Source organism: Piliocolobus tephrosceles, chromosome 1, assembly GCF_002776525.5.
Source record: "Piliocolobus tephrosceles isolate RC106 chromosome 1, ASM277652v3, whole genome shotgun sequence".
Classification (NCBI taxonomy): Eukaryota; Metazoa; Chordata; class Mammalia; order Primates; family Cercopithecidae; genus Piliocolobus; species Piliocolobus tephrosceles.
In genome coordinates this window covers 28,023,383-28,304,601 of record NC_045434.1, presented here as the reverse complement: position 1 = coordinate 28,304,601, position 281,219 = coordinate 28,023,383, and the positions used below count along the sequence as shown (strand labels likewise).

The window sequence follows — 281,219 nt, the reverse complement described above, 5'->3', positions numbered from 1 at the left end:
AACTCAAGGCCACTGTCCCCCTGACCTAATCACCTAACTCAAGGCCACTGTCCCCCTGACCTAATCACCTAACTCAAGGCCACTGTCCCCCTGACCTAATCACCCCAGGGCCTGGTACCGGACAATTAGAGAAAACCCCTATGACCCCAGAGCCTGCTGAAATTATTCAACCTCCCCAATCCTAAACCTGCTTACCTGCCTGCCCTTTTCTTCCCATAGAAAGAATAAAGGCTCTTTCCCACACTTTCCCCTGGCACCCTCTTCCTCTGGAGCAACCCTGGTGCTTCCCCAGGCGGCCTCCTGGGCTTAGTGTGGCCCCTTCCTCTTGGGATCTGTGAGTACAACAACTTGTAAAAATGACTTTTTTTTAGAGCAGTTTTACGTTCACAGCAATATCGAGAGAAAAGTACTGAGAGTTCCCAGATACTACTGGCCCCCACACATGCACAGCCTCCCCGATTATCATCGTCTCCCGCCAGAGCAGTCGTTACAGCTGATGAACCTGCATCATATCACCCCAGGTCCACAGTTTAAATTAGGCTTCATTTTTGGTGTTGCGCTTTCTATGGGTTTGGACAAATGCATGGTGCCATGTGTCCACCATTATAGCATCATACACAGTATTCATTGCCCTGAAAGTCCTCTGTGCCTCACCTCATCATCCCTTCCTCACCCCAAAACTGCTGATCTTTTTACTGTCTCTATAATTTGGCTTTAACTTGCTTTTCAGTGACAATTGCCTCCTGGGCTGTTGGCCTTGCCATATCTGAATACTCATCAAATCTGCATTTTATTTGTTTTTGTGTGCATGTGATGGGTTTTTCGGGAGGTTGGAGGGGAGGACAGGGTCTCACTCTATGCCAGGGCTGGAGTGCAGTGGTACGGTCACTGCTTACCACAGCCTTGACCTCCTGGGCTCAAGTGATCCTCCCGCCTCAGCCTCCCAAGTAGCTGGGACTGCAGGTACACATCACCACACCTGGCTAACTTTTTGTATTTTTTGTAGAGATGGGGTTTCACCATGTTACCCAGGTTTGTCTTGAACTCCTGGGCTCCAGTGATCTGTCTACCTTGGCTCCCCAAAGTGCTTGGATTACGGGTGTGAGCCACCATGCCTGGCCTAACTGCATTTTAAAACAGCCAAGCCTGTTCCTTGTGGCTATTGCCTCATCCTCGTATTCAAGAACTGCTGTGAGATCATAATCCTAAGCAAGAGTAGAGACGTGTAGCACACTGTGATCACTTACTGTCTAGCCAGTGCTGCCCACCCGCTTCCCTTCTGTATGGCGCACCGCCCCCACCCCAAACTCCTGCAGGAACCGTGCGCACACTGCCTCTCCGTTCTGCAAAACTGGTCTCAGAAAGGAATCAGGCAGAATATTTCTACTGAAAGTATAAAGCTTAATATGTTACTTCTTACAAGAATATTTGCATATAACAAGGGAAAAAACCTTAAGTCATGCAGTACATTTTTATCTTTTTTTTTTTTTAAGAGAAGGAGTCTCCCTATGTTGCCCAAGCTGGTCTTGAACACCTGGGCTCAAGTGCTCCCCCTGTCTTGGCCTCCCAAAGTGCTGGGATTACAGACATGAGCCACAATTAAATTCTTTTTTGTTGTTGTTGTTCTTGAGACAGAGTCTTGCTCTGTTGCCCAGGCTGGAGTATAGTTGCACAATCCCGGCTCCCTGCAACTTCTGCCTCCTGGGTTCAATGATCCTCAGCCTCCTGAGTATCTGGAACTACAGGCATGTGTCACCACACCTGGCTAATTCTTGTATTTTTAGTAGAGATGGAATTTTGCGATGTTGGCCAGGCTAGTCTTGAACTCCTGGCCTCAAGTGATCCTCCCGCCTTGGCCTCCCAAAGTGCTGGGATTTCAGGCATGAGTCACTGTGCCTGGCCTCTTTTTTTTTTTTTTTTTTTTTTTTTTGAGACCGGGCCTTGCTCTGTTACCCAGGCTGGAGTGCAGTGGCAGGATCATAGCTCACTGCAGCCTTGAACTCCTGGGCTCAAGCAATCCTCCCACATCTGCCTCCCAAGTAACTAGGACTGCAGATGCTTATCACCATGCCCAGCTAATTTTTCGTGAATTTTTAATTGTTGAAATTCAGACATCTAAGAAGATGCTGAGGACTGTCTCCATATTCCTGAAATTACAGCTCACCTATTCACAAATCAGCCCTTCTAGTGGAAATTAATTAAAATCTTATTTGATTTTGAATACCCTACTGTAAGGCAGGCACATTGCTATGCAATTTATTATTTATGAGGTTTTTAATTATGGGATTGTTCAAACATTCGCAAAAGTAGAGAGACCACAATGAACTCCAATGTAGCCATCACTCAGGCCCAACCGTTATCATCACAGTCCAATCAGTTTTTATCTTCCCTTCTCTGACCCCTACCCCATCCCCAGTCCTTATTTAAAATCAAATCTCAAACACCATATCTTTGGGAGCCTACTTATTTATTTAGTTAGTTTTCAGAGTTTCATTCTTGTTGCCCAAGCTGAAATGCAATAGTGCAGTCTCAGCTCACTGCAACTTCCGCCTCCTGGGTTCAAGCAATTCTTCTGCCTCAGCCTCCCAAGCAGCTGGGATTACAGGAGCCTGCCACCACACCCAGCTGGTTTTTTGGTATTTTTAGCAAAGACAGGGTTTCACCATGTTGGCCAGGCTGGTCTCGAACTTCTGACCTCTGATGATCTGCCTGCCTCAGCCTCCCAAAGTGCTGGGATTATAGGCATGAGCCACCACGCCCAGCCGGCAGCCTATTTAAATGTCATCCTCAACATAGTCAATCCTTGGGCCGTTTTTTCTTACAGTACAATATTGTCTCTTTCTTTTAATGCAGTTTCTACATGGAATCTGGACACTTTGGCCTTCCAGGAACTGAAGTCCGAGCTAACTGAAGTTCCTGCTTCCCGAATTTTGAAGGAGAGCCCATCTGGCCATCTCAGAAGTAGAGAGGGAGACAACGGTATGAAGTTAGGTTTCTTCCCTTTTGTGCCCACATGGTCTTTATTCATGTCTAGTGCTGTGTTTCAGAGAATCAGTATAGGGTAAATGCTCACCCAAAGGGGAAACTAACTTCCCTGGGAGCAGAGGGAGGGGAGGAGAAGAACAGAACTCTCTCTCGCTCTGTTCCCTGTGTCAGAGCAGGTCTGCAGGAGCCAGCCTTTCCCTAACAAAGCCCTCTATCCAATCACCCACACTTGGGAGGCTGGGCGGGGCTGCACAGGGCAGGATGAGAAATGTGTTCATTTCATCCCTTGATTGTCATGTAGAATTAAGTATACTTGAGAAGTTACATTTTTCAGTAGCACCGCCTTCATATCTTTATTTTAGGGACAGGTGTACACCAAGCACCATCTCAGCCACAATCTGTTACTAACAGTATGTTTTCTGAACTTTGGCCACTTAGGAAAAGTACAGTTTGGCTCTCTTCAAAGTGTTCCCTGAAAGTCCAACTTTATGACTAATACTGCGATTTCCAGAAACTCTGACTATCCATGTTATTGACAATGATTACTGGCACTGAAGGGCATGCGTGCAAGTAGTGGTTATATTATAAAATATTTAATACAGTTCTTTAAGGTATGAGCAGCAAAGTGTTTCTGCCTTCTATGAGGAAACCGAAGGTGCCCATTAAAAGTAGAGAAATCTGGGCCAGGCACGGTGGCTCACTCCTGTTATCCCAGTGCTTTGGGAGACTGAGGCTGGCGGATCACTTGAGGTCAGGAGTTCAAGACCAGCCTGGCCAACATGGTGAAACACCGTCTCTACTAAAAATACAAAAATTAGCCAGGCATGGTGGCACGCACCTGTAATCCCAGCTACTTGGGAGGCTGAGGTCGGAGAATTGCTTGAACCCAGGAGGCAGAGGTTGCAGTGAGCCGAGATCACGCCACTGCCCTCCAGCCTGGGTGACAGAGTGAGACTCCATCTCAAAAAAAAAAAAAAAAGTACAGATATCTGTTGTGACTCTGGTAACTCTAAATTTTCAACTGTCTCTTCGTTACATTTAAAAAATTATTTTCTAAACCAAATTAGCCAGGAGTGGTAGCAGGCCCCTATAGTCCCAGCAACTCAGGAGGCCGAGATGGGAGGACTGCTTGAACCTAGGAGATCGAGGCAGCAGTGCACTGTGATTGCACCACTGCACTCTAGCCTAGGTAACAGTGCAAGACCCCATCTCAAAAAATAATTATTTTCATGTTTATTATATTAAAATGATGTATGAAATATGTGACTCATCAGATCGGGCTCGAAAAACTTTGTGGTATAGATATTATTCTTATGAGTTGATTTTTCTCTCTCTTATCTTATAGTAATGAAACAAACCAGGCATGAAAGTCACAATAAGTAATACAATGAACACCCATGAGTCCCTGCTCAGCTTAAGTAGGATATTACAAATGCAGTTGAGGCCCTCCGTGCAACTTTCATCCTTACAACTGATACTGAGTGAATTGTACTTTAAATATCTATAGCTCCCACTCCCATGCATGCCCCTCAGTGGTAGCAATAAGTGTCAATAACGTGAAACACAGATTGATCATATAGCATTTACCACATATTTACTCTATACCAAGCACTTAACATACATAATTACATTTAAAATTTACAACAGCCCTACTACCCAAAACACTATTAGTATTCCCTTTTACAAATGCAATAACTGAGGTGTAGAGAGCTAAGTAACTTACTGAAAGTCACACAGCCAGTGGGTGGCAGAGCCTGGCTTTAAACCCAGACGATTTGTCTCTAGGGCTCTCACATCTATGGCTCTGCCAAGCTTCCACATGATCGCTGTCTGTGTTTGGAAAGATTATGGATTAAGTGGTGCTTCATTTTCTTTTCTGAATTCACCAGGATGTGGAGAACTAGTTTGGGTAGGAGAGCCTCTCACGCTGAGAACAGCAGAAACAATTACTGGCAAGTATGGTGTGTGGATGCGAGACCCCAAGCCCACCTACCCCTACACCCAGGAGACCACATGGAGAATCGACACAGTTGGCACGGATGTCCGCCAGGTTTTTGAGTATGACCTCATCAGCCAGTTTATGCAGGGCTACCCTTCTAAGGTTCACATACTGCCCAGGCCACTGGAAAGCACCGGTGCTGTGGTGTACTCGGGGAGCCTCTATTTCCAGGGCGCTGAGTCCAGAACTGTCATAAGATATGAACTGAATACCGAGACAGTGAAGGCTGAGAAGGAAATCCCTGGAGCCGGCTACCACGGACAGTTCCCGTATTCTTGGGGTGGCTACACAGACATTGACTTGGCTGTGGATGAATCAGGCCTCTGGGTCATTTACAGTACCGATGAGGCCAAAGGTGCCATTGTCCTCTCCAAACTGAACCCAGAGAATCTGGAACTTGAACAAACCTGGAAGACGAACATCCGTAAGCAGTCAGTCGCCAATGCCTTCATCATCTGTGGCACCTTGTACACCGTTAGCAGCTACTCCTCAGCAGATGCTACCGTCAACTTTGCTTATGACACAGGCACAGGTATCAGCAAGACCCTGACCATCCCATTCAAGAACCACTACAAGTACAGCAGCATGATCGACTACAATCCCCTGGAGAAGAAACTCTTTGCCTGGGACAACTTGAACATGGTCACTTACGACATCAAGCTCTCCAAGATGTGAAAAGCCTTCAAGCTGTGCCAGCAATGGCAGAAGGAGATGCTCAGGGCTCCTGGGGGGAGCAGGCTGAAGGGAGAGCCAGCCAGCCAGGGCCCAGGCAGCTTTGACTGCTTTCCAGGTTTTCATTAATCCAGAAGGATGAACATGGTCACCATCTGACTATGCAGGAATTGTAGTCTGAGGGCATAGACAATTTCATATGATAATAACTATCCTTTTCTTCTGTCAGCATTTATGGGATGTTTAACGACATAGTTCAAGTTTTCTTGTGATTTGGGGCAAAAGCTATAAGGTATAGTAGTTTCTTCCTGAAAACCATTGCTCTTGCATGTTACATGGTTACCACAAGCCACAGTGAAAAGCATAACTTCTAAAGGAAGCAGAATAGCTCTTCTGGCCAGCGTCGAACATACAAGTAAGATGCACTTACTACAATTGGCTTCTAATGCTTCAGATAGAATACAGTTGGGTCTCACATAACCCTTTGCATCGTGAAATAAAATTTTCTTACCCAACATTCTCTGCCTTGAACTTTGTGGGAATCTTTGCTTCAGAGAAGGGTACAGATTCCAACCATCAAGTAATTCCTTCAGGTTGGGAGATGTGATTGCAGGATGTGTGTGTGTGTAACTGAGAGGCATGTGCCTGGTTTTGAGGTGTTGCGCAGGATGACGCCAAGCAAATAGCAGCATCCATACCTTCCCACCTGCATCTCCTGGTGCTCTCAGTACTACCTGAGCAATCTTTCCATCTCTCCCCTGAACCCACCCTGTATTCATCCTAACTCCGCTTCAGTTTGGTTTGTTGTTGTTGTTTTGAGACGGAGTCTCACTCTGTTGCCCAGGCTGGAGTGCAGTGGCGCAATCTCAGGTCACTGCAACTCCACCTCCCAGGTTCACGCCATTCTCCTGCCTTAGCCTCCCAAGTAGCTGGGACTACAGGTGCCCGCCACCACGCCTGGATAATTTTTTTTTTTTTTTGTATTTATTAGTAGAGATGAGGTTTCACCCTATTAGCCAGGATGATCTTGATCTCCTGACCTCGTGATCCGCCCGCCTCTGCCTCCCAAAGTGCTGGGATTACAGTTGTGAGCCACCACACCTGGCCCTTCCACTTCAGTTTTTATCAGTCATCATGAGCATGAATTTTATAAGCCACAACCTCAGGTGGAGAAACCTTATAGCATTGTTTTGTTCTTCCAACTCTTAAAACTGCAGTAAAATATAACAAAATGTGCCATCCCAGCCATTTATAAGGGCACAGCTCAGTGGTGTTAAACACATTCATATTATCAGGCAACTATCACGACCATCCATCTCCAGAACATTTTTCATTTTGTAAAACTGAAACTCTACACCCATTAATAAGTCCATTATCCTCCCAGCCCTTATAGCAATATTATTTTCTAAATTTTTTTGTAGAGACAGGATTGCACTATGTTGCCCAGCTTGTCTCAAACTCCTGGCCTGAAGTAATCCTCCCACCTCGGCCTCCAAAGTGCTGGGATTACAGGCATGAGCCACCACACCTGGCTGCATTATGTTTTAATGACAAACTTAATTTCCCTCTTCAGTTGCCATCGTACCTAATGGTAGAACACTTCATTTGCCAGTTCAGCTTGGATTCCACCACATCAGTGTGTTGTCAACCAGTTCAGGCTTTTCGTCTCCCCACGTCTTTCAGGTGGCATCTATGCTTGAGATGGGTGAGGGCACACTGGCACTCAGGGGGAAGGACCCAGGCAGAGTGTCTCACACTTGATTTTAGCCATCAGGCAGATTCCAGCTTTGCTGCTGGCATCCACATCTCTGTATCCAGTTCCAGATTTGGTGTCCTCTGAGTTCCAATGGCCAGACCCATGAGGCAGCTTTTTTTTTTTTTCTTTTTTTGAGGAGTCTCACTCTGTCACCCAGGCTGGAGTGCCGTGGTGCTATCTCGGCTCACTGCAACCTCCGCCTCCGGGATCCAGTTGATTCTCCTGCCTCAGCCACCCATGTAGCTGGGATTACAGGCATGTGCCACCATGCCTAACTAATCTTTGTATTTTTGGTAGAGACAGGGGTTTCACCATGTTGACCGGGCTGGTCTCAAACTCCTGACCTCAAGTAATCTGTTTGTCTCTGCATCCCAAAGTGCTGGGATTACAGGCGTGAGCCACCACACCAGGCCTGGCTTTTCTTTTCCCCTGGGAGTTTATTCTCATTAAGGTTACACATGCCATGAATGAGGAGGGAGAGGATGAGATCCCAAAATGCCTCTCCACTGGTGTATTAGTATACTTGAACCCCCATAACAAATACCACCGACAGGGTGGCTTTTGAACCCCGAATAGCTGAGACAAGTCTCAGTTAATTTAGAAAGTTTATTTTGCCAAGGTTGAGGGCACCATGACAGAGCCTCAGGAGAGATCCTGATGACATGTGCCCAAGGTGGTCAGGGCACAGCTTGGTTTTATACATTTTAGGGAGACATGAGACACCAATCAATATAAGATGTACATTGGTTCTGTCCAAAAGGTCAGGCAACTCAAGTAGGGAGGGGGCTTCCAGGTCACGGGTAGGTGAGAGACAAACAGTTGCATTTTTCTGAGTTTCTGATTAGCCTCTCCAAAAGAGACAATCAGATATGCATTTATCTCAGTGAGCAGAGGGGTGACTTTGAATAGAATGGGAGGCAGGTTTACCCTAAGTAGTTTTCAGCTTGACTTTTCACTTTAGCTTAGTGATTTTGGGACCCCAAAATTTATTTTCCTTTCATAGCTTAAACAACAGAAATTAATTTTCTCACAATGTTGGAGGCTGGAAGTCCAAGATCAAGTTGTCAGCAGGGTTGGTTTCTTCCGAAGCCTCTGTCCTTGGCTTCTAGATGACTGGCTGTTCTCTACATCTTCACATTATCTTCCCTCTGTACATGACTGTACATGTACAATCTCTTTTCACCCTAATGACCTAAGCTTAGCTTAATCACCTCTTTGAAGGCCCTATCTCCAAAGACAGTTACATTCTAAAGTATTTGGATTAGGGCCAGGTACGGTGGCTCATACTGTAGTCCTAGCATTTTGGGGGGCCAAGGCGGGAGGATCGCTTGAGGTTAGGGGTTCAAGAGCAGCCTGGCAACATAGTGAAACCCCGTCTCTACTAAAAATATAAAAATTAGCCAGGTGTGGTAGTGCACACCTGTAATCCCAGCTACTTGAGAGGCTGAGGCAGGAGAATTGCTTGAACCTGAGAGGCGAAGCCTGCAGTGAGCAGAGATCATGTCACCACACTCCAGCCTGGGCAACAGAGCAAGTCTCTGTCTAAAAAAAAAAACTAAAAGTTAAAAATAAACTGTTAGGATTAGGGCTTTCAGATATGAATTTGGGGTGGGGACACTATTCAGCCCATAACATCTGGGTATCAACCACTCTCCCCCACTGACAGCAGACTCTTAAAAACTGAAAAGTCCAGAAATCAGAATGCATGAGCTCATTGATCCTACTAAGCACCTCTACCCGCCAGGTGTTTGAATGAAGAGTGGAAGGTGGAAAGACACTGAGATGCTGAGATGAGCCAATCCTGTTCGCACAGCCCTTCCCGTGGCTCCTGTTCTTTCTCTCCATAACCTACTGCATCAGGCTTTGGGAGGGAAGAAGAGGGTGGAGGAAGAAGAAACAGGAAGAGGAAACAAAAGGAAGAAAAACTTTTTATTCATGAAGCTTCCAGAATGTTAGACTCCTCTTCCATTTTTGACTGTTCCTTGTTTCTTTTGCTGGTTCCTCCTTTTAACCCTGACCTCTTTTTTGGGGGGGGGGGGGGGGGGGGGGGGGGATTAAGTCTTGCTCTTGTTGCCCAGGCTGGAGTGCAATGGAGTGATCTCGACTCACTGCAACCTCTGCCTCCCAAGTTCAACCGATTCTCCTGCCTCAGCTTCCCAAGTAGCTGAGATTACAGGCTCCTGCCACCTTGCCCAGCTAATTTTTGTATTTTTAGTAGAGACGGGGTTTCACCATGTTGGTCAGGCTAGTCTTAAACTCCTGACCTCAGGCAGTCTACCCACCTCAGCCTCCCAAAGTGCTGGGATTACAGATTAGCTCCCTCTCAAGATTGAAGCACCCCAGGGCTCAGTTTAGGGTCTCTTCTTATCTACTCATTCCTTTGGGCATTTCATCTAATATCAGGGCTTTAAATTCCAACTCACATATGCTACCGAACCTCATGTTTATGTCTCCAGCCTAGTGATTACTCCTGAACTCCATATTCACATATCACCTGCTCCCTTGGCATCTCCATTTAGATGTCTGTTAGGCATGTCAAACTAGCACATATTGAACAACTGACCTTCTCCTTTTTCCTCATCAGACACATCAAATCTGCTGGTTTTATTATTATTTTTTATTGTTTTTGAGACAAAGTCTCACTCTATCACCCAGGCTGGAGGGCAGTGGCAAATTATAGCTCACTGTATCCTCGAACTCCTGGGCTCAAGCAAGAAGCAGCTTGAGCCTCCCAAGTAGGTGGGACTGCGGGTTTGAGCCACTGTGCTTGGCTTTCTTTTTTTTTTTTTTTTTTTTGTAGAGACAGGGTCTCCCTATGTTGACGAGGCTGGTCTCAAACTCCTGGCCTCAAGCAATCCTCCTGCCTCAGCCTCCACAAGCATGAACCATTGCACCCAGGTAAATGTGCTCTTCTTGTGGCTGAGGAAACTCCATCCCTCTAGTTGCTCGGGCCAAAAATCTTGGAGTTATCCTTTACCCACCCCTCTCTCATACCCCACATCCAATCCTTCGGCAGCATTTGTAGGTTTCATCTTCAAACACATAGATCCAGAATCTGCCCATATTTCTCATCACCCCAATTGTAATTGGTCTAAATGACCATCGTCTTGTTCCTGGATTACTACAATAGCAGCTGACCTGCTTCTGTTTCCCCAACCAATGCAGCCTACTCTCAATGCTGTAGCCAGAACAATCCCATTAAAACACAAACCAGATCATGCCTGTTTTTCTGAAAACCTCTATGGCTTCCCATCTCATTCAAAGTCAAAGTCAGAGTTCTTAGAAAACCCCACATCATCTGCCTCCTTCCTCCACCACTGTGCCTTCATCCCACAAAAAGTCCCTGATCCACTCTACTCAAGCTTCCTTGCTCTCCTTGAATGCACCAGGCACACTTCTACCTTTGAACCTTTGCACTAGCTCTTCCCTCTGTCCCAAATGTCCACACACCTAACTTCATCACTGGCTTCAAGTCTTTGTTCAAATGCCACCTTCCCAAAGAGGCCCTACAGACCAGGAGTCAAAGGAGAACATTTTGGAGCTTTAAAATTTGACAACCCCGCTGGATTTCAGGCTCGCATGGACCCTGTAACCCCTTTGTTTTGGCCAGTTTCTCTTATTTGGAATGGCTGTATTTACCAAATACCTGTACCCTCCTGTATCCAGGAAGTAACTAGCTTGCTTTTGATTTTACAGGCTCATAGATGGAAGGGACTTGCCTTGTCTCAGACGAGACTTTGGACTATGGACTTTTGGGTTAATGCTGAAATGAGTTAAGACTTTGGAGGACTGCTGGGAAGGAATTATTAGTTTTGAAATGTGAGGACATTAGATTTTGAGGGGCCAGGGACGGAACGATATGTTTTGGCTGTGTCCTCACCCAAATCTCAACTTGAATTATATTCCCTTAATTCCCACATACTGTGGGAGGAACCTGGTAAGAGATAATCTGAATCACGGGGACAGTTTCCCCTTACACTGTTCTCAAGCAGTGAATAAGTCTCTCAGGATCTGATGGTTTTATTAGGGGTTTCTGCTTTTGCATCTTCCTCATTTTCTCTTGCCACCATGTAAGAGGTGACTTTTGCCCTCTGCCATGATTCTGAGGCCTCCCCTCAGAATCATGTGGAACTGTAAGTCCAATTAAACCTCTTATTCTTCCTAGTCTCGGGTATGCCTTTATCAGTGGCGTTACAATGGACTCATACACTTACCCAGACCACGCTGTTTAACACTACAACCAACCTGCACTTCTAATCTCCCTTACCCTGTTTCACTGCTTTAACACATCTTTTCCATTATACTTATCACCTCCTGATGTATAATTCATTATTTTTTCATTGTGTATTTGTCTTATTTTTGAGAGATGGTCTCACTCTGTTACCCAGGCTGAAGTACAGTGGCATAATCTCAGCTTATTGCAACCTCCACCTCCCAGGGTCAAGTGATCCTTGCGCTTCAGTCTCCCAAGTAGCTGGGACTACAGGAGCCTGCCACCATGCCCAGCTAAATTATTTTTGTATGTTTTTGTAGATATGAGGTTGCTACATTGTCCAGGCTGGTCTCAAACTCCTGAGCTGAAGCGATCTCCCCACCTTGACCTCCCAAAGTGCTGGCACTAGAGATGTGAGCCACTGCACCTGGCCTTACATTGTCTATGTTTTTTTGTTAGTCTTTCCCCATTGGAATATAAACTCCATGGGGTAGGGATTGTTTTGTACAGTGATATATCCCTAGAACAGTGCCGTGCTCACATAGTAGGTACTCAATATTCAAACAAATGAACAGAGAGAACATCCTAGAATGTGTTCAGAAACCAAATGGAAATAAAGCACAAGAATTAGTCTTTCCCAGCCTGACCTCTCTTTGAATATATTGCTAACTGGCTGTGTGTCCTCGGACATGTTTAACCTCTGCCCCATCACTGTTTAATAGAACTTTTTTTTTTGGAGACAGTCTCACCCTGTTGCCTAGGCTGAAGCACAGGATGCAATCTCAGTTCACCACAACCTCCACCTCCCGAGTTCAAGTGATTCTCCTGCCTCAGCCTCCCAAGTAGCTAGGATTACAAGCATACACCACCACACCCAGCTAATTTTTGTATTTTTAGTGGAGACAGGGTTTCACCATGTTGGCCAGCCTGGTCTCAAACTCCTGACCTCAGGTGATCCACCCACCTCTGCCTCCCAGAGTGCTGGGATTACAGGGGGTGAGCCACCACACCCAGCCACATAGAACTCTCTTTAATGGCAGTCACATTCTATATCTGCGACATCCCATAGGGTAGCCACTGGCTGCACAAAGCTACTAAGCACTTGAAATGACTAGATTGACTGAAGAACTGAATTTATTTTATTTTATTTTAATGAATTTAAATTGAAGTAGTCACAAGTGGCTGGTGGTCATCCTATTGGACAGTGCAGGCCCGTTTCCTCGCCAGACTGAGGAGAGGGAGATGTGTATGTCCAGCATCCAGCTGGCAATGACACTCAGTGCAGGCTCCTTCCCTGCCCCACACTGCTGAAGGCCACAGGTAGGAAGCCCGACTTCCACACCAACGGCACAGTCCACTACTGTGGGGGTGGAAGAACTGGAGCACCTTTTGTTTTTAAAGAAGGCACGTTGGTTTTATTAAATGCATGGGGTCGGGGGAGATCACAGAGTGATTACCCCAGCTCCACAATGGGGTACAGAAGTTTTGACTCCCTTTCTCACAGGGGAGTCAGGGCACATGTATAAGCGCAGGCCTGGAGAAAGGACACCTGCAAGGACTCTAGGAAGAAGCAGATGAAATAAAGGATGACACGTGGGGATATTTTTTATATGTATATGTATGCCAGAATTATCACATTTTTGATGCCATCAAACAGTTTTGAAGAGCCTTGGAAGTCCTTAGAGGTGCACTGGGGCCTGTCAAGGGGCTTGGAGAGGACTCAAGCAATAGACTTCTCCCCAACAGAACCACTCTGCACTTGGCTGCTTTTCAGGGTGGAGTTTCCTGTTACAGAGTTTGAAAATCACTTCAAATCTCCCGGAAGCAAACTTTAAAAACACTATCAATAAACGTGAAACTCAACCACCGTAGCCCCAGCACATGTCACGGGAATGCAGCTCCAAAATACAGGGCCACACAACTGTAGTGTCTCAGGTTGTGTTTTGAAAATCCAGCTACCTCACGCTTCCCAGGACCTAAGATCTTTACATTCTGGACTTCAAAGGCCTAGACTTTTCACTGATTCAGATTTAGTAATAAACAACGAGGCCTGATAATTGTTTATTAGTTTGAATACAACTGACTACAGCAACAGTTCTATAGCATAACATAAATGAAAGATCAAAATATATGCATATCATATCAGAGGCTTGGATTGAAAAGCCAAAAATGGCTAAGTATCTTAGCAAGGGTAAACCATGCTCTGTGGTGGTTCTAGGTGATGAAGAAAAATAGGAAAGAACAAAGATCTTCAAGAGTCTTCTAAGACAAACCTCAAGAATGCCACTGAAACTGTTTTCTGGAGTTCTGTGTAAGAATTCACTTCAAAATAAGTTTCACATCTTAGGAGACTGTGGGATCCTCAGCTGGAGAAGGAGGTGGGGCAGGAGGTACTGTGAGGTGGGTCCTGCGAGGGGGAGGGGTTTGTTCCAAATCCAAGTGGGAGAGCATCTCCTTAGCTTCATCACTTTTCTGGGTAATTATCTCTTTTCTAGGAAGAAAGGCACATTGAATGCCATTTGAATAAAGATAGGGTTTTAAATAAGCAGAGAGAAAGAGAATAGACTGGGCATGGTGGTTCATGCAGATATAGATAATCCCAGCACTTTGGGAGGCTGAAGTAGAGGATCACTTGAGCCCAGGAGTTCAAGACCAGCCTGGACAACATAGGCAGACCCCCTCTCCACAAGAAAATAAAAATTAGCCAGGTATGGTAGCGTGTACCTGTGGTCCCAGCTACTCGGGAGGCTGAGGTGGGAAGATTGCTTGAGCCTGGGGGATTGAGGATACAGTGAGCTGTGATTGTACCATTGCACTTTAGCCTGGGTGACAGAGTGAGACCCTGTCTCAAAACAACAAAAAAGAAGGAACAAAAGAAATACCCCAGATGCCAGCATCTAAAGAGAGTAGTTAACATTTTAGAGCACATCCTTCCAAGCTCCTCTAGCCACACTCACCTTGCAGAAATGAGATCTACTTTATGAACACTTTGTCAGTCAGCTCTCCTCAGAGTGAGCTCAGCTGTCCCCGTTGGTGCCATGGAACCAACAAAGTCGGAGACGGCACCCTCGCTCCTCCAGCCCATCCTCCAAGGGTCTCTTAGGATTAGAGCAGGAGTTCTTCCCACCAATTAGCTTTCTCCATCCCTTACTGGCCTCGGTACATTTCATCCTGGGACAGGCTGTGTCTAAATCTTTCATTTGCGTTCCAGCTATTCGTAGGGCCAGTCCAGTCTCAGGTTCACTTCACAGCTCCCTTTGGCCTAACTTGTCCCCATCCCCAGGCTGCGAGGTTCACCTCCCCTTCTGCTGGAGTATACCAGGGTCTTCCCATCCTCCTCAGGGCTGGGCAAACCTTGCCTTCAAGCGCATAGGACTAGCCTGTCAAGCTTTTACAGGTTCAGAATTAACTGTTCCCTGAACATTTACTATGTTCCAGGGACTAGAAATTACCTAGAAAGTAACCACATGTAGAATCTCAGCCCCCACATTAAATCTTTCAGCTGAGCAAGCTGAGACAGAAGGTGATTTACCCAGATCATGTGACCAGTAGACGGCAGAACTGGAATCCAAATTTAAATTTTAATCTGGCCACAAGTTCACTGCTGCCATCTCCCAATCAAAGCTGATCCCTAATGTTGCTGAAAGGATGTGGGATGATAGGAAAGGAATTGTTTGGTGGCCAGGACAGGCCGCAGAATTATGCCATCTCATCCTTGGATGGACATTAGAGCGCAGGGACCACACTTCCTGCAGACAATGCCCACTCTCACGATCTAAACCCGTGGTGTCAAACTGGCCGTGCACCACTATCAACAAGCAGTTAACATTCCCATGTATGGTAACTAAGAAACGGTACCTAATTCCTATTCATTTGTTAGTATCTTACATCCTAATAAATTATAAGGTCAAAGGGCATTGTAAACATTAGATGGAAGTCTGTATTTTCTATTTCAAATCAATAATTTTGATTTTTTTGACCAACTTCTTAACATATTTAGTAAGATTATTTTTAATCTCATAATGTACCCTACAAAGAGCTCAAGCTAGAGGTGTCAGCTTGGGCCAGGCACAGTGGCTCTCGTCTGTAATCCCAGCATTTTGAGAGGCCGAGGCAGGTGGACCACTTGAGCCCAGGAGTTTGAGACCAGCCTGGGCAACATGGCAAAACCCTGTTTCTATTAAAAATACAAAAAATTAACCAGACATGGTGGCACATGGCTGGTGGGAGGCTGAGGTAGGAGGATTGCTTAAGCCCCAGGAGGTTGAGGTTGAGGCTACAGTGAGCTGTGATTGTATCACTGAACTCCAGCCCAGGTGACAGAGCGAGACCCTGTCTCGAAAAAACAAAGTGATCCCCACTCCCCACCCTCTATCAAGAGCCACCAATGTGAAGTTTATCCCACCACCACCCACGCAGTGAACACACACAAATGGGTGTCATCACCCCTTGAAGGGCCATGTGAGAAAAGTCTGTTTTCCACAATGGATGACAAAGCAGTTTCCTCTTCTGTGAAATGTGTCTTGCAGCAGCATTAAATACTTTTAAATAAACCAGTGCCAGCTACAGTTTCAGGCACGTGCTGGGGTTCACTGTTATGCTCCATCCCAACCCCACAAGCGATCCAGAGGAAAGATTTTGGGTACCTCGTGGTCATGGTGACTCGGCGCCTGGTTACCTCGGAGGTCAAGTCCTTGTAGGGGAGATTAATGCCGTTGTCTGCAGAGCTTTTCTGAGCCATGGCCTTGCACTCAGGGGATTTGAGGAATTTAAAGTCACTGCACCTGTGAGTGTAAAACACACATGCTGGCACCCGTGCTTCAGGGGTCAGGAATGCTCCAGCTAGGTCCAGCATGGCGCAGTTTGCAGAGAACACTCACTGCCTTACTCTCAGTGGGTCTTCCGGACAGCCTGGCCTTCATCCTCCTTCCCTCCAGGTCAAGAGGCAGATATTTCCTCAAATACCTATTATGAGGAGTGGGTAGCTAAGAGTAAAATCCTTTTTGGTTGTTTATATATAACAAATGTGATTATTCCAATCGTGCAATGGGCAGCTCTCATTACCCCCAGATAACACCGAGGAAATGGAAGCACAGAGAGGTGAACTGAATCTCCCCAGGTTGCACAGCAGCCCTGTCTCATGCTGGTTCCCCTCTAATGGTGCCATTCCAGAGGAGCCCTTTCCTCACAGGGCTGTTTGGCCTCACTGACACGTGCAGAGCTTTCTTCCTGGAACACTAACCTTCTAAAAAACAGGAAAGGGACATAAACAAGGCTGCGGCTGGGAGCCAAGCAACTTGTCCAGATATGCACATGGCATAGAGACTGGAGGGTTGATTTTGATAACAGAGATAGTGGCCACCCATTTACTGTCAGCCACCTTGGGATGTCCTTTTACTTTGTTCCCCTCCTCCATTTTTTTCTTTTTTGTTTGTTTGTTTGTTTGTTTTTGAGGTAGGGTCTGGCTCTGTCATCAAGGCTGGAGTGTATCGGAGCCATCTCGGTTCACTGCAGCCTCTGCCTCCCAAGTAGCTGAGACTACAGGTGCATGCCACCATGCCCAGCTAATTTTTGTATTTTTTGTAGAGATGGGTTTCACCATGTTGCTCAGGTTGGTCTCAAACTCCTGAGATCAAGAAATCTGCCCTCCTTAGCCTTCCAAAGTGCTGGGATTACAGGCGTGAGCCACCATGCCTGACCCTTTTACTTCATCTTATTTGATAACCATAGTAACCCCACATGTAAGTATTATGATCCTCATTCAACAAATGGGGAAACTGAGCAGTAGAGAAATTAGGTAGCTTTTCAGCAGTTACAGAGCTAGAATTAGAACCTAGGTCTGTCTGACTTCAAAGACTATAGTCTCTTCACTACAGAGCCAAGTCATCTCCCAATAAACAGAAGATGAATTAGAATAATTCCCATTCCTAGACACACACTCAACGTGGTGACTCTGCCATTCTAGAGTATAGATTGCAACAGCCAGAGCTCACCAGCTTGATCTTTTGGCTGGAAAGCTTTGTTCTTATGAGGATGCCCAACTTACCTTTTAATCCCAGGTCAGCTTAGCATATAACCGCTTTTACGCGTCAACTCATGGATTTGCTAAGAAATGTCCTTATGACATACTCTGTACCCACATACCAGCTACTTCACCACTTTGGAAAGAGAAAAGGTGAAAAAAGGACCACCAACGTCAACTTCCTCCCCTTGAGTCTTTTATCCTCCTGCAGTCAGTCTCTCCAAGGAACTTGGGTTAATAAGATTGATTCGCAACCTTAGAAAGCATCAGCTGAAGCAAATTACCCCTGGAGCCATGTCCTTGAGAAATCCCCACAGATGTCACAGGGAAAGGATGGGTCTTGGGGGCAGAGCAGGGGAAGAGCTTTCTGTCATGTGAGCAGTGGGGAAGCACTGTCTTAGACGCTGGTAAACACGACATTGTGACCTAGTCTCTTTATCGGCTACTTTTTAAAAAGCTAATTCACGTACGCCCCTCCTCCCAGCGCCATCAGTCATCACTGATCCCACCTCTTCCTGATAATTCACAGCACTTCTGCCATGCTGGCAGGTGTTTCAGCTCTGAAATTAAAGGAGTTGTTTGTGCAACTCCCACTTTTGATCTGAGTGATCTCAGGCAAGTAATTTAACCTCTAGAAGCCTTGCTTTTCTTATCTGTAAAAGAGGACTAATACTATCTTCTAGGGCAGTTGTGAGGGTTGAGAAAATATTTGCAAAAATTTCCTAATTTTGCCTTTCTTGCATTTTTTTTACTTTTAAAAATGTATTATTACTATTATAATTATTGCGCTAGGGTCTTACCCTGTCACCCAGGCTGAAGTGCAGTGGTGAGATCATAGCATAGATCCCATCAGGCTGAGGTGGGAGGATCATTTGGGGCCAAGAGTTCAAGGCTGCAGTCAATTTCTTTACAATGATAATAAAACCACAATAGAAGAAATTTGCTATTTGGGAAGATAAGATGTAATGAAGCTGGGATTAAAAACAAGGTTGACACAAGGTCTATATATACATAGATAGATACAGGTATTTCCCTTTGTCAACGAAGAGAGTCAAACTCTGTAAAACATTTGAAGAGATTCTGAGCCAAATATGAGTGACCATGACCTGTGACACAGCCCTCAGGAGGTCCTGAGAACACATGCCCAAGGTGATCGGGGTGCAGCTTGGTTTTACACATTTTAGAGAGGCAGGAGACATCAATCAAATACATTTAAGAAATACATTGGTTTGGCCCAGAAAGGCAGGACAACTCAAAGCGGGGGTGCTTCTAGGCCATAGGTGAATTTAAAAATTTTCTCTTTTTACAATTGGTTGAGTTTTCTGAAGACCTGGGATTGATGGAAAGAGAATGTTCAGGTTAAGATAAAAGATGGTGGAGGCCAAGATTCTTTCAAAGTCTTACAGTGACTGACCTTAGAGACAATAGATGACAAATGTTTCCTATTTAGATCTCAGTTAATCTCTTTAGGATTGGGAGGGTCTGGAAGAACAAGATCGAGCTATGTTAATAGAGATTCTTTACAGATGCAAATTTGCCCCCACAAAGAATGGCTTTGCATGACCATTTCAAAATATGGTGAAGAAACATGTTTGGGGGTAAAATATTTTGATTTTCTTTCTTGTCTCATAATGTTATGCCAGAGTCAGGTTGGAGAGTTTAAGTCATGATTAGTGTTAAATAAAACCCATCTGAGGAGAATTTATGATTTGCAGGGCTTGATACCCCACACCCCTTAGATAGGAATTTGGGCAAAATAAAAATCAGAGTTTAGTCCTCATCTTCATATAATGGAATGAAGGTAAGCCCTGTCCCCTGTATTAGTCAGGGTTCTCTAGAGGGAAAGAACTAATAGGAGATAGATAGATAGATAGATAGATAGATAGATAGATAGATAGATAGATTTTATATAGATAGATTTTATATATATATAAAGGGGAGTTTATTAAGTATTAACTCACATGATCACAAGGTCCCACAAGCTGTCTGCAAGCTGAGGAGTAAGAAGTGCCAGTTCGAGTCCCAAAACTGAAGAACTTGGAGTCTAATGTTGGAAGGCAGGAAGCATCCAGCACAGGAGAAAGATGTAGGCTGGGGGCTAGGCCAGTCTCACCTTTTCACGTTTTTCTACCTGCTTATATTCTAGCTGGCAGCTGCATAGACTGTGCCCACCCAGATTAAGAGTGGGTCTGCCTTTCCCAGCCCACTGACTCAAACGTTTTTTTTTTGTTTTTTTGTTTTGTTTTGTTTTGAGACGGAGCCCTGCTCTGTCGCCCAGGCTGGAGTGCAGTGGCGCAATCTCGGCTCACTGCAACCTCTGCCTCCCAGGTTGAAGCAATTATCCTGTCTCAGTCTCCTCAGTAGCTGGGACTACAGGCCCACACCACCACGCCCAGCTACTTTTTGTATTTTTAGTAGAGACGGGGTTTCACCCCGTCACCATATTGGTCAGGCGGTCTCGAATTCCTGACAGGCGATCCTCCCACCTTGGCCTCCCAAAGTGCTGGGATTACAGGCGTGAGCCACCACGCCCGGCCCTGACTCAAATGTTAATCTCCTTTGGCAACACCCTCACAGACATACCCAGGATCAATGCTTTGTATCCTTCAATCCAATCAAGCTGACACTCAGTATTAACCATCATGTTACAGGAAAGGGGTCCTGAACCAGACTCCAAGAGAGGGTTCTTGGATCTTGTGCAAGAAAGAATTCAGGACGAGTCCGCAGTGCAAAGTGAAAGCAAGTTTATCAAGAAAGTAAAGGAATAAAAGAATAGCTACTCCATAGACAGAGCGACCCCAGGGCAACTGGTTGCCCATTTTTATGGTTATTTCTTGATGATATGCTAAACTAGGGGTAGATTATTCATGCCTCTCCTTGTTAGACCATATAGGGTGACTTCCTGACATTGTCATGGCATTTGTAAACTGTCAGGGCGCTGCTGGGAGTGTAGCAGTGAAGATGACCAGAGGTCACTCTCGTCACCATTTTGGTTTTGGCGGGTTTTGGCCGGCTCCTTTACTGCGAACTGTTTCATCAGCAAGGTCTTTATGACCTGTGTTTTGTGCCAACTTCCTGTCTCATCCTGTGACTTAGAATGCCTTAACTGTCTGGGAATGAGCCCGGTAGCTTTCAGCCTCATTTTCCCCAGCTCCTATTTAAGATGGAGTTGCTCTGGTTCACACGCTTCTGACAATCACACCCTCCAAGCCCAATTATATACTTTTTGAAAGCAGGGGCTGGGTGCAGTGGCTCATGCCTGTAATCCCAGCACTTTGGGAGGCCGAGGCGGATGGATCACGAGATCAGGAGTTTGAGACCAGCCTGACCAACATGGTGAAACCCCATCTCTACTAAAGATACAAAAAAAATTAGCCAGGCATGATGCTGTTCACCTGTAATCCCAGCTGCTTGGGAGCCTGAGGCAGGAGAATCGCTTGAACCCGGGAGGCAGAGGTTGCAGTGAGCCGAGATCGCGCCATTGCAGTCCAGCCTGGGTGACAGAGTGAAACTTCGTCTCAAAAAAAAAGAAAGACAGACAAGGAAAGAAAAGAAAGAAAAGAAAAGAAAGAAAGAAAGAAAGAAAGAAAGAAAGAAAGAAAGAAAGAAAGCAAGCAAGCAAGCAAGCAAGCAAGCAGAAGCCCAGTATTTTTCCCTTCCTCCTATCTCAGGGCTTGGCCAGGCTGCGCTCCTAGTGGGGACCCAACAATTACTTACATTGAATCAGAAGATTCAGAAGCATTGTCTTCTCATCTGTTCCTTTAGCTATATGATTCCCAGTCTCTAAATCGTGAAGGGTTTTCTAAGTATAGACAAATTTTTGCATTGTATTTGACTATGTCAGAAGCAATTATTGTATGTAAATTTCAGGAGCTATACAGCCACTGTAATGATTTCTTTTTTTGTTTGTTTGTTTTTGTTTTTGAGATGGAGTCTCACTCTGTTGCCTAGACTGGAATGCAGTGGTGTCAGCTCACTGCAATCTCCACCTCCCAGGTTCAAACAATTATTGTGCCTCAGCCTCCCAAGTAGCTAGAACCACAGGTGCCCACCACATTTTTTTATTTTTAGTAGAGATGGGGTTTCCCCATATTGGCCAGGTTGGTTTTGAACTCCTGACCTTAAGTGATCTGCCCATCTTGGCTTCCCAAAGTGTTGGGATTACAGGCACGAGCCGCTGTGCCCAGTCTTGATTTCTTTAAATAATCTGTTTTGTGTGTGTTTGTTTGCTACTGTTTTAGTTCAATGACTTTTGAAAACAAAATCTGAGCTTTAGCTAGTAACCCTCAGGGAGTCTGTTGTAGCTCAGATACATCTAAAGTGTTGACAACAGTATAATCCGGGAAAAATCACTATTTCCCACACTAGCCATCCTTTAGGATGTGTCATACTTCGCTGTAACATGTTCCTGAATCCTGACGTCTAAACATGAAGCTTACATTTCATACAAAGAGAGGTCCTGGTAATAAAGCAGTTGAACAATAAGAGAGTCTATTTCTTTACATTGATGATAATGAAACCACAATAGAAGAAATTTGCTATTTGGGAGGATAAGATGTAATGAGCTAGGATTCAAAACAAGGTCTGCTTGATACCAAAGTCCATACATTTAACAACCACATTTTCCACTCACCAAATACATATATGGGTAAAATAAAGCAAGAAAATGCATACTTTAGAAGCGATAGAAAAGTATCCAACTACAAGATATTGTTACCAATTTTAAAACAAATTAGGGGCACCAAAAGCTCTCTTAGATTCTTAGTTACTTGATAAATAGATTGAAATTATCTCAAATGATAGGGGCTGGTTGAGAGGATACTCATGTCAAAAGATACTCATGTCAAAAAAGGGGGATACTCATGTCAAAAAAGGAGATAGTGAAGCCAGACGTGGTAGCTCACACCTGTAATCTCACCACTTTGAGAGGCCGAGGTGGGCAGATCACCCAATGTCAGGAGTTTGAGACCAGCCTGGCCAACGTGGTGAAACCCCGTCTCTACTAAAAATACAAAAATTGTGGTGGCCCGCGCCTGTAATCCCAGCTACTCGGGAGGCTGAGGCAGGAGAACCGCTTGAATCCAGGAGGCAGAGGTTGCAGTGAGCTGAGATCACGCCACTGCACTCTAGCCTGGGTGACAGAGCAAGGCACCATCTCAAAAAACAAACAACAAACAAAAAGGAGATAGTGATCCTCTTGAAAGCACAAGATGGGTGACCCTCACGGGCCTTGCAGGAAGAATTGAACTGGAACCCCAAAGGCACATGTAGGAACTAGATTACCTTGTCATCCCCTCAATAGCAGAGGCTATGGCACTAGATCACTATCACAAATGTGACTCAGTTATCCTCAATCTCTGCAAAATGTCTAAGGCCAATATAACTTTTTCTAGACATGTATGCATATCTGAGATAAAGGACAGTTAGCACTAAGGTGGGGTTATGAGTCCGTCAAATGTACTATCAGCTCCCTTGACCAGCTCTTGAGTCGCTGAACTTGGTTGGTTGAGTGCCAACCCAGGTGACATTCACTTCTCTACGCACTCAGCATCTGCACCTGTGCAGCTGTATGTGGCTAGTGGAAAACATACAACCTTGGTAGCCAGTCTTCCTTTAAATTCATGAGTGCAGCTGTAAGTACATGCCTAGATACCTAGGCCTAGATACCTTCTCTTCTGTCCTCAAACCTCCAACACATCTTCCCAATTCTCATTCTTAGCTGAGGAAAATGGAAGCAATCATAAGAGAATTCCACACTCACCACGCCTACCCACCTTCCAACCTTCGTGCCCGTGTTCTCTGTCTCCTCTCATCTTACTCTAGATGAACTATTGGCGCTCTTTTCAGGGGCCAACCCTTCTACTCCAGCACTAGATTCCGTTCCCTCTCATCTACTCGAGGTCTTCGTTTGAACAATTCTCCTATCTCTTTATTATCAAATTTCCCCTCTCTGTTGGAACTTTCTCATCAGTGAACAAACATGTTATTTCTCCCATTTTAACCTTCTCTTGTTCCCACTTTTCCCCACCACAAAACAAAGACAAAATTTGCTTGTAAAAGACTTGTCTATATTCATTGCCTCCAATTCCTTTCCTTCAATTCTCTGTCAAATCCACTTTAAAAAACATTTCTCATATCGCTCAGTCACCAGCAGTAGTTGAAACAGTAAATAACTCACTCCTTGAAGCATTGTCTTCACTGACTTCCAGGACACCACCCTCTCGCTTGGTCCAAAGTCACTGGCAACTCTTTCTCAGTCCCCTCTGCTTGTTTCCTCTTATTTTGCTATACTCGTAACAGGACAGCATCCAAGCCTCAGCCCTTGAATCTCTTCTATTCTCTACACTCATTTCCCTGTTGATCTCACCTAGTCTCATCACTTAATTGCCTGTCAGGTTCACAACTACGCCAATTATCAGGCTTGGGGTCAGCTTCCAGTCCATGCTGAGGTCCGAAGGGAGTAGTAGATGAGCAGCAAGAACACCTGGGAGGCTGTAGGCAGGTGAAAGATGATTTTATTCAGCAGCAGCTCTCATCAACAACTTTCTCACACTGTCTGCCTTGTCTCAGCTGCTTAGTCCACTGGCTCCCACACACAGCTGCCCAGACAGCTCTCCCCTGCCTCAGGGTCAGCAGCTTAACTCTTTCTCTCTCTGGGCTCAAGCTGAGCCATGCTGTGCCCTGGCTTCCCACTGTCTGCAAAATGGACAGCTTTGGTTCTCTTTCTCTAGGTGCCAGCATGCCTGCATAGTGTCAGCAGGGCAATGATACCTTTTACAGACAACAGTGGCTTAGAGCTAAATGATGAGCCTTCTCATGTTATGGCTACATGGCTGTGATAACAAGTGGAGTTATACGCCTGCATTCTAAACTCACTGACTCACTCGGGATGTTTACCTCGGCCTATCCTTGACCAAAGCACAGCCATGTTCCTTACAATGCCATCCTTCTATAGATGACATCTATCAATCTATCTCTCCAGCCCCGATCTCTCTCCTGAACTCAACCAATATATCAGCTGCTGACTTGACATCTCAGTATAACCAATAAACCTGTAAATTCAATACGTCTAAGACTAAACTCCTGATCACCTCCTTCAAACCTGTTTCAGCAGCTGTCTTCCTCTTTTTTGTTGTTGTTATTTATTTATTTGAGACAGAGTCTCACTCTGTCACCCAGGCTGGAGTGCAATGGCATGGTCTTGGCTCACTACAACCCCTGCCTCCCCGGGTTCAAGCAATTCTCCTGCCTCAGCCTCCCCAGTAGCTGGGATTACAGGTGTGCACCACCATACTGGGATAATTTTTGTATTTTTAATAGAGACAGGGTTTCGCCATGTTGGCCAGGCTGGTCTCAAACTCCCGACCTCATGTGATCCACCTGCCTCGGCCTCCCAAAGTGCTGAGATTATAGGCATGAGCCACCGCGCCTGGCTCTTTGTTTTGTTTGTTCATTTGTTTGTTTGTTTTGAGATGGAGTTTTGCTCTTGTCACCCAGGTTGGAGTGCAGTGGCATGATCTCGGCTCACTGCAACCTCTGCCTCGGGGGCTCAAGCGGTTCTCCTGCCTCAGCCTCCCGAGTAGCTGGGATTACAAGTGTGTGCCACCATGCCTGGCAAAGTTTTGTATTTTTAGTAGAGACAGGGTTTCACCACGTTGGCCAGGCTGATTTCGAACTCCTGACCTCAAGTGGTCCACCTGCCTTGGACTCCCAAAGTGCTGGGATGACAGGCGTGAACTACCGCTCCTGGCCCCTCATTTCTGTTAATGGCAACCCCATCCTTTCGGCAGCACAAGCTCCAAATCTAGAAGTCATCTTTGTCTTATCTCTTTCTCTCTCTCTCAAACCAACATTCAGTCCATCAGCAATGGATTTTCAACTCTACTCTTCAGTTATACTTAGAATCCAGCCACTTCTTATCACCTCCACTGTTACCATCCTGGTCCAACTCACCATTATCTTTGGCATAGATTAAGCCTGTCTGGTTCCCTGCTTTCATCCTTGTCACTTTCAATCTAATTGCAACATGCAGCCAGAGCAATCTTTAAAATTATGTCATGTTACTACGCTGTTCCAAACTCTCCATGGCTTTTTATTTCACAGAGTAAAAGCCAAAGCCTTACAATGGCCTTCAAGGTCTGATAGAATCTGCCTTCTTCCCCCGACCCCAATTTCTTTGATCTGTCAACTCCTATTACTCACCCTTTTCTCAGTCAGTTTCAACCATCTGGCCTCCTTACCATTCTTACCATTCCTTGAACACCCAGAGATATTCTCCCTTCGAGTCAGGTCTTTGCATTTGCTCATACCTCTGCCTGAAATATGCTTTTCCCAAATATCTTGATATCTGTTCCCTTCAAGTCTTTGCTCAGTGTTGTCTGCACAGTGAGGCCTTCGTTGACTACTCCATCTAAAATGTAGAAAAAAGGCACGCATTTTTGTCCACCATGTTCACTGCCATGTCCCAACACCTAAAACAATGATGTTGCAGTGGATGCTGCGGGGCTCCCATCCACATCCCCTTTGCAGCTGAGGCAGTTGTTGCCCTGCTGCTGGCAGTGTTGGTGGTGATGACTTTCAGCTGAGTGCCTCGCCAGGCGTTGCTCTCAGCTGAAGAAAGTTGCCTTAGCCACGTTTCTGCCCCTCTCCTAGAGCTAAAGGCTAGCCTGCAACAAATGACTTGCCCACCACTGGGGATATGAAGGCTCAGCCCCCTTGCCTCAACTTGGGATGACTCTAAAGATTCATCCCCAGCTGCAGAGCTGCCAGTAGGGTCAGCTGAGGCCTTTATTGTAACTGCACCATGGTTCAACTGCTCCCTCTGCCCAATCCTACTTACTTAATTCTCCCAGATATTGATGCAGAGGGCACTCCCACAATGAACTTTCTGCACATAAATCTTGATTTCAGTGTCTGTTCCCAGTATTCTGTTAGAAACTTGACCTAACACCATTTGTATCAGTAGGGGATAGAGGAAGTAAACTCTAAAAAGACTTTTGGCACTGGATTACCAGGTAATGTGGACCTCATCACTGGCAGTAATTGAGCATTAGTATCCCTCGGAAAACTGTAATGGCACAATTGTTAAATTTTTCCCTGGTGTTGAATTGGGAAGGGATACTGTTAGAAGGGAATAAACTTGCAGGTGCATTATCTCAAGCTTTTGCGAGATTCAGGGGAAGTACTAAATATAAGGACAATGCCTCTTGCTGGGTGCTATTGATGAATTTGAGAAAGACAATGAAAGACTGGACTCCCAATCAGCCATTGCAAGTGAAGTGATAAAGTCAGAGGCCTCTTTGGCAGCATAATAAAGAAGCTTTCATTTCCCACAGCCAAAGGGCAGTAAAAGCTGAGGATAAGGCTGAGGATTTAGGTGCGGTGGCTCACCTGTAATCCTAGCACTTTGGGAGGCCAAGGCAGGAGGATTGCTTGAGCCCAGGAGTTCAAGATCAACTGGGGCAACATAGTGAGACCCTATAATCTACAAAATATGAAAAAGTTAGCCAGGTGTGATGGCATGTGCCTGTAGTCCCAGCTACTCAGGAAGCTGAGGTGGGAGGATCACTTGAGCCCAGGAGTTCAAGGTTGCAGCAAGCTATGATCGTGCCACTGCACTCCAACCTGGGTGACAGAGCAAGACCCTGCCCCGCAAAAAAAAAAAAAAAAAAAAAAAGCATCACAGAGAATGTTGAATTCTCAGTCCCAGCAAGTCAATAAAAAGTGGGATTCTGAGACTGAGATGAAGTCTTAATGGGCTAATATACTTGGAAACCTTGAAACCCAGATCCCCCTGAACCCTCCAGGCCTGCAGAAATGGTTTGGTCCTCTCTGTTGAACAGCGACTAGAACTCACTTGGCTTGAAGATGCTGCAGAGGCTTCTACCTTGTAAGGCAACACGTGTTTTCCTTGGGACCTCCCTTTGTGCAACCAGATGAATATCTAGGGTCACCATCCTTTGTTCAGTTTCTGGACTCAGAACCCACTGAGTAAAAGATAAATCGGGTCCTCAGGAGGAAGGATCTTATAATACCATGACAAGTGTATAGTAATGATTTCCCACAGAGATCTAGGGACATTTAGTCAAGGAACCATACACTGGAGACAGAGGAACACCCATACATTTTGAAGATTGTGGAATAGAACATTCAAGATTACATTGGTATTCAAAGTGTCAACATGGACGCTCCATCAGAGTTAAAGACACATGAAGGCTAGAAATAAATAGAGTTGTGGCCCAGTTCTAACTCACAGTGAGTCCACTTGGTCCAAGTCCTATCAAGTGGTTATTTCCTTGCTCTTTGAACGTATAATTGGAATGGACATACTTGGAAGTTGATAGTACTCCCACTTTAGGTTTTTTTTGTTGTTGTTTTGTTTTGTTTTGAGATGGAGTTTTACTCTTGTCGCCCAGGTTGGAGTGCAACGGCATGATCTCAGCTCACTGCAACCTCCGCCTCCCGGGTTCAAGTGATTCTCCTGCCTCAGCCTCCCAAGTAGCTGGGATTACAGGTGTGCACCACCACACCTGGCTAATTTTTTTTTTTTTTTTGTATTTTTAGTAGAGATGGTGTTTCACCATATTGGTCAGGCTGGTCTCGAACTCCTGACCTCCTGATCCACCCGCCTCGGCCTCCCAAAGTGCTGGGATTATAGGTGTGAGCCACTGCACCTGGCTGCACATTAGTTTTTGACCTGAGGTAGGAATTATTGCAGTGGGAAATGATAAGTTGCTAAGTGAAAGTCTTTCAGCTTTCCCCCAGTCAATGTAGTAAATAAAATGTCATGCGGTGGGTAGGAATAGCCCTGATTGATGCCACCATTAGAAACCTAAAGGGTACAGGCTGGGTTCAGTGGCTTATGCCTGTAATCCCAGCACTTTGGGAGGCCTAGGCAGGCGGATCGCCTGAGGTCAGGAGTTCGAGACCAGACAGGTCAACATGATGAAACCCCGTCTCTACTAAAAATACAAAAATTAGCCGGGCATGGTGGTGGATGCCTGTAATCCCAGTTACTCAGGAGGCTGTGAGGCAGGAGAATTGCTTGAATCCGGGAGACAGAGGTTGCAGTGAGCCGAGGTCGTGCCACTACACTGCACTCCAGTCTGGGCTACAAAAAAAGACCCCATCACAAAAAAAAAAAAAAAAAAAAAAAAAGGAAAAAGAAAAAGAAAGCAAACCTAAAGGATATAGGGCCAGCAGTTCTCATAATATCCCTATTGAATTTATTTCTCTGGCCCCTACAAAAACCAGTCTGAAGACTCCTGCAAATTCAACCAAGTTGTAGCTATAATTGTAATTGCTGAGACAGAAGTAATATATTTGTTAGGGTAGATTAATATCAGTTTACCCATCAGTCGAATTTTTGTTTTAGGGATCCAGAGGTCTGGGGCATGATTTTCCATCCCCTGCAAATTAAAGGACAAAATGTTGCATCTTGTACCTCCCACCACTAAGAAAGAAGCACAATGCCTGGTAGGCCTCTTTGGATTCTGAGGTAGCATATTCCATATTTAGGAATACTGCTGCAACCCATATACTAACTAACATGAAAGTCTGCTGACTTTGAGCAGATACTAGGGCAGGAAAGGACCCTGCAGGTCCAGGCAGTGGGGCAAGTGGCCCCACAACCACTTGGTTGATAAGCAGAAGACCTTCTGGTAAGATATATTGGCGACTCACAAGGATGTTTTGTGGCAAGCTCCAATAGGAGAATTACAATGCAAGTTCATCTGCAATGAAGTTTTATGCAAAGTTCCTGGGAGGTGAGCAAATGGCCAGAACAGCCCATTTTGAGTAGTTCTATTAGATCCTGAAAGCCATGCGTTTGAGTAGGCCCAGGAGCAATCAAAAGATGGAAGTGGTACATTGAGAATTGTGCACAAGTAGGGCCCAAGGGAACAAGCAGGTAGCCCAGACCCCCACATTATTCATTAATATTGTACCAGCACCTCTCCCTCAATTTATCTCTGTTTGCCCAAGGAGTCTCTTATAGTCAGCTTAAAGACAAGTTTTGTCAATTCAGTAGGTACGTGCAAGCCAGCATTGGAAAACTGCCGCCCTGCAGCTCTTCTCAGGGTGGCCCTAAACGATAGCAGCAAGGGAAAATTGTCCCAGTGGGCAGTTTCAAGCAACGCATTTGATCATCTACTTTGTGTGGAAAGAGAAGTGGCTGGCCCAAGAGAAGAATTCATACAAACTCATGAATGATGGTAAATGGCTTGGATGATTGGTCAGAGGCTTCTAAGGAAAACAACTGGAAAACCACCCAGCCACTAGATGACTAGATTTGAAATGTATTCTATGTAAAATTGGGTAAGACCTAAACTAGCACCATTATCAGAGGGCTTAAAGTGTTAAGTGTTTGTTTTACCTTCATGGGATCCAGCATAATACCTCATTGGACCAAGGTACCCACATTACAGTGAAGGGGATTGGCAGTGACTGAATGCTATGGTTTGAATGTGTCCCCACAAAATTCATGCATTGGAAACTTAATCCCTAATGCAACAGTGTTGAGAGGTAGGGCCTTTAAGAGGTGATTAGGTCATGACAGCAAAGCCCTCATGAATGGATCAACGTTATTATTGCAGAAATAGGTTACTTATCACAAGAGTGGGCTTGTTATACAAGCAGCTCTCTCTTTCTCTCTTTCTCATGCTCACTTGCCCTTCTGCCATGTTATGACTCAGCAAGAAGGCCCTCTCCAGATGCTAGCACCATGCTCCTGGGCTTTCCAGCCTCTGGAACTCAAATTAAGTTTTCTTTATAAATTATCCAGTCCTGTGGTATGCAGCCTTAGCACTTAAAGCAGACTAAGACAGATACTAAGCACGGGTATCTAGTGGCATTATCACATTCTGTAACATCTAGAAGCTGCCACCTGATAGCATAATGGAATGACCTTTGAAGATACAATTGAGGTACCAACTTGGAGATAATACCCCGCAAACATGGTGGGACAAGCAGCCTCTAAGATGAGACTCAGTGATCCCTGACTCCTATTATTCACATCTTCGTGTAATCTCTGCCTCTTGAGTGTGAACTTATTGACTGACTTACAATAACAGAATATGGTAGAAGTGATAGGCTGTCACTTCTAACACTAAATTATAAGAAGATTTGTTTCAGATGCTTTCTTTTTCACTGTCTTTTGGCTTGCTTGCTTGGAAGCTAGATGTCATAATGTGAGGCATCCCTGTGGACAGACCCATGTGAAAGGGGGCTGGGGCCTATAACAACCATGTGAGTGATCTTGGAAAATAATTTTCCCTCATTTGAGCCTTACAATGAGACTGCAGTCTTGGTCAAACAACCTGACAGCAAATCCATGAAAGATCTTGAGCCACAGGGACCTAGTTAAGCTGCACCTGTATTCCTGACCCATAGGAACTGTGCAATAAAAAACACTTGTTGGCCGGGTGTGGGGGAATTCAATTATCTTCCACCCAAATCTCATCTTGAATTGTATCTGCCATAATTCCCGCGTGTTGTGGGACAGACCGGGTGGAAGATAATTGAATCATGGGGGCAGTTTCCCCCACACTGTTTCCGTGGTAGTGAATCAGTCTCACGAGATCTGACAATTTTATAAGGGGTTTTCCCTTTCACTTGGCTCTCATTTCTCGCTTGTCTGATGCCATGTAAGATGTGCCTCTTGCCTTCTGCCATGATTGTGAGGCTTCCCCAGCCACATGGAACTGCGAGTCCATGAAACCTCTTTTTCCTTATAAATTACCCAGTCTTGGGTATGTCTTTATCAGCAGCATAAGAACAGACTTGTGAACACAGACTGCACTGTTTTCTATACACCCTGGCCTAAGATAAATATGGAATTGCTGAACAAACAAATAAATGATTACTATTTGGAGTTGAGGAATTTCTTTTTTTTTTTTGAGACAGTCTCACTCTGTCGCCCAAGCTGGAGTGCAGTGGCCAGATCTCAGCTCACTGCAAGCTCCGCCTCCCGGGTTCACGCCATTCTCCTGCCTCAGCCTCCCGAGTAGCTGGGACTACAGGCGCCCGCCACCTCGCCCGGCTAGTTTTTTGTATTTTTTAGTAGAGACGGGGTTTCACCGTGTTAGCCAGAATGGTCTCGATCTCCTGACCTTGTGATCTGCCTGCCTCGGCCTCCCAAAGTGCTGGGATTACAGGCTTGAGCCACCGCGCCCGGCCGGAGTTGAGGAATTTCATGCCGCCTTAACCCATATGGACAAAAGGGCCTAAGAACTACCAGAGACCTACAAGTGCTGGAATGGCAAGGGAAAAATCCAGAGCTCACTTTGGGCCCATGCCAACATCTCAGAATGAGAATAGAAACCATAGAATAGGTAAAGGATGTCAATGGTCTTAAGCATCTTTTTTTTTGGAGAATCACATTTTAGAAGTTCAGTCTTCCATGGTACCCTAATACACAGATGAAAACGGAGAGAGGGCTTACATTTATTTACCAGCTTGGCTTTTCTCATACTTTGAGACATCTCTGAGGAGTCTAGGACCTCTCAGCATAGTTTGAAGTGGGAGACAGAAACAATGACCTAAATTTTATATTTACAGAAGTTATTTAACTCTGGAAAAATCCAGCTTTCTGATAAGTGTAGATGCTAGTTTAGACTTAGATATGTATGTTTAACAAGGCAATTCAGTGATCATCTTACTGTAACCTACTAACCTACCAAACAACAAGCATTGTATATTTCTAAAAACCCCTTTATGTCATTTAATCTAAACTCTGTAAGGAAGATAGAATCATCTCCATTTTAGAGGTGGAAAAACAGACATATGAAAGTTGAGTGATTTTTTGTTTTTCTTTTCTTTTTTTTTTTTTTTTTTTGAGCTCTTGCCCAGGCTGGAGTACAGTGGTGTGATCTGTGCTCACCACAACCTCTGCCTCCCAGGTTCAAGAAATTCTCCTGCCTCAGCCTCCCGAGTAGCTGGGATTACAGGCCTGTAATGCCTGCCACCACGCCCAGCTTATTTTTTTGTATTTTTAGTAGAGATGCTCTTGAACTGCAGACCTCGTGATCCACCTGCCTTGGCCTCCCAAAGTGCTGGGATTACAGGCATGAGACACCGCACCCAGCTGAGTGATTTTTCTTAGGTTACTCAGCTAGCAAGGGATACCTTGAAGAAATTGTGGGTTTGGTTCTAGACTACCACCACAATAAAACAAGTCACATGGACGTTTTTGGTGTCCAGTGCATATAAAACTTATGTTCACATGGTTGCTATTAAGTGTTCAATAGCATTATGTCTAAAAAAATGCACACTTTTATTTAAAATACTTTATTGATAAAAAAAATGCTAATGAACATCAGAGCCTCGAGTGAGTCATATCTTTTTTTCTGAGACGGAGTTTCGCTCTTGTTGCCCAGGTTGGAGTGCAATGGCGCGATCTCAGCAAACCGAAACCTCTGCCTCCTGGGTTCAAGCGATTCTCCTGCCTCAGCCTCCCGAGTAGCTGGGATTACAGGCATGCACCACCACACCCAACTAATTTTGTATTTTTAGTAGAGATGGGGTTTCTCCAGGTTGGTCAGGCTGGTCTCGAACTCCCGACCTCAAATGATCCACGTGCCTCGGCCTCCCAAAGTGCTGGGATTACAGGCATGAGCCACTGCGTCCAACCAAGTCATACCTTTTTGTTGGTGGAGAATCTTGCCTTGATGGTGGTGGCTGCTGCCTAATCAAGGTGGTGGTTGCTGAAGACCAGGGTGGCTGTGGCAAGTTCCTCAAATAAGACAACGAAGTTTGCCACATCGATTGACTCTTCCTTTCACGAATGAGTTATCTGTACCACGTGATGCTGTTTGATATCATTTTACCCACAGTAGAACTTCTTCCAAAGTTGGAGTCAATCCTCTCAAACCGTGTTAATGCTTTATTAACTGAGTTTGTCTAAAATTCTAAATTCTTGTCATTTGAACAACACATACAGCATCTTCACAAGGAGTAGGTACCATCCCAAGAAACCACTGTCTTTGCTCATCCGTAAGAAGCAACTCCTCATCTGTTCAAGTTTGATCATGAGATTGCAGCAATTCAGTCCCACCTTCAGGCTCCACTTCTAACTCTACCTCTCTTGCTATTTCCACCACATCTGCATTTACTTCCTCCGTTGAAGTCTCCTTGAATACCCAGGGCTCTGTGAGGGTTGGAATAAAACTTCTTCCAAACTCCTATTCGTGTTGATATTCTGACATCCTCTCATGAACCACAAATGTTATTAATGGCATCTAGAATAGTAAATCCTTTCACGTGGTTTTCAATTTCTTTGCCCAGATTCATCAGAGGACTCACTATTTATGAAAGCTGTAGCCTTACAAAACGTATTAGTATTTTTTTCTTTTTTTTTTTTCTGAGACAATCTCACTCTGTCACCCAGGCTGGAGTGCAGTGGTGTGATCTCAGCTCACTGCAACCTCCGCCTCCCGGGTTCAAGCAATTCTCCCACCTCAGCCTCCTGAGTAGCTAGGATTACAGGCATGTGCCACCATGCCTGGCTTTTTTTTTTTTTTTTTTGTACTTTCTGAAGAGATGGGGTTTCACCATGTTCACCAGGCTGGTCTCGAACTCCTGACCTTGTGATCCACCCGCCTCGGCCTTCCAAAGTGCTGGGATTACAGGTGTGAGCCACCACGTCTGGCCTAGTATTTCTTAAATAAGACTTGAAAGTCAAAATTATTCCTTGATCCATAGGTTGTAGAATGGATGACATGTTAGCAGGCATGAAAACATCAATCTTCTTGTATATCTCCATCACAGCTCGAGTGACTAGGTGCACTGTCAATGATCTTATCATATTTTGAGTGTTTGGTTTTTTTCCGCCCCGAGCAAGAGGTCTCAACAGTGGGCTTAAAATACTAGATACGCTACACTATAGAGATGTGCTGTTGTCCATGCTTTGCTGTTGTATTTCTAGAGCACAGGCAGAGTAGATTTAGCTTAATTTTTAAGGGCCCTAGGATTTTCGAAATGGTAAATGAGTATTGGCTTCAGCTTAGAGTCACCAGCTGCATAAACCCCTAACAAGTGTTTCTGAAGCTTTGAAGCCAGGCATTGACTTCTCTCCAGCTATGAAAGGCCTAGATGGCACCTGCTTCCAATAGAAGGCTGTTTTGTCTACATTAAAAACTTGCTATTTAGCACAGCCCCTTCGTCAATTATCTCAGCTAGATCTTCTAGACAACTTGCTGCAGTTCCTACAAAACTCTTGCTGCTTCACCTTGCACTTTAACGTTATGGAGCTGGGTGCTTTCCTTAAACTCCATGAACCAACCTCTGCTAGTTTAAAACTTTTCTTCCACAGCTTCTTCACCTGACTTCAAGGAATTGGAGTCAGGAGCTTGCTCCGGATAACATTTTGCCTTAAGAGAATGTTGGGCCTGTTTCGATCTTCTATCCAGACCACCAAAACTTTGTATCAGCAATAGGGCTTTTTTGTTTTCTTATCATTGTGTATTCACTGCACTGGAGGAGCACTTCTAATTTCCTTCAAGATTTGTCTTTCGCATTCATAACTTGTCTAATGAACCCAAGAGGCCTATCTTTCTGGCCCATCTGATTTTGCCATGCCTTCCTCACCAAGCTTAATCATTTTCAGCTTTTGATTTAAGAGATGTGCGACTCTTTTTTTACTCTAACACTTACAGGCCATTGTAGGGCTATTAATTGGCCTAATTTCAATATTGCGTCTCAAGGAATAGTGAGGCCTGAGAAGAGGGAGAGGGAACAGCCTGTTTGTGGAGCCATCAGAACACGTGCATTTATGTTCACCATCTTATGGGTGTGCTTCATGAGGCTCCAAAACAATTACACTAGTAACGTTCAAGATCCCGGATCACCATAACTTGAAAATTTAAGTCTGAAATAATTTTGAGAGTTATTAAATGTGACATAGACAGGAAATGAGCACACATTGTTAGAAAAATAGCACTAATGAACTTGCTCAACATGGGATTGCCACAAACCTTCAAATTTTTTTTGAAGAAAAAACCCTGCAGTATCTGCAAAGTGCAATAAAACGAGGTATGTCTGTAACTTCAAGTACAGTGCTTTCACAACAGTATAGCTTAGTAAAGAGCTTATGCTTAAGAATTAGACTGTCTGGACCAAAAAACCCTGCCTCCTCTGCTTACTGTGTATCATTGGGCAGGCTACCACACCTCATTCTCTGCATGTGTAAATAATATTACCTACCTTATAAAGGTGAGGGGTGGAGGGAGCAAGTGGGTGATATTTATGTGTAATTTCCAGTTTTTCCCTGTAAAGTTCTAAGCTGGAGATACAATTCTGATAACCGAGTCATGTAACAGGAAACTTTACAGCACCCATTCATATTCCCAGGTTATAGAAAGCTAAGGCCCAATCAATCTCCTCAATGGGTATCACTACCAGCTTCTATGAAGAGTGTGGTTTTTACTCCAAGTACAACCTTCTTTGCAGCTTCTCATACTAGAGAGGGTGTCTCCTCCCTGGAACCAATAAACCTTATTCCTATCGGTAATTTTAAAAAAAATAGCCACTGAATCCTTTAGCCAAGCAAAATTTTAAAGTGGAATTGCTTCTGTTTAATAGTGTGTACTTCTAATCTGAAAACCACTGCCCTAAGTAAACCAGATTTTATCAGTTCCACAGAACTGTCTGAAATTAACTATTTCGCCTCTTGGCAAATCTAACCCTGGAGGGCCAGAATGCATCTCTGTCCCTCTATACCATCCTTGAACTTAAGACTTATTCACCTAGAACCACAGGCTCTGCTTATTGAAATTCCTTCTGTTTTCCACTGAACATTAGTGCAGTTTTCAGCTCAGATAAGGAAATTATTGAATTGCTTTCTTTGCTCATATACCAGTAAGACCCAAATTTACATGCAATTCTACTTATTAAATATTAGCTAGTATGTGAAGAAATGGTGAGAAGGCCAGATTGGGACTGACTAAAAACCTCTGGAAGATTTTAATATTTAGAAGGTTAAGTAGTACAAGCAAATAGATTAGGGGGGAAAACTCAGACTGGAAGGTGGGGTTTGAGGCATCAATGAAGTAAGGGCTAGGTATCTATCAGTGATGAAAACCTGAAAGGCCTCAAAGCTACCACATGTATCTCCACTCACACCCCGGACTGTGTTAAGAAACTGTCCTCAATATTCCCAGCACCTGACACATACAGAGTTAATACTTGACTCCCTGCCTGATTATACCAGAGACTCACCTCTTGCTTAAACTCTCTGTCTCAGGCAAGTTTTCCTTTTCCGGTAGCACATTATTCCTTTCTGTTGAGGGAAGTTTTTAAAAAAATAATTACATTACATTATGAAGTAAATTTGTGGCTCCTAACCAAACTCTATTTAAGCACTTCCAAGGTAGTATATGCTGACTGATGACTATTAGCTAGTAGGTAGTTTAGTTGTCAGTATTACTTGATTTCTACAATTTTTACTGTTAAAAACTGTGGTCAAATTAAGGGTATGAGCAAAGCTGGAAAACTGAGGGAAGGTATCTGTGAGAGTTCAAGGGAATTCTCTATTCAGATTTCTTTAAGACAAAACTGAAAACTATAGATGATGCATATGTAATAGAATCTAGGCAGCAGACATCTCAAAGAAATGGTGTAGACCTTCCTCTAAAACAAGCAATCAAAGTATCTAGACTCTGTGACTTTCCACTTTAACTGACCAACCACCAATTCTAGTTCCACTTCTAAAGCACCTACAAAAGAATTAGGTCTGTCAAACTATGATATAGTTTTATATTTATTCATAAAATGGAAAAAAGTTGCAAGGGAATGTGAAGTTAGTACTGAAAACGGTAAGCATCTATGAAATATGCTGCAATGGCAACATGAAAAATCACTTTACTTGTTATAAAAGACACACTTAAATAGCTTCTGACTCATTCTACCTTCTGTATCTTGCCTCTGGCCAAGAGTTTGTTGGCACTTTATAAACGATACCCTCCTCTCATTCCCCAACCCTCCTCACCCAATCACTCTTCTATCATAAACACTATTTGTTATTAACTAGGGGCAAGGACCTGGACTCCCCTTACCTTCTACCAGGGCAGCTCAAGGGAGAGAGAATGTTCAGAAGTTTACGTGACCAAATATCTACAGTCAACTATTAACTGCAACACCTTTTGGGTTATTCTGTCACATGTCAGAGAAGCCAGAGACAAAACTGCATGGCCAAACTGCAGAGAGACATTAATATACATTATCTTACTTTCATTCGATATGCTTTTGGTGCCATTTTTCCACCGTAGGTTCTAGCAAAGTACCCAAGGTATTAGTGATATTTTAACAGTTAATACAACCAAATAGCACATGCCTGCTGGTTTGCAAGTGGGGGTAATGCAAGCTGTATAGCTGGTCACCTACTAAGTCTTAAAATTTAGGAGGATTAAACTTAAAAACTAGAATATGAAAAATACCAACAATGGCAGTGACATGGTAAGGCAAGTATTTGATTCTCATTCTTACCCATCATACCTCTTCCCACAATTCTCTGCAATAAACCACAGCTTTTAATTTAGAGCATATCTTGAGAAAAACCCTAGACTGAAAACTTGGATCAAGGCAGAGCCTATTAATAAGTATCAGATCTGGTGCGGCGGCTCACGCCTCTAATCCCAGCACTTTGGGAGCCTGAGGCAGGTGGATTGCTTGAGGTCAGGAGTTCAAGAGCAGCCTGGGCAACATGGAGAAACCCTGTTTCTACCCAAGACAAAACCATCAAAACTTGAGTATCTTATGTTTAAGAATTGCAGCATTCATGAGTTAAGAAGGCACATGTGTCATTAGTGACTGAGTAACTAGTTTTCTTAAAGCTGGGTCTGGAAGCAATATGTTCTGAACATGGGATTTTAGGATAAGTAACTACAATCCCTCAGTACTTCATTTCATAAATTGAGTAAATGATAGAACAAATGCCCTATAGCCTTTTAGGGCAGGTGATGATGTTCATAAGCATGCTAACAAAGCTATGAAAAATACAAACGTAAAGAATACTGAGATCTATTTTTGGTCCTTTAGCTTCTGATCGAAAGATGGTGAAACTCTTTTCGACATCTGGCACTATGCATCAAGACAACTTCTTTCTCCTTGACATCTGCTTCGGCCTCCCAAGCAGCTGGGACTACAGGCATGCGCCACTACGCCCATCTAATTTTTGTACTTTTAGTAGAGACGGGGCTTCACCATATTGGCCAGGCTGGTCTTGAACTCTTGACCTCAGGTGATCCGCCCATGTCAGCCTCCGAAAGGGCTGGGATTACAGGCATGAGCCACCACACCTAGTGGATAGATTTGTTTTCAACATGAGTTTGGCTACCTCAGAACAGGAGCCATGACTATCTGCCACTGACAATAGTTACTTTAGTTGAATAATTTTCAGAGTTCTTCAAAGCGAGAAGTCAAGGCTTTGGATGATAATCCTTTTTCTAGAGTATAATGTACTGTTTTTGAGACAGTTTCACTCTTTTGCACAGGCTGGAGTGAAGTGGCATGATCTTGGTTCACTGCAACCTCCGACTCCTGCCCTGGGTTCAAGCAATTCTCCTGTCTCGCTTCCCAAGTAGCTGGTATTATAGGAACCTGCCACCAGGCCCAGCTGAATTTGTATTTTCAGTAGAGATGGGGTTTTGTCATGTTGGCCAGGCTGGTCTCAAATTCCTGACCTCAGGTGATCCACCTGCCTTGGCCTCCCAAAGTGTTACGATTACAGGCATGAGCCACTGCTCCCGGCCGTATAATGTACTTTTTGTTTTTTTGTATTTTTAGTAGAGATGGGGTTTCACCATGTTGCCCAGGCTGGTCTCGTATTCCTGAGATCAGGCAGTTCACCCACCTCGGCCTCCCAAAGTGCTAGGATTACAGGCGTGAGTCACTGCAACCAGCCGGTACTCTTGACCACCATTTTTAATACATGACAAACCCTCTTGCTTCGGATTTTAGGAAATGATTAGAGGTTCCAAGAATCATTATTTAGAGAATACTTTATTAGTTTCTGTAATCAAACCCATGTAGATAAGACCTTACATATTTAATACAGTGCGTTACCCCTGTACAAATGGAAAAAATTAAGTTTAACGTTTCTAGACCAATATGGCTGTTAATTTCTGTACAATGCCAACTCAACACAGTAAACTGGGATACTTTTTCCAAAGTTGACAGCACAGCTAAAGTTTCCAAAAATTCAAATTATATATATATATGTATATACATATATATTTATATAAAAAGACCAATAGCAGTATGTTATGCATCAATAGCAGCAACAGCTTTTCCAGGTTCTGCAGTCATCTGAATAAAATTATAGAGACATCCAGCACACTCCATTTAAAAAAAAAAGGGGGGGGGAAGGTAAAAAACAAAACCCCAGAAAATTGCAAAGTTCTGTTACTGTTGTGGTACCTGGCACCATTTTTTAAAATTAGCTTCTGAATCATCATCTGGAAATAAAACATTCTAGAATAACATCATTAAAAACAGCTCTGATAAAGCACGGTCACTACTACGTATCATAAAGCAGGTACAAGATATTTTACATTCACAGAGGTATGATACAGTACTGTCCTATATCTATAATACTAGAGGATACAATTAAAAAGGCATTATTTGAGACTTGATTCTACTTTTCCAGCAGAGGGCCCAAAGGATGGCATGACACAGCTCTGTAAAGAAATGCACCTTCTTAGGATTTCCTTTAATTAGTGGCACAGTTCTAGGTACTCACTATTCTTCATAAACACCAGCTAAAAACTGGATTAACAAAAAAAAAAAAAAAAAAAAAGAAAAAGGAAAAAAAGAAAAAAACCCCAGAACCATGGGATTCATACAAAGATGACTGAGTGGGGCAAGGAAGACTCAACCTAACTAGCATTTTACCAAATCTGTCATGTTTGAATGGTTAGAGCTCCATGGAAGAAAGGAGATGCTAAGTAGCGCTTCAAAGCTTCGGACCACAACCAAAACACAGCATCATTTCAAACAGCAGTAGCCAAACACTGCTCACTATGATATGGTTCAAGGATGCTGACATCAATATTTACTCATCTGCTCATTCATCCAGGAAGAAGGGGAGATCAGTTACTACTGTACTTTGATTGTGTTCAACTCAATCACCATGTTATAAAAATAGCAAGCTGCCATAATAAAAAATAAGGCTCCTCTATCCAGCACCAGTTATCTTCAGTTCTTCACCTCCAAGCCTACAAATGCCATAACCATATCCAAAGAACATAAGGGAGCAAAAAAACCGCATCTGATGTATTAGCTGGGACCATCACACTGTTTAGGCTGAGCTATTCCTCTGCCGTGTTATTTTCCTTACATTTTTGGTGTTTCATCTAATCATAAGGATTTTTAGGTCTAAATTATATGCACTCAAAAAAATAGGTGCATATATTTATATATAAATTCTGACTGAAGATGCGTGGCCATCAACCAAGTGCATGTTATATAGTAGGTACAAGCTTGCAAAGCCTCATTTTTACTGGTACAGCAGCTATGTGTCAGTGTAAATTGCTCCTATGTCCCTTGTATATTTCCAAGCTCTGAACAGGATAATGTCACAGACCATTTTGCCCCTTTGGCTGCTGGCATTATCTGACTTAATTCTCCATGTTTTCCCTCCCCCCACCCCCAATCCCCTGCAATAAACCATAGCCTTTAAGATTTTGTTTCTTCGGTTTTGATCGCCTGAGGTTTGATTGGTCCAGTTCTAACAGGTTTGGTGGCTATGGAGGGTGCAGGGGGTGGCTTTTCTTCTACTTTTTCCTGACAGACACCAGGAGGGTCGGTCAGTGTTTCAGGTTTACTTGAATCACTGTCCACTTTCTGGGCTTTGCCTCCTATCTGTTTGCTCTGTTGCTGTTCAGAGAAGAACCGTTGCGTGGACTGAAGAACCTCTGCTCTCTGCTTTGCCTTAAAAAATAAGAAAGAACAACTGAAAATACTGCAGCATTACCAAAGCCTGTCAAATCAATCTTGGTTCAAATTCTTTTACCAATCACAAATCAGTTTTCCCCACACTGGTTTGGCCAAAGCCAAAAGTACCTCATTGATCTTTGAGCTTTTAATGCATAGATTTCTTCCTATTTTTGAAATATTCCATGTGATTAAAAAAAAAAAAAAAAAAAAAGGAAACCACAGGACCACCTCCCACCACCTTTTCAAGGTTTGCCCTCTCATAAAATAATAAAATATAAATTGCTGCTGATTTGTATCTTTTCTGGAACAATAAGCTTATTGATATTAAATTTTATTTAGGGAACCTGCTTGCAAATCTGAAAACATACATGTAACACTTAAAACTTCTAGTTATCAATATGTGGTCTACAATAAAATGAAAAGGAAGCACTTATATTGTGGCATTACCAACACCTAGGACCAAATGTCTTGTGGCTGAGTCCTCTTCCCACAGCTCTCTTCTGCAGGGGAAGAGCATCAGAAATTAGTAACTACAACTTCACTTGATCACTAAGTTCTGATAGCTCCTACCACATTCTGAGCTGGTAAATAATTTCTTAGTTTTGACTATGTGCCCCCAAAAATATACTTACGTCAATCTGTAAATTTTACCACTATAACATTCACAACTAAAACTTAAGTTTCCATCCTTCTTGCATATAAAAAAAAAATGCTTCATGTTCTAAAGGTAACCTGTACTATCCAAAGATCTGAAGCAATTTTCAAGAAGCTTGTATCCTTTCCCACCCCATTACGATTATAAAGCTCTAATGTTATTTCCAACATGGGAATATGTGAAAATCAAGAGCCAAGGAGCCAGAAGCAGAACTGGAATCCAAGGCCAAATAACTTCCGAAGATTTTTACTCACACTGGTATTTCTAATTCTAACAAACAGATGGAAATCCTAGGCATACAGCCTTAATAAAAGTAGATAATTATTTAATAAAATTTTGCTGCTGGGTAGTCTTTAAATTTGATTACTCAGGATCAGAAACACTAAGGATGTCGCCCCAGAAACTTTAATCAATCAATCCATCAATCAAATTTTCAAATAGGATTATCATAAACATGTTTCTAATTCAGAGTAAAGCATTACTATGCACATTTCCCTGTTTGAAAGCGGTAAGCTTTTCTTTGTTCTAGTCTGATCTCATGACATATAGTGACAAAACAGGCAAAATTACTAAGATCCCTGAAAGTCAAGCCTAAAGTAAATATAGAAATAAATGGATTCAACTGGCTGTACTGGCAGACATGTAAGGTTTATGCTACAAAACTGTCCCCACACAGACTCCTAAAGGCACTCTTTCTGCATTAGCAAACCCCATGTTTATCAGTGCCTTTCATCATGAAGGATCCCAAAGTGCTTTTCTGAGTTCTTCATCTAAAACTGCACAATCCACTGTGGAATACAGCCACCTCATGTGGTAGGCCAAAAAGGGTATGAAAACAGTTTGAGAAGAAAACTGTACTTTGATGACTCATAATGGAAAAAATACCAAGACAGGTAACACATCTTACCCATTCCAGAGTTTTCATATAACCATGATTTATATTTTAAGCTGCTGGAAGGAGGAGAGTCAGGGGAAAGGGGGGAAGAAAATTAAAAAAAAAAAAAAAAGAAAGAAAATGGGGAAGTCTATAATAATTCATATTACTTCTTCGCTATTCCAAAAAAAATTTTGCATCTAAACTCAGATCTCCCTCAAATATTTATCTGATAACAATTCATTTGGCCACAGTTTAAGACATTAATTCGTTTCCTGACTACAGTTGCAAAAAAAAGAAAAAGAAACAAAAAGAAAAAAACATGAAAGGAATGGGAATGGGGCAAAAAAAAAGAAAAAAAAGGGGGGAAATGAATAAAAGTAGTTAGCTTGGTTAAGTCTGCTAAGACAGTGAATGCCTGGATATACAGTTATGGGTCCAGAGGCATTTTAAGATATGGTTCAGAGACAGATTCTTGATCTGTTGGCTGTTAACACTGTACTAACCTTCATGTCTTGTTCAGCCTTCAACGCAGCCTGGGCCTGATTACCTCTGACTCCAGATAGTGATCCACAAGGACCCCTGGCTACATGTGGCAAACGAGCATGGCTCATGAGGCCTGTGGTCAGCGGAGGAGGCATCTGACTGGCCAGTGCCATTGGTGGCCTCTGAACAGGCGCTGGGAAGGTGTTAGTATGTGGGGCTCTTACCAATGGAGGGACCAGGTTAGGCTGAGAGAGAATCTGAGTGAAAAAAACAAAACATACAACATTGAACTGTTAAAAAAAAAAAAAAAAAAAAAAAAAAAAAACTGCCAACCAGACCAGGTTGGCTCATCCCAGAGTAAATCTGTGCCCATCCTACCAGTGAAAGGAAGGGTATGGATTGTGCCACTTCATTAACAAGGACAAAGAATAAACAGGCCATGCTTGGAGAGTTTAACAGAAAAATTAGGCAAAGCATGCTATGGCACTTCAGTAGGTCCTAGCATCTCAGTTGTAAATTCTGAAGTGGGGATAAAGACTTTTAATTAGGCTATCTTTTTAAAAGGTACAGTTACAGAAAAGGCACACACCTGTAACAAAGGTAATCTGAAGATAAATAAAATCAATACTAATTCAACAAATGTTAATTTCTCAGGAACCAGTTCTAGTTTGTGAGAGTTCTTAGTTAGTCCTTTTATATGATCAACAAGGGGAAGAGAAGCCAGTATTTTTATACATATATTAAAATATCTTCTTGGAAATTTTATCTCAATTGCACATAAATATCTTAAAAACAAAAACCAACTTTAAATCTAGAAAACTTCAAGCACTGGGACCTTCGCTGAAAAGTCAACTCCTTAAAAAAAGTTAAAAGGAAAAGGACTCAAATTATCAGAGCTGTGTGGGGAATCTTAAAACTATTTCTCTTGTCTGCTTTAGAACTAAACAATTACTATGTCTGGCTATAAATCGCAGACTATCTTTATAAAATAAATTTATTGTTAAATTCAGAAATTATTTTTTATTAAAAACTGTACTTCTTAACTGGCTAACATAAGGCAAGATCACAATTTATCCAGATTAGCAACTGTTTTTAAGTAAATAATACTCATTTCTTAATTACATCTGCCCACCTGGGGTGCAAACTGTGTAGGAAATGGTTGTGTCATTCTCACAGTGGCAGGGGCTGACTGGAACTGCTTCTGGTAGACAATACTGTTCATTTTGCTGGACTGGCTATTCGGACTTGTAGAAGTAGCCCTTAGGAAGAAGCCGTTACTAGTCAGTATAGTAATACCAAGTAAATAATGCTGTTAGATTTTTGCAAACACTGTTCTTAGTATTTTCATCATACTTGGTAGTTGGTAAAAATTTACTGTGATGAGTTACCAAACATTCTGGTAGAAGAGAGACACTGGAGGAGCAGAGGTAAGAAACGATACCAGTTACCAGTTAAGACTGCCTGGTTCGAAACCAGCTTGGACAATATTTTTTTAAAAATTAGCCAGGTTTGGTGGCAGGTGTATGTAGTCCCAGCTACTCAGGAGGCTGAGGCAGGAGGATTGCTTGAGCCCAGGTGTTTGACGTTGCAGTGAGCTATAATCATGCCACTGCACTCTAGCCTGGGCAACAGAGTGAGGCTCTGTCTCAAAAAAAATAAAAGAAAAAAAGATTTGCTCTGTAACAAAAGAATTTACTTAAAATATAGTACAATAAACACATTTCAAATAATTTAAAAGCTTAACATTTTAGACAAAACTATCAAAGAGAATGTCTTAATAATTCCTTTTCTGCTTGGAAAAGGGATTATGTCACACAGGACTGGTAAGTATTTAACAAATAGTGACCAAATTGGAATTTCATAAGCAAATTTAAATGCCCATTTTACCGGAAGGGACTAGATGTTGGTGTGGTGCTTCTACCAGCGATTGGAGGTGTGCCTGGTTTTATATCAATGCCACTTCCAAAGGCTTTTAGTTCCATTTCAGACATCTGAGGAAAAGCATAAAATAAACTTAACATTTCTTTAATTCCATAAGCTAAGTGCTGTGTTTACATGTCCTATATGTGAAGACGTAATCTAGGAAAGGACAAAAAACCTTAGTACAAAACTCCTATAGTTAGGCTTCAAGTATTATGGAATTATCAGACCAAAGAGACTTGTAATAAAATAAGCCTAAGAGACACTATAAATCCAATTCTTCCAATAAATTTGTGAATTCTTTGTTATTAGGTAAAAACTAGATGGGGCCAAACACATTAAAAGTAAACAGATAAAATGTAAATACACTGGGGTTTGAGATTTGTTTTGCAGGGTAGTAAAAACTGACACATTTTAGTTTTTTAGATAACACAAATGTATAGATCTGAACACACTACCTTAAATTCTCAAATAACCTGTGCAAATGTCTCTTTACTTACTTTTCCTGTGGTTGCAATCATGCTATGCTGTGTTCCAGCAGGAATTAATCCTCTGAAAGGCTGGCTTACTTGTGCAGGACGACTCAGACTCTGAGCCTGTGCTTGGGGAGTGGTGTGCTGTAACGGGGGCTGAAGAGTCTGAGGCAAAGCAATTAGAGGTTGCCCTGTAGATCCAAAATTAGGCAAGGAAAGCTGGGATCCTGGTAAAGGTACTGTAACCTAGAAAATAAATAAAGAGAAACTGAAGCAATTTGTTTCTGTTTACTACAGACATACCCATACAACCATACACAACTCTTCAAATACTTTTGAGTAAGATTTAAAATAGAACACATCGGCTGGGTGCGTGGCTCATGTCTGTAATCCCAGCACTTTGGAAGGCCAAGAGGGGCAGATCACGAGGTCAAGAGATCGAGACCATCCTGGCCAACATGGTAAAACCCCGTCTCTACTAAAAAAAAAAAAACAAAAAACAAAAATTAGCTGGGCGTGGTGGCATGTACCTGTAGTCCCAGCTACCTGGGAGGCTGAGGCATGAGAATTGCTTGAACCCAGGAGGCGGAGGTTGCAGTGAGCCGAGATCGCACCACTGCACTCCAGACTGGCGACAGAGCAAGACTCCGTCTCAAAATATAAAAAATAAAATAAATAAATATAACACATCCATCTACTAATATATTTCACATATTTCTTTTGCTTAGTGACTACAAGTTGAGTATCTCTAATCTGAAAATCAAAATCCAAAATGCTCTAAAGCTTTCTGAGAGGCTGATATGACACCACAAGTAGAGAATCTGACACCAAGTCCGGGCACGATGGCTCACGCCTGTAATCCCAGCACTTTGGGAGGCCAAGGTGGGTGGATCACTTGAGGTCAGGAGTTTGAGACCAGCCTGGTCAACATGGGGAAACCCTGTTTCTATAAAAATAAACAAATAAATAAATACAAAAATTAGCCAGGCGCCTGGTGGCGGGCGCCTGTAATCCCAGCTAGTCGGGAGGCTGAGGCATGAGAATCGCTTGAACCCAGGAGGTGGAGGTTGCAGTGAGCTGAGATCGTACCACTGCACTCCAGGCTGGGTAAGGGAGACTCCGTCTCAAAAAAAAAAAAAAAGAATTCAACACCCCACCTCATGTGATAGATCAGTCGAAGTGCAGTCAGAACTTTGTTTCATGCACAAAGTTAGTTAAAATGTTGCTTAAAATTACCTTCAGGTTATATGTACAAAGCATATATGAAACAAAGGAATTTCATGTTTAGACAGGCCCCACACCCCAAGACACCTCATTATGTATACACAAACATTAAAAAAAAAAAAAAAAAAATCTGAAATCCGAAACACTCCTGGTCCCAAGCATTTAGGTAAGAGACACTCAACCCTCAACCACATCTCCATTCTTCTATTAAAGGTACAACATAGTTTAGTTAATGCTACTTGTAGTGAAGAAAATAGAAAGTGAAAGAATTAGAACTATCTTTGAATTTATCCACAGGACATGTCAAATAATCACAAAGTACATGGGGACACAATATAAGGAGTATTCACAAGTTTCCAAACAGATATTTTACATAATGTTTTCAAGGCTGGTCAAAATGAGCTACGAGAAGAACAATAATCTCTGTTTTCATATAAACACTGTATTTAATATGAATGTCAATAAGATATTCACGAATTATCACTCCCTAAAATAGCAAACAAAAAGTTATAAGAAAATGACTAATGACTTGTTCCCCCACCAGCCCTCCACCACTTTTAAAGAATAAGCTAATGAAATTATTAGAGGAGATAGTTTTAAACGCACCATACACTTTTCACTGAAAATTATTATTGCATTCATACACTTAAGAAAGTATTTGCCATTTACACTCGATCACACTCTGCCACACTGTTGTATGTATGCTAACCTGTCAGATGGGTCTTTGGGAGGCTTCTCCCTAGCACTAATGGGTAAGCCACCTAAATCACACTTATAGGTAACTATATTCTGGACAATGGTTTTCAAAGTTTTATATTCATGGAATCCTTTGTTAAAATAGAATAAATAATTACACGGAAACCTAGCAGCCAGGTGTGGCGGCTCAAGCCTGTAATCCCAATACTTTGGAAGGCCGAGGCAGGTGGATTGCTTGAGCCCAGGAGTTCAAGATCAGTCTGGGGCAACATGGCAAAACCCTGTTTCTACAAAAAATATGAAGAAAAATTAGCCAGGCATGATGGCATGAGCCTGTAGTCCCAGCTGCACAGGAGGCTGAGGTGCGAGGATTGCTTGAGCCTGGGAGGTTGGGCTGCATGAGCCATGATCACACCCATTCTGGTGTGGGTGACAGAAAAAAATAAAACCCCCCAAAACAACAAAAAACCTAGAAGATGTAAAAATACAGGAATGACTGAAGTAGGGGGTGATGGTGGTGAGAAGAGGGGTGTCATGAACCTGAAATCCCTTCCACGTGGACCCAATGGAATTCTTTATGACATCTCAGTGAACAGTTTAAAGACCACTCCTCCATCTTTCCTTCATGGTTCAATTTAAACTCCCAAACAATCACAAAAGCCATAAAAATAATAATAAAGAAAATTGAGGAAATTTACCATGCCATAGTTTACCTGCTGGAGAGCACTTGGTGACTGGGCAGTGTTATAAAAATTTGTCTGAGCAGGCTGCTGTACTTGTCCAGAATAAAGATTTGAAGCCTGGGTAAGATTTGCTCTAGCCTAGAAAAAATTTTTTAAGAAAACATGAGTAAAACTGAAAAAACTTTCAAATTCAGAGACAGAGATGATGATTTCAAAGCAATGTCTAGCAACTTTTAGTATTAGATAAAATGAAAGGACTTTGTTTTTTTCATTGCATCTTTTAACATGTTTTCTTTTTAAAATGTTTCCTTAAAATGATCCGTGGCACAGGAATACAATGAGTGTGCACTGTTCTAGTCCCCTGACTTACCTGGAGAAGATGTGTGTCAATCAGCTGGGAACCTCCTAGTCCTGATGCCTGCCCCAGTTGATGTTCATACAATATGGGAATAGGCTGGGTATTTGATGTTTGCTGAAAGGCAAGACCAGATTGTGCCTTGGCAAGTTCTTGGTGTTGGACAGTTGGAAAGTTGTGAATAGCGGTCCCAGAAAGGACCACAGATGGCTGGGATAAACTGCTTTGCATAAAAGCTGGCTGAGATCTACATAAGGATTACAGAGAAAACACTGTTAGAATCTCATCTGGAATCTGAAAATCTTAACAATGTAAATCCCAAATGACCCAATACAGTCATGTGCTGCATGACATTTCAGTCAATAGACCACATATATATTGATGGTCCCGTAAGATTACAAGGAAGCTGAAAAATTCCTATCACCTAGTGACATCATAGCAGTTCTAACATCATAGAACATATGACTCAACTGTTTTTGCTGGTGCTAGTATTAAATATAAACAAACCTACTACAGTCATATAACAGTTCAGTACATTGTTATATACAGTACATAATATCTGATACTGATAAAAAGAATTATGTTACTAGTTGTTTATGTATTTACTATACATTTTGTTACTTTAGAGTGTACTCTTTCTACTTAAAACAGAAAACTATAAAACAGCCTCAGGTAGATCCTTTAGCGGGTATTCCAGAAGAAAGCATTGTTAACATAGGACATGACAGCTCCGTGTGTGTTTCTGCCCCTGAAGACTTCCCAGTGGGACAGGATGTGGAGGCAGATGAGAGTATATTGATGATCCTAGCTCTGTGTGGGCCTAGCCTAATGTGTGTTTGCATCTTAGTTTTTAACAAAAAAGTTTAAAAAGTTAAAAAAAAAAATTTAAAAAACAGAAAAACATTAACAAAAGGCCAGACTTGGTGGTTCATGCTCACAATCTCAGCACTTTAGGAGGCTGAGGTGAAAGGACTGCTTGAGGCCAGGAGTTTCGACCAGCCTGGGCAAGAGAACAAGACCTCATCTCTACAAAAAAATAAAAAATTAGGTGGGAATGGTATCAAGTGCCTGTAGTCCTAGCTACTTGGGAAACTGAGGCTGGACAATGGCGTGAGCTCAGGAGTTCGAGGTAGTGAGCTGTATGTGTCACTGCACTCCAGCCTGGGTGATACAGACCTTGTCTCAAAAAACAAACAAAAAAACAAAACAAAAAAAAAAGAAAATATTTCTGTGCCGATGTACAATGTGTTTGTGTTCTAAGCTAAATGTTATTACAAGAGTCAAAAAATTAACAGTAAGTTGAGGTTAATTTATTAAAGAAAAATTTATTTTTACAAATATAGTGTACCCACAGTGTACAGTGTTTATAGACTCCACAGTAGTGCACAGTAATATCACTCGCCGCTCACTCACTGACTCATCTAGAGCAACTTTCAGTCCTGCCAGCCCCATTCATGGTAGGTGCGCTATACATGGTAAGTACCATTTTTAATCTTGCATGCTATCTTTTTATTGTACTTTTTCTGTTTAGATTGTTTAGATTTCTATGTTTAGACACAAATATTTACCACTGTGTTACAACTGCCAACAAAATACTAAGTACAGTAAAATGCTGCATGCATTTATAGCCTAATTAGACACAATAGGCTGTACTCTATAGCCTAAGTGTGTAGCTGCAGGCTATACCACCTAGGTTCCTGTAAGTACATTCTATGATGTTTGAAAAAGGATGTATACTTCAGAATGTTTCCCCATCACTGACACTTGGCTGCACTCTAATTAGCTCAGAAATCAAGAAAAGAGGCAGAGAATACAGACTGTGTCTAAAGCAACTTATTTCGAGATTTAAAGCCCTGTATACAAGGAAGCTTCACATGTAAAAGTCCTGTGAAAAGGCCTGTTCTCCCTGAGAAGTGGATGGCTCTCTCCTTTTGAATAGTGAGAATAATTCTCTTTTTGTGTTCAACACAAAGTTGAGAACAAAATCTCTTTTTCTCTTTGGCAACTTTCTAATTTATAGCACCAACTTTTCTTATTTGTATTTCATTACTTCCCCATATATATTTTTAATACAAATGGCCTAGCCTCAAGATCTTTATGGAATAAAGCACAGTAGTAGCTCACGTCAGAATTACCCACAAAGATCAAGCAAGCAAACAAACAAGAACACAAACCAAAATCAAACCAAGCCAAAACACACCCCCCAAAACAAAACCATAATGCCAGAATCTAACTCCAGACTTCCCTATCATCTCCGAGATGGATGCCTCCAGTCTATACTTTTAAGATGCAGAGATAAAGAATAAGCAACTAATTCAAAAGTAGTGGGTTAAAGAACATTATGCTTTGTTGTTTTGTTAAAACTGACCTATGTGGCAGGAACAAAATCCACTAAGAAAGAATGCTAGTCTAGGATCACAGCAATCTTCACAATATCTACTTATAATTTATGTTTCAAACACAAGGTAAGAAAATATAAATATACTGCTATAAACTGTCCTGTCTTTGTAGAAACCAATTCAGAGACTCCCTAATAAATACTATGCTGATTAGGTTAAGGAACAAGCAAGGAACGTTTAGGGATAAAATAACTGCTTTCGAAATCTAAACCCGTACTTTCCAATGTGGTAGCCACTTGCCACAATTACGTATGTCTTACATTATATTTCTATTGACCAGGTCTGGTCTTAAAAAGTCTGTCTTCTAAGACAATTAGTGAAACGGGGATTACAAATATAGCACATTGCTACTCCACCTCCCATGGCCTGCGGAAGACATTACTAATTAATCACTGTACTCTTTATCACAGTACTGAAAAGTGGTTGTAAACTTTTCAACAGTGTTTCAAGCAGCCAATACAATTAAAAGGAGACTGGCTTGTGAGGTTAAATCTAGCTGCTATACCTATGTCAGAAATTTTCAAGTTTTATTTTTAATATAAATTCCAAGATAATCCCAAATACAAGACTTCCTTTAGCTTCTAGTTGGGGCAAATAGTTTTACTTCTAATGGGAGAAAATAACAAAACTACCTGAGAGTAAGATGAGGAGGGAAGACCTACAACAGCTATATAGGTAATGACGCAGGTGTATTACATTTTACTAAAGTATCTTTAATCAAAAAGCAAAAATAAAAGCCACATTTATGAGGTTTACTAATGACTCAGCTCTGTTAAGAAAGTTTCATTAGCTGAACCTGGCTTCTCTAGGAGTATCATTATGGTAATATAAAACATGCTGTATTAACTGATGACAAGTTTAATCTGTAAAGTATGGAAATTCTATCTGACCCACTTCTGAAAACAAATTCCTAAAAACAAATGCACAACTTCCTAAACCAAGTGTCCTGAATGTAACTTATTTTTCTTTCTGATGATTTAAGGACACCATTAAGAGTATGGATGACAGCTATGCCATGATGCACTGCTCCTACTATCTGACTCTTACTCTCACTCTTCTTCCCTCATTAAATTGGAAACCAGAGACACTGAGGGTTGAATCCAGGCTCTGCCACTTTATGTATAACCTTAGGTTAAAACAAAACAAAACAAAAAACCCTCACCCTCTTCAAGTCCTAACATCCACATGTTAAATGAGGATGACTTACCTTCACACAGGTGGCTGTGTGAAGACTAAATTTAGTTAATATATGTGAAAGGCTGAATAGCTATCATATATAAGGAAAGTTCAATAAAAATCAGTTTTCATTATTTCCCTAATTGCAAAGGTAACTTACAGTGCATCTGAGTGAATTTTTGGAAAAAATGCTTTCTTCACTACATAGCATATTTGTCACCACTGCTTCCATGCTTTGATATTCTACTTCTCTCTGTTCTGTTATATTCCACCCTGTCCTATACCCCCTAACATAATGTAGTTAACTGCCATGCCTCAGCTCGTACATAGAGGAGATTCAGATATATATAGTTGTTGGTAGCCAGATGGCACACAGATTTTTAGGTTCTTTAAGCAGCTATTTTCTATAATTTCTAACAGTTTTGGGGTTGCTGTTGTTCACTACTTCAAAAGGTTTTGAAGCCGGGCTTTCTTTAATAAGGTATGGTTGAAATTACCAGAGGCTGAGGTTCATGACATATAATCAACATGCTCAACTAGCCAATGTGGTGTTTTTTTTTTTTTTTTTTTTTGAGACGGAGTCTCGCTCTGTCGCTCAGGCTGGAGTGCAGTGGCCGGATCTCAGCTCACTGCAAGCTCCGCGTCCCGGGTTTACGCCATTCTCCTGCCTCAGCCTCCTGAGTAGCTGGGATTACAGGCGCCCGCCACCTCGCCCAGCTAGTTTTTTTTTTTTTTTTTTTGTATTTTTTAGTAGAGACGGGGTTTCACCGGGTTAGCCAGGATGGTCTCGATCTCCTGACCTCGTGATCCACCCGTCTTGGCCTCCCAAAGTGCTGGGATTACAGGCTTGAGCCACCGCGCCCGGCCGCCAATGTGGTTTATAGCAGAGTCATCCTAGGTTTTTTGGGGAAGGAACAGTTATGGATTACGGCAAGGAGGATCAGTAGTTACAATGTTTTCAACATCACTACAAAAGTAACTTTTAAAGCATTTACCTATATGGTTGAAGTGAAGAGCTGAACAATTCCTGAGCCTGGGAAACAGCAGGTCCAGCCCCCAAACTCAGTTGGGCTTGATGCTGCCCTTGCAGTGGTGCATAAATAGGGATTGGAATCTGCTGAACTGAAGTTGGCTGCAATGCATTGAAAAAGTATGTAAACATATTATATATCAATATCATACAAATAAATCATTAACACTGGAATATAAAAATTTGAGACATGAAAAGAGTAAGATGAATACTATATATCAGCTCCATTTTAAAACAAAACTGAATGTAAACATCTAAATTTCCCTTTCAACCCATTACTTATTCTACATTGTTAATATTAAGCTCTGGTAAATTTGGGGAAATTTTAAAATTTTGCTTATAGAATATCAAGGTAATCATGGGTAGCTTGTAATTTCAGAGTTTATTATTTACGTTCCAAGGTAACTATTATAACCACAGAAACGCGAAGGAACAAATATAGGATGGAAGAAGTCTTTGATATTACCTGAGAGAGACCTGGTTGGAAACCCTGTTGTTGAGCCAAGGATGGTGGAGCCAATCGTGCATGTTGGGTATTAAATAAATGACTTGTGTCCATATAGAAGGCTGGGATTTGAGCTGTAGACCGTCAGGAAAAACAAGCAGTAATAAGTGTCCTAATTTCAGAATTTTCCAAACAGTAAATAAAAACCAAGTTTTGTAGCAGAGTCCAAATTAAGTGCGCCCTCTGAAAATTAATACAGCCATGGAAAAACTAAAAATGTGACAAGAGGCAAATGTGAAAAGATGGAAAACTTCTAGTAGACAGGTAACTAGTACTTGTGAAGGCATGAAAAACATTTATATACTGTCAATGGGGTACAGATACTCAGATTTTGTCAGTAGTAAAATTTCACATAATCTACTAAAATTGAGAACGAATCTACCCATTGAACCGGCAATTCTACTCCAATTTTAACCCTACCTACTAGAATCTAGCACAATATTTAGAGGACTGACATTTAATTTTAAAAGTTTGGTATGAATTCTAAACACATTTCTATGGATGATACATACTACTTTGTGACTTGCTGTTTTTTTTTTTTTTTTTTTAACAGTCTCGCTCTGTCACCCAGGCTGAAGTGCAGTGGCACGACTGATCCCAGCTCACTGCAACCTCCACCTCCTGGGTTCAAGTGATTCTTGTGCCTCAGCCACCTGAGCAGCTGGGTGTGTGCCACCACGCCCAACTAATGTTTGTATTTTTAGTAGAGATGTGGTTTCACCATGTTGGCCAGGTGGCTCCTGAACTGCCGGCCTCAACTGATCTGCCCGCCTCAGCCTCCCAAAGTGCTGGGATTACAGGCATGAGCCATGGTGCCTGGTTGACTTGCTGTTTTTATATAGTAGTATGTTCTGCAGAACTCCACATATTATAATGACGAGACAGGGTCTCACTCTGCCAGGCTGGAGTGCGGTGGCATGATTATCACCTGGGCTCAAATGATTCTCTCATCTCAGCCTCCCAAATAGCGGGAACTACAGGCACGTGCCACCACATCCAGCTAATGTTCAAAAGTTTTTTGTAGACATGGGGTCTCACTATGTTGCTCAGGTTGGTCTTGAACTCCTAGGGTCAAGCAATCCTTCTGCCTTGGCCTCTTGAAGTGCTGGGATTATAGGTATGAGCCACCACATCCAGCCTATATATTGTTTTTAACTTGTCATTATTAGAAATAATACTGCAATGAATATCCTCGCTTAACTTCTGATAGGTTAAGTGTATCCATATGAGATTCCTAGCTAAGAAACTGTTACTACAGTACGTATGTACACTTATATTTTCCAAGACACTTTTAAAAAGAATTACGTCAATTTAGGCTGGGAGAGGTGGCTCATGCCTATAATTCCAGCACTTTGGGAGGCTGAGGAAGGAGGATCACTTGAGCTCAGGAGTTTGAGGCCAGCCTGGGCAACATGGTAAAAAAACGCCGTCTAGACCAAAAATGCAAAACAAACAAACAAACAAACAAATTAGTTGGGCATGGGGGTGTGCTCCTGTGGTCCCAGCTACTTGAGAGGCTGAGGTGAGAGGATTACTTGAGCCTGGGAGATGGAGGTGGCAGTGAGTCAAGACTGTGCCACTGCAATCCAGCCTGGGCAACAGAACCAGACATCATCTCAAAAAAAAAAAAAAAAAAAGAATTACGCGAATTTAAATATTTACAGCAATGTACTTTAAGAGCCTTATGCTGAGCTAAAAGGTTAAGAAGAGACAAAAATAAGCATTACAGTCTTCAATTTCTAAATTCCTTATATTCAAGCCTAAAAACATTACCTGCTGCAGACTGAGACACATAAACTTGCGGACTCTGTTGTTGCTGGGCAATAAGGGAAGGCATACAGCTTAACTGTGAAAAATGACTTGCAGAAGGCAGGCTGCTTGTCTGCAACTGCTGAGGTTTCACTTTACAAATATTTGGAGGGTCTGATGTGGTTGTAGATTTTGTGCTCAAAGAAGAGGTAGTGTATGTACCAGCTCCTATATTTGGGGAAGCAGAAAAAGGGGAAAACAGAACATATTTAAAAGTGTTGCTATTGCTCACAGTACTAACCAGAAACTGCAAAATTAATGTTTCTACCTATCACGTACTTATATACTGCTTCAGGCCAAAAGTAGATGAGGTAGGTTACAAAACAAAAGAGTAATTATCACCAAATGCAAATATGACTAGAAAATATGGAACAATAAACAATAGAAAATTAAGAAACAAAATACAAAATTCATAAAATGAGGTCGAGAGCCTATATAACTGTTATAGTTTGGTCAGAAATGATTTGTTTTTTAAACATCACAAAGAAGAGTAGGATATATAATCAAGAGCTTCATACACTTATGACCATAATACAAGGACACAAAAGGGAAAAGTGCTATACCTTAGAAATAATTATGACTATACATGGGCCTTTAGAGATCTCAACTGGTCCTAAAATGCCACATATACTTAAGGCTGGATTTCTCTCTCCTGCAAAAACCGGCCCATGTTGAGGGCAGGAGTATAAGACCAGCCTGGGGAACACTGTAAGATCCTGTCTCTGCACAAAATTAAAAAATTAGCTGGGCATGGTAGTGCCTGTAGTCCCAGCTACTCGGGAGGCTGAGATGGAAGGACTGCTTGAGCCCAGGAGTTTGAGGCTGCAGTGAACAGTGATGACATCACCGCACTCCAGCCTGTGTGACAGAACAAGACATCATCTCTTAAAACAAAAAAACACAACTCCAAAAACAACCAACCAAACAAAAACAAAACCAAACCACCTGGTAGATAGTAATATCTTTAAAACAAACGAAATAAACTACTTAATAAGTAAACAGAATTATAAAACTTAGGTGTTAGGGTCCATTAGTTTTATTGATTAATGAGCTATTATGACTGTATTACTGACCCAAAATGTCAACACTGGTATTTGATTACAAAGTAATGTATAGTTATCATTATCTTCAGATGATGCTCCACCTGAGAGTGGACCAAAATTCAAGTGCTTCTATCCTTCTAGTAATTATCTACCAGTAGGACAACTAGGCAACAAGGGCCTTGTTTAAAAAATTATCCTAGTCAAGCATAGTGTAGGAAATCCAGACCTGGGGAAACAAATTAGTTGGGTTCCAAAGAAAGAACTAGGAACCATTATTTCCAGACCTTCCTACCACACTCTCCTGTTTCCTTTACACCACCTTCACTAACCCCTCCATCTCCAAGCTAGTCTAGTAAGCATAAGAGAAGATGCCTTGGCCAATGAGTGGTGGAGGAATGCTAGGAAGGGTTTTAAAGTGAAAAGAGATATAGTTGGAACATAGTTTGATTTAAAATTTTAATGCAGTGTAGAATCACGGGAGTTTGTGTTAACACATACTTCTGATTACAGACAATATCAAAATAACTTGTATAACCCTAAGACCAGCTTTTTGGTAACTAAAAATAGCACGGTGGGTTGGAATACTGAAAAGCAATATTGAATGAGAACGAGTCAAATTAATTTATATCACTGGAAAGGAGCTTCCTACTGCTTTGGCAGATAATACTGAGAAATTAATACTTGAAATTAAATTTTATTTTTTCAACAGAAGAATCTTGGTTCTACATATGGTAAAAGGAAAAGGGTGTACTTTCTAGAGTCAAGCATTTTGGAAACATCCGTGTTTCTTTAAGAACTGTAAGGCCTCCAAATAATGAAGTTCAGTGAAAAGATTATGCAATAGTAAAATTTTAAGAAAATCTAAGAAAAAAGAGCAAGAAAAGCACCTTCTAACTTTGGGCACCAATGGACTCTCCTAAAAAACAAAATAAAACAAAAACCAAACCAAACTAAAGCCAAATCCAATGGATCACATCACTCAAATAGCAGAGGCTGAAAATTCTCCATCCCTAACTCTTTACTAGAAAACATGTTATCCCAACAGGTTTAGGCCAATAGCACCTTCAAATTAGACACAGATTGTGAAACATTTTAAAAAGGTGTGATTCTCTGTTATTTTTTAGCTGATCTAGTTAGCTGTATATACATAAAAAATGACAATCAAAAGGTGAACTTCCTAGAAAAATTTACAGGAAAATGACACTTTAAAAAGCAATTACTGGCCAGGCGTTGTGGCTCATGCCTGTAATCCCAGCATTTTGGGAGGCTGAGGTGGGAATACTGAATACTACTTTTTTGGGAGGGCTGGGTAAACAAGAAAAGACCATAAAAACTGTTAAATAATGTAAGATATTTAAAGAAAGAGTACAAAAATGTTCTACCTGATAGTGATGTTGTAGGAGTGACTGAAGCAACAGGAATCTGGGGCATAGATGCACTTGAGAACGAATTATAATTAGCAGTGCTTGGTGCACTGGCACTACTGCTGACTCCAGTTGCAATTGGAGGTGCTGTGGAAGTTACTGGAGACCCCTTTTCCCTTACATTTGGAGAATTCTCCCATGCCTTGCGTGCAGACTCCATCTGCAATAAAATGGACATTTCTTATAGTAAAAAAATGATGTTAATACACAAAATACATACTTATATACATGTATCAGTATTTAAGTGCCAAATATAATCTTTCAAAAACCACACACACACAAAGATATTTAAAGAAAATCTAAGACCCTAAGACCCTAGGGATTTCAGACTTTCCATTTGCCTCTTTATCTTTGCTCCATTACTCAAATTGGGAGTGTGAGAGTGGGGCTTAATTATATTTCTACAGAGAACTTGTTGATGGTTTTAGAAAACAAGTCAGTGTACTTTAAAGTCACAGCTCCTGTATCATTTAAACATGAGCCCCTATCCCTACCAGTGAATAATGAAAGGCCCTTCCCAGTAAATATCCATTTTCTCCATTCTTTCTTTTTACTCCAATGCTTCTTAAATGGCAAATGGCAGGCACCTTTTGGTTGGCTGCTTCATGCTCACAGTGTTTTAAAAGGCAAGGTAACAAGATAGGTTTTAGACTTGGGTGCAGTAGAAACGCTTTTGTTTCACATCCAGATCTCAAGCATTTCATGTACCAGATGTAACCATTTGCATTTACGACCCCTGGTTTCAGGTGTCTTTTCTTCTCCTAGTTTCTTAAAGGGCAGAAAATGGCCTTATTTCAATCTAGAGCAGCACTATTCAGTAGTTTTCAACAGATACATATGTAAAAGTGCAGATCAAATATGTAATTTTAAATTTTCTAGCAGCCACATTTAAAAAAGTAAATACAGAGATTATATATTTTGAAAACATTTAATTTAACCCAATATTTATAATATTATAACTAAAACATTAATGAACATAAAATTGAGATATTTTATAAATTTTTTTATATTAAAATTTCAGATGCAGTATATATCCAACATAATCTGTAAGATCCAGCTGCAATGACTTACATGAGAGGAACTTTTTCAAGTTACATATTTAATACCACTTTGTGCGTCCTTAAAGTATCAGTTTCTAAAATTTTATTTTGGTTATAAGAATTTTGAGAAATAGAGGCTGGGTGTGGTGGCTCACGCCTGTAATCCCAGCACTTTGAGAGGTCGAGGCGGGTGGATCATGAGGTCAGGAGTTTGAGACCAATCTGGCCAACATAATGAAACCCCGTCTCTACTAAAAATACAAAAAAAATTAGCTGGGCGTGGTGGTGTGCGCCTATAATCCCAGCTATTCAGGAGGCTGAGGCAGGAGAATTGTGTGAACCCAGGAGGCGGAGGTTGCAGTGAGCTGAGATCGTGCCACTGCACTCTAGCCTGGGCGACAGAATGAGGCTCCATCTCAAAAAAAAAAAAAGAATTTTGAGAAATAGTACATAATTTACCCTGCCTTCCTTTAAAAACACACTATTCGTAATTTAACCTTTTCTTAAGACTAATTGTTATCATTGGATATTTAAAATATAGAACACTTTTATATTTGAGAAAAATCTAAAATCTTTTTTCTCAAAATCACCTGGTTGATTTCAAATGTGTTTTATTTTAAAACAAAAGTCTTGGGGAAATTTAGGAAGTAAGCTATAACATAATTTACCTGGACCATCTGAGATTTTGTGGTTTAGGGCAAGTTGACAGAGTACAAGGTCTTTCATGCCAATTTTGTTTTACTAAGAACATAGAAATTAAGTTATAGCTAATCAAACTTACATAACATATAGGCCACATGTATGTATACAGGCCACAGTTTGACTTGATTCCATTCCTTAAGCAGAAAGATATTTTAAAGTTTTTATTTTTGGAAATTCAGTGAAACTAAAAGTACAATTAGTTAACTATACTCAATTTTTCATATTCTGTCAATGATGTCCATAAAAACTTAACATCGTCACTAGGTTCTTGGATACTGTGACTTTAAGCACAACAATGTATCGTCAATATTTTTTCTCATAAACTTTAGAACAAGTGGCACTGAACCAAATGATGCTATTCTATGGATCCATTGTACACTGTTTTGCTTCAAGTTGCAGTTTCCATGAACCCACTGATAATAAGTAAGAATTTACTGTGTAATATAACTTTTCCATGCTTTATATATTACTACAATAAAAGGGACATGGCAAAGGAAGTAAAAAATAAAGAAATCAGAGGTTTTAAGCTAATGCAGTTTGATTTAAATTTAATTCTCAGTGTATATATTTCTTCTTGGAATGTTAAAAACATGAGTGAAAGGCAAAGTTGAATAGGTATTCTAAAGAAATAAATACTGGCTTAAAAATAATTAAAGATGACACTACATTTGCTTATGTGAAATTAGATTATTACCTTGCTAGTATAATGACAAAAACCATATAAGTAAGACTAAATAAGGAATGCAGATTGAGACAATCATTCAAGCCAAAAGACAACAGAAAAGGCTGAACAGGAATTGGAAGTCAACAGTAAAGACTGGGCAAAGACAGGGATGGCACAAAGCAGAAGCTGTTGTCTTATAAAATTTTATGACCTCAAACTTATATTTGTTAAGCCTCTTACAAAGAAGTTGGGCAGACAGGGGAGAAGATAAGGGGACAAAAGTAGTATGCGTCCAAAATGAATACTAGCCACATTGTAAAATAACAAAGTTCCTGTGACCCCAACAGAAGACCATCAAAGAGACTGTCAACCAGTGCAACATCAGGAAGCCCTACCATATTAAGAGATTAAGAACTTGTCTGGATTATGAACAAAGAACACCAATGAGATAAATAGACTTAAAAAAATCTTCCCTTGACCAGGTGTGGTGGTTCACACCTGTAATTCCAATACTTTGGGAGGCTGAGGCAGGTGGATCGCTGGAGCCCAGAGTTCAAGACCAACCTGGGCAATATGGCGAAACCCCATCTCTATTAAAAAAAAATTTTTTTTTATTAAAAAAAACCTCCTTTAATTCCATGTTTGCACTTTTTTAAACGACTGACTACTCCAAAGATGAACTGATTTAAAACACTCTCAAACAACACAACTGTAAAAAATCATTAACATAGCTCAAAATTACAATAGATTTTTAAAAAGCCAAAACATTTTGACATCAAAAAGTGCTAAATCTCTTTTGCCCTCTTATTAATTATTCAAAAAATATCAACTGAAAATCTTCTGATGTCAATTATAAAGCATACGTGTTAATTATCTTCCCATAAAATAATCATACAACGTTCATTCAATTCACACATAACTTACAGGGAAGACAAACAACATTCTTACTATTATCAGTACTTAATATTTTGGTAACAATCATAAAAACATGAAATTATAAGATTGCATTTTTTGTATACAAACCCATATATCCAAAAATTATTAAGATATCTGGGAGGAATTTAACACAAACATGGAAAAATACTCTCCTATATTTTTAAGAAAAAATTCACAAGCATAATAGGTCTCATTTTAAATATGAGGATATCACATCACCACTTAGTGGTATCAGAAGCTAGTAAAACTTTAAGGTATAATTTGACAGCACTCTAATTCCTCAGCTTAGTATTGTTGCTTACCACATAAATCTAGTAAAAATACCACACGAATATTGTTAACTTATGTACCCTTGCATGCAACAAGTAAGGACTCTTAGAGATGGATGTTGTACATACCTTGAAGGTGAGGCTGAAAGTAGTGGGAGGAACTGAAGTTAGGCTGGAGCTCTGTTGTATAGTCTCTCTCTTAGGGAGGGGAAGGGTGTTGGGCAGGGGCACCTGAAAAGGTAGGCAACACATATCACAATCTAACTATGTGTCTACTATGACAGCCCCATTAAAGACAATGCTAAGGTGTTCTAAGGGTAGTGTTTAATTTTCATCAGAGCTAACAGAAACATGTGATTACTTAAGAGTCACACTGTGTTTATAGTAGTTGGTAATTAAGGATATCTCAGATAAAACTTCTGAAGGGAAATTATTATCTGTCTTTTCATACGTAAATTGGCAGAGTCTGCACCAGATATAAGGTGTATACTCAGAAAGCAGTGCTTCTCATATTTTAATATGTACATAAATCACCTGAGGATGCTGATCAAATGCAGATTTTGATTCAATTGGTCTATGCTAAGGCCTGAAATGCTGGGTTTCAAACAAGTTGCCAGGTGATGCTGATGCTGCTGGTCTACAGGCTGCATAGCAAAGCTCTAAAGAATAAAACCTTCACCATATATGGGACATCTACAGGCTCCAACCAAAAGTATTTAACATGACAGCAAAAATAGAAAACATTAATCTCTTTCCTGCAATATGGTAAACTTTTTTATAACAAGATTCAAGAACAAAAGTAATCTTGGGAAGAAAGTATGGACTATTAGCACCACCTCATTATAACAAAACTGTTCTGCTATAGTAATAAAATTATGGCAAATATTGTTAGAAACTCTAAGATATTAGAAACTCACTGCCTTTATCTCTGAATCTTGGGACTTTATTATATATTACGTTTTGGATGGTTCATTCAGTTGTTCAGTACAAATAACTGGGATGCTTGAGAGTTTTAAGATAATTACTTTGTGATACTATGGACTACCTAATGGAGATTCTTTCACACATGTTGAAAGCAGCTGTGCTACGATAATCCAAAATGCCACCTGCATTTAATCTTCAAGACATTCAAGATACAAGATGACTGTACTATTAATACTACTAACCAACATGTATCAGGTAAGACTATAAAAAAAGTGTATTAAGCCCCAATAAGAGAAATAAGCCATTTTCAAGTATAATTTAAAAAGACAAAAGTTCTATGTACAAAATGGAACCCCCAAACAGACAAGTGAAAGAAAAAAGGACATCTCAAGAGGTCCTAAATTTTTTCCCGTGTAGGACATTTGTTTTTAACTCGACATTGAGTTCAGAATCACCAACACACTTGGCACAAGTAAGCAACACTGCAAAATCCTTTGAAACGGATGACCATTTATAATGCTCCCTGACCCAAACTGATCTTTCTGCGTTCAAATATACCCTGGCTACACTGCTAACAATTGCATGCAGACTATTCACCTATATATGAGACTAGGTCTCTTGCCTCCAGTAGTTACAGTATAGAAGTTGCTCAATTAATTAGCCTTATAGATCACACAGAAACCATCAAAACACTCATCTGGATATTTTCAGTGAATTTTAAGGGTTCTGAGAATAATAATTTTTTCTTCCTTATTCATATTTTACAAATCATTTTCAGAGGGTAGTTTGGCAAAAAGCATCATATACTTTAAAAACTAATATCGTAGAAATATTCTATATATTTTTAAAAATGAGAAAAGACACCAAGTATAATTAAATTTTATTGAGATTTTACTGATTGAATATTTCATAATCTAGACAGTGACATCACAGCACTTAAACTGAAAGGAAGTCTTTTCTTCCTTCCCAAGTCTATTATTTTTCACAGGAGGTATAAAGAGTCAAAAAAAGAAAAAAAAAAAAAAAAAATATATATATATATATATTTAAACCACTCTCATTTTAAAAAGTCAGGGGTGGGTGGGGTGGGGAGGAAAGTTGAACAAATCACATTAATCAGCTCCTAGAGAGCTCTCAACACCAAGAAAAAATGTGTGACTCACTCCTTTCTACTCCTTTTCTCAGCTACATATTTAGTACAGTCCTTCAGCTGAACTACAAAAATTGGATCAAGTGACCCCTAATGCAGCTCACCTTTCTAAAATTCCATATACTTGATGCTAGAGGGAAGAATAGAAAGCATAGAAAAAAAGAAAGAAGATAATAAAGATTTTTGTACTCAAAATGATAGTTAAAGCTCTTTGTGACAGGCCTTTAAATAGTTATCTGTAGAGGATTTTTTTTAAAAAGGATGATCAACATTTTAGTCTGATAGCCTTTGCTTATTATAGAAGGTTATATTTAAAACAGAGAGCGCTAACCAAATTTCTATCACACCTGCTCTCCAAAATAAGGACCATGCAAGTAACTTTTAAAATGTTCTTCTAAATAAATGACACTGTACAACTATGGCAAGCTACCTAATGTTTCTGGGCTAACAATTTTTCATCTGTCAGTCAGTGAACTAAGCAAAATGATGAACTGTACAGACTTTTAAACACAACCTTGAATTATATTAGTAACATGGTTGCTCTAGAAAACTAGGTCCTAAGTTACAACATGACTTAACTAGGTCCTAAGTTACAACATGACTTAACATCACCTTATATTAGCGCATCTGAGAGTGTTTGGTGTACTTATGTATACAACACATTATAGCTCAATCTACACAACAGGAATGTTGTTAACACATTGGTATTTTTTCTTTTTTAAAGACATACTTGATTCTTTGGGAATTCTATAGTTGTCTTTTAATTCTAATTTTAGTCATCTCAAATAAGTTAAGTTTCACTTAACTATAAAAAGGTTTAATATAAGAAAACAAAATCACCAACCATTCATGTTGAATTTGTAAAATGTGAGAGCTAAAACAACTTCTTACCAATACCAAGTTAATAAGATTAGTATTTATATGAAACCAAGCCTGCGCACCCCAAACCTTCATCTTAAATGGAGAAAGCAGATGGCTTTCAGAGGAAAAATAAAAAAACTCAGCTTTGATTACTTCTACTAATTATATTACAGCGCTCCTAAAAACAAATTTACTACCAACTCTTTCCCTGAGCTAAATATTAATCACTACACTACAGTAAATAAAACATGAAATAATGTACTAGATAATAATAGCCAGGTTCCAATCCAAACTTGCCACATCTCAAACTGATTACTTACATTATTAACCAAAGTATCCTCCATCTTTGTGTTATTAGTAGCCACAGTGTTAGGCAGAGAAGAAGAGGGTGTAGTATAGTCTGTTACAGACTCCTGCGAAGTAGTAATAGAAAAAGAAAATACATTTTAAACTGAATTAATTGCTCACTTTTTTTTTTTTTCTGAGTCTCGCTATCATGCGGGCTGAGTGCAGTGGCATGATCTCAGCTCACTGCAACCTCTGCCTTCCAGGCTCAAGTGATTCTCATGCCTCAGTCACTGAAGTAGCTGGGATTACAGGCATGAGCCACCATGCCTAGTTAATTTTTGTATTTTTAGTAGAGATGGGGTTTTGCCATGTTGGCCAGGCTGGTCTCGAACTCCTGGTCTCAAGTGATCTGCCTGCCTCAGTCCACCAAAGTGCAGAGATTACTGGCATGAGCCACCACACCTGGCCAAATTGCTCACTTTCTAATGATAGCCTAATAGTTGTAAAGTTGTTCTGGAAGAAAGCAGAAGACAGCAGACTTTAAGACTCAACTCATTCAATTAATTAACTAACAATGGAATAATACGACACAGACTCACCATCAAAATGACAGCATTTCAACTACTGCTGCATTCTTGTACATTTAGTACTAGGAGACTGTCAATAGTATCAAATATTTATTTCTGTGGGTTATTAAAATAACCTTTTATGTGTTTCCCATGTTCATTCTATAGCTCACCATCAATTACCAAGATCTTAGTTGTTGTAATTACTTAGGTTTTACGGTATATTCCTTGTTTCCTGTCACAAACCTCATTTTGAAATATGGCAGAGTAGGACCACATAAGCTATTATTTATATGATTTCAGTTGCATGGCAATTAAAAAGAGAATAATATTCAGATAATATAAAAAATTGCATGTAACTTTCTTCTCAGTGAGTTTATGTCCCAGAGTCAACATAAAATGGCAGATAGGTCTGCTATTCCCACAAGTGTCAGTTCCCACAGTTAATCAACATATCTTGTCTTAATGAGTATTTTTAGATACACGTTTCATTCAATGTGGCCCCTAAATGTGAGTTAACAGCCTCTAGTGCTCAACCAAAGAAACAGTTATCTGTTCTAACTACGAAAGAAAACTGACTATACTGGAGTTACTAAAAGTCTGCCTTATTTCCTGACTTTAGAATGTCACCAGTGGGCAAGATAAAGCTCCACGGTAATTCTATTTATATTAAAAGTGATATAGAGCCATCTTTCAAAGCATTCCGATTTTGTGTAGATGTTTTTCACTTTAAACTACTCAAATAGTCCAGAATTTAGAGTAAGTTTCCTCAAAAAGAAATATAATTTGCTATAAAGAATTTCTTTAGATTACATATGCATACTAGGAAATAAAATCTTCTTTGTAGAAATAACCTCTAGAGTTACATGCCTCAGCAGGAAAAAAAAAAGCAGACTGTTGCTGTTCTTCTCATTCATTTTAGACATGGTTTGCATCTACTGAACTGGAAATCCCTACATGTGGCTTACCTTTGCATTAGTACCATATTCTGCAGATGATACCGAGATCATTGTTCCTATTTCAGCAGACATTTCTGAGACTGCTTTAGTTTCCTTTGTTGTGACAGGATCTGTGCTTCTGATTGTAGCTGGGCTTGGTTTCTCTTGTCCTTCTGGCTCCACCTGTTGGGCATCTTTTACTTTTCTATTTTTTAATGAACGTTCCTTTCCAATGGGACCAGGTTTATGTTCTTTGTTTTCTACTGGACTCAAATCTGGAAGCTAAAGTCAAATGTTTATGATAAAACTACGTTTATGATAAATGAATATCTTTCATCATTGCATCATGATCAAAGATATTCATTAAAACTAAGTTCAATTTTAAAGCTATTATTTGCTCTTCATGTTACTGGCCTTCATAAAATTTTATCTGGATTATAACGTATATTTACCTTCTGGGCTTTGATAGGTCCTGCCCGTGGCTGCTTCTGCCGCTGTTCTTTAGGTTCAGGTATCTTGTCAGCAGATTTTTCCGAAAGCACAGGAACAACTTCATTTTCATTTCCATTTGAAGCTGGAGCACCAAACTGAATTGTATCAGCTCCAATTTCAAGTCCACTTTCTTGACCATTCTTCGCTCCCTAGTAAAAGAATATTTTAAAACTTGCTTGCAAAGCATAGTTCAGATGTGACTGATTTATGAAGTACTACATAGTTTAAGTACAATAGAAGGTTTAAGGCAATCTACATATTAACTGAGATTGACATTAATTATATTTTAGGAGAATTTTCTCTTAACTGTTGTTTATCTGAACTGATAAATGAAACTCGCATAAGACTGAAGTTTTTAAAGTCCTGGCTCTCCTGAGTGTGATCATGGGCAAAGCACAGCTTCAAGCTGTTTCCTCATTTAAAACAATCGTAAAAGCAACACACAAAGACACCACTACCAACAAACAGATGAACGAACTGGAAATAAAAGACAGTAGTTAAGTGTCACCTGCTTCTCAGAAGTCTGCTTTGAAAATGAAATTTAAGAAATATAATACAAACTTTGTGATTGGTAACGTAGAGCACACATCTAAGCAACAATCCACCAATTAAACAGTTAATTTGGGCCGGGCATGGTGGCTCACACCTGCAATCCCAGCACTTTGCGAGGCCGAGGTGGGCGGATCATGAGGTCAGGAGTTTGAGACCAGCCTGACCAACATGGTGAAACTCCGTATCTACTAAACACAAAAATTAGCTGGGCGTGGTGGCATGCGCCTGTAATTGCAGCTACTCAGGAGGCTGATGCAGGAGAATCACCTGAACCTGGGAGGTGCAAGTTGCAGTGAGCCTAGGTTGTGCCACTGCACTTCAGCCTGGGTGAAAGAGAGACCTGTCTCAAAAACAAACAAACAAACAAACAAACAAACAAACAAAAAACCCCAGCTAATTTGTTGAGCACCTTCTTTGTGCTAATCAGTCTACCTGCACAATTTGCATTCTAGCAGGGAAAGCAAATAAAGAACTAAAAAGTCAGATAAGCAATATGCAAAAAGGGTTAAGAGACCAGCTACTAGACTGGTAGACAGAGAAAGCCCCTGAGGAGGACACACTGACATTGAATCCAGAAGACAAGATCAGTGGAAAGAGTTTAGGGAGACCACATACCTAGGGTAAACATCAAGAACAAAAAAAAGTCAGTGAGGCTGAAGCATAGCAGGTATGGGGAACAGTTGTAGCAGACAGACAAGCAGGAGGTTAGGTGACCTAGGGCTTTGCTACAATTAATCTTTTCATGAAAAGACAAAAAAAAAAAAAAAAAACAAAACTAGTGTCAAAATTCAACTAAAGCTTCTTTTAATAATTGAATCACTACTCCATGTCATTTTTGGCATTCCCAAACCTAGCATGGTCAATTACTACGTAAGGTTAATGTTACATCTACCAGGATATAATGTCAAGAGTATGAACAAGGCATGTAATTCAGATTTATTTTTAATATCTAAATAGTCACCTTCAAATACAGTCATGTGCCATAATGATGATGTTTAGCTAACGATGGACCACATATACAAGGGTGGTTCCATAAGATTATAATATCGTATTTTTACTGTACCTTTTTCTATGCTTAGAAACACAAATACTTACCATTGTGTTACAACTGCCTACAATATTCAGTACAGTAATAAGCTGTATAGGTTTGCAGCCTAGGAGCCATAGGCTATACCATCCAGGTTTGTGTAAGTAGACTCTATGATGTTCACACAATGACCCATTTCTCAGGATGTATCTGTGTTGTTAAGCAACGCATGAATGTATTGGAAAATACTGATGTAAATTAGAATAAAAATTTCTTTGCTTTAGTCAATGTTGAAATTCTACAGTCAGTTAAGTGTACAGTTAGAAAAGAAAATGATGCAGTAAGTAGATTGTGAAGGTTATTAACTGTATGTACAAAAATGTTAAGAACTTGTACATATTTAAATGAGTAGAAAAACAGAAAAATAACTGTCAAGTTAATGACTATTAGAGAATGTTATATCCTTTGAAACGAAAGTGTTCATGAAAAATACATAATACAAAGAATGATAAAAGTTTAGACAATATTATAATATCAAGTCTTTGTAAGGCTAGTTGGTGTAACTAACATTGATAACTTTAAGTAAAATAATCATTAAGTGCTCTATTTCACCAGAATAATCCAAGAAAAAGTCCTTTAGGGAATTCTTTCCATCCTATGAAATATCAACTTTGCTAATACAAAATTTTATCATGAGGAAAAACTCCAAAATAATGTATGACATTCATAAAATATCATCTTCTATACAGAAGACATAAAGAACATAAAGACAATGAAGAAAAAAGTATGAGAGAAAAATGAGACACCACTAAAATATCTTGCTCCACCACTGACTGAAGGTAAGTGTAAACACCCAATTTATCACTGTAAACTTGTAGAATGCCTGCAAGAAAAATCTTGCAGTTGGGAAACAATCTTCCACTCTGTACTTCATACCAGCATGAAAAATCCTGAAATGCTCTCTATGACTAATCATAATGCTAATACCAACAGGCAGAAGAAAAATTACTAAACTGAAACTCTTAAATATTGAATGCAGTGACTCTTGAGCTGTACAGAGTTCTCTGAAGAATCTGTAACATCAAAACAGATGATGAAGTCTATTCTAGACCTACTAAGTCAGAAAACTGGAGTGGAGACAGAAGTAGCAGGAAGACTTCTTTAACAAAAAAAAAAATCTTTTAGCACCTATAGGCTATACAAAAATTAAAATAAAAAAATTAAAATCTCAACTATATTTTCTTCTACTGCCCTATTTTTTTCTGTACTCCTTTATAGCAAAATGACATTAATATACAGTTGGCTCTCCTTATTTGCAGGTTCCATATCTGTGGATTCAACCCAGTATGGATGGAAAATATTCAGAAAAAAATAATAAATGGTTGTGTCAGTACAAGAACAGACTGTTCTTTCTTGTCATTATTCCCTAAATAATATAGTGTAACAACAATTTACATAGCATTTACATTGTATTAGGTATATAATTAATCTAGAGATGATTTAAAATACACAGGGAGGTTGTGAATAGGTTATATGAAAATACTGCTTCATTTTATATGAGACTTGAGCATCCCTGGGTTTTGGTTTTTATGGTGGTGAAAACCAATCTCCATAGATATGGAGAGAAAATGGTACTCATCTTTCCTTTCATTTTCTCTTAAACTCACTCTTTCATCCAGGCTTTCATCCCTACTACTCTACCAATAATGTTCTTATCAAAGTCATCAGTGACCATCATATAACTCCAACTATCAATTGAACACCTATATTAATTGACCTGCCAGCAGCCATCTGACACACTTAATCTATTCCTTCTTTGAACTTATCTTTCACTTGTCTTTTAGGATACTTCTCTAATTGCTTAGCTTCTCTAATTCCTACATTTCCTGGAGTCAGAAAGCCCCAAGACTTAATTTTTGATTCTCTTTCCTAACTACTCTCATTCTCCCTTGGTAACCTTATACAATTCTATCACTTTAAACATCATCTATATGTTAACGATTTCAAATTTGTTATCTTCAAACTAGATGAACTCTTCTGAACTACAGACTCATATCCAACTACCTGACACTTCCACTAAGAGGTATCATAAGCATCTTAAATCTAACATGTCAAAAACTGAACTTCTTATCTTCACCCTGAACCGGATCCATTTAGAACATTCCAATCTCAGTTACTGAAAATTCTAATATTTCCTACTGTTCAACCCCAAAATTTTGGAGCTAACTTTTGGACTCCTCTGTCCCTTCTCATACCCCATTTAACATTTTCGTGAATCTTGTCAGCTCAATCTTCAAAATACTCAGAAACCAACTATTTCTCATGACCTTTCATGCCACTTGCCAAGTTTTAAGCTATCATCATTTGATTATTGTAATATCCTAACTTCTACTCTTGCCACCTATGGATTATTTTTCACAGACCACCCAGAATAATTTTAGAAGTCAGATCCTGTCACTCCTTGCTCAACACCCTCCAATGTCTTCCTACCACTTCCATAGGCCCTGCAGGATCCACCTGCTACTCAGGTGTGACCTCCAACTTCATCTATTCTCTTTCCATCTCTTACTTCATTCCAGCCATATGGACTACCCTGAACTTCCTCAAACAAACCAAGTGTGCTGCTGTCTCATGGCATTCGTATTTGCTATGATCTGAACTTGGTATCTCTTTTCCCAGGACATTCGAATAGCATGCTCTCTTATCTCCTTCAAGTCTTTAACTCAAGCATTATCTAAGTAGGCTTTTGTGGTCACCCTATATTAAACTGTCTTTGTGAACCATGGAAAATTCCTTATGTACCTTCCCTGCTTTGTTTTTCTCCACAGTGCTGATCACCATCAAACACATAATATGTTTTTTTATTAGTGCTTTCTCCTCACAGGACAATGGAAGTTCCATGAGGGTAGGGCTTTCTGACTGTTTTTAGTCCCAGTTTTGTAAGCCCACAGGTTAGAACACTACCTAGAATAGTGTGAGTGCTTAATAAATATTCGTTCAATGAATGCATGAAGAATCACTGACCCCTAAGTCATTTACCAGTATCACATTTGAGAAATTATGTCAGAATAACAATCTGTATAAACAGTTTCTAAATACTTATACTACTTAAGTCCTCAAGATAGAAATATGGGAGAAAAGTCCAGAAAACAATAACTGCACTTTTATTTTCTGTATCATTAAGATCTTTCTTGAGATTAAATTGAAAACAAGTGTTTAATGTCTAAAAGTGACACACCTTATAAATGTAAAGATGTAGCAGCCAAAGTATCACTTGGGAAATTGTTAGAAATTTATTCAAACCTCAACCCAGACCTAATAAGTCATGAACTATGGGCATGGGGCTCAGCAATCTTAAGTTTTAATTGCCCTCCAGGTTAATTCTGAGGCATGCTGTAAGTTTTGTTTTGCTTTCCAGATGGGGTCTTGCTCTATCACCTAGGCTGGAGTACAGTGGCACAGTTATGACTTTACTGTAGCCTTGACCTCCCAGGCTCAAGTGATAGTCCAACCTGAGCTCCAGAGTAGCTGAGACTACAAGCACATGCCACCACAACTGGCTATTTTTTGTTTTGTATGTAGAGACAGAGTTTTCCTACATTGCCCAGGTGGGTCTCACTATGTTGCCCAGGCTGGTCTCAAACTCCTGGACTCAAGCAATCCTCCCACCATGCTAGGATTACAGGTATAAGCCACCACACCCGGCCACAATGAAGTGTTAGGGAAAACCCAGCACACTGACCCCACCAATGCTGTTAAAAGCCTACTCCTACCTCCGATGAAGCAGCTGATCCAAACGATGTTAAGGGCTTATTCCATGCACTGACTGAAGGTGGCTGCGGTGGACTTATGGGACCTACTGGAAAGAAGAAGCCATAGGAAACACGATTAAGATTTAGAGTCTAATAATCTCTAACCCATTTAACCCTTTCCTTCATCTCCTATTGTTTGGCTATTACTAGCCAGGCAATAAAACAATCACTTTTCAAATCACACTTACAAAGATTATGTATCAACATACAGGCATAACTCAGAAACATTGCGGGTTCAGCTCCACTTCACTACAATAAAGCAAGTACTGCAATAAAGCAAGTCACACTAATTTTCTGGTTTCCTAGTGCATATCAAAAGTTCTGTTTACATTATACTACAGTCTAATATGTAATAGTATCATGTCTTTAAAAAGGTAAATACCTTAATTAAAAAAACTACCACTAAAAAAGAAGCTAATCATCATCTTAGTCTTTGAATCGTAATTTTTTTGCTGGTGGTCTTGCCAGTGGAGATGTCGATGGCTGCTAACTAACCAGGATGGTGTTTGCTGAAAGCTAGCATGGTTGTGGCAATTACTTAAGATAAGACAACAATGAAGTTTGTAACACTGACTATTCCTTTCATGAATGACTTCTCCATAGCATGTGATACTGTTTACCCATACGGTAGAACTTCTTTCAAAACTGGAGTCAATAGTCTCAAATCTCATTGCTGTTTAATCAACTAAGTTAATGTAATATTCTAGATCCTTTGCTGTCATTTCAACAATGTTCACAGCATCTTCACCAGGAGATTTCATCACAAGAAACGACTTTCTTTGCGTCAGTTATTTCCTCCACTGATGTCTTGAATTCCTCCAAGTCATCCGTGAGAGTTACAATCAATTTCCTCCAAACTCCTATTAATGTTGATATCCTGAAATTCTTCCATGAATCACTAATGTTCTCAAAGGAGTCTAGAACGGTAAATCCTTTCCACATGGTTTTCAAATTTCTTTGCCCAGATCTATCAGAGGAATCACTGTCTATGGAAGCTGTAGCCTTAGAAAATGTATTTCTTAAATAACAAGACTTGAAAGTCTAAATGCTCCTTGATCCATGGGCTGCAGAATGGATGCCATGTTGGAAGGCATGAAAACAACATAAATCTTCCTGTATTACCTTCATCACAATTCTAGAGTGTCCAGATGCCCTGTCAACAAGCTTGTATTTTGAAGGAAAGCTTTTGAGCATTTTTCCCCCTGAGCAGTAGGTCTCAACAATGGGCTTAAAAATAATAGGTATGGGCCGGGCATGGTGGCTCATACCTTAATTCCAGCACTTTGGGAGGCCGAGGTGGGTGGATCACCTGAAGTCAGGGGTTCGAGACCAACCTGGCCAACATGGCAAAATCCTGTCTCTACGAAAAATACAAAATTAGCCAGGCAGGGTGACGCGTGCCTGTAGTCCCAGATACTCAGGAGGCTGAGGCAGGGGAAAATGCTTGAAACCAGGAGGTGGAGGCTGCAGTGAGCCGAAATCGCGCCACTGCACTGCACTCCAGCTTAGGTGACAAGAGTGAAACGCTTTCTCAAAAAAAACAAAAAAAAATTAGGTATGCCATTTTGTAAACAGATGTGATGTCATCTAGGCTTTGTTGTTTCATTTCTAGAATACAGGCAGAGTAGATTTAGTATAATTTTTAAGGGCTCTAGGATTTCAAACATGGGAAATGAGCACTGGCTTCAGCTTCAAGTCACCAGATAAATTAGCCCTTAAAAAGAGGTCAGCCTGTCCTTTTAAGCCAGGCATTGACTTCTCCTCTCTAGTCATGAAAGGCCTAGATGGCATCTTCTTCCAATAGAATGCTGTTTCGTCTACATTAAAAATTTATTATTTAATGTAGTCCTCTTCATCAATTATCTCAGTTTTGGATCTTCTGGTTAACTTGCTGCTTTACCTTGCGCTTTAATGTGATAGAGGTGGCTGCTTTCCTTAAACTTCCTGAACCAACCTCTGCTAGGTTCAAACTTTTCTTTGGCAGCTTCCTCACCTCTCTCAGGCATCACAGAACTGAACAGAGATGGGGGTCTTGCTTCGGATTAGGCTTTGGGTTAAGGGAATGGTGCGGCTGGACTGACCTGCCACCCAGACCACTAAAACTCTGTATCAGCAATAAGACTGTTTTACTTGCTTATCATTAGTATTGATTACTGAAGTAGCACTTAACTTTTGACCTATCGTGGCTTTCACCATGCCTTCTTCACTAAGCTTAATCATTTCCAGCTTTTGATTTAAAGTCAGACGTATATGACTCTTCCATCCACTTGAACACTTAGAAGCCACTAGAGGGTTATTAATTGGCCTAATTTCAATACTGTTGTGTCCTTAAAGAATGGGGAGGTCCAGGAGAGGTAGAGACCAGGGTACAGCTGGTCAATGGAGTGAGTGGTCAGAACACACAAAACACTTATCAATTAAGTTCACCATCTTATTTGGGTGTTCACGGTACCCTGAAACAACTACAATATCAAAGATAACCGACCACCATAACAGATAAATGATGAAAAATTTGACATAGTCCAAGAACGACCAAAACGTGACACAGAACATGAAATGAGCACATGCTGTTGGAAAAATGACACCAGAAGACTTGCTTGACACAGTTACCATGAACTTTTAATTTTTAAAAATGCAGTGTCCACAAAGTGTAATCAAATGAGGTATGCATGTACAAGTCTCCCCCAAACATTGCCTATTATTTTCTCATCAACACAAAATTATTTCCATAAAATATAATATGCTTGTTAAACATGCTTGAAACAAAAATTTTAAGAAAGTTAAGAGAGGATTACTATTACTTTTTCCTACAATAAAAAAATGAGATGGCTAGAAAACACTTAATGAGTATATAAATAAAATTGAAAAGAAACCTCAGTATTCCCATGCCATTCCCCACCCCTCTCTTCTCTTTTGTAACTTACATTTCTTAGAGATATCATTCAGCACAGCTGGTGGGGCCACTTTGTTATCCCATAATTCAGCTGTCAGAGTGCCATGTGACTGTGGGGTCTGGATGGATTTTCCTGAGGCTACGTAATCTGTGCCATTAGGTGTTTGAGCTGAAGGCAGCCTAATTGACGGTGGCGGCTGTTTTGAAGACTGTGATGGAGTCTGTAGTGGATTCTGGACTGGTTTGTGGGTCTGTGCCTGAGTCTGGGCTGGAGCAGGTGGGGCGGAAGTTGGGGCTGAGACTGGGGTGGTGGCTGGGGCTGGGGCTGAGGCGGGGGCAAGTGGGACTGAGGCAGTTGGGGCTGAGGCTGGGATAGTTGGTGCTGTGATGACTGGGGCAGCTGGGGAAGAGGCTGCTGGGGCTGGTGTTGGAGTTGCAGTTGGTGCTAGGGCTGAAGCAAGAATGGGAATTGAGGCTGAGGCAAGAATGGGGACAGAAGCTGGGGCTGAAACTGAGGCAAGGATGGGGGTTGGAGCTGGGGCTGAGGCTGGAGCTGAAGAAGAGGTTATAGCTACAGCTGAAGTAGAGGCTGGAACTGAAGTTGAGACTGAGGCTGAGGCTGAAACTGGAGCTAAGGGTGAGGCTGGAACTGGAGCTGAGGTTGAGGCCAGAACTGGAGCTAAAGTTGAGGCCGGAACTGGAGCTGAGGTTGAGGCTAGAACTGGAGTTAAGGTTGCTGGAACTGCAGCTGAGGTTGACGCTGGAACTGAAGCTGAGGTTGAAGGTGGAAGTGGAGCCGAAGCTACAGGTGGAACTGAGGCTGAAGACTGTGCTTGCTGGATTCCTGTAGCCTGTTTTTTGGCAAATCTTGGAGGAAGCTTAGAAGTCTGGCTTCTTCCTTTTTCATTTGCATTCTTTTTGCTCCAGACCTTAAAAAATTAACAGGGATAATTTTTGTCAAAAATGCAGCTGAAAGCAACAGTTCATAAATACAACTTTTAACAAAACTAACTCCCACTAACTTGGCTGCTTTACTTTGCAAAATAGGTACTCAAACTACAAAATGTCAGCGTTGCTAATAAGATTTTAAATGATGAGAAGCCAAGATGATATTGAGACAAAAGACAAATAGGTATTGTACATTCTCGACATACAAGTACACAATTCTGAAATTCAAGAACTAAGAAAGTTTGCAGTAAATTCATTTGGCAACAAACCTTAACTAAGCTAACAAAATGCGACTTATAGTCTTAACTCATATATTTGCCAAGACATTAATTTGGGCAGTGTGGCTGTTATGATACAGGGGAGATGCACTACTATTTTACCTTCCTAAATAAATGACTTCTGAAAATTTGGTTCCAAAGGTTATATGCAATTAAACGAATAATTTATCTTGATTCACACTGTGTATTTAAATGAACTAATATAGATTACAACAGACATTTTTGTAGACCAGGAATCCAAAATCTACTGGTTTGTGACATTTGTGTTCATTAGCTTTCCAAGATAATTTAAAATCAACTCAACTTTGCCTTGGGGCAAATAAGGTATCCCTAGTATACAATATGTTGTTAAAGTAAAGATGGTCTTGAGGAAGCAGCAGTTGCCATTCCAAGATGGTCAAATAGGAAAGGCTCCGATCTTCAGCTAGCAGTATGATCAACGCAGAAGATGGGTGATTTCTGCATTTCCAACTGAGATACCTGGTTTATCTCACTGGGACTGGTTTGACAGTGGGTGCAGTCCAAGGACGGTAAGCCAAAGCAGGGCGGGGCATCACCTCACCCGGGAAGCACAAGGGGTTGGGGGATTTCCCCTTCCTAGTCAAGGGAAGCCGTGACAGACTGTACTTGGAAAATCGGGACTCCCGCCCTAATACTGCACTTTCCCAATGGTCCTAGAAAACGGCAAACCAGGAGATTATATCCCGTGCCTGGCTCGGTGGGTCCCACGCCCACGAAGCCTTGCTCACTGCTACAGCAGCAGTCCAAGATCAAAGTGCGAGGTGGTAGCTTGGCTGGGGGAGGGGTGTCTGCCATTGCTGAGGCTTGAGTAGGTAAACACAGCGGCCGGGAAGCTCGAACTGGGGAAGCCCACCTGCATTTCAACCAGGTCTGCCTGCCTCTGTAGACTCCACCTCCGGGGGTAGGGCATAGCTGAATAAAAGGCAGCAGAAACTTCTGCAAACTTAAATGTCCCTGTCTGACTGCTCTGGAGAGAGCAGTGGTTCTCCCAGCATGGTGTTTCAGCTCTGAGAACAGACAGACTGCCTCCTCAAGTGGGTCCCTGACTCCCGTGTAGCCTAACTGGGAGATACCTCCCAGTAGGGGCTAACACCTCACACAGCCAGGTGCCCCTGAGACAAAGCTTTCAGAGGAAGGATCAGGCAGCAATATTTGCTGTCCTGCAATATTTGCTATTCTGCAGCCTCCGCTGGTGATACTGAGGCAAACAGGGTCTGGAGTGGACCTCCATCAAACTCCAACAGACCTGCAGCTGAGGGACCTGGCTGTTGCAAGGAAAACTAACAAACAGAAAGGAATAGCATCAACATCAACAAAAAGGACATCCACACCAAAACCCCATCTGTAGGTCACCATCATCAAAGACGAAAGGTAGATAAAACCACAAAGATGGGGAGAAACCAGAGCAGAAAAGCTGAAAATTCTAAAAAGCAGAGCGCCTCTTCTGCAAAGGATCGCAGCTCCTTGCCAGCAATGGAACAAAGCTGGATGGAGAATGACTTTGACGAACTGACAGAAGTAGGCTTCAGAAGGTTGGTAATAACAAACTTCTTTGGGCTAACGTAGGATGTTCAAACCCATCGCAAGGAAGCTAAAACCCTTGAAAAAAGATTAGACGAATGGCTAACTACAATAAACAGCGTAGAGGAGAACTTAAACGACCTGATGGAGCTGAAAACCATAGCACGAGAACTACGTGACACATGCCCAAGCTTCAGTAGCTGATTCGATTGAGTGGAAGAAAGGGTATCAGTGACTGAAGATCAAATTAAAGAAATGAAGCGAGAAGAAAAGTTTAGAGAAAAAAAGAGTGAAAAGAAACGAACAAAGTCTCCAGGAAATATGGGACTATGTGAAAAGACCAAATCTACGTTTGACTGGTGTACCTGAAAGTGATGGGGAAAATGGAACCAAGTTGGAAAACACTTTTAAGATATTATACAGGAGAACTACCCCAGCCTAGCAAGGCAGGCCAACATTCAAATTCAGGAAATACAGAGACCACCACAAAGATACTCCTCGAGAAGAGCAACCCCAAGACACATAAGTCAGATTCACCAAGGTTGAAATGAATGAGAAAATGTTAAGGGCAGCCAGAGAGAAAGGACGGGTTACCCTCAAAGGGAAGCCCATCAGACTAACAGGAGATCTCTCAGCAGAAACTCCACAAGCCAGAAGAGCGGGAGCCAATATTCAACATTCTTAAAGAAAAGAATTTTCAACCCAGAATTTCACATCCAGCCAAACTAAGCTTCATAAGTGAAGAAGAAATAAAATCTTTTACAGACAAGCAAATGCTGAGCGACTTTGTCACAATCAGGCCTGCCTTACAAGAGCTCCTGAAGGAAGTACTAAATATGGAAAGGAACAAGTGGTACCAGCCACTGCAAAATCACGCCAAATTGTAAAGACCATCGATGCTAGGAAGAAACTCCATCAATTAATGGGCGAAACAACCAGCTAACATCATAATGACAGGATCAAATTCACACATAACAATATTAACCTTAAATGTAAATGGGCTAAATGCCCCAATTAAAAGACACGGACTGGCAAATTGGATAAAGAGTCAAGACCCATCAGTGCGCTGTATTCAGGAGACCTATCTCACGTGCAGAGACACACACAGGCTAAAAATAAAGGGATGGAGGATGATCTACCAAGCAAATGGAAAACAAAAAACGCAGGGGTTGCAATCCTAGTCTATAATAAAACAGAGTTTAAACCAACAAAGATCAAAAGAGACAATGAAGGCCATTACATAATGGTAAAGGGATCAATTTAACAAGAAGAGCTAACTACCCTAAGTATATACACACCCAATACAGGAGCACCCAGATTCATAAAGCAAGTCCTTAGAGACCTACAAAGGGACTTAGACTCCCACACAATAATAATAGGAGACTTTAACACCCCACTGTCAATATTAGATCAATAAGACAGAAGTTTAACAAAGATATCCAGGACTTGAACTCAGCTCTGCACCAAGTGGACCTAATAGACTTGTACAGAACTCTCCACCCCAAATCCACAGAATATACATTCTTCTCAGCACCACACTGCACTTATTCCAAAATTGACCACATAGTTGGAAGCACTCCTCAGCAAATGTAGAAGAACAGAAATCACAACAAACTGTCTCTCAGACCACAGTGCAATCAAACTAGAACTCAGGATTAAGAAACTCACTCAAAACCACTCAACTACATGGAAACTGAATAACCTGCTCCTGAATGACTACTGGGTACATAACGAAACGAAGGCAGAAATACAGATGTTCTTTGAAACCAATGAGAACAAAGACACAACATACCAGAATCTCTGGGACACATTTAAAGCAGCGTGTAGAGGGAAATTTATAGCACCAAATGCCCACAAGAGAAAGTAGGAAAGATCTAAAATTGACACCCCAACATCACAATTAAAAGAACTAGAAAAGCGAGAGCAAACAAATTCAAAGTTAGCAGAAGGCAAGAAATAACTAAGATCAGAGCAGAACTGAAGGAGATGGAGACAAAAAAAAAAAAAAAAACCCTTCAAAAAAAAAAAATCAATGAATCCAGGAGCTGGTTTTTTGAAATGATTAACAAAATTGATAGACTGCTAGCAAGACTAATAAAGAAGAAAAGAGAGAAGAATCAAACAGACACAATAAAAAATGATAAAGGGGATATCACCACCTATCCCACGGAAATACAAACTACCATCAGAGAATACTATAAACACCTCTACGCAAATAAACTAGAAACTCTAGAAGAAATGGATACATTCCTGGACACATACATCCTCCCAAGACTAAACCAGGAAGAATTTGAAACCCTGAATAGACCAATAACAGGCTCTGAAATTGAGGCAATAATTAATAGCCTACCAACCAAAAAAACTCCAGGACCAGACGGATTCAGAGCTGAATTCTACCAGAGGTACAAAAAGGAGCTAGTACCACTGCTTCTGAAACTATTCCAATCAATAGAAAAAGAGGGAATCCTCCCTAACTCATTTTATAAGGCCAGCATCATCCTGATACCAAAGCCTGGTAGAGACACAACAAAAAAATATAATTTTAGACCAATATCCCTGATGAACATCGATGTGAAAATCCTCAATAAAATACTTGTCAACCAAATCCAGCAGCACATCAAAAAGCTTATCTAACAAGATCAAGTTGGCTTCATTCCTGGGATGCAAGACTGCTTCAACACACGCAAATCAATAAATGTAATTTATCACATAAACAGAAGCAAAGACAAAAACCACATTATCTCAATAAATGCAGAAAAGGCCTTCGACAAAATTCAACAGCCCTTCATGCCAAAAACTTTCAATGAACTAGGTATTGACGGAATGTATCTCAAAATAATAAGAGCTATTTATGACAAACCCACAGCCAGTATCATACTAAATGGGCAAAAAACTGGAAAGCATTCCCTTTGAAAACTGGCACAAGACAGGGACGCCCTCTCTCTCCACTCCTATTCAACACAGTGTTGGAAGTTCTGGCTAGGGCAATCAGACAGGAGAAAGAAATAAAGGGTATTCATTTAGGAAAACAGGAAATCAAACTGTCCCTCTTTGCGGATGACATGATTGTATATTTAGAAAACCCCATCGTCTCAGCCCAAAATCTCCTTAAGCTGATAAGCAACTTCAACAAAGTCTCAGGATACAAAACCAATGTGCAAAAATCACAAGCATTCCTATACACCAATAACAGACAGAGAGAGCCAAATGATGGGTGAACTCCCATTCACAATTGCTTCAAAGAAAATAAAATATCTAGGAATCCAACTTAACAAGGGATGTGAAGGACGTCTTCAAGAAGAACTAGAAACCACTGCTCAACGAAATAAAAGAGGACACAAACAAATGGAAGAACATTCCATGTTCACGGATAGGAAGAATCAATATCATGAAAATGGCCATATTGCCCAAGGTAATTTATAGATTCAAAGCCATCTCTATCAAGCTACCAATGTCTTTCTTCACAGAATTGGAAAAAACTACTTTAAAGTTCATACAGAACCAAAAAAGAGCCCGCATTGCCAAGACAATCCTAAGCAAAAAAAAAACAAAGCTGGAGGCATCACGCTACCCGACTTCAAACTATACTACAAGGCTACAGTAACCAAAACAGCATGGTACTGGTACCAAAACAGAGATACAGACCAACAGAACAGAACAGAGGCCTCACAAATAATAACACACATCTACAACCATCTGATCTTTGACAAACCTGACAAAAACAAGAAATGGGAAAACGATTCCCTATTTAATAAACGGTGCTGGGAAAAGTAGCTAGCCATATGTAGAACCTGAAACTGGATCCCTTCCTTACAACTTATGCAAAAATTAATTCAAGATGGATTAAAGACTTAAATGCTAGACCTAAAACTGTAAAAACCCTAGAAGAAAACCTAGGCAATACTATTCAGGAAAAATGCATGGGCAAAGACTTCATGACTAAAACACCAAACGCAATGGCAACAAAAGCCAAAACAGACAAATGGGATCTAATTAAACTAAAGAGCTTCTGCACAGCAAAAGAAACTACCATCAGTGTGAACAGGCAACCTATAGAATGGGAGACAATTTTTGTAATCTCCCCGTCTGATAAAGGGCTAATATCCAGAATCTACAAAGAACTTAAATAAATTTACTGGAAAAACAAACAACCCCATCAGAAGTGGGCAAAGGATATGAACAGACACTTCTCAAAAGAAGACATTTATGCAGCCAACAGACACATGAAAAAATGCTCATCATCACTGGCCATCAGAGATGCAAATCAAAACCACAATGAGATACCAACTCACACCAGTTAGAATGGCAATCATTAAAAAGTCAGGAAATAACAGGTGTTGGAGAGGATGTGGAGAAATAGGAACACTTTTACACTGTTGGTGGGAGTATAAACTAGTTCAACCACTGTGGAAGACAGTGTGGTGATTCCTCAAGGATCTAGAACTAGAAATACCATTTGACCCAGCTATCCCATTACTGGGGATATACCCAAAGGATTATAAACCACGCTGCTATAAAGACACATGCACATGTATGTTTATTGCAGCACTATTCACAATAGCAAAGACTTGGAACCAACTCAAATGTCCATCAATGATAGACTGGATTAAGAGAATGTGGCACATATACACCATGGAATACCATCCAGCCATAAAAAAGGATGAGTTCATGTCCTTTTTAGGGACATGGATGAAGCTGGAAACCATCATTCTAAGCAAACTGTCGCAAGGACAGAAAACCAAACACTGCACGTTCTCACTCATAGGTGGGGACTGAACAATGAGAACACTTGGACACAGAGGGGAACATCACACACCGGGGCCTGTTGTGGGATGGAGGAGGAGGGAGGGATAGCATTAGGAGAAATACCTAATGTAAATGATGAGTTAATAGGTGCAGCACACCAGCATGGCACATGAATACATATGTAACAAACCTGCACCTTGGGCACATGTACCCTAGAACTTAAAGTATAAAAAAAAAGAAAAAAAGAAAAAAAGATGGTCTTTGATATAAGTCAAAATACAAGGAGCTACAGTCCTTATATTTTATTTAAAATTTCCTTTGATTCCAGTCAAAATGATTTAAAGTTGGGAAGATGATGTCACTCTTAACATCTGAATAATGAATACAGTCTTGACTTTACAAGTAGATAAAAACCTTGAACATTTGCTGATACACTTTGGGCAACAAATCTAAATAACTAGCAACAAGTTGAAACCAGATTTAAACCTGTATGACTTGTTCTTCCTTCTTTCGGCGTTCTTCATCCTGTAAACGTTTTTGTTGTTTTTTGGATACCACTTCAGTAAAACCATCATCATTCAAATTTGACTGGGGATCTTCAATTACTGTTACTTCAGGATGATCATCAATTATAACAACACCTGTGGGTGTGGAAAAGGATTTAAGATATTTTCTGTTTTTCAAATGTTTCCCACCCCATAGCATGGCCATTCATTGTAAAGATTTGAAAAGATTTCATACACTTAAAGTTAAAAATAAAAATTCTAAAACTGGCCAGGTGCAGTGGCTCACGTCTGTAATCCCAGCACTTTTGGAGGCCAAGATGGGCATACTGCTTGAGGCCAGAAGTTTGAGACCAGTGTGGCCAACATGACAAAACCCTCTCTCTACTAAAAATACCAAAATTAGACGGGTGTGGTGGTATACACCTGTAGTCCCAGATACTTGGGAAGCTGAAGCACAAGAATCATTTGAACCTGGGAGGTGGAAGGTGCAATGAGCTGAGACCATGCCACTGCATTCCAGCCTGAGTGACTCTGAGTCTGTCCAAAAAATCCTAAAAATATCTGTTTTAAATGACATAGATCTTTTTTTTTTTTTTTCCTTAAGTAATATAGTGGTAATGCCTTAAAAAAGAAAAAAAATCAAAATTTTCCTGTGAACTAATCTCTATCTCTTAGCCTTAGATCTGTATAGTGCTTTAAAAGATCTACAAAACATTCTACCTCATTTGCATCTAACCATTCTAAGAGGTGGCTGTTACTATTATTTCTGTTTTTCAAAAAATGAAATAAACTGGCTTAGTGCTTCAGCATATTGGGAGGCCGAAGTGGGAGGATCATGTGAGGCCAACAGTTTCACACCAGCCTGGGCAACATGGGGAGACCCTGTCTCTACTTTAAAAACAAACATATAAATAAATAATGTTTAAAAAAATGAAATAAACTGATTTAAGGTAAGATGACTGGCCTAGTTGGTCTTATGACTCTTAATGTCTCTGTTTTATGTAGACCCTTGTCTACAGCATGGAGTTTTTAAAAATAAATGTGTTACGGGCAACGCAGTGAAACCCCGTCTCTAGAAAAAATGTAAAAATTAGCTAGGTGCACGCCCGTGGTCCCAGCTACTCGGGAGTCTGAGGTAGGAGAATGACTTCAGTTGGAGGGGTTGAGACGGCAGTGAGCTGAGATCATGCCACCGCACTCCACCCTGGGAGAGCGAGACCCTGTCTCAATCAATTAATCAATTAAAATAAATAAATGTGTAAGCTGTGTGTGAATGTAAGATGGCATAGGTGAACACATACCAGAATCATCTAGGTGATGAATAACTCAAGATCATTTTTCAACCTATTTTCCCACTAACCATTACTTTGTCTATCTTAAAATTATCCTATATCCCAGTCAGTATGTGAAATATAAATCCATCAAATAATATTTCCAAGAAAAATTAAATTACTTCAGGTAATGTAATTTTTTATTATAGGTATAATGTCTGAACAATAACTGTAAGTATCAAGAAAGAGTGAAGCAATTTAAAGAAATTATTTAATTTTCAAACAATATACAATATTTTAATTGGAAATTACACATACAATAAAAGTATTTTTCTTGGAAACAATAAGTATACAATTCAGGATGGTGATAACTTGTTAGGTACAGCAACATAGGTATGATCAGGGAAGTGGTCACAGAGAAAGTATCTACAAACAATTCTAAAACAGTTAAAACTTAGCATTAACATACACTGAGAGATGAAATGAAAAATGACTACTGGCTTTCACTCCTTAGAAACTGGCTGGGCATGGTGGCTCACACCTGTAATCCCAGCACTTTGGGAAGCCGAGGAAGGCAGATCACATGAGGTCAGGAGTTCACGGCTAGCCTGGCCAACATGGTAAAACCCTGTTTCTACTAAAAATACAAAAAAAATTAGCTGGGCATAGTGGCACGCGCCTGTAGTCCCAACTATTCAGAAGGCTGAGGTAGGAGAATCGCTTGAACCTGGGAGGCAGAGGTTGCAGTGAGCCGAGATCATGCCACTGTACTCCATCTTGAGTGACAGGGCGAGACGTTACTGTTACTCCAGTTTTCTAATAGAAACTTGATTTCAGGCAGGCATGGTGGTTCATGCCTTTAATCCCGGCACTTTGGGAGGCCAACGTGGGCAGATCACTTGAGGTCAGAAGTTTGAGAGCAGCCTGATCAACATGACGAAACCCTCTACCAAAAATACAAAAAATTAGCTGGGCATGGTGGCACGTGCCTGTATTAAGGAGGCTGAGGCAAGAGAATCATTTGAACTGGGGAGGTGGACGTTGCAGTGAGCTGAGATTATGCCACTGTATTCCAGCCTGGACCACAGAGTAAGACTCTGTCTCAAAAAAAAAAAAAAAAAAAAAAAAAGGAAACTTGATTTCAAAAGAAAAAAAAAACCCCAGTTGATTCTGATTTATAAGACAAGTCTACTCAGTTGATTCTGATTTATAAGACAAGTCTACTTGTTTTTAAAATCCTTTTAAAAATCATTAACTCTGTAAAATGAAGCATATTCTCATTTCAATGAAATGTCTAAGTCAAACATTTCAAAGGATGTCATGCACACATTACTTCAGACTGATGGAAAGACCTCATCATAATTCTAATACCATCTCAGTGTTTCACTTACACTAAAATGTGTGTGCGTAAAGCCTATCTTATTATTTCAACTTCCTTATTTCACCCAACTACATGTAGCATTTATGGAAAATTTGAACACTACATTTCAGTTTCCAGTGCCCTCTTCTTTTTACCATTTTAGGTTAGGCATATTACTTAAAAACAATGTTACCAGGAAAAAGAACTAAAGGTGACTAACTCTTAAAGATAACTTTAATGAGTTGAAGTGAACAGCTTATTTTCTATCACCACTTCAGAAATAGAGTTTTTATCTGTTTTTGTTATGTCTTTTTTGCTTTTTTTTTTTTTTAAACAGGCATGCGCCACCATGCCTGGCTAATTTTGTATTTTTAGTAGAGACGAGGTTTCCCCATGTTGGTCAGGCTGGTCTCAAACTCCTGACCTCAGGAGATCCACTCACCTCGGCCTCCCAAAGTGCTGGGGATGACAGCCCTGAGCCACTGCGCCAGGCCTAGTGGCTCACGCCTGTCATCCCAGCACTTTGGGAGGCCAAGGCGGGCGGATGGCTTAAGCTCAGGAGTTCGAGACCACCCTGGACAACACGGCGAAAACCCATTTCTTTAACAACAAAAAATTAGCTGGACATGGTGGCTCATGCCTGTAGTCCCAGCTACTGGGGAAGCTGAGGCTGGGGAATTGCTTGAGTCTGGGATGCAGATGTTGCAGTGAGCCGAGATAGTGTCACTGTACACCAGCCTGGGCAACAGAGTAAGACTCTGTCTCATAACAAACAAACAAATGAAGAATGTGCATTGCTCACTAATTTCCAGGTAATGCTGATGATGTGGGGACCATGCTTTGAGAACCACTGGTCAAAAAATAATGTCCGTGAGCTGTGCTCAAATCAGGGCTTAATATGTACAAATAACCATTAGGCAGATGAAAGAAAAATCTCATCTACATCTCTCATACTAGAATAACTGCAACTAACCCAACTTTCCTATTACTACTATCTGAGCTATCTGGTCTTAACTTAGTAAATATCCTGATTTTATTCAGTATTTCCAGTTTCATCCAAATGAATGGCAAATAGTACATTTTACATGTACAAATGTCTATACACAGATATTCCTTGTCTGTTTCCTCATCTAGTATTTTCTTGTTGCTTGTATTATCCTTCACATTTGATCCTCTATTACTTCATGGCTTTCCCAGTTATCCACAGTGACACTGCCTCTTGTCCTATTATTTATTTTGTATTTGTCCTATCTTAGACACTAATTTTACCAAGGACATAATTCACCGAGTTTAACATTTAATTTCTTTTGTTTTTAATAATACATCTATACCAATATAACTAAGAATCAAATTTCTGTGCTTTCTCAAATCTGGCAAACTAGAGTGTTTACTTAATTTTCTTCCTCTTTTTTGGAAGAACAGTGCAATGTTATTGGATTATTTTTAACAAAAATTTTATTAAGCATTCAAGGCTACACTAAAAGCTGGAGTTATTTTAGTTTAAGTTCAATCAGTCAGTGTTTCATAATCAGCCACTATGTATACCTTGAATGTCCAACTCTTTCCTTCTTGGAAAACTTCTTTAATTGTGGCATCTACATTTTAAAATGTAACAAATAAATAAATAAATAAAATGAAAGAAACCTAAGACATACTTGCATAATTGTTGAGATCAAACTGTGACAGAGCATCCACTTTCTCTTTAGGTTTTTTAGGACCTGGTTTGGGGTCTTCTCTTTTTTTCCCAGTAGAATCTTTGGAGTTCTTTTGTCCTGTACCATTAGGTACTCCTTCCTGATGGTGTGCAGAGCTGCCATTGACAAGGTCAACCCCAGTTGTGCCTGCAGGCTGGTCATCAAATGGCCTACAAAAAGATGACTTGAGGTATTACTATTTCCACCTATCCGAACAAAAGAAAAATGCTCTTATTGGCAGTTTCTAAAGTTCATTCTAAGATGAAACACTGCTGGGATAGAAAACTCTAACTGTAACCAACCTTTTGTTGAATACAACCTTACTAAAACCAGGTTTCCCAAGAAAGTAGACTAGGTCCCTAGAGTTCTTTCCAGCAATTAAATTCTAGAATTCTAATTATACCAGAAGTTCTTAAAGAGTCTATTTGTCTATCATATTATAAATGAGCTAATTAACACTGTTTATAGCAGAACATTTCTGTGATCCAAGCAAGTTCAAAGTATTCACAAATGGATGCCCTCTAAAAGTGGGCAGCATATGAAAATAAAAAATTTTAAAAAGTATTCTATATTTACAACTATGTAGATTTAAAAAATAATCAGATTTACACACTGATATAATTATTTTAAAAACCTTAATATAGAAATAATTCACTTCACAAACCAAATGTATCCTCTATAGTTCTTATTTCCTAAAAGAATAATTTCAGGTTGATTTTTTTTAAATTTCCAAGTGAAAAGGATCATGGGAATGGGTTTACTAATACATTTTCATCCTAGCCTATAGTATTACACAAGATAAAAGCTTACCATGTCCCTGGCCATAACCTCAAACATTTTAAGAATGAGTTCATTTCTTCTACATGGTGCTCTTATAAAACATTTAATTATAATCGTCACTGCCATTTCTATAGGTTCAAAGTTGTTGTTACCTATCTAGGTGGCTCAAAAATCTTGCTACTTAGTTGAGATTTACATGGCACAAAAATCATATCAAAATTTTCTTTGAGTATTGTTACTTAAAATTCTAATTGTTTGGTTACAGGAAATAAATTATTCTATTTATTTTGGTTATGTTGATTCTCTTGGAATTTTAAGGGAATGTTCAAATTCCAAGTAAAAATTTCCTCTAAATTATCTGGGACAGCAAAAATATCTTCTCTAATGCTGTGGTTTGAACATATCCCTCAAAAGTTCATGTGTGGGGCCGGCACTCCGGGAGGCTGAAGTGGGCAGATCACCTGAGGTCAGAAGTTCGAGACCAGCTTAGCAAACATGGTGAAATCCTGTCTCTTCTAAAAATACAAAATTTAGCTGGGCATGGTAGTGCACGCCTGTAATCCCAGCCACTAGAGAGGCTGAGCCAGGAGAAATGCTTGAACCCAGGGGGGTGGAGGTTGCAGTGAGTCGAGATTGTGCCACTGTACTCCAGCCTGGGTGACAGTGAGACTCCATCCCCCACCTGCCCCATCAGAGAAAAAAAAAAAAAAAAGAAAAGAAAATGTTCATGTGTTGGAAACTTGGTCCCTAATGCCAGTGCAGCAGTGGTGAGCAGTGAGAACTCTGGGAGGTGATTATGTCATGAGGGCTCTGCCCTTCTGAATGGATTGATCCTTAACAGGTTAATGAATGGGTTATCAAGGGAGTTGGTTAGTTATCATGAATGAGTCTGTTATAAAAGCCAGTTCTGCCATCTCTTGTGAGCCCCCTTACCATGTGATAAGCATGGTGTCTTGGGAATCTGCAGAGTCTCTACCAGCAAGAAGGCCCTCACAGGATGCGGCCCCCTCAACCTTGGACTTTGCAGCCAACAGATTTGCAAGAAATACATTTCTTTTCTTTATAAATTACCCGGTCTCAGGTATTTAGTTATATCAACAGAAAATAGACAAATATACCTTACGAGTATAGTAACCTGAAATGCTAAGTATGTAAAACTAAGGGACTCAGATTAATACTATACAGTCCAAATAAATTCTTAAATTCTTATCAGCTCAGGCTGCAAACGTGGCAATTGCTCTAAAAGCAGGGCACACATAATAATGATTACTTACTGTATACCAGGTATTAAGTGCATCACAAGTATCATCTTAGTATCTTCACACATTAAGTGCTACTATTTTCTCCCCATTTTACTGGTGAGGATGCAAAGGGGAAGCAACTAGAAAGTATCAGAGCCCAGATTTGAACCTAGGCATTCTGAATCTTACCTGCTACTTTACAATGCTTTCTAATACTAAAGAAATCAATACTAGCTTACTATAACCAGTATCTTTTTTTTTTTTTGAGACGGAGTCTCACTCTGTGGCCCAGGCTGGAGTGCAGTGGCACGATCTTGGTTCACTGCAAGCTCCGCCTCCTGGTGGCGCCTGCCACCATGCCTGGCTAATTTTTTGTATTTTTAGTAGAGAGGGGGTTTCATTGTGTTAGCTAGGATAGTCTCAATCTCCTGACCTTGTGTGAGGACCTCGCGCTTTGGCCTCCCAAAGTGCTGGGATTACAGGTGTGAGCCACCGCGCCCAGCCCAACATCTTAATACTTAAAAAAACAGGCCAAGTTTAGCTTACTTGAGAAAAAATCTTCTTTAAAAAAATCCATTGCCATGGCAATTATGTTACTGGTGTCCTTGGCAGTAGAACAAGGATTTGCTTTCTGGGCCTCTCTATAGATGATTGTTGATTATAGATTTGCAACTCAAGATAAGAATACAATTTATCCTTAAGGTTCAACACTAATTCTCAAGAAACCAGTATAGAGTGATAAAGTATATGGTTATAACATTAATTTAAACCTCAGAGGACACCTGTGTAGCACTAGAAGTTTATAAGGAGAAACTGAGAAAGAAGGGAGGGTTACTCATCAGATACTTACCAAATAAGGACACTGTACATGTCCCTCCCTAGATGCGTACATTTTCCCAAAGCTACAAGTTTCCAAGAGGACTCTTCTGGAAAATGTAACTTAGCAGGCAAAGACTCCTAAGACACCTTAGCCTCTCTTCTTTAAGCACCCTTACACTTTGAGAACAGAGAATAAAGCATTTGGGAAGAACAATGTTTTCTGGTCCTTTATCTAGACTGGCTCTTCAACCAAGAACTCTACTTTTAGCTTCTTTAAAGGTGCAGAAGCAACTATATTTAAAACAAAGTACTCACCCTCTCTTCCCACTTTTTGATGGTGGACCACTTCTCCTTTCATTTCTAGGACCTGAGAAATTCCTTCCTGATTTGGGTGGACCATTGTTGCCACGTCGATTCTGACGATCTACTGGTCTCTGACTTGAAAAACTTCTCTTTGCAATTTCCCTCTTTGGAGGTAAAACATTCTCTCCAACCTTTACAACTGTTTGTGCATTCAAGTCAGCATTTTTTTTTTCATCCCTCTCTCGCCTCTCATTGAAATCACTGCTTTCAGAAGCTGTTTCCCATTCTTCATTTGCCTGATCTGAAGAGTTCTGATTAGATAAATCTGGTGTCTTATTCCCCGAAATATCCCCAATCGTATTAACTGGTTCTTGAGCCACATTATTAACTGTGCCATTTGTGGACACTGCTACCACCTCATTTGATTTTGAAGCAGCCTCCCTCTCTCTTAGCCGTCTAAATCGAGGTGGTTTGTCTTGCCTTGGTGGTCGGGTAGGTCGCTGCCTTCGAGGCCTTTCTCTAGCTGGGTCAAATTTTCGCTCAAATTTTGGAGGTCGTTTATCTGCTGCTATAGGAATAAACTGTTCGTGTCTTCTTGGTGGCTCTCCATCTTCTGGTTTAGGAACTTCTGACTGCCTTGGGTTCCACTGATTGTCCCGATAAGCTGGTCTTCGTAAAGTGGAAGGGCGTGATGGACGGCCTCCAGGATCCCTCCCACCACGCCTGAATGTTCCCCCTCTGCCTCTCCTTGTAGGCTCTCCTTTAGGAAGAAAGCCTGGTTTAGATTTATCGTCATCCCTTACATAAGGCTTTTCTAGCAGTCTATTATCTATTCGAATATGATTATCAGGCTTGAAACAAGACTGAGGCTTTATAGGTTTTTTGTTTTCAGGCCGTTCTTCTCTTTTGGGAAGTTTGCCTTTACTTAAACTATCCTTGTCACTTGCACTTTCATGAATTTCACTGTCCGTGTCAGTCTCTGAACCCCGCTGTCGTCGTCTTTTGGGGACAACTTCAAAATCAGAGCTCTCACTCCGTGTTTCACTTTCTTCTCGCTGTCTGAGAGGCCCTGAGGGTACATGCTCTGCTCTTGGCTTATTGTCTCTATACTGAGGATAATCTCGAGTGTGTCCCCTACCACCCCTGCCACGCCCTCCATAAGAACCTCTATAGCTTCGACCTCTGGAGTAATATTCACCTCGGCCTCGACCTCTGTATCCTTGATCTGGAAACCAATCTCTGTCTCTAGCTTCTTTCCAGTAGGTCCTAGGAGGCAAAGTTGATTCTTTTTTAACTGCTGGTCTTGAATCTGGTCGAGGCCTCTCTATAACAAGGTCTTTGCTGATGACTTTCTCAGGTTGTTTTTCTTCTTTGACTATTGGTGCTGCCACAGGCTGTTGGTTTACAGTCTTAACTGCAGGCTCTACCTGAACAGTACTCACAGGTTCCAGAGACTTCTCAGCATCGTGAGATGGTTTTTGAGCCAAAGTTGTGGTTTCTGTTGAAGGAAATTTCTCTGCCTCTGGTTGAATTGGTGGTGGAACTGACTGCGGCTGAATCAGTGCTGGTGGCTGAGGTGGTGGTGGGGGAGTAGGAAGATCCTTCTTTTCCATCTTTTCAGGCTTTACAACTACTTTTTCAGTCATCTTTTCGGTCTTTTCTCCTTCTTTCTCCTTCCTCTGTTCCCGTTCCTCTTTCATATCTCTAAGTACAGGTTTTTTAATGGGACCTGATCTTCTCACAGGTCTATCATTACCTTCTTCCCTTCTGTTGGAGCTTGGTCGTGGGCCCCAACGAGTTTCTGATTTAGATTTATATACTTTTTCAGGTTTTGGTCCTTCAGAAGATCGCATAAAGCCTTCCTTTTTTGGTTTCTCCTCTGGCCTTTCTGTTGGTTCTTTTGAATCAATGCATCTGCTGGTTACTTTAGCAATGCCTGCAGATGGTTCACTTCTCTGCTCATCTGGTTTTTGCATATGGTTAGATCCATGGGAAACACTCCTTTTCCGGGAAGGCTGACTTTCTACAGCTGAAATCCGCTCCTCTCGTGGAGTGGGTAAGGTCTTTTGATCAGGTGCTTCAAAACAAGCAGACTGATTATTTGCATCAGTATGGTGAGGTCTAACATCTTCCACAGACCTGCTTAAAAACTTTTGTACTTCTGCCTCACTTGATTCTCTGACAAAGTCTGCCTTTGGATGGGCCTCTAATTGATTATGTTCTACAGAATAAGCAGCAGTAATCTGTTCCTGGTCCAACGCAGCTTCAGACCTATGATGATAAGAATTCAAAGGTATAACCAACAAAGCAATCTTTCCCACGTGAAGTATATAGCAAAATAATACCTCTAAAACAGAAAGCAAGGACTCTTAACCATAATGAGAATCTTTCTCTCGCTATGTAAAACGTTTAGAGGAGAATTACTCACAATAGCCAAGAGGTGGAAATAGCCTAAATATCCAATAGCTGAATGGATAAAGAAAATGTGGTGTACACATACAACAGAATATTATTCAGGGATAAAAAAGAAGGAAATAGTGTCATATGCTACAACATGGATAAACCCTGAGGACATTATGCTTAAGTAGAGTCAGTCAGTCAGGACAAATACTTTACATGAGGAACGTGAAGTAATCAACCTCATCAAAGCAGAAACCATAATGGTGGCTGCCAGGGGCTAGGAGTAGGGAGAGATAGGAAATACAGGTTTAGATATAATATAGGAAATACAGGTAAACGTAAAAATAGGAAATAGGTATAAAGTTTCAGTCATGCAAGATAAAAAAAAGTTCTGGAGATCTGCTGTATAACATTGTGTTTACAGTTAACTACATGGTACTATATAATTAAATTTTTGTTAAGAGGATAGATCTAACGTTCTAAGTGGTTTCTACCACAAACACAAATGGGGCTGGGTGTGGTGGCTCACACCTGTAATCCCAATCCTCACTTTGGAAGGCCGAGGTGGGCGGATCACCTGAGGTAGGGAGTTTGAGACCAGCCTGACCAACATGGAGAAACCACGTCTCTACTAAAGATACAGAATCAGCTGGGCGTGGTGGCACATGCCTGTAATCCCAGCTACTCAGGAGGCTGAGGCAGGAGAATCGCTTGAACCCGGGAGGCTGAGGCTGTGGTGAGCTGAGATGGCGCCATTGCACTCCAGCCTGGGCAACAAAAGTGAAACCCCGCTTCAAAAAAAAATAAAAAATAAAAAATAAAGGGCCTGGAGTAGTGGCTCACGCCTGTAATCCTTGCACTCTGGGAGGCAGGAGCATCACTTGAGCCCAGGAGTTTGAGACCAGTCAGGGCAACATGACAAAACCCTGTCTCTACAAAAAATACAAAAATTAGCCTGGTATGGTACTACATGCCTGTAGTCCCAGCTACTCAGGAGGCTGAGGTGGGAAGATCACTTGAGCCTGGGAGGTCAAGGCTGCAGTGAGCTGTGATTACATCATGGCACTCCAGCCTGGCTGACAGAGTGAGACCCTTCTCAAAACATAAAAATAAAAATAGAAATAAATAAATGAAGTTTATTCCTTAAGGAAAAACAAAGTTAAGACCATGCTGATGTGAATTTCTAATCCATCAAGACTAGTAATTTCCACCTAGAATGAAAGAGTACACTAGAGTAAGCTTATCTGTCCCAATTAATTACAAATAATTATAAAACATTACAAAAAAACACACCCCATTAAAGGGCAGGAAGTTCTAACTGTATGGCTATAAATTATTACAGTCATCACCAATTGTGTGCCATTTCAAAGTCAACTTTGTATATTATTATATTTCTCCTTATCTTGGCCTTAAAAATGTTCTCTAAAATACTGTTAAAATGGAAAAATTGCATCTAGCTAGATTATATAAGCATTGTAGATACACTTAAATTTCTTTACACCTACTCTACAATAAAGACATCCCAAATGGCTGCACACGATGGTTCACGCCTGTAATCCCAGCACTTTGGAAGGTCAAGGCAGGCAGACTGCTTGAGCCTAGGAGTTCAAGACCAGCCTGGGCAACATGGCAAAACCCCATCTCTATAAAAAATACAAAGATTCTCATGAGGTCAGGAGATTGAGACCATCCTGGTTAACATGGTGAAACCCCGTCTCTACTAAAAATACAAAAAATTAGCCGGGCGTGGTAGTGGCCGCCTGTAGTCCCAGCTACTTGGCAGGCTGAGGCAGGAGAATGGCGTGAACCTGGGAGGCAGAGCTTGCAGTGAGCTGAGATCGCACCACTGCACTCCAGCCTGGGAGACAGAGCAAGACTCTGTCTCAAAACCAAAAACAAACAAACAAAAACAAAGATTAGTGTGGTGTGGTGGTGTACGCCTGTAGTCCCAGCTACTCAGGAAGCTGAGGTGAGCTGATCACTTGAGCCTGGGAGGTGAAGGCTGCAGTGAGCCAAGATCACACCACCGCACTCCAGCCTGAGAAACAGAGCAAGTTCCTATCTCAAAAAAGAACCTACCAATTTCAACATCTAATACTAAATTACAGCATACAATTGAGTACAAAACCGGGTTACAAAATGCCCTAATGAATACGGAGAATATGTCCAAAGAGTAAGTGTAGTATGCTAAATTAAATAGAAGGAAACCAGATTTATGCTTCAGTCCTAAATTGGAATGATCTTCAGAAACACTACACAGTTTTCTTTTTACCAAAATATTCTGTATAGTCTATTAAATTGAAATAATTTATTACCTTACATCCTCAGGCTCTTCTGTTGCTTTGGGAGTAGTTGCTTGTTGAGGCTCAGCATGAGGATAGGGATCTGACCCCCACAGCATACGAGGCTCAGAAAGGGAAATTGCGTGATCTCTTGCAGATCGAGCTATATGCTCAAATGACTCAGAACTGTTTGGTGACCCTTCCATCTGGTCTCTTCTCATTAACGGTTTAGGAGGAATCATTCCTATAACAAAAGTTCAGAAAAAGGTGAAATGAGGCTTTTGAAAAATAAAAGAAACAAAACCATGATAGACATATAATACAGATTACTAATTGTTACATGGAATTCTCCATATTAAAAGCATTTTTTTCCTGAGTAAAAGATTGGTGGAAATTATGTAAGAGTTGTTCTGTGAATGAGATTTTATCACTGCTGTTAAATAAAAATTGCATTTAAGAACTGAGGAAGCAGGCCGGGCACGGTGGCTCAAGCCTGTAATCCCAGCACTTTGGGAGGCCGAGACGGGTGGATCACGAGGTCAGAAGATTGAGACCATCCTGGCTAACACAGTGAAACCCCGTCTCTACTAAAAAATACAAAAAAAATAGCTGGGCGAGGTGGCGGGCGCCTGTAGTCCCAGCTACTCGGGAGGCTGAGGCAGGAGAATGGCAGGAACCTGGGAGGCCAAGCTTGCAGTGAGCTGAGATCTGGCCACTGCACTCCAGCCTGGGCGACAGAGCCAGACTCCGTCTTAAAAAAAAAAAAAAAAAAAAAAAAAGAACTGAGGAAGCAAAATCACAACAGCAGCCTGTTATACTTCAAAAGAAATAAAATATTATGCATATAAAAATCATACACCAAGTATTGTGACTCTGGATGTCAATACAAACATTACGAAAATTATACCATAACTTCCAGAGAAAATTCTTTCCTAAATTCCATTAACCTACCTTAGTTGGTCAATATTCTACAAAATATGCCACTTAAATTTCCAAATACCAGTATAAATTTAAAAATCATGATTTGTGATCAGCTTATCATCCCTAAATTTTCCTCTGTAACATTTTGGTAATAGATTATCTAGATTTATTCCGATGGATTCCATAAAAGACTACTAATTCACTTTTTTTTTTTCCCCTCTAACCTATAAGGAAATGCAAGTGTTAGGTTGGTAAACGATGGAAGAGGAACTTGAAAAAGAACATATATAACATATGGACAAAATTCAAATGCCGAAAACACTTTAAAGAAGAAAAACAATGTAGCCAGTAACAATATACTGTTAATAAGACATAATTATTTCCATCTGAAGTTTTTAGTAATACTCACAAAACAGAAATGAACTAGTATTTTGTTCTTGCCACATAAGCAATACGAGTGTCAGATATTTAATTACTTGATGCTAAAAGTTACATAATTTTGATTAAAAATCTAGAGGTTTAAGTTTTTCCTAGATTACAACTCTCAAAGGAACTGAAACTCAAAGTAGGGGAAAAAAAATTTTGATCCTGTAAGACTATAAATGCAAATTCAACTGACCAGGATGAATGGGTGGAATATCCATAGCAGGTCTGCCTGACATCATTCGAGGATCCATGTAGGACTGCATCATGAGCCACCTTGGATCAAAACCCATAGAAGCCAAATGCTGAGGATGAGGCTGCATAGGCTGATAAAGAGGTCTGTGTGGTGGAGGAGGGACAGTACTACTGGATGGTTGTGAAGGAACAGTCTGTGGAAGTACACCTTGCTGTTGCTGCTGCTGCCACTGCTGCTGTTTCATCTGTTCCTGAAAAAGTAAGATCCCATATCTTGAGATTTTAGTTCCACATGACAAATTAATCTAATCAATCATATCACAAAATAATGACCTGTTTTGAATCCTTGAAGGAAAAGTAAGAGTTCAAAAGATACTTAACAGTTAGAGTTGGCAAGACAAAAGACTGAAAGATGAACTGTCACATTTTACTTTATACTCAAGCACTGTATAATCTATCTCCTAGAAATGGAAGATGGTGTCTATAAATGAGGCAGAAGATCAAAAGGAATGACACAGAAGGTCAAGGTAAAACCCATATTTTATTTACAAAGAAAAATAATTTCAAGGGAACTTTGTGTACTTTATGCATTATAAGTTTTATGTCTAATTTCCCAGATTATTGCATAATAATCATTTCAATCAGACACACATGATAAAATATTTTTATCATTACCTGCTGCCGCTGGAATCGTGGAGGTAAAGACTTCTGAAACTGTTTGAAATAGCCAGATAATACAGCCGGCCGAGGTTGAGACCCTGATTCTGGTTCTGTTTCATGCACCACTGGTGTGGCTTCCTTTTCACTGCGATTGCTGTCTTGTCTAGTGAAAACGGGTTCCTCCTCTGCTCAAAGAAAAGGTGAAAGGTATTCATCTACGACACTTACCAAACACATAGTTTTTACACAGAGTGAGGTATAATAAAAGTTAATGAGGCACTTTGGGAGGCCAAGATGGGCGGATCACGAGGTCAGGAGATCGAGACCATCCTGGCTAACATGGTGAAACCCCGTCTCTACTAAAAATACAAAAAACTAGCCGGGCGAGGTGGCAGGCGCCTGTAGTCCCAGCTACTTGGGAGGCTAAGGCAGGAGAATGGCGTAAACCCGGGAGGTGGAGCCTGCAGTGAGCTAGGATCCGGCCACTGAACTCCAGCCTGGGCGACAGAGCGAAACTCCGTCTCAAAAACAAAAAAAAAAAGTTAATGAGGAAGAAAATATCCTCCACACTCTAAAACATTATTTTCTACTTTAACATTGGTAGTTATCAATGAGGTTACATTAGATTATCAAAACCTTAGATTTCCCAAAAGCTGCATTCTTAGAGATGGAGAGCAGAGATCCAAATGCTTCATCATATAAAATCTAGGTTTGATTTTTTTTTAAATAATGAAACATTTCCAACTCTACCTATTTTTTGTTTCAATAAACATCAATGTAATTGTCAGTATTTAGTGGTAGTTCATTAAAATCTACATGAAAACACAAATGGCCTACAAACACTTAAAAAGACAGCATGTTGGTTTATTTAGTTATTTATTAGATAAAGGGACTATAATCTATAAGGAAAACTAATGAGTTTAGTTATTTATTGGATAAAGGGACTATTATCTATAAGGAAAACTAATGAGTTTAAGTCTGAAGACAACACAGTGATCACCAGTTATCTTCAAACATAATTCATTCTAGAATGTCATTTGTCACAAAAAACAAAGCCATGCTTATTACAAATTCTTTTCTCAAATGACAAGTAATGAATTTAAAATGGAAGATTATCTCCCAGTGTAAAAGCATGCTGTTAACAATCACAAATAACATTTTTATTGCTTAGATTACATTCAATATTAAGAATGTTGTAAAAGAGAGAGCAGGTCATGGTGGTGCACGACTGTAATAACAGTTACTCAGGAGGCTGAGGTGAGAGGATCACTTGAGCCCGGGAATTTGAGACCAGCCTGGGCAACACAGTTAAAAAAAAAAAAAAGAATGTTGAAAGGGAAAATAATACACTGGAGGAATAAGAGCTACATAGGCACTGACTTTAAAATCACATGTGTCTTGAGAACATCTCAGAGAGCATTAAAACAAACAAAAAAGTTGTATGTGTCTAGTATCAGAATTGAGGGGGAAAAAAAATCACATGGCTATATTTCACTGTTAAACCAAGCTAAAATTAGCTTGCCATGAGAATATATAAAATGTGAATGAAAATAAAAGCACAAATAAAACTTATTAAACTATGATAATGTTTTCCTTTCTCTTGTGAACACTTTATTTTACTATATTGGTGTTACGAGCAATCTTCATAATTACTTACGTAATATAAGCCCACTATCAATAGCAGAGTTTCTCTAGATTGATTACTACGAAAAAAATCTGAAATCTTAAAGTCTTAACAAAATGATCCATGCAGGCCTTATTTCATCAAAAAAATTAAAGATAAAATACTCATACTCTTACAGTTACATTAAGAGCCAAGTTTGAAGGTAACCCTGCATATAAATAAAAACTTTATTTTTAAAAACACATTCTTACTATTTTAAGCAGCAGTGCCTTGTAGAAAAGAGCATGAGAGGTCAGGTTAGAAAACTTATAATATTTCCACATCAGAAAATACACTGAAATAAAACTGCATTTCTATTTTAATTCAAGTCGTTCATTAAAACTAAACTTTAGGCCAGGTGCGGTGGCTCACGTCTATAATCCCAGTACTTTGAGAGGCCGAGGCAGGTGGATCACAAGGTCAAGAGATCGAGACTATTCTGGCCAACATGGTGAAGTCCCATCCCTACTAAAAATACAAAAATTAGCTGGTTGCAGTGAAACGCGCCTGTAGTCCCAGCTACTCGGGAGGCTGGGGCAGGAAAATGGCTTGAACTCTGCTACCGGGAGGCAGAGTTTGCAGTGAGCTGAGATTCCACCATTGCACTCCAGCTTGGAGACAGAGTGAGACTCTGTCTCAAAAAACAACAACAACAAAACAACAAAAAAACCCCTGAACTTTAACTTTGCCAAGACTTTATACTATATTTGAATGCCATTAATCAGTCTACAAGCCAACTTGGAGAAGAACAAAAAAGTTGATTAGATCTAGAAAAAGAATTTTACTTTAAAGTATAATTACACTAGGAAACTATAGTTTAATAGCATATCACTACACCATGGAAGCTTGCATGTTTAAACTGATTAAACAGCAAACCTGAAATTATGAGCTAGGTGCAGTCATTTAATGATGATAATCCAACATTCTCATTAAGCTCTATGCCAGTTCAGTTTTAGAGGTATTCATGCAGGTGAACAAATGAGATTTTGTTTAGTTAAATGTCCTGGAGTCAGAAAAAAGCAGGGGGAGAATCAGTACATGTGACTAGGAAGTCAATACAATTCTGCAGATAAAACAGAAATGAAGCCCATCTAATAACTGAGAAACACTTCAGGGATATCTGTTCATATACAGAATTAGAAAACATGGCTCTAGCCCATATTTTGTACTGGAAATGCTATCATAAAACAATCGTTTTTATTTTGATGACATATATTTAAAATATACAACCCCCAAACTGTAACCAACAAAAAGCTCTTTGTAAAGTTTATAAAAGAGAATGAAGAAGACTATCAAACCTTTATTACAGTTGTTTTCACTTTCTTGTTTCTCTATCATGGGCTCCAAATTAGGTTCTCTGGGTTCAATTTTCTCCTCTAATTTCTCCCTTTCCTTCTCCAGCTCACATTCCTTTTCTTGTTCTTTCATCTTTTGTAGTTCTTTTTCCTTTTCTTTCTGCCGTTCTAGTTCTTTTTCTTGCTTTCTTTCTTTCTCCATTTCTCTTTGTTTTTCCTGCTCCTTCTCCAGCTCTTTCTCCTTTTCCTGCTGTCTCTCCCTCTCTTTTTCCCTCTCCTTCTCTCGTTCCTGTTCTTGTTCTTTTTCAAGTTCTTTCTCACGCTCCCGTTCTTTTTCTCGCTCCCTTTCCCTAATTTCCTCTGGAGATGGTTGTTTTTCCAGGATGCCAAGCTTCTCATCCAATCGTTTCAGTTTCTCTGCACAAGCCGCTTTCCTTTGTTCTTCCATTCTTCGCTCTTCCTCTTCACGCCGTTTACGAGCACGTTCTACTGCTGCAGAAATTTCTGACTGTTGTCTTCGTCTTTGCTTCCATATTTCATCTTCATCAGCTACTTGCTGCTTAGAGGGAAAGGGGCCCGGTCTTCCAGGTACTGCCTGTCGATCTGGAGGTGGATGCTGAAACATTAAGGTATCAGATGAGTATGACAACTCTATTTCTGACTAACACTGGGTATCAGGCATGGAGAAGGAAAAACCCCACAAAAGTATCAGAAATTTCTCTGATGAACATACACATTAAAATGAAAACACGTAAGATGGGAAATATATTACATCTAGATAATTCACCAAACTAAGACCAGATTAACCCAGCTCTCCAATGTTTACTATGTACCTATTTATTGTGCCAGACATTGTTGCTCATTCAGTATTTGTTGAATAAAATTAGAAGCACAACAGTGAATCTCAAAATCTAGTTAGAGACAAAGGAAATTTAGCCTGAATGCTTTAGAAGCAGCTGCCACAGCTGGAATGCCTAAGAGAGAGAAATGAAGGTATTAAATATCCAAAATGATGGCATGTTAGCTCTGAGAAAATTAAGATACAGCTATAGGTAAAAAGCACAAATCCAAAGAAGCAAGGTGAAAAAGACAGAGACAGTGCTGTAATGATATCCCAAAGGAGAAGAAATTCCTACAAATTAGTCTGGGTGAAGAAAAGTTCTATCTTTAGACTGAAAGATCCAGAAAAGCTATCTAGAACCCGGAGTGGAGAATGGGAGGATCATCTGAAAGATCCAAGTTTCAATGACTGAATTTTCATTAATGTGTTATAAAACAAAGACAGGTTTTAAAATCACTGCTTGCAACAATGCAAAAACAATAAAAGTAATAAAAAAATTTCTTTAACATACTGATTTTAAAAGCTACTAGGGTGAAGAAATCTTAAAAGCCGTATGTAACCCAGCTGGAATGCTTACAAAAAGATTAAACAATGATACAACGAAAACACTTGACTGAATGTCTCTTTAAATGAATGCAGACTACCATGTACTAATAGTGCTATCACATGCAAACTACTTAAGCTCTCCAGTGCTGAGTTTCTTCATCCACAGCTCAGAGATAAGCTGAAAACCAAATATATAAGTACCTAATTTACACAATTAACTTCATAGAAGTAAAATTTACTTAAAACGTGCTGCACATATTTTAAGTGTATAGTCTGATGAGTTTGGACAAATGATACACCTGTGTAACCACTGCTCCAATGCAGACACAGCATTTCCATCACTCCTCTGCCTCCCTCTGTGGCCCCAAGCACCCCAACTCTAATCCTGTATAGTTTTGTTTGTCCTAGAATTTCCTATAGATGTGTAAAATTATACTTTCTTTTGTGCTAGCTTCTTTTGCTAAGTATAATGGCACTGAGGTTATTTTATGTATGAGTAGTTTGCTCCATCTTACTGCTGGATAGTATTCCATTGTGGGCATGTTGTTTCATGTATGATAGACATGTGGGTTGCTTCCAGTTTTTAAACTATGAATAAAACAGCTATGAACATTCATGCATAAGTCTTTGCCTAAATGAACGTTTTCATGGCTGTTGGATAAACAGCTAGAAGTGGAAATCCTGTGTCATATGGTAAATATATATTTCATTTACAAGAAACTGCCAAACTGTTTTCCAAAGTGGTTATAAGGTTTTCCAATGGATAAGGTTGCCAGCTGCTCTGTACATCCTTGCCAACACATGGTGTCATCAGTCTTTAATTTTGGCAGTGTAGTAAAATCTCAGTGGTTTTAACTTGCATTTCCCTAATAATTAAAGATACTGAGTAACTTTCCATGTGCACACTGGGCATTCTTACATTTTCTTTTGAGAAATAAATGTTCAAGTCTTTTTGTTTAACTACTTGAGTTGTAAGATATTAAAAAAAAAAAAAAAAATGCCCAGGCTGGACATGGTGGCTCAACATCTGTAATCCCAGCACTTTGGGAGGCCAAAGCAGGAGGATTGCTTGAGCTCAGGAGTTCAAGACTAGCCTGGGCAACACGGCGAAACCCGATCTCTACAAAAATATAAAAAATTAGCTGGGCATAGAGGCGCATGCCTATGGTCCCAGCTACTTGGTAGGCTGAGGCAGGAGGATCGCTTGAGCCCAGGAGGTTTAGGCTGCAATGAGCTGAGATCGTGTTCCAGCCTGGGGAACAGAGCACGACCCTGTTGCAAAAAAAAAAAAAAAAAAAAAAAGCTTAGATACAAGTCCTTCGTCAGATGTATTAGGAATATTTTTTTCTGTAACATATCTTTGCATTCTTTGGGAATCAAAGTCCAACTGACCAACTGTTTTTCCTTTCTAATTCGTGGCCAAGGTCTTATTTATCAAAGAAAACTTTGTCAGCTCCAAGTTTATGAACACTTGATCGTCCATACTTTTTTCTACATGTTTTAGTTTCAGCTTCTGTGTATGCAGAAATGCTATAAAGAGCTTTCAGTGGTTATGAGGAGAGGGACTGCTGGAAATGATGGTGATGGTTGTGATACGTGCAGATATCCCAGTAGGGTGATTAGAGAAGGTCTGGAGATCCTGATCATAACAAGGATCAGGATCCTTCAGGAGAAGAAAATCTACTCTTCAGGAGAAGGATCAGGATCTCTTCAGGAGAAGAAAATCTACTTGTAAGAAAGAACAAGTAAAGAAGTCAGGAAGAAGTCATGTGTATGTGGTGAGAACAGCAGATGAAATTAGAAAAGTAGACAGAGATCTGAAAGATCATGAGAAGGACCTGAACAAGGAGAAATGGACCTAATACATAGTTTTAAAAAGACAACAACTACTACCGGAGAATATGGGATGAAGGTAGTAAGTGAGCAGGCAGCATAAGAGGCAAGCAGTATCTGTCAATAACCCATTCCAATAGTTCAAAGGAAATGTAAGAGGTGGTAGCAAGCAGTCAGTGTACATTTTGAAGGTAGAGGTGACATTTTGCTGATAAAGCTAGATGTAGGGTAAAAAAAGAGTTAAGAGTAACTTCTAAGTTTCAGCCTTAGCAAATATGTGAATAATAATGCCATTACCTGCAATAGGAAAGACAGGAGAAGCAGCACTGTGGATATGTAGGGTAAGTGGGGGTGTGTGTTATGATTTGGACATATTTGAGCTGTTTACTAGAGATCCAAGTGGAGATGTTGAGTTGATTGTTGAATATATGACTCTTAAAAGTCAGGGCAAAGCTTTTCGGCCTAAATGTACATTTGAATGCCATCAGCTCATAGAAGACATTCCCAAGGAAAAGGGTACAGATTTTTAAAATGGACTGAGAACAAGACTTAGTTCTCTAACACTCGAAGTGTAGGAGGCCCAGAAGGAATACAAAGCAAAGAAAAACAAAATAGTGAGGTGTCTCAGATGCAAGTAGGAAAAAAGTGTTTTAAGGATAGGCCAGGGATGGTGGCTCAAGTCTGTAATTCCAGCACTTTGGGAGGTCGAGGTGGATGGCTTGAGTCTAGGAGTTCGAGACCAGCCTGGACATGAAGGCGAGACCCCGTCTCTGCAAAAAATTAGCCCGGTGTGGTGGTGTGCACCTGTAGCCCCAGCTGCTGGGGAGGTGAGAGGACCCCTTGAGCCCAGGAGTCCAGGTGGCAGTGAGCTATGATTACACCACTGCACTCCAGCCTGGGCCACAAAGCAAGACCCTGTCTCTAAAAATATATGCATATACACAAGAGGGATGGAGTAATCAACTATGTCAATGACTCAGCTGAGATTTAATGAGATGAAGACAAGAAAACTGAATTTGTCAAGATGGAAGTCATCATTGACTCTGATAATAATAGTTTCAAAGGTAGAGTGGGAAAAGAAAGCATGCCTGGAGAGGGCTAATGAAGAATGAGCAGCAAAAGACGGTAAGTATAAATAGTTCACTAAAACAATTTCACTGATGGAGAACAGAGAAATAGGATAGACACTGCAATGGGATGGAAGGTAGTGGGATGGAGTAATGTTAACAGAGAGGTTTTTGTGAAGTTTTTCGGAAAAGATGAGAGAGAACATTATCAAAAGTGGAAAAGGATACAAGGAACAAAGTAAAAAAGTGTCCTTAGTAGCAAAAACAATAGGAACAAAAAGTGTACAGACAGTGAAATGGAAAAAAAAAGTTATCTCCTAGGTACTTCTTATTTTCTTAGTGAAACTTGGAGCATGCTTATCAACTTAGAATGAAAATGAAAAGGATGAAGAGTAAGACAGGTAAGAGTCACAAGGTAAAAAGTTAGTAACTGTTTCATAAAAGTTTTAAATAAAAAATTTGGTGTCTTTCCACCAAAACAAAAGAGAAGGTCAAATAAAACATATAATCCATAAACAAGCATTTAGTTAAAATTTACCTGCTGTGCAAGTAACTTTGGAGGTGGTGGCAGATGTGAAGATGTTCCACGTTCCTATTATAAAGAAGAAAGAATTACTACTATTATTTTGGAGAAAGGCTTGCTCTGTCGCCCATGCTGGAATGCAGTGGCATGATCTCGGCTCGCTGCAACCTCTGTCTCCCAGCACCAAGCAATTCTCATGCCTCAGCCTGCTAAATACCTGGGATTACAGGCGTGTGCCAACACGACCGGGTAAGTTTGCATTTTTAGTAGAGACAGGGTTTTGCCATTGTTAGCCAGGCTGGTCTCGAACTCCTGACCTCAAATGATCTGCCTGCCTCAGCCTCCCAAAATGCTGGGATTACAAGTGTGAGCCGCTGCACCAGCCTGAAAGAATAACTTAAAAATAAACATATTAAAAAAAAATATATCGGCCAGGTGCAGTGATTCATGCCTGTAATCCCAGCACTTTGCGAGGCCAAGGCAGGCGGATCGCCTGAGGTCAGGAGTTCAAGACCAGCCTGGCCAACATGGCAAAACCCTGTCTCTACTAAAAATACAAACACTAGCCAGGTGTGGTGGCGGGCGCCTGTAACCCCAGCTACTCTGGAGGCTGAGACAGGAGAATTGCTTGAACCTGAGATGTGGAAGCTGCAGTAAGCGAAGATTGTGCCATTGCACTCCAGCCTGGGTGACAGAGCAAGACTCTGTCTCAAAAAAGCAAAGAAAAAGGAAAAATATATCTATTAGAAATATTTCAACAGGGTGTGGTAGTTCACGCCTGTAAGCCTAGCACTCTTGGAGGCCAAGGCGGGTGGATCACAAGGTCAGGAGTTAAACACCAGCCTGGCCAATATGGTGAAACCCGTCTCTACTAAAAATACAAAAATCAGCCAGGCATGGTGGTGGGCAACTGTAATCCCAGCTATTTGGAAGGCTGAGGCAGAAGAATTGCTTGAACCTGAGAGGCAGAGGTTGCAGTGAGCCGAGATCATGTCACTGCATTACAGCCTGGGAGTCAGATCAAGACTCCATCTCAAAAAAAAAAAGAAAGAAATATTTCTGAATGTGCTGATTTTCTCAATATCACAAGATTCCTAAACATCTTTCTCCTTCTCTATTTTTAAATAAAAGCATATCACTCATTACAAGATTACTTTTTATGGAATCACTCTGCTATTTCAACAAGGTTAGAATCTCAAATGCACTTTACAACAAAAATTTTAGCCAGGCATGGTGGCTCACGCCTGTAATTCCAGCACTTTGGAAGGCTGAGGCTGTTGGGTCATTTGAGTCCAGGAGTTCAAAATCAGCCTGGCCAACATGGTAAAACCTCTTCCCTACTAAAAATACAAAAATTAGCCGGGTGTGGTGGCACACCACTGTACTCCCAGCTAGTCGGGAGGCTGAGACACAAGAATCTCTTGAGCCCACGAGGTGGAGGTTGCAGTGAGCCAAGATCGCACAACTCCACTCCAGCCTGGGTGAAACAGCAAGGCTCTGTCTCAAGAGGGACAAAAAGAATTTTAGTCTAACTGTTCTGGAATTCTGATCCAGAAAATCTGACTGGGGAGAGCTATACCTCTAATTACTAAATTTCATTTATGTAAGCTCAATTCGTTTCTAGTGGCAAACTAAAAATATGAGATCTTAAAATCTAAAACATAATGGAACAAAATATATGAAACATTCACTTGCTAATATACATACCACTGTCACAAAAAAAGTCAGACATATTCCATCTATTCCTCTATTCTTTCACGAAAAATTCTCATTCCCCATTATGCCAATAAGTAAAAAGTCACACAAAACATTTTATTAAAATGTTATTTTAAAAATTATTCTTTTTCAGTTTTCATAAATTTATTCTTCAATGGATTATCAATGCCTTAAGATTAAAACCCTCATATAACATACATTTTTAAGAAGTGGTTCTTATATAGTCTACCTCTCTCCCATATCAAACTACTTAGAATTTCTTGAATGTGCCATGCTTTCTCATACTTCTCTACATGTGTTTCCACTGCTTATAATAGCTATATTCCCTTTGTATACTGGCTAAATCATGCGTAAGAATTAGTTCAAGTACTTAGTCTTCTGCAGCCTTCTACCTTAAATGAATTCTCGAAGAATTTATTTTGTACCCTCTATGATTATGCCACTTAGTCAGACTTCTTACTGACTTTTTTTCCTGTCAAAGAAACTGTTAGCTACCTCCTTTTAGCCCTCAGAAGGGACAAGTTCCTCCATCTATTTTGTATGAATCCAACAAATACATGCTAACTATACTGATTCCTTAATAAAGAGATAAGCAGACTCCCTTGAAAGGAGCCCTTTTTATTCCCAGTTTATAATGCAGCTTTTGCAACTGTTTACCATCTCAGAAGTAGGTTCAAATATCTGTTGCACACGTATTTCCCTTCATTCACAATGTTCTTCAAAATGATTCAGACTTTAGATGTCCCTACTCAATGTGTGCCTTCCCTACAGATAGTGTACCATTCATACAAAAAGAATGACTAGTATTTAAGTATTCAGTAAACTGTAAAGCACTTCAGCAATGCTTATTTTACTTTAGAAAAATGTTATCCCTACACTTTGCTATGACTGAGCTGTATCATAAGGTGAAAAGGGTGAAGCTTTAGTTTTCACTTGATAATTTTAGCTACTGTACTGATAATTCCGGTTAAATGCAATAAAAATTATGACAGATTCAAGACTATTCAAGAAAAAATACACAGTTCCCCTTTCCTAAGTCCCATTCCACTCGGTGATAAGACTGATTATTCAAGATAATCCTTGAAATAACAAGGATCTCCATGAGTCCAACAAACCTGATTAAATGAAGGTCCTTTCCCAAAGGGAACTTTTGCTACTGATGGTTGGGCAGGTATTTGAGAAGATGATTTAGCGTTGGAAACTTCATCTGCTTCTTTTTTGTTTTCATTGTTTTCAGACGTTTTTGAACCTTGATCCTCACTGAAAAATCAAAATGCAGAAGAAATAAAGTGGACCAACACCAACTGTATCATAAGTACATACATTTTTTTGGCAATTAAAAAAAATTATTTCGGTATGGTTTCCGGGGGGGAATGTATTAAGGAACGAGATGGGTGTGTGACCTACTAGTGCTAATTTCTTCTTTCAATAAATACATACTATGAAAGTGCAATACAGTAGTTGTCAAATCTCTAAACACACATGTCAGGCATATATCCTGGCAAAAGAATATAATCACATAATTTCCTATCTCCTCTATGTAAGAAATATAATCCAAATATAACTGGGTAATATTGGAATTATTATTTAACTGCATTCTAATTTATCCTGATTTAATAAAAAGATAAACTACAGTATTTTTTCAAAGCCACAGCAAATCACAGGTATCTCTTAAATGACCATAAAACGATTGTTTGTCACAATGCCGTAACTGAAAAATTATACCAAATGTGCTTACAAACTTCCATATATTTTAAAAGCCCAAAATTGATGATATATAACCCATATGTTCCTGACTGGTGCTCCAATATTCCAGAATGAAAGAAAAAGAAATAAAAAACTCCCCATTTTCTAAGGCCCTAATGCAGTTCACTAAGTTTTAAGAAATCGAGGACCTGAAGCAGCTGTAGTTACCCAGGGAATTATTCTCCAATTTTATAAATATGGATCAGGCCAAGCAAGTAACAGTTTAAAATTGTTCCTAATACCAATTCTCAAAAGATCTCCAAACTAGGTGCCAAGTACCTAAATATATATATATTTTTGAGATACAGTCTTGCTCTGTCACCCAGACTGGAGTGCAGTGGCATGATTTCAGCTCAATGCAACCTCCGCCTCCCAGATTCAAGTGGTTCTCCTGCCTCAGCCTCCTGAGTAGCTGGGATTATAGGCATGCGCCACCACACCTGGATAATTTTTGTATTTTTAGTAGAGACAGGGTTTCACCATGTTGGCCAAGCTGGTCTCGAGCTCCTGACCTCAAGTGATCTGCCTGCCTTAGACTCCCAAAGTGCTGGGATTACAGACATGAGCCACTGCACCCGGCCCTAAAAGTTTTTAAATCAACTTTCTTGAGACGCAACACATTTTAATTAACTGATTAGCTGTATACTGTATTAATCTAGCTCATTAATCACCCTCTATTTAGTAAAACTTCTGAGAATATGTAAATTCTACAAATAACAAACAATTGTCTATTAATAAAGCATATTGTATCAACAAATTTCATACTGTTATTAGTAAAGTATACCACAACTTACCTGTTATTCTCTTTAGGACTGTTACTTCCTTGTTCATCATCATCACTGAAATTCAGTTGCTCTGTATAATCTACTTCCATCTGAGCACCTATTAAATTAAAGAAAACTCAAGACTGGCTGCTTGAAAGCATCTAACAATTTAAAGCACTTAATTAATTTTGCCTCTTACCTGCCCAACCCTCATCAGCTTCAGCATCTAGGTTATCAAATTTATCAAGCTCCTTCAGTTCTGATGCACTAAGAATGGATGGGCGTTCAGGCTCTGAGGCCCATGAAGGAGGTGGGCCTCTTCCTCGGAGGCCTCTAATGAAAGGCAGGTCATGGAAAAGACACAGAAGTTTATGATACTAAACTGGGAGAATACTAAAAGATTGGAATTTAGTTCATTTCGACATTAGTGTTTTCTACACCAAGATATATAATATGTTCTGCATTGACGTGTATGAAAAAATTAATATTAATACGTAATTATAGGATAATATGTAACTCTTAAGTAACAGCTGACACAGTGTTTAAGAACTCTCAAACATTTAAGATAAAACAAATATATGCTAAAGGATAACAATATAAATAAAATTAACTTCAAAACACATAATTTTGAGGAAAATAATTCAAGAGGAGGATCAAGTCTCACATAATAAGCAAAAAAAAAAAAGGGGGGGGGGGAGTCCATAATATGAAAGGCAGAGGAGAAAAACAAGTGTCATCAACTTTAGGACCATGGTTTTCAGTTTTCTTTTTTTTTCTTTTTCTTTTTTTTTTTTTGAGACAGAGTCTCGCTCTGTTGCCCAGGCACAGATTGTGCCTGTGGCACAATCTCGGCTCACTGCAACCTCTGCCTCCCAGGTTCAAGCAATTCTCCTGCCTCAGCCTGCCGAGTAGCTGGGATTACAGGTGCACGCCACCATGTCCGGCCAATTTTTAAAATTTTTTTTAGTAGAAACAGGGTTTCACCATGCTGGCCAGGCTGGCCTTGAACTCCTGACCTCCTGTGATCCACCCACCTTGGCCTCCCAAAGTGCTGGGATTACAGGGTTGAGCCACTGTGCCCGGCCTGGTTTTCAGTTTTCAAAATCCTATGTAAATTAATTTGAATGTTTAAAAGAATGAACTATTTCTGGTCTGTCTTATAAGAGTTAGCCAATTATTTATTAATGACAACTGTACTGTGAGGACAGGAAAACGATCAATTACACAACTCAAAATCACACAATCCACTCCACCTTTAGGAAATCTTAACAAGCACATATACATTCCTTACAGACTTTAATCATTTAATAGCCTTACTTGTTTCCTTCAGATAAAGAAGGTGGGAATCTCATGGGACCATGTAGAGGAGGATATGTCATCCTTGGATACTGCTGAAACATCTGAATGAAGGAAACAAAAAATTTTGATAAATTTAGCAACCCAGTTATTTTAAAAAATTATACATATATACACACACACATACATATATAAATATCTGAGCCTAGGCCTGAAGTTATAATTTATAGAAACAATGGTTAAAATGAATAAAACTATTAATAACTGTTACCTGCTAGCATAGATCATCATTCACCCTCAACAGCAACCCATTTCCAAGGCCATTGCCTCTACCAACTCTTTACAAATAGAATAACTAGAGCACATCATATGAAAGACTTCTGCATTATATTGATAAAAGTACATTAAAGTAATTATATCAACAAGATATGTACACATTAAAGTAACTGTATCGAGATATGTAATGTAAAATTGCATTAAAGTAACTGTATAAGATATAAATTACAGTAAAGTAAATGCATCAACAGGATATATACACACATGTACCCCAGCAAACAGCAAAGTGAAAATATTTGAAAAGCAGATGCTGTAGGCCTTCCTCCACAAGCAGGAGTAGAATAATTAGAGGCAGATTTGTGGATAAGGAGGATAACATCAGTCCCCAGCCCCAGCACCTCAGAAAGAAAAAAGTAGGGGTAGCAGGGGTAGGGAAGAAGAACTCAGTTCAGATAAAATTAAGGGACAGTCCACGATCCAAGGAACTGAGTTGGAAAAGGGGGACAGAGAGCTACCCGGAAATTTTCTATGGATATGGCATAGATGAATTCTCAAATTACTGCACAAATGATCATTATAAACAGTCCCAAACAGGTCCAGATATTGTTCTCTGTAGGAACTTGGCTCTGGGAAACTAAAGAGAAGACATAAGATAGATTCTGAGAACAAGTAACACCAAGGGATTCATCCCATGATTTTGAAGGGAGGAAGTGTCAAAGAATAGCTTGGTCATTTACTATTTGTTTATATCCAAGTAAAATTATGTAAATAATATTAAATTATATTACTGTAAAAACATAATTTATATCCTAAAATAGAAGACTAGTTTTTCTAAAAAGAAAGTAGTAACTATGTGTTAGATAAGAAAATTACCTTACATTTGAAGCAAGGATGTTTGTATGATTATGCTGTCTAAAGATGAAATTTCTCCGCCAGGTGCAGTGGCTCACACCTGCAATCCCAGCACTTTGGGAGGCCGAGGTGGGTGGATCACTAGGTCAGGAGAGAGAGACCATCCTGGCTAACATGGTGAAACCCTGTCTCTACTAAAAACACAAAAAAACTAGCTGGGTGTGGTGGGTGCGCCTGTAATCCCAGTTACTCAGGACGCTGAGACACGAGAATCACTTGACCCCAGGAGGCAGAGGTTGCAGTGAGCTGAGACAGCACGACTGCACTCCAGCCTGGCACCAGAGTGAGACTTCGTCTTTTTAAAAAAAAAAAAGAAAGAAAGAACAAGAAGAAGAAATTTCTCTTAAGTCAGGTTGCAGCAATGTTAATTAAGCCAAGCAACAGCTGAAACTCAGCTGGGGAAACTTTGAGGGATACTCTGGAGAATTTTCAGGAGCATCACACTTCTATACTGAAGTTAATAAAGACAATACTGGAGGCATATGTTCATAGCTAAAGATGCATTAAATCCTTCATCTGGTCATTCCAGGCATAATTTCATGTGGTCTTAAATGCTTAAAGTCTAGGAATTTGCCAGAAAATTCATTATAGAAACAAATTTTAAATTCTCAGTATATAGTAGTGATATTTAAATGTTTTTGTTAATTAGTGGAACACATTATTCAAACATAATTGCTGATGAAAGTGGGAATGATGTCCACTTGGTCTCCCCTCTTTCCTATCCTACCCTCTCACCTGAAAGTTCAGGGATCTTTGGTAGCACAAATTGAAAATGATTAGAAAAAAAGTAATTTTTTTTCCTACCCATTTCTAATGTGTATAAATCATTTTTCAAGGCCAGGTCAGCATACTCCTAAACTTCTTTTAGGAAAACATTTAACGGTCAGGCACGGTGGCTGACACCTGTAATCCCAGCACTTTGGGAAGCCAAGGAGGATAGATGACCTGAAGTCAGGAGATCAAGACTAGCCCAGCTAACATGGTGACACCCTGTCTCTACTAAAAATACAAAAATTAGCTGGGTGTGGTGGCGTGCCCCTGTAATCCCAGCTACTTGGAAGGTTGAGGCAGGAGAATCACTTGAACCTGGGAGGTGGAGGCTGCAGCGAGCCGAGATGGTGCCACTGCACTCCAGCCTGGGCGTCAGAGCAAAAAACATTTAACAAGTAATTGTATTTAATCATTCATTTCCCTCTGTTAGTCTAGAATGGTTAAAAATAGTAATGTATATGCTCACTTTGGCAGCAAAATTGGAAGAATATAGAGAAGATCAGCACAGTCCCTGCATAAAAATAGCATGCAAATTTATGAAGCTTTTCATATTTTTAAATAATACCACCAATATGAAGGAATGGAAAGTATGATGGATATTTAGGATTCAAATATTAGGAGTTAAACAACAAACTAAATAAATATGACCTAGATTTTTGTTTCCTATGAAAGTAATGAGTCTCCTGGAAAATTAAATGTATGTATCCAGGCACATCTGACTTGCTTTACAACTTTACATTGGGCTGAAAGTAAACAAAGAATGAGGACACCAAATCTAACTAATAATTTAGAAAATGTGGCAGGAGGGCAGGGGTGGGTGTAAGAGTATGTATTAAATGAAACTAAAGATAGAATCAACAAAATCCAAAATCTGAGGAACTTTACAGGTTAACAAATTAAAACAGGTAAGTACTAAAGGAAACAAGAGATGGAGATATCTGTAGGTAACAAGATTCTTAAAAGAAATATGAACCAATCTCAAGGAATGGATGTTGCCTGGATCCTAATTATGAGACAATTACTGGAACACTAACATAATATTTGAGAATATCAAGGAATTAGTTTTCTTTTTAGGTATGATAACAGCATTGCAAACTTTCTCCCCAAGTCTTTATCCTTTAAAATAGAACTTAAAATATTTACTGATGAAATATCTTGGATTTGCTTTCGTAATCCGAAGTGGTAGGAAAAGAGCAGGCGTGGTGACTCACACCTGTAATCCCAGCACTTTGGGAGGCTGAGGTGGGTGGATCACTTGAGGTTAGGAGTTCAAGACCAGCCTTGCCAACGTGGCAAAACTGTCTCTACTAAAAATACAAAAATGAGCCAGGTATGGTGGTAGGCGGCTATAATGCTAGTTACTTAAGGAGGCTAAGGCAGGAGAACTGCTTGAACCTAGGAGGCAGAGGTTGCAGTGAGCCGAGATCATGCCACTGCACTATCGCCTGGGTGACAGAGCGAGACTCTGTTTCCAAAAAGAAAAGTGGTAGAAGAGGCAGATTCATTGCACTGTTATCTTTATTTTTGCAGATGTTTAAAATTTTCCATTAAAAAAAAGTTTAAAGGCCAGGTGAGGTAGCTCATGTCTGTAATCCCAACACTCTGAAAGGCCTAAGTGGGCAGACTACTTAAGGCCAGGAGTTCAAAATCAGCCTTGCCAACATGGCAAAACCCCAACTCTACTTAAAAAAAAAACAAAACAAAAAACAAACAAACAAAAAAAACAGGCGTGGTGGCACATGCCTGTAATTCCAGCTACTCGGGAGGCTAAGGCACAAGAATTGCTTGAACCCAGGGGGCAGGGGTTGCAGTGAGCTGAGATCACACCACTGCACTCCAGCCTGGGCAAAAGAGCAAGACTCTGTCTCCAAAAAAAACAAAACCAAAAAAAGTTTGAAAAAAATATTAAAAGTACACAAATAAAAACTTTGAAACTACAGCAAGTGTTCTTTATCTTTTCTTCCATGAACCACCCCTTTGGCAGTCTGATGAATCCTATGGACTTCCTCTCAGGAAAACATTTTAAATGCATAATGTAAAATACAAAAATATTGCCAAGACAAACAATTATATTAAACAGAATTTTAGTGTAATTGTTCTCTGCATTTACAAAATAAATCTGTGGTATGGTAATGTATGTGCTTCTTTATTAGATCATTATCTATGGGTCTAATTATTTTGAAGTAATGTTGAATGTAATGTGATATGAAAATATCTACAATCTCTGTTAATAATAAAGACACTGCTGATAGTCCTGTGATTTGTTTCCTATATGGTACAACTACACTTACCCAAATAAAACAGCTAGGTGGTTTTGCTAAGAAACACTGCTTGGTAACCAGTTTCCCAGAGAGCCCAAACGATCTCTATCTTCTGGTATTTACACCACGTGTAGTCCCTTCTCACAATATACCATACAATAAAAGAAAATGCTAATTTTTAGTTAGATGTTAACGAAAATAAAGACCTAAACTTTTCCCTGCAACAATTCGCTCCTCGGACCCCAGATCAAAAGCCTCTTGTTTGACTGCTTGTTCATTTAACAATACTCACATAAGGAGGCATCATAGCTCTATACTGGGAAGCGAGAGCAGCCTGCTGTCCATTCAGTTTAGCCTGTGGAGGACCACAAGCTATCCTCTTTTCCACCACTTTGAGGATATCATTTTGCTCTGATGTTCCAGCTATGCTTTCATCCTGGCCAGGGAGCTTTTCATCTTGATCAGATGATGAAGGTGAGCCAACAGCCTTACCACCATCTCTCCAACAAGCAACATCTAGTATGAAGGCAGAGAAAAAAGGAAAAAGTTAAAAATCTGAAAATGGAACAAAGTGAAACCAAACCAGGCACATTTCAGGAAAATGAAAGCAAGTAAGCAGAGTGAAAGAGCAGGAAAAGTCTAATCCAGGTCCTACTAATGCTTTCAAGGTGTTTGGGTAGTAGCGGCTTCCAAAGTGGAGAGGATGTACCTCAGAGGGTGTCACCACAAGCAAATACTGGGGTGGGAGAAGAAAATATTAGAACTTCTCTATGAGGCTTTAGCAATATTTGGTATAGAGATTAAAATCACTGTTCTCCCTTTATCAGATGGCCATGTTTCAGAGTGACACACCTGAGGTTTCCTGAGGGAAAGAAAATGGGACTTCTACAATCTGTAAGGGTTGCCAGTGATATTCTCATTTGTCTGTTTCCAGTATATCATTGCTAGTTACAGATGCCCCCAAGTGAACGGACTGCGTGAAATTACCTGGTGTAACTACACTTAACCAAATAAAACAGCTAGGTGGTTTTGCTAGGAAACACTGCATGGTAACCAGTCTCCTGGATAGCCCAAATTATCTTTATCTTCTGGTATTTACACCATGTGTAGTCTCTTCTCACAAAATAGCAGGGTTGGTCTGTGTAACCTGTAGAATATGGCAGAAGTGATAGCATGTCCCTTTCCAGATTAAGTTATTAAAGACTGTGGGCTTCTGTCTTGGGTGGAGGATGTCTGTCTCTCATCATTTATTCTGCAGAAGTCATGTCATAAGCAGCCCCACTAAGAGACCATGAAAGTAAAGAGCCAATAGCTACACTAGTTTGGAAGTATAGCCCTAGTCAAGTCATCTTTAGACAGCTTAACTGCAGCTTTGAGAGGGAGTCCCTTGGCCAGAACCTCAAGCTAAGTTGATCCTGGATTCCTGATCTTACGATACAGTGGGATGTCATAAGTATAGTTCAGTTTGTTGTTTTACATTGCTAAATTTGTTATGCAGCAATAAATAACTGGTGAAAATTCAACTGAACAAGAAAATAGAGGAGTTGGCACATCTATTTCTAATACAAATGCACCAACCACATTATGACGCTTGAAAAATAAAAATAAAATTTAGATTTATTCAGATCTGATAAGAGCCAAAAAATGTGAAATATATCATATTATTAGAAATACGGAATTTGTGCCAGGCACGGTGGCTCACACCTGTAATCCCAGCACTCTGGGAGGCCGAGGCAGGTGGATCACGTGGTCAGGAGATTGAGACCATTCTGGCTAACATGGCAAAACCCCATCTCTACTAAAAATATAAAAAATTAGCCGGGCGTGGTGGCGGGCGCCTGTAGTCCCAGCTACTCGGGAGGCTGAGGCAGGAGAATGGCGTGAACCTGGGAGGCGGGGCTCACAGTCAGCACTCCAGCCTGGGTAACAAGAGCAAGACTCCGTCTCAAAAAAAACAAAAACGAAACAAAACAAAACAAAAAAACAGAAATACGGAATTTGTAAACACTTCTGTCATAGATGAACCTCTCCATGTAAACAAGGTCCTTTAAGATACTTGGTAATGACAATATGAAGCTATCACAATTAAGAAGACATTTAAAAATCCCTCTAATATTTTATACTTCTATTTTTAGTTTTTGCTTTGTAATGTACATAAACTATCCCTCACTATCCAAAATTACTTGTTTCCTCAGTTTGAGCTCAGAAAGTGAGGAATCACCAAATATTAATACAGTAGTAAGTAAATAGTTATATATTAGGGAAGCTTGCTCAAAACCTTACTAATATAAAAAAGTCCAAATATTGATATACATGAAAGTCACCTGGACATCTTGTTAAAATGTAGATTTTGATTTATTAAGTTGGATGCAAGGCCCAAGATTACACATTTCTAACATGTTCTCAAGTTATGTTGATACTGTCGCTGCAAAAATCACACCTGAGTAGCAAGTGACCATAGTACTAAGTCTGCCTTTTCAAACTAGGCAAATCATACATACAACAGCAAGCAGGAGGTTGTATTGCAAGATAATATACAAATATGATCTCACTTTGTATTAAAGAGAAAGTACTCTTACTTGGTGGGCGTAAACTGGGTCCAGGTCCATAGTTGTCATCATTTGTTTCCTTTTCTTTTTTTTCCTGATCCCCAGCTGCCTGCAGGCTGGGAAATTCTTGCTGAAACTGACTATTCACTTGGATTCCTATAGATTTAAAAAAAAAAAAAAAAAATCAAAGGTAACTTTTATACTGAAGATAATACAAGCCACCCTTCCAGGATAGAGCTCTCTGCCTCCTTCTCAAAAATTATTCCACATTTCAGTGATAACTGTTCATAGCCATAAAACTTTAAAATTCATCTAGACTCCTTTGAAAAGCTAATGATCAGCCATGAGGAGATGAAAGTCTAAGACAGTAATCTTCCAGTACCATTCCAGAGGACTCATTTAAGATGACCATGCAAGTGAAGAGCTTCTCTTGTTTCTCTTTCATTACAACTCCTTACATTTTCAATACCCATCAAATTCCTTTGCTAAGAATTCTCAGAATTCGTTCAAATCGTATTACTGAAATAGTGTTTGATGAATATGCCCCAAGCTCAAGATGAAGCTAAAATGCCTTTATTTAATTTACTGCTTCATTTACTTTACTTTGATTTAATTTACAGCTGAGATGATTGTACCTCACTATTCACCCAACTTCCTATCTACCTATTTTTTTAAATTAAAAGAACTAGTTTTATTAGCTTGAGGTCCCAGATCGGTTCTTCCATAGAATGTTTTATAGACAGTCGCTGTTGTGAAAGTAGGAAAACTTTCTGAAAACTTTCTGAAAACTTTCAGAAAATTCTGCTGGGGATTCCATCATTCCTTGGGGAAAAGGGTAATATTACAGCAGTGGTGCTTTATGGCTACTTTCTAGCTCTTCTCTCAGGAAATCGTGGCACCATGTCAGAAACAGGAGAAGTTGGGGACACAGTTGAAAAATGAGTATGGTTTCTAACAATCTATGCAATGGCTGGATACTTTGAAGGTACAAGCTTTGCTTGGATATGTAGAGGTAAAGATAAAATAATGTGGGGCAGAGGGTATCTTAAAGACTCCTTTTCTTAACCAGTATCATTGACTCGTGCATGGCTCTTGATACTGGAATTTAGCTAGCCCAAGAGATTTTTTTAAAAACCTTTTTAAGAGCCTCAAAAGTATATCCTTTAACAACGCTTTATGGCTCTACCAAAACATAGTTCACACTTTATCTCCTGCATGGCTGCTCAGTAACTACCAAGCCTAGGCAGTTTCCCCAACTAATGTCCACTTACCATCTCCTTGCCCACCTTGCTTGTTACTGGCCCATGATTTGGGAGCAGGTGCTACTTCTGGGGGAGCTGCAACCCCAGGTTTTGGCTGTGCTGGTGGCACTTCTGGTGTTCTTAAAAAAAAATATGAATCCATTATTTCAGATACTGTACTTTTAAATAAAATCAGTATTATATTTAAGGTAAATCTGTGTACAAATTATTTTGGCTATATGTTTATTCACTGGTAAATCTCCTATAACTGTTTTCTCTCTGCAACATTCCTTTAAATGATTTATGGCTATTTTTATCCCCTTTCATCTCTGCCTTTGAATAACCCAATGAGATGAGCTTTGCTTGTTTTCCATTTTGTTTAAAAAAAACAAAAACCACACACACACACACACTTTTAATGGAACATAGTTACCAAATACCTGCTTTGAAGAAGTGAACACTTATAATTAAAAATAGCAATATAAACATACATACAGTCTGGAATGGTGAAATTAGCTGAGGGCTAAAGCTAAGCAAACTCTCCACCTGGAAGTCAACGGGATCACCACTGTACTTATTACTGTTATTCAAGGAGGTAACAGCAATATGCCTAATACATTCACGTGAGTAAAAGGTATTTTGAAAGGCTGTACAGTTTTATTCAATTCTTGTAATGAGGTAATGCTTAAAAATAAGAAAGTAGTTAAGAGGCTCACAAAATGCAGTATATTTCTGGTACACTCATACCTATAACTGACTCAATACTATAAAATAATTTTACTACAGCTAACAAGCATAAGTATTTGATAAATTTCTACAGAAGTAGTCACATTTACTACACAAATCTCCCCAGGCAGGAGTATAGAATTTTGATAAGAGATAGGCAAGAAAACATCAAGTATCCAATGGCTTATCTTATTTTTTAAAAGTACCACTATTTAGGCTTGGTCATTCAATTAGCTAAGAGCCTGGCAAAATCTTTGACACACAGAAGTCTAAATAGTTGTTGAAAGAACGATGACTAAGATGGACACTATTAATTCTATCCTAGCTTTCTTGCTAGAATATATACAAATTATTACTTGAGCACCTATGAAACATCAGGCAATTTCAATGCTAGAGATACACAGTAAATTGGCAGACAGATATCCTTAGTATCATGAAATTTAGGTATCAGAGTCAACTCTTAATCATATTGGAAAGGGAATACCGGAGTTGGTGGTAGTAAGAGAAGGGGGAGCCTAATAAAGGCTACGACATAAGCAAGGTTGTGATTTGCAATTCTGTCATTTGTTCTACCCTGACAAATAGAAATACTTTTAATAGGGAAAATTAACCAAAAGTTACTATAGTAAAAAAACTTTAAAGAGTATAAAATATGTAATATGTAATACAGACAGCATAACAGTAAATAGCAGGTACTCAAACATAAGTTCCCTACAACGAAAGAGGAAGGGTTTCATTCTTTAACAGACTTTGACTCACTTTTCTTCTTCATGTTGCTCTTGTTTTGATGCCCATCCTGTGCCATCTTTAGGTACAATATTTACATTAGGATCATTGCCTTTGTTTTCTGCTTTAAGACTCGGGAGGTTAGCAGGTGGAGGCATACGCCGTGAAATACCGACTTTTCCAAGACTCTGTAATCCATGCCGAGCTGCAACTAAAGATCAATAACATCAACTTTCTTAGAACATCTATTTTATTACCCATATTATTCCTCAAACAATATAGAAAAATAGGAATTAATGCAATCCCTGAATGATTTTCATTCACGTATTTTAAGATAGTAAGTTTAAAACTAAGCTACACCCGCAACACAATTCAGTGTCGAAATCAAGCCATTTAACAGCATTTAACCGATTCCTTAAAAATTCTAACAATGCAATTCAACACACTACAGAAAACACTGATAATGCTGATATTTTTTCAGAGAATCTATTTCAAACTCAAAACTTAGAATGTTAGAGAATAAATGTATTGACTTTATGTTTATAAAGAATACTGTTAATATGCCATGCATGATTTTCAGTTTTCATTATACTCACTAGGTCACAGTATCTAACACACACACACATGCATACACACACACACACGAAACATAGGACTTTCTCTAGTCTATAACTAAAAAGATACTAAATTCCCACTAATATATAGGTCTGTGCCTATCAATCTCATTGACTGAGTTTCCCCTTTAAAGCCATACAGTTCTTTTTTCCTGCTGACAACAGAGAAAAACAAAAATATTTTTAAAGGGCTCTATGAAAGTATAAATTTTCCATTACAAGATGTTTATCACATATCCGCTGAAAAACATGTGCATGCATAAAAAGGCAAATGTAAATAGGGTGGTATTAACTTGCGTACATCCTAGTTTCTCATAGCAGCACGTGTATCACTTATAGTAATCTACAAACCACGAAAAACATAAGCGTCACTTGATTTTACTCACCTGTGGTTTTCTGTGTTTCTAATGATTTCCCCTTGTAAGTATTAAATAAACTGAGTGTTGCATACTTTTTCCCATCCTTTGCTTTTGTGCTCTGGCCTGACTTCTCCGACATTTCGGTGGAAACTCATCGAGTCCAAAACCTCCTGCCACACCCCTTAAAACCCCAGTCTTTAAGATGTACATAAGAAAGAAAAACAAAGATGAAAAACTCAGTAAATTCAAATGTTCACAGAAATTCAGAAAAAACTTCCCATATCAATAATTTCACAGAATTTTTTAATACTGTCAAATTCCAATAACCAATACACAACAAAATTGATCATAATAAGCTATCATGCACTTGTGAAATATATCAGTTATATATGGTTTATAACTGCTTAACTCTATTATAGAGAATAAGGGTTACAATTCCATGCTGACATGAATAGTTCAAACACAGTGAGCCTATTGAGACTATTTTAAAAAGACATATTATCCAATTTAATATGCTTGAAATGACTGACATCAACCTCTGCACATGGAATCCAAATGACAGGAGGACATCTTCATTCCCCTACATATTACATTCCTAAATCATCAGGCAATATGTGCCCAACAAAGCTCTATTAATTTAACAGATTAGAACAGAAACAACATTCTATGTTCTCTTCATTTTATAAAAGGTAAAACATCTCACAAACACAAGGTACATAAAAATAACCTATTTCATCGCTGTGGACTAAATATTCAAAAAACAGTATGCATTTTTTTCAAAGCATATATAAAGTTCCCTTACATATGAGAAGTTGTAGAAGTAAATAATATTTTCATAAGCATTCAAATACAAAGAGAATCCTCATCTTTAGAGCTAATGTACCCTCATCTTGGTGATGCACCCTAACTTAGATTACTAATAAATAGGAGAAAAAGACAAATTATGTCTCATACTATTTCCCTTCAATTTAATGAAGTTGTAGACACATATCAAACTAAGGGTTGTTTTTGTTTTTGAGGGGTTAGTGTAGCAGTAGGGTAGAAGATGGCTAATTCTACCATAGAAACAATCAATCACTAAAAACATTGAGAACTGAAACACGGGAGCCAAAGATAGTATAGAATAGGTATACCACGCAGAAAGCATCAAAATAAAGCCTATATCTACTTTACTTTTACAAATTTCGTTTCATCTGTTAGTTTTATATTTGTCAATTACAGAATCAGCAGAGACGTCATTTTATATGCATGTAAAATGCCACCCGTTTGTATAGTTTCATAAAATTTATCAGGCATTCTCACATCTATTAACTCATTTCAGTCTAACAACTTTATGATGTAGCTACTATCTTGATTTTTATACAGACTAAATTAGATTGAATTTGAAACTAGGTTGTCGGGTTCAATCCATTACACTGTGCTGCCTCCTCCCACATAACAATGTAGATAACCGTTTCGTTTTCCATGTATACATTTACAATAAACCACCCTTCCTTGAGACAACCGGCAACCTGAAAAAAAGACTGACCTGCAACCAAAAGGACTACACTAATACAATTTGCCACTTCATGTAGAAGAACGTATACAATTAATTATACCCCAAGAGCACTAATGATGATGATGATGATGTTGTGAAAAGAGAATGTACTACCAAAATCTATCCTATTGGCAAATTTACCAGTAACATGTACAAAGATATAGAAAGAATATTCATCTACAGTGACAAAAGAGGACAGTAAATATTCACTACCTGACAAAATTAAAATTCAAAGAGCTGTTTCATCAGGTGAAAAAAAAAGGAACTGATGTATCAAGAAAAACAGTCAACTTGCTCAAGTTATTTAACTAAGGATCCTCAAATCTTGGACTTTTTTGAATACCATTACTACTCAAACAACACTCTTGGTGGAGACCCTTTCTGTATGTTAGAGAGAAAGCAACATCATGAGAAAAGAACTCCTTAAACTTTCTAGGAGCAAATCTCCAAACCAACCTGTATCTAACATCCAATCTTTCCTTCCTACACCTACTGCTACTGCGGTTCGCAGAACCATGTTTCTGGCCAGGTGCGATGGCTCACGCCTGTAATCCCAGCACTTTGGGAGGCTGAGGCAGGCAGATCACCTGAGGTCAGGAGTTCAAGACCAGCCTGGCTAACATGGTGAAACCCTGTCTCTACTAAAAATACAAAAATTAGCCAGGCATGGTGGCAGGCGCCTGTAATCCTAGCTACTTGGGAGGCTGAGGCAGGAGAATCACTTGAACCCAGGAGGCGGAGGTTGCAGTGAGCCGAGATCATAGTACAGCCTGGGTGACAAACTGAGACTCCGTCTCCAAAAAAAAAAAAAAAAGGAACGACGTTTCTGAGACGTGATTCTACAGAAACCATGTTTCTCTAGAAATAGGATAAAAATGAAAATTCTCAGGTCCCAACCCAGACCTACTGAATCAAACTCTGAGGAAGGGGCCCAGCACTCTTTACAGGAAGTCTTCCAGATTGATTCTCAGACTTACAAAAATGTTAAGACCTACTGACTTATTATAAGCAGATATATTCCAAGCAGTGATTCTCAACTCTTGCTGTATACAAATCTGGAGGCAGGGGGGCAACTGGGCATCAACTTTTAAAAAAAAAAAATTCTTCAGGTGATTCTAACTGAAAGTAGTTTGAGAACCACTGCAATACGTAAAGTTTATCTTTCTTCTCATTCCATTTAGGGTTAATCTTTCCTCTAGTGCTCTTCATCCTATCCCCACTTCCCTTCTTATCTAAACTCTTGTCTAGGAAATCTCATTAGCTCCTTTGGCTTTAACTACTAACTCATTACCTTCTGTTCAGTACTCCTGAGGAATATATCCCCACACTGCCTGTTTACATTTCTTTGTTTTGAATGAAGCTTCACCTTTAACTAGAACACAGGCATCTATTTCATAGCAAAACTTTAAGAAGCAAGCCTACAAACATTCTGTCCAGCATAAGAGAGAAATAATGGTTAAAAAATCAAATTGGGCTGGGCGTGGTGGCTCACGCCTGTAATCCCAGCACTTTGGGAGGCCAAGGCGGGCAGATTGTGAGGTCAGGAGATCAAGAACATCCTGGCTAACACAGTGAAACCCCGTCTCTACTAAAAATACAAAAAATTAGCCAAGCATGGTGGCGGGTGCCTGTAGTCCCAGCTACTCAGGAGGCTGAGGCAGGAGAATGGTTTGAACCTGGGAGGCGGAGCTTGCAGTAAGCAGAGATCGCGCCACTGCACTCCAGCCTGGGCAACAGAGCAAGACTGTCTCTCAAAAAAAAAAGAAAAAAAATTAAATTGATGATCAGTGTAGAAAATAATCAACATTTGACAAAATGTAAATATGCTATAAGAACTCAACAAATCAAAGAAGCCCAAAGAGTAAAGCTATGAACAGACAATTCACTAGAGAAATATTAGTGAGCAAGCGTATCAAAATGTCCAATGTTACAACTGAACAAAAATCAAAATAAAATGCCAAGTTCAGCTTTTCCACATTCTTACAAAGGAAAACAAAGTAGTAATACACAATTTAACCACAGGGTTATAGAATATCCGATTTAACTCTAGCCATCACAGAGCACTCAAGCTTAAAAGAATCATAAAATGAACCTTAACTTCCCTACTTAAAGACAATACCAATCCTTCTCAATAACACGTTAAACCAATTAAATACCAGGACCAAGTTTGATTTATCCCTAGAATGCAAGACTGGTTTAAAATATGCAAATCGATGTGATACACCACAGTTTAACAGAATGAAAAGTAAAAACTAAATGATCATCTCAATAAATGCAGAAAACCATGTGACAAAGTTTAACATCCTTTCACGATAAAAACTCTCAACAAAATAGGTACAGAAGAAAATTCTTCAACATAATAAAGGTCATTTATAAAAATCCCACAGCTAACATCATAATCAATGGGAAAAACCTGAAGGCTTTTTCCTGCGATCTAGCACACACAGTTAGAATGTCCACTTTTACCATTTCTATTCAACACAGTGTTGGAAGGACTAGCAACAACAATCAGACCAAAAAAAGGAATAAAAGGCATCACAAATCAGAAAGAAAGTCAAACTATCCCTGTTTGCAGATGACATGATCTTTTAAGTTGAAAACTCTAAAATTTCACAAAAACTGTTGAAACTAATAAATGAACTCAGTAAAGCAACAGGATACAAAATCAACATACAAAAATCAGTTGCATTTCTTTTCACCAATAACAACCTAGCTGAAAAGGAAATCAAGAAAACGATCCCATTTACTAGAGCATCAAAAAGAATAAAGTACTTAGGAGTAAATCTAACCAAGGGAGCAAAATACCTGTACACTGAAAACTATAATTGATACAAGAAACTGAAGACACAAATAAATGTAAAGATAGCCCACATTCACAGATTGGAAGAATTAATATTGTTAACAAGGCAGCAAAGAAAGACCTGAGAGGATCAGAGGGGAACACTGCCTAAAGTTCATAAAGGGCTGGGAATAGTACCTGTTTCACAAACAAGACTAAAAAGATGACATGACATGCTTCACCAGGCATTAGGTAGAGTTGTTCTTTTTTTGGAGACAGAGTCTCACTCTGTTGCCCCGGCTACTTAAGTACAGTAGTGCGATCTCAGCTCACTGCAACCTCTGCCTTCTGGGTTCAAGTGATCCTCCTGCTTCTGCCACCCAAGTAGTTGGGACTACAGGTGTCTATCACCACGCCCAGCTAATTTTTGTATTTTTAGTAAAGATGGGATTTCACCATGTTGGCCAGGGTGGTCTTGAACTCCTGACCTCAGGTAATCCACCGTCCTCAGCCTCCCAAAGTGCTGGGATTACAGACGTGAGCCACTGCACCCAGCCCAGGTAGAGTACTGAGCACAGCTTTGCCTCCAGCAGTGGGTGAAAATTACCCTAATGTAAATACTGCTCTGATCTTGTCTAACAAATCTTTTCTTCTTTTTATGTTAAATAAATGAGATGGGATCTCACTACGTTGCCCAAGCTGGTCTCAAGTGATCCTCCCAACTCGGTTCTTCCCAGTAGGTGGGATTACAGGCATGTGCCACCACGTCTGGCTTGTCTAACAAACCTTAAAGCTACACTTGAAAAGATCAAATGGTTTCCCAGTAACTTAACTGAATCCCAGAATCAAGTGGGGTTGGGGTGCGGGTAATCAAGCAAGTGAAACCAACCCAGTCTTGACTATTGATGTTAGAATTAGTGGACAAGAATGTTAAGTTATTTTTCTTATGTCACCTTGTCTAAGAAAAAGCTACTTTATAACTGTATTCTATATGTTCGACAAGCTAAAGATTGAATACAAATAGACATAAAAGACATCAAAACGCAGAGGAAAAAATTCACCAATTGGTATTACTAGCATTTTAGACACTGCCAAAGGTAAGAATACTACAGGTTGCAATCCTTTATGAAAAAGAAAACTCCCCTTTCCAAATTAAACATTAAACACACACATGCACGCACACACGCACACAAAGGGAAAAAATAGTGAATCTGAAACCATCAATAGAAGCTATCCAATGGGAAAGATAAAGTGAAAAAAGCTTAAAAAAAAAAGGACCTTAAGTGAACCTTAAGACAACTTCCAACAGCCTAATCTATGTGTAATTGGTGTTACACACAGAGGGGCTTGACAAACTGAAAAAATAATGGCCAAAATGGTACAAATTTGATGAAAACTGTAAACCCAGACCCAAGAGACTCAACAAAGCCCAAGTCTAAGAAGCATGAAGAACCCACACCAATATCATAATCAAAGTATTCAAAACCAATGATAAAGAGAAAATCTTAAAAGTAACAAGAGAAAATAGTTACTTTACATACAGAGAAACTGAGTAACAGCAGAATCTTCATGGGAAAAGGTGCAAGCAATAGAGCTACATGCTTAAAGTACGGAAAGAAAAAATAAAAACAGAATTCTCTACATGCAACAAAACATCTTTCAAAAATAAAAACAAAATTGGCTGGGCAAGGTGGCTCATGTCTGTAATTCCAGCACTCTGGGAGGCTGAGGTGGATGGATCACTTAAAGTCAGGAGTTCGAGACCAGTCTAGCCAAAATGGTGAAACCCTGGCTCTACTTTTCACCAGTGTCATCATAGTGTGTACTTACAAATGTAGGTGGCATAGCCTACTGAACACCGAGGCTATATGGTATAGCCTATTGCTCCTAGACTTCAAACCTGCACAGCATGTTACTATACTGAATATTGTAGGCAACGGTAACAAAAGGTGAAATATTTGTATATCGAAACATGTCTAAACATAGAAAGCGTACAGTAAAATATGGTATTATAATCTTATGAGGTCACTGTCATATATGCGGCCCACTGTTGACTGAAACATCATTATGCAGTGCATGATGTGGATGCAGAAAAAGCAGCTGACAAAAACCAACCCGGTCCTTATTTGAAAAACAGAAACAAAACAAAAATCCTCAATAAATAGGAATAGAAGGGAACAGTCAAAAGTTTGAATATGCTTGCCCTTCTGTTCCTTTCAATGAAGAGAAATGAGGCAAGGATATCTCCTCTCTCAACACTTCTTCTGTTCGACACTATACTAAAAGTTCCAGCCAGCAAAATAGGAAACAACAACAACAAAAATCAAATTGGAAGGGATAAAGTAAAATTGTCTCTAATAGCACTGTACGATCACATATATAGAAAATCTGATGATATCTTAAAAAAACCTACTAGATGGGAGCTTACAAGAGCATATAAGATCAACACACAAAATTCAATTGTATTTCTATTCAGCATTAAACAATTAGAAACAGAAATTATATATAGTGCCATTTGTAATAGCAATAAAAAATGAAATACGGTCAGGCGTGGTGGCTCACGCCTGTAATCCCAGCACTTTGGGAGGCCGAGGCAGGTGGATCACCTGAGGTTGGGAGTTTGAAACCAGCCTGACCAACATGGAGAAACCCTGTCTCTACTAAAAATACAAAAATTAGCCAGGCGTGGTGGAACATGCGTAATCCCAGCTGCTCAGGAGGCTGAGGCAGGAGAATCGCTTGAACCTGGGAGGCAGCGGTTGCGGTGAACAGAGATCATGCCATTGCACTCCAGCCTGGGCGACAAGAGCGAAACTCTGCCTCAAAAAAAAAAAAAAAAAAAAAAAAAAAAGGAAAGAAAAGAAAAAAGAAATACTTAGGGATACATCTGACAAAAGATATGTAAGACCTACACATTGAATACTACAAAACATTATTTAAAAAGCTACATAAACATGGCATAAGAACATATGCCATGTTCTTGGATCACAAGACCCAATATTAAGATGTCAATTATTTTCAAATTTATCTACAAATTCAAAGCAATCCCAAACAAAACCTCAGAATAAATTTATTGGAGGAAAAAAGTTGTCAAGCTGATTCTAAACTTTATAAAGAAATGGTCTGCCTCTAGAATAGCACCACCACCCCCATCCCCACTCCCGCCCCGCCAGCTTTGAAAAGAATGAAATTGAAAGGTGAATACTACTTGCTTTCAAGACTTAAGGCACAGCAATGAAGACAGTGTGGTACTGGTGTAAAAATAAGACAAATAGATCAGTAGAGCAGAATAGAGTCTAGAAATATAAATACATATAAGCATTTGATTGTTGACAAATGCAAAGAAATTCAGTGGATAAAGGACAGTCTTCCCAAAAATGATACTGGAGCAATTATATGTACATAATATTAAAAAACACTGATTCATACCTCACACCATATATGAAACTCAACTGAAAAATGAACCATAGACAAAATGTAAAACTTGAAACTGTAAAACTTCCAGAGAAAATACAGGAGAAAATCTTTGTGACACTGGGTTAGATAAGGACTTCTTAGATACAACACCAAAAGCACAATCTATAAAAAATGAAATTTATAAACTGGACTTTTTGAAAGATACTGTTGAGAAATAAAGGACAAGCTAGAGTCTGGAAAAAAAACTGTCAAATCATAAATCTGACAAAGAACTTTTATCAAGAATATATACAAAACTCTCACAACAACCAACCCAGTTTTTAAAAAGAGGCAGGAAATTTGAAGAGACACTTCACCAGAAATATACAAATGGCAGGTAAGCAAATGAATATACTCAGTGATATGGTTTGGCTGTGTCCCCAACCAAATCTCATCTTGAATTGTAGCTCCCACAATTCCCACATGTCATGGGAGGGACCTGGTGGAAGGTAACTGAATCATGGGGGTGGGTTTTTCCCATGCTGTTCTTGTGATAGTGAATAATTCTAAAGAGATCTGATGGTTTTATAAAGGGAAGTTTCCATGTAAGAAGTGGCTTTGCTTCTCCTTCTGCCATGATTGTGAGGCCTCCCCAGCCATATGGAACTGTGAGTCAATTAAACCTCTTAACTTTATAAATTACCTAGTCTTGGGTATGTCTTTGGCAGTGTGAGAACAAACTAATACACTCAGCATCATTTGTATTTGGGAAATGCAAATTTAAACCAAAATAAAATACTTCCACACAATTAATACAATTGCTAAAATTATAGAATGATTATATGAGGTTTTGGCAAGAATATGGAAGAACTGGAAATGAAAATAGCACAATCACTTTGAAAAACAATTTGGCAGTTTCTTTTATTTTTTTGAGATGGAGTCTCACTCTGTTGCTCAGGCTGGAGTGCAGTGGCACGATACTGGCTCACAGCAACCTCCGCCTCCCGGGTTCAAGCGATTCTCCTGCCTCAGCCTCCCAAAGTGCTGGGATTACAGGGGTGAACCACCATGCCCGGCCTACAAACACATTTACATGAACATTCACTGATCATGTCTCAGGGAGACAGGCAGGAGATGAAATCAGAGTAGGCAAAAGTCACATTTTGCAGAGCCTTGGATTAGAAGTGTTATCCCTGAGTTTATTCCAAATGCCACAAAAAAAAGCTGGGTGTGGTGGTGTATGCCTGGAGTCCCAACTACTGAGAAGGCGGGGTGGGATGATTACGTGAGCCCAAAAGTCAAGTCCAGCCTGGGCAATACCAGCAAGACCCCATCTCTCATTTGAAACAAAAAAACAAAAAAGGTTTTAAGGCCAAGAAAACCCACTGAAGGAAAAAGCTAGTAAAAAAAATCTCAATTGCTGAGTAGGCACAGATGCACTCAGCATAACCACATTTAAGTAACAAAATGGTACAATTTACATAATTAGTAATCCCAAAACCCTTGAAAAAGCAAGCTCAGTAGCATTCGTCTTCAGCTTGCCAGCTCTGATTTCAAAACCCATCTACACAGTTATAGAGGATATCAAAAGAAGTATATCCTCTACCCATATCAATTTTAATTTTGAAAAGCTTTTTTATTACTTTTACAATGTTAATACTTTTTATATTACTGTCATACTTGCCATGTATCTAAAACTCTCAATCATTAAGGGCAGAGGATCAGCCTGTAAAAACAAAACCTTCTGAATAACATACCTTTCTTTCTCTGTTTAGGGAAGAGAAAATCATCTTTTAAATTCAAGGGTCTATGACCAACTGAGCAATGCTGGTAAGAAACCAGCATTTTTCATTGTAATTAGATATATCAAAACAGGTACACCTCAGCTGGGAGTGGTGGCTCACATCTGTAATGCCAGCACTTAGGGAGGCCAAGGCATGCAGATCACTTGAGCTCAGGAATTTGAGACCAGCCTGGGCAACATGATAAAACTCTGTTTCTACAAAAAATACAAAAATTAACAGGGCGTTGTGATGGGCACCTGTAGTCCCAGCTGTTCAGGAGGCTGAGGCAGGGAGGACTGCTTTGAGTTCAGGAGGTCAAAGCTGTAGTGAGCCCTGTTCATACAGTAGCTCATCACTGTAATCCCAGCACTTTGGGAGGCCAAGTCAGGAGGATCACTTGAGCCCAGGAGTTTAAGACCAGACTGAACTGGGAGTGAGACCCTGTCTCTACAAAAATAAATAAATTAGCTGGGTATGGTGGCACACACCTGTAGTCCCAGCTACTCAGGAGGCTGAGGTGGGAGGACTGCTGGAGCACAGGAAGGCTTCAGCGAGCCATGAGAGCGCCACTGCACCCTACCCTGGGCCAAGAGAGTGAGACCCTGTCTCAAAAAAACACAACAAAACAAGACAGGTGCATCTGCATTTTCCATATTTTGAACAGCAAATATTACCTTGTAACAGTTTTGTTTTTGTGGGGAAGAACAAAAAGTACTGAAATGAAAGAAGAAGTTTAGGAGGAAAAAAAAGGAAGCCAGGGCTTTTAAAGCAGACTGTTTCCAAAAGGTCTAAAATAAATTTGGAAGGCAACAGTTTATTATAATATATACATTAACCTTTTAAAATCAAAGAATGACACTTAACAGTGATAACAAAAGGATGTTTTTCATGAAAGGATAGCTATCATAGATTGAAACTCTGCCTGCAGCCAATTAAGCCGACTGAGTTCCCTTCCTCAGGGGGGCCCAGTGTGCAATGGCTGCAAACAGCAGCTTCCCTGGTAGTGATGCAGCCTGTTTGTTGTATGGGTTGCTCTAAGGGACTTTGGAGACAGACCTTTCAGATGTATGTTCACGTTTCTGACCTTGCACTACCCCAGTGTAGGCTCCAAACAGGCATGCGAAGTGCCATTGGAAAGCCCCAGGGCACTGTGGCCAGGGTTCACATTGGCCAAGTTATGTCCATCCGCACCAAGCTGCAGAACAAGGAGCATGTGATTGAGGCCCTGTGCAGGGCCAAGTTCAAGCTCCCCAGCCGCCAGAAGATCCACATCTCAAAGAAGTGGGGCTTCACCAAGTTCAAAGCCAATGAATTTGAAGACATGTTGGCTGAGAAGCGGCTCATCCCAGATGGGTCAAGTACGTTCCCAATCGTGGCGCTCTGGCCAAGTGGCAGGCCCTGCACTCATGAGGGCTTCCACTGTGCTGCCCCCTCTTAATACTCACCAATAAATTCTACTTCCTGTCCACCTAAAAAAAAAAAAAATGCCTTCACTTCAGTTACCCCTCTTTCTTACGTACTTTGTCTGTTATTTTAGTTTTATCCTGATTCCCTCAATAAACATTATTAGTATATTAAAAAAAAAAAAAAAAAAGAAACTCTGTGGAGATAACCTGGGCAACATAGTGAGATTGTCTCTAACAAAACAACTAAAAAGTAGCCAGGCAATGGTGGCGCGCACCTGTAGTCCAAGTTACTTAAGAGGCTGAGGTGGGAGGATAGCCTGAGCAGAAGTTCAAGGCTGCAGTGAGCTGTGATTGCACTAGTCCACTCAAGCCTGGGTGACACAGCAAGATTTTGTCTCTAAAAATAAAAAAATTTAAATTAAAAAAAAAAAAAAGAGAGAAAACCTGGAGGAAAAAATCTAAGTGGTTTCCACATTTGTTAAAGAGATTAGCTATGGTCTCTCAAATTCCTTTGGTACTATAAGATTCTAGTTTTAATAAAGAAAACCTTAATTTTAAATAATACTGAAAATTTAGTATATTTGGAAAAATAACCCCCATACTTTAGCAAATTGCAATTTGCTAAATTCAATTAAATGACACAACTTTCTTTCTGGACACAATGGGTTTCTAAATATCCAAACTCTGTTTACCATTCTTTCCTCATTATTCTCATGATGAGTTCAGTTCCCCCGGAAAATACAGTGTCCCCCAGACTTAAGTAGTTAACATTAAAAATAAACTACAACAATTTCCAGAGAAGTATACTCTAAAAGTGTTTTACAGAACATCTGTAAATCAAGAAATAATGTGTATTAACTAATTGATAATAGTCAAGTATCACATATAAATATAAAAGGAAAATAGCTTCTGTATAAACCATTTTCTCTGGTTTCCATGACTATGACAGCTTTCAATCTCGTTACTTTTTTTCTGTCTCTTCTTGCCATCGCTCCCTTTTCTTTTTTGTCTTTTTTTGAGTCTCACTTTGTCGCCCAGGCTGGACTGCAGTGGCATGATCTTGGCTTACTGAAACCTCTGCCTCCTGGGTTTAAGCGATTCTCCTGCCTCAGCTGCCAGAGTAGCTGGGATTACAGGTGTCTGCCACCATGCCTGGCTAATTTTTGTATTTTTAGTAGAGACAGGGTTTCATCATGTTGGCCAGACTGGTCTAGAACTCCCGACCTCAAGTGATCCACCTGCCTCGGCCTCCTGAGTAGTAATCCCAAAGTGTTGAGATTACAGGCATAAGCCACCGTGCCCAGCCCATCTCTCCCTTTTCTATTAATAAGTGCTTTCTCCTTTGGCCATCTCATCTGCTGTTCACTGCTTCAAATATTTTCAGTAAGGACAATTCCCAAAACTTTCCTTCAAGCTACAATCTTTAGATACACAGTTTTAATGGTCTACAAAACATCACTTACATTTCTTGTCGGAACTTCAAACTCAAAATGATTAGTTCCACTATTTGATCACACAAATATTTACCCAGTGTCTACCATATATCACGCACCGTATGGAACAGATGAACAAGAGACATGCTTTCTTCATCCACTGAGTGGAGGTAGAGTTTAGAAATTTGAGGAGGCTGGAAAAGGTTTGAAAAGCAAATGGGAGAATGTGAAAGACAGCCAAGACATTGGCAAGAAGCACTGAAAGCCTAGTAGGGCTGAGTGTCATGGCTCACGCCTATAATCCCAGCACTCTGGGAGGCCAAGGAGGGAGGAATGCTTGAGACAAGGAGTTCCAGATCAGCCTGTGCAACTTAGTGAGAGATCTTGGTCTCTATGCAAAATGAACAATTGGCCGGGTATGGTAGAGTACGTCTATAGTCCCAGTCCCAGCTACTCAGGAGGCTGAGGCGGAAGGGTCATTTGAACCCAGGAGTTCAAGGCTGCAGTGAGCGATGATCGCAACTGTTGGGCAACAAAGCAAGACCCAGTCTCCCCTTCAAAAACAGAAAAAAAGCCTAGTAGAAGCTGGGGAGCAGGGGTATACAGTATTCCCAAGTTTGTGCAGTTATGATTCTCTTCAATGTCCAGTAGGACATCTAGGGAGTCAGGAGTGGTAGAAAGCACAAAAGTAGCTGGACTGAATCAGAGATTAGAGTTGCACCAGTAATTAGTAAACCAGTAAAGAAAAGCAAGGTGAATGAAGATATTGCCAGAATTTCTGGAGTAATGTTTTACTGAAGTCTAATTCAGATAGTGAAAGAAAATGGTTTGAATGCCTATGTTTCTTCCAAATTTCATGTTGAAACTTAACCCCCAATGCAACACTATTAAGAGGTGGGGTCTTTAGGAGGTGATTAGGCCATGTGGGCTCTGCCCTCATGGATGTGATGTATGCCTTATGAAAGGGCTGGAGGGGAACCAGCTATGCACTTCTGTCACCTGAGGACATGAACAAGGTGCCATCTTGGAAGCCGAGATCCTGCCTGTCGGTACCTTGATCTTGGACTTTTCAGCCTCCAGTACCAACAGAGATTAATTTCTGTTATTTATAAGTTACCCAGTCCCAGGCATTTTGTTACAGCAGCATGAATGGACTAAGAGAGGAAGTCAGAAGAGAATGAGGAGGAGAGCAGAAATGACTGATGATTTCAGTAAGGTTGACTAAAAGCTCTAGCAATAAAATAGTAATTATTGGCAGGGCATAGTGGCTCACGCCTGTAATTCCAGAACTTTTGGAAGCAGAGGCAGAAAGATGGCTTGAGCTCATGAGTTCAAGACCAGCTTGGGCAACACAGCAAGACTTTGTCTTTTCTTAAAAAAAAAAAAAAAAAAAGAAGATAAAAGAAAAATTAGCCGGGTATGGTGGCTCCTGCCTGTAGTCCCAGCTATTCAGCAGGCCAAAATGGGAGGATCACAGGAGCCGAGGAGGTTGAGGCTACATTGAGCCATGATTATGCCACTGCACTCCAGCCTGGGTGACAGAGGGAGACCTTGTATCCCCCCACAGCCCCACCAAAATCTGAGCTCTAAAGACATAGTATAACATAAAAATACCAGATTAGGGCCAGGTGCAGTGGCTTACACCTGTAACCCCAGCACTTTGAAAGGCGAAGGTGGGAGGATCACTTGAGTCCAGGAGTTCAACTCCAACCTGGGCAACATGGTGGGGCCTCATCTCTACAAAAAATAAAAGTTAGCCAGGCCTGGTGGCACATGCCTGTAGTCCCAGATGCTCAGGAGACTGAGGCAGGAGACTTGAGACCAGGAGATTGAGGCCACAGTGAGCCATGACTGTGCCAGTATATTACTGCCTCGGCAACAGGGTAAGACCCTGTCTCAAAATAAATAAATAAAAATAAAAATAAATACCAGATTAGGACTAAGAAGGTATATAAAGCCTAAATCACTGAAAATTACCAATGAAGAAGCAATCTTAGCGAAGTAAAGTAATTTGCTCAAAACACACAGAGCCGGAAAGTGGTAGAGTCAAGATTAAATCCAGGCTGACTTCAAAGCCAGTGCCCAACACAATGTCATTATTTAAAAAATCAGGATTGAACTTTCATTTTAAGAAATTAACAAGCCGGATGTGGTGGCTCATGCCTGTAATCCCAGCACTTTGAGAGGCTGAGGTGGGTGTATCACGAGGTCAGAAGATCAAGACCATCCTGGCCAACATGATGAAACCCTGTCTCTATTAAAAATACAAAAAAAAGTAGCCGCGTGTGGTGGCGGGTGCCTGTAGTCCCAGCTACTTGGGAGGCTGAGGCAGGAGAAAGACGTGAATCTGGGAGGCAGAGGTTGCAGTGAGCCGATATTGAGCCACTGCACTCCAGCATGGGTAAGACTCCGTCTCAAAAAAAAAAAAAAAAAAGAAAAGAAATTAACAAACTGAAATATAAAACAATAAAAGTCACTTAAGAGACCCTAAATGACTCATGTTTTCATTATCAAACGTACTGCATTACAATATAGAATAAGATACCAAAGATAAAACACAATAGCAACGAAACACAGCAACATCTCTATTAACAAACGTACGGTGGGGCATGGTGGCTCATGCTTGTAATCCCAGCACTCTGGGAGCCAGAGGTGGGAGGATGGCTTGAGCACTGGAGTTTGAGACCAGCCTGAGCAACATGGAGAGACCTTGTTTCTATCAGAAAAACAGCCAGGTGTGGTGGCACATGCCTGTGGTCCCAGCTACTCAGGAGACTGAAGCAGGAGGATCGCTTGAGCCTGGGAGGTTGAGGCTACAGTGAGCCAATGACTGCACCACTGCACTCTAGCCTGGGTAACAGAGTGAGACCTTGTCAAAACAAACACACACACACACACACACACACACACACACACACACACACGCTCCAAATGTATCGATTTGTTGCTAGAAATGTCATTTTGTAGTACAAGTAATAATAAAAGCTTGTGAAATAAATTTAAGGTTTCTGGTGATGACAGGGTTTAGACAGCAGACATTAAAAACCAAGCACACAGAGTGTGTGTGTGTGCCTATGTGCATACTATATAGAAAATAATAAGGTAAATATGGTAAAATATTAACAAGTGGGGAATCTGAATGAAGGAATATGGGAATTCTTTGTACTATTTTTGTAACTTGTAAAAAACAAAACAATCAGGCCAGGTGTGGTAGCTCACATCTGTAATCCTAGCACTCTGGGAGGCCAAGGCAGGTGGATCACTTGAGGTCAGGACTTCAGGACCAGCCTGGCCAACATGGCAAAATCCCATCTCTACTAAAAATACAAAAATTAGCTGGGGGTGGTGGCATGCACCTGTAGTCTCAGCTACTAGGGAGGCTGAGGCAGGAGAATCACTTGCACCTGGGAGGCAGGGAGGGACCCCCCCCCCCGCAAAAAAAAAAAAAGGCATAAGAATCAATGCTCTACAAATCGTAAAGGGGGTAGGGGTGCTGATGGACTGATGGGTGTCCCCTGACATTCATATGTTGAAGCCCTAAATCCCCTGGGCTGATATTTGGAGATGGGACCTTGGGGAGGTAATCAGATTTAGATGAGGTTGTGTGGGCCATGAGTTATTTCTTATAAAAAGAGATACCAGAGCTTGCTCTCTTCTCCATTAGAGAATACAGTCAGAAGGTGGCTGTGAGCAATCTAGGAAGAGCCCTCACCAGAACTACCTGTCAGAAATATTATAAAGATAATTCTTGCTTTGAGTCTCTTCCATTTCTAGTAGTTAAAATGAACTAGCAATTCTAAGGTCAAATATTTTAAGAGTACATTTGCCACTATAATAGTAAAGCTAAGAATACCACCATATGTTGAATTCTTTTACTACAAATAGCAGTTCAGCAAAAACATCCAAAATGGTCATTTTTAAAAAAACAAAGTGTAATATAAATAAATCTGTTGGAGTTCTAATTAGGATAGTGGAAGGGCTCAGACTGTTCCTGGAACCTGAAACATGTGAATTAAGTTTCTGGAGCAGGATAAAGCCTTAACAATCAGAACAGAAATGTAGCTATCAAATTTTCTGTACTAAAAAACTGCTATCCTTAAAAATTACAGCTGTCTGTCTACTGATTACTTAATGAGGTGATTGCCAGGGCATTCTTTTTTAACAACTTACGTATTTTAAAATTGTTAAAATTACACAACCGTTTCTCTTAAAACTGTTTTTGTTTAAATTCTAGCTCTAATATTTAGTAGCTAGGTGACCACCGGCAAATTACTTAATCTCAACAAATTTTTACTTCCTTACCTGGGTGGGCTATAATATCTACTCCAACACTATTATAAGATTTAATTAACAAAGTGTGTATAAAGCTCTTAGAATACTGTAAAGCCCATAACAAAAGCTTATTTAGTGGTAATCAATATTTGCAAAACTAATATATTAAAAAGAAAAAACCCAAACATAGATAATTTCTTCTCTTTTTTTTGAGACAGAGTCTTGCTCTGTTGCCCAGGCTACAGTGCGGTGGCAGGATCTCTGCTTCCCAGGTTCAAGCAATTCTCCTGCCTCAGCCTCCTGAGTAGCTGGGGTTACAGACACCTGCCACCATAACTGGCTAATTTTTGTATTTTTAGTAGAGATGGGGTTTCACCATGTTGGCCAGGCTGGTCCCAAATTCCTGACCTCAAGTAATCCACGCACCTTGGCCTCCCAAAGTTCTGGGATTACAGGGTGAGCCATCACTTCAGGCCCAAAGCACAGATAGTTTCTTAGTCAACCTTTATGTATTATTTTTCTTTTCAAGAGTTTTAGTCTATCACCCATGCTGGAGTGCAGCAGTGCCATCACTGCAACCCTGAACTTGAGCTCAAGTGATCCTTCTACCTCACTCTCCTGAGGAGCTAGGACTACAGGCACATGCCACCCCACCCAGTTAACTGAACTTTATTTTTTGCAAGGCCAAAGTATGTTGAATGTTATGGGATTGAAAGAGAAGTATTTGCTCCAAGATGCTCACCTAGCATCATGAATTACAGTTAATCTTTCGGATGACCAAAGGGTTGCCTTTAAAAGTTAGAATATTAATTTTAAATTTATTAAGTGTAGAGAATTGGTTAACATCCCTCCATATCATTGGCTCTCTTCTTCTACCACGGAAATATCCAATCTTAAAACATGTAAACCTATTTCCTTCCTTCTTTCTCTCCTTAATTCCCTTATTATTTTATTTTATTTTTTTTTTTTTAAATTCCCCAGCCGGGCACGGGGACTCATGCCTGTAATCCCAGCACTTTGGGATAGCAAAGCAGGTGGATCATTTGAGGTCAGGAGTTCAGGACCAGCCTGGCCAACACAGTGAAACCCATCTCTACTAAAAATACAAAAAGTAGCCAGGCATGCTCGTACACACTTGTAATCCCAGCTATTCAGGAGGCTGAGGCAGGAGAATTGCTAGAACCCAGGAGGTAGGGCTTGCAGTGAGCCGAGATTGCGCCACTGCATTCCAGCCTGGGCGACAGAGAGAGACTCTGTCTTTAAATAAATAAATAAATAAATAAATAAATAAATAAATAAATAAATAAATAAATAAATCCCTACCTCCTTGCTTTTAATAAGAAACAGGGTCACCTTAAATGTTGTCCAGGCTGGAGTGCAGTGGCTATCCCACTATTGCTCAGCATGGGAGTTTTAACCTGCTCTGTTGCCAACCTGGACCAGCTCACCCCTCCTCAGGCAACCTCTTAGTCCCCTACTCCCAGGACACCCTATTGATGCTGAATTTAGTGCAGACACTCAATCCATATGTAGCACATAGTGTGCTACCCTCCAAAACTCCCGGGCTCAAGAGATCCTTCCACCTCAGCCTTCCAAGTAGCTGAGACTACAGGCACATGCCACCACATCCAATTCCTTTTTCTTTCTCCTTCTTTCATTCTTTCTATGTTCAAGTGCGTCATAAATATAACAGTATAATCAAAATATTTTTTCTTTCTAATCAGAAAACAAATCAATCAGCATGCGTAGGCCATTCTTGGCTTTTTCCATCTCCCTTTAATAGTTATTGCTTCAAGAGAATTTCCCTGTCTCCCAAATGCCAGAAGACTCTAGTTCTACAGTTGGGAGATGTTTTATCTTTCCACATTCTGTATCCTAGTTGTGGTGGGGACTACAAAAATCCGTATGTACTAAAACTTAAAGAACTGTACACCACAAATCAAATTTCTAAATATAAACTTAAAATTCACCTGTCTAAAGCCTCTTTTGTTTTCAATGTCCTCTTTCTGGTTTCAAAATAAAATTCCTCTGTTCCATTTTCCTAACCTTCAGAAGTAACTGTGTACCTTCCCTACTGTGCTTCTTCAATTAAGAGCTATAAAATTTATATAGCTTTAATTGTAAAACCTAACATTAAAAACTTACTTATAGATCAAACTACTTGCCACATGACCAAAAATCTAAATTTTAATTTAAACCCCCAAATTACAAAGTTTTTGGGTTAAGATTAAATTGTGTTAAGTATTGTTTTACTCTTATCGCTCCTCTTTGAAATTTGATAAACTATTATTTAATATAGTTTCTTGGTTAATAAAAATATTTAGCCGGGTGCGGTGGCTCAAGCCTGTAATCCCAGCACTTTGGGAGGCTGAGACGGGCGGATCACGAGGTCAGGAGATCGAGACCATCCTGGCTAACATGGTGAAACCCTGTCTCTACTAAAAACTACAAAAAACTAGCCGGGCGAGGTGGCGGCGCCTGAGGCAGGAGAATGGCGTGAACCCGGGAGGCGGAGCTTGCAGTGAGCTGAGATCCGGCCACAGCACTCCAGCCTGGTGACAGAGCGAGACTCCATCTCAAAAAAAAAAAAAAAACTTAATAAACTACAATACATATCTTTAAAGTACACTGGATAAATTAGAATTCTGTGCTTGCCCAACCACCTAACCCATCTTAGCAAAAAGTTCAAAGTTTTTTTGTTCCTTAGTGACCATTTCTTCAATTTCCCAATTGTTTTTGATGTTGTTCTAAATGTATCCTTAATATGTCTCCTTAAGGAGTCTTTCAGAGCATCCATTGGCATAGGGCCTTTATGTAACTAGGAAAAATACATCCTTCTGGGGAAATACAGACACTTTTGGCAAGGAGCCAACGCCTTGGAGAGAGGAGAAGTGGAGGCAGTTTCCTCTGGGAGGCCTAAGCTAGGACACAGGACTCTGTAAGCAGAACACAGGCTGACTTGTTGCTTCCTTCAGTCCAGCGTCTTTGGGCAGTACACAAGCTGCACAATCATATATAGCAGCCCTGTACCTTCAGATTGTTCACTGGCAAACGGGGAAGAAAAAAATGAATTATTAACTTGGATACCTATTCTCCAACCACATACATGCATCCATCTCTTATCCTTCAGATTCAAGATTTATTCAGAAGGGATCTTCCAACCTCATAGGGAACCTATCCTCCCTGTATCTTTAATTTTCCCTTTTCATGGTTCTCTTTTCTGCTTTAAATATGGTCAAGACTCATGTCTTGATATTGTGTAATATTAAAGAATGTTAAATTCAGAAGATATATAGAAATATAGTACAGTCCTCTGAGATAGGGGAAATGGATATTATCCTTATATCACAAATCAATATATTTAAAACTTAAGCCAGGTTAACTTGCCCCAAAATTAACAGCTGGCACAAAGTGACAAAAAGGACTAAACCTAGGTTTAAAACAATTAGTCCAGAGTCCACTTTGAGTATTCAATTTATCTAAAAATCAAGAGATTTTTCCTCCTACCCCTTTAACCTTTCACCTTTGTAACTTGACCTAGATTATTTTAAGGTCACCAAGGATCTCACAGCCAAATCGAAAGACTACGTGTCACATACTTTTCTGAACTCTGCTACATTTAGCTCTAATAATCCTGTTTTTAGATTATTCTCTTCTGCCCCGATTTCTATAGTGGCTTCCTTATTTTGTCTTGTTCTTCCCTTGCCATAGACTGTCCTAGACATCCTATTACATTTCTCTATCTAAATAAGTCTACTCCTTTGCAGTTTATCATGAAAGTGGTTGTCTCAAATATGTAGTTAAGACTCTAATTCGTATCTCTATTCCTGTAATGCTGCCATTTCCTATTTTATCAATCTATTCCATTCTAGGCTTTTGACCTTCATTAACTGTAACTGTGGCCTGATCCTATCCAGTATTCATTTCTTATAGCAGTAATGTCCCAAAGGGTGGAATACAAAGACTGTTAGTATATTGGATGATTTTAAGTGATCCATAGAAAATTACGTAAAATCATGTTTATTTAAAAATACACTGGGGGGAAGCTAACGCCAAATAATCATAAAAATTTTCTTTTAAACGGCCAGATGCGGGGGCTCATGCCTGTAATCCCAGCACTTTGGGAGGCCGAGGTGGGTGGATCACGAGGTCAGGAGTTCGAGATGAGCCTGACAACATGGTGAAACGCCATCTATACTAAAAATACAAAAATTAGCCAGGCGTGGTGGCGGGCGCCTGTAATCCCAGCTATTCAGGAAGCTGAGGTAGGAGAATCACTTGAACCCGGAAGGGAGGGGTTGCGGTGAGCCAAGACAGCGTCACTGCACTCCAGCCTGGGCAACAGAGTGAGATTCCATCTAAAAAAGAAAAGAAAATTTCTTTTAAATTCATTCAATTAAAAGACAGCGAATTGAGTTGAAGAAAAATATTAAGTAACAGGCAGGTGGTTTGAGACGAAGCAGAAACTGTGAACGATTTAAGTTTGGAAAATACTGGCCAGTAGGAAACCCATGTAGTTGAGTGAGGCACTCAGGCTCTGGATCAATTGCCATTTCCACCACTTAGAAGCTAAGTAACTTTGAGCAAATTACTTAAATCTCTTCCTTTTAGGCTTTCTGCAGTATGGATTTAAATAGATCATTCGCAAAATAGTCTTAGTTTAGTACATGGCATAGTAAGTGCTCAAGAAATAATAATCATAATTATTCTTGATTTTTCTTAGCCATCACTGTTTCACTTATAATCAACTAGGCACTCAATCTGTACTATCAGTAATTTTCTGCACCAAATTTCCCTTACCTTCTTATACACCTTTTTAATCTCCTAGCATGAATCCAAAGATTACAAGATAACTTTTAACATTAATCCTGAAGGCTGTGAACACCTTGGGAGTGGACCAAATGCCATACTGCTCTGATTCACTGGGCCTTACAAAATTAAAAGAATATTTAATCTTTGTTGAATAAGGTAAAAATTTTAAAAATGAGATGTAAATAAATCTCACTGCATGCTATTTAACACAAACTCTTTGAAGGTTACCTGTGATACTATTCTTAGAGGTAAAGGAAAAAAACCTGACAGCATTTTCTTTCGCTCCAAAAAGATATTTATCAGTTAATCTTGTGGATCTATTCTTTTGTTTCTGACCCTCATTCATTCAATAACATATAAACTCTAGGTATACGCCAACCACCATACAAGGTGATGAAGACATGGAAACAGTCTAGTAGAGGAAAACAAACTAATATCAGAACACAGAAAATAGAAAAATTACTAGGTACTATGTATTGCTATGTAGTATGCTACATACATAATATCCAGTAGTTTTTTAAATACCAGACGTGCTCCACAAATGATATCCCATCTTCCCTTAATGTTGAGGACATAGCAGCACCACACAGGGGTGAGTATATCACACTGACTATACTTCACGTAATAATTTCATTGCAATCTTTTGTTCAGACTCTTAGATATCAGCCAATCATGTCTGCCAATCAGACAAAAATTTCCTGTTGAAACTAAGTAACAGCCCTTGTTTGACTGGATTTGCCAGCAAATACAAGTAGTCACAGGCCCCAAAACATGCTTTCTGATAACTTGGAGGAAAATAAGGACTAGAAGTGTAACTGGCAATGCTGGGAGCAATGGTAGGCACTTCTAGTCCCAGCTACTTGAGAGGCTGAGGCAGGAGAATCTCTTGAGCCCAGGAGTTAGAGGTCAGCCAGCGCAACAGAGTTAGATCTGTCTCTTAAATAGAAAATTTACTAAAGTTACCCTCTCTCTATAGAACGCATTTATCCACAAAGGTGTTCTGGCTGATGCATCAATGAGATTAGCAGGAATTTAAAATGTTGTGACTCAGAAAACTAACATAGTAACTCTCAGACTTGTAAGCAACAATTAACATAGACTGAGATAAGCTTTCATTGTGTTGTCCTATTCATAAGGTGACAAAATCACGCTTTACCAAAGTGAAAGTATATCATAACTCAGACACAACTTCTGTATCTCCTTCACTGTAAGAATACAATTGTGTACCAACTTATGTAACATTTCACCAATCATCAATCCTTGTCATTTACAAATATGACATAAATAGCATCCAAAACACAAGTTACCTGATTTAACAAACTGAAGCAGTGTTTAGGGGTGACACTTGGAGGGAGACAGGGATATAATATAATCTTCAAAGACACTTTATCAGTAAAGAGTGTGGGGTGGGGGTAAGAAGAAGACAGGGGACTGGAATGAGCCAGAACTTCTGCATTTTCAGCTATGAACAAGATACTCATCCCAAGGATATTTACTGTAGAGCATAAAGAAATCGCTAAGAAGCAAAATCCTGCATATAAATAGATATATTAGGGATAAGGGGAGGTGAAATTTTCTTATGTACCTAAAGAAATATACACATCACCCTGAGAATATACAGATTATTTATTGCTTGGAAGAGAGTATTTTCTTCTACCAATATCCTACCATTCTCCCCCCATTATTAGTTGACCTTTTACGATGTACTAAGCATAGTAATAAGTCCTTTACATACATTATCCATTATCTTTTTTTACTCCTATAATAAGCCTTTGAGGGAAGTCCTATTATCATCACTATTTTACAGATGAGGGAGTATTCTACCAATAATATGTCAGATGCTCAAATTTAAAAATTATAACTATGACATGGTAGAGTTAGTTTTAAGTTATCTCTAAGCACTCAAATAGAAAAGGGCGCAAAAAAAAATTAGCCTCTACTCCACCTCCAAAGTGGATATAATCCCCATTTTTACAACCTGCAACACTTTAACCTTAGCATGCAACAATGTTCATATACTAGTCAAGCTAAAGAAAAACTACCAGTTAATAATGCTTTATCTTATTTAGTTACTACAGTTTATAATTTACAAAGCAGGCTGAAGGTTTAGAGCATCCCCTTTGGGTTCAGACAGTATGGAATTGAACCTACACAATACTACCAATAACCGCTAAGTGACCTTGGTCAGACTACACTCTGAGATTTCATTTCCTCATCTGTAAAATGGGGATGATCATAATACCATTTCCCTCAAAGGTCTGTTGTGGGGATTTAAAAAAAAAATGTATGAAAAGGGCTTATTACTGTGCTCAGTGTATAGCAAAGGGTCACCTAATGGAGAACAGCCACACTTAAGCTAAGCAGAGCAAACAAAATCACTTAAAAAGGCTATATTCTGAAAATCCATTTACAGAAAAGGAGAGAAATACTATTTGACTACATGCTAAAGACAACATTCAAATTCAATCTATTCCTAATTTTTTAGGGTATCAATGCATTTGGGGTGAGCCAGAAAAGATGCTGCAGTGCATCTGTGACACACACCTAAAAATGGCTCCAGTCAAAGCAGCATCTTAATTACGAATATGGGAGGTGAAATCTACTTTTGAAAAATGCTGGGGTTAGGCTTGGTAGGTGCTTAATATCACCGTATTATTTTTATTTGCAGGAGTAAGCTATTAAGTACTCAACAATCAAAAATCCTCCGATTTTTCTGGTGCATTCCAAATGAAAATCTTACAGCAGAGCCGCCTACTGTACAATTCTAAGTACTCTAACGAGGTATGAATATGAACCCAGGCTGAAGACCAGCCAATGCGGAAATCCGGGTAGCTTTATAAGCCAGCAAAGATCAGGCATGTCAGACCCTCAAAAGATCCCAAATAATGTCAAAACACACATACATCCCTTTAAATTAAAGGTATTCCTCTCATGCAAAGGAAGGAAGCCTCTATCAACGTCTCCATTGGCCCCATGCCCTTTTCTTCAGTCCTAAAACGGGGCCTTTACCCTAACACCACCAACACCAACGCTATCTCAAAGACAGGGAGCTACCGAGATTTACCACGCAAGTTAGAGGATGGAGCGGCCCAGAGTGTGAAAAGACTACCCAAATCCTCCTCTGGAGTTGGGCAGCACTTCCCCAGCGGAAGTAGGGTTGGTCTTGATTCCCCGAAGAGCCTCTCATCTCATCAGGTCTTTAATCCAGACCCTCCTATACACTGCTCATTGCAAGTCCCACTCTCACTACACAGGAAGAGGTAGAGAGTGAAGGCCCCGGCTGAATCCTTCAGTTGTTTGGGGGAACACATACCCGACACTAAAAAAAAAAAAAAAAAAAAAAAAAGACTGCACGTCCGCCAGTCCAGGAAGACGGAAAAACCCTTCGCTTACCCGGCAACATGCGTAATCCCCTCGCAGGGCCAGGACTGGGGGTCTGGGTGGTAGCAAGACATACCGGTCCAGAACTCCCGCTGCAGACCACATGGGGCGGGTCTGACTCCGGTTTCCCGCTCCCCAAGCTGGAGGCCGACTTCCCCAGACACAGAGATGATAGTAACCAAAGAGAAGGGAGATGACCGGACCCGAGGCCCTCTCCACGCCGCCCCCTAGCCTCCGGGCGCCAAGGTCTGAGTGCGCTCCCACGCCCCAGGCCGCACGCTGGCCGTTCCCGAAGGGCCCTCTTTCATCGCGGCCCCCACACCCCCGGTTTCCTTACCGGTCAGGGTGAGTGTCAAGTTTGCGCACTTCTAGGGTCTCCGCCGATCTTTGATTGAAAGAAGGGGGAGGGAAAGCTGGGGTTAAAGGGGTGGCCGGAAGGGCCACCGGACTGGAAAAGCCGAAGCTGCGGATGGACAAACCGCCAAAGCACTTTCGCAGCTTCCCGAGAAGGAGCGAGCGAGCGAGAAAAAGAAGCAAGATGGCGGCTAGCCAGCCCCTACGTAATACGTCACGGCGCTGAGTACGTAGGGCAAATCTCCGCAAGACCACGCTCCTGCGCAGAGACGGCCGGATCACGTGAGGCCTCCGTGGCGACCTGACCCCGGCAGAGGGTGCTGGCGCTTCCTGCTGGACGGAGGGAGTTTCTGCAATCAGAATTATCTTTTCAGGACAAAGCTTCGACCTGAGACCTTTCCAAGAAGTCTTAAATTGAGCACATTTACAAGATGGTAATAAGCCTAAGTTAAATGAGCACTCTTATGTCTGGTGGGTGGATGTGTAAATGGTTGAATCAGCAGTTTGCCAGTATGTTCTCAGTGAATTTGGGGGCAAGCTGAGAAGTCTTGGTGTATTGAAAAGTTATCACAGAGAGTGAAAGTAAAACTAATGTGAGGAACAGAGTAACATGGGCTACTGAGAGCACTTTTTAAGTTCCTGATTATGGATGTGAAATAAGCCATTCAGTTTATTTATATGATCTGTGCAGCACAGTGTTCAGCTCCGTTGAACAGTAGAGTTCACCCATGCTGGCTTTTACCGCAAGTGTAACATAGGCAGATGCGTGTATCTGGAAGTGGGAGATTATAATGATGATAATATTATGTCAGAACAGGTGGTGAATGTTTAATAAATGGTATCTTTCGTCCTCTTTGTGAACTACCTATGACTTATTTAAAATTCAAGGATTTCTTACCACTTCTGGTCTGAACGATCTTCCCCGCCAGTAACTAGTGTATGTCCATGGAGTTGTCACTGTAGCAATGTTAAAATAAATGAAATAATAAACAGAGGTAAATTATGAACACCTCCCTCCCCACTGATTTAATTTGAAGTAGAAAAGTCTGGACTTGCTTGGTGGCTCATGCCTGTAATACTAATACTTTGGTAGGTCAAGGCAAAAGGATTGCTTGAGACCAGGAGTTCAAGACCAATCTGGGCAACATGGTGAGACCCTACCTCTGCAAAAAAAATTAAAAAGTAAAAAAGCTAGCTAGGCATAGTAAAAAAGCTAGCTAGGCATAGTAGCACATGCTTGTAGTCCTAGCTACTTGGACTTGGGAGGCTGAGGCAAAAGGATCACTTGAGCACAGGAGGTTGAAGCTGCCGCGAGACTCTTTCTCAAAAATATTAAAAAGAAGAAAAGAAAAAGTTTTTCTTATTGATATAGGGTCATTGCCAGGGGAAAGCCCACTGATCATCCACAAGAGGACAAGGAAGCATTACTTTAGTGAATTTCTACAATCTTCTAGGATCTGGTCTACAGTGTTCTGGTCACAAAAAACATCTTTCTTCGTTTTCTGGAGGCAGGGTCTCACTTTGCTACCCAGGCTGGAGTGTAATGGCATGATCACAGCTCACCGAAGCCTCAACCTCCCAGGCTCAAGCAATCCTCCTGTCTCAGCCTCCCAAGTAGTTGGGACTACAGGTGCTTGCCACCACACCTGGCGTTGGTTGTTTTTTTTTTTTTTTTCTTTCCAGTAGAGACGAGGTCTTGCTATGTTGATTGGGCTGGTTTCGAACTCCTGAGCTCAAGCAAGCCTCCCGCATTGGCCTCCCAAAGTGCTGGAATTACAGGCATGAGCCACCACGCCCAGCCAAAACATCTGTCTTGAGCAATGGAGAACAACTTCAGCAATCAGATGAACTTAAATTAACCAAGGTCATAAGACTGACATTATTAAGTTATTAATTTCCAAGAGCTTTAATTTATATGCTTGAACACTCACAACTGCAAAGCCAATACTTTTTTTTCTTTCTTTTTTTTTTACTTTTTGCCAGAAAGAGAATATCTCCAGTGTTCCAGCATGGACCCAAGGTGTTGTCTTTTCTTGAGTACATTTTCTCATTCTCTTCCCTTCCCTCCCCTTCCCTCCCCTCCCCTCCCCTTCCCTCCCCTTCCCTCCCCCCCCCCTCCCCTTCCTTGCCTGCCTGCCTTCCTTCTTTCCTTCTCTCTTTTTTCTTTTCCTTTCTTTTCTTTTCTTTTTTTTTTTTTTTTCTTTTCTTTTCTTTCCTTCCTTCCTTCCTTCCTTCCCTTTCTTTCTCTCTCTCTTTCTTTCTTTCTTTTTTTGAGATGGAGTCTCACTCTGTTGCCCAGGTGGCGTGATCTTGGCTCACTGCAACCTTCACCTCCGAGGTTCAAGTTGGGATTACACAAAGACGCCACCATGCCATGCTAATTTTTGTATTTTTAGTAGAAACGGGGTTTCGCCATGTTGGCCAGGCTGGTCTCAAACTCCTGACCGCATGTGATTTGCCTGCCTCAGCCTCCCAAAGTGCTGGGATTACAGGTGTGAGCCACTGTGTCTGGCCCCTCTGAGTGCATTTTCTGTGTAGCCAAACCTATTCAGGAAACCAAGGTATTATCAGAAGGTTGCTTGATGAACACCTATTCTAAACAAGTGGAGTTATATGTATAGACTTTTCTTAATTCATCTATCTTCACAACAGGACAATTTTGTTCCGAAAATAGAAGTTCTTAATTTCCAATGGCTGCACTGATCTCCAATATGGTGGGGACATCCTGCTGAGCTGTTGATTTGTACTCTTTCTCTCCTAAGCAGCACTTGGATGGCCACTGGCCCTAAAGTGCCCCCATACGTCACTTTCTCTGTTTCCATGGCTACCCAAACTACTTAGCAATATTATTTCAAGAAAAATCAAGTTACAGTTAAATCAAACCAGTGTGTGTTTTAAAGGTGGCTTTGCTTATTTCTGCTCCTAGCTATGTATGTGATCTTAAAGTTTAACTTTTAGAGAGCAGTCTTACTGCCTTTGTTTCCAATTTATTGGGGAAAATGTGACTGAAGTCTCCTTGTACTGGTACAATATCCAAAGCCAACTAATACTCTTGTATAGTTTACTTTGACTTGGATTATTTGCACTTTTCCTGACACTCCACCATTGTAGACAAATTTGTTATAACAAAAATGTCTTCATGACAGATGGAATGAAAACTTCTCATTTAATTTACAACGCTTCTATTTAAACAATCATTTTGGCCGGGCGCGGTGGCTCAAGCCTGTAATCCCAGCACTTTGGGAGGCCAAGACGGGCGGATCACGAGGTCAGGAGATCGAGACCATCCTGGCTAACACGGTGAAACCCCGTCTCTACTAAAAATACAAAAACTAGCCGGGCGAGGTGGCGGCGCCTGTAGTCCCAGCTACTCGGGAGGCTGAGGCAGGAGAATGGCGTAAACCCGGGAGGCGGAGCTTGCAGTGAGCTGAGATCCGGCCACTGCACTCCAGTCCGGGCGACAGAGCGAGACTCCGCCTCAAAAAAAAAAACAACAAAAAAAAAACAATCATTTTAGGGTAACATTATCAAATTTCCAATTGGTGGTGTGGAATCAGGCAAACTAGTTTCTTACTGAAAACAAATTCACTCTCCAAACAGTATGACCTATTTTCTTTTTGATTGCCCAGCCTTATTTGCTAATTATTTTATTGAGTTTCTACCCTTCTCACTGTGATTGATTCCATAATCCTGTAGGCACTGAAATTTTATGGTAGTTAAAAACAAAATGATCATAAAAGTATCATACTTTATTAGTAGTAATTTTCCTTTTTTCTCTCTTCTTTGTTTAAAATTTTTAAATTTTCACACCAGATGGGGAATGGACCACGTCATAACAAGGTTTGAGGGCGGCACATCTCATACATGCATGTGAACACCGAATCATCACACTTATGAACTACAAAAGGATCAGCAGTTGTGTTTCTTAAGTGTTTAGGTGCATTTGACAATTTTGTTTTCTTTTTATCAATGATCCAGCAAATCATATTTAGTTAAAAACTGTGAAACATGATAAGCCTGGTATAAGGAAAACCAGAATCCCCAAATACTGCAAGAAAATATAATCTCAGTTTATAAACATCAACAGATGTTGTACATACGCTAATAAAGATAAGAAAAATACTGCTAGTGCTTCAACAAATCACCTTTGGGGGGTCCGGAAAAAACAAAAACTAAGAAAAAAATGGGCCAGGCGTGGTGGCTCTCACCTGTAATCCCTGCACTTTGGGAGGCTGAGGCAGGCAGATCACCTGAGGTCAGGAGATCGAGACCATCCTGGCAAACACAGTGAGACCCCATCTCTACTAAAAATAAAAAAAAATTAGCCGGGCGTGGTGGCACACGCTTGTAGTCCCAGCTGCTCGGGAGGCTGAGGCAGGAGAATTGCTCAAACCTGGGAGGCGGAGGTTGCAGTGAGCTGAGATCCTGCAACTGCGCTCCAGCCTGGACGACAGAGCGAGACTCCATTCCCCCCGCCCCCCCAAAAAAAGGCCTTTGGCCAACTTGTGAGGGGCTAGATATTAAATACATGATAATATTTATATTATACAATATATATAAAATTTTACATTATATAAAAAAGGATTTTTTTTTTTTTTTTTTTGGGAGACAGGGTCTCACTCTGTCACTCAGGCTGGAGTGCAGTGGCGTGATCTTGGCTCACTGCAACCCCCGCCTCCCGGGTTCAAGCCATTCTCCTGCCCCAGCCTCCCGAGTAGCTGGGACTACAGGTGCATGCTGCCACACCCAGGTGATTGATTGATTGATTGATTGATTTTATTTTAGAGATGGGGTTTTACCATGTTCCCCAGGCTGGTTTTGAACTCCTGAGCTCAGGCAATCCACCTGCCTCAGCCTCCCAAAGTGCTAGGATTACAGGCATGAGCCAGTGCTCCAGGCCAAATAGCATAAATATTTTATTTTATTTTATTATTTTTTTTTGAGATGGAGTCTCACTCTTGTCACCCAGGCTGGAGTGCAGTGGTGTGATCTCAGCTCACTGCAACCTCTGTCTCCTGGGTTCAAGCAATTTTCCTACCTCAGCCTCCCGAGTAGCTGGAATTACAGGTGCCCACCACCACACCCAACTAATTTTTGCATTTTTAGTAGAGACAGGGTTTCACCACATTGGCCAGGCTGGTCTCGAACTCCTAAACTCAGGTGATCCACCCATCTCAGCCTCCCAAAGTGCTGGGATTACAAGCATGAGCCACTGTGCCCGGCTGATAAATATTTTAATTACCAGTCTGTTTATTGTCTTAGCAAACTCTTTTTATGATTGAATAAAGGGGACAGTTTGGCTAAAAGTTGTATTTATTTCTTATGTCATAAATTAATGAAGTCTGGATTACCTGGCATTTACTGTCCACCAAAAATTTTCCAAGAGTTTTCTTAGCTGACAGGAGAAACTAAGTTCTTACAGCTATGGATTCCAAGTCAAGAGGGTGCTGTGTTGTTAATAAGCACAGAATATCTAGAAGATTTAGTCCCTCACAGAGCTGCAGGCAGAAGGGAGGGAAAAAGGGGAGAGACAGAGAAAACAAACTTTGCTGGCTCCCATTTTTGCCTTAGGCTGTAAGTTCACCTGAGTCAGGAAATGAGTAGCGATAAAAGGCACCGATTCTTAAGGGAAGATCACAAAGGGAAAGGGGTCACAACAAAGGCAGAACAGGAAAAGTTTACAAAAGGAAAATAGCCAGGTGGTAATTGAAAATACAGAAAATTGTAAATTCTTAATTTTTTAGGCCAAAAAGCAAATCCTTGAGATATTACTAATGAATATGAATACAGTGCTCAATAATTATTTCTAAAATTATAGCTCTGTCTGGGGCTTGTAGCATTTCTTAAAGTATACGAAACTTTTTGTGTATCTGCTGCCCAACCAATTGGGTATATGTATAAATAAAACTATCCGATTTCAAATATTTTATTGCTTCTTAGTAATTAAGAGAAGATTGATAGTACATTTTTTGGTTACTGTTGGGATTAGGTGTTTGGAATAATTTTTAGGCTTGTGGTAGAAGAGAGAATTTCATGTTACAATGTCACCAGTAGCTTGTACCTAGTTTGGTTATTTGGTTTGTTTGTTTCTCTTTCTCTTCTCTATTCTTATGTCTGCTGGGGTTAATTAAATGATTATTTCAGAAATATTTCTATGAGTTGCTGAGAGTCTCAGTGAGATAATTGCTTCAAATGGGAATTAGTGCAATACTCTGGAGATTGGACCATTGTTAACTTCATAGGGCACAGTCTTGATAGAAGAGAGAAAGGGGAATAGTGATTGAAAGAGAATTGAGAAAAGGTATCTCAAAGTATTTAACAGCCTTGGTGAATTGCAGTGAAATGAAACTCTTCATTTCAATATTCCATAAAAAACATAAAACAATATTCTCTATTACCTATGTATTTGCCAGGCGTGTGCCCATAATCTCAGCTACTTGAGAGGCTGAGGCTGGAGGATCTCTTGAGCCCAGGCATTTGAGGCTGCAATGAGCTATAATCTTGCCACTGCTTTCCAGCCTGGACAACAGAGCGAAACTCTGTCTAAAAAAAAAAAAGGCATGATATATCAGGCTACAGAAGACGTAAAAATGAATAAAACAGTTTAAATTACTGTTCTCAGGAGATTCTATTCAAGTGGGATGAGAGTGGGGTGAAATTATAAGTAATTATGATTAAAAGTGACAAGTCCTCCAGAGAAACAGAACCAATAGGATGTGTAGGCCAACAGACTGGAGACCCAGGGAAGAGACAAAGTTGTAGTTTAACTCAAAAGGCTGCCATACTTAAGAATTCATTTGCAGGACGTCAGTCTTTGTTCTATTAGGCCTTCACCTGATTGTATGAGGCCCACCCACATTATGGAGGTCAAAATACATCCATTTACAGTTAATATAATCACCCCCCCCACCCCCTCCCACAAAACAAAAACACTTTTATAGGCTGGATGAAGTGGCTCATGCCTGTAATCCCAGCACTTTGGGAGGCCAAGGCAGGTGGATCACTTGAGGTTAGGAGTTTGAGACCACACTGGCCAACATGGTGAAACCTCAGCTCTACTAAAAATACAAAACTTAGCCAGGTGTGGTGGCACGTGCCTGTAATCCCACCTACTTGGGAAGCTGACACAGGAGAATTGCTTGAACCTGGGAGGTGGTGGTTGCAGTGAGCCGAGATCGGGCCACCACACTCTATCCTGGGTGACAAAGAGAGACTCTGTCTCCAAAACAAAACAAAACAAAACACCACTTTTATGGAAACATTTCAGGATAATGTTTGACCAAATATTGACATAGTAGCCCAGCCAAGTTGACAAAGGAAAATAACCATCACAGGTGATAAATTCTCTGATGAGAGAATTAAAAGTGCCATGTGAGTCCAAAGGAAGGCACCTAACCCAAATTTCCAGGGATGGTGGGGGTCAGGGAATGTAGCCATAATAGATCGGTTGCAAGACAATATGCAGGGTTGCAGCAGAGAAAGATTTAATCATATGGCCGTGAGGAGTTTAGGGCTTGGGTTTTTAAGGGTTTCAGAATGGGCTGAAGTGTAGATAGTTGATGGGTTGAAGAGTGCAGAGTGAAGTCATAGTCATAGGGCAGGAGATGAAGAAACCGTATTCTCGTGCTTACTAGGCTGCTCTGTGGAGATCTTTAAACTAGTTGGTGTCAGCTGTTCTGTTTGTCTGTTTGAAATTCAGGATCTGTTTAAGCAGTTCTTTTTTTTTTTTTTTTTTTTTGAGATAGAGTCTCGCTCTTACTCGCTCTTATCACCCAGGCTGGAGTGCAATGGTGAGATCCCAGCTCACTGCAACCTCTGCCTCCCGGGTTCAAGTGATTCTCGTGCCTCAGCCTCCCAAGTAGCTGAGATTACAGGCACCCGCCACCACACCTGGCTAATTTTTGTATTTTTAGTAGAGCCGAGGTTTTACCATGTTGTTGGCCAGGCTAGTCTCAAACTCCTGACCTCAGGTGATCCGCCCACCTTAGCCTCCCAAAGTGCTGGGACTACATGCGTGTGCAGCCGCATCGAGCCTTAAGCGGTTCTTAAAAGCCTAATGATTCTAATGTTAGAAATCCTATCAGTAGGAAATATCGAGGTGCAAATGGTCAGTATCTAGTGTTATGCGACTTTCACTTACAAGGAAGTGGGTCATAGTGCAGCCTGATTAATGCTTATAACTACATTTCTGCCCAGAATTCATCCCCAACAGTTTATAGGAATTAGATACACATATGAATATATGTTATGAGTGAGGGCGTGTTCTGTCTGTGTGTGTGTGTGCAGATATGACAGGAAGTGATGGGGCAAGCTGTGGGGAAAGGGAGGCAGTTAACTTGCATATAGTGAAGGGTGAAGAATGTTTCAGGCAGAGAGACCAGTGTATGGAAAGATCCCAAAAGCCAAATGGAACATGGCATGTTTGAGGATTTTAAAAAGCAGCTTGATAGCTCTGTTGTTCCTAAAGTAAACGGGAAGAGGTGGAGGGGGTGGGGGGAAGGTGAAAAAGGGGGCAAAAAAGCAAAACTTCAGAGATGATTAGAGACCAGACTGCAAAAAGTCATGTAAACTGAGTTTGTATGACTGAGGGCAATAGGAGCCAATGATTAGATTTAAACTGGGATATTACATAGTCTAGATAAAATGTGTAAATTTTATTGATATCACATAGGAAATCCAGCTTAATGTATATTATTCCTTAGTGACTTTTTCCTTCAACAAGTATTAATTGAGTGTAAACTATGTACCAGTGATTGTGCTAGCTGCTGGAGCTATAAATGATTAGTGTTTGAAACCTTTCTTTAGCTGAAATGTGAAGAATGGTTTGCCTGGCACAGGAGCAGCTGTGTTAGGGGCTATAATGATAATCCAAGGAGTGGTGAGAGGAGGCTTGAATCCTGCAGTAGAGGCTGAGAGAAGTAGGCAGGGCTGTATTGTTTCCTCGGATTGTTTTTGCTTCCACAGAAACTCCATCATTATTCTGTTAAGAAACTAGGGATTTATTCTTGCAATGGTATGATTTCAGAAGGCAAGCATTCTAAAACCCATTTGTGACCATTAAATGTAAAATGTATTTATATTTGTCATCCAGGCTACAGTGCAGTGGCTGATCACAGCTCACTGCAGCTTCAACTGCCAAGGCTCATGAGATTCTCCTGCCTCAGCCTGCCAAGAAGCTGAGACTACAGATGTGTACCACCTTGCCCAGCTAATCTTTGCTAATCTTTTCTTTTCTTTCTTTCTTCCCCCCTCCCTCCCTCCCTCCCTCCTTCCTTTTTCTTTCTTTTCTTCTTCCTTCCTGCCTTCCTTCCTTCCTTCCTTCCTTCCTTTCTTTTTTTTGCAAAGATGGGGTTCTCACTATGTTGCTTAGGCTGGTCTCAAACTCCTGGGCTCAAGGGATCCTCCTGCCTCGACCTCCCAGAGTGCTGGTATTACAGGCATGTGTCTAGCTGCAAATTTAAAATTTTATTAACAAACTAGCATAGCACTTGACTGATGGTTGCGGTTTTTTTGTTTGTTTGTTTGTTTGGGATTTTTATTTTATTTTATTTTATTTTATTTTGAGACAAGGTCTCGCTCTGCTTTCCAGGCTGGAGTGCCGTAGCACGATCTTGGCTCACTGCAAACTCTACCTCCTGGGTTCAATTGATTTCCTGCCTCAACCTCCCAAGTAGCTAAGATTACAGGAATGCACCACCACACCTAGCTAATTTTCGTATTTTTAGTAGAGATGGGGTTTTGCCATATTGGCCAGGCTTGTTTTGAACTCCTGGCCTCAAGTGATCTTCCCACCTTGGCCTCCCAAAGTGCTGGGATTACAGGAGTGAGCCACCACGCCTCCCTTGTATTTTTAAAATATGTAAAGTTTTTACCCATTTGAGAAATAAGGGCTCTGTGTTTCAGTGAGAGAACCACCAACAATGGTGGACACTGAGATGTGCTGCCTGGTCCCTCTTGGGGAAGGAATGACTTATTTTAGAGTTCTTGGGAGTGCTGGCTGAGAATGGCCCTCTTTGAGACTGAGCCTTCTTTTGAGATTGCCTCAGCTAATGAGAACTGCCTTGCTCAAGGTCACAACACCATCTAAATGACTGATTGGTGTGAGGGTACAAAGATCTGGGCCTTTTATCTCATCTGAGGACCATTCTGAAGGGACATTTCAGTTTCAGAACTCCATGTACTGTTGGCAAAGGCCTTCATTGGGACTTATCATAGATCAACTGCTCAGTCTGTCTAATTCTGCTTCTCTCTCTTTCCTTTCCCCTGGTGGTCCCTAAAGCATACTAGTTAGTGTTCTGCATGCTAATTTGACTGTTACTCCGAGGAAGCCAGCCTGCAATACCATCGTCTATCCAGTTTGCTCAAGCCAGAAATCAGGGAAATCCACCAGATGTCGTTCTCTCCTTTATTCTGAAAATCCACTATATCTAATCAATTGCCAAGCCCTTATTTTTTTCCCCATTCCAGTTGCCACCATTGTAATCCAAGTCACCACCATATGTCATTGAAATAAACTATTTTTTTTTTTTTTGAGACGGAGTCTCGCTCTGTCACACAGGCTGGAGTGCAGTGGCCGGATCTCAGCTCACTTCAAGCTCCGCCTCCTGGGCTTACGCCATTCTCCTGCCTCAGCCTCCTGAGTAGCTGGGACTACAGGCGCCCGCCACCTCTCCTGGCTAGTTTTTTTGTGTTTTTTTAGTGGAGACGGGGTTTCACCATTTTAGCCAGGATGGTCTCTATCTCCTGACCTCGTGATCCACCCGTCTTGGCCTCCCAAAGTGCTGGGATTACAGGCTTGAGCCACCACGCCCGGCCCACTTAAGTAAACTATTAAGGTCACTGCTATTTTGTTTTCCTGTCTTTACCTTTGTCTTTATCAAAGTGACTTATTTTTTCTTGTAATTTTATTACGCTGAATAGATTTGTTGAGGTATATATGACATCCAGTATGCTGTGTATATTTAAAGTATACAGGTCAGCTTGGTGTGGCAGTGCATGCCTGTAGTTCCAGCTACTCAGGAGACCAAGGTGGGAGGATCATTTGAGCCCAGATGTTTCAGACCGGCCTTGGCAACATAGCAAAAACCTCATCTCAATTTAAAAAAAAAAAAAAAAAAAAATTAAAAATTAAAGTATATAAGTTGATACATGTTGACATTTTGGTGTGTCCCTTACCCATCTTTCCAGCTCCCCTGAAGGGTTCTCTTTTTTTCAGCCAGGCAGGACTGGACCTTAAAACCGAGTTCCGTGATGCCTTGCTTCTCATGCCTCAGGGCCTTTGCCTGTGCTCCTTCCTCTGTTTCTACTCCTCCCTCTGTTTCTACTCCTCATTTTCATCTGCTTTTATCCCTGCGTTTGCATCATCTTAAATTTTCTCCAGACCTGATGATAATGAATATTTAAATGTAATATGTATTTAATATATATGTTTAAAGTAATTGCTAAGTAATGTTTATTGAGCGCTTACTTTTTGTTAGGTTTTTTTGCTTTTAACATTTTATCTGGTAAGCCTCACAAAACTTACGATTTGCATGATTTCCCTTATTTTGCAGATAATAAACTGTTCCTTCCCCTAGATCATGAAACTAGAAAGTAGAGTTGTGGCCGGGCATGGTGGCTCATACCTGTAATCCCAGCACTTTGGGAGGCCGAGGCGGGCAGATCACGAGGTCAGGAGATCGAGACCATCCTGGCTAACACAGTGAAACCCCATCTCTACTAAAAAAGACAAAAAAATTAGCCAGGCGTGGTGGTGGGCGCCTGTAGTCCCAGCTACTCTTGGGAGGCTGAGGCAGGAGAATGGCGTGAACCCAGGAGGTGGAGCTTGCAGTGAGCCAAGATCGTGCCACTGCACTCCAGCCTGGGCAACAGAGCGAGACTCTGTCTCAAAAAAAAAAAAGAAAGTAGAGTTGCAGGATTTAGGATTCAGCTACTTGCTGAATCCTTAGACCTGCCAAAGACTCTCTCCTTTTGCCAAAACTCTAATCAGCCTCCTCTGAGTCCTCTGCTTGAATAAACCTCTCTAGGTTTCCCTCTCTGTCCTCATAGAATCCAGTTTGAACAAAAATCCCACTAAATCAATTTAGTGAAAAATTCCCCACCATTGGCATCTCATTACCCCCAAATCTTACCACTCTAGGCTAACCTCAACAATAATCCTATGAAGTTGATTTAGCCAGAAATCCCCTTATCCTTGATGTTCCCTCTAAGTAACTTTCCAACCACTGACTCCCATCTCGCTACTTGTTACAAATTTCCCTTGTTTTTGTTGGAGTCAGAGTTGAGTCTAATCTCCTTCCCTGACTGCAAGACCTCATTACAGTCGTTTCTATACTCATTGCCACGGCCCTCCTCCAATAAAGTCAGCTTTACTGTCTTTAACAAGTGTCAGAATAATTTTTTCTTTAACAGATCAAGAGAAGTTACTGGTTACAGGCTACTGTGTAACATCGTGCAGTTTTCCTTCATAACACTCATTGCTGTGACTATTAAATGTCTGCCATGTTTGATCTATATCTACATCAGGGCCTAGTGCACAGTAAAGGCATACTTTATATTTCTTGGGTGATATTGAATGGATAGTAACTTCCATTGCACTTGCAGGTATGATAGTTTAGTAACAATAGCTTGGGTTCTGGGCCAGGGAAGTTCAAATTCAAACTGTGCCAATATATAACCTTTAGCTGGTATTTTACCTCTTGAGGCTTTGTGGGATTTTTTTTTCTTTTTTTTAACCTGTGAGCTAAAGATAATAATACACCCCCCACCACACCTCTTATAGAATTGCTCCAAGGAATGAATTAAATGATGTCAACAAAAGTTCTTAGCATAGGATATGACACATTTTTTCCTCTTTCCAACATTACATGTAAAAAGTATCCAAGGGCAGTGATATGGTTTGGCTATGTCCCCTCCCAAATCTCATCTTGAATTGTAACTCCCATAATCCCCATGTGTTGTGGGAGAGATCTGGTGGGAGGTAATTGACTCATGGGGGTGGGTTTTTCCCATGCCGTTCTCGTGAGTGCATAAGTTTTGGAAATCCGATGATTTTGTAAAGGGCAATTCCCCTGCACACTCTCTCTTGCCTGCTGCCATGTAAGACGTGGCATTGCTCCTCCTTGCCTTCTGCCATGAGTGTGAGGCCTCCCCAGCCATGTGGAACAGGGAGTCCATTAAACCTCTTTTTCTTTATAAATTACCCAGTCTTGGGTATGTCTTTATTAATAGTGTGAAAACGGACTAATATATGCAGGTATCAAAGTTTATAATTATTTTGTATCCTCTGCTATGCCTAGCATATACAAAGTAAACAGTACATAGCAAGATAAAATTTTTATTTATTTTTTTCTTCAGACACAGGATCTTGCTCTGTCACCCAGGCTGGAGTGTAGTGGTACAATCATAGCTCACTGCAGCCCCAACGCCTGGGGTCAAATGATCCTCCTGCCTCAGCCTCTCAAGTAACTGGGATTACAGGCACAAACTAGGGCACCTGGCCCTCAGCACCTTATCATTTTAATGAGTTTATTTAAACATTCAGTGATTCACAAATGAAGCAGCACTGGATCACAAGTGATTCACGGCTCCACTGAGGGAACATGAGGAAATTTTTATAAGGTGCTCACACAAGCAAGACAAATAAAATATTTGGTTAAAGAGAAAAGTCCCTAATTAGAGGTTAGAGTTGGCAGTTTATGATTGTTAATGTCTCTAACGGTTAGCTTGTGGTTTCTTTTCTTTTTGAAACAGGATCTCACTCTGTTGCTGAGGCTGGAGGGCAGTGGCACAATCACAGCTCACTCTCTGCCCAGTCTCCCAAGCTCAAGAGATTCTCCCACCTTAGCCTCCTGAATAGATGGGATTATAGTTGCATGCTCACGATGCCCAGTGAGACGGGGTTTCACCATGTTGCCCAGGCTGGCCTCAAACTCCTGACCTCAAGCAAATGCGCTCACCTTGGCCTCCCAAAGTGCTGAGATTATAGGCATGAGCCACCACACCCAGCCAGTTTGTGGTTTCTGATTGGTTAAGCTTATACTTTGTTTTACTGTATACACTGAGTGGGCTTTCGGTTTGCTTATGTAGGAACCCAAGGCACTGCAGCCTTCTCAGCCTAATGGCTTTCCAATTAATTATTTTAGCAATATATTGAATGCCAGTAGGCATTTCTGCGGACTGGAATTTAGGATTCAATCTCCTTACTTTACAAGTCAGGAGATAAATAAGGCAAAGCTTTCTTTTTTTATTTTGTTTTGTTTTTTAGTTTGTTTTTGAGACAGTTTCGCTCTTGTTGCTCAGGTTGGAGTGCAATGGCACAATCTCAGTTCACAGCAACTTCAGCCTCCCTGATTCAAGTGATTTTCCTGCCTCAACCTCCCGAGTAGCTGGGATTACAGGAATGCAACCACCATGCCCAGCTAATTTTGTATTTTTAGTAGAGATGGGGTTTCTCTGTGTTGGTCAGGCTGGTCTTGAACTCCCAGCCTCAGGTGATCTGCCCACCTCAGCCTCCCAAAGTGCTGGGATTAGCCTCCCAAAGTGTTGGGATTACAGGCGTTAGCCACACGCTCAGCAGCTTGTTTTTTGAGGTAGGGTCCTGCTGGCTGCTCAGGAATGAAACGAAATAAGGCGATGAAGATCAGAGTTGAGCCAGCATCTATCTGGCCAAATGATGTAAGAAGCAAGATACTTAGAAGACTCATAGACCAATAGGCCTCGGGTGTGGTCAGAGCTCACAGAGTTGCTCATTTCCATAGTGTTTTAAATACATTTTTATTTATTTATTTTTGTTTTTGAGATAGAGTCTCGCTCTGTCCCCCAGGCTGGAGTGCAGTGGCACGATCTCGTCTCACTGCAACCTCCACCTCAAGGGTTCACGTGACTCTCATGCCTCTGCCTCCCTAGTAACTGAGACTGCAGGTGCCCACCACCATGCCCAGCTAATTTTTGTATTTTTAGTAGGGACAGGGTTTCACCATGTTGACCAGGCTGGTCTCAAACTCCTGACCTAAGTGATCCGCCCGTCTCAGCCTCCAAAGTGCTGGGATTACAGGTGTAAACCACCAAGCCCGGTGCATTTCCAGTTTTGATTCACTTGTTTATTTACTCATTCATTGAACATTTATATACAACTACTATATGTGTGAGCTGCTCTAGGTACCCTGGGCAGTAATTCTCACATGCTGTTGGTATTGGTCAACAGAAAAAGCATCTAAGGAACTGTTAAGATAACAGATTCTTGAGTCCTACTCTCTGAAGTTCCTGATAAAGGGTAATCCTGGGGACTGGTGTTTTTTTTAAAAAAAAAAAAAACTCTTCATGTGATTCCGACACATTCTTCTGAGGGAGCAAACATAATGAAGGCATTGTTTCTATTCACAAAGATGAATGGGAGAAGAATAAACATAACTTATAAGGAAAACTGCATCAAGGTACAGTAGTTTTTTTGTTTTTTGCTCTGGTTAACATGAATTTATTTGCTCATATTATCCTTCCTGCAAAACATATCCTAAAGCTTCAGGGGAGGTTCATGTGTTGTTACTCTATTCATGCGACTGTTGTTGGGAGTCAAAGTGTGCTGGTAGAAAACTATGTGGGCTGATATTTTGTGTTTTTATATATGCTGGTATGTAATTAGAACACACGTGATAAGTAAACTCTACGTAGCTCTGGTAAATTTCAGGCTAGAAAAGGGTGCAAATAGAATTTTCTTTTCTTTTATTTTTTCTATGTATTTAGGTCTAGGGCAACAGTAGAATTTTCTGGAGAGGTATGACATCCTTACCAAGTAAGGTGTTCTTCCAAAAAAAAAAAACAAAAAACCAACACTTCACTAATATATAAACAGGAAGTATTGATAAGTGCCTTTCTATCAATTTCCAGAAAATGTCCCCATCATCGTTCATCCTGTGGACAGTCCTGGAAGTTATGAATGGGGATAATGTAGGGATGCTGTATGTCTCCACCCTACAAGCACAAATTCAGCGTGAACACTGAGTATGAATTTTTAAATGTACATATTTGGGACAGCAGGTAATGTACTGAATGCAGATTTAAAAATGTATAAGAAAAAGCTTTTCAGTCTGGGCAACATGAGGAGACTTTGTACAAAAAAATTAAAAATTAGCCAGATGTGGTGGTGTGTGCCTGTGGTCCTGGCTGCACAGGAGGCTGAGGTGGGAGGATAGCTTGAGCATGGGAGGTCAAGGCTGCAGTGAGCTATGACCACACCACTGCATTCCAGCCTGGGCAACAGAGCAAGACACTGTCTCAAATCAATCAATCAATCAATCAATCAATCAATAAAAAGAAAGAAAGAAAAGAAAAGTGAAAGCTTTTTTCCCTATTCAGTTCCAGGATGCAGGATAATGCATATCCATTACATTTTACATAATCTGAAATTCAATACTTGCTATGTTGGATAATTTTAGTTTCAATATTAATTTGAATCAACAAATACTGTTGAGCATCTTTTATGTGTGAAAGAATCTTTCTAAACAATTTAGTGAAAATAAAATACTGGTACTTAAGAGTTTACTCAGAGCCACATTTTTTTTTTTTTTTTGAGACAGAGTCTAGCTCTGTCACCCAGGCTGGAGTGCAGCGTCGCTATCTCAGCTCACTGCAACCTCCGCCTCCTGGGTTCAAGTGATTCTTCTGCCTCAGCCTCCTGAGTAGCTGGGATTACAGGCATATGCCACCACGCCTGGCTAATTTTGTATTTTTAGTAGAAACGGGGTTTCACCATGTTGGTCAGGCTGGTCTCAAATTCTCAACCTCAGGTGATCTGCCTGCCTTGGCCTCCCAAAGTGCTGGGATTACAGGCGTGAGCTACCGTGCCCTGGCCCTGGGCCACGTGTTTTATAGGCTATCTCAAAATTGCCATTATTAGTATCTGCTTTTAGTATGGAGGGTAATGTCGTCTGTGACCCAGTGGTCATTTATATTTTGTGATTTTTACTTTTTTTTTTTAGGTGTGAGGTTTTTTTGCTTTTTTTTTTTTTTTTTTTTGAGACAGGGTTTTGCTGTTGCTGCCCAGGCTGAAGTGCAATGGAGTGATCTCGGCTCACTGAAGCCTCTGCTCCACCGGCTTCAAGAGATTCTTCTCCCTCAGGCTGCCGAGTGGCTGGGATCATAGGTGCCCACCACCACGGCCTGGCTAATTTTTTGTATTTTTAGTAGAGGCAGTGTTTCACCATGTTGCCCAGACAGGTCTCGACCCCCTGGTCTCAGGTGATCCACCCACCTTGGTCTCCCAAAGTGCTGGGATTACAGGCATGAGCCACTGTGCCTGGCCTAGGTGTGAGTTATCTTAAGGGTGTTTTGTACTATCTCTATGTGGGAGATAATTGAGTCATAGGACAGACTATTAACACAGGCCTTTGCAAATGACTAAGTGTCTCATGCAAAGTTATGGACACAGGCTTTGACAACCATCCTGCTTTAGCTTTAAATTTATCTTTTGGTCAAAATTTTTCATGATGGATCTAAAATATTTTTCTTTTTAAAAATGTATGATTAAATATATTAAACTGATGTTGAGTTAAAACATCAGGAAGAAACAGATAACTAAAAATAACAGGATATGATTAATGGTTTTGATTCATAGGGCTATTTTTAACCTCTTCTGGAGTCTGAGTGCCCAGATTTATATTTGCAGAGCAATATGAGAAAAAATAAGATTGCAATTTTAATTTTGAAAGTTTTCCCCTTTTTAAAATTCTTAGTCTATTTGAAAAGCTATCACTTGAAAACTTGATCCATTTATGAATGCTCTGATAAAATTAAGTTTCTCTTGGACTAGATCTTAGCCTAGCTAAGGATTTCTTGTTAATGTTATGGATATGACAAAGTTATTGTGATTATGTTGTTTAAAAAATTCTCATCTCTTAGAGATACTTGTAGAAATATTTATAAGTAAAAATGATGCAAAAGGCCAGGTGTGGTGGCTCATATCTGTAATTCTAGCACTTTGGAAGGCCAAGGCAGGCGGATATTGCCTGATCCCAGGAGTTCAAGACCAGCCCAGGCAACATGACAAAACCTTATCTCTACAAAAAATACAAAAAGTTATCCAGGTGTGGTGGTATGTGCCTGTAGCCCCAGCTACCTGTGGCTGAGATGGGAGGATCACCTGAGCCTAGGAGTTTGAGGCTGCAGTGAGCCATGATCACACCACTGCTCTCCAGACTGGGCAGCACAGTTAGATCCTGTCTCAAAAAAAAAAAAAAGAATTGGGCATGGTGGCTCACACCTTATCCCAGAACTTTGGGAGGCTGAGGCAGGCAGATCACTTGAGGCCAGGAGTTCGAGACCAGCCTGGCCAACATGGTGAAACACCATCTCTACAAAAAAATTATAAAAATCAGCTGCATGTGGTGATGCATGCCTGTAATCCCAGCTACTCGGGAGGCTGAGGCATGAGAATCACTAGAACCTGGGAGGTGGAGGTTGCAGTGAGCCGAGATTGCATACCTGCACTCCAACCTGGATGACAGAGTGAGACTGTGTCTTGAAAACAAAAAGAATCATGCAAAATCTTGGTTTTGCTTTAAAAATATTCCACTACTAGCTAGGGGTGGTGGTACATGCCTGTAATTCCAGTTACTCGGGAGGCTGAGGCATGAGAATCGTTTGAACCCGGGGAGGCGGAGGCTGCAGTGAGCCAAGATCACATAACTGCACTCCAGCCTGGGTGACAGAGTGAGACTGTCTCAAACAAACAAACAGTATAGGTATTCCACCATCTTCTCTGTAGGCCTAAATCTGAATTTACAAAAAAACAAAAAATTAAAAATTAAAAAAAAATACCATCTTGATTAGTATGGTGGTGAGTTAATAAAAATTTAAAAAATTAACATAAAAAAAGAAAGAAAAATATTCCACTAAACAAAACAAGGCAAAATGAAAAAGAATGTAGGAGAATGCATTTGTAATAAGAATGGCAGAATATTGATAACTGTTTATTTTTTATTTATTTATTTATTTTTTTTTTTTTGAGGTGGAGTCTCGCTCTGTCGCCCAGGCTGGAGTGCAGTGGCATGATCTCGGCTCACTGCAAGCTCCGCCTCCCAGGTTCACGCCATTCTCCTGCCTCAGCTTCCCGAGTAGCTGGGACTACAGCCGCCCGCCACCGCGCCCGGCTAATTTTTTTTTTTTTTGTATTTTTAGTAGAGACGGGGTTTCACCGTGTTCGCCAGGATGGTCTTGATCTCCTGACCTCGTGATCCGCCCGCCTCGGCCTCCCAAAGTGCTAGGATTACAGGCGTGAGCCACCGTGCCCGGCCTATAACTGTTTAAAGTGGTGATAGGGATTCATTATATTCTCTCATTTTACGAATTAAAAAGATTTCCACAATAAAATATTCTTTAAAAGGGTTTTCTCCAGGATATATTCTACATCATATTTTTACTTCACCTTCTTTTAGAAATCTTTCTTTTGGCAAACCTTCTGTCTTAGTCAGCTTGGGTTCACCCTCTTTTAGAAATCTTTCTTTTGGCAAACCTTCTGTCTTAGTCAGCTTGGGTTGCTATAACAGAATACCATAGACTGTGTGGTTAAACAACAGACATTTATTTCTCACAGTTCTGGAGGCTGGGAAGTCCATGATCAAGGTGCTGGCCAGTTTGGTTTCTGGTGAGGGCTCTCTTTCTGGCTTGCAATGGCCATCTTCTTGCTGTATCCTCACATGCCGGACAGAAAAAGAGAGAGAGCGCGCGCTTGATTTGGTATCTCTTCTTATAAGAGCACTAATTGCATCATGGGGACTCCACACTCACAACATCATCTAAACCTAATTACTTCCCAAAGGCCTCACCTCCTAATACCATCACATCATGGGTTAACTCTTCAACATATGAATTTTGGGAAGACATAAACATTCAGTGGATAACACCTTTTCCCTGAAGCACATCAAGAATGTAAGTGATGATAATGACACTATTCATTCTTTGTTCATGAACATAAATTCATCACCTTTTTTATCAAATAATGTGTGCTTGGTGCAATTGCTGCTGAGGTAAGGGGATTCAAAAGGACCCTGTGATCTGGTCACTAGGAGCAGACTACATTTCTGATCTTCAGTTTCCTATGGTAAAATGAGTAAACTGGACTGGATGAGCTCAACAGTCTTCCAGTTCTATGTGTCCTTGAGCATAGCTTCATGGAAATAAGGACCACAATTATCCCTTGGTTAGAACAATTAGACTTTAAAAACATATGCACTTAATGGCAAGTGACTTTGAACCCCATACCCATTCCTTCATATGATAATAGAATACTCTTCATAGCACTCCTTCTCCTGCCAAGTGTCTGCTACTTTTGTTACAGTAGGTAGTCAGACATGACTAGGACAGGAGAGGGTAATGCCCCTACCAGTAATGTCAAGTGACCATCAGGTGATGTTAAACTGTTGTTAAACTGTCTCTATAAATAATAATTGGTCTCAGCTGGTGCCAGGGAAAGGCAGTCTCCCAATAAATAAACACCTGAAGCTGGTGATCAGCAACTTCCCTGTAAGATTTCAAGAGTTAGGCAAGTGGGCACAAGCATGTGCCCTAAGAGGCAAAATGGCAGAGTTTACCTGGTACATGACCTCCTTCTAGGAACACTTAGCTGGTAAGGGAAGAATGTCACAGGTCAACATATGTACAATTTCAGTAAACATACTGTGCATGTGGCCCCTCCAAAGGGCTGGCAGGCCACTGTGCATGTGGACAGCTGACCTCAAGGGAAGGATCAGGGGAGAAGTAACAGAAGACCCCAAGTCAAAAGTCACACCATGCACTTGAATCTCACAAGCTGTCTGCTTGGCCCTCTTCCAAGGGTACTTTACTTCCTTTGGTTCCTGCTTTAAAGCTTTTTAATAAACTTTCACTTCTGCTCTAAAACTTGCATTGGTCTCTCCCTCTACCTTATGTCACTTGGATGAATTCTTTCCTCCGTCGAGGCAAGAATTGAGGTTGCTTCAGACTCATATGGATTTGCCACTGCTCACATACTTTGGTGCTGCATGAATACGTTCCTTAGTGCTAACATCGTCTCTCCTGGTGCTAGTTTATTTCCAAGAATAATCTAGAGTTTTCAGCCAAATAGTCACATTCAAGAACCTACCCCACAGTTTTTGTGGTACTTAAATGAATCTTTGAAATTTGCTGGCAATAATATTTATTTGTTGTAAAAGATGACCTAGTTGTTGCCAGACAATTTATGCTCTTGCTTCCAGTATTTATGACATTATAAAATATCTTATTAATCAAAACTGTTGGTAATTTAACTCACCCAGCTTTTTTAAAAAATGAGAGTTAATTCAGTTTCAGACTTAATATGACTATTTTCCTCAGCTACAAAGAAGTGAAATCAGGAACATGCTGACAGAATAAGCCAAACATAGTTTGGTATTCAGGTATTAGAACATTGGGAAGACTTAAAACTTCCATTTTTACATCCTATTTTAAAAAAGGAAAATATGGCTGGGCATAGTGGCTCATGCCTGTAATCTCAGCACTTTGAGAGGAAGAGGCAGGAGGGATCAATTGAGAACAGAAGTTCAAGACCAGCCTAGGTAACATAGTAGACCCTGTTTCTACAAAAAAAAAATACAAAAATTATCTGGGCATGGTGATGTACAACTGTAGTACCAGCTACTCAGGAGGCTGAGGAGGGAGGATTGCTCGAGCTCAGGAGGTGAAGGCTGCAGTGAGCCGAGATCTTACCACTGCACTCCAGCCTAGTCGATAGAACAAGACCTCATCACAAAAAACAAACAAACAAAAAAAAAATAGGATGTTCTGAAGAAATTAAATTAAAATAAATGTGGCTACTAGAACATGTGTTTAGCAGAAGCATGAACAAAAGGTGTTTACAGGGTTGAATACTGCTTGTGTGGAGAATTCAAAAGTTAATTATATATATTTTTTACAACAGAAAAGGGTAAATTGGCCCCCCGTTACACAAAATCATCTTTTATTTGAAGATTTTTACACTAAATCATAGTTGTAATGACTTTTTTGTTGTTGTTGGTTGTTGTTAGTATTATGATTTAGGTATAACAAATACCTCTATTAAATACTATCTAAATAGTATCTTACTCAGGGAGGCTTAGAGATTTATTTTGCAGTCAACCTGACTAAGTGTGTCTTTTTAAAATCTTTTCTTTGGAACTGGGGGTATAGAATGTAACTGTATGCCTTAGGTAACATTTTTTATTGGCAGAGGGATGGGGATGGGTGGGCTGAAACAAACTGAGATAAATTGGAAACTTACTTTTTCTTCTACTTTACAAATAAAAGAAAACATCTTGGGTTTGTTCTTTTTTTCAGCACCTTCACTTATTCTTCCGTTCTCCTTTTCTTCCTTCCTTACACATTTATTGGGCTCTTTCTCTCTGTTAACTCTTAGGGATTTAGAGACATGGAGATGGGGAGCTAGAGGAGAAGTTCTGACATGTCAGTCATAAAGTCCTAAATCTAGGACAGACCTATACAACACTGTCTTTCCAATCCATGGACCATAGCTCTGATTCTACCTGCAGTTCTAGAATTGTGTTTTCAATGTTTTGTTTGTTTGTTTGAGATGGAGTCTCACTGTGTCACCCAGGCTGGAGTGCGGTGGCACCATCTTGGCTCACTGCAACCACTGCCTCCTGAGTTCAAGCAATTCTTCTGCCTCAGACTTCTGAGTAGCTGGGATTACAGATGTGTGCTACCATGCCCAGCTGATTTTTGTATTTTTAGTAGAGACAGGATTTCACCATGTTGGCCAGGCTGGTTTCGAACTCCTGAACTCAGGTGATCTACCTGCCTCGGCCTCCCAAAGTGCTGGGATTACAGGCGTGCACCACCATGCCCGGCCTCTAATGATTAATTGGTCATTTTTTTCTATCATTTGTTAACAATTGCTCTTGAGCTTTGTGTGCATTTCTCATTGAACTCTCCTAGGAACCCTTATAAGACAGGTAGTCTGCCCATTTTGCAGGTGAGGAGATGGAGGTTTATTATTTTTCTTTTATTACTTTTATTTTTTTCTTTAAGACAGGTCTTGCTCTGTTGCCCAGGCTAGAGTTCAGTGGCATGATCACAGCTCACTGCAGCCTCAACCTCCAAGGCTCAAGTGATTCTCCCACCTCAGCCTCCCAAGTAGCTGTAACTACAGGCGTGTGCCATCACCCCTGGCTAATTTTTGTATTTTTTGTAGAGATGGGGTTTCAACATGTTGCCCAGTCTGGTCTCAAATTCTTGAGCTCGTGTGATTTGCCCAACTAGGCTTCCCAGAACACTGGGATTAGAGGCGTGTGCCACCGTGGCTGGCCCATTCATGCTTTTTTTTTTTTTTTAATGACCAGCTCTCATGAGAGGTGCTTTTTAAAAACTACCTTATCACACTGTGTATACCAGGATCCCCAAATGTCTGCAGGAGGTGAAAGTCCAGTGCAGACTGTGGGTGTCTGGGTGAATTTGTGCTACATTAAAGTGGCAGAAGCTATTGATTGGCTCTATGCAACTGAGGCTAGGCAGAAATGCAGTTTTGGTGTTATAGTGTGGTTCTGATCTTTTTGAAAGAAGCCAAATAGAATTTTTTTGGGGTGAAATCTTCCAGTCGTTAAGTGATGGCATTTAATTACACACACAGTTATAAATAACGTGCGATCCAAACAAAACATGTCTGCCGACACCTCAATCTCAACACTTCTACAACTGCAAGGGCTTCAATTATGCAAATGTTGGCACTCCTTAATTTGTTTTCTCTATAATCTTTCTCTAATTCTTTTGAATTCTATATTTCACTTTTCTTGTGCTCCTTCTAATTTCATCCTTATTCTTATTGGATTTATTTATTTTTTCCTGTACTTTTAGTTTACATGTTACCTCCTACTATTTCTCATCATTTCTTCCCAGAGTTCTTTTCTTTTTCTTTTTCTTTTCTTTCCTTTTGTTTTTTTTAATTTTTATTTTTTCATTTTGAGACAGGGTCTCACTCTGACCCCCAGGCTGGAGTGTAGTGGTGGGATCTCGGCTCACTGCAACCTCCGCCTTCTGGGTTCAAGCTATTCTCCTGCCTCAGCCTCCCAAGTAGCTGGGACTACAGGCACCTGCCACTGCGCCCCGCTAATGTTTGTGTTTTTAGCAGAGACAGGGTTTCACCATGTTGGCCAGGCTGCTCTCGACCTCCTGACTTCAGGTGATCCGCCCGCCTCGGCCTCTTAACGTGTTGGGAGTAGGTGTGAGCTACTGCGCCCAGCTAGTTCTTTTCTGTCTTGTCTTGTCTTGTCTTCCTTCCTTCCTTCCTTCTTTCCCTGCCTTGTTCCTCTCCTCCCCTCCTTCCTTCCTTCCCTGCCTTGTTCCTCCCCTCCCCTCCTCTCCCTTTCTTTCCTTTTTCTTTCTTCTCTGTAGTCCAGGCTGGAGGGCAGTTGTGGGTTCACTGCAGCCTCAAACTCCCCATACTCAAACAATCCTCCCACTTCAGCCTCTTGAGTAGCTGGGACTACAGGCACGTGACATCACACCTGGCTAATCTTTGTATTTTTTGTAGAGACAATAGGGTTTCACCATGTTGCCCAGGCTAGTCTCAAACTCCTGGGATCAAGCAACTTACCCACCTCAGCCTCCCAAAGCGCTGGGATTACAGGTGTGAGCCATTGTGGACAGCCTCATCTGTTTTTTGATAAGTATTATTCTCCAGGTTAGTATGATTTGTTCATTGGTAACTTTGTAATTTTTTTTCAGTTTTTCTTTTCTTTTTTTTTTTTTGAGACACAGTCTCACTCTGTCACCTGGACTGGAGCACAGTGGCCCGATCTCAGCTCACTGCAACCTCCACCTCCCAGTTTCAAGTGATTCTCATGCTTCAACCTCCCAAGTAGCTGGGACTAAAGGCGCCCACCACCACACCTGGCAAATTTTTTGTATTTTTAGTAGAGATGGGGCTTCACCATGTTGGCCAGGCTGGTCTCAAACCCCTGACCTCAGGTGATCCGCCCACCTCAGCCTCCCAAAGCGTTGGGATAATAGGCGTGAACCACCAGCCTGGCCCACAATTTTTCTTTTGGTATGCTTGTATCAATGCTGTCAGTGCCAGATTTTTTTTTGTTTTTTATTGCCTAACAATGAATGAGTTAGATTGTCTTCTTTTTACTTTTTTTTTTTTTTTTTTGAGAGAGTCTCACTCAGTTACCCAGGCTGGAGGGCAGTGGCATGAACACAGTTCATTACAGCTTCAACTTCCTGGGCCTGAGTAATCCTCTTGCCTCAGTCTCTGGTATAGCTGGGACCAAAGATGCATGCCACCGCGCCTGGCTAATTTTAAATTTTTTTTGTAGAGACAGAGTCACACCTTCTTGCCCAGGCTGATCTCAAACTCCTGAGCTCACGCAGTTCTCCTGCCTCAGACTCCCAAAGTGCTGGAATTACAGGCATGAGCCACCGTGCCTGCCCGACTTAGATTTCCATTAACCTAACTATGTGTAAGAGATTATTGCATAGCAAAAGAGGTGAGACAGGGTAGCCTTTGAGACTTTACAACCCAAAGGTTCTCTGCAGCAAAAATACACCAGTCCTATCTGTTTGAATTATCTGTGCAATTCTTTAGGTAGTCCTTACGTGCCTACTTCTCTGGATCACGCAATGTCCAGGAGGGCTTCTGCTAAGAGCCTTGCTTACTCCACTTCCCATAACCCTTTTCACAAAGAAGTGATATTGCCTTCGAACTGCAGACTGGGCCCCTCGCTTTCAGAAAGTGACCCCCACCCCGGTATTTCCTGAGCTTGAATAAAAAGAACCTTTCCTCACCCTTCAAATTTCTTCTCTCCATTTTCTGTCATATGGCTTTTGCCCATTCTCAGCTGTTTTTAGCTGCCCTAATAGGTGTTTTGGAGTCTGCAGATTTTATCTATTTTATCCTAGTCTTACTGAAAATGGAGTGTTTTGGCCAGGTGCGGTGGCTCACACCTGTAATCCCAGCAATTTGGGAGGCCGAGGCAGATCACCTGAGGTCAGGAGTTCAAGACCAGCCTGACCAACATGATGAACCCCCCCCCCCCACCCCCTACTAAAAATACAAAAATTAGGAGGGCATGGTGGTGCATGCCTGTAATCCCAGTTACTCGGGAGGCTGAGGTGGGAGAATTGCTTCAACCTGGCGGGGCGGAGGTTGTAGAGAGCCAAGATTACACTACTTCCCTTCAGCCTGGGTGCCAGAGCGAGACTCTGTCTCAAAAAAAAAAGAAAAGAAAAGAAAATGGAGTGTTTTATGTATTTGTTTGTTTTTGTAATTGTGATAAAATATATATAACATAAAATCTACCTTTTTTTTTTTTTTTTCCTGGGAGACAGTGGAGACAATCTTACTCATTGCACCCCCACCTCCTGGACTTAAGCCATCCTCCCACCTTAACCTCCCCAATAGCTGGGAGCTGGGACGACAGGTGTGCACTGCTGCGCCCAGTTAATTTTTTTTTTTTTTTTTTAATTTTTTGTAGAGAAGGGATTTCACTACATTACCAAGGCTGGTTTCGAACTTTGGGGCTCAAGCAATTAACCTGCCTCAGCCTCTCAAAAAGAGCTGGGATTACAGGTATTAGCCACCATGTCCTCCCAGGCTCTAGCAATCCTCCTACTTCAGTCTCCTGAGGAGCTGGAACTTTATTTTTTGTAGAGACAAGTTCTCGCTATGTTGCCCTGGCTGGTCTTGAATGCCTGGGCTCCATCGATCCTCCCACCTCAGCCTTTCACAGTGCTGGGAATACAAGCATGAGCTATTGTGCTGGCAATATATTCATATCGTTGTACAATCACTATCACCATCTAACTCCAGAACTTTTTCATCATCCCGTACTGAAACTCTACCCATTAAACACCAACCCGTTCCCTCCTCCTCCAGTCCCTGGCAACCACCATTCTACCTTCTGTCTCTATGAATTTGACTACCCTAGGTACCTCATATAAGTAGAATCATAAATATTTTTCCTTTTGTGTCTGGCCTATTTTTATTTTACTTAGCACAATGTCTTTCTAGTTTATCCATCTTGTAAAGTGTATCAGAATGCCATTCCTTTTTAAGGTTGAATAATATTCCATCGTATGCTTATACTATATTTTGTTTTATTCGTCTGTTGCTGAATATCTGAAGTGATATTGTTAGCTTTCTTTCCATGTAAGCATTCATCTTGTGGGTTGCTTTCATCTTGTGGCTATTGTGGATAATACTGCTATAAACATTGGTGTAGAAATTGTGCATCTGTTTTTGTGTTTTATTGTAGTTTTTCATGTTGCTTTGAATGCTTTTCAGGAGGTTCAAGATGCTGATTCAGCTATAGTTATTTGGGTAGTTCTTTTGGAAGCTGCATTTCAAAATAAATATTTTAGATGATTCTCAGGATTAGGCAAGTTTGGAAAGCACTTCCTACCTTTTCTATCTGAATAAAATCAGGTCAAAATAACATCAGAAATAGTCTGTCACAAGAAAAGAAGCACCGAGAAATCTGGGTAAGGTTTTGGGCAGGAGAGGCACTGATGATAGCAAGAGGGAGGTTTGGTGCTTTGAGCAGGTTAAATACATACAAACCAATTGTTCTACTAAGCACCATCTGTCAGAGCTCTTGCTGCTTCTGTGAATCACTATGCAAGCAGAGAGAGGATGAAATAGATGGGCTAAAATTGCCTAATTCCCTTTCTGGGTTGACTGTATCTTAGGAAAATCCCCATTTGGCTCTGCTTTCAAGAATGACAAGCTTAGCTCAGCACTTCTGTGCATCTGCTGATGCTCATATTTTGAACTGGGGGATAACCCAATGTATGTCAAAGTAACTATTGATTCTTGGTTTTAACATAGTAATTTAACAATCTCTAAAGTTGTCCAAGGGTACTCAGCTAGTCTAAACTCATCTCTTGTGGTGTCTTAGAGTTTTATCAAAGGAATAATGTAAGATACCCAAGGAATAACTTTCATGACACAAGCCAACTGTAGTCATAGGAATATTTTGAAGCAATTTGTTAGTGAACTTCTGTTTAATCTCCATAAAGCAAAGCTACAGTGAGTCAGAGAAAAGCAGTTTGGGATTTTGTGGCAGACAAAGATACACTCAGGTGGCTTTCTAGAGGAGAAAAAGGAAACATTTGGCTAGTTGCTGGCACATTTTTATTCGTTAAGCAAATATTTATTTAACTCCTGTCATATAATAGATACAATGGATAAAGCAGAGAAAAAGATTTTTTCAAAAAAAGTCCCTGAGGTCATTGCACTTTCATTCTGTGGGGGAAGCAGATAATTACAAAGTGAACAAATATAAATATATTTTCAAACAGCAGAGTACAAAGCATCAAGTTGACCTAACTAAATACTTACTAGTAACTAATTAAGTTTATTGCAAGATTCCTTCAGATTGCTAGGGCCAATAGTTTATTTCAATTACAATTTTATCTAAAAATACATAATTTAAAAACAAATCTTCCTGACACTCAATTACTTTGCAAAGTAAGGTATTCATCTTTTTTTAAAGACTGAGAAAAGAGCCTGTAATCCCAGCACTTTGGGAGGCTAAGGCAGGTGGATCACCTGAGGTCAGGAGTTCAAGACCAGCCTGGGCAACATAGTGAAACCCTATCTCTACTAAAAATACAAAAAATTACCTGAGCATGGTGGAGGGCACCTGTAATCCCAGCTACTTGGGAGGCTAAGGCAGGAGAATCACTTGAACTCAGGAGGCAGAGGTTGCAGTGAGCCGAGATCACACCATTGCACTTCAACCTGGGCAACAAGAGTGAAACTCCGCCTCTCAAAAAAAAAAAAAAAAAAAAAAAAAAAGAGACTGAGAAACTGTGAATGCCTACATGGAAAGAGAGCTAACAATGTCACTTAATCATATGGCTAAATGCAAACTGGCTAGTATGGATTCTAAGTACCATGACTTTTCAGATAAGAACCAAGATTTTTCATGGTTTTAGGGCCTGACAGTTTGGAAACTTTTGTATGCCCAAACAGGTTTTAAACATCTCCCACAATTTCTTAAATTGGCTTATCCACTTGTTCACTTGCTTTAGTGTTTCATCCGTTAGAAGAGAGTGGGAGGTGAGAGGAGGATACTGTTATTATGTGCTGCTCCCTGTAGGCTGTTTGTATATAAAAATGGCATGCTGGAATTGTTAGAATGGTGCTTGTATCTAACTGGGGAAAGCAGTGGTTGACTTTTTTGTTCAGTAAAGTGTAGAAAGAAAGATTCCCAGATGTTAGAGTCCTTAATTATGTATACTGTTGCGTGGAAAACCATGATGCTGTTCTTGGATCTGACATACCCTTTGAGGAATGAAATATTGATCACTCTGGCTCTGTTTTAGCAGGCTAAGGATTTGAATGCGTTTCACTTTTGCTGGACAGTTCTGCGCAAATAAGGTACAACTTTCGCAAAATATTTACATTGAAAAAGTGACTGGCTGTTTCAGTTGCAGATTTGGATAATTATCATATATTGTAATTACACATGTCATATGTAATATATACAAAGAATACATAAAGTATAAAGTATATATATACGAGAGGGGAGGGAAATGTTAAAGCAAGTGGGCCAAAGGGGTAGAAAATAAACCACTGATGAATTTAGATAAAAAGTATATTAGAATTTCTTGGACAGGCACGGTGGCTCATACCTGTAACACCGGTACTTTGAGAGGCAGAGGCAGGCGGATAGCTTGAGCTCAGGAGATTTAGACCAGTTTGGGCAACATGGTGAAACCCCATCTCTAACAAAAATACAAAAATTAGCTTGGTGTGGTGGCGGGTGCCTGTAGTCTCAGCTACTTAGGAGGCTGAGGTGGGAGTATGGCTTGAGCTCAGGAGGCAGAGGTTGAGTCAAGATTGTGCCACTGCACACCAGCCTGTGCAACAGAGCCAGACCTTGTCTCAAAAAAAAAAAAAAAAGAAAAGAAAAGAAAGAAAGAAAAAGAAAAAAACTAGTATATTAGAATTTCTTGACCTAGTCTTGCAAATTTTCTGTTAAGTTTGAGTTATATTAAAATAAAATGTTAAACAATTTCCTGTCTTGGTGGAACTTTGTGTTTAGGTGGCTGGGTGGGGTGGGATGTGGGGAGAGTTGCAATGTTTTTTTCTGTTTAATTTAAAAACTTTATTTTTTAGAAAAGTTTTAAGTTTACAAAAAAATTTTAAAAACCCACTGAGCAGAAAGTACAGTTTCCACATACACCCCTCCTTAACACAGTTTCCCATATTACTAAACATCTTATATTAGTATGATACATTAGCTGCACTGATGAACCAACATTGACACATTAGTATTATTAATAACTTAAACTCCATGGTTTGCATTATAGTTCACTCTTGTGTTGTATAGTTTTATGGGTTTTGTCAAATGCATGTTATTATTTACCACCATTACAGTATTGTACAGAATAATTTCACTGCTTTCAAAATCCCTTGTCACCTATAAATCTCTTCTTATACTTTAACCCCTGACAGCCACTAATCTTTTTACTATTTCTACAGTTTCGCCTTTTCCAGATGTCACATAGTTGGGATCCTACATGTATGGCCTTTCAGACTGATTTCTTTCATTTAGAAATATGCATTTTCCTCCATGTCTTTTTGTGGTGTGATAGCGCCTTTCTTTTTTCAACGAATACTATTCCATTGTATGGATGTACCTTGGTTTCTTTATCCATACACATGTTGAAGGATATCTTGGTTGCTTCCATTTTTTGGGGGGGGAGGGGCAATTATGAATAAAGCTACTATATACATTTATGTACAGGTTTAAGTGTGAAAGTAAGTTTTCAATTCATTCGGATAAATACCTAGGAGTGCAATTACTGATCATAAGGTAAGTTTGTGTTTAGTTTTGTGAGAAATTGCCAAACTTCCTACTGAAGTAGTTGTGCCATTTTGCATTCCTGCCATCAATGGTTGAAAATTCCTGTTGTTCCACATTCTTACTAGCATTTGGGATTGTCAGGTTTTTGGATTTTAGCTATTCCAATAGGTGTGTCACTGCATTTCATTATTGTTTTACTTTGCAATTCCTTGATAACATATGATGTAGAGTGTCTTTTCATGTGCTGATTTACCATTTGTATTTCTTCATTAGTGAGATTATCTGTTCATGTGCTTTGTTCACATTGTTCAGATCTTTTGTCTGCTAGAAGGTTGCAATTTTAAATAGTGTGGCCAGGGAAGGTCTCACAGAGACTTTTGAATAAAGATCTGAAAGAAGTGAGGGAAGAAGTTGTTTAGAACTCTAGGGAAAAAACATTCCAGGCAGAGGGAAAACGTCTGCAAAGGACCTGAGTCCGGAGTGTGCTTGGTATATTCTAGGGTAACAGGTGGCCAGCATGGCATGAGGGACTGGCCAGAAAGAAAGTATTAGGAGATAAGGCCAGAGGCACTGGGCTCAAGCTTATGCGGCCTTGTGGACCATTAGGCCTTTGCTTTTATCCTGAGTGAAGTAGGAGACCAGAGGATCTTAAGCAGAAATTGATGTCATCAGACTTATGTTTAATAGTATATTCCTATTGCTTCATTAAAAATGGACCAGGCCAGGCATGGTGGCTCACACCTGTAATCCCGGCACTTTGGGAGGCTGAGGCTAGTGGATCACCTGAAGTTAGGAGTTTGAGACCCTCCTGGCCAACATGGTGAAACCCTGTCTCTACTAAAAATACAAAAATTAGTGAGTTGTGGTGGCATGAGCCTATAATCCCAGCTACTCCAGAGGCTGAGGCAGGAGAACGTCTTGAACCCAGGAGGCAGAGGTCGCAGTAAGCTGAGATCGCGCCATTGCACTCCAGCCCAGGTGACAAGAGCGAAACTCTGTCTAAAAACAAACAAATAAACAAACAAACAACAACAACAAAAAAAAAAAAATAGAAAGAAAAGAAAAGAAAATAGACCAAAGGCAGGTTGATACAAAGGCAAAGAGAGTGGTTAGGAGGCTGTTGCAGTAATTAGGCTATAAGCGATGGTGGCTATGCCCAGATGGGCATTGATGGAAAAGATGAGAAATGATTTAATTCTGCATATATTTGGAAGATGAGGGATTGAATGATGGGTGGGAGAGAAACAAAGGAATCAAAGATAGTTCCAAATTTGTTCTGTTTAATTTTTTTCCCATAAGCAGCAGAAAGAATAATATTGATTATGCTCTAGTATCACAGGTCTATATAAGGCCTTCTTTTTTCTCTTTATTCCTGATGCTCATTCTGATTTTTTCTGTCTCTCTCACAGGCATCACCAGTATGCTTGGAAATTATGTATTGTTCATAGTGTTTTAAATTTATACTGGTACTTTGATACAGATTTTGTTTTGTTTCCTACATTTTCCCACTTGACACTGTATCTTCAAGAGGTAGCTAGATAGCTGAGTGTATGTCTGGTCCATTAATTCTGAACACTGCCCAGTTTTCAATTGAATACATATATCACATGTGATGGAGTTCTGTCCCTGCCTATCATGTCCCAGGTTTTTCCAAGCTCCTGCTGCTACAAACAATGCTGAGACACACATTCTCATATCTGTTCCCATTAATACCTCTGTGCAAGTTTCCTTGGAGTGAGATTTCTGGAACATATTAAGTTGCATAAATACTGGCAAGTCACTTTCCAGTATGGCTTCCTCAGTTTACAGTCAAAGGTTACCCCATCCTCCCAATTCTTACGAATTCTTGATATTACCAAGCCTTTACATTTCTGTGAAGTGGTATCTTATTGTTATTTTAACTTGAATTTTTTTCTCACTAGAGAGTTTGAGCATCTTTTTATAGATTCACTAGACATTCAGATTCCTTCTTCTGTGATTTGCCTATTTTATCCTTCGTCTAGTGTATTAGGCTGTTCTTGCATTGCTGTAAATAAATACCTGAGACTGGGTAATGTATAAAGAAAAGAAGTTTAATTGGCTAATGGTTCTGCAGGCTCTACAGGAAGCATAACAAAGGCATCCGTTTCTGGGGAGCCCTCAGGAAGCTTTAGGTTATGGTGGAAGGTGAAAAGGGAGCAGGCATCTCACATGGTGAGATCAGGAGCAAGAGAGAGAGGGAGGTGCCACACGTTTTTAAATGACTAGATCTTGTGAGAACTCAGTCACTATCATGGGGATGGCACCAAGAGGATGGTGCTAAATCATTCATGAGAAATCTGACCCCATGATCCCATCACTTCCTGCCAGGCCCCACCTCCAACACTGGGGATTACGTTTCATGGGCATGGATGCACATCCAAACTCCATCATCTAGTTTTCTACTGGACTTCATGTCTTTTGCTTCTTGATCTACAGAATTTCTGTGTATATTCTACATAACAGTTCCTGAGTTGTATAGGTGGCAAATATACTCTTCTAGGCTATCATTTGTCCCCTAACTTTATTTATGATAGTCTTCTTTGAAAAGAAACTGTGGTGTTTTTGTTTTTATATTTAAATCCACAAATTTCCCCCTTTATGGTAAGATTTTCAGACCTTTCTTACTAATAACTCCATTTCAAAGTCACAAAGATATTCTTCTATACCTTCCTTATCTTCATTGATTTCCATTTCAGATGAAAGAAATCCATTACAGTTAACATTTGTATATGGTATGAGGCAGGAATACAACTGGATTTTTCTCCATGTACCAGCTCTCCCAACGTCACTCACTAAAAACAAAACACAACAAATCTATCCTTCTTTCTTCATTGATTAAAGATGCCATTTCTATGATATATGAAGTTTCAGTATGCACATGGGTTTGTTTTGGGACTCCCGATATTGTTCTACTGATCTATTTTTTTTTTTTTTTTTTTTTTGAGATAGAGTTTTGCTCCTGTCACCTAGGCTGGAGTGCAGGCTGGAGTTGTCCAGGCTGAAGTCACTACATGTGGCTAATTTTTGTATTTTTAGTAGAGACAAGGTTTCACCATATTGGCCAGGCTGGTCTTGAACTCCCAACCTCAGGTGATCCACCCACCTCGGCCTCGCATAATGCTGGGATTACAGACATGAGCCACGGCACCCAGCCTATCTGTTCTTGTGCCAGTATTAAATTATTTTTACTTCTGTTAATGTGATTTGTCTTAATATTTGATAGAACAAGTCCTCTATCTTTGCTCTTCTTTTTCAAAATTAGTTTAGCTATTTGTGTCTTAACTATTCTTTGTTCATTTCAGAATCAATTTGTCACATTCCCCTCAAAATCCAGCTGGAGTCCTAGAGAGTGGGCTGTCCCGCTTCCAAGTGGGAACGTTCATAGTGCCATTGATGAGAGATTAAATATGGGTGATGTTGAGAAAGGCAGAAGACTTTTGTCCAGAAGTGTGCTCAGTGCCACACGGGTCCAATCTTCATGGTCTCTTTGGAAAACAAATGAGTTCACTGGATTCTCTCTCACAGACATTAGTAAGAAAAAAGGCATCACCTGGGGAGAAGAGACACTGATGAACTATTCGGAGATTCTCCAGAAATCTATCTCTGGAACAAAAATGATGTTCACAGGCATTAAGAAGGAAACAGAAAGGACAGACTTGATAGCTTATCTCAGAAAGCTCCTAATAAGTAATAATTGGCCACTGCCTTATTACAAAGCAGAAATGTCTCATAACTTTTTTTTTTCTTTTAAGAGATACGGTCTTGCTCTGTTGCCTAGGCTGGAGTGCAATGGCACAACCATGGCTCACTGCAGCCTCAAATTCCTGGGCTCAAGCAGTCTTCGCACCTCAAGCCTCCTGAGTAGTTGGGACTACAGGCATATACCAACACACCTGGCTAATCTTTAATTTTTAATTTTTTGTAGAGACAAGGGCTTGCTAAGTTGTGCAGGCTGGTCTTCAACTCCTGGTCTCAAGCAATCCTCTCACTTTGGCCTCCCAAAGTGCTGAGATTATAGGTATGAGCCACTGTGACCAGCCTCATGACTTTTTAAATGTGTGTCATAATTTAATTGATCTCATACACCAGAATTCAGATCATTAATGACTGACAGAATATTTTTGTTGGACAGTCCTGATTTAACTAAGTCTGGCTTATGGTTAAATGAATACAATTGTTTCTTGAATTTTGATAGTAATTCCAATTCAGTAAATGCGCTCACTGTTTCCTCTTCTAAAGATAAGTTTGGACTTGATTAGTAATGTTAAACTTTTCACAAAGATGGAGAATGCCATCACAAAGTCAATTAGAAATTGCTTTTATATTTTGATTTATATAGTTATATAAATGAATATATGAATATATTTAAATACTGGGGAAATCCCTTTACTGTCTCAGAACCAAGCAAGAATTACCTGTGTGTTAACTTGTGTTCATTAGCCTGTTAAGGGCAAGGGCTGAAGATAAGGTAGCAATGTCTGCTTTATATTTTTGGTCTTAATTATGTCAATCTAATTAGAATTCCTGGTATCCAAAATGCTATTTTTATTTTCTTTCTTTCTGTTTCTTTTTTATTTTCTCGAGACAGGGTCTCGCTTTGTCTCCCAGACAGGAGTGCAGTGGTATGATAAACAGCTCACTGCAGGCTCAACCTCCCAGGCTCAAGCCATCCTCCCACCTCAGCCCCCTGAGTTGCTGGAACTAGAGGCAGGCACCACCATGCCAGGTTGGTTTTTGAAGAATTTTATGTAGAGACTGAGTCTCACTTTGTGGCCCAGGCTTGTTTGAAACTCCTAGGCTCAAGCAATCCTACTACCTTGGCCTCCCAAAGGGCTGAAATTACAGGAGTGAGCCACTGTGCCCTACCTAAAATTCTACTTTTCAATTATGGAAAGGCATTTTAGTGTAGTTTATGTGTAACACCAAATAAAGAATATTAATCACTTATAAGAAGTTCAGGCCAGGTATGGTGGCTTGCGCCTGTAATCCCAGCACTTTGGGAGGCCAATCACAAGGTCAGGAGATCGAGACCATCCTAACACGGTGAAACCCCGTCTCTACTAAAAAGTACAAAAAAACTAGCCAGGCGAGGTGGCGGGCGCCTGTAGTCCCAGCTACTCTGGAGGCTGAGGCAGGAGAATGGCATAAACCCGGGAGGCGGAGCTTGCAGTAAGCTGAGATCTGGCCACTGCACTCCAGCTGGGGCGACAGAGCAAGACTCCGTCTCAAAAAAAAAAAAAAAAAAATTAGCTGGATGTGGTGGTGCATACCTGTGATCCTAGCTACTCAGGAGGCTGAGGCAGGGGAATTGCTTGAACCAAGGAGGCAGAGGTTACAGTGAGCCGAGATGGTGCCACTGCACTCAAGCCTGGTGACAGAGTGAGACACTGTTTCAAAAAAAAAAAGAAGTTCAGGTGGAATTTTGACTGAAAATGTGTTATACATTGTTATTTTTAGAAGAGCCTACAGATTTCTACTATAAAGCTATTTCATTTTTCGTTTTCTTTTTAGATTATTATTTTTAAACAGAGATGGGGTCTTGCTATGTTGACCAGGCTGGTCTCGAACTCCTGGCCTCAAGCAATCCTCCCATCTCAGCTTCCCAAAGTGCTGGAATTACAGATGTGAGCCACTGCGTCCAGCCTGTTAAACTATTTTATACATATAGTATAGCTACATTTTTTCAACTTCTTTTGTCTTTAAGAGTTTTTTTTTTTAATTTAAATTTTTGTTTTTGAGGCAGGGTCTCACTCTGTCACTCAGGCTGGAGTGCAGTGGCGAGATCTCGGCTCATTCAACCTCTGCCTCCTGGGTTCAAGTGATTCTCCTGCCTCTCCCATGTAGCTGGGATTACAGGCATGCACCACCACACTCAGCTACTTTTTGTGTTTTTAGTAGAGACGGGGTTTCATCATGTTGGACAGGCTGGTCTCAAACTCCTGGCCTCAAGTAATTTGACAGCCTCGGCCTTCCAAAGTGCTGGGATTACAGGCATGACCCACCGTGCCTAGCCTTTTGTCTTTAATAGGGTTTTAAGGGTATTTTTTAGGGCTCTTCACTGTGAAAATTATTAGAGTTATATTTAAAGATACATTTATGGCTGAGCGCAATGGCTCACGCCTGTAATCCCAGCACTTTGGGAGGGCGAGGTGGGTGGATCACGAGGTCAGGAGATCAAGACCATCCTGGCTAACATGGTGAAACCCCATCTCTAGTAAAAACACAAAAAATTTGCCAGGTGTGGTGGCAGGCACCTGTAGTCCAGCTACTCAGGGGGCTGAGGCAGGAGAATCACTTGAACCCGGGAGGCAGAGGTTGCAGCACTCCAGGCTGGGTGACAGACCAAGACTCTGTCTCAGAAAAAAAAATAGTAATAATAATAATAAAGATACATTTACAAATGTGTAATGAATATTTGGAAATTGTCTACATGTCTACTAATATAGGAATGGTTAAATAAATAGAAAACAAACTGATGTATGCATTTGCAGAAAATCACATTTAAATCATACTTTCAAAGAATATTTATGAATGAGAAAATATTGTTATACTGTTACATCATTACTTGATGAGATTACAGGGATTTAAACAGTCTTTATTATAATTTGTAGGATATGTCCCAAGTTTTCTGAAATAAACATGATTTATTTTTACAATATTTTTTTTTTTTGGAGACGAGTCTCTCTTGCCCAGGCTGGAGTGCAGTGGCGGAATCTTGGCTCCCATGGCAACCTCCGCCTGCCGGGTTCAAGCGATTCTCCTGCCTAAGCCTCTTGAGTAGCTGGGATTACAGGCAAGTGCCACCACACCCGGCTAATTTTTGTATTTTTTGTAGAGACAGGGTTTCACCATGTTGGCCAGGCTGGTCTCAAACCCCTGACCTCATAATCTGCCTGCCTTGGCCTCCCAAAGTACTAGAACTACAGGTGTGAGCCACCGTGCCTGGCCATAATTTTTTCCTTTAAAGAAGTTGTTGGAAGGCTGGGCGCGGTGGCTCAAGCCTGTAATCCCAGCACTTTGGGAGGCCGAGACGGGCGGATCCCGAGGTCAGGAGATCGAGACCATCCTGGCTAACACGGTGAAACCCCGTCTCTACTAAAAATACAAAAAACTAGCCGGGCGAGGTGGTGGGCGCCTGTAGTCCCAGCTACTCCGGAGGCTGAGGCAGGAGAATGGCGTGAACCCGGGAGGCGGAGCTTGCAGTGAGCTGAGATCGGGCCATTGCACTCCAGCCCAGGAGACACAGCAAGACTCCGTCTCAAAAAAAAAAAAAAGAAGTTGTTGGAAGTAAATTAAGTTTTGTATTTGTCATCTGAATCTATTACAGGAATATTGGGAAAACGATTTCTGACTCATCTGATGAGCTCATCAAGCAATAAACAATAACTCACATGTAAATTTTCTAGCTTGACTTCCTGCCTCCTCCATCTGCTGGGACTCCTTATAGTTCGTTAGGCCACCTGACTCAACTAAGTATAAGTACATGAAATTTCACACATTCATTTTTTTCATGTTACAAATATTTAATAATCTGCTGCTATGTTCCAAGTACTCTACTAAATCCACTAAAGATAAAGGAATCACTTAAACTGTCTCAGTCCTAACAGGGCTTAGTTCAGTTGGTCCTCTGTTTCTATGAATTCCAGATCTGTGGATTTAACCAACCATGAGACAAAAATATTTAAAAAAAAAAAAAAAAAGAGAAAAAAATGGTTGTGTCTGTACTGAGCTTGTATAGACTTTTTTCTTGCCACTATTTCCTAGACAATGTAGTGTTACAACTATTTACATACTATTCACATTGCACTGGGTACTATAAGTAACCATAAGATGATTTAAAGTATACAGAAAGATATGCAAATACTATACCACTTTATTTTATTTTATTTTATTTTATTTTATTTTATTTTATTTTATTTTGAGATGGAGTTTTGCTCTTGTTGCCCAGGCTGGAGTGCAAAGGTGTGATCTTGGCTCATTGCAACCTCCACCTCCTGGGTTCAAGCAATTCTCCTGTCTCAGCCTCCCGAGTAGTTGGGATTACAGGTGCATGCCACCACGCCCGGCTAATTTTTGTATTTTTAGTAGAGATGGGGGTTTCATCATATTGGTCAGGCTGGTCTCGAACTCCTGACCTTCAGGTGATCCCCTTGCCACAGACTTCCGAAGTGCTGGGATTACAGGCATGAGCTACCGTGCCTGGCCGACTATACCATTTTATATGATGGACTTGAACACTGATATGGTTTGGCTCTGCATCCCCACCAAAATCTCATCTTGAATTGTATTCCCATAATTCCCATGTGTTGTGGGAGGCACCTGGTGGGAGATAATTTGAATCATGGGGACAGTTTCCCCCATACCATTCTCATGGTAGTGAATAAGTCTCATGAGATCTAATGGTTTTATCACGGGTTTTGCATCTTCCTCATTCCATACTGTTCTCGTGGTAGTGAATAAGTCTCACGAGATCTGATGGTTTTATCATGGTTTTTGTATCTTCCTTATTTTTCTCTTGCTGCTACCATGTAAGAAGTGCCTTTTACCTCCCACCATGGTTCTGAGGCCTCCCTAGCCATGTGGAACTGTAAGTTCAATTAAACCTCTTTTTCTACCCAGTCTTGGTTGGGTTTGTCTTTATCAAAGACATGTGGCATGAAAACGGACTAATACAAACATCAATGGATTTTGGTATGGATGTTCAAGTCCCTCATATAAAATGAGGTCCAGAAACCAATCCCCCGTGGATACCAGGGGATAACTCTGTGACACATAAAGTTTCAGGATTTGGCTGTCAAGTTCAACCATGCCAACTCTCAATATTTCTGTGCTCCAGCCACCCCAGATTATTCCCCCTACTTTTCTCATGCTGTGTCCTCACTTGGAATTCCTTTGTCTTTTTATCTACCCATAAAAATGCTACTTATTAGCTGAGTATGGTGGTGCACACCTGTCGTCCCAGATACTCAGTAGGCTAAGGCAGAAAAATCTCTTGAGCTCAGCAACTGAAGGCCAACCTGGGCAACATAGTGAGACCCCCAGCTCTGAAAAAAAAAAAAAAAAGCAATATATTTCTTACAGTTTTGTGAGAACTTCTCTGATTCTCCTATCTCCTCTAACATCCCATGAGCACTTCAGATGTAGCTCTAACTTGGCACATTCTTCACACTGCTTTGTTTTTGTCAGTCATTTTTTTTCCAAAAGCAAAGATGATGGCATGACTGCTGTCTGCATTAAGTACTGCAATTATGATCTTAGTGAACAGGAAAAATGGAAATTCAAGCACCTATATTTTCAAACAACACACTCCACACAATACTTTTTTTTTTTTTTTGGAGATGGAGTATTGCTCTGTCACCAGGCTGGAGTGCAGTGGTGTGGTCTCGGCTCACTGCAACCCCCGCCTCCTGGGTTCAAGTGATTCTCCTGCCTCAGTCTCCCAGGTAGCTGGGATTACAGGAATGCGCCACCACGCCCAGCTAATTTTTGTATTTTCAGTAGAGATGGGGTTTCACCATGTTGTTCAGGCTGGTCTTGAACTCCTGACCTCGCGATCCGCCCGCCTCGGCCTCCCAAAGTGCTGGGATTACAGGCGTGAGCCACTGTGCCCAGCCCACACAATGCTTTTACCATTGCTACACTGGTCAGTAGGTGGAAAAACTGAACATTGGGGAAAATTGTCCCGGCAATCTTGGGCAAGTACAGGACCCTGTTGGTGATAGACTACTGTACCTGTTTAAAAGTTTCTATCAAAGAGACCTCTTGGTTTCATTGAGGCTGAGGGGTGATTTACAGAGACTTTAGGAAATTAACAGACCACAATAATTTAGAAACCAAATGAGGGAAACCAGCAGAAGACGAGCAAACAGGCCCCATTAGTGTCCCTCAGGGCTCTGTCCACTTGGATAAATTGTATCTTATTCTTATTTCCACGGGTTACCTTTCAATCACCAAGCTTTGCTCTATAGGACTGTGTTCCCCTGAGGAGGCGCCTCTTTCTACTTTGCACAGAGAGGCTGAATAGGTTCCAGCTGCCCCTGTAAGCGGAACAGGTTTTATTCCTTTTCCCAGACTCACCCATCAGCTCACTCTTCTTCCATGATGAGGAGTGGGCAAGGGGATTATGGGGAGGCAGGCAGTGTTCCTTCTATATTTCGCCTCCCTGAGCTGTGCAGTTAAAATCCTTTCCACCTTTCTTTACTACATGAAGAATTTCCCATGTGGAATTCCCACCTGTAATCATCTTATGTAGTTCTGACAACCCACTCGGTGGTATTCTTACTCTCATTTTATAAACACATGGTAAATTATGCTGAGAAAATGGAGCCAGCAAGAATTGACTAACCATTTTGGAATTTTGGATGAAATGAGAAAAAGTTTGAGGTGCAAAGTCGAGGCCTGTTTTTGAAGGAGAGACTTGAACTTGTTTAGAGGACAGTAGTTCTCAAACTTGAGTATGTATCAGAATCACCTGGAGAGCTTGTTAGGCCTTAGTCTGCTTGGCTGCAGGCCCAGAGTTTCTGATTCACTAGATCCGGGGTGGAGCAGGAAAATTTGCCTTTCTAACACATTCCCACATGATGCTGATGCTGTTGAGACCTCACTCTGAGAATCTGTTATAGGCCAGGTTAAGGGAGGCAAAATATGGCTGACTGCCTGTTTTTGTATCACTCCTGAACTAAGAATGGATTTTACATCTTTAAAAACAATATTTTGTTCATGTGAAATATGAAATTCAAATTTCATTGTCCATAACGTTTTATTGGAACACAGCCACACATTTATTATATGTTGTCGATTGTTTTCACATTATAACAGCAGAGTTGAATAGTTGTGACAGAGATAGTAAGGCCTACTAATACAGTTCGGATATTTGTCTCTTCCAAATCTCATGTTGAAATAGAATCCCTGTGTTGGAGGTGGGGCCTGATGGGAGGTGACTGGATAATGGAGGATCCTTCATGAATGGTTTAGCACCATCCTTTTGGTGATAAGTTAGCTCTTACACAGTTAGTTCACTTGAAATGTGGTTGTTTAGGCTGAGCGCGGTGGCTCACGCCTGTAATCCCAGCACTTTGGGAGGCCGAGATGGGCGGATCACCTGAGGTCAGGAGTTCAAGACCAGCCTGGTCACATGGTGAAACCTTGTCTCTACAAAAAATACAAAAATTAGCCGGGCATGGTGGTGCATGCCTGTAATCCCAGCTACTTGGGAGGCTGAGGCAGGAGAGTTGCTTAAACCTGGGAGGTAGAGGTTACAGTGAACCGAGATCGTGCCAATGCACTCCAGCCTGGATGACAGAGCAGGACTCCATCTCATCTCAAAAAAAAAAAAATGAAATGTGGTTGTTTAAAAGAGTGTGACAGACTGGGCACAATGGCTCATGCCTGTAATCCTACTACTGTGGGAGGCTGAGGTGGAAGGATTGCTTGAGCCCAAAAGTTTGAGACTAACCTGGGGCAATATGGTAAGACCCCATCTCTACAAAAAAAGGAAAAATGATCAAAAACATTTGCTGGATGTGGTGGCTCAAGCCTGTAGTTCCAGCTACTCAGAGAGGTAGAAGGATGGCTTGAGCACAGGAGGTCGAGGCTGCAGTGAGCCCGGATGGCACCACTGTATTCCATCCTGGGTGACAGAGTGAGACTGTGTCTCCAAATAAATAAATAAAATAAAAAAGTGTGACACCTCACCTCCCCTTCACTCTCCTGCTCCCACTCTCGCTATGAGACATGCCTGCTCCAGCTTTGCCTTCCACCATAAGTAAGAGCTCCCTGAGGCTTTACCAGAAGCACAACGCTTGTTGTACAGCCTGCAGAACTGTGAGCCAATTAAAGCTCTTTCATTTTTCAGTTACCCAGCCTCAGGAATTTCTTTATAGTGACAAAACAATGCCTTTATAGTGGCAAAAATTTCTTTATTGCAAAATCAACCTGACACACCTACAAAGCCTAAAATATTAACTATGTGGTACTTCACAGAAAAAGTTTGACATCCCCCTGGGCTAAGGTAATGCAGGAGAGAGATAGCTAAGTGAGGGGCGGCATTCTTTGTGGGGCAACAGGGAATGCAGTTAAGAAAGAGGAATGTCTTATTCTCTAAAATTGGAGAGAAGTTGGTGAGAATTAGGAAGAATCTAGGTAAAATTACAGGTATGTGGCTTAGTTGAAATTTGATGAAGGTCACTTGATAGAAGTGAAAAAGGGTGGGGAATTGATAAAATTGGCTAAGGTTTAGATTAATCTTTAAAGTGGAATAGGAGGAATTGCTAAAAGACCTCATTGAGGTTGAGGGTTGTTAATTTTTAGTGGTACATTTGCATAATGAGTATCATTTTATTCAATTGTGCTTATTGTCCCAATGTAAGAGTAGAGAAGGCAGTTGTGGAATTGACCCAGAATTTAAAGATAGGTATGCCTTGGAATCAAGGCTGTTCATGAAAAATTGTGCATGTGATCCACCACATAAGAGTATCCTGGGTTCAGAAGGAAAAGAGGTTGGGAGAAGATTGGGAGAAATGAAAGAATAAGAAGTAGAAGAACTGTCTTGTGAGAGTCAAAAGGACTGTCTAGTAGGTGCTTGAAAGATGAGAGTCCTAGTAGGAGGATGAGTTATTATAGTTTGGAATATAATTAATGGGTTAATAAAGTAATTCCAGATGATGACAAGGTTCAGAAATAATCATAAGAATGAGTAGCTGAATGAAGGAGAAACAGTAATTGTTGAAGTTGCAGGCATCAAGAAACTAGAAAACTGGAGTGTTAGAAGGGTTATCCACTGGACATTGAAAACTACCAAGTATTCCAAGAATGCGAGCATGTAAAATAAACAGATGTCAGAGAAAGAATAACTCTCAAAAGGGCAGTGACACTTCAAGGAGAGTGAAGATCTGGAAGTGCTATTAGGAGTGAGGAAAATCTTAACCTCACTTACCCACCTTTGGGTATATCGGGTAGGGAAAAGGCCAACCACATTAACGAGGCTGTAGGGGAAATGTTCTTGAGCCAAAGCTGAGTCTTAATCATGACTAGGAATTGAGGTAGTATTCTATGAATTTGGGATGCTAAGAGGGTACAGGTATGGGAGGGAAGGAATAATAAAGCAATATAGGAAGGAGGGTATTGGGAAAAATATGTTTTTGTTCCTGGTCATTTATGCCAACTCTGTGATAGCTAGTGTGATTCAATAATTATAATGGCCGCATGTGGGATGGCCCTCAGTCTCAAGATGTCAGATGGTGAGGTCTGGATGCTGAGGCTGGTGCATTAAAGGACTTAGATTGCGAATTGTGGACCTTATCTCTTAGGAGTTTTAGGCTGATGCAGGCTAAAGCCTGGTAAGTAAGGATTTCATAGTGAAGAATGTCCTTAATTACTCACTTGACAAATGATTATTAAATAACTAGTTATGTTTCAGGCAATGTAAGATACTTAATGAACACAGAAATGAATTAAAGACAGGATTGCTGTCTTTGTGTATGTAAAAAGTTTAGTGCAAGAGTATGATAATTGAATATAATGTAATATTAACTTTCTTGTTTTTTTTCTGTTAAAATTTACTTATTTATTAATTTGTTTATTAATTTTTGAGACAGGGTCTCACTTTGTCACCCAGGCTGGAGTGCGGTGGCACGATCTCAGCTCACTGCAGCCTTGACCTCCCAGGCTCAAACCACCCTCTTGCCTCAGCCTCTAGAATAGCTGAGACCACAGGGGTGCACCACCACACCCAGCTAATTTTTGTATTTTTTGTAGAGACAGGATGGGGTTTGGCCGTGCGATCTGCCTGCCTTGGTCTCCAAGAGTGTTGAGATTACAGGTGTGAGCCACTGTTCCTGGCAAAATTTACTTTTTAATATAATTTTATATTATTTGCCTGCACTGTGAAAAACAGCAGACAGAGCAATGTATAATTAAAAGTATAGTGGAGGGACACGTGTGGGTTAATGGCAGAAGTACACACTCCATTTGAGATAAAGGAAAGCTTGCTGATTGAGGTCTTCGTTGAAACTGAAGAGATGATTTGGATGTAGGCCAAGCTGGGTAGAGTACAGGTGCTGAGAATTCAGGAGGAGGAAATGGGAGATTGTAAGCGAAATGAAAGTGCAAATATCTATAGTTTTAAAGGAATGAGCATGTTTACAAATTGTTTAGAATGTTGGGTTGGAACGGTTTATGGCTGGAAGAGTTCAGAAATGAGATAGGTGCTCTGAAAGCCAACTTTGGTCTTTTTTCATGAGGGTGTTGGTGAGTCACTGAGAATTTTTAAGCCAGGAAATGACATGATGAAATTACTTTTTTTTCCTTTTTTTTTTTTTTTTTTTTTTTTTGAGGCAGAGTCTTTCTGTATCACCCAGACTGGAGTGCAGTGGCATAATCTCGGCTCACTGTAACCTCCACCTCCTGAGTTCAAGCAATTCTCGTTCTTCAGCCTCCAGAGTAACTGGGAATACAGGTGCATGCCACCATGCTCGGCCAATTTTTGTATTTTTGCTAGAGACGGAGTTTCACCTGTTGACCAGGCTGGTCTCGAACTCCCCGCCTCAAGTGATCCACGCACCTCGGCCTTCTAAATTTCTGGGATTACAGGTGTGAGCCACTGTGCCTGGCCCAAAGTTATCATTTAAGAAAGTTTATTTTGGCTGGGCATGCCTATAATTATATATATACAAATATATATATATTTAGGCCCATGCCTATAATTCCAGTGCTTTCGGAGGCTGAGGCAGGCAGATCACTTGAGGCCAGGAGTTCGAGACCAACCTGGGCAACATGGTGAAACCTTGTCTCTACTAAAAATACAAAAATCAGTCAGGCATGGTGCCACATGCCTGTAATCCTAGCTACTGAGAAGGCTGAGGCATGAGAATCACTTGAGCCTGGGAGCTCTAGGCTGCAGTGAGCTGAGATATTGCTATCGCACTACAGTCTGGGTGACAGAGCAAGACTCTGTCTCAATAAAGAAAAGAAAGAAAGAAAGTTCATTTTGGTGGCAGTATGGAGAATGAAGTGAAACAAACATTCCCCTCCCTAATTACTCACAATACAATACTTGGCACTTTAATTGTAGCACTTCTCAAGCCCTCTTTTATATTAAAGATGTTTGTGTAAACTGTCTTCCCTGCTAGTTTATGAGCTCTCAGGTGCCAGACAGCCTATTTTATTCAAAGGCATAATATCTCCTCTCATTACTTAGGATTTTCTTGAATCTACTAGATCATCAGTAAGTGCTCATATGAATATCAATATACTCTTTTATAGACAGTAATCTTTTACATTTAATTGTTTCCCTCTTCCTCAGGCCCTGATTCACTCTTCCCTAGAGTGAGAAATCAACGTCATTTCTTCTATATATAGTACCCAAAATCAGGATTGACAATTTGACAAAATACATTTTTCTTTAATTTTGAATTTTTGTATATATCAAGTCTGCAAAAAATAAGTTACATTTGGTTATATGTTTTTGTTTTCATCCAAAAGAGGAAGATTATATAAAACTGGGACTGCTTTGGGAAGCCTAAGATGCATGATTTCTATGCTTTTGTACATAGAAAAAAAAGAGACTTGGAGAGAACATGATGAGGTCACCTGTTTTGTGAGTTGAGGCAGTGTGATCTGCGTTCCCCAAGTCTGAATCATGTTGAATAAACTGATCGTTAACTTTCCAGACTATAATCCTTAGAGAGCAAATTTGGAATACAGAGTGGTCAGCAGTCTTAACACTCCTTTTCCTGACTCATCTGAATAGTCAAATAGGAGAGAATAGAAATATATATTGCTCTGCATGGGTTATTTTTTAATTTATTTTATTATTATTATTTTTTTGACAGAGTCTTGCTCTGTCACCCAGGCTGGAGTGCAGTGGTGCGATCTTGGCTCACTGCAACTTCTGCCTCCTGGGTTCAAGCGATTCTCATGCCTCAGCCTCCCAAGTACCAGGGATTACAGGCATGTGTCACCACACCTGGCTAATTTGTATTTTTAGTATAGATGGGGTTTCACCATGTTGGTCAGGCTGGTCTCGAATTACAGGTGTGAGCCACTGCACCCGGCCTCTGCATGGGTTCGAGTCCTACGTGCCTGCTCAATTCAGAAAACCTGTTCTCAGACTTCTGCGGTGTTATCACTAGGGATTTCCTAGACTGACTGAATCACCGATTATCGAAAGCAATATTAGGCCTGAACAACGATATTGCTGATATTGAGCCTTGCACCTGCAAAATGCTCAGGGTTTTTATGGTATAAAATGTACCCTAGAAGCCCAGATAAAATGATACTTTGACCTCAAAGACTTCCTCTGTTTCTCCTGTGGGACATTCCAGACAGCCTTATCCACTCTGCCTCTAGTCCCTCTCTAACATCACTTGCCATGGATTTCTGAGTTTTCTAGTTTTCTGTGTCTTATTTTTTCTATCAGACTATCAGCTCTAGGAGGCCCCAGCCTCAGTCACATTTGCATTTGTATCTGTAGGGGCCAAGGGAAAACTTGCCCTTAGCTCTTTGAAGTTTCTCTGAAGCTGGGCACTTTGGGTGGCCAAGGCAGGGGGGAATCGCTTGAGGCCAGGAGTTTGAGGCCAGCCTGGGCAATATAGTGAGACTTCATCTCTACAAAAATTTTAAAAAATTAGCCAAGTATGGAGGCACATGCCTATAGTCCTGGCTGCTAGGGAAGCTGAGGTGGGGGAACTGATGGAGGTTGCAGTGAGCTGAGATCTAGCCACTGCTATCCGGCCTGGGAGGCAGAGTGAGACCCTGTCAAAAAAGGAAAGAAAAGAAAGAAAGAAGGAAAGAGAGAGAGAGAAAGAAAAAAAAAAGAAAAAATACCATGAAGTTTTCAGAAAAGCAACTGACAAAAGGTAGATTAATAGGATAAAAGCACACAGAATCTATTAATGTGCTGGGCACGGGGGGAGAATCACACGGTGATCACCCAACAACTCAGCGGTACAGAAGCTTCTATACCCTATTTCATGGGGTGGGGGGAGGGATGGAGGAATGAATAGGCCCAGTGCTCAGACTGTGGTTCTCTTTGGGAGCTGACTGGGAGTAACTCCAAAGTTGAGGGGCAGAACAAAGGTTTTTTATTATTATGTAGATAAAGCCCCTCAGGTAATCTCTTGAAGTTGCCCTCAGAAAAAGAGATGAAAATTCTGTCTGGACATGATGAAGACCCCTGGTCTCTTCTACTCTCTGGCGGTTGATCTTTCCTGGTTATTTCATGAGATTTTCTAGGGAGGGAGTCTTAAAACAATTTCATTTCTTTTGGAAAGATGCTTTCTTAATCAAATAAGGAAATTCCCGAGAGATTCCTTCCTGGTGGCTTGGAAAAGAGGATTAGAGAGACCGGGGGTCGGGGAAAAGTCAGAGAGCGATTTTGGTTCTGAGACCTATTCTGATGAAATGGATAGGAGGCAAGGAAATACTGGATAGAAGAGGGCAGCCCCAGCGAGGGCCCCAACCTCAAGCCTGGAACTTCTGCCCAAAGTGAGAACATGCATTCTTGTTTTCCCACTTTAATGTTGCTTTTTGGCCCGCCCGCCCTGATCTTGTACACATAAAAACCCCAGGCTCTACTGGCAGAGCAACAGAGCGGAACAGCAGAGAAGGAGAGAAGAGAAGAAGCAGCTGGACATTGGAGAGAAGCAGCTTGACTTCAGAGGGACAACTTGACAGCAGGACTTTGGAGAAGAGTTCAGCTGGGGATGGAACTGAGCTGGCCGAACTCTAAGGGAAGACTACCTTCCCACTCCATCCTTCTCACTCCATCCCCTTTCCAGCTGCCCAGCCTGCTGGAAGTCACTTTCATAGGCAATAAAACCCCCCACATTTACCATCTTCAATTTGTTCATGTGACCTGATTCTTCTGCATGCCGAACAAGAGCTTAGTATACAGAGGGCTGTCACACTCAGCTGTTACACACTTAAGCCATTTGTAGACAGCAGAGTTAAAAGAGCACACTGTGACATGCACCCTCTGAGGCTCTAGGGGTTGCTGGTACACCCAAAATGCTGCCAGGGGCCACATGGGGTTCCGCTCCTGTTGGCTCCCAGAAGCACTTATCTTGGCCCCTGCACCTGCCCACCCGCATGCTCCCCCTCCCACGAGGGGTTGAGAGCTGTGGGCTGAGTAAATGAGCCACCCGCTTCATGAGTCCTGCAAAGGGGTCAAGGGAACTATCCCATTTCACTGAGGCCTTTCAATTTTCAAAAGCACTCAGCAAGCCAATGGCCATATTTTGGGGAATCGTTTTCTGCCCCCCAACATATCCCTCGATGTACTCGGTATGGTGCTGTGTGTGTGTCTGTGTGTTGAGTATTTGCTAAACATAAATTTAACTGAATTTACCTTTATATGGTTAGGCAAATAAGATAAATTATAAACTAATATAAAGTTTGTGAAAAACTTTAGCTCCATTTTATCCTTATTTTAGGAGACAACCCTGCCCCCCGCCCCCTCAGTTAGCTATGCTAAAGACTGGCCTTGGCCAAAGAAAAAGAAAACAATTGAAATTGGAAAGTAAAAGTTGCTAGTGATAAGAGGTAATAAAGAAATAGAAATAGATCCAGAAGACCCAGAAAGCTCTTTCTAGAGCAAGAAAAGGAGGTAAACAGAACTCACACTGTATCTCAAGCCATGCTTAAATGGTTAAGAGAGGGGAATACAGAACATATATCTGCATAGTTCTGAGGGTGTTTTAACCATCATAATTTCAGTGGCAATGGAGAAGGTACGAACCCCAAATACCTGAGACAGGACTCAGTTAATTTAGAAAGTTTATTTTGCCATGGTTGAGGACCCACACCCATGACACAGCCTCAGGAGGTCCTGACAACATGTGCCCAAGGTGGTCAGAGCACAGCTTGATTTTATACATTTAGGAAGACATGTGACATCAATCAACATACGTAAGATGAACATTGGTTTGGTCCAGGGAGGGGGTACAACTTGAAGCAAAGGCAGGACAACTTGAAGTGGAGAGGGGGCTTCCAGGTCATAGGTAGGTAAGAGACAAATAGTTGCATTCTTTTGAGTTTCTTATTAGCCTCTCCAAAGAAGGCTATTAGATATGCATTTATCTCAGTGAGCAGAGGGGTGACTTTGAATAGAACGGGAGGCAGATTTGCCCTAAGCAGTTCCCAGCTTGATTTTTTCCCTTTAGCTTAGTGATTTTGGGGCCCTAAGATTTATTTTCCTTTTACAAAGGCAAGTCAACCTAGGGGCAGTTCTCTTCCCCCCCTCAGTGTGTACCTCCTAAAAGGCCCATTCCTTGGAGTGGTTTCTCAGTGAGAGCAGTGTGGAGCCAGAGGCGAGACAGGGCAGAGGTACCAAATGTAGGAAAACTACTGTGTGTGATATAATCCCTCTCCAGTTTTTCAGTAAACTTACTAAATTTACAAAATCACAAGGGTGACTACATTTTTGGAGAAAACGGGCTAAATGTAGAATGTTATGTATGGGTTAAGGAAATAGACTAATAAGGGGTTGTGATTATTACAGTTTTAGCAAGATCCCCAGAGAAGAGTTGCTGATGCTACTTGGGAATGCATCTGTCCCCAGAGGCTGGAAGATCAACGGAAGGAGGGAGAAATGTTGTTTACCCCAATGTTCCATGAGAAGGGGTCAAGGAGATTTAGGGTGGGTTTCTTGGGATCTCAGGAAGGGGGAAGGAAATGGATTCTCTGGGTATAAAGTCAAAAACAAACTGTTTTACCTCTTTACTCTCACATATCACAAAACAGTTCTGTGACCAGCTATGTGGAGATTTTCTGTGTTAGAAACAAGTGCTTGGCGTAGCCAAAAGAAACCAGCACTTAGACAGAAAATTTCTCAGCAAGGCAGCTTCACTTCTGCAGAAGGGTGCTGCTTGTGCCTGATGCATTCGCAAGAGCACACTGAACAAAGGAGGGAAGGAGCTTTTAACCCTAACGTAGTTCCTGTTTCTGTGTCCTTCCCCTATTGACTGGGGTTGGATGCACAATCTAAACTGATCCCAACTGACTGAGACTTAAACCTTCTCAAATAAGGTAAATGCATGATTTGCTAAGAGAAAAAGCAGGGAAGAAGGGGGTAGGGTTGATTTAAAACTTTTACAGCTTATGACCAGGAAGTTGAGGCTTTGAAGAGGAACTTAGTTGTCCCAACATTCTGCATACACCAAACAATTTTCCAGCAGACACCAACTATGTGTCCTCTAATTCGATTCAATCCTGATGTTATCTGCCTGGAATTAGTGTCAGATCCCACAGGTTAAGGGGTCAGTGCTACAAGACTGTCCCCCCTTCAGATGTCAATTGCAAGTCCCAGATTGTTACCTGTACTTCTGACTGACTGGCTATGGTTCGAGGTTCCAGCTGGGCATGGTGGCTCATGTCTGTAATCCCAGCACTTTTGGAGGCCTAAGTGGGAGGATTACTTGAACCCAGCAGTTCAAGACCAGCCTGGGCAATAGGGCAACAGGTCTTTTGTGAGACCACATCTCTACAACAACAACAGAAAAATAAAATAAAATAAAATTTCTGGGTGTGGTGGCCCATATCTGTATACCTAGGTACTCCAGAAGCTGAAGTGGGAGAACTGCTTGAGCCCAGGAAGTTGAGGCTGCAGTGAGCTGAGATAGCACCACTGCCCTCCAGCCTGGGCAACAGAGCCAGGCCCTATCTCAATCAATCAATCAATCAATCGGGGTTCCCATATCTCCTTTCCTTGGATTCGTTAATTTGGTAGGGTGGTTCACAGAACTCAGGGAAATACTTTACTTACATTTTCCAATTATAAGGGATAATAGGAAGCATACAGATGAACAGCCAGATGAAGAGATGGATAGGACAAGGTATGAGGTTGTAGATCTTCCATCCCCTCTCTGGCACAGCACCCTCCTTCCCAGTACTTCCAAGTGTTCAGCAACCTGGAAGCTTATTGCATCTCACTCGGTCTTTCCAGTGACTGACCCCATCCTGAGGTTATCTAGGGGCTCCACCCTAAGATCACCTCATTAGCACAAACTCAGCTGTGAGCCAAAGGGCTTATTAAGAGGAACAAAAGAAATTTCGATCACTTAGAAAATTCCAAGAGTTTTAGGAGTTCTGTACAAAAGACAAATATTATAACAAAAGATGCTTTTGTCACCCTTAACACTAAGGAAACTAGAATAATTTAGGAGCTCTGTGTCAGGAAGCTGGAATGAAAGCCAAAAACAATAGACAGTTGGTCTTTTGTATTCATGAGTTCTGCATCCACAGATTCAACCAACCACTGATCAAAAATACTCCAAAGAAATTTGTGTCTGAACCGAACATGTACAGACTTTTTTTGTCTTGTTATTATTCCCTAAACAATGCGGTATAACAACTATTTACATAGTGTTTACTTGTATTGGGTGTTATCAGTAATCTAGGTATGATTTAAAGTATATGGAAGTTCGTCCTGGCTGTTTCTGGGGAAAAAGAATATACAGTATATACGTCCTCTGCGGAGGATGTGTGTAGGCTATATCCAAATATTATGCCATTTTATGTAAGAGTCTTGAGCATCTGCTGGCTTTAGTATCCACTGTTGGGTCCTGGAACCAATTCCCCATGGATAACCGGAGACAACTGTATTGCTTTTCTTTTTTAAAAAAATTAAAATAAGAAAAAAATTTATTGCAAGCCCACAACTAACTTCATAATTGTAATTATTTTCTTTTCTTTTTTTTTTTAGAGGTTGGGTCTCGCAATGTTGCCCAGGCTAGTCTTGAACTCCTGGACTCAAGCAATCATCCTGCCTCAGCCTCCTCAGTTGTTGGAAATATGGGCATGAGCCATCACGCCTGGCCCAAAAACAGTATTTCTTATTGCACACTGGGGCTGGAACAGGCTGGGACTTCTGAGACCTCTGAGAAACAGCTCAGGCTCTGCCTAAAAAATGGGGGTGAGGCAAGCTGATTGCTGAGTACCAGCAGCAGTGACAGAGACAGATTGGAAGGGAGCAGATCTTAGGAGTGCAAAAGGTTTATTAGAAAGAAGAAATGAAGTTAAAAAAATAATAATAATAAAAGAAAGAAGCAGATCTACCTGGGTAGGGCTGCTCACAAGAAGCCAGGCTGTTGTGAAGCAGTATGGTGAGGCTTGGGTGAGTGATGACTGGAGTGTACAGATGGGTCAGGAGGTGGCAGCCATTTGTAGTGACCGGGAAGCTGAAAGACAAGGTTGGGAGGATACCCAAGTTATCTGTGAGCTACCTCACCCCTTAAAGATTCTCCTTTATTTGAGGAGAAAATAAGATCTAAGTTAGAAATACTCAGAATGTGGATGTAGTGGGTGTGGGGCAGCGGCTGGAGTTGGTAGAAATAATAGAAACCCTGTCTTCCTAGCTGTTTCCACAGGCTGTCCTGGCCCAGGGAAAATAAACTGTTACACTAGCGGTTCCCAGCCCCGGAGCTGCGGACCAGTACCAGTCTGGCCTGTTAGGAACCCGGCTGCACCACAGGAGGTGAACAGCTGGCAAGTGAGCATTACTGCCTGAGCTCTGCCTCCTCTCAGATCAGTGGCAGCCTTAGATTCTCATAGGAGCACGAACCCTATTGTGAACTGCACATGCAGGGGATCTAGGTCGTGCACTCCTTATGAGAATCTAATGCCTGATGATCTGAGGGGGAACAGTTTCATCCAGAAACCATTTCTGCCCCCCGCCCCTGCCCGCCCCTGCCCCACCCTGTTAGCAGTGGAAGAGATCAGAGTTACCCTGAGTTACCAGCAGCTGTCCATACAGGTCTACAGCAACTTTAGTCCTTGCCTCCTCAGAAGGAAGAACTCAACTGAGGAGCATAAAGCAGAAAGAGACTGAGGTAAGTTCCAGAGCAGGAATGGAAGTTTATTTAAAAAGGCTTTAAGGCAGGAAATAAAGAAAAGAACCCTCGGAAGAGATCCAAGTGGGTGCCTGAAGGTCAAAGAGAGAAAAAGAATATCAAGTCCCCATTTAACCATGATCTTAGGATTTTAAAGGCTCGCCTCTTTCCCAAGATTCTTTCCTTAGGGTGGGCTTTCCGCATGTGCAGTGCTTTCCTTACTCTTTGGGACTGAGCACACACAGGGTGTTTAGGGAGCTACACACATGCTTATCTGAGGTTTTTTTCCTTTCCGGTGGCGTGTGTCCCTGGAACATCATACTTTGCCATTTTGTCTCTCTCTCTCTTTTTTTATTTTTTTGAGACAGGGTCTCTCTCTGTTGCCCAGGCTGGAGTGCAGTGGCGTGATCTCAGCTCACTGCAACCTCCGCCTCCTGGGGTCAAGTGATTCTCCTGCCTCAGCCTCCTGAGTAGCTGGGACTACAGGCGCAGTGCCACCACGCCCGGCTAATTTTTGTATTTTTCAGTACAGATGGGCTTTCACCATATTGGCCAGGCTGATCTCTAACTCCTGACCTTGTGATCCACCTGCCTCGGCCTCCCAAAGTGCTGGGATTACAGATGCGAGCCACCGCGCCTAGCCTGCCATTTTGTCTCTTAACACGCATGCCTGAGAAGCTGCTTCTCCATGGGGTCTGCATTCAAGGAACATGTTTAGTGTTAACAGGTGTGGACCATCAGGAGATTGTCTCTCCTGGCTGCCTAATTATCATTTTTAGAGAAGCAGCATGATAATTGCTGAACCATCACTTGACATTCCTGGTGGGTGGGGGACAGCCCTCTCCTGCCCTGCTCATGCCTGTATAACTACACGCCCAACCCCAGCCCCAGCCCCAGCCCCAGCCCCAGCTGAGGAAGTATTGTCTTTCATGAAACTGGTCCCTGGTGCCAAAAAGATTGGGGACTGCTGTGTTACACCATCTGAAGTTAACTATGATGAAGGGAACTATGGTTATTTTTTAAATATTGTAACTAGCTTGAATTTTATCATGGCCAGTAGAACAATAGAACATTTGTGTTCCACTCTCTTGCATGTGAGAGGGGAGAGAGAAAGTTATGTATCTAGCTTCTAGAATTACGATTTTAGTACTAACAATAGTCAATATTTATTGAGTACTTACTATGTGCCAGGCATCACATTTAAGTATCCTGACAACCCTCAAGTAGGTTCTCCTGTCATCATTTTACAGATGAGAAACTGATATTCTGAAAGGTTTATTAACAGCTTGGAAGTGGCCAGATTAAGATTCCAACTCTGCTCTATGCATCTGTGAAGCCTGTGCTCCTGACTGCTGGGCTATGTTGCTTTGTCTGTGCTTGAACAATAAGGGATCCTATCTGTGCATGTCCTGACCTAGGTGAGCCTTTAGGTATGTAAGGCACTCTGACTTGGGAGACAGGTTTTCACTTGCTTCTTGAGGTCATAAAGAGGAGAGGCTGGAACTGACTCAACAGAGGCCCTATCCAGCTTTGTCCTGAGGGGATCAGGTTCCTCTGGGAATGTGGAACAGGCAAGGAGGAGAAAATGTGAGGGCTTTGAGAGAAAAGAATAAGAAAATCCCAGACTGTAACTTGTGAGCAAGGGTTTGTCCTTCCTGCCAGCAGCGTTCTCATAAATCCATCTCTCTCTAAGGACTACATTTATTCATCATGTCGGACTCCCTCTCCCATTAATTCATTCCAAAATAATGATCAGTGTTATTGGGTGAAATGGGAATGCATTAAAGGGTGTAAAAAGGGGAGTTTAAGACTTTACATTTTAAAATGATTACTCCGGCAGGCTGGGGGTAAAGCAGCTCAAGTTTTTTCTATAACCAACTTTTTTCCCCATCCTCTGTAATTCAGGGGTAAGGGGAGAGAGGAAAGAAGAAAGTTCAATACCTCCCCTCTTTCACTATCCCCTAAAGTTCCAAGATTTCCCAAAATGTTTCTCTCCCTGCTCACTTCAGCAACTTACTTGGCCCATTCTGGAATCCCAGCCAAATTTACCTTCTCTCTGTCCCATTAGGGCTCCTTAGCATCTTAACAGAAGGCTTAATGCAAAGAGGGCCTTGCACTTGTCCTAATATTGAGACAGATTAGGGACGGGACTTGGTCCCTCCACCCCCGTTAATACATAATTTTCCTCTTTTTCTGTCCTACTTGCTGACCTGGGGACCTTGAAGAAAGGAAGATAAGCAGCATCCCATCATCTTACTCAAGGCGCCATACCCACTGATCTCAGGACTTTGAAGAAACTAAGATAAGCAGCATCCCACCCTAAGTCTTAGTCAAGGAAGTCAACTCTATCATCCACACAAATACAAGACCAGAAGAATGATGATCTTTACCCTGTAGAGTTGCCTCATTATTACACTAAAATCTCCACCCAGGGAAGGGCTTATTTGCCATTTTTTGATCACGTGATGTATGTACTAAAATGATTTCACACTGTATCTGCACACCCTGTGCTCTACCACACACATGTCACGACGTTTGTGTACCTCGTGCTTATTCACGTCACCCTTCTTAAAACACTAGAAAGACCTGTCCTTGGGGAGCCAGCTGGAGAACTCCTCACTTCAGTGCTCTTTCCCTTGTGTTTGAGCATAAGCCCCTAACAAAGTTGTGTTTGGGAAACTTGCTTGGTCTCCTGTCAATTTCTATTGCATGGGAGCCTAAAAACCTGTGGTCCCTAACACTGTGTCACTAATATCCTGTATGGGCAGGTGTTTTGGTTTTATTTTGTTTTCGACACAGGGTCTTGCTTTGTTGCTCAGGCTGGAGTGCAGTGGTGTGATCATAGCTCACTATAATCTTGAACTCCTGGGCTCAAGTGATCCTCCCGCCTTATTTTTTATTTTTATTTATTTTTTGAGATAGAGTTTCACTCTTGTCACCCAGGCTGGAGTGCAATGGCGTGATCTCAGCTCACTGCAACCTCCGCCTCCTAGGTTCAAGCAATTCTCCTGCCTCAGCCTCCCAGTAGCTGGGATTACAGATGCCTGCCACTACGCACAGAATTTTTGTATTTTTAGTAAAGATGGGGTTTCACCACATTGGCCAGGATGGTCTCAAACTCCTGACCTTTGGTGATCCGCCTGCCTTGGCCTTCCAAAGTGCTGGGATTACAGGCTTGAGCCACTGCACCAGGCCTGATCCTTCTTCCTCTAGATTCCCAAGTAGCTGAGACTACAAGCATGCACAACCATGCCCGGCTTTTTTAAATTTTCTGTAGAGACGGAGTCTTGCTATGTTTATCAGGCTGGTCTTGATCTCCTGTCTTCAACCATCTCCCACTGTGGCTTCCCAAAGCACTGGGATTACAGGCATGACACACCACACCCAGACTGGATTCAAAGACTTTCTGATTTGCGATTGGTTAAAGAGGTTAAGCTTTGTACAAAAATTTGAGATCAGCAGAAAAGAATGTTAGCTCTGACTTGTGGGTGTGACCTCCGTCAGGCCCCTGAGGAAGAGATTTAGAAGAACAGCCATCAGAGTTCAGTCCTCCATTCCCCCTTAGTTGAGTTCTATGTGCCAGCAGATCCATTTGGTGGGGATCTGGGTCTCCGACAATTCAGGGACATATTTTAAGGTGTGATCTTTAGTTTCTATAGAGAACAAAACATCTGACTCTAACTTCCTTGGCTATTGTTTTATTTATTTATTTTTTAATTTTTATTTTTCGAGACCGAGTTTCACTCTTGTTGCCCAGGCTGGAGTGCAGTGGCACTATCTCGGCTCACTGCAACCTCTGCCTTCTGGTTTCAAGCAATTCTCCTGCCTCAGCCTCCAAACAAGCTGTTCATTTACTTCTCAAGGCTAGCTAGGTGTCTGAAATTTCCCTGGAAGGAACTCAAGATTTTCCTTCATTTCCATGCTGAGGGAGACAGGAGGGGACCTGCGGGTGAGGGGAGTGGACCCACAGGCTTCAAAGAGGGGTCTCTGTTCTGTCTCAGTTTTACCCATAGCTGTTGGAAGGTTTTTGTTTTGGAGGGGGGTCGGGGGTGGGGTGGTGGTGGAGATGCTTCTCTCTCTCTCTTGCTTTTTAAAATGAAGTCACAATCTCTTGCCCATCTGTCTTATTGATGACTCTTCAGGATGGACACAGTAATGACAGAGACAGGAGGCAGCCAAGAGTCTCCCATTGAAACCCCTCCTTCAAGCCTAAAGCAGTCTGAAGGCTGAGAAACCAGACTGCTGGTCTGGATGAAGCCTGCCTTTTCCCAGCCGATTCTGAATAATACCCACCTGCGCACTGGGAGGACTGGGTGAAGCCTCAGGAAGTTCACGCTATTTGCAGTGGTGAGGATCCTGGCCGCTCCTGTTCCTGTGTGGTGACCTGGGATTCAATCTTTGAGGGGGAAAACCTGCTAGAAGGACTCTCGGTTTGCTGGAGTTCCTATTTCTCTCTCTCTCTTTTTTTTTTCCTTTTCACTCAATAAATCCTGCCCTACTAACCTTACAGTGTGTCCCTGTGCCTCAATTATCCCGGTCATGTGACAAGAACCTGTTTTTTTCCTACAACAGTAACAATGATAGCTAGTACACACGTCCTTACTTCATGTACTGCTCTGCACTGCTGCAAGCACTTTAGTCATTTAGTCCTTATTACATCCTTCTGAAGAACGTACTGTTATTACTCCAATTTACAGATAAAGAAACATGATTCTGCTGAGAGAGGGAAAACAAACGAACACAAAAACCAGAAGCACAGAATGGCTAAACCACTTGTCTGAGGCCCACAGCTAATAAATACCCTTAAACAGTATGCATAACTTACAAAGAATGTTTTGGAGCAATTTTAGAGCACCAAAACATCAATGTCCATTTATCTTAAGGTGAGTTTAGTTTTGTGCAACTCTATATTGCTTTAACTATCTGGATGGAGCCATTTCACTATTTCTCACCCCTATTTCCTTTTATGGAAAACAGCATAAACAAATAGAAGACTCAGGAGTTCTTTAGTCACATAAGAACAGACCATGCCAAAGTGAAACACTGTGTTAAAATACCAGATGAGCATGAACGTTATGCAACATTTTCAGAAATTAAGTGTTCTACAAAGACACTGACTTGTTATCAGTCTTATCACCTATAGGTGTGTCTCTGGCCCTTGTTATTGTAATTATTTCCTGTTTTGCTTTTGTTCCCACTCACCTGAAATGAGTCACTCAGTTAACTCAGAAATTTGCCTTTAGAGCCAGAAAGCTCTAAGTAGGAATGAAAGGAACTGAAATCTGAACAAACTATTGAAAGGAGATCCACTGCTGAAACTTCAAATTTAGTTCCAAGGAGAGATAAATAACGAAATAGTGTTAAAATAATCCATTGCTATACTGTCAGAGCAATCCTACACTGGATTCTCTCCCACCAAGCACACACAGAGGTTTGTTAGAATAACCACCGCAGGACCAGCGTGGTGGCTCACTTCTGTAATCCCAGCACTTCCGGTTGTTACCAGGCGGGCCTTGCTCCCAGAGCTCCCAGGATGGTGGTGGGCTGCTTCCAAAATGGTGGCAAACCTTGTGTTCTCTGACCTGGGATTCTTGGCCTCACGGATTCCCAGGAATGGAATCTTGGGCCATGCGGTGAGTGTTATAGTTCTATTAGAAGTCGTGGGTCACGGAAGAGAACAGTGCAACCCAGTGACTAGTGTTCAGCTCAATTAGGATGAACCCGGGCTCTTAGCTGTGCAGGAACAATGGCAAGTCTTTAGCTCGATTGTGAGTGGCAATGTGCACCTCACCAGATCAGGAGCACAGCGGACATTTTGCCAGACCCTAAGGGATGGAAGTCAGCGGGGATCTGCGACCGGTGGCAAACAGCAGTGGTGGAAGGCGAGGGAAAGCTCAGCTCGAGCAGTGTTGGACCAGAAGAGTGCAGTTTCAGGATAGAGTGAAAGCTCCCACTCAAAGGGAGGGGACCCAAAGAGGGTAGCCATTGCCATCTGGAATGCCTGGGTTTACATCCTGATCATTGTCCCTCTGGCTGTGCTCTCAGGCGATAGATGATTGGTTATTTCTTTACCTCCTGTTTTTGCTTAATAAGCATTTTAGTGAGCTCTCTTTACTACTTGATTGGTTGGGTGTGAGCTAAGTTGCAAGTCCCATGTTTAAAGGTGGATGTGGTCACCTTCCCAGCCAGGCTTAGGGATTCTTAGTTGGCCTAAGAAATCCAGCTAGTCCTGTCTCTCAGGGAGACTGAGGAGGGTCCTTGAGGCCAGGAGTTCAAGACCAACCTGGCCAACATGGTGAAACCCTGTTGCTACTAAAAATACAAAAATTAACTGGGTGTGGTAGCGTGTGCCTGTAGTCCCAGCTACTCGGTAGAGTGAGGCACGAGAATTACCTGAACTCAGGAGGCAGAGGTTGTAGCAGTGTGCCGAGATTTCACCACTGCACTCCCACCTGGGTGACAGAGTGAGACCCTATTTTGGAAAAAATAAAATAATAATAATAAAAAAATCACCACCACAGTATTGATACTGATTTTGTGATGGGTCACAACAAAATCACTCAATCTTTCTGCTTCCTTTTGTTCCTGGATCAAACTAGGGCCAGGCTGCTATTTATCGTGGCCCAATAACGAGATGCAGATGAACTGGGGAGGAAGACAGTTATTTCTGTAATTGATTACAGGGAGAAGGCCTGGAAATTATCACTAGACCAACTCAAAATTACAAAGTTTTTCAGAGCTTATATAACTTCTAAGCTATATGTTTTTGTGTAAGTGTGCATTCATCTAAAGACATTAACTTCTTTTAATCTATAACTAAGTGATTAACTTCTTTTAATCTATAACTAAGGTCTGGGTCCTGGAGACCTTCTTCTGGAGCCTCAGTAAGTTTACTTAATCTAAATGGGTCCAAGTGCCAAGTGTTGGGGTGATTGCACTTATCTTGTCTCCTGCTAAATCACAGAGATTTGGGGAGTTCCTTCAGATTTCCAATAAACTTTGGAAGGCCTGGAGAGTTTCTTCAGACCCCCAGTAAAATTTGTGCAATCCTAAATGGGCCCTGTTAAGAATTCTTTCGTTATTTTGTCATACTTTAAGGCTAAGGAAAGGCCTAAGCAAAACTCATGGTGGGCTTTTGTTATATTGCAGCATTTGTACAAGGACACTAGCTTTTAATATTTAACTTAACCAGTCAGTCAGTACTAAAACAGTTGTTATGTAGGCTTGCCACACTGTTGCAGTGATGTGATAGAGCCAGACTAATGCCACTTATGCAAATCACCAACTTTTAACTTGATTATATAACTCTAGAGCTGTAATGAAAAGGCTTTCATAGGTCATCTAAGTAAATGGTAATTTTTTTTCCATTTTACCGGTAGATTCTTATTTTTATTTGTTTCTTTTCTAAAGTTGATTAATTATTATTATTTTTTATTTTTAGAAGCAATGTCTTGGTCTGTTGTCCAGGCTGTTATGCAGCGGCAGGATCATAACTCACTGCAGTCTCGAATGCCTGAGCTCAAGGGATCCTCCTGCATCAGCCTCCTGGGTAGCTGGAACTACAGGTACATGCCACCATGCCTGGATAATTATTTTATTTTATTTTATTTTTTTTAGAGACAGGGTCTTGCTTATTTGCCCAGGCTGGTAATTCATTTTCTAATTGACAAATAACAAATTGTGTAGGTTTATGGTGTACAACGTGATGTTTTGATATATGAATACATTGTGGAATGATTAAATCAAGTGAATTGACATATTCATCATCTCACGTACTTAAATGTGTGAAGATAACATTTAAAATCTACTCTCTAGCAATTTTCAAATATACTCTACCTTATTAATTATAGCTGCCATGTTGCACAACAGATCTCCACAACTTATTACTCCTAACATCAAGTTTGTATCTTTTGACCAACATCTACCCATTTCCTCCTCCTCCCCAGTCACCTCCATTCCCGGCCCTGGTAAACACTGCATACCAAAAATAAAATTCTAAACCCTCTAGCTGACTGATGGGTCCTCCCCTTTGCCCAGGGCATTCCAAAGTTATCCTGAAAAACTAGTTCAGGCCATAATGGGGAGTGGGGATCAGGCATACCTCATTATGCCCTCCTCCCTTCTGGAATTCAGATACAGCTGACCAGCATTAACATCAATACAGAGCCCTTAAGACTGATAAAATAGTGCTTGCTTTGGCAGCACATATAGTACACTTGGAATGATACAGGGAAGATTAGCATGGCCCCTGTGCAAAGATGACATGCAAATTCATGAAGCATTCCATAAAAAAAAGATTGACAGAACAGTCTTTAAGTCTGATAAGAAACATTTACAATCTATTCTCTCTGAAGCCTGCTACCTGGAGGCTTCATCTGCATGATTAAAATCTTGGTCTCCACAACCACTTATCATAACCCAGACATTTCTTTCTATTGATTCCAGGTCTTTAGATAATAACTCTTTCAACCAACTGGCAATAAGAAAATCTTTGAATCTGCGTGTGATCTGGAAGCCCCCCACCTCCTTCTAGTTGTCCTGCCTTTCCAGACTGAAGCAATGCACATCTTATATGCATTGATTGATGTTCCATGTCTCCCTAAAATGTATAAAACCAAGCTATAGCCCTACCACCTTGGGCATATGTTCTCAGGATCTCCTGGTACTGTCACAGACCATTGGTCACTCAAATTTGGCTTAGAATAAATGTCTTCAAATGTTTTACAGAGCTCAGCTCTTTTTGTTGATGCTACCACTCTACTCCCTGTTTCCATGAGTTTGATTTTTTAATCCCAGCACACTGGAAGGCCAAAGCAGGAGGATCACTTCAGTCCACACGTTTGAGACCAATCTGGGCAACATAGTGAGACCCTGTCTTTACAAAAAATTTTGAAAATCTAGACTGATGTGGTGGTGCCTGCCTGTAGTTCCAGCTACTTAGGAGGCTGAGATGGGAGGATTGCTTGAGCCCAGGAGTTCAAGGGTACCATAAGCCACAGTCATGCCACTGCACTACAGCCTGGGTGACAGAGTGAGACCCTGTTTTTCCAAAACAAAACAAGAAACAGGGAGGTCCCAAGATGGCTGAATAGGAACAGCTCCAGTCTACAGCCCCAAGTGTGAGCGACGCACAAGATGGGTGATTTCTGCATTTGCAACTGAGGTACTGGGTTCATCTCACTGGGGCTTGATGGACAGTGGGTGCAGCCCATGGAGCAGGGTGGGGTATCGCCTCACCCGGGAAGCACAGGGGATTGGGGAATTCCCTTTCCTAACAAAGAGAAGCCATGACAGACACTACCTAGAAAATCGGGACACTCCCGCCCTAATACCGTGCTTTTCCAATGGTCTTAGCAAATGGCACACTAGGAGGTTACATCCTGTGCCTGGCTCAGACACTCCCACTCCCACGGAGCCTCACTCACTGCTAGCACAGCAGTCTGAGATCGAACTGCAAGGCGGCAGTGAGGCTGGGGGAGGGGGTGTCCACCACTGCTGAGGCTTGAGTAGGTAAACAAAGTCACTGGGAAGCTCGAACTGGGTGGAGCCCACTGCAGCTCAAGGAGGCCTGCTTGCCTCTGTAGACTCCACCTCTGGGGGCAGAGCATAGCTGAACAAAAGACAGCAGAAACTTCAGCAGACTTAAGCGTCCCTGTCTGACAGCTTTGAAATGAGTAGTGGTTCTCCCAGCATGGAGTTTGAGATCTGAGAATGGACAGACTGCCTCCTCAAGTGGGTCCCTGATCCCCAAGTAGCCTAAAAGGGAGACACATCCTAGAGGGGCCGACTGACACCTCATACAGCTGGGTGCCTCTCTGAGACGAAACTTCCAGAGGAAGGATCAGGCAGCAACATTTGCTGTTCTGCAATATTTACTGTTCTGCAGCCTCCACTGGTGATACCCTGGCAAACAGGGTCTGGTGTGGACCTCCAGCAAACTCCAACAGACCTGCAGCTAAGGGTCCTGACTGTTAGAAGGAAAACTAACAACCAGAAAGGACATCCACACCAAAACCCCATCTGTACATCACCGTCTTCAAAGACCAAAGGTAAATAAAATCACAAAGATGGGGAGAAACCAGAGCAGAAAAGCTGAAAATTCTAAAAATCAGAGCGCCTCTTCTCCTCCAAAGGAATGCAGCTCCTCACCAGCAATGGAACAAAGCTGGACAGAGAATGACTTTGACGAGTTGAGAGAAGGCTTCAGATAATCGGTAATAACAAACTTCTCCGAGCTAAAGGAAGACGTTCAAACCCATTGCAAAGAAGCAGGCAGGCCTCCTTGAGCTGTGGTGGGCTTCAGCCAGTTCTAGCTTCCTGGTTGCTTTGTTTACCTACTCAAGCCTCAGCAATGGCAGGCACCCCTCCCCCAGCCTAGCTGCCACCTTGCAGTTCAATCTCAGACAGCTGTGCTAGCAATGAGTGAGGCTCCGTGGGCGTGGAACCCTCTGAGCTGGGTGTGGGATATAATCTCCTGGTGTGCTGTTTTCTAAGACCATTGGAAAAGCGCAGTATTAGGGTGGGAATGACCCAGTTTTCTGGGTGTCATCTGTCACTGCTTTGCTTGGCTAGGAAAGGGAATTACCTGACCCCTTGTACTTCCTGGGTGAGGCAATACCTTGCCCTGCTTTGGCTCTTGCTCCGTGCACTGCACCCACTGTCCTGCACCCACTGTCTGACAAGCCCCAGTGAGATGAACCTGGTACCTCAGTTGGAAATGCAGAAATCACCCTTCTTTTGCTTTGCTCACACTGGGAGCTGTAGACTGAGCTGTTCCTATTCGGCCATCTTGGAACCGCACCTGTCATTTTTTTTAATGTAGTTTCTTACTTTGGCTTTGGTATCAGGGTAATGCTGGCCTTGGAAAATGTATTTGGAAGTCTTCCTTTCTCTTCGGGTTTTTGGAAGAGATTGAGAAGGATTGGCATTAGTTCTTTAAATGTCTGGTAGAATTCAGCAGTGAAGCTAACAGGTCCTAGGCTTTTCTTTGGTGGGAGACTTTATCACTGATTCACCCTCTTTACTCATTGATCTATTCAGATTTCCTATTTCTTCGTAATTCAATCTGGGGAAGTTGTACGTTTCTAGGACTTTATCCATTTCCTCTAGGTTATCCAATTTATTGGCATATAATTGTTCGTATTAGTCTCTTAATCCATTGTGTCTCGACAGTATCAGTTCTAATGTCTCATCTTTCATTTCTGATTTGATTTGAATCTTTTTTTTAGTCTTGCTAAAGGTTTGTTGATTTTGTTTGTCTTTTAACAAAATCAACTCCGTTTTCTTGATTCTATTATTTTTCTAGTCTCTATTTCATTTATTTTTGCCCGAATCTTATTCCCTTCTGAGAGACAGGACTAGCTGGATTTCCTAGGTCAACTAAGAATTCCTAAGCCTAGCTGGGGAAGGTGACCACAGCCACCTTTAAACACTGGGCTTGTAACTCAGCTCACTAAAATAGCAATTAGGCTAAAAGCAGGAGGTAAAGCAATAGTCAATCATCTATCGCCTGAGAGCACAGGGGGAGGGACAATGATTGGGATATAATCCCAGGCATTTGAGCTAGATTGGGCAACCCCCTTTGGGTCCCCTCCTGTTGTATAGGAGCTCTGTTTTCACTCTATTAAATCTTGCAACTGCACGCTTTTCTTGTCCGTGTTTGTTCTGGCTCTAGCTGAGCTTTCACTTGCCGTCCACCACTGCTGAACTCTGCCATCACAGACCCACCATTGACTTCCACCCCTCAGGATCTGGCAGGGTATCCGCTGTGCTTCTGATCCAGTGAGGCACCTATTGCCGCTCTTGATTGGATTAGAGGCTTGCCATTATTCCTGCATGGCTAAGTGCCCAAGTTCATCCTAATCGAGCTGAACACTAGTTGCTGGGTTCCATGGTTCTCTTCCGTGACCCATGACTTCTAATAGAGCTATAACACTTACTGCATGGCCCAAGGTTCCATTCCTTGGAATCTGTGAGGCCAAGAACCCCAGGTCAGAGAACAGAAGGCTTGCCACCATCTTGGGAGTGGCCCGCCACCATGTTGGGAGCTCTAAGAGCAAAGACCCACCAGTAACACTTCCTTCTACTAACTTTGGGCTTAATTTGTTCTTCTTTTTCTAGTTCCTTGGGGTGTAATGTTAGGTTGTTTTCTTTTTCTTTTAGATCCTTCTTTTTCAATGTAGACATTTATTGCTATAAATTTTCTTCTTACGGTTGCTTTTGCTGTTATCCCATACATTTTGGTATGTTGTTTTTCCATTTTTGTTTGCCTTAAATTATTTTAAAATTTCCCTTTTGATTTCTTTTTTGACCCATTGTTTGTCCAGGAGCATGTTGTTTAATTTCCACATATTTTTGAATTTTCCAAAATTCCTCCTGTTGTTGATTTCTAATTTTATATCATTGTGGTTGGAAAAGATACTTAATATAGTTTTAGTCCTCTTAATTTTATTTTTATTTTTAGTTTTTTTGAGATGGAGTCTTGCTCTGTTGCCCAGGCTGGAGTGCCGTGGTGTGATCTTGGCTCACTGTAAGCTCTGCCTCCCGGGTTCACACCATTCTCCTGCCTCAGCCTCCTGAGTAGCTGGGACTACAGGTGCCCGCCATCACGCCCGGCAATTTTTTGTAATTTTAGTAGAGACGGAGTTTCACCGTGTTAGCCAGGACGGTCTCGATCTCCTGACCTCGTGATCTGCCCGTCTCGGCCTCCCAAAGTGCTGGGATTACAGGTGTGAGCCACCGCACCCAGCCTAGTCCTCTTTTTAAATAATTATCATATATAAATTATTATACAATATAACTATATGTTATAGTTATCTACATGTTATCATACAACACATTATATTCTACATACTATATTGCACAGTGTTAATATAATAAATATAACAGGTGATGTATTGTCTGTAATATTAGAGTGAATATAAAGTCCAATATGTTATATTATATATTATTATATTTGCATATAATAACCTTAGGGAGATATGTACAAGATTTTAAATTGCACCTAGTTCTCCCAGCACTGTATCCCTCTCCCTGGTTTATTTCTTTTCTTTTTTTTTTACAAAAACACGTGTTCTTCTTCTTCTTCTTCTTTTTTTTTTTTGAGATGGAGTCTCACTCTGTTACACAGACAGGAGTACAGTGGCTCAATTTTGGCTCACTGCAACCTCTGCTCCTGAGCTCAAGCAGTCCTCCTGCCTCAGCCTCCCAAGTAGCTGGGATCACAGAGGCATGCCACCATGCCCAGTTAATTTTTGTATTTCTGGTAGAGATGGGTTTCACCATGTTGCTCAGGCTGGTCTTGAACTCCTAAGCTCAAACCATCCACCTGCCTTGTCCTCCCAAAGTGCTAGGTGTGAACCATCACACCTGGCCAAAAATAAGTGTTCTTTTAATCACTAAAAGCAGGGTATTCATGCAATTTATTCAAAATCGTCAACTTTTTTCTCTTTCTTTCCCTTCTATAGTCCAACATCACATCTATCACCCCTGCTACCACTACCCCTCCCCCCTCCTGCTGCTATTTTCCATTTGCTCTCTGGGTTATTAAAGCCAATCTCCTTCTAATATGTGAATTATTCTGAAGAATGTTTTGTGTGCACTTGAGAAGAATATATGTTCTGTTACTGTTGGATGGAGTATTTGTATATGTCTTTTCGGTCCATTTGATCTACAGTGTACTCCAAGTTCAATGTTTTCTTTTCTTTCTTTCTTCTTTTTTTAAATTACATGGATAAGTTCTTTATTGGTGATTTCTGAGATTTTGGTGCACCCATCACCTGAGCAGTGTAGACTGTAACCAATGTGTATTCTTTTATTCCTCACCCTTCTCCCACCCTTCTCCCCAAGTCCCCAGAGTCTATTATGTCATTCTTCTGCCTTCGTGTCCTCACAGCTTAGCTCCCAATCATAAGTGAGAACATATGATATTAGGTTTCCCGTTCCTGAGTTACTTCACTTATATTAATGGTCTCCAACTTCATCCAGGTTGCTGCGAATGCCATTATTTCATTCGTTTTTATAGCTGAGTAGTATGCCATGGTGTATATATACCATATTTTCTTTACCCACTGTTGGTGGATTGGGTATTTAGGCTGGTTCCATATTTTTGCAATTTTGAATTGCACTGCTATAAACATGCATGTGCAAGTGTCTTTTTCATATAATGACTTCTTTTCCTCTGAGTAGATACTCAGCAGTAGGATTGCTGGATCAAATGGTAGTTCTAATTTCAGTTCTTTAAGGAGGCTCCATACTGTTTTCCATAGTGGTTGTACTAGTTTACATTCCTACCAGCTGTGTAAAAGTGTTCCCTTTCAACCACATCCATGCCAATATCAGTTTTTTTTTTTTTTAATTTTAAATTATGGCTATTCTTACAGGAGTAAGGTGGTACCACATTATGGTTTTAGATTCACATTTCTCTGATAATTAGTGATGTTGAGCATTTTTTAAAATATGTTTGTTGGCCATATGTATATCTTCTTTTAAGAATTGTCTTCAGCCAGGCACAGTGGCTCACACCGGTAATCCCAGCACTTTGGGAGGCTGGGGCGGGTGGATTATGACGTCAGGAGTTTGAGACCATCCTGGCTAAAATGGTGAAACCCCATCTCTACTAAAATTACAAACAAAAATTACCTGGGCATGGTGGCACACACCTGTAATCCCAGCTACTCTGGAGGCTGAGGCAGGAGAATCACTTGAACCCAGGAGGTGTAGGTTGCAGAGAGCCAAAATTGTGCCAATGCACTCCAGCCTGGGCAACAGAGTGAGAATCCATCTCACAAAAAAAAAAAAAAAAAAAAAAAAAAAAAAAAAAAAAAAAAAAAAAAGATTGTCCATGTCCTTACCCATTTTTTTTTTCTTTTCCATTTTTAATTTTATTTATTTATTTATTTATTTGAGACAGGATCTCTCTCTGTTGCTCAGACTGGAGTGCAGTGGTGTCATCTCAGCTTACTGCAACCTCCACCTCCTGGGTTCAAGGGATCCTCCTATCTCAGCCTCCCAAGTAACTGGGACTACACCCACAAGCCACCACACCTTGCTAATTTTTATATTTTTTGTAGGGACAGGGTTTTGCTATGTTGCCTAGGCTTGTCTCAAACTCTTGGGCTTAAGCGATCCACCCACCTTGGCCTCCCAAAGTGCTGGGATTACAGACATGGGCCATTGATCCCAACCCTTAGCCTACTTTTTGATGGGATTGTTTGTTGTTTTCTTGCTGATTTGCTTGAGTTCCTTGTAAATTCTGAATATTAGTCCTTTGTTGGATGCATAGTTTGTAAATATTTTCTCGCACTCTATGAGCTTTCTGTTTACTCTGCTTGTTATTTCTTTTGCTGTGTAGAAGCTTTTTAGTTTAAACAAGTCCCAGCTATTTATCTTTGTTTTTGTTGCATTTGCGTTTGGGTTCTTGGTCATGAACTCTGCCTAGGCCAATGTCTAGAAGGGTTTTTCCAATGTTGTCTTCTAGAATTTTTATGGTTTCATGTTTTAGATTTAGGTCTTTGATCCATCTTGAGTTGAGTTTTGTATAAAGTGAGAGATGAAGATCCAGTTTCATTCTTCTATATGTGGCTTACCAATTATCCCAGCACCATTTGTTGAATAGGGTGTCCTTTCTCCACATATGTTTTTGTTTGCTTTGTTGAAGATCAGTTGGCTGTAAGTATTTAGCTTTATTTCTGGGTTCTCTATTCTGTTCCATTTGTCTATTTTCCTGTTTTTATGCCAGTACCATGCTGTTTTGTTAACTATGTTTTGTAGCACAGTTTGAAATGCTTCCAGATTTATTCTTTTTGCTTAGTTTTGCTTTGTCTATGCTGGCTCTTTTTTGGTTCCTTATGAATTTTAGGATTTTTTTTCTAGTTATGTGAAGAATAATGATGGTATTTTGATGGAAATTGCATTGAATTTGTAGATTGCTTTTAGCAATATTTTCGTTTTCACAATATTGATTCTACCCATCTATGAGCATGGGATGTGTTTCCATTTGTTTGTGTCATCTATGATTTCTTTCAGCAGTGTTTTACAGTTTTTCTTGTAGAGGTCTTTCACCTCCTTGATCAGGTATATTTCTAAGTATTTTATTATTATTATTTTTTGCAGCTATTGTAAAAGGGGTTGAGTCCTTGATTTGATTCTCAGCTTGGTTACTATTGGTGTATAGCAGTGCTGCAATTTGTGTACATTGATTTTGTATCTTAAAACTTTACCGAATTCATTTATCTGATCTAGGTGCTTTTTGGATGAGTCTTTAGGGTTTTCTAGGAATATGATCATATTTGACATATTTTTCAAACAGTGACAGTTCGACTTCTTCTTTACTGATTTGGATGCCCTTCATTTCTTTCTCTTGTCTGATTCCTCTGGATAGGTCTTCTAGTACTATGTTGAATAGAAGTGGTGAAAATGAACATCCTTATCTTGTAACAGTTATCAGCGAAAATGCTTTCAACTTTTTCCCATTCAGTACAGTGTTGGCTGTGGGTTTGTCATAGATGGCTTTTATTACCTTAATGTATCCCTTCTATGTCAATTTTGCTGAGGGTTTTAATCATAAAGGAATGCTGGGTTTTATAAAATGCTTTTCTGTGTCTATTTAAATGATCATATGATTTTTGTTTTAATTCTGTTTGTGTGGTGTATTACATTCACTTCTGTATTTAAACCATCCCTGAATCCCTGGTATGAAACTCACTTAATCATGGTACATTATCTTTTTGACATATTGTTGGATTCAGTTAGCTAGTATTTTGTTGGGGATTTTTGCATCTATGTTCATCCGGGATATTGGTCTGTAGTTTTCTTTTTTCTTTTGTCCTTTCCTAATTTTGGTATTAGGGTTTACTGACTTTTTTTTTTTTTTTTTTTTTAGATGAGGTCTCACTCTGTCACCAGGCTGGAGGGCAGTGGAGCGATCTTGGCTCACTGCAACCTCCAACTCCCTGGTTCAAGCGATTCTCCTGCCTCAGTCTCCCAAGTAGCTAGGATTACAGGCATGAGCCACCACACCTGGCTAATTTTTGTATTTTTTAGTAGAGACGGAGTTTCTCCATGTTGGCTAGAGTGCTCTTGATCTCCTGACCTTGTGATCCGCTCCCTTAGCCTCCCAAAGTGCTTAGATTACAGGTATGAGCCGCCATGCTCAGCTGGTTATAATGGCTTTATAGAAATGATTTAGGGAGGATTCCTTCTTTCTCTATCTCTTAGAGTAGTTTCAGTAGGATGGGTACCAATTATTTTTGAATGTCTGATAGAATTCAGCTGTAAATCCATCTGGTCCTGGACATTTTTATTTTGTTGGCAATTTTTAAATTACCATTTCAGTCTTGCTGCTTGTAATTGGTCTGGTCGGAGTTTCTATTTCTTCCTAGTTTAATCTAGGAGGGTTGTATATTTCCAGGAATTTCTCCATCTCCTCTAGGTTTTCTAGTTTGTGAGCATAAAGGTGTTCATAGTAGCCTTGAATGATCTTTTGTATTTCTGCTATATCATTTGTAATATATCCCATTTTGTTTCTAATTGAGCTTATTTGAATCTTCTCTCTTCTTTTCTTGAGTAATCTCTCTAATGGGCTATAAATTTCATCTTTTCGAAGAACCAGCTTTCTGTTTCATTTATCTCTTGTTTTCTGTTTGTTTGTTTCAGTTGTATTTAGCTCTGCTCTGATCTTTGTTATTTCTTTTCTTCTACTGGATTTGGGTTTGGATTGTTCTTGTTGCTCTAGTTCCTTGAGGTGTGGCCTTTAATTGTCTCTTTGTGCTCTTTCAGACTTTTTGAGGTAGGCATTTAATGCTATAAACTTTCCTCATAGCATTACTCTTGCTGTATTCCTGAGGTTATGATAGGTTTTGTCACTATTATCATTCAGTTCAAATAATTTTTTTTGAGATGGAGTTTCGCTCTGTCGTCCAGGCTGGAGTTCAATGGTACAATCTCAGCTCACCGCAACCTCCACCTCCCAGGTGTTTGGAGGAAGGGAGGCAAGATGGTGCACTTCCGGGTTCTTCATCCCCCCCTCCCAACTCTTCCCGCGCGCGCCAAAATGCAGCCAGCGACCTGGGAAGGTGCAGACCAACTGGGCATGCGCCAGGTGACGTCAATCCGAAGAGACCAAGATTTACCTGGTCGCACCTGCGGAACGCCCCCTGACATGCCCGTGCCCCGCCTATTGCCCTCCCACTCCTAGAAAAGCCACTCTCGGCCAGTGAGCCACGCGGCCTTCTCACTGTCCCACTGCTGTCGGGATATCAGGACTGTGGGAAGTCCGTCCGAGAGCCCCACGGGGGGACTCTGCCGGCCTCCTTTGCCAGAGGCCGACAGACTTCTCCCCTACACCTTAGGTTACCAAAAATAAACTTGCAGTTTTGCTCCTACCCTTGCCTGGTCACTGGTTCTTTTGCGCCCGCTCTGGGCTGGTCTTAGAAAAAACAAATCACCAGGTTCAAGCGATTCTCCTGTCTCAGCCTCCTGAGTAACTGGGATTACAGGTATGCACCACCACACCTGGCTAATTTTGTATTTTTAATAGAGACAGGGTTTCTCCATGTTGCTCAGGCTAGTCTCAAGTTCCCAACCTCAGGTGATACACCCACTTCAGCCTCCCAAAGTTCTGGGATTACGGACGTGAGCCACTATGCCTGGCCCAGTTCAAATAATTTTTTAATTTCCATTTTGATTCCATTGTTGACCCAAGGATCTTTCAGGAGCAGATTATTTAATTTACATGTATTTGTATAGTTTTGAGTGTTCCTTTTGGAGTTAATATCCAATTTTATTTCACTTTGTTCTGAGAGAGTATTGATATAATTTCAATTTTGTTAAATTTATTGAGACTTGTTTTGTGGCCTATCATATTGTCTATCTTGAAGAATGTTCCATGTGCTGAAGAATAGAATGTAAATTCTGAGTTGTTGGGTAGAATGCTCTGTAAATATCTGTTAAGTGGATTTGCTCTAAGGCATAGTTTAAGTTCATTGTTTCTTTGTTGACTTTGCCTTGTTGACTTTCTGTCTAGTGCTGTCAGTAGTGTATTGAAGTCCCCCACTATTATTGTGTTGCCATCTATATCATTTCTTTGGTCTAGTAGTAATTATTATTATTATTATTATTATTTGAGACAGTCTAATTCTGTCACCCAGGCTGGAGTGCAGTAGTGCCATCTTGCCTCAATACAACCTTCACCTCTCATGTAGCTGGGATTATAGGCATGCACCACCACACCCAGATAATTTTTCTATTTTTAGTAGAGAGAGGGTTTCACCATGTTGGTCAGGCTGATCTCCAACTCCTGGCCTCAAGTGATCTGCCTGTCTTGGCCTCCCAAAGCACTGGGATTACAGGTGTGAGCCACCACACCTAGCCAGTAGTAATTGTTTTATAAATTTGGGAGCTCCAGTGTTAGATGTATATATATTTAGGATTGTCATATTTTCCTGTTGGACTAATCCTATTATTATTATATAATGTTCTCTTTGTCCTTTTTAAACTATCATTACTTTAAAGTCTGTTTTGTCTGATATAAGAATAGCAACTCCGGCTCGATTTTGGTTTCCATTAGCATGGAATATCTTTTTCCACCCCTTTACCTTAAGTCAGTGTGAGCCCTTGTGTGTTAGGCGAGTCATTTGAAGACAGCTGATACTTGGTTGGTGGATTTTTATCCATTTTGCTTTTAAGTGAAACATTTAGGCCATTTACATTCAACATTTCTATTGAGATGTGAGGTATTGTTCTATTCATCATGCTAGTTGTTACCTGAATACCTTGTTTTGTTTTCACTGTGTTATTGTTTTATAGGCCCTATGATATTTATGCTTTGAAGAAGATCTATTTTGGTATATTTTTCGGTTTTGTTTCAAGATTTAGAACTCCTTTTAGCATTTCTTATAGTGCTGGCTTGGTAGTGGAGAATTCTCTCAGCATTTGTCAGAAAAAGAGTTTATCTCTCTTTCGTTTATCAAGCTTAGTTTTGCTGGATACAAAGTTCTTGGCTGATAATTATTTTGTTTAAAGAGGCTAAAGATATGACCTCAGGCAGGATGTGGTGGCTCATGCCTGTAATCCCAGCACTTTGGGAGGCCGAGCAGGGTGGAACTCGAGGTCAAGAGATCAAGACCATCCTGGCCAATATGGTGAAACCCCATCTCTACCAAAAATACAAAAATTAGCTGGGCGTGGTGGTGCATGCCTGTAGTCCCAGCTACTTGGGAGGCTGAGGCAGGAGAATCGCTTGAACCTGGAAGGAGGAGGTTACAGTGAGCCAAGATTGTGCCACTGCACTCCAGACTGGATCCGGTCCCTCTGGCTTATAGGGTTTCTACTGATAAATCTGCTGTTAATTCAATAGGTTCCCCTTTATGTTTTACCTGATGCTTTCGCCTCACAACTCTTAAGATTATTTCATTTGTCTTGACTTTAGATAACCTGGTGATTATGTGCCTAGGTGATGATCTTTTTGTGATGACTTTCCCAATTGCTCTTTGAGTTTCTTGTATTTGAATGTCTAGATCTCTAGCAAGGCCAGGGAAGCTTTTTAAAAATTATTATTCTCTCAAATATGTCTTCCAAACTTTTAGATTTCTCTTCTTCCTCAGGAACACCAATTATTCTTATGTTTGGTCATTTAACATAATCCCAAATTTCTTGGAAGCTTTGTTCATTTTTTAAAAATTCATTTTTTCTTTGTCTTTGTCTCATTGGGTTAATTTGAAAGCCTTGTCTTTGAGCTCTGAAGTTCTTTTTTCTACTTGTTCTAGTCTATTATTGAAACTTTCCAGTGTATTTTGTATTTCTCGAAGTGTGTCTTTCATTTCCAGAAGTTGTGTTTGTTTGTTTTTTTTATGATATCTATTTTTCTGGAGACTTTTTAATCCATACCTGTACTGTTTTTAAAATTTCTTTAAGTTGGTTTTCACCTTTCTGTGGGCGGCAAGCCACCCAGGTGCCAAGGCAAGAGACCGAGGGCACAAGCTGTTCCAGTGTAATAAAGAAAATATATAGAAGAAGAATAGTTATACCAGAAATAGATTATATATATGATTATATACGAATATTATTAATCATTAGTTTGTAGCATTACTCTTTTTGTTCTACAATTATAACCTAGGAAAAACCAGGCCATACAGAGATAGGAGCTGAAGGGACATGGTGGTGAGAAGTGACCGGAAGACAAGAGTGTGAGTCCTCTGTCATGCCTGGACAGGGCCACTAGAGGGCTCCTTGGTCTAGCGGTAATGCCAGTGCCTGGGAGGGCACCTGTTACTTAGCAGACCTTGGTCTAGTGGTAGTGCCAGTGCCTGGGAAGGCACCCGTTACTTAGCAGACCGGGAAAGGGAATCTCCCTTTCCCCTGGGGGGAGTTAAAGAAGACTGCTCCACCACCTCTTGTGGAAGGCCTGACATTAGTTAGGCTTGCCTGCAGTCATCCAGAGGCCTAACCTTCTCCCTGTGATGCTGTGCTTCAGCCCTCATGCTCCTGGTCCATTTTCATGTTCCGTCTTGTACACCTGGCTCTGCCTTCTACATAGCAGTAGCAGAATTAGTGAAAGACTTTAGTACTTTAGAATTAGTGAAAGTCTTTGAAATGCATAGAAGAAATAATGATGTAAGCTGTCCCCTCTCTCTCTGCCTCGGCTTCTAAACAGGGAAGGGCCCTCTGTCCGGTGGACACGTGACTCGCATGACCTTCCCTATCACTGGAGATGGCTCACACTCCTTACCCTGCCCCCTGCCTTGTATCCAATAAATAGCAGTGCAGCCAGGCATTCAGGACCACTACCGGTCTCTCAGTCTAGGTGGTAGCAGTTCCCCGGCCCAGCTGTCTTTTCTTCTATCTCTTTGTCTTGTGTCTTTATTTCTATGATCTCTCATCTCCGCACACGAGGAGAAAAATCCACAGGCCCAGTAGGGCTGGATCCTACACTTTCTCTGGTACCTCCTTGAGTAGCTTAATAATCAACCTTCTGAATTCTTTTTCTGGTAATTCAGAGGTTTCTTCCTGGTTCTGTTCCATTGCTAGAGAGCTAGTGTGACTTTTTAGGGGTGTTGAAGAACCTTGTTTTTTCATATTACCAGAATTACTTTTCTTGTTCCTTCTCATGTGGGTAGATTATTTCAGGGGAAGGATCTGGAACTCAAGGGCTGCTGTTTAGGTTCTTTTGTTCCACCAGGTGATCCCCTGATGTGGTGTTCTCTCCCTTCCCCTGGGGTGGGGGCTTCCTGAGATTTGGACTGCAGTGATTGTTACTGCTACCCAGCAGAGCTACTGGGCGCTGGGCTAGTATTGGGGATTGTCTGCAAAGAGTCCTGTGATGTGATCTGTCTTTAGGTCTCCCAGCTGTGGATACCAGCACCTGCTCCAGTGAAGGTGGCAGGGGAGTGAAGTGGACTCTGCAGGAATCGTTGGTTGTAGTTTTGTTTAGTGCGCTGTTTTACTTGAATGCTGGTAATCCAAGCAGTGAAGCCGTCATGTGGACAGATTCAGGAACCTCTGGTTAGCCATGTTGTAGGCAGTGGAATTAGCTGTTGTTTTCTCCTTCTTTGGAGCAGGGTTGTTTTCTTATGAGTTGCTATAATGGCTTGAGTTGGGTGACCTCCAGCTAGGAAGTGGCACTTTCAAGAGAGCACTAGCTGTGGTAGAAGAGGGATGTAAGCTTGCCCTATGTTGGTCAGGATAAATATTCAGGCTTCTCAGGTGATGGGCAGGGCCATAGAGCTCCCAAGACTTTATGTCTTTTGTCTTCAACCATCAGGACACGTAGAGCAAAACTATCAGATGGGGGCAGGGTTAGATGAATCTGAGCTCCGACTCTCCTTTGGGGCTTGCTGAGGCCACTGTCCGGTATGGGGGGTGTGGTTCTCAGGCCAATGGAATTATGTTCCCAGGAGGATTATGGCTGCCTCTGCTGTGTCATCCTGGTTGCCAGGGAAATGGGAGAAAGCCAGCAGTGATTGGCCTCCTCCAGCTTCCATGCAGCCAGCAAGGCCAGTCTCATTCCTGCTGTGCCCTGCCAACAGCACCAAGTTTATATTCAGGCAGCTGGCATGCAGGGCTGAGCTCTTGCCCCAGGCTGTAAGCTTCCCTGCTGAGAAGGCTAGCAGGACTTTCAGGTGTTGCCCCTACCTGTCTGCCTAAACCTTTAGCTGTAGCTTCTGAGCTCGTATCTGCACTTCCTCTTCACACCCTGAATTCTGCTCAGAAAAATTCGTGCTTGGTCAAAATTATTACAAAGTTCAGTTAGAAGCTTCTTTCACCCTTTGACCCTTCCCTAATTCCTCTGGCTGCCTTCCCCAAGGACCCCTATGGGATAAAGTTAGGGATGGTTTCCTTGAGTTCAAACTGGGGACTGGGAGTGCCTACAAGGCTTTTCCCGATGCTTTTTCTACTTTTTATATTTTGCTCAGCTCCCTAAATCTGTTTCAGCTCTAGGTAAAGTTAAATTCTTCTCCTGTGATCTGGATTTTCAGGTTCCCCAGTGGGGATGTGTGTTTGGAGGCAGGCTTTCCCCCCCTCACACGTTGGGAACTCACAGTTTTTCTACTGTCTCATAGAGTTTGCAACAACAAACTGCTTCTTTCAGAGGGTCTGTGAATTCTTTCAGTTTTCCTGATATGTTCCTGCAGTGGTTCTTGGAGAAAAATTTCATGATATGAGTCTCTACAAGCTGTTCTGTTCATCCAAGTGGGAGCTGCACATTAGTCCTGTCTCCTATCTGCCATTTTCTTTCTCACTGCACCCTCTTAGGTTTTTTTCCTGATTTTTTTTTTTTTTTTTTCCGAGACAGAGTCTCCCTCTGTCATCCAGGCTGGAGTGCGGTGGCATGATCTTGGCTCACTGCACTCTCCACCTCCCAGGTTCAAGCAATTCTTGTTCCTCAGCCTCCTGAGTAGCTGAGATTACAGGCACCTGCCACCACGCCTGGCCTTTTTAAAATTTTTTTATTTTTATTTTTAGTAGAGACAGGGTTTCACCATGTTGGCCAGATTGGTCTCAAACTTCTAACCTCAAGTGATCCGTCTGCCTCAGCCTCCTAGAGTGCTGGAATTACAGGCATGAGCCACTGCCCCTGGACTACATTTTTAAAGACTTCTTTTGTGGCCTAACATATCTATTCTGGAGTAGGTTCTGTGTGTATACTTGAGAGGAATGTGTATTTTTCTGGTGTTGGATGTATTGTCGTATGTACATCATTCAGGTCCATTTGATCTAAAGCAAGCTTGTCCAACCCATGGCCTGTGGGCTATGTGCAGCCCAGGATAGCTTTGAATGTGACCCAACACAAATTCATAAACTTTCTTAAAACATTATGAGATTCTTTTTTTCTTTTAGCTTATCAGCTATTGTTAGTATATTTTATATGTAGCTCAAGACAATTCTTCTTCTTCCAATGTTGCTCAGGGAAGCCAAAAGATTGGACACCCATGGTCTAATGTGCAGTTCAAATCCAATGTTTCCTTATTGATTTTTTGTCTGGATGATCTATTCATTATCGAAAATAGGGTATGAAAGTCTCCTACTATTATTGTATTGCAATATATCTTTCTCTTTGGATCTGTTAATATTTGCTTCATGTATTTAGGAGCTCCAGTGTTGGGTGTGTATATATTTACAGTTGTTATATCCTTCTCCCTAAATGTCTGAAATAAAATTATCATATCCTTTTGATAACTTGACCCCTTTATCACTATATAATGACAATTTTAATCTAGTTTTTACAGTTTTTTACTTAAGGTCTATTTTGTCTGTTATAAATATTGCCACTCCTCCTCTCTTTTGGTTTCCATTTACATGAAATATCAGTTTCCATCTCTTCGCTTTTAGTCTAAATGTGTCTTTATGATTGAATTATATAGGCAGCATATGGTTAAACCTTTTTTTTTCTTTTTTTAAACATATTTAGGCATTCTCTGTCTTTTGATTGGAAAATTTAATGCATTTACTTTTTTTTTTTTTGAGACAGAGTTTCACTCTCATTGCCCAGGCTGGAGCGCAATGGCATGATCTCGGCTCACCACAACCTCTGCCTCCTGGGTGCAAGCAATTCTCTTGCCTCAGCCTCCCAAGTAACTGGGATTACAGGTATGTGCCTCCATGCCTGGCTAATTTTGTATTTTTAGTAGAGACGGGGTTTCTCCATGTTGGTCAGGCTGGTCTCGAACTCCCAACCTCAGGTGATCCACCTGACTTGGCATCCCAAAGTGCTGGGATTACAGGCGTGAGCCATCGCACCCAGCAATCCATTTACATTTAAAGTAATTGTTGACAGGTAAGAAATTGTGATTGCCATTTTGTTAATTGTTTACTGACTGTTTTATAGTTCCTTTCTTCTAATCTTGCTGGGTTCCTTTGTGATTTGTTGAATTTTTGTAGTGGTATGCTTTGATTTCTTTTTCTTTATCTTTTGTGTATCTACTAGAGATTTTTTCTTTGTAGTTACTATGAGGCTTGCATAAAGTATCTTATAGTTATAACATTCTAATTTATGTTAATAACGGCTTAACTTCAAGCACATACAAAAGCTGTATACTTTTACTTCTCCCTTATCCCATTTTATGCTATTGTAGTTACACTTTACATCTTTTATAGTGCATTTTCATTAACAGATTATGGTAGCTATATGTTTTTAATTAATTATTTTATTTTTTATAGAGACAGAGTTTTGTTATGTTGTCTAGGCTGGTTTCAAATTCCTGAGCTCAAGTGATCCTCCTACCTCAGCCTCCTGAGTAGCTGGGACAGGTGCATGACACTGCACCTGGCATAGAGTTATTTCAAATACTTTTAATTCCTGTTTTTAAACACAACTTTACATGGACTCTACTATACACAGCCTGTGATCCAGTTTGGCTGAATTTTCTCCTATCTCCTGAGAAGCATCTTAAGGCACCTGTACCGAACACAGTTTGAGAACCTCTGATCTGGTGTAAATCTCTCATGTACAAATGTGAAGGTTGAGGTTCAGAGAAGGGTAATGACTTTTCTAAAGTTACTCAGATTGTTAGTGGCCAAGTTGTGGCTCTGAACTTGAAAGTTTAGAAAATGGCAATTCCCTTCTCCCAGTTGTCCTGGTCAAAAATCTTGAACTAATCCTTGAGTCTTCTCTTTCCTTCACACCCCAATTCTTGCTGTCCATTATCAACTGCCCTTCAAAAATACATTCAGAATCAGACAATCTCTCCCTTCTACTGTGCTACAACTTTGATCCCAGTCACCATCATTTCTCTACTGCAATAGCATCCTGAATCATCTCTCTGCTTTTCTCATTTTCCCCCTTCCTCCTTACCTCCCTCACTGGCTTTATTCAACACTGCAACCACAGTGATCCTTTTAAAAATACCATATTTAATTGAATCTAAGATGCCACCAATTTAAGATGCACTATTATCTTTTTAAATTTTTTCAATTTAATTTTTTTATAGAGATGGGGGTCTCGCTATGTTGCCCACGGTGGTCTTGAACTCATGGGTTCGAGCAATCCTCTTGCCTTGGCCTCCCAAAGTGCTGGGATTACAGGCATGAGCCATTGCACCTGGTCCCACCATTAACTTATATATTACTAAGAAAGAAAGATGCTTCCAGTCGTATGATGATTTATTTTTATTTTATTTATTTATTTATTTATTCATTGCTTCCTGCCCTTAGACATAACACATGATGATTTAAAAAGTCTTTAAAGATATATTTTGAGACAGAGTTTCACTGTGTCATACAGGCTGGAGTGTGCTGGTGCAATCATGGCTCACTGCAGCCTCACCCTTTCAGGCTCATGCAATCCTCCTGCCTCAGCCTCCTGAGTAGCTGAGACTACAGGTGTGCACCACCATGCCTAGCTAATTTTTAATTTTTTTGATTTTTAGAAATGGGGTCTCACTATGTTGCCCATGCTGGTCTTGAACTCCTGGGCTCAAGCAATCTTCCTACCTCAGCCCCCCAAAGTGTTGGGATTACAGGCGTGAGCCACTGTGCCTGGCCCATATGATGATTTAATATTTTCCATCACTTACATTTTGTTTTTGGTTAGTAAAAGCTCTTTATTCATTCACACATGGCAGCCTTGCAGTAGTTACAAAGTAAGATGGAGCAGATCCTGCCTCTAAGAACTCTAAGCAGATATTTGGGGAGCTCACAGATCATTGTAACACCAATTGCTACTGTGGAAGCTCCAGGCGGGGAGAGGTGTTGATGCGGTTTGACTGTGTCCCCACCCAAATCTCATCTCGAATTGTAATCTCCACATGTCAAGGGAGGGACCTGTAATCCCCACGTGTCGAGGATGGGAAGTGATTGGATTATGGTGGCCACATCCCCCATGCCATTCTCCGGACAATGAGTGAGTCTCACGAGATCCTGATGGCTTTAAAAGTGGCAGTATTTCCTGTGCGTACTCTCACTCTCTCTCCTGCTGTCTTGCTTACCCTTTGCCTTCCACCATTTTTTGTAAATGTCCTGAGGCTGCCTCATCCATGTGGATCTGTGAGTTAATTAAGCCTCTTTCCTTTATAAATTACCTACTCTCACTATTTCTTTACAGCAGTGTGAAAATGGACTAATACAGGTGTCATAGAGATGTTGCGGAAACATCTGGCAGTCTGTAGGGTTGACCTTCACACAATTTTTGTTTTTGCCTTTTTTCCTCCAGAAAAGCTTCTCTGCTCTCCTAAGGCTGTTAGATGTCCACCCATGTGCTCCCTCAGCTCCTTCTACTTACCTGTCACTTAATACTGTCTTCGGGTTACCTGCTTACTTGTGTGTTTTCTTCTTAGGATGCTAAGGTATTTGAGGATAAAGATAAAGATTGTGCCATGGCTTGGTGAGGATAAAGATTGTGCCATGGCTTGGTGAAGCTGCTCACAACTGTAATCCCAGTGCTTTGGGAGGCTGAAGCAGGAAAATCACTTGAGCTTGGGAGTTTGAGATCAGCCTGGGCATCATAGTGAGACCCCATCTCTCCAAAAAAAAAAAAAAAAAAAAGGTGGTGGTGGTGTGTGTGTGTGTGTGTGTGTGTGTGTGTGTGTGTGTCAGACGTCTGAGCCCAAGCTAAGCCATCATATCCCCTGTGACCTGCACATATACATCCAGATGGCCTGAAGCAACTGAAGATCCACAAAAGGAGTGAAAATAGCCTTAACTGATGACATTCCACCATCGTGATTTGTTTCTCCCCCACCCTTGAGAAGGTTCTTTGTAATCTCCCCCATCCTTAAGAAGTTTCTTTGTAGTTCTCCCCACCCTTGAGAATGTACTTTGTGAGATCCACCCCCTGCCAGCAAAACATTGCTCCTAACTCCACTGCCTATCCCAAAACCTATAAGAACTAACGATAATCCCACCACCCTTTGCTGACTCTCTTTTCGGACTCAGCCCACCTGCACCCAGGTGAAATAAACACAGCCTTGTTGCTCACACAAAGCCTGTTTGGTGGTCTCTTCACATGGACGCGCATGATGGTGTGTGCCTGTAGTCTCAGCTGAGCATGAAGATTGCTTAAGCCCAGGAGAACAAGGCTGCAGTGAGCTGTAATCACACTGTGGCAGGCCAGGTCCCCCTGATGTAGGCCTCCATAACAGCTGTTTCAGCACTGACTGAGGGGTTAAGTTAAATATTGAAAGCTGAAAGAGCTAGTGCCCTTGTACAAAGTCTGGAATGTGACAAAAGCCCACCAAGAGTTTTGCCTAGGCTTTTCTTAGGCCTTAAAGCATGACAGGATAATGAAGGAATTCTTAACAGGACCTGTTCAGGATTAAACAAGTTTTATTGTGGGCCTGAAGAAACTCTCCAGGCCTCCACAAACAAGCTTTATTGGGGACTAAAGTAACTCCCTAAACCTCCATGACTTAGCAGGAGACAAGTTAACAGTAAGTAATCCCCCCAGCACCTGGACCCATTTAGACTAAGTAAATTTACTGAGGCTCCAGAGGAAGGTCTTCAGGACTCAGATCTTAGTTATAGGTTAAAAGAAGTTAATCGCTTATGTCTTTAGGTGAATGCACACTTACACGTACACATATAGCTTAGAAGGTATATAAGCTTTGGAAAACTTTGTAATTTTGAGTTGGTCTGGTGATAATTTCCAGCCCTTCTCCCTGTAATCAGTTACAGAAATAAAAACTCTCTTCTCTCCCAGTTCATCTGCATCTTGTTATTGGGCCATGAGAATAAGCAACCCGACCCTTGGTTTGGTCTGGGAACACCACTACTGGACCTCAGCCTGGTGACAGAACCAGACTCCGTTTCAAACAAACAAACAAAAATAAATAAAGGGATTGTGCCTCCCTTATTATAGGATCTTTAGGAACTACAGAAACAGCCTCATTGTCTGGGGTAAATACCAAGGTTCTTGATCTCATGGCCAAGGAAATCAAGGATGCAGACGCATACAGAATGAGATTGGAGCAGGAGTTTAAAAGGTGAGAAAAAAGAACAGCTCTCTGTCACAGAGAGGGGTCCAAACCGATTGCAAGTTGTAGTAAGAATGTCAGGGTTTTTAAAAAATGGGCTAGTGATGGGCCGGGTGTCTTCTCTCCATAGGACCTGAAGAACCGGTTAGGACCAGGTGTGCCATCTGCGGAGCGCAGAGTTTCTAATAGTCCCAGCCCATTCTTTGACTGTGCAGGCAGGCTCTTCGTTTGTGCGGCTCTGCTGCTGCTTGTCTGCGTGTGCTAAAAGGGGAGGGAGAGTTTCTAGGCTCGTTCCCAGGCACCTTCTTGCAGCTGCAGGCGTCCCCCACCCCGTGATGCTTCCAGCTTCTCTATCTCAGGCTAAAGAAAGGGAAAGGAATGTGCTTATTAAGATGCACTGTTTTTACTGGGGCGCATTGTAGGTTTGTGAAGTTTGGTGACAACCAGGAAGCTTCCCATTCTGTGTCCAGGCTGCTTATCTGTGTTTTACAGCCTGATCTTCCAGGCTGCTCTTTGTTACAAGAGAAGTGATTTCTTCGAACTGCATGAGGTTAGAAAGGGAGCAATTTCTGAGCTGCTTTTTGTTAGAAAGTTTTCTGCTGGGAAGTCTCTTCATCCTATCTATCTATCTATCTATCTATCTATCTATCTATCTATCTATCTAATCCATCATCTATCTAAATGATTTCTTTCTATCTCCTATATCACTATTATAGTGATGACACACAACAAACGATGAATTACTGTTTGTTAAATTAATAAATGTTATATAGGCTGGTTGTATGATCAATCCCCAGGCATTAGAAAAAAGCCTGAGTTCCTCAAAACTTCATTTACTACATACACCAGCAATTATCCTGCCAAACTTAAGAAAAAACACTGTTTTTTACTCTAAGGGATACCATTATGTAAGATGACCAGCCATCCTGGGAAAATCACTATGATTGGTCATCCTACGCTCATGGTAATAGCACACAAGCCTTTACCATTTTATCGTCACCCCGTGGAGCTTTTATGTCTGCACTTGCATATTTTTAAAGGAGTTCAAAATCAGACTTTGTGCCTCTGCACATACTTAAAATTTTTTTCTTCTTAAAATTAAGTTTTTAAGTTCACATGATATATATGACAGATTAAGCTACAGTCACCCTTGACTCCCCCAATTTTTTCTTCTACACAATTAATTACTATTTTTAGTTTGCATATATCCTTGGGGTCTTTATCTGTTTATATATATATTTATACAAACAAACTGATGAAAATACACAGTATTATTTTAGGAGTGCTTATTTTAAAAATATATTATGCAAATTGTTTTTTACTTAAAAATTTGCTACAGTTCATTTTAATGAGAACTCTATAGCATTTATCACATCTAATTAAACATAACTAAATATAAAAGACAATCCAGCCTGGGCAACATGGCAAAACCCTGTCTCTACAAAAAATACAAAAGTTAGCTGGACTTGGTGGTGTGTGCCTGTTGTGCCAGCTACACAGGAGGCTGAGGTGGGAGGAGAGCTTGAGGCTGGAAGGTTGAAGCTGCATTGAGCTGTAATCACACCACTGCACTCCAGCCTGGGTGACAGAGTGAGACCCTGTCTGAAAAAAAAAAAAAAAGAACGAACAGTAGTTTTTGTATCAATCTAGTTATTCCTCAGGAATTAACAATAACTCTCTCTCTCTCTCTTTTTTTCTCCCTGTGACAGAGTCCCACTCTTGTCCAGGATGGAGTACAGTGGCACGATCTCGGCTCACTGCAACCTCCTCCTCTGGGGTTCAAGTGATTCTGGTGCCTCCCCGAGTAGCTGGGACTTCAGGCACACGCCTGGCTAATTTTTGTATTTTTAGTAGAGAGGGGGTTTCACCATGTTGGCCAGGCTGGTCCCGAACTCCTGGGCTCAAGTGATCTGCTCACCTCAGCCTCCGAAAGTGCTGGGATTACACGTGTAAGCCACCACACCTGCCTTTTTATTTTCTTTTTGCAAGTTAAAAATATTTATTGCTATTCCAGGCTTCAAATGAGCCCCACAACTCAGGTCCGATGTGTGGTTCAGAAGTTGTCATGGCATAACAGGGTGGTGGACGAATCCAGGCAGCCTGACCTTGAGTCTACCTTATCTTCCTTGGACCCCTGCTCCACAAAGCAGCTGTTGGTGGGGCCAACTCTTTCTCATCTGCCTCATTCACGCTACAGAGCTCCAAGACTGGGGCAGGCAGCCTCCTAATCCCCACAGCTCACATATGAGAGGCTGCCCATACCTCTCCTAGAACTGGAAGAGCCTTCTCCTTAAGATCAGACACGATGGATTTGGCCCTGTGCAGAGAGAAGTGGTGCCACAGGAGTTATTTTAAGAGGAGAAGGCATGCACCCTTTTAGATCAGAGGCTGCAATATGGCCACCCACAAGCTGGCTTTCCCCACTCACATGTCTGCTCGGCCCCTATGGGCTGCACACTATTTAAGAAAAATAATTGCTGGGCACAATGGCTCATGCCAGTAATCTCAGCACTTTGGGAGGCTGAGGCGGAAAGATCACGATGTCAAGAGATCGCGACCATCCTCACCAACATGGGGAAACCCTGTCTCTACTAAAAATACAAAAATTAGCTGGGCGTGGTGGTGTGTACCTGTAGTCCCAGCTACTCAGGAAGCTGAGGCAGGAGAAGCGCTTAAATCTGGGAGGTGGAGGTTGCCGTGGGCTGGGATCGTGCCATTGCACTCCAGCCTGGGTGACAGGGCGAGACTCTGTCTCCAAAAACAAACAAACAAACAAACAAACAAACAAACAAACAAACAAACTGTCCAACTCATCCTCCCTTAGGTCAGGGCTGCTTGTCCCAGCCTAAAATGTAAGTGGCACAAAATGGTTTTCAGTGAGGGTAGCTGACTTATTGCAGAAAGGGGCTTGAAGGGAGGCAGAGAGTCAAAATTTGGCCTTGGCAAACATGAGACAAAGGAAAAGGAAGCTTCCTCACATCCCTTCATTCTGCTGTGGCTAATGCCATGTTATATTCCCTTTAGAGAGATAACAATTTTTTTTTTTTTTTTTGAGAGGGAGTCTCACTCTGTTGCCCAGGCTGGAGTGCAGTGGCGCAGTCTTGGCTCACTGCAAGCTCCGCCTCCTGGGTTCAGGCCATTCTCCTGCCTCAGCCTCCCGAGTAGCTGGGACTACAGGAGCCGGCCACCGGTTTCACCTTGTTAGCCAGGATGGGAGAGACAGCAGTCTTGATGCAGCTCAGACGCTTTCCTCCACTGCTCAGGATGCTCTCAATGCGGTAGTTTCTGGTGCTGAGTCAGCTGGGCAGCTCCAGGTCAGGCACAGTGAACTCACTCATGGTGAGTAGGTGCCTTCTTTGAAGGGACAGTAGCAAAGAAGCCCATAGGTATGCAGGGGCTCTGGGCAGGGCTCCCCAGGGGGAATGAAAGTATCAAGCATATCACAGAAGTTTTCATAGGCACAGCTGCCAATCTGTTCCATGCATGAGATCTTGACCCAGAAGCCAGCACTTCCTTCTCTACAGTTAATTCCACCTTCAGAGGATATTTGAGGGGGACGCTGGTCTTGCCCTCAGCACTGACGATCACGTTCCCAGGAACGAAAAAAACTGGTCAGCTTCCAGGGACAGGCTTCTGATCACCACAGGATCCTTCCCTTTGTCACAGCTATCCCAGGGAAAGCTACTGATCTGGTTCAGGTGGATGTGGGCAGGGGCTGCTAGGCCTGCCAGAAGCAAGCCCAGGACAATCAGGAGCGGAGCCTCCATCAGGGATTGCACTGTGAAGGGTGAGTCCGCATGGAGTTAACCACCCACATTTTCAATCCTTTAAGGTACAAATCTCAATAAACAAAGTACTGGGAAAAAATTATTCTGGCTTGTGTTGTGATTCTATCTCTTAGCCTGGTGAAAGAGAGACAAAGAGAGCGAGAAGAAAGGAGAAGGGAAACAGAGAAAGGGAATAGTGTGATGGGGTGGGATGACAAGAGGACTTCGATTTATGGTTTCGTCAAGACTGCACACAATGGAGAAGGTCTTTTCTGTAAAAGAAATTAGGAGTGTTGTCACAAAGAGGGGAAATGCACTAGGCAGTCAAAAATTCCAACTGTCACAGCTTTTAAGCAAAACTTTTTCAGATGTCAAAATAGTCAGCATATGCATAATTCATGTAATTATGATTGTTTTCCTAAAAGGGAGAAGTCACTTTTCTTAGTAGAAAGATGCTTATATATTCATTGCCCCAAGTGGGCCATTTATCTATTCAACATTTATTGAATATTGATCAATATTTATTGAACATTGACCATGTTTCAGTTTCTGTTTTAGGTGTGGGTGATAGTGGTGAACAGGATATAAACATTGCCGTCATAGAGATCACATTCTAGCGGGTCAAATAGGTGATTTAAAAAAAGGTAGACAGACTCACATGAAGATTTCAGGTAATAAATCAAGGTAAAAGGAATGGGGGTATTTTGCTTATGGTGAATGTTCTTTAAAGAGTAAAACTTTTGTATATGAGAATGAGGGGCAAGGATATTTACACCATCTTGGGGCATTGTGATATGTTGAATGTGGAAAAAAAAATTACACATGAAGAGGACCCAGGTGTAGCAGTGTACTCAGAGGGATTATTGAGGAGTACACAGAGTAGGGAGCACTCAGAGAAGTGTTTGAGGATAGAGGGGTTTTTGTTGATGACATCTGTGAGTTCCATAGGACATAGTAGAGATATTTGTGTGGCTCAGGAAGGACAGAAGATTGGACCAGTCAGGTATGTACAGCGTCCTGTGGGGAGAAAAATCTAGTGATGACCCTAAATTTTGGAACTTGGACTTTCGTGGATGACTGAGGTAAATAGGAAGGCAAGGCATGATGGCATTAGCTCCTTAGAAGGTGTGAAATCAGTTCATTTACAGCCTCTTTCTCTGGCTTGGACTCTTGGGTGGTTTCTAGTGGTAAAGACGTGGGAGGAACTATCTCTCCAGGGGCTCCAAGCAAACAATCCCTGTTCTTTAGACTCCTCCTGATGTTCTTTATAGCACATGATGTCTTGATGCCTTACCATCCTGGTCACCCTCTACTGATTGCATTCAGTCAATCAGTGTCATTGTTAGAAAGTGTCTTTTAGAACTGATTATAATATCCTGAATGTGGGCTGGAAAGTACGGAGTGCCCTGAACTTGGTACCTCTTTTGACTTAAATACTATTCTTACATTCATCCACCTGTTTGTGCTTCTCAGTTCATGGTGAGATAATTATTCTGGGACCTTTTTTCCCCCTCAGGAACTGCCACTGTGCTAATTCTTCCTATTATCCTGTAGCTGTAGAATTATACAGTTCTTGAACACAATCAGTCTGACATATTCAATCTAGCACATTTTATAGATGGGAAACAGAGTTCCTGTTAGAGTAAGTGATGAGTGTGATTTGATGTTTTGAATCAAATACTTGGCTGGTTTAGAAAAACACAAGATTAATGAAATCACTTGCAACTAGTTTCAGTTTAGGGAAGTGAATCCAAACTTCTTTCTCTTTGGTAACTGTGGGCTAGTCTAAAGAACAAAGGGACATTCTCCTGGTGGTGGTTGGATTTACCCTTGCATAGTGGGATTTGCCTACAGTCTTGATAGCTCAGATACCTGACCTGGAATTGGGGCAACTTGTCTAGTCACTTTATAGGAGTTGATTTACCTTTGGATTTTTGCTTTCTTTTTTTTCTTTTTCTTTGTCTATTTCTTTCTTTATTTCTTTTCTTTTTTTTTTTTTTTTTGAGACAGAGTCTCACTCTTTCTCCCAGGCTGGAGTGCAATGGTGTGATCTTGGCTCACTGCAACCTTTGCCTCCCTGGTTTCAAGCAATTCTCCTGCCTCAGCCTCCCAAGTAGCTGGGATTATAGGTGCACACCACCACGCCTGGCTAACTTTTTTTGTATTTTTAGTAGAGACGGAGTTTCACCATGCTGGCCAGGCTGGTCTCGAACTCCTGACCTCAAATGATCCACCTGCCTTGGCCTCCCAAAGTACTGGGATTACAGGCGTGAGCAACTGTGCCCAGCTGGAGTCATTTAACTTCTTTAAGCCTCTGTTTTCTCACCTATAAAAGGGGAACAGTGGGCCGGGCAGAGTGGCTCATGCCTGTAATCCCAGTAATTTGGGAGGCTGAGGTGGGTGGATCACCTGAGGTCAGGAGTTCAAGACCAGCCTGGCCAACATGGTGAACCCTTGTCTCTACTAAAAATACAAAATAATTAGCTGGGTGTGGTGATGGACACCTGTAATCTCAGTTACTTGGGAGGCTGAGGCAGGAGAATTGCTGCAACCCAGGACACAGAGGTTGCAGTGAGCCGAGATCACACCATTGCACTCCAGCCGGGGTGACAACAGCGACATTCTGTCTCCAAAAAAAAAAAAAAAAAAAGGGGAGGGGGGGGTGGGGGGGGGGGTAGAGTGATACTTGTTTAATAGGGCTATTGTAAATATTAGTGAATGAATGTATAACATTTAGGATGCTGACTGGTAGATATAAAGTAATTGCTCAAGAAATGGTAACTATTTTTATTTTATAGATTTTAAAAAGACAAATTGCTTTGTTTTGAATTAGAACACTAGGAGATGGACTCAAAATCCTAGCTTTTATTTTGTTAGGAATATAACAATAGAAGGAAACAAATGAGGATCTCAACCCTAAGCATTTTTCTGGCTGAGTTTGAGAACACACTCTCACGTAGCGTGGTCCCAATAAACAAAGTGTCTGGTGGAAATTTCCTGTTTCTAGGATATTCAAGGCATGTGGAATAATGGTTTCTAATTTGTAGCACTTGCTTGTATTTTAACTCCATTAGGATGGTCCCATCTGGTGGGACTTAAAGTGTGGTCTACTTTATTTTTTAAAGGTCAATTCTCCATTCCCTACAGATTATAAACCTTTAATTCACTAGTTATGACATCTAAAATGCTAGCCAGTATGTTTCCTCCTGGGCAAATTCCAGTTGGGGTATCTCAGGTAAACAGTTTACAGGACAAGCAGGAGAGATTTAGGCACTGCTCTCCCATTATTGACCATGGTCTTACTCGTTTATCACCTTGTGACAAAATCTCTTAGAAGCAACATAAAATTCTTTGCAGCTTTTATTGATTTTTCCTTGACATTTATTTCTGTGGTCGGGAATCTATTCTGAATGTAGCTGTTTAGCTACATATAGCCCTCAGAGCTACTGAAGCTAATGTAAAGCCTGTATCTTAATAGCATCATGAAAATCTAGGTCAGTAGCTATTTAACTTAGCTGAAAATAAAATGTTATGTAATGTAGTCTACACTCTCATATTAAAGCAGCTCTTCCATAATAGCTTGGCATCATATCTCTCTGAACAAAGTGCATGACCTCCTGCTAAAAAAGACCAGCACACAAATGCTGATACCATGTCTTATTATCAGGAACTATTGTCTAATTACTGTACTCTCTTATTGTAAAAAAAAAGAATGTTGAGGTCAGGTGCAGCGGCTCACACCTGTAATCCCAACACTTTGGGAGGCTGAGGTGGGAGGACTGCTTGAGCCCAGGAGTTCAAGGCCAGCCTGGGCAACATGGCAAGACCCTTGTCTCTACAAAAAATACAAAAATTAGCCAAGTGAGCTGGTGCACACCTATAGTCCCAGCTACTCAGAAGGCTGAGGTGGAAGGATTGCTTGAGCCTAGGTTGAGGCTGCAGTGAGCCATGATTGTTACATTGCACTCCAGTCTGGGCAACATAGTGAGACCCTGTCTCAACACCAGCAACAACAACAACAACAACAACAACAACAACAACAACACAAAACAATGTCTTAGATAAGCTTTGAAGAATTAAGAGTGGTGGCTCAGGCCTGTAACCCTGGCACCTTGGGAGCACAGGAGGATTGCCTGAGCCCGGGAGTTCAATATCAGCCTGGGCAACATAGTGACACCTTGTCTCTGCAAAAAACAAATTTAAAAATTAGCCTGGACATGTTGGCTTGCATCTGTAGTTTCAGCTACTCAGGAGGCTGAGGTGGGAGCATTGCTTGAGGCCAGGAGTTTGAGACCAGACTAGGCGAGACAGCAAGACCCTGTCACAACAAAAAATTTAAAAATGAAAGAATTCAGTAATGTATGTGTATTTATGGAAAGTTAATATATTAAAGTTGGCATTTCCAATCAATGGGGGAATAATGAATTGTTCAACAAATGCTCTTGAGAAAGTAAATTACTATTTAAAGAAAGAAATTTCATTCCTCTCTTATAGCATACATAATATAAATTCCAAATAACTTAGAAGTTAATGCATAAGAGGTTAATGCATTTTGTTTCATACTAGATGAAACCAAACAAAGCTTATCTTGGTATTTTTCAAAAGGCGAAGACACCTGCAAGGCACCAAACCCAGAAACTGCAAAGAAATAGATGAACAGATGTGCTGTAATAAAACTCAAAGTGTTTTCATGATGAAAGTTACCAAAAACAAAATAAGAGACAATCTGGGAGAAAATTCATGCAACATAGATAACAGACAAAAATTAATATTGACAAAGCATAAAGAGCTCCTGTAACCATCAATAATAACAATAAAAAGCCAAAAAATAAGAATTGTGGAACTACAAAAGATGACATCAAAATGGTTCATCTACTTAAAAAGTTGCTCAACCACCAAATCAGGGAAATGTGAATCAAAATAGGATTCTGTTTTTCACATTTATTTATAAGTTATAGAATAAGAGATGAAAATTATATAAAAGAGCTAATAAAAAAGACGTGGATTTAGTGGGGATGTGAAAAAAGTGGCACTGAAAAGCAAAGGAGTGGGGCCGGGCGCGGTGGCTCAAGCCTGTAATCCCAGCACTTTGGGAGGCCGAGACGGGCGGATCACAAGGTCAGGAGATCGAGACCTGGCTAACACGGTGAAACACCGTCTCTCCTAACAAAATACAAAAAACTAGCTGGGCGAGGTGGCAGGCGCCTGTAGTACCAGCCACTTGGGAGGCTGAGGCAGGAGAATGGCCTAAACCCAGGAGGTGGAGCCTGCAGTGAGCTGAGATCCGGCCACGGCACTCTAGCCTGGGCAACAGAGCAAGACTCCGTCTCAAAAAAAAAAAAAAAAAAAAGCGAAGGAGTATAAATTGTTGTAGCCATTTTGGAGTATAATTTTGTAGTATCTGTCAAAATTTTATCTATTGCCTCAGCAATCCTGCTTCTAGGAATCTAGCCTATAGAATTATTTGCAGACTGGGCATGATGGCTCATGTCTATAATCCCAGCACTTTGGGAGACCAAGGTGGGTGGATTACCTAAGTCAGGAGTTCGAGATCAGCCTGGCCAACATGACGAAACCCCATCTCTACTAAAAATACAAAAATTAGCTAGATGTGGTGGCGGTCTCTTGTATTTCCAGCTACTCAGGAGGCTGAGGCATGAGAATCGTTTGAACACAAGAGGCGGAGGCTACAGTGAGCCGCGATTGTGCCACTGCACTCCAGCCTGGGTGACATAGTGAGACTGTGTCTCAAAGAAAAAAAAAAAAAAAAAAAAAGAATTATGTGTGCACATTTGTTTTTGTTTGTTTGTCTCTGAGCATTAGATCCTTATTTCCATTTCCAGCTAGTCACTGGATAGCTCCATTTGGATGTTGCACAAAGATCTTAAAACTACATGCCCTCAGTTTACTTATTTTTAAACTGAACTCTGAACCTTCTGAGTCTCAGATCTGATTTTCATGCCATCTCCCTTATATCCGAAAATGATGTCTCTTCAATCTATTTTCATGCCAGTAAACCAGGAGTATCTTTGAGACCTCCTTTGCATCACATGCCCAATTCATCATTAAGTCCTGTGGATTCCACCTTCAAAATATGTCTGTCAGTTGTTCTCTGCCTTCTCTTGCCCACCTTTTTAATTTTAATTTTTAATTTTTTTTGAGATGAGGTCTCACTCTCACCAAGACTGGAATGCAGTGGTGCAATCACAGCTCATTATAATCTCCACCTCCTGGGCTCAAGCAATCCTCCCACCTCAGCCTCCCAGTAGCTGGGACCACAGGCACATGCCACCACGCCTGGCTAATTTTTGTATTATTTGTAGAGACGGGGTTTTGCCTTCTTGCCTATGCTGGTCTCAAACTCCTGGACTCAAGAGATCCACCTGCCTTGGCCTCCCAAAGTGTTGGGATTATAGGCGTGAGCCACTGCACCTGGCCTTTACTTCCCCCATTTTTAAACCAACATCTTTTGCCTGTACTAAGGCAGTAGCTTTATAACTTGCATAACCTGCAAACTCATTTCCCCATCTATTCAAATTCCTAAACAGCAAGAAAATAAACAGGCGAGCCATAGATTAGGAGAATATATTTGTAATCAGGTATCTGATAAAAGAGTAATATCCAGACTAGATAAAGAACTCTTATAACTCAAAATAAGACAAAAATCCCAATCTATAAAATGGCCAAAATATTTGAATAGACACTTCACCAAAGAATATATACATCTGGCAAATGGACATATGAAACGAAAAGATGTTCAATGTGTTTGCTGATTAGGGAAATGTAAACTAAAACCACAGAGGGATACCACCACACACAAACTAGAATGACTAAAATACAAAAGACAGACAATAAAAAGTGCTGGTAAAGATGTAGAGAAATGGAAAGCCCTATACATTTCTAATGGAAATGCAAAATGGTGCAACCACTTGGGAAAACAGTTTGGCAAGTTCTTAAAAAGTTAAGCAGGAACTTATCATAGGACCTAGCAATTCCACTATTAGGAACCTAGCCAAGAGAAAGAAAGCATATATCCACACAAATACTTGTAGATGAAGTGCACAGTGGTCTTTTGTAATAGCCAGCAATCCAAATGTCCATCCACTGGTGAATGGATCAACAACATGTGTTATATACCTACCACCAGATGCTACTCAGCAATAAAAAGAAACAAACTGTTGATACCCACAGTGTAATTGTAATAGGTTCACTGCCCCATGCACACAGCAAGTCAATGCACTGAGACACCAGGTTGCAGCAGAGAAAGAGTTTTAATCATAAGGCTGCTGAACAAGGAGATGGGAGGAAACCTCAAATCCATCTTTTTGAGGAGCTTGGGGGTAGGATTTTTAAGGGTTTCACAGTAGGCTGAAGTGTGGAGACTGTTGATTGGTCAGAGTGCAGGGTGAAGTCATGGGGGCAGGAGATGAATAAAGTATTCTCATGCTGACTTGGTTCCTCCTTGGGGTCTTTAATCTGGTTGCTGTCAGCTATTCCACTGGAATTCAGGATCTGCTTAAGTATTTATTAAACAAAAGCCTAATGATCCTAATAACAGAAATCCTATCCATAGGAACAACTGGGATGCAGATGGTCAGTTTCTAGTGTCATGTGACTTTTGGTTACAAGAAAGTGGGTCAAAGTGCAACCTGAATAATGCTTAATTATAACTACATTTTTCTCCACAATTCTTGTTAACCTTGTGAAGACAGCTTCAATAATACTGATGATCCTCAAAAACATTGTGCTAAATAGAACAAGTCAGATGCAAAACTCCACATAGTGTATTTAATTTATATGAAAATTCTGGCTGGCTGGGCACAGTGGCTCATGCCTGTAATCCCAGCACTTTGGGAGGCCAAGGCAGATAGATCACTTGAGGCCAGGAGTTCAAGACCAGGCTGGCCAACATGGTGAAACCCCATCTCTACTGAAAATACAAAAATTAGCTGGGCATAGTGGCCCATGCCTGTAGTCCCAGCTACTGGGAAAGCTGAAGCACGAGAATTGCTTGAACCCAGGAGGCAGAGGTTGCAGTGAGCCGAGATTGTGCCATTGCACTCCAGCCTGAGTGACAGAATTAGATTTTGTCTCAAAAAGGAAAAAAAAAAAAGAAAAGAAAAAGAAAAAAGAGAAAGAAATTTCTAGAAAAGGCAAACTTACTGAGACTGAAATCAGATTAGTGGTTTCCTTGGGCAGTGGGTGGGTACAAACAGGCACAAATGGGCACAAATGAACTTTGGGTGACTGCAGCGATGGTTGCACAAGTGTGTAAATTTACTAAAACTCTTTAAACTGTCTTAAAGTGGGTGATTATTATAAAATCTGTCTGTAGTACTTTTTAAATTTTAGAAACATAAATCATGTCATCTTTTTGTTTACGATACTTATCTTAGGTACAATCAGAACTCTGTACCACGACCTAATAAGATCTTCATTTATTTGGTTTATTTGGCTTTGTCTTCAGAATCCTTCCCTGACCATCTTCTTGCCAACTGATTTCCAGCCCTAAGGGCCTATTTTCAGCAATGTGAAGTACTCTCTTTTTTTCATCGCAGGGAATGCTTACGTGCTGTACTTCTGCCTGGAATAGGCCTAATCTTACACTCTTTATTGGAAGAGCTATTACTCATTCTTTATGTTTCAGTTTAAACCTCACTTTCTCAAAGAGCTCTTCCTTGATACACCCCATTCACAGTTTAAATTAGGTTACTGTCACATGAGTCCATGTGAAGGGAGTTCACCAACAGGCTTTGTGTGAGCAACAAGGCTGTATATTTCACTTAGGTGCAAGTGGGCTGAGTCCAAAAAGAGAGTCAGCAAAGGGAGATGAGGTGGGGCAGTTTTACAGGGTTGGGGTAAGTAGTGGAAAATTACAGTTAAAGGGGGTTTTCTCTTGCGGGCGGGGGATGGGGGGCGGTCACAAGGTGCAGGGTGCTGAGCTCCTAAGACTCATTGTCCAGGAGAAGGAATGTCACATGGTCAATTGATCAGTTAGGGTGGGGTGGGAGCAAATCACAATGGTGGAATGTCATCAGTTAAGGCAGGAACTGGCTATTTTCACTTCTTTTATGGTTCTTCAGTTGCTTCAGGCCATCTGGATGTGTATGTGCAGGTCATAGGGGATATGATGGCTTAGCTTGGGCTCAGAGGCCTGACAGCTACTCTGTCATTCTCTCTACTGGACTGTTCCTTCAAAACATTTTTCACAATCTGTAATTATTATTATTATTATTATTTTTTGAGACAGAGTGTCACTCTATTACCCAGTCTGGAGTGCAGTGGCACAATCTTAACTCACTGAAACCTCTGCCTCTTGGGGTCAAGCGATCCGCCTGTTTCAGCCTCCTGGAGTAGATGGCACCACAAGTGTGTGCCACCATGCCTGGCTAATTTTTTTGTTGTTGTAGAGATGGGGTTCTGCCATGTTGCCTAGGCTGGTCTCGAACTTCTGAGCTCAAGCAATTCACCCGCCTTGGCCTCTCAAAGTGTGGGATTTGGTGTGAGTCACCGCATGCAGCCATACAATCTGTAATTAAATATTTTGTGATGGCTTATTTAGTTTCCATCCATGAGAGCAGAAAATATACCTATTTTATATATTCATTTTCAGTAGATATTTCCAACAGTTAGTTGGTCCATACAAAATAAGTAAGCAGGCAAATTCATTTAATTAACCAGGATTACATGCTGCAATTAGAATATCTGGAAGAGCCCACCACAAAGTACACTGCTAAGATGAAAATAAAAACACTTCATTGACGTTTTTCTTTTTTCCTTTAACCAGTTGTACAATTGGTAACATGAGCTTAGAGAATCGTCTAGGCTAAAAGTATTACAGGCAAGCTCTATGGTATAGACATTTGGGCTCTCATTGTTGTCTAAATGTTTCCGTATACATTGGCAGAATTGATTATCAATGTGTGGAGAGAGAATTCCTCAAGAGACTACATATATGTAGGGAGTCAAATTCTTGCCAAAAGTTCATTTGAGAGGGATAATATTAAGGGAAGATTTCTAAGTGATATGCAGTCCTTCTAGAACATCAAGTACCTGTTTACTTGTACTAGATTATTTTGGTCCCTCCTAGAATTGCTTTTAGTGATTTGAGTTAATCTGTTAATACATAGAACAATATTTTAAGACATACTGTTGTGTAACTTATTTACAGACTGCCGTGTTCTATATCACCCACTGTTCTCAAGAACTCTAGACATGAATATCCAGCTACCTGCTAGGCATCTCCACTTGGATACAGAGCCAGGGACAAGAGTGAGCAAGATGACTGAGTTTCAGATTTATACATAGTATCCTTTTCTATTAGAGTTGGTAGGAATATGTGGCTTACAATTTTCATATATATTTTTCAAGATAGAGTCTCACTCTGTAGCCCAGCCTGGAGTGTGGTGGCTAGGCTGCAACCGCCACCTCCCGGGTTCACTGCAACCACCACCTCCCAGGTTCAAGCAATTCTCCTGCCTCTGCTTCCTGAGTAGATGGGATTACAAGTGCCTGCCACCACATCCAGTTAATTGTATTTTTAGTAGAGACAGGGTTTCACCATGTTGGCCAGGCTGGTCTTGAACTCCTGACCTCAGGTAATCCATCTGCCTGGCCTCCCAAAGTGCTGGGATTACGGGCATGAGCTCATAATTTCTGTCTCCAACCCTGACTTTTCCCTGAGCTCTGGACTCCTGTATCTATTTATTATACGTGATATTCTCATTAATATTTGTAACAGGCCACTAATGTGCCATGCTTTGAGGCTTGTTTCACTCATGGTGTTGAGAGTTCAGTGAGCCTTTGTATTATTTCTTTGATAATTTTTTTATTATTATACTTTAAGTTCTAGGGTACATGTGCACAACGTGCAGGTTTGTTACATGTGTATACATGTGCCATGTTGGTGTGCTGCACCTGTTAACTCATCATTTACATTAAGTATATCACCTAATGCTATTCCTCCCCCCTTCCCCAACACCACGACAGGTCCTGGTGTGTGATGTTCCCCACTCTGTGTCCGTGTTCTCATTGTTCATTTCCCACCTATGAGTGAGAACACACGGTGTTTGGTTTTCTGTCCTTGCGATAATTTGCTGAGAATGATGGTTTCCAGCTTCATCCATGTCCCTACAAAGGACACGAACTCATCCTTTTTTATGGCTGCATATTATTCCATGGTGTACATGTGCCACATTTTCTTAATCCAGTCTATCATTGATGGACATTTGGGTTGGTTTCAAGTCTTTATCATTGTGAACAGTGTGGCAATAAACATACATGTGCATGTGTCTTTACAGTAGAATGATTTATAATCCTTTGGGTATGTACCCAGTAATGGGATGGCTGGGTCAAATGGTATTAAAGTTCTAGATCCTTGAGGAATCACTACACTGTCTTCCACAATGGTTGAACTAATTTACACTCCCACCAACAGCGTAAAAGCATTCCTATTTCTCCACATCCTCTCCAGCACCTGTTGTTTCCTGACTTTTTAATGATCGCCATTCTAACTGGTGTGAGATGGTATCTCATTGTGGTTTTGATTTGCATTTCTCTGATGGCCAGTGATGATGAGCCATTTTTCATGTGCCTGTTGGCTGCATCAATGTCTTCTTTTGCGAAGTGTCTGTTCATATCGTTTGCCCGCTATTTTTTTGATAATTTTATCTTGCTTTCTGACTTCTTCTGAGTGTCCTGTTATTCAAATGTTCAATCTTCTAGACAGATATTATAATTTTCTTAGTTTTTTTAAATTGATCACCATTTTACCTTTTGTTTCACTTCATCTTTATCTGAATTTTCATTCCTATTTTTAATTTCTGCAAGCTCTTTCTCGTTCTATTGTTCCTTTTACAATAGTATTCTGTTCTTGTTTTTTGGATGCAATACTACGTTTTGTCTCTCAGAGGACATGGATAACAGTTCTTTTAATGTTAACTTGTGCACTGTTGTTATTTTAATTCAATTTAATTTATTTTTTTTGAGACAGAGTCTTGCTCTGTCGCCCAGGCTGGAGTGCAGTGGCACAATCTGTAGTGGCTCACTACAACTTCCACCTCCCAGGTTCAAGCAATTCTCCTGCCTCAGCCTCCCAGTAGCTAGGATTACAGGTATACACCACCACACCTGGCTAATTTTTTTTTTTTGTACTTTTAGTAGAGACGGGGTTTCACCATGTTGGCCAAGCTGGTCTTGAACTCCTCACCTTGTGATCCACCTGCCTTGGCCTCCCAAAGTGTTGGGATTACAGGCGTGAGCCACTGCGCCCGGAAGCTTGTGCATTATTTTTATTTTCTCCAAGTTCTTTTTTCTGTGTTTGTTTTCATCTCTGCCTTCTTTATTAGATGGTTTCCTTAAATGTCTGTTGAACTTTTACCTTCTGCGCATGTTTTAGAGCACAGCACCAAACTATTGATTTGCAGCTCTATATGTTTGTGGAGGACTTTTTAAGTAGTAGGATTTATCGTGAGGTAATCAGGCTGAGAGCCTAACTTTTTTGCTGGGAGTTAGTACCAGGAATTTTTCTCTGGAGCCATTCAGATCTTCCAGGGAAAAAAGACCACTCTTCTGCCCAGCTGTTGGTGGGTGCAGGCAGGGGAAAGCAATTTGGAGCTCATTCAGAGTAGAGACTTTAATCTAGATGTGGTGGTGCACACCCGTAATACCAGCTACTTGGGAGGCTGAGGCAGGAGGATTCCATGAGGCCGGGATTTCAAGACCAGCCACTGCAAAAGAGCAAGATCATATCTCAAAGCAAAACAAAAATAAAACCAGAAGAGATACTCTAAATTTAGAGCCCATCTGGTTATGTCCACTTGTTCCATCCTTTCCCTTTGCTGTACTGGATGTTATTAAATTCTGAGCTTTTCTAGGTTCTGTGGATTCTTATGGTATTTATCTCTATTATGATTTAGGTTATAAACTTTTTCCACTTTGTTAGTTAGTATACTTCCATCTGCTTTCTGTCTACTGAAAATGTGATGGCATTGCTCATCTGCTGTTGTCTTTCATTTTTTGTTTTGGTGGGGTTCCAAAGAGATGAAATAAAAATAATTACCTGTGTTCCACCTGCCATGTTCAACCAGAAGTTTTAATAAGATTGCTTCATTCATTTAAAAATAATTTAAAATGAATAGGTGGACAGTCTATTTATTTAACCAAGTGTCCTTTCTCCAGTCATTTTTAGAATTCCTTGTTTGGAATCACAAAAGTAAACCAGTTTCATTATGTCAGTTTTTATTTTTAGTTTTTTAATTTGTTTTTTGAGACAGAATCAGTTTAGGCTGAAGTGCAGTGGCTTGATCTTAGCTCACTGCAACCTCTGCCTCCTGGGCCCAAGCCATCCTCCTACCTTACTTCCTGAGTAGCTGGAACTACAGGCATGAGCCACCACACCCAGCTAATTTTTGTGTTTTTTATAGAGACAGGATTTTGCCGCCTTGCCCAAGCTGGTCTTGAACTCCTGAGCTCAAGCAAAGCTTTCATTTATTTATTTATGTTTTGTTTGTTTTATGTCCCATAAAGCATTCCCACCAAAGCTTTAATTATTAATTGAAATAACATTTCTCAGTTTGTCTTCATATCTTACTCATGCAAATTGGGGTCTAAGTGATTTCAAATTTTTTTAATTTTTAATTTTTCGAGTTGCTTACTGCAGCTAAGTGATTTTTTTTTTTTTTTTTTTTTATACTGTCTCAGTCTATTTCCTAAGCTGGAGTGCAGTAGTGTGATCTTGACTCCCTGGAGTTTCCAAGTCCTGAGTTCAAGTGATCCTCTGCCTTAGCCTCCAAGTAGCTAGAACTACAGGTACACACCACTGTGTCTGGCTAATTAAAAACATTTTTTTTTTTTTTTTTGTAGGGACAGGGTCTTGCTATGTTGCTTAGGCTGGTCTCAAATTCCTGGCCTCAAGTGATCCTCCCATGTTGGCATCCCAAAGTGTTGGAATCACAGGTGTGAGCCACCATGCCTGGCCAGAGTAAGTGATTTTTTTTTTTTTTTTTTTTTTTTTGAGACGGAGTCTGGCTCTGTCGCTGGGGCTGGAGTGCAGTGGCCGGATCTCAGCTCACTGCAAGCTCCGCCTCCCGGGTTCCCGCCATTCTCCTGCCTCAGCCTCCCGAGTAGTTGGGACTACAGGCGCCCGCCGCCTCGCCCGGCTAGTTTTTTGGATTTTTTAGTAGAGACGGGTTCTCACCATGTTAGCCAGGCTGGTCTGGATCTTCTGACCTCGTGATCCGCCCGTCTCGGCCTCCCAAAGTGCTGGGATTACAGCCTTGAGCCACTGCGCCCGGCCCAGGGTAAGTGATTTTTAACTGCTTTCAGAAATCAAATTTATTCTCAAAAGATGATTATTTAGTTCAACTAAAATTCCTTGATGACAGATCTATGCCATAATGCATTGTTTTACTCCCAGACCGCTGCTTGAGAGGCTCAGGTGTCCTGTGTTAGATGCCCCAGAATGCTGTGCTATTGCGGTTGTTTGGTTTTCTATCTTTCAAGTTGATGGTGTTCTCAAGGACTATTGAAACGGTTTTAATTCTTCCACATGACCTAGGGGCCTCTACCGTTCTGCTTGGAGTTTCTGCCTCTCTCTCTCTTCTCTTTTGGTTGTTCCTCTTCTCTGCTTTTGTTTATTACTGCATTTGCCGCGGTCAGGGATCATTACATTTGACCTTTTGAACTGTTGCTCATAGGTACCTGAAAGTTAATTGAGAGTGGTCAAGGGAGGTTAGATTGCTTGGTACAAGTAAAATGAGTTCAAATAAACTCTATCCATATGTAGAGGGGGTATAGTTCTGGTTCTCTCCTGCAGGGTAAATGCTAAGCATTGTGATTACTCTTCCCATAGAGATTCACAATTCAGCTTGAACACTTAGAGTAAGCCCAATTCACAGAGGTGAATGTATTAGAACATGTATGCATATAGGCGAGCCAAGAAAATGAAAAGAAATGCTTTTGAGCTTCATTTATTTCCTCTTATCATATGTATTATTGTTAAAGTAGAAAGTACAAAATATGAAGCTCAGTCTTTTTTTAAAAAAATGATTTCCTAGGCTGGGCGTGGTGACACATGCCTGTAAATCTCAGAACTTTGGGAGGCCGAGTTAGGTGGATCACTTGAGGCCAGGAGTTCAACCCCAGCCTGGCCATCATGGCAAAACCCCGTCCCTACTAAAAAATACAAAAATTAGCAAGGTGTGGTGGCACACACCTACAATCCCAGCTACTCGGGAGGCTGAGGCATGAGAATCACTCGATCCTGGGAGGTGGAGGCTGCAGTGAGCTGGTATCACACCACTGCACTCCAGCCTGGGTGATAGAGAGCGACTCTGTCTCAAAAAGGAAAAAAAGAAAAAAAAGAAAAAAAAGAAAAAAAAAAGAGATTTCCCCCTTCACTTGAAGGGCTTCTTTTTGAGGAGATAAATTTCCAGAAATTGCATAACAGAAGTATCTAACTATAATGCTGAGCTTTGAACACATTTTAATATTGTGCAAAAGACTATTATAACTGGTTTATTTTAAATTTCCTTGAACAATCCTGTGAAACATGGTTTGCCTCAAAATGCTTCTTAATATTGCATTATTTCATTTGAATTATAATTTTATGTTTAAATATATGAATTCTACGATAATTTACAGAAGATAAAACGCCTTTAATAATATATATTACTTATATATGTGTGTATATATATATATACACACACACGTATGTATATATATATGTTTTTTATTTATTATACTTTAAGTTCTGGGATACATATGCAGAACATGCAGGTTTGTTACATAGGTATACATGTGCTATGGTGGTTTGCTGCACACATCAACCCATCATCTACATTAGGTATTTCTCCTAATGCAATCTCTCCCCAGCCCCCTGTCCCATGACAGGCCCCAGTGTGTGATGTTCCCCTCCTTGTGTCCATGTGTTCTCATTGTTCAACTCCTACTTATGAATGAGAACATGTGGTGTTTGGTTTTCTGTTCCTGTGTTAGTCCCCTGAGAAAGATGGTTTCCAACTTCATCCATGTCCCTACAAAGGACATGAACTCATCCTTTTTTATGGCTGCATGTTATTCCATGGTGTATATGTGCCACATTTTCTTAATCCAGTCTATCATTGATGGACATTTGGGTTGGTTCCAAATCTTTGTTATTTTGAACAGTGTGTCAATAAACATATATGTGCATGTGTCTTTATAGCAGAATGATTTATAATCCTTTGGGTATATATCCAGTAATGGGATTGCTGGGTCAAATGGTATTTCTAGTTCTAGATCCTTGAGGAATCACCACAGTGTCTTCCACAATGGTTGAACTAATTTACACTCCCACCAACAGTGTAAAAGTGTTCCTATTTCTCCACATCCTCTCCAGCATCTGTTGTTTCCTGACTTTTAAATGATTGCCATTCTAACTGGTGTGAGATGGTATCTCATTGTGGTTTTGATTTGCATTTCTCTAATGACCAGTGATGATGGGCTTTTTAAAAATATATTTGTTGGCTGCATAAATGCCTTCTTTTGAGAAGTATCTGTCCATATCCTTTGCCCACTTTTCGATGGGGTTGTTTTTTTCTTGTAAATTTGTTTAAGTTCTTTGTAGATTCTGGACATTAGCCCTTTGTCAGATGGATAGATTGGAAAAATTTTCTCCCATTCTGTAGGTTGCCTGTTCACTCTCATGATATTTCTTTTGCTGTGCAGAAGCTCTTTAGTTTAATTAGGTCCCATTTGTCAATTTTGGCTTCTGTTGCCATCGCTTTAGGTGTTTTAGTCATGAAGTCTTTGGCACCATCTCGGCTCACTGAAAGCTCCGCCTCCCGGGTTCATGCCATTCTCCTGCCTCAGCCTCCCGAGAAGCTGGGACTACAGGTGCCTGCCACCATGCCCAGCTAAGTTTTTGTATTTTTAGTGAGACGGGGTTTTGCATTGTTAGCCAGGATGGTCTTGATCTCCTGACCTCATGATCTGCCCACCTCAGCCTCCCAAAGTGCTGGGATTACAGGTATGAGCCACCCCCCCGGCTTCTTCTAGGGTTTTAATGGTTTTAGGTCTTACATTTAAGTCTTTAATCCATCTTCAGTTAATTTTTGTATAAGGTGTAAGGAAGGGGGTCCTGTTTCAGTTTTCTGCATATGGCTAGCCAGTTTTCCCAACACCATTTGTTAAATAAGGAATCCTTTCCCCATTGCTTGTTCTTGTCAGGTTTGTCAAAGATCAGATGGTTGTAGATATGTGGTGTTATTTCTGAGGCCTCTGTTCTGTTCCATTGGTCTGTATGTTGTTTTGGTAGCAGTACCATGCTGTTTTGGTTACTCTAGCCTTGTAATAGATTTGAACACAGGTAGCAAAATGCCTTTAGAGTTGTTCTTTTTTGCTTAGGATTGTCTTGACTATATGGGCTCTTTTTTGGTTCCATATGAACTTTAAAGTAGTTTTTTCTAATTCTGTGAAGAAAGTCAATGGTAGCTTGATGGGGATAGAATTGAATCTATAAATTACTTTGGGCAGTATGGCCATTTTCAAAATATTGATTCTTCATGTCCATGAGCATGGAATGTTTTTCCATTAGTTTGTGTCCTCTCTTATTTCCTTGAGCAGTGGTTTATAGTTCTCCTTGAAAAGGTCCTTCACATCCCTTGTAAGTTATATTCCTAGGTATTTTATTCTCTTTGTAGCAATTGTGAATGGGAGTTCACTCATGATTTGACTCTGTTTGTCTATTATCGGTGTATAGGAATGCTTGTGAGTTTTGCACATTGATTTTGTATCCTGCAGACTTTTCTGAAGTTTCTTATAAGCTTAAGGAGATTTCAGGCTGAGATGATGCGGTTTTCTAAATATATAATTATGTCATCTGCAAACAGAGACAATTTGACTTCCTTTCTTCCTATTTAAATACCCTTTATTTCTTTCTCTTGCCTGATTGCCCTGGCCAGAACTTCCAATACTATGTTGAATAGGAGTGGTGAGAGAGTGCATCCTTGTCTTGTGCCGGTTTTCACCGAGAAGACTTCCAGCTTTTGCCCATTCAGTATGATACTGGCCGTGGGTTTGTCATAAACAGCTCTTACTATTATAAGATATGTTGCATCAATTTCTAGTTTGTTGAGTTTTTAGCATGAAGGAGTGTTGAATTTTATTGAAGGCATTTTCTGCATCTATTGAGATGATCATGTGGTTTTTGTCATTGGTTCTGTTTATGTGATGGATTATGTTTATTGATTTGCGAATGCTGAACCAGCCTTGCATCCCAGGGATGAAGCTGACTTGATTGTGGTGGATAAGCTTTTTGATGTGCTGCTGGATTCGTTTTCCCCGTATTTTACTGAGGATTTTCACATAGGTGTTCATCAGGTATATTGGCCTGAAATTTTCTTTTTTTGTTGTATCTCTGCCAGGTTTTGGTATCAGGATGATGGTGGCCCCATAAAATGAGTTAGGGAGGAGTCCCTCTTTTTCTGTTGTTTGGAATATTTTCAGAAGGCCTGGTGCCATGTCCTCTTTGTACCTCTGGTGGAACTCAGCTGTGAATTCATCTAGTCCTGGGCTTTTTTAGTTGGTAGGCTATTAATTACTGCCTCAATTTCAGAACTTGTTACTTGTCTTTTCAGGGATTTGTCTTCTTCCTGGTTTAGTCTTGGGAGGGTGTATGTGCCCAGGAATTTATCCATTTCTTCCAGATTTTCTAGTTTATTTGCATAGAAATGTTTATAGTATTCTCTGATGATAGTTTGCATTTCTGTGAAATCAGTAGTGATATCCCCTTTATACTTTTTTATTGTGTCTATTTGATTCTTCTCTCTTTTCTCTTTTATTAGTCTGGCTAGCAGTCTACCTATTTTGTTAATCTTTTCAAAAAACCAGCTCCTGAATTCATTGATTTTTTTTGAAAAGTTTGTCATGTCTTTATCTCTTTCAATTCTGCTGTGATCTTAGTTATTTATTGTCTTTTGCTAGCTTTTGAATTTGTTTGCTCTTGCTTCTCTAGTTCTTCTAAGTGTGATGTTAGGATGTTGAGTTTAGATCTTTCCTGCTTTGTTCTGTGGGCGTTTAGTGCTATACATTTTCCTCTAAACACTGCTTTAGCTGTGTCCCAGAGATTCTGGTATGTTGTGTCTTTGTTCTCATTGGTTTCAAATAACTTATTTATCTCTGCCTTAATTTTGTTATTTACCCATTAGTCATTCAGGAGGAGGTTGTTCAGTTTTCATGTAGTTGTGTGGTTTTGAATGAGTTTCTTAATCCTGAGCTCTAATTTGATTGCACTGTGGTCTGAGAGACTGTTATGATTTCCATTCTTTTGCATTTGCTGAGGAGTGTTTTACTTCAATTATGTGGTCAATTTTAGAATAAGTGCAATGTGGTGCTGAGAAGAATGTATATCTTGTTGATTTGGGGTGGAGAGTTCTGTAGATGTTTATTAGGCCTGCTTGGTCCAGAGTTGAGTTCAAGTCCTGAATATCCTTGTTAATTTTCTGTCTCGATCTGTCTTATGTTGACAGTGGGGTGTTAAAATCTCCTACTACTATTGTGTGAAAGTCTATGTGTTTTTGTAGGTCTCTAAGAACTTGCTTTATGCATCTAGGTGCTCCTGTATTAGATGAATACATATTTAGGATAGATAGCTCTTCTTGTTGCATTGATCTCTTTACCATTATCTAATGCCCTTCTTTGTCTTTTTTGAGCTTTGTTGATTTAAAGTCTGTTTTATCAGAGATTAGGATTGCAACCCCTACTTTTTTTGCTTTCCATTTGCTTGGTAAATATTCATCCATCCCTTTATTTTGAGCCTATGTTTGTCTTTGAATGTGAGATGGGTCTCCTGAATACAGCACACTGATGGGTCTTGACTCTTTATCCAATTTGCCAGTCTGTTTCTTTTAGCTGGGGGCATTTAACCCATTTACATTTAAGGTTAATATTGTTATGTGTGAATTTGATCCAGTCATTATGATGCTAGCTGGTTATTTTTCCTCTTAGTTGATGTGGTTTCTTTATAGTGTCAATAGTCTTTACAATTTGGTATGTTTTTGCAGTGGCTGGTACTGGTTGTTCCTTTCCATGTTTAGTGCTTCCTTCAGGAGCTCATGTAAGGCAGACCTGGTAGTCACAATATCTCTCAGCATTTGCTTGTCTGTAAAGGATTTTATTTCTCCTTTGCTTATGATGTTTAGTTTGGCTGGATATGAAATTCTGGGTTGAAAATTCTTTTCTTTAAGAATGTTGAATATTGGCCCCCACTCTCTTCTGGCTTGTGGGGTTTCTACAGAGAGATCGACTTTTAGTCTGATGGGGTTCCCTTTGTGGGTAACCCAATCTTTTTCTCTGGCTACCCTTAATATTATTTCCTTCATTTCAACCTTGGTGAATCTGAGGATTATGTGTTTCGGGGTTGCTCTTCTTGAAGAGTATCTTTGTGGTGTTCTCTGTATTTTCTGAATTTGAATGTTGGCCTGTCTTGCTAGGTTGGGGAAGTTCTCCTGGATAATAACCTGAAGAGTGTTTCCCAACTTGATTCTATTCTCCCTGTTACTTTCAGGTACACCAATCAAATGTAGGTTTATTCTTTTCACGTAGTCCCATGTTTCTTGGAGGCGTTGTTTATTCCTTTTCATTCTCTTTTCTCTAATTTCGTCTTCATGCTTTATTTCATTAAGTTGATCTTCAGTCTCTGATATTCTTTCTTCCGCTTGATTGATTCAGCTGTTGATACTTGTGTATGCTTCACGAAGTTCTCGTGCTGTGTTTTCAGCTCCTTCAGGTCATCTATGTTCTTTTCTCAACTGAAGTTAGCAATACCTCTAACATTTTTTCAAGGTTCTTAGCTTCCTTGCATTAGGTTAAAACATGCTCCTTTAGCTTGGAGGAGTTTGTTGTTATCCACCTTCTGAAGTCTACTTCTGTCAATTCATCAAACTCATTCTCTGTCCAGTTTTGTTTCCTTGCTGGTGAGGAGTTTTAATCTTTTGGAGGAGAAGAGGCATTCTGGTTTTTTGGAATTTTCAGCCATTTTGTGCTGGTTTTTCCTTGCTTTGTGGATTTATCTCCCCTTGGTCTTTGATGTTGGTGACCTTTGGATGGGGTTTCTGTGTTTCATTCTCAACCAGGGAGGGGCAAGACTCATAGCTGCTGATCTGAGAGAAACTGTCAGCTTCAGCTTGAACCATGACCCCTTATAAAGGCCCAAGTCCAGGCTCAGGCTGGATTTTCCAATTACTCCTTGCCATAAACTGTACACATGGCAGGTCAGCCTGCTGCACTTGATTGGTCCTTCCCTGTCTGCGAGACCTGATCAGAAATCATTGATTGTCAAGGGTCAAACTAGGTCTAGGATGAGTTTATCTAAGTGAATCTCAGTTTCTCCATTATTAGGATTAAAGGATTCCTGAACTTAAATTCTAAGCTGCATTGTAAGCTTTGGTTGGCAGCATATGGCCTGCTGGTCGAACTTCACTCACACTCATGCTAAATGGTTGAAATTGCAAAAATGCCAGAAAGAATTCTGCAGTGTCAGATGAGACATTTGAAAAGTCTCAAGAATATGAAGACTTATCTTTGCCTGCTTACTTAGGTGACTTGAATGCATACCTAACTGACCTCTCATATAAATTAGGTTTTTGAGATGGAGTCTCGCTCTGTCGCCCAGGCCAGAGTACAGTGGCTTGATCTCAGGTCACTGCAACCTCCACCCCCTGGCTTCAAGCAATTCTCTGCCTCAGCCTCCTGAGTAGCTGGAATTACAGGTGCCTGCCACCAGGCCCGGCTAATTTTTGTATTTTTAGTAGAGAGAGTGTTTCACCATCTTGACCAGGCTTGTCTTGAACTCCTGACCTTGTGATCCTCCTGCCTCAGGCTCCCAGAGTGCTGAGATTACAGGTGTGAGTCACCTCGCCTGACCCAGGTTCTTAATTAATAGTGATAATACCTTCTTACATTTAAATCAGTTTCATATATTAAAATCTTCTATCAGAAAAAAATATACCTTTAGATGGGGAGATTCTAATTCTGACCATGGGTAAATATTTGTAGTTAAAAATGAAAATTATTTCTCTGGAAGAGTCAAACTGAGTAAATGTTGATCTTAACCTGTAACTTAAAGAGAAGGCATTAAGTATGAGTAGCGGTAGGAAACGTATGCAGAAGAGAACAAAATTGGTGTGTGGACTGAAGTTCAAAGCAGACTCTGCCAGGTGTGGTGGCTCACGCCTGTAATCCTAGCACTCAGAAAGGCAGAGGAGAGAGGATGGCTTGGGCCCAGGAGTCTGAGACCAGCCTGGGCAACATATGGAGACCCTGTATCAAAAAGAAAAAAGATCAAAAAGCAAAAAACAAGGGAGACCCTGGAGACCTCTTAATTACAGAGGCTGATATTTGAGTCATAGTACATAGGTGGCAAGCTTACCTTCAACTGAGGCAGTGGCTGGCACTGGAACATTCAATTCACTGATGGAAATCAGTTCATAAGAAATTGAGTGACATTTTAGTCCTTGGGACTCAAGTAGGCTGGTGACTTCTATCAGGAAATTTGCCCCTGTGCTGTGGTCCTCCAGCCCATCACAAAATGTTCTACTTTCACGTGGGACTGATTTGAGCAACTTTCTGCATCAGTGTTCAGGGGAGGGCTGAGTACCGGCTAAAAATTTAAGGAAGTACCACATAGACTTTGGAGGACAGCTGGGCGTGATGGCTTGAACCTATAATCCCAGCTACTCAGAGGCTGAGGTGGGAGGATCCCTTGAGCCCAGGAGTCAGAGGCTGCAGTGTGTGCAGTGTGCTATGATTGCACCACTGCACTCCAGTCAGGGAGACAGAGCATGACCCTCTCTAAAAAAAAAAAAAGAAAAAGAAAATAGACCCATTTAGCTTCAGTTCATGCCCTTTCGTTGGCATCATGCTGCCAGTTACTTTAGAGCAGTAGTTGGCACCAAGCAAGCAGTTCTCCCCAGACTTAATTGACTGTGAAAAATACTATGTCAGAAGAATTCTTGTAAATGATTTACCTATGTCTGGAGTGTAAAAGTGTAATTTTCAGAAGCTAAAATCAACTTTTTTTGCAAACATAGAATGAACACATGTCAAAGATTTAATAATTTTATTAGTCAGAGGAAAAGTACTATGGTAAAGCTAATTTTAAGGGTATTTACAGAGAATTAAATAAACAAATGTTAGAATAAATTTTCTAAGTTAGAAACAAAGGTGATTAATGTCTTACCTGGCAGTAAACTCTAACTTTTGGAATGACGTCTTTTACTGGAGATATTTCATTTGCATTGTTTTCGTTGTTGTTGTTGAGACAGAGTATAGCTCTGCTGCCTAGACCAGAGTGCAGTGTCATGATTACAGCTCACTGCAGCCTCAGCTTCCGGGGCTCAAGTGATCCTCCATTTTAGTCCCCCGGTAGCTGGGACAGCAGACATGCACCACCACACTCTATCAATTTTTAAATTTTCTGTAGAGATGAGTCTCATTACTTTGCCCACGCTGGTCTCAAACTCCTGGGCTCCAGCAGTCCTCCTGCCTTGGCCTCCTAAAGTGTTAGGATTACAGACATGAGCCACAGCACCTGGCCCATTTGCATCTTTATCGGACATAAATCTACAAGTCGATATAACTTCACAAAAGTTGAAGTCCCTAGTTAATAGTAAATAGAAAAGTTCGAAAATGGTAACTTCTCCTAAAAAATAAAACAATCCTTAGAAGGACTGTGTGACCTTTTCTTTAAAAAAAAAAAATCTTCAGAATTACATTTATGACCTGATTTTCAGGTTCTTTGTTGTTTTTCTTGAGAAGTGTGTGCAGCTAACCTCCATTCTAATCTGTAATGTCTATGATTCTCTGACTTTAGGTGGGTGAAGCAGTGTAATATGTGGTTAAGTGCGGGGACTCCAGAATGAAGACCTGCCTCAGTGTTAATCCTGGTTCCATCCTATAGTAGCTATGACCTTGGGAAAATTATATAACTTATTTTCCTCATCTGTAAAATGAGTATAATAATCATCCTTACCTCATAGGTTGTTGTATTAAATCAGTTATATATAAAATGCTTAGAACAATGTCTGACACATGACAAGAACTCTATGTATCATTTGAAAAATCTGTTAAAATATACAGTTTTCAGGACGGAGAGGCCAGAAGTTCAGGACTCTGCATTTGAAACTACCCATCCAGGTGGTTTTGATGAGGGTAGTTCATGGGCCATATTTGAAGTTACACTGCCATGTGCTTTCCACCTCAGTTAGCATTGACTCAGAAAGTGGAGGGGGAGAGGAAGCCTGCAGGAGGACGAATGGTGGAGTAGTGAATCTACTTACAAGCTGGGAAAAGCAAGGATGGGGAGATGGGGAGAGGCCTGTCTGACCCAGGCATACATGATTCATCAAGGAAGGATTTTAGAGGGAATCAGGGATTCAAAATGCTCGGTGGGCATATCAGTGAGCATGAACTCAGGTTTTTCTTTCTCCTCAGTGATCCCCGGTCAGTGGCGAGAGGCAGCATAGGGTGCTAAAGCAAGCACAGGAATTTTCTTTCTTTCTTTTTCTTTTTTTTTTTTGAGATGGGAAGTTTTGCCTAGGCTGGGGTGCGGTGGTACGTTCTGGGCTCACTGCAACCTCTGTCTCCCAGGTTCAAGTGATTCTCCTGCCTCAGCCTCCTCAGTAGCTGGGACTCCAGGTGTGTGCCACCATGCCTGGCAATTTTTTTAATTTTTAGTAGAGACCAGGTTTTGCCATGTTGGCCAGGCTGGTCTTGAACTCCTGATCTCAAGTGATCTGTCCATGTTGGTCTCCCAAAGTGATGGGATTACAGCCGTGAGCCACCATGACCAGCCAGCCATAGGAATTTTCTTAGAACAAATAACTTGGGACCACACTCTCTAAAGAGATTGATAAGCATATGGAAATTCATGAAGCACATTTATCAGATGGTCACAGAACTTGCTATAGGTAAGTGAGGGTTGTATGCATTGAAAATGAGGCCCTAAAACTGAAAGAGAGAGAAAATTGCAACTATTTAGTATCAGCCATTACTGATTTAGTTAAGACAGAAAATGTGGAAGGATGTCACACACACATACACACACACACACGAAGAGCAATTGGAGAGAAAACTCAGTTAAGAGAACAAAGCAAGGAAGCCTGTCTCATCCCTGGTTATGCAGGGACAGACAGTAATAGCATAAGTGCTAATAGTAAAGTGTGACATATTTCTACGGGCGGTTTGGCCATAAGAAGAGTTTAAGAAGTTTTCTTCACTAACTTCATAGTTTTGATGAACTACACTCAATCAATGGGGAAAGATATTCTAATCCTGAGGAAGACTACCCAGTTGCAGCTGGAAATAAATAGATTAGAAAACCTGGATGGGCCAGGATGGAATAAAGGAGTGAAAATGACAGTTACAGACTCCTAAGATCAGCCAAACAAGATATATTTAGAAGTATAAATTATTTGAATATAATAATTTAAATAATTTCAATACATAATTATTTGAATATAATAGTGTACAGTTGCGAAACACTTTATGGGCTGGGCGTGGTGACTCATGCCTGTCATCCCAACACTTTGGGAGGCTTAGGTGGGCGGATTGCTTGATCCAGGGAGGTGGAGGTCGGGGTGAGACGAGATTGCACCACTACACTCCAGTCTGGGTGACACAGTGAGACTGTGACTCAAAAAAAGAAAAGGAAACACTTTATGGTGAGAGGCAGATTACTTTAGAGGAATACAAAGACTTTAGGCAGAGGGATACAGAAACAAAGATATAGAAACTTGTCTTAGATTTAAATACTGGTGATATTAGAAAAAAGTGATATGTATCTTGAGTAATTCACATAAGAGATTTATCATTCACTGATATTTTTGTACATAGTTTCTCTGTTTGCAAAGAAAACAGTTTTCTCTACCCCAGCCTTACACATTAAACATGGTTTGGTGGAATTCATGCCTTTGGCCAATTGATTACCGATATCTCTGTTATCTATGCAGAGCAGTGTTCCACAAAGGATTCCACTAAGCTAAGGCAGTGACCAGCACACTTTGGGACCATTTTATAACCATTATGGACTCCACAAAAGGATCTATACTCATTAGAGAGTCAGTTATATACTAGTAACTTGTCAGAGCACCAGGAGGCCAAATAAAGAGGAAAATGTAGAATGACACCATGCTACTCCAGGAAAAACATTTTAGAGTGCTTCTTTAGAACACATACATATTTTAAGAATTCTGAATCACAGTAAAAATCTTAATTGCAGGAGTTATGTAGAACCTCTAAGTCACATCTTTGCTTTAAAAAGCATATATTATTCAGGCCAGGCATGGTGACCTCATGCTTGTAGTACCAGCACTTTGGGAGGCTGAGGCAGGCGGATCACGAGGTCCGGAGTTCGAGACCAACCTGGCCAACATAGCGAAACCCCATCTCTACTAAAAATACAAAAAATTAGCCATGGGGGTGCATGCCTGTGATCTCAACTACTCAGGAGGCTAGGCACAAGAAGCACTTGAAACCGGGAGGTGAAGGTTGCAGTGAGTAGAGATCACACCACTGCACTCCAGCCTGGACAACAGAGTGAAACTGTGTCGAAAAAAAAAAAAAAAAAAAAAAAAAAAAAAGCAAGCATGCATTATTCATTCATTTGTTTATCTGCTTCCTTTAGTAAATAAATAAGACAAGTTCTTATACTCATAGTGCTGACTGTTAAATTGGAGGATAGAGTAAATAATAAAGAAACACACAGATAACTCGAAATAATGCCAAGTACTATGAAGGAAACCAATGCATGCAATGATTGTTCACAAACAAAGGTAGGGTAAAGGGACGGGGAAAGTTCCTGTTTAAAATAGATCATCAAAGAAGACCCCTCTAAGGAGGAGACTTTTAAACTGAGCCCTGAAGGATGAAAAGGAACCTATGACATGTAAAATGAATTAAAGGATAGCTAATATAGGTGAAGAAGAGTAGAAATTGAAGAGGAGACTGGAATGAGATAGGGCCAAATGAAGCAGAACTTTTTTTTTTTCTTTTTTTTGAGACGGAGTCTCGCTCTGTCCCCGGGCTGGAGTGCAGTGGCCTGATCTCAGCTCACTGCAAGCTCCGCCTGCCGGGTTTACGCCATTCTCCTGCCTCAGCCTCCGGAGTAGCTGGGACTACAGGCGTCCGCCAGCTCGCCCGGCTAGTTTTTTTTTTTTTTTTTTTTTTTTTTGTATTTTTAGTAGAGACGGGGTTTCACCGTGTTAGCCAGGATGGTCTCCATCTCCTGACCTCGTGATCCGCCCGTCTCGGCCTCCCAAAGTGCTGGGATTACAGGCTTGAGCTGAAGCAGAACTTTGTAGGACTTGATAACGAACTTGGATTTTATTGGAAGTGCAATGGGAAGGTTTTAAGTATGGGTGTAATTTGATATGACGGTAAGACTAGAAGTGGGAAGACCTGTTTACAGTCATCTGCATGAGAGGAGCTTGGATTAGGGTAGAACCATACAGTCTTCTGTCAACCTTTACTGCCAAGTGATCTGTTTCCAACATAGAGTCAGTATAGGGAGAATGAGTGAAGTTGTTTACTAATGGACGTTGATAGCACTTTGAGGCAGGAAGCTGATAAAGTAGCAAGCCAACAAATAAAAGGGAAGGAATGCAACAGTAAGGGAGTTTTTATGGGGCATGTTGATGATGTACTTGTAAAGAATTATGATTTCAATGGAAAAGCTAGGCAGTGGGAATTAGAGGTACAATTAAGTGTCATATTAATAGTATATAGTGGAGTCTCTGAGAGTCCTTGCTCCCTGAATAACACCTATCTTCCTTGCATGGATTCTAGATAATTTATAAGATAAAACAGACAGTAAAGACTGAGTCAAAAATATTCATTTCATTACTGATAAAGATGAAGCTGGAATGTATGACTTACTAAGCCTCAGAATTAGGAAATTCCTCATCCTGTGCCTGGAGCAGAACTGAGAGTGTGCTCTGTGTGGGCGGGCTCCCTCCACCAAAAAGAGCGTAGAGTTGGCGGGGAGCGTTATTCTCCCCAAATTTACCAGTCAGACAAATCACTGCACATGTCTCGACACAGAAGCAGTGTAAGTAAAGGGATGGAGAGAGGCTCAGGACTACGTTAATTGGGTTCCTTTCTTGGGAAGGATGCATGAGGAGTGGGGAAGAAGTGTGTCTGGGAGCATACAGAATGCAGAGAGAGAAAGGTACATTTCACAGACAGTCGCAGAGACCCTGTGGACCACTCCAACTCTCTACAGACAATGTTGAGTGTGTAGGGGAGTGGGAAGTGGGAGGATCAACTACTTTGGACCCTGTTTGGAAAAGTAACAGCTTCATCTTATTCTCTACCCAATAGGTTAGAAGTTTTGGAATGTAAGGATGTTACCTTCAATAAACATAGATTGTCGATTTCTGTTCTTTCCTGCTGATTTAGGAGAACTGATGACTCACTATTTGTTTCCGGAGGTACAGTCATTGGAAATGCTGAAGGCCCCAAAAACCTCTTCCATAGCAGCAGGCATTAGACTGTTCCCAGAATCTACTGACAATTGATCTGGAGGATTTTTTTTTTTTTGAAACGAGCCTTGCCCCATCTCTGCCAGGTTAGGGTGCGGTGATGCCATCATTGCACATTGCAGCCAAGAAACTCCTGGACTCAAGTGATCCTCCCACCTCAGTCTCCCCAGTAGCTAGGATTACAGGCATGAGCCACTACACCCAGCTGGAAAAGTTTTAGAAGCCTTGTTGACTTGGGAGAAACTTAATTCAATGAACTGCTTTATTGAGCTGGCTTTAGTCAGGTTGCTTTCTACTCCTGCCTTTGAAGAGTGCATAACCTAAAAGAGATGTAGAAAATAATCACAAAGAGACTTCTTTATCTGGGGATTTATTATCTGAATCTCTAAAGTTATAATACTGTGTAGGAAAGGGAACTCGTCATAATACAAAAATATTCACTAACGAGTGCTTTTCTATTTTTATTTATTTCCTTTATTTTTATTTTATTTAATTTTTATTGTACTTTAAGTTCTAGGATACATGTGCACAACGTGCAAGTTTGTTACATATGTATACATGTGCCATGTTGGTGTGCTGCACCCATCAACTCGTCATTTACATTAGGTATATCTCCTAATGCTATACCTCCCCGCTACCCGCATCCCACAACAGGCCCCGGTGTGTGATGTTCCCCTGCCTGTGTCCAAGTGTTCTCATTGTTCAATTCCCTGCTGTGAGTGAGAACGTGCAGTGTTTGGTTTTCTGTACTTGCGATAGTTTGCTGAGAATGAGGGTTTCCAGCTGCATCCATGTCTCTACAAAGGACATGAACTCATTCTTTTTTATGGATGAGTAAATACTGCATAGTATTCCATGGTGTATATGTGCCACATTTTCTTAATCCAATCTGTCATTGATGGACATTTGGGTTGGCACTGTGCTTGAGAAATTGATCCCCTCAGCCCTCAGACTGGTAAGGCAAGACCATGGGCAGAGTGCCTGGGCAGGAATCTGGGACCTAGAGCAGCATCTCGGACAGCAGGTTCTACATTGTCCCCTTTTGGTGACAGCATGATGTGTGTGTGAGTCCTGCATTTGATATTTCCCTGGGTTGCTTTGAGCTTTGTCAAAAAGGTACTGAACCATCTAGGCATCTACTTTAGCAGGACTTACAGAGCATGCCATTCCCCACTGTGGACAGAGATTGTGGACTTTTTGGTGAAGCTGCTATGATAGGTGCCTTGTGGTGATGGTAGTTAGGGTGTTGGAGGTGGCAGGGAGTAGGTAGGGCTTACTGGTAGGTGCAACTTCAGTCTGTAAAACTGTCCCTGTAAATTTTGTAAAATTAATCAGGAAGAAGCAAAAATAAACCAAGCTTGCAGCATATTTAGCATTAATCATTAGGTCAGCTTGATCTCTTACATACTTCCTCATAATTGTCTATTGCCTCAGAATCACGTAGACCTGTCACAAGATGATAGTTCCCCTTAACTGCTCTATAGTTAACAACTTGAGCACTCTGAAATGTTAAGTTTTCCATTTGAGATGTTCTTTTGTGTCCTGCGTACTGATAAAAATACTGACATTAGGCTGGGCATGGTGGCTCATACCTGTAATCCCACCATGGCCAGCCTAATGTTGGCAGTTGTCGGTAGTAGTCCATGGTGTGTGAGAGAGAGAGAGTGTGTGTGTGTAATATATATATATATATGTATGTATATATATATATGGCATTTTTTTGAGGGGGTGAGGGACAGGATCTTGCTCTGTCACCCAGGCTAGAGTGCAGTGGTACAATCATGACTCACTGCAGCCTCAACCCCCTGGGCTCAAACAGTCCTCCCACCTCAGCCCCCCAAGTAGCTGGTACCACAGGCATCCACCAACATGCCTGGCCAATTTTTGTACTTTTTGTAGAGATGGGGTCTTGCCATGTTACCAGGCTGGTCTTGAACTCTTGAGCTCAAACAATCCTCCTGCCGAAGCCTCCCAAAGTGCTGAGATGACTGGCATGAGCCATGGTGCCTGGCCTCTACATTTTCTTTATCTAGCACTTTGGGAGGCAGAAGTGGTAGGATCACTTGAGCCCAGGAGTTCGAGGCCAGCCTGGGCAACATAATGAGACTCTGTTTCTACAAAAAGCTTAATATAAAATAAACAAAACAAGACAAACAAAAACTATTGATGTTAGCTTGTCTAAAGGACTCCAAGAAGAGCTGACTCACCAAAGAATGCAGTTTCTACATCCTGATGATTTCACCCTCCTTTCCTAACCATCAATGACCCTAAGGGCCCTTTGCCCTCCACAATTCCCTTAAAATCCCCATCCCAGAACTCCTTGGGGAGATGGATTTGAGGGTCCCTCCTCTCTCCTCACCGAGTCACCTGCGATCATTAAACACTTTATTGCAAACCTTGCTGTCTTGGTGTACTAGTCTGTTACTGCACAGCAGTTATATGAACCTGTTGTTCCTGTAAAAACAGTGGCTTGGAATTTCTGTCTTCACATATAGTAGTTAATTCTGTGTATCTGTGGCTAAAATGCGCTTTTAGTGTATCCAAGCTACATGCAGGGTGAATGCTCTAAGTTAGCTCCTTTTGCTAATTAGAACTTTGTCTTATTTATTTTCATTTTTAGTTTTTGAGACAGAATCTCACTCTGTTTCCCAAGCTGGAGTGCAATGGATATAAAATGTGGAATCATGCAATGATAGCTCACTGTCCCTGACCTTGAACTCCTGAACTCAAGGGATCCTCCTGCCTCAGCCTCCTGAGTACCTGGGACTACAGGCAGATGCTACCACACCTGGCTAATTTTCAAATTTTTTTGTAGAGTTAGTCTTGCTATATTGACCAAACTGGTCTTGAACTCCTGGCCTCAAGCAATCCTCCCACTTTAACCTCCCAAAGCATTGGGATTACAGGTGCGAGCCAATGTTCATGGCTAAACTTTGTCTTATCCTAAATTACTTGTTTTAAAAACGTTTGATTGGGTTTGAATCAATTCTTATAACACAAAAAACTTTAAATGTTACATTTTTCAATAGGAGAAAAGGAAAAAAACACACTTGGGATTTAAATATTTCAAGTGCTCTATGATTTTTTTTGAATGACTATGAAATGGTTTTATATTATTTTCATGCCAACTTGCCAAATGTGAAGTGCTCATCATTAAAAAAATCTTAAGCATTAAGTATATAATTTCAAGTGTAAAATATGATAGAAAAAGTTTTGTTTCCAGAAGTTAGCTCAAGTTTTAATTAAAAACTGTGAATATTTATTTGGAAGTATATTATAAATTCTGTATTTAATATTCTTCCTAAAATTTTATATTTATATTTTGCTTAAATAATTTTATTTTAATATATGAAAAGATCAGTTTTTCCTGTGCTCACACAGATAACCACATCCCTTCTAGCTTATCCCAGTGTGAAATACAAACATTATTGTCATTTTTCTTTTTTTATTTGTATAAATTTAAGGCATACAAGTGCAATTTTGTTGCATGCATATATTGTTAGTGGTAAAGTCTTGGACTTTCAGTGTAGACATCACTCAAATGAGGTACATTGTACATATTAAGTAATTTCTCATCACCCTCCCTCCCTTCTACGCCCCTCACCCTTCTAAGTCTCCAGTGTCTTTCATTCCACATTTTATATCCATGTTGATATGGTTTGGTTGTGTACCCACCCAAATCTCATCTTGAATTGTAGTTCCCCAAATCCCCACATGTAGTGGAAGGGACTCAGTGGGAGGTAATTGAATCGTGGGAGCAGTTGCGCACATGCTATTCTCGTAGCAGTGAGTAAGTTCTCACAAGATCTGATGGTTTTATAAAGAGCTTTCCCCTTTGCTCAGCTCTCATTCTTCTCTCTCCTGCCACCATGTGAAGAAGGATGTGTTTGTTGCCATGATTTTAAGTTTCCTGAGGCTTCCCCAGCCATGTGGAACTGTGAGTCAATTAAACCTCTTTCCTTTACAAATTACCCAGTCTCAGGCAGTTCTTTATGGCAGTGTGAGAATGTACTAATACACATATAAACACATTATTTAGTTATAAGCGAGAATATGCAGTATTTGACTTTCTGTTTCTGAGTTGTTTCACTTAAGACAATGGCCTTCATGAGAATATGTGGAAAAAAAAGATAATGGCCTCCAGTTCCATTCATGTTGCTTCAAAAGACACGATTTTATTTTTTTTATTACTGAGTAGTATTCCATGATATGTGTATCTACACACACACACACATATATAGACACACATACACATATAGACACATACACACATACATACACACCCACATATACATATATGTACCACATTTTCTTTATCCAGTTATCCATTTATGGACACTTAGGTTGGTGAATAGTGCTGCAACAAACATACAAGTGCAGAAATCATTGATATAATAGTTTCTTTTCCTATAGGTATATACCCGGTAGTGGGATTGCTGGATCAAATGGTAGTTCTATTTTTAGTTCTTCGTGAAGGCTCCATACTGTTTTTTTTTTTGAGATGGAGTTTTGCTCTTGTTGCCCAGGCTAGAGTGCAATGGCACGATCTCAGTTCATTGCAACCTCTGCCTCCTGGGTTCAAGTGATTCTCCTGCCTCAGCCTCCCAAGTAGCTGGGATTACAAGCATGTGCCACCATACCTGGCTAATTTTGTGTTTTTAGTAGAGACAGGGTTTCTCCATGTTGGTCAGTTTGGTCTGAAACTCCTGACCTCAGGTGATCTGCCCGCCTTGGCCTCCCAAAGTGCTGGGATTACAGGCATGAGCCACCATGCCCGGCCCATACTGTTTTACATAGAGGTTGTACTACTAATTTACCCTTTTCTCCATGTTCTCACCATCTCTTATTTTTTGACTTTTTAATAATAGCTATTTTGGCTGGTATAAGATGATATCTCACTGTAGTTTTGATTTGCATTTCTCCAAGGATCAGTGATGTTGAGCATTTTTTTGTATGCTCATTGGCTATTCATATGTCTTCTTTCATTATCATAATCTTCTTTTTTTTGTGAGATGGAATTTTGCAATGTTGCCTATTGGTCTTGAACGCCTGAGCTCAAGTGATCCCCCGACCTTGGCCTCCCAAAGTGTTGGGATTACAGACATGAGTCACTGTGCCTGGCCCATTACCATAATCTTCTATGTGTCATAAGGTGAACAAGATTGGAAAGCACTGTTCTAACATCCCTGACTCAAGCCTACTTACTGATTTGTCTTTCAGAAACAATACCCTTCTGTGAAATATTCATGTGGGTCACATCCTCACTTTATGATGCAAGTTCCAATAAAGACATTTCAAGAATCATTTCTTCAGAGAAATCTTATCTGAGCATCCTATCTAACTCCCACTACCCTTTGTCTCTTAAACTTACTTTTTCTTCTTAAGACTGATCACTATAAAACATTTTATTGTTCATTTTCTGCCTCTCACACTGGATTATAAATTCCATGAAGTCAGGAATTTTATCTCTTTCTATTTGCTTCTATTTCCTATGGTCTAGAATAGTGCTTGGAACATATTAGGTGCTCAATAAGTTTTGTCAAGTGAACAAATTAACCGACCACTTAAAAGTTTATTTTCGGCCAGGTACAGTTGCTCATGCCTGTAATCCTAGCACTTTGGGAGACTGAGGCAGGTAGATGACTTGACCTGAGGAGTTTGAGACCAGCCTGGGAAATATGGTGAAACAAGAATATGGTGAAACCTTGTTTCTACAAAAAATGAAAAATTAGCTGGGCATGTGAATGGTGCATGCCTATAGTCCCAGCTTGAGCCAGAGAGGTCAAGGCTGCAGTGAGTGGTGATCATGCCACTGCACTCTACCCTGGATGACAGAGTGAGACCCTGTCTTCAAAAAAGACAAAAAAAAAGTTTACTTTTCCTCAAACACATATCCAACAGTACTGTTTGGCAGTACAGTCTACTCTGGATATCATTCCCATAAATGTATTTCATAAATGTGTTTGTGGTCAGTCTCTTATAATTGTCTGACAATGCAGAGCATACAATTCAAATCAATGGCAAAGAGAAGTTACATATTCTGCTGTATTAGTCCACTTTCACGTTGCTGGTAAAGACATACCTGAGACTGTGCAATTTATAAAAGAAAGAGGTTTAATGGACTTATAGTCTCACATGGCAGGGGAGGCCTCACAATCATGGCTGAATGCAAGGAGAAGCAAGTCACATCTTACATGGATGGCAGGGGGCAAAGAGAAAGCTTGTGCAGGGAAACCCTTGTTTTTAAAACCATCAGATCTCATGAAACTCATTCACCATCGTGAGAACAGCACAGGAAAGCTCCACCTCCATAATTCAATCATCTCCCACCAGGTTCCTCCCAGAAATGTGGGAATTTTGGGAGTTACAATTCAAGATGAGACTTGGGTGGGGACACAGCCAAACAATATCACCTGCAACTAAAAAGAATGTTGAAGTTGATGAAGTAATACTGGAGAACTGTTAAGCCATTGGCAAGTCTAGATCTTGCAGAGTTAAATCATGTAAGAAATATAAGAATAACATGGAGAGAATTGGCAAGCATAATGACAAGACGGGAAATTCAAAAGAGAATGATGTAAATATAAAAGAATGAAAATTTGAGTTACTTGGCAAAATCAATGAAAACTGTGAATATTTTTTTAAAAAGAGCAATCTTATAATCTTGCTTTGAAAGTCAAATGGGAGGTAAAGAATGTTGTATAAAGTGGAGAATGTTTTATCTTGCTGTAATATAAATTGTCAGACAATTAGGCAGTTGCCATTGGTACATAGTTCCAATTATAATGTAACTCAGTTAAATAAACAGTAAAGCAAACTTATTTTTATAATTTCTGGTTTTATTTCTCAAGTTGAAGTTTTGACCAGACCTATTTTTTTTTCCATACTATTTACTATGATGTTTTGATTCTCATTTAAAATGGGTTCACTTACAGTGGACTTTTCCTGGTATCATTTGTTCCTTGAGAACTGAGGTTAAAACAAACCCATTCTAAAGAAAGTTTCTGTTGTGGGCTTTCAGTATTCAGACAGGTGTCTGTTAAGAACTACTGATGGGTAAAAGAAGATTAGCATTATGGTGAGCTCCAAAGAAGTGAATAAGTTCTGGATGGCTTATTCAAACCTACTGAGAACTAAAATGGATGGGCTGAAGAAGAGGGACAAAAAGAACACAAGTAACATCAAAGCAGCACAGTGAAGGGCACTGAATTTCCTCTGCTTTCCCCAGCTTTCACCAGTGAATTGCAATTTTTCCTTTAATTTTTAGTTTTGGTCACATAGCTAGGTTTCCAGTTCCCCGCAGCAGATGTTTTCATATAAGATTAGGGTCATTTTGGAGAGAATAGTTGCAGTGTTTATAGGGTACTTGTGGTAAGAAGCTAGTTTATTTTACATCTGGCTAATTATTCTGTGATGCATGGTTGTGTCCTACTGGATTATAGATTAAAAGTCTCTGTAGTCATCTCTGTGAAGACCAATATATCATTAAACATGTCCATTTATCATCATCAGCAGCAACAATAACAAAAACGATTGTTAACTGGAAAATACTGCCAGAGAATCCAGGGAGAGCAAAGGGCATGCCTCCAGATTACACAACAGGGAATGGGATTTGGCAGTAGTTTCAAGTCCTTTCTTTAATTTAGAGAATAGAAACTGTCCTCTGATTCTGCAGCTATTAATAGTTAACTTACCTTGGACCAAACACCCTGCATTTTCTCATTAATGTTCACAGTAAGGTAGGCACTATTATGACCACTGTTTTCTGGATGAGGACACTAAGGCTTAGAGAGGCTAAGTCACATGGCCAAGACTTCATAGCTAACAAGTTGAGTTCTCATTCTCAAGTTAGTGCTCTTAACCAGTGTACTTGGCTCCTGTGCAAGTACTAGACTGTATAGTTCTATTTCTTCTAATTGCCACATGGATTGTCTTTTACTTATAACATTAGCTGTTGGCGGACTGTTCTTGTTTGTTTGCAAGGCTGAGGAAATTTATCATGTTGGCATAAGACAAGAATGTAGGTAGAAGAGGGCAAACAAAGAGTGCCAGCTGGCAAGGCCACTGTCAATTCATCAAATAGTTCTGTAGCAATGCTTCGTATCAGGCAGTGTTTCAGATGAACACGATATGATTCCTTTTAGGAACTCACCATTTGTTAGGTGACAGACAAAAAGAAAGGTGCAGCTGCTGCACAGGGGTGATTATTTCTGCATTGGGGATTTAGGGAAGGCTGCACAGAATGAGAGCACTGAGCTCTCTTGAAGATAAATAGGATCACACCAGTCAGGCACGGTATAGATTTGTGTGCCTGACAGGCAAGAACTGATGCCAAGGGAGGAGTTACGAGAGTCCATAGTTTTGTAGTGCTGGATGGGAGGGTTTGAAATAAAGGCAATCTGCTGACCCAGGAAAAGGGACTCAGATCATGAAGGGCCTTCTATGTTAGGCTAAGGAATTTGGACTACTATGTCTTCTTTCTTTCTTTCTTTTTTTTTTTTTTTTTTTTTTTGAGACAGAGTCTTGTTCTGTCATCCAGGCGGGAGTGCAGTGGCATGATCTCAGCTCACTGCAACCTCTGTCTCCTGGATTTAAGTGATTCTCCTGCCTCAGCCTCCCGAGTAGCTGAGATTACAGTTGCACACTGCCACGCCCAGTTGATTTTTGTATTTTCAGTAGAGATGAGGTTTCACCAGTTGGCCAGGCTGGTCTTGAACTCCTGACTTCAAGTGATCTGCCCACCTCAGCTTCCCAAAGTGTTGGGATTACAGGTGTGAGCCACCGTGCTCACCCAAGGACTATTATCTCTAATCAAGATAGAAAATGAATGATTTTATATGGGAGGGTGACAAGATTAAACTGGATCCCTTTTGTGTGCCTCACCGTATATACTCTCCATCATCTTTGCTCTGCTCTGTGCCCTAGGAGCCTGATGTCTGTGGATAAAATCTGTTGGCAATCTTGCCTTCTGACTTTCGTTTGGGTTTGGCCATTGGGGAGCATTAGCAAGGGATTAGAGAGTGGAAAGAGAGTAAGATTAGATACTTTATTCCCCCCGGATCTCTACTTTTGTAGTCATTGTGCACCTGCCTTTGTCATTCAGCTGAAGGTCATTGCTCTTGTTAGGTGGCCCTCCACATAGTTCTTGCTTTTTCTCTTTAGTAATTGCTTTCTTCTCTTGCCTCATTAGGTCTATGGATAGTAAAGGTACCCGATTGTTATAAGTCTGGGAGTGTTTCACTATCTCTATGATCTTCCTATACTCTGCCCATATCTTTTAAAATAATCTCTGTATTAAAATTTCCAGGTATGCATGGTGGCATATGTCTGTAATCCCAGCAACTTGGGAGGTGGAGGAGGGAGGGTTGTTTGAACCCAAGAGTTCAAGATCTCAGATCTGAAAAAATAGTGAGGCTGGACATGATAACTCATGCCTGTAAACCAGCCTGGGCAACATAGCAAAATCCTGGCCCTATTTTTTCGAAAGGAAGGAAGGAAGGAAGGAAGGAAGGAAGGAAGGAAGAAAGGAAGGAAGGAAGGAAGGAAGGAAGGAAGGAAGGAAGGGAGGGAGGGAGGGAGGGAGGGAGGGAGGGGAGGGAGAAAGAGAAAGAAAGAGAAAAAAATAGTAATACATTGTCTCTACAAAAACCTTTAAAAAAATTAGCCAAGCATGGTCCCAGCTACTCAGAAGGCTGAGGTGGGAGGATAGCTTGAGCCCAGGAGTTCGAGGCTGCAGTGATCTATGATTGCATCACTGTGTTCCAGTTTGGGTGATGGAGCGAGACTCTGTCTCTAAGAGAAAAAAATTTTCTCAACTTAATTTGAGTGCCATTTTGTTTCTACTGAGACCTCCATGGGAATCAGACGTTCCTGCATATTTATAAACCATATATTTACTTTAGAGTAATAAACCATATTGTATTAGTCTGTTCTATTGCTGCTAATAAAGACATATCCAAGATTGGGTAATTTATAAAGGAAGGGAGTTTTAACAGACTCACAGTTCCTCATGGCTGGGGAGGCCTCACAATCATGGTGGAAGGTGAAGAAGGAGCAAAGACACATCTTACATGGAGGCAGACACGAGAGAGCTTGTGCAGGGGAACTCTCATTTATAAAACCATCAGATATCATGAGACTTATTCACTACCATGAGAAGAGTATGGGGGAAGACCCGCCCCCGTGATTCAATTACCTCCCTCCTATGGCATGTGGGAATTATTGGAGCTACAATTCAAGATGAGATTTGGGTGGGGACACAGCTAAATCATATTATAGATATTTATTTTAGAATAATCACTGAGGTAGCAGGGTAGAAATGCATTGGAAAGAGTGGCAAGAAAGAGGGTACTGAAAACAAAGAAGACAATACAATAATTCAGATAAGAGATGACTGGGCCTAAATGTGGCTTATAGCAGTTATGATGGAGAGCAGAGGAGGAATGCACAAGATACTTGGAGATAGAATTAGCATGACTTGGTGCAACCCTGGTAACAATCAGGTTCATCCTCGCCAAAGACTTACTAGGTAAGGGGACATTCTGTCCTGTAGTTTATCTCTCACCAACTTCAAGAAAAGTGAAGATTTACAGATAAGTAGAAGAGAGGCAAGTAGGACAGGTGCCCCCCAGGCTTTTAAATAATGTGACATGGACGCAGGCTTGGAGGAATCGGGGACAATTCGAGTTTTTAAAGGTTTCAATGTTCTGTCCCACTGGGTCAGGATGGCATTTCTGGCTCCATCCCATTTTCCAGGGCCCATAAGGCGGTACTGGTAAGGAGTACATGGTCCAAAGAAAACCTCCCAAGCTAGTCTGGGATCCTTGAGGAACAGAAGTGGGATGCTGGGCTTTGTGCCTATGCAGGCAGCGATATCATCCATGTAGGCAATGTAGTCCAATTTGTCTTTGCTGGTGTCTTTAATCACACCCCTGAGAGGAAAAAAGATGGAGGACCTTTCATTAATCACTCCTGCCCTGCATTTCTCAAGTTATCAGACCCACCCCTCCTCCTATCATTTTGTTACATTTTTTGGGGGAAATCAAACCATGTTTGGGAATGTTTTTGCATGTTAGGAAGAAAGAAATTAAAGGAGTTTATCTACAGAGGGTATCTGTGAAGCTAATTAATTTTACTAGAGATGATAAAAGGAGGCACTTGGAAGAGAAGCTTTAAATAATTTTTCAGTTCTTGGATTTGATGTGAGGACAATGTCTGATCAGTCCAAACAGAATAGCTGTTGAATGAATGAATATGACCAGAAAGCATCATATGTACCTACATTTTTTATTGGTGTGAATTGTGAGTTGAGAGGGCCCTACTTGGTATACAAGGACTGAACTTTCCACAGACATGAGCATATGATATATTAACATGAAGGCATTATTCATACCTATTTCTGTCAGTAAACTTACTTATTTACTTATTCCCGGCAGTAAACTTCCATGATGTTTTACTTTTCAGGAAGTTTACTTATTTCTGTCAGTAAACTTTTATGATGTCCCAGTGTCAATCATTCACTCATTCAGTGAATAAATAAATAAATGAACATTAAGTGTCCATCACCTTCCAGGCACCATTGTAGGTGCTGGAGATCCAAAAGTGAACAAAACAAAGTCCTTGCTGTCAAAAAGCCTGCATTCTAATGGGGGAAATGAACAAATTATTAAAAAACCCCAACTAAGTAGATATGTAATATATCAGGTGGTAATAATGGGCATTCTGAGAAATAGAAAGGAGGGTAAGGAGAAAGGCAATGGTGAGACAGGGTGGGTTGCTGTCACATATAGTGTTGTCAGAGAAGGCCTCTCTCTTATGAGGTGACATTTGAACAGAGTGAGCCTTTTGGGTGTCTGGTGGAACATTCCAGGCCGACAGAAGAGTGAGCGTAAAGGTTCTGAGGGGGTTATGCTTGGTATGTTTGAGGAACAGGTAGGAGGTTGGAACGCCTGAAGCAGCACGGATGAAATGGAGAGCAGTAGGCAGTGAAGGCATATCAATATGTGGGTGTGCTGTGGGCCTCAGAGGCTGCAGGGAGGCTCCTGGGAGTGAAAAGGAGGCAACCGCAGCCTTTTGAGTAGAAGGGCAATGTGACACGGCTCACTCCTGATGCTGTGACATGCCTAGATTGTAGAACAGAGTGGAAGGAGGGAGACCAGGTAAGAGGTGGCAGCAGGTGTCCTGATGAGAGATGTTGGTGGTCTGGTCTGGAGTGGTAGCAGTAGGGGTAGTGAGAAGTGTCTGAATTCTGGATTTATTTGGCAGGTAGGAGCTGACAATATTTGCTGATATGGGGTGTGAGAAAAAAAGAAGAGAAAAGGAGTATTCCAAGGTTTTTGACTGAACTTGGTTTGGACCAACTGGAATGAGTAGCTATGAACTGGGATGGGGAAAAGTTTCCGATCAGCCCATTTACAGCACAGATGGGGGTGGAGGGGTCAAGAGTTAATTTTTAGACATATTAAATTTGAGACACCTATTAAATATCTAAGTGGAGCTATCTAGAGGGAGTGGGATTAGGAGTCTGGAGTTCTGGAGAAAGATTTGAATTAGAGACACAGTTTGGGAGCCCTGAGTATATGATGGTATTTAAAGCCTCGCGCCTGGATGAGGCCACCTGGCAGTGGGTGTAAATAGGAATGAGAAGACGCCTGAGGACTAAGTTTGGAGCTCACTAAATTTTAGGAGCGAGGAAGAGGCGATACCAGCAAATACAGAGAAAGAGCAGCCTGAGAGGTAGGAAGAAAGTGAAGACAGAATAGATTTCCTGGGCTAAGCGAAGACAGGATTGCCACCGGTAGGGGGCCAGGCTGTGTGTTTCACTGAAAAGACCTGGTGTCCCCAACTGACTTGTCTAAGGCCACATGTCTGATTGGTGGTAGAGTTAGGACTAAAAACGTATCCTTCTGATTCCTAAGGTGGAGTTATTTCCAACCTGCCGTACTGCTTCTCTAGGAATGGCTTTTATACTCTGAATACTTTTTTTTTGTAACAGAATACACTATAAGTTTTCCCTAGAGCAAGCTACATTTCATACCTTTTAATGAGCTGTTCCTTTTCAGTAGCCTCCATCATCAATTTTTGGGATGGAGGTATCTTACAGAGTCCTGTGGGAAAAATCACAAACAACACTGAAGTCACGTGTGGCTTTTCCTTTATTGAGCTTCTCCTCCCACTCATTTCTAGCCTCCCACTGCTCTAACTTCAGAGCACATGATAGTCAAAGCTCAGAATGGAATTGCAGCACAGAAAATAATTTTTTGGAGGTGAAATTCCCCTCCCAGCTCACTTAACCAGGGTACTCCACTGCCAGAATTGTGAAGAAAGATGCTTCTGTGACCCAACTGTCAGCCTGCGCCACACTCATCAGACACCTGCACCTGTGCCAGTTGGCCTGCACTGTCTCTCTTCATCTGCTTTCACTGTATAAATAATATAATTTATATTATATTGTATGTATACCCTCCACATTGTACGTGTGTGTGTGTGTGTGTGTGTGTGTGTGTGTGTGGTGTGTTTGTGTTAAAGCTATTAGTTGGTTTGATGTAAACACTTAAAATGACCCCATTTTAGGCTGGTCACAGTGGCTCATGCCTGTAATCCCAGCATTTTGGGAGACCAAGGTAGGAGGACTGCTTGAGTCCAAGAGTTCAAGACCAGCCTGGCAACATAGCAAGACACTCTTTCTACAAAAAATAAAAATTTAGCCAGGTGTGGTGGCATGGGGTTATAGTTCCAGCTACTCAGGAGGCTGAGGTGGGAGAATCTCTTGAGCCCAGGAGATGGAGGCTGCAGTGAGCCATGATTACGCCACTGCACTCCAGCTTGGGCAATGGAGTGAGGACTGGTCTCTAAAAAACAACTCACTTTATAACCCTGTCTTAGAACATTTTTATTTTTGTTACACAAGGAGCCTCAAGTGTGGAAGGGGTCTGGCAGTTTCTCGGTCAGTCTCACCCAGGCTCTGTCTGCTTTTGTTGTGAGGACCTGCTCATTCCCAATCTCCCGTCTAGGCAGTCTTAGCACTTGGACTGTGCTCTTCTTGTTTTTCTGAATTCTAAACCTTATTCCTCCTTAACAGCTTGCACCCTGATAATTCTCTGCAGTTGTCCAGCTTCCCTGGAGACTAAAATCCCAGTTTGTCTTCTGGGTTCCTAGAACATCCATGCTCCCTCTTATAATGTAAACTCTGTCCCCACCCCCTGCCCCTTCACTGTCCCTATCCACCTCAGGCCACTTGTGACCCTTGTTAGTCTACCCTGTTCGCCATCCCATTCTGGCCAGTCCTGCCCTTGTCAGGTGCCAAGTGCTGGTCCAGGGTGTGGGTTTACTTTCCACGTGAGATAGGTCCAACTAAGCTCCGGGGGCTCCACTAAGGTCGCCTTATCCTCTAAAACACTGGCGAGATTTAATTGGTTGTTCCTAGATTGCTTTTTGGAAGTTCTTGGGAGAAGCATGCCATTACTCCTATGGTGTGAGCTAAACAAGTTTTCTTTTGTCAGCTTTATCATTCTAATAACCATTTGGGAGCTCACCATAAAATACTTTTAAAAACCATGTAGTTAATGAAGTCTTCTGTGGTTTTAATGTAATTAGATAATGCTGTGAAAACACTTTAATTGGCCTTAAAAAACAGAAATTTGTGGTAATTTACTGGAGGGTTGTAGAATTTTTTTCTGTAATGTAAATAAAATGAGATTTTCTAATTGCCTTCTTTCCCCTCCCCCCATTCAAATAACATTTCCTTTTTTTTTTGCCAACTTAGGAGAATGTATGGTTTTAAGTGTGACTGGTATCTATTATATTTCTAGAATATAATATTTGATATAAGTCAACACTACTTAATACCATGACATATTAGCATACCATGTTGTGTGCTATTTATAAATTATTGGTGATTGTTTTTATCCATTAAGAACAGAATTCTTCTACAGCATAGCTGATTGGCCCAATTGCTATGGCTGTTTATATTTGAAAATAAGAAAACTGCAGTTCTTTAAAACTAAAATGCTTACTAATCTAAAATTTGCCCTACTTCAGAGAGGTATGATAGCAATAGCAATGGTCAGAGAAACCCTGTCACTTAATAAGCATTAGTTATATGTCAAGTACAGTGCTAATTGCTTTGCAGACATTATCCATTTTACAAAATTCTTGTGATAGAGGATTTACTATCCCCATTTTACAGAAGAAGGGGCTGAGATTTAGAAGTGTTCTTGCAAAGCTAAAGAATTTCAAAGTTGGGATTTGACCTGGGTAGCTCTGACTCCAGCATCTATGCTCTTATCGCATAATTGACAGAAAGTAGTTTCCAGTGTCTAAAATATTTTTTTGTGGGCCTCTAATCTCAACTTCATTCATAGTGTATACTATTCCAATATCTTTCTTTGGAAGCAATATAAAATTTTTTTTTTTTTTTTTTTGAGGCGGAGTCTCGCTCTGTCGCCCAGGCTGGAGTGCAGTGGCTGGATCTCAGCTCACTGCAAGCTCCACCTCCCGGGTTTACGCCATTCTCCTGCCTCAGCCTCCCGAGCAGCTGGGAGTACAGGCGCCCGCCACCTCGCCCGGCTAGTTTTTTGTATTTTTTAGTAGAGACGGGGTTTCACTGTGTTAGCCAGGATGGTCTCGATCTCCTGACCTCGTGATCCGCCCGTCTCGGCCTCCCAAAGTGCTGGGATTACAGGCTTGAGCCACCGCGCCCGGCCGGAAGCAATATAAAATTATACTTTTAGTACTAAATGAAAAGATTTAGGAGTAAATAGATTAGACTAGGCTAGAATAGGATCATGAAGCCTTCAATAATTTCGGCTAATCTGAGAAATTTGATTATATTCTGTTGTCCAAATTTATCTCACCCACAGAGCCAAAATATCTTTTCCCATTAAGTGACACAGCACAGCCATCATATTACAAACATATACAATTAATTGTACATTAATTTAAAAAATATTTTGTTACTTTAGTTCACATCCGTTTGATTTTAACTAAATGGCAGGGCACCAATTTTAAGATTCAAAGAGAGGGCTTTCAGTAGAGTCACGGTACCTTTGAATACTCTTGTGGCCCATCGTGCTTGGAGCTCTGTGCCTGATAAGATGGATCCTTTAAGGCTGAGAAGGCCGATGATGGCTAATGTTGCTCTCTCCAGGTTTAAGGGAAAGACGTGCTTGTATAGAAATATCTTCTTTGTACAGAGGCTTTTAAGAGGTTCTTCAAAAAAAGGAAAAGAAAACGTATATCCTGTAGTGAAGATCACCACATCAATGTTTTCTTCCACTGTCCCATCTTCAAAGACAGCAGAAGTTTCTGTAAATTCCATCACGCTGGTTTTCATAGTGATTGCCCCACAGAGGATACAGTTTGGCAGCTCATCATTCACGATGAATTTTGCTGTTTTCCTTTGACACACAGGAGAAAATTATTCACTGTAGTTATTTTTATGAGAAACTTCAGCAAATGACTTATTTAGTCAATTCAGGGAAATTACCTGGCAAGTTAAGGAAGATAATTAACCAATGCCTAATTCAAAGTCATCTACTTGACTTAGTATGTTTATAACATGGTTTGTGTTTCTGCTCTCAGTAGAAGGCATGTGGAAAATGACTAAACCTACTCTTTCTTGCTTGGGGTTTAAAACTCTCTATCTCTTAGAGCTAATTTCTGGAGCAATGCTTTTCTCAGAGTGTCAGCATACAGTGTACAACAATCCATTTGATGATCAATGTTGGGTCTCACATTACTTAGGTCTCCAAGGAATGACATTATTCAGAGAGGAAATTAGCAAGGAACTCTTTAAATAAAAATTTAATACAAAATTTAGCTGGGCATGGTGTCCTGCACCTGTAGTCCCAGGTATTTGGGAGGCTGAGGGAGGAGAATCACTTGAACCTGGGGAGGGCAGAGGTTGCAGTGAGCCAAGATCACACCACTGCACTCCAGCTTGGGCAACAGAGTGAGACTCCATTAAAAAAAAAACTATACTGATAAATATTTTCAGTGTGACCATCATTCTACCTAATCACGTCAAACATAATGTCTTTATAAAATGTACATATCAAATCATCCTTTGCCAGTAGTTTTCCTCATAAGTTGAAAGACATTTCAAGGGTAAAAACATAGACAAAAAAGAAACAAAGCAAAAAACAAAAAAAAGGTATCTTACCAAAGAAAAATATTTGGGTCAAATGTATAATGAAAATCATATTTAATGACTTTACATGCTTTTCAAAGACTTTCTTTTACTTGCCAATGTGCAACTCTATCCAGATGTATATTAAAATATATCATTTTGGCTGAGTGGGGTGGCTCATTCCTAGAATTCCAGCACTTTGGGAGACCAAAGCAGGTAGATCACTTGAGACCAGGAGTTCAAAACCAGCCTGGCCAACAAGGCGAAACCCCATTTCTACTAAAAATACAAAAATTAGCTGGGCGAGGTGGCCTGTGCCTGTAGTCCTAGCTATTTGGAAAGCTAAGGCAGAAGAATAGCTTGAGCCCAGGAGGCAGAGATTGCAGTGAATAGAAATCGGACCATTGAACTCCAGCCTGGGTGACGGGAGTAAAACCCTGTCTCAACAACAACAATAACAACAACAACAACAACAACAACACAAAAAACCCCCAACAACAATAACAACGACAAAAATATGTGATACTTGTAACAGCGGGAAATGAAAGTTTTCATCTTTTATTTTCTTCTAGCCTCATGAATCACTACTTCTGCTACCAGAGAAAGAATACACATATTTTAAGAACTGCTATGGTACATGTTGGATAATGTCTTAGGGAAACAGATTTAGAGTAGAATAAACAAAGGCAATATTACAATTATTGAACATTTTGCATTCTGAATAAAATATAATGAGAAATATTGATTTAATAATTTTTCTACTAAATAAAAAATGTAAGTACCCTTTGGTAATACTTAATCCATAATCCTCATGATTAAATCTCTTATTCAACTTCCTCTCTTGAATCCAGTTCAGAAAACGTGAAGGCAGAACTTGTGCAATAAAACTATAGTATCTTCTTATAACCATCATATTAAAAGGATAACCCCAATCTGCAGAGCGCCCGAGAACCCAGGTACCAGTTCTAGTACTGAGAAGTACCTAAAAAGTAAGGCAAGAAGGATAAATAAGTGTTCATCATTTTGTAGTCTTTTTCATCAGTGTGTTTCAGATGATCTTATTTCAGTTTGGTCTTATAACAATAGAGGATTGGTGAATTTGTACGTAGGTCTACATACGATTATCTGTTCCTATTGCTGTCATTGTTCTCAAAATCACTTTACTAGATCTGTATATCTCTTAAATATTTTGCTATGTTTATAGAATTATAAATATAGAAGTATAATATTTGTAGACACATGTAATTGTTCTGGCAATTTTTTACATGTAAGCAAAGTAGAATTTAAAGTGAAGGTATGGAAAAGCAATTTTAACTTATTTTTAAATAAAAATCTGTTCTTTCCAGATCTAATCATTGTACTTTAATTTATGCTAAAGTGCAATAGATTTCTAATTTGTGAATCTGGTCTTAGACTTTCTAAAATCATTATGTATATATGTTGTGCAAGAGTTGCTTTTATCTCGAAACAAGGTACAAATACGACTTTTAGTAGAGAACTTAGAAACATTCAAGAAAATGACCTTTCTATTCTTACATAGGTATTTTGCCAGAATGACAAAGGGACAGTGTAAAAAAAAAAGATAATTGACCTGGGTGAAGTAATTTGCCTATATGGTCTTGTTTCTGAAGAAGCACTTCTGAAAAATGCTTAGAGGTCTGGCATCCACACAATTCTCCTAGACCCTTCTTGGAGATGGTTCAGTTCTGTAAAGCATGGCTTTTTGAATAGTTCAGAAAGGACCGTGGGTGGCTTTAAAGATTTTCAGTGTGTGTGTGTGTTTTTTCCCACTTACTCTATGTCTGCATAATTTAGCAATTGGCCAATGTACTTCATAGTTTTGAATACCTCTTTCTAGCCACCATCACTAATGATGGGATTAGGGACATTAATTCAGAGATGATATACCTGAGCTGCTGTTCGACTGAGTTCCACAGCAATGTCTCCTCCAGTGTTCCCAAGACCGATCACCAAGATGCGCTTGCCCTGAAAGCCTTCTGGGATCTTGTACTCTTGACTATGCAGGATCTGACCTTTAAACTTATGAA

General features: G+C 40.8%; 4 protein-coding genes, 1 long non-coding RNA gene, 4 other non-coding genes and 2 pseudogenes across 22 annotated transcripts in view; 6 read left to right on the top strand and 5 right to left on the bottom strand.

The window, feature by feature from the left end:
• The window catches only part of MYOC (myocilin), a 17,036-nt gene extending 10,865 nt beyond the window's left edge, over nt 1-6,171 (top strand). Inside the window, exons 2-3 of the mRNA XM_023207030.2 lie at nt 2,854-2,979; nt 4,875-6,171. Coding sequence (XP_023062798.1) covers nt 2,854-2,979; nt 4,875-5,659 — 911 coding nt within the window. The 3' untranslated portion in view covers nt 5,660-6,171. The remainder of the gene's footprint in view (nt 1-2,853; nt 2,980-4,874) is intronic.
• A 7,502-nt stretch (nt 6,172-13,673) lies between these two features.
• Nucleotides 13,674-19,705, bottom strand: MYOCOS (myocilin opposite strand). The gene is made up of 3 exons (XM_023207046.1): nt 19,609-19,705; nt 16,272-16,409; nt 13,674-14,116 (listed from the first exon to the last, which is right to left on the bottom strand). Coding segments are annotated over exons 1-3 (288 nt in total). The 5' UTR covers nt 19,611-19,705; the 3' UTR covers nt 13,674-13,968.
• Nucleotides 19,706-39,621: 19,916 nt separating this feature from the next.
• PRRC2C (proline rich coiled-coil 2C) lies at nt 39,622-146,883 on the bottom strand. 12 transcript variants are annotated; one of them, XM_023207151.2, is made up of 35 exons: nt 146,673-146,883; nt 121,563-121,730; nt 120,596-120,773; nt 119,141-119,250; nt 117,900-118,025; nt 115,613-115,836; nt 111,122-111,204; nt 110,004-110,137; nt 109,835-109,922; nt 108,410-108,554; nt 105,594-105,647; nt 100,772-101,384; nt 97,826-97,995; nt 97,152-97,401; nt 95,645-95,855; nt 90,942-93,200; nt 87,748-87,956; nt 83,442-83,596; nt 75,473-76,370; nt 72,510-72,595; nt 67,118-67,306; nt 66,696-66,947; nt 65,194-65,286; nt 62,068-62,169; nt 58,286-58,487; nt 55,825-56,028; nt 54,013-54,125; nt 53,512-53,648; nt 48,957-49,188; nt 48,602-48,724; nt 46,011-46,229; nt 45,478-45,581; nt 44,723-44,849; nt 43,611-43,847; nt 39,622-41,569 (listed from the first exon to the last, which is right to left on the bottom strand). In XM_023207151.2, the coding sequence occupies exons 2-35, from the start codon at nt 121,672-121,674 to the stop codon at nt 41,315-41,317; spliced, it is 8,694 nt and encodes a 2,897-aa protein (XP_023062919.1). In that variant the 5' UTR covers nt 121,675-121,730; nt 146,673-146,883; the 3' UTR covers nt 39,622-41,314. The 12 variants fall into 12 exon arrangements, with proteins under 12 accessions (XP_023062919.1, XP_023062929.1, XP_023062930.1 ...); XM_023207161.2 differs by lacking the exon at nt 43,611-43,847 and adding an exon at nt 42,023-42,075; XM_023207162.2 differs by lacking the exon at nt 43,611-43,847 and adding an exon at nt 42,023-42,075 and having other exon boundaries at nt 48,617-48,724.
• Nucleotides 113,512-113,615, top strand: LOC111539385. The gene has a single exon (XR_002730659.1). It is a non-coding gene; the product is annotated as a U6 spliceosomal RNA (small nuclear RNA).
• On the top strand, nt 131,954-132,087 carry LOC111539394. Its single transcript, XR_002730667.1, has one exon. It is a non-coding gene; the product is annotated as a small nucleolar RNA SNORA70 (small nucleolar RNA).
• On the top strand, nt 132,095-132,441 carry LOC111539334 (annotated as a pseudogene).
• A 101-nt stretch (nt 146,884-146,984) lies between the features above and the next one.
• Nucleotides 146,985-195,363, top strand: LOC113219939. 2 transcript variants are annotated; one of them, XR_003306946.1, is made up of 3 exons: nt 146,985-147,123; nt 162,575-162,724; nt 165,693-165,735. It is a non-coding gene; the product is annotated as an uncharacterized LOC113219939 (long non-coding RNA). The 2 variants fall into 2 exon arrangements; XR_003306945.1 differs by lacking the exons at nt 162,575-162,724; nt 165,693-165,735 and adding an exon at nt 195,096-195,363 and having other exon boundaries at nt 147,005-147,123.
• LOC111539407 lies at nt 150,497-150,599 on the bottom strand. Its single transcript, XR_002730677.1, has one exon. It is a non-coding gene; the product is annotated as a small nucleolar RNA U13 (small nucleolar RNA).
• A 13,177-nt stretch (nt 195,364-208,540) lies between the features above and the next one.
• Nucleotides 208,541-208,647, top strand: LOC111539379. The gene has a single exon (XR_002730655.1). It is a non-coding gene; the product is annotated as a U6 spliceosomal RNA (small nuclear RNA).
• Nucleotides 208,648-232,055: 23,408 nt separating this feature from the next.
• LOC111539253 lies at nt 232,056-233,541 on the bottom strand (annotated as a pseudogene).
• A 38,765-nt stretch (nt 233,542-272,306) lies between these two features.
• The window catches only part of FMO4 (flavin containing dimethylaniline monoxygenase 4), a 25,931-nt gene continuing 17,018 nt past the window's right edge, over nt 272,307-281,219 (bottom strand). For both annotated transcript variants that reach the window (XM_023207149.1, XM_023207150.1), the window contains 5 exons: nt 281,080-281,219; nt 279,954-280,153; nt 278,088-278,440; nt 275,080-275,149; nt 272,307-272,974 (listed from right to left, as the gene is read on the bottom strand). The exon at nt 281,080-281,219 is cut by the window's right edge and continues 3 nt beyond it. In XM_023207149.1, coding sequence (XP_023062917.1) covers nt 272,548-272,974; nt 275,080-275,149; nt 278,088-278,440; nt 279,954-280,153; nt 281,080-281,219 — 1,190 coding nt within the window. In that variant the 3' untranslated portion in view covers nt 272,307-272,547. The remainder of the gene's footprint in view (nt 272,975-275,079; nt 275,150-278,087; nt 278,441-279,953; nt 280,154-281,079) is intronic.

Coding starts and splice junctions, on each gene's coding strand:
- MYOCOS (XM_023207046.1), bottom strand. Junction 14,117..16,271: donor CGAGTCACCATGACCACGAG/GTACCCAAAATC, acceptor CTTTCTTCCTAG/AAAAGAGATAATTACCCAGA.
- PRRC2C (XM_023207151.2), bottom strand. CDS start 121,674: ATGTCGGAGAAGTCAGGCCAGAGCACAAAAGCAAAGGATGGGAAAAAG. Junction 49,189..53,511: donor TCTTCACTTCAACCATATAG/GTAAATGCTTTA, acceptor ATCCTTATGTAG/ATCTCAGCCAGCTTTTATGC. Junction 45,582..46,010: donor TGATTGCAACCACAGGAAAA/GTAAGTAAAGAG, acceptor GCTTTTCCTCAG/ATGTCTGAAATGGAACTAAA.